At 41.6% G+C, this 288,358-nt stretch overlaps 3 long non-coding RNA genes across 3 annotated transcripts; all 3 read right to left on the bottom strand.

Annotated features, from left to right (window-relative positions):
- Positions 1 to 94,652: 94,652 nt before the first annotated feature.
- Positions 94,653 to 119,227, bottom strand: LOC142054931 (uncharacterized). Its single transcript, XR_012659734.1, has 3 exons — positions 119,173 to 119,227; positions 118,594 to 118,651; positions 94,653 to 101,653 (listed from the first exon to the last, which is right to left on the bottom strand). It is a non-coding gene; the product is annotated as an uncharacterized LOC142054931 (long non-coding RNA).
- Positions 119,228 to 122,011: 2,784 nt separating this feature from the next.
- On the bottom strand, positions 122,012 to 137,411 carry LOC142054932 (uncharacterized). The gene is made up of 3 exons (XR_012659735.1): positions 137,356 to 137,411; positions 125,578 to 125,674; positions 122,012 to 122,209 (listed from the first exon to the last, which is right to left on the bottom strand). It is a non-coding gene; the product is annotated as an uncharacterized LOC142054932 (long non-coding RNA).
- An 18,188-nt stretch (positions 137,412 to 155,599) lies between these two features.
- On the bottom strand, positions 155,600 to 273,390 carry LOC142055786 (uncharacterized). The gene is made up of 3 exons (XR_012660050.1): positions 273,210 to 273,390; positions 256,501 to 256,628; positions 155,600 to 155,652 (listed from the first exon to the last, which is right to left on the bottom strand). It is a non-coding gene; the product is annotated as an uncharacterized LOC142055786 (long non-coding RNA).
- Between the last annotated feature and the right edge of the window lie 14,968 nt (positions 273,391 to 288,358).

Raw genomic sequence — 288,358 nt, 5'->3', positions numbered from 1 at the left:
GGCTGATAGGGTTACCTGCCAACTGTTTCAAGCGTCCCCAGTTTCCAGCCAAATACTCATCTATATGGTGTGTTTGCTGAATGCTCTCTGTGTGTGCGTGTGTACATGTAAACCGATTCAGCCTGTTGGTGCTGTGGGACATCAGAAGACTTCCCAACAGGGTGATCTTGCACCACAGCCGTCATCTGACTTGCTCTGTGGTTGCACATGTTGTTCTAGTATGTCCCTGTTGGCCTTTGTGCAACCTGTTTCTCATGCAGCCACCAGTCTGCATTCAGCCCTAAACTATTCCAGGATAATTGGACTTATAGGTCTTCAGTGCCCCTTTTCCCCAGCCAGTTTCCCAGGTGGGAAGGGCTGTGCTCCCACCTGGTGCAGCCTGAATGTGCTTGGCATGTCCCTGTCATTGCAAATACTGGAGCTGTGGCAATCCCACTGGGACCTAAGTGGTCCAGCACATCCTGCTGCAGAGCTGGAGTTGAGGACTGTCCCTGGACTAAAGTTGCATTCTAGGAGAGGAGTGGCTCAAAGGGTATAGCTGTGCAAACAATGCTTACCCTCAATCAAGATAAACCTTCCCGGGGCAGCAGCTCCAGGAGGTGCAATTTGCACCTCTTTGCACAGGCAGAGGTGTGAATTGAGTGAGGAAGCAGCCAGGATTTGAAGGGAAACCACCTGGGTTGTTTTCCACCAGGCAATAAGGAGAAATGGACAGTCATTGTGCTCTAAAACTCCAATTTGTTGTCCTCACCTGCATTTTTGGGTCATAACAATCTGGGAAGCAGGTTTATGGGTGATCCAGCACCTCCTGCCCTTATGTAGAACAGGATGGTACCACTGGGCTGGGCTCTGTGCATGGGCGGGAGAAGTGGTGGTCCTGGGTGGCAGGCCTCACTTCTCTGTCTTAGCTTTGCTCTTTAAAATTACTAAAAGTTGTTTCTGTTACACTTCTGGTTGGCATTTGGATGTAAAAATCATGCTGCTATTTTGAAAGGTAGCAAAGGTCCAAAACTATTAATATAGTGTGTGATTTGTGTGCAGAGCTGGGTGTTGGCAGAGTCGAGTCTTCATCTTTTGAAGTTGCAAGACTGCTCAGGAGTAACAAGAAAATGTTTTTCTGCAAACTTCACAGGAAACATAGCACCCATTTTACCTGTTCATATTTATAGAATGCTCCAAGCACAAAGAAGAGCATTTAATGAACTTAATGAATCCATCAATTAAAGAAAATTTCCTATGCTTTCTATGATCCGCATGCTATTTCAAGGCCATAGTCTATTCAACTCAGCCCAGTAGTCCCTAGCAGATATAACAACTGATATATTTCAATATTATAAGTGGTATACTTTCAAAAAGAGATATTAAGTGAAAGGCATTAATGCATGCATTACACAAAGATAGAGATATGTTAAATGCTTTCGCAGAAATTATATAATACAAGCATCTTAAGAATCTTCTGCAAATTAGTCTGTGTTTAGTCATTTTCTCTTTTAAACAAAAGTTAGAGATTATTGCTAGCAAAAAAACCCCCTATTTTAGACAAACACAATATGTCCTGAAAGATCCAGTTTGTCATGTCTATAGTCTCATTGGCTGTGATTTGTATATTAAAAAGATTTTAATTGCTCAGGTAAGTGCCTGCACCTGCTAAGACATTGAGTATTAGAGCACCTTATTCTAATCTCTTATAATATAGGGCACACTTCACCCATAAAATAATTCTCTACACAATTATAGCTCAGTTTTGCTGAGGTAGAAAGTGCAACTTAACAGTTTGGTTTTACTCATTATTATTAAAATAATGCAAATTAGGATCATTAGGTAGCAGTTGTGTAGTTAACTACTCAATAGCCTGGTCACTGCTTTTCTTATCCATTACAAACAATTACAGGGATGGAGATGTGTTACCCCCCAGCTTAGGCTGTGCTGGGTGGGGAGCAGCCCAGAGACCCCCAGGATAACTCCTCCATGCTTGAACTGCCATTTGTTTGAAAGACAAAAGTTTCCTTCGCATCTCCTCCAGCACATGATTCCTTGAGGCATCTCTGACCTGCTCTCCAAAGCAGGTAGGACACTGGGCAGCCGTGTGCACCATCAGTGAGTGGTGGTAGAGGTAGTAGGACCTTTCCTGGGAGGAACTGTGTTTTTCAAGGCACCATCCTGTCCCTGCAGCTCTGGGGTGTAGCATAGCTCTCTGTCACCTAGGGCTAAAACCTGCAGTGAAGATCTTGCAGCCTCTTATGACCTTTGAGCTGTGATTAAGAGTGCGTGAAATAAAAACAATAAGCTCTCCAGCACATAATGAAGGAAACAAAGTCAGTATACTATAAACCAACCTCCTTACAGCAGGGTCATACATAAATCTAACAAGGGGGTCATTTAGGGATGCCCAGGGTTTGTTCTGACCACTGAATTACATGGGCTTTGAGCCCCACGCGGTTTCCCTGAGCATTGCACATCCTTACACACGCATTCTGATAATATCTCGCTTGAAGAATAGCACTGTATTTCCTATCTGAATTCTGCATCTTTAGTAGTACTCTGTTTCTTCCGGTGCTGCTCAGTGCCCTGTTTTGTCTATTCAGATGTCCCTAAAGCTGCTCAAGAGTTGCTGGAAGATGGAGTTTTGTGTAATATTGCGATCAGTTTTGTGTAAGCTGCTTTGTTTTTCTCATACATTATTTTTTCATTTAACTGAGAAATTTTTAATTTTAGAATGTAGAGGTTCGTTCTGAATTGGAACAAAAGCACAAAGTTGAAATTGCCTGTGAAAAACACATTTCTAGGACATGCTATTTTGAATTAGTCAAAATGTTCTAGTTCAATAAATCAAAAGGTTTCATTCCAATTATGTATTTCTTTTTTTTTATAATTAGGAATATAATGTAAAGTAACAGTTCAGAACAACTTTTTCTTTTGCAAAGAGTAATTGACTCACTCTGTTCCAATGAAATTTAATTTTAGAGTGTATTCTTACCAAAACACTGTGGTTCAATTTTGTTCTAAATGAAATTCTATCAAAACGTGCTGGCTCCTGCACCAAGTTCCTATCCGACAAAATGGCATTTCCTGATGGAGAATGCTTTATCCCAGCTTCTTTGACCAGCTCTTGTTCATTACTCTCCCTTACTATACCCTTATTGAAAGAATCCCATGCAGCTGAAGAGGAAAAATGCCATGCTCTGGAGCCCAGGATACTTTACGTAGTTCTTAACTGCAACTAGGAAATACAACGCAACTGGTCTGTGCTACAGATAGTGGTTCAAATTAGTCTCTGGAGTAACTCCAGTCCCTTTAAAGGGGTTGCTCCAGGAATAAAGTTGACCCTCCTGTTTTCATCCAGGTGGGTTTCTTTACATACCACAAGGTAACTGAGTGGCCAAAGGATTTATCATTCTTGCAGGCAGCTCCTGCAGGTGCCGAAGCATGTTGCTGTAAGTATCAGGGTGATCTGTTTTATTTTGTCATATGTGAAGGAGGAAATAGTTGTTCCCTTTAGATATGTAACCCAGAAATGCCAATGCTCAATGCACACATATAGGTGTTGGGTAGAGGAACCAGAATGCCTTGGGTTCAGGGTGAGTTTCCACCCAAAGCTGGCTTACACGAAGTCCCTTTGGCAACCTGAGGGGGTCTTACAGCAGCCACAAATGCAAAGGACACAAAATTAGGAGTAAAGGTACCTCTTCAGACAGCTACTCACCAAAGTGGTGGTGAAATCCATCCTTAGCAGAGCTGGCTTCTTAAGTTCTATAGGAGCAGAAGAATAAAAGATGTTTCCAGTAAAGATTTTGGATGGACCAGAAAGCTACCAGTGTATGCATAGAAGGAATTATTTGGGATATTTTAAACAGAAAGAGTAATGGGATGAAACTGAGCTAAGGAAAACTTAAAGCGATGGTGTGGAAAAAAATTACGGTCTAGTGATCTGTGGACTGGTCTCCCATGAGATCTAGGAAAGCCATGCCATGCTGGCCAGCGAAAACTGTGGTGGGAATAGACTGAAAGGAAAATATTTTAGTTGTCAGCAGGATGGACAAGGTGCCCTACGGGATTTTGAGAGTGATTCAAGAAGTATTTGTTTTCATGTTTTGTTTTCTAATTGACCAAAACATATACAGCAGAGTCTCGCAGGACTGTGCTGAGCCAAAACTCCTGCTCAAGTCAGATGAAGAAGAACTTTTGAGCCTGGCCTGTTGGAAAATGTCCATTAGTGAAATTGTAGGAGGTATGAAATGCAAGAAATTCCCTCCAAAATGCTCATTTTGCTGTACATCCTCCTTGCAAGAGACATGTTTGTAATTAGCAATTGCTTCCAGTAAATGGCTCTCTGATCATGACAACAATCCAATTTGAAGGAAATTATTGTAAAAACACAATTTATGGATGGGCCCTTATGCTAACAAGTGCCTCGCCGGTGGAACGCCTCTGTTTGCAGCCAAGCATTTGCCAGCTTTTGTATAAAGAGTTTGGTTTATGGCTTGCCTGCTACAGGCATCCTACAGCATTGTGGAGAAAGACAGACCCTCCTGAAGACAGCTGATGCACCATGGCATGTCATGGTTAATGTACACCACAGTGATGTGCACTGTCTGAATATATTTGGTTTGAAGGATATAACCCATGAAGAAACCTCTTAGAAAGGACTCTCTTTTTTTAAAATATTTTTTAGGCACTTAGAATAATATTGTCTCTTGATGTGTTGCTGATGTAAAGTCCTTATTGTTAGATGTCCCGCCAGGGAAATCCCTTTTCTTTCTCACCAGCTGGAGTGTCTAGGCTTGACATAACAGAGGAAAGAAATCTTTCTCCATTTACTCCATTCTTCATGAGACCTTATTACATCTTCAGGCCAATAGAGTCTGCAGTATTCCTGCACCACAGAGGAGGATCCTTGACTATTGTGTTCACGATCAGCCTCTCCTGGTTGTCTCTCATCCCCTGTGTCACCAAGGGTACCGTCCTTGCCCTGCTTTTTCCAGGGCCCTTGGTGGTTATGCACGTGCAACACACATGTGCAGCTTAACACTCTTGCAATGCTGGCAAAGAGCCACCTTGGTGTTGACTTTTCGCCCCCTCAGGGCTAAAATTGTCCTGTCACTGAGTGCCCAAAGGGAGGGCAACACACTGAAGCTTATGCTTTTTTTATTACTATTATTTTTTGGTTTTCCAACAATATTATTATTCTGTAACAGCATCCATACCTTGTGAAGCAAATCTGCGAGCACAACAGCTCCTCGCCATTCAGGACACTTCCCTCTTGGTTCATTTTCTAAATCATAATTTCTCCAGAATTTGTAATATTTCTGTAAGCAAACAGGTTCATCTCTGAACTCATCAGGACAATGCTACGTTTACATAAACTGCTACCTGCGATGATGGGGTATATGGCATATTTTTATTGCAAGTGCAAAGAAAGTATTATTCAAATAAATGTAGGGAAAATAAAATGAGCTCGATAAAATTGGGATGCCCCTAGCAATCAGAGTTTCACTTTAAAATAACAATAATAATTGAGGCACCATTCTGCTCTCCTGAACTGCAATCAGTGGTTCCATACTCCAGTTTCTTCCACGGGCCCCCTCATGCTTTGAGGTGCTTTCCAGCCCAAGCAGGAGAAGAGGAGTCTGATCTCAGCACAATCGTCTTTCGCTTTGGAGTCTCAGCAAGCCCCATTTGCAAAGAAGCACAGAAACTGCAGCGGCTTCACTTCCCGTGAGGACAAAGCACATCAGAAGCGCATTGGCAAACTCTGTGTGTGGGGGTAAGGCAGCATGCAGGTAATTTGGGTTGAAAGCTGTAAGTGAATCACAGATGTCAGAAGTTTCATATTTTGTGCAAGCAATGTGTCTGTGGTGGGTGAGGAGTTATCCCAGCACAAAGCGACCATCTCAGGAATGAGCTGGAGGCAAGCTGGAGCACTTCGCCCCACTGATGGACAGGCTGACCTGTGCTAGGATCTGGCTCCATGGGGCCATCGCCTCCCAGTTTTGCTTGCTGACCTCAGTGCTTTTATGCGGAATAACACCACATGTGTTTATCACACAGCTTTATGAACAGTGAAGGTTTATTACATTGCACTTAAACCTCATTTAACCTTTTCTCGGGAAGCAATGTTTTAAAGTGGGATTGTGGGAGTTTGCAAAATCCTGGCAAGCCGCTTCCTAAACAGGGCGTACACAAGCTCCCCCAGGACAAAATGTAGGTGCAAACCCCCCATCTGCTTCCTCCCTTTTTCTGCCATGAGGCCAAATATTGCACCCTGGTAAAGATTTGTCAGAAGACATAACTTCAGGTGTTTGTTTTTATTTTTAAATTAATCACTGGCTCAAAAATGCCTCCTCCATAGTGGCACCTGCAGCCCCAACACCCTCTCTGCAGGTGGCCTTGGGGTAGTCCTCAGGCCCCAAGATGTCCTGTGAGCTGTTATGCTGCTCAAAAAGCTCTTCTCCTGGAGGGAAAAGTGAGAGATAGAAAACTAGAGCTGAATAGTACAGAAAGCTTTCTGGCAGGAGCAGTCCCCAGGGGAGCTAATGCAAATCCCATCACTTGGGATGGTAAAAACTTGAGTGAATGAAGTTCCAACCTAAAAATAGTGGGGAACCATCCTCCATAGACAAGGAAAGGACCTGGGAGACTCCAAAGCCGGGTCATCTGTTTCCATGTGCAGTCTTAGTGAATTCTATTCATGTCCTGAATTGGCCCTTAGTGCGTAAAATGTTTGCGCCACTTGGGAATGGAGAAACATGATAAAAAAAAGGTGAGATAGGACCAAGAATATTTAGTGAAATCAAGGAAAGCTTAATTCTAGCAGAGTAAATAAAACCTCACCTTTGGCTTCTGCAGAGTCAAAAAAAAAATAATTACCATACCCATAAATTCTCACCATGCCAAGGCTGGGTTGCAAAACATGAATCCCCTTGCACATGCCCATGTCACTTCCTTATACTGGTGAGTTAGATGGCTGTTGATATAGAATTGGTGCTGCCACAGTGTTGTATAATCCAGGTAAAGAAAATGAGTTTTGGTTAGACTTTGCTTTGATTTACTTGATTTTTTTTAACATTATTTTTTAAAATTTTATTTTCTACTTTGTACTAATGTTCTGCTTGGGTTAAAGGGTCAGTTTGCTGACATGATATCTTAAACCAATACATTTTTCTTTGTTCCAAAGCACCCCAAGTGCTTTGCAGTAAATACTGCAATTAGTAGAGGCCATGCAGCCGAGAAAGATAAGATTAGCACTGTTTATTGGGTCCTCCGCTCAAGTTTCCCATGAACTCAGGGTTTTCCCTGGCGGGGAATATCCTAGTATCCAAGCTTTATCTGAGCTTTGAGCATCTTGCACCTGACATCCCCTCCACTTTCTTGAAAATCGTCTCACATAGAAGCTCATAAACACAAAGGTTCCTTGACATTGTCAATGAAGATATGTCGTCTTAGAAAGTCTGAGCTTCTGCTAGGTGCAGCCAAAAGTAAACAGTTGTAAAAAGGTCTTCCAAGTTCGTGGCAAATATTACCAGATGTTGATATCAATAATTTTTTGTAGCTCAGGGAATGAGCGGAGGAGTTGTAGAAATAGCTATATTTAAGGTGGTTGGGCCAAAGAGTACTGCTTGCAAAGCAACCTGGCAATTAAATCAATTATTTACTTAGTGGTAAAACTGCAATGGGTTGAGTCTTCCCAAGTCAACTTAGAGGTAAGCAAGAATGTGCCATAACAGCGTGTTTTTGAACCACAGCATAGAAACTTAATTGATTTACTCTTTATTCTTTTCAAAAGACAGCTGAATGTCAAAGGTCTTTCTTTTGTGAAGTACTGGAAAACCCGTTGTCAAACAACCTCTACTCATTTAATAATTTATCCCATTTTGTAAAAGAAAGGCAGCTGACATGCAGTAAATCTAGTCCATGTTTAAATTACTGCATTGAACAATAATAAGAGGAATGAATAATCTAGTACATCTATTTAAAATTAAACATATATGAAACTGTTTTTCCAAATGATCACCAAGGGCTATAGTTTAAAGGCAGGACAAAAACCATGAACAGAATGAAAATGCTGAACAGTAGTTTGCAAGTGGCAGCAGAATTATTTATTCTATTTTTTCTATACATAAGGAATAGAGCTAAATGAACAATGTTTAAGCATGTCAGAATTTCATCAATTTTGCATGAGCATTCACAAATATCCTGGTGGGGGTAATTGCTTGCAAATACATTTAAACTAATGATATGTTATATCCTTACTTGATATAAAACTATTAAAAGATACGTTATTGCATTTGACAATGCCATGAAGCTGGGTCAAAGCTTAATGACAGATTTCTGCATTTGTAAATTAAGATACACTCTGCTGGAAGCAAATATTTTGTAAAAATAAAAGCCATCTACTCTGAAAGTTTGATCATTGATCTAAGGTTGCTTTTTGGTTTCTCCAAGCACTGGGCTTGCAAACCTAGAGGAAAAGGAGATTCCTATGCAAAGGCAACTCTGAAAATCCAGTGTCATTGTTCCCCATGCAACAGGACTAACAAGGCTTGTAAAAGATATCGTGTGGTTTTAACAGTCCAATTGGAGACTTGAGGAATGAAGCCTATGCATCAGCTGGTGAGATTACTTGGGTTTCCTGAAGGAAGAGCTGGATGGTTCATTTTATCTAAAGTTGAGGGTGCTGAGGAGGCTTTTTAGCCTGGGAAGAAATTCAGAAGCCAGTACTGAGAGCATCAAAAGACTCTGAAGAAGCCAGTCAAATGGAGGTTGGTGTGATGAGTTTGTTACGGTCTGGCCATGTCCTCCTTTGCTCAGGTGCCTGTCTGAGGCATCCCTGGTTGGTTCAGCATGTCAGGACTGTGCTGTGGAGCAGCTCTGTGTGCATCAGCAGTTATTTTGGTTTTACCTTATGCAAGTTTTCAATCCATGTGGCACTATGCTGGTGAACAATTCCAGTTATTTACTGGGGATTATAATAAATATGAAATATTTAGAAAATAAAATGTCTACAGGGTGCAGCCAGGCAGCCTTCAACAGGAAATGGAAAGGTCTTGGGTTGGTGCAGACAGCTGAGAAATACTGTGCTGTCCCAGGAGAAGCTGTAGTTTGTTATGGCCATAGGAGAGATACTGATAAATTTTTACTACTGGTTTCTGGGGATTTTGAATTCTGTGATGATGTCATTACACAGCTATGAATTATATCCATAATCACAAAGAAAACCTATCCCTTGTGAAGGACGATGCATCCCACAGAGACCCTGCTGCAGGCTGCTGCTCTATGCCCAGCAGTACACATACAGCAAGTAGGGAGGCAGCAGGAGTAATGATAAATTCTCATTTACCCCATCCAGGAAGCTGGCCCAAACTGCTGTGATGGCACTGTAAATGAGCCCAGACGGGTCCCAGGCCATGCCCGGGAGCTCGCCCCAATGCTGGCGTTGTGGTGGTGGCTTGAGCATCTGCTCCAGGATGTTTTGTTTGCACTCACAGTGCCTCTGCTGCAGCCTGCGGTCCTCCACTGCATGGCAATACTGAAATATCCTTTCCCATCACCTCTTGTGCTCTCTTTCACTTTGAATTGCTCTGATTCCTAACATCATTGAGGATTATTATAACCTCCTTTCGTAACGTACTATAAATTTTATTATAAAGCACAAATTCTTCGTCTCCCAAGCCCCATCTTACAGGGAGAGAGTGTGCTGTAGTTCTTCCACTCGTGGTAATGTGAGCAGAGAGCTAATGAAGGTCTTTATGTAAATTTTCCAGTTATCAGGTAAAATCTTCACATCGAAATCTGTCACATGTTATAAAAATTCTTTATGTTATCAAATGCTAATGATGACTCAGAACACAGAGCCCACGGAGGAGCTTTGAAATCCTTCATAAAAACTGCATTCGGCCCCAGCAACCGGAGCCTTGGATTTCTACTCTGACTACTCCAGTTTGTAATTAGCATAGTGCAGGCTTCTCTGCCCTCTGAAACCATAATGTTAATTACAAAAATTACACTGTGTTTAAAAGTGCAATTAAGAGACTGTGCTGCACAAAGGGAGCCATGGAACCTCTTTGCACACTTTGAAGCCAGGTCACAACGCAGCCCATGAAAGAGAGTCCAAGGCTCGCTCCCTGCCAAAGGCTTGGGAAGATCATAGGGAGATCTCAGCTAAAATGAGCTCTGGTGGGCTCTGCCGAGCCCTTAATGAATAATACTCTTCCTTGGGAGGGGAAGTGGTAAAAGGCAGGGGGTGGAAATATTGAACTAATTAAGGACCCAATCCTGCAGTGATTGTTGTGTCTGTTTGGGATGGGTCTCGCAGTGGTGACTAAGTGCAGGATCAGGCCCTCAGAGGTCATGGTGCAGTCACAGCCACAACCAACCTGATTGCTACGGTATTTGCGTGGCACCTGAAAGACATAAAAAAAAACCCCAAACAAACCACCACAAACATGTTCCTTTGCCTTTGCTGTACTGAGTAACTTGGAAAAAACTCTAATTCTTCTGCCCCAGTCCTTGGCTGAGAGCTTGTTCTGCCCTGGGGAGCTGGGGTGTCCCCTGCAATTTGACCGAGTGCGGTGGTTGCCAGTCAAGGGAGGCCTTGGTCCTGCCTGCAGATCTTCCCCCCTTCAGCTCACAAAGGGAGGAAAGGGAAGAAAAGGCAGCTCCTAACTGTTTGGGGAGAGGCAAGAAAAAGGTAGAAAGGTGAATCACACAGTGGCAAGTGTTGTATGAAAGACTTGGAAAAACAATCACTAAAAGTACTTTTTTTTCTTTTTTTTTTTTTTTTTTCCTTAAAACCATTTGATAGTATGAACTTTGGTAGTCCCCTCCACTGAAGGCCCTCCAAATGCTTTGCACAAGGCATTAATTAATTAATTAAGACCCAGAGCACCCCTCTGTGGTTGGTATCTGCACACCAGCTTATAAATAGAGAAACCGAGGCATGGCGGGAGGTGGTATGGGCAGCTGCGCCCAGGGCAGGAGAGCCCACAGGGCCCCATCCCTTCTCTCCATACCTCCAAAACTCATGTGTGTGCCTGGCTGAAAAAAATCAGGCAGCTCTGTGGCATGGGCTGCTGGTGTGGGTTTTGAAGGAGGATGGTGTGGGTAGCAAATATCCAGCTCCCATTCTTGCAGCTATCTGCCTGAGGCTGCTAGTCCATTGGCACAAACCAGGCACTTGCAGTGACCCATGTGGGGCCAGGATTAGGCCATGTCGGCGGGTGAAAGGCTGTTAGCCCTGGTCTGATATGAACCGTGTGCCCTTACCTTTATGTAGTCTTTCCTTGAATTTTCCAGTAACTTTTCCGTATAGCCTGATGTAAAAATCTTCTATAACTGTTCAAAAAATCATCAACCTGACCTTTTCCAGTAAAAACGAGCACTGCCATGGGTGACGCCAAGTGCTTGTGTGTGTGGTAGGGGTGCAGGGGGAAGGCAAGTGGGGAGCCCAGCTTTGCCAAGAAACTTCAGTGCAGCCGGCAGCCTCAGGTTTATTTTGCTTTGGTGCCTGAAAAAAAAAAAAACAACCCACTTTCCTTCTCTTTGCCTTCTACCTGCCCAACTGGTTATAGACCCAGACAGTTTACATATGTGATCCTTCCTATTTAGAAAATTAATGGTGTTTTCTGGCTCCAAATCACAGCTTGTGGTGCTCTGCAGGCGATGAAAAACTTGGCCAGCTTCAGCAGCAAAGCAGCCATTAGAAAATTAACCCTTGGTGGCAAAAGAGCAAAGGTACCCCAGTGAGGTCCACAAGAAGTGGCAGGCTGTAGCTTTCAGGTGTACCTACATATGTTAGCAATGTAAAACCAGCACAGGCAGTCCCCCCAGAGAGTGCCCATCAAGCGTGTTTGTAGCTGGATACTGTGGAGAGGGCATGGCCATATCACTTGGCAGCGAGAGCTACCAATATGCCACGATTTTCATTACAGCACAAGAGAAGCGCTGAGCAGAGATTATGAATCAGAGATGCCTCTCTCAGCTCTACCTGACTGCAAAGTATTTGGGCGTTTGCTCCTCGGTGTTGCTCTGGTTCCCCACCAATCCAGGATTAGCTATTCACGTATCTCTCTGTCATTTATTGATGGCAGTTGTGCACGGGAGAGAAAGTGAATATTGCAGAAAACTTAAAATAAATTAAAAAGAAGAAAGGGCTTGTGCATTGCTGCAGACTTCTTTTTGGTTTTGAGGTGTGAAGTCCCAGTCGTGAAGGGCTGCACCCAAAACCCATGGGTTGTGCGAGCACCATGTGTCACCCCTGAGGCAGGGAGGGGGGAGTGGTCTGGGCATGCATGTTCTGCTGTGGCTTTTGCAAAGATCTTGAATTTCTGCAATATGAAAGTTGTCACTTTGTGCCGGGGGGTTCAGTGGGACTTTCCAAACTGCCCCAAAGCAGAGAAAAATAAAACAAAATGGAACTTACAGAGGAGGAATAAGACTGCAGGTCCGAGTGCCCCAACCATGCATGTCTCGCATAGTGCATCTTCCAGGCAAGTGGAGATGCACCCTGCCCTGCTCTGCAGGGATCCCCAGGGTGCCCCAGAGCCCTGTGAGGTGGCTGTAGCAATGGTTAGTGTTGTGCTGGCTCTAATTTGGAAGCACATGAGGTAATGTGATTTTGAGGTGCCCTTAAGTCAGGACAATCAGGAGGATGCTGCAATGACACCTGTGTCACTTTTCCTCTTGGTGAGCCACAGAGGCTCTGGCTGGGATTTTGCAGAGGGGTCTCTGCAATGGCCATTTGTGCTGCTTGTGGCTGGGGGATAGCACTGGCACCATCCCCTCAGGAGAGGCTTCACGGTGCTATTGCACCATGTCAAGAGGTGTAAAGGAGTAGGGCTGCTGTTTGGGTTTTGCTCCTGGCTCTGTCCTGCTCAGCAGGGACTGAAGTGTCTCTGCTCCCCCGCCATTGCCTTTCCCATGCGCATGCTTTCCTCTTGTCCTACAAGAATATTTTTTTCACAATGTGTTTTTAAACAGAAGAGCATCAGGGTAGGCTGTGGCTGTCGCTGCCTACCTGTAGCAAAGAGTGAGACAACAGGACCATGGATCCTGTGTTGGATGCAACAGAAACCAGGCAAGCATCGCCTCTGCTGCCCTCAGTCCTGTGCACACTTGTCCTGCAATATGAGAGCTGGGTTTATCTTTAGGCTCATGGTACCGGAAACCGCAGCCGTTAATTTCACTGCCTCTGAATTTGGGCTGCGTAGCGCTCAGTGAAATCAGGCTGTCCTCTTTCCTGCCGCCGCACTAGCATGCACCTCCCCAAAACCTGGGGTAAATAACAGCACAGCGTTAATTACTCCTCTGTAGTTCACTTTGACAAAAAGGCTCTAAAATGAAGACTAACATGATTATAGATGATGTATTTTCAAATAGCCTTTGTTAACAATATTAATAACATATAGTAAAAATGTCAATAAGCTTATCTCAATAATTTTTGGATCAGCCTTTCAGCTGGTAGCAGCAAGCCCTTCCCTGCACAGCGTCGCTGGGCTTGGGATCAAAGTTACCGCAGTCAGATTTGGTTTCCAGGGAGCAGATAGGGCATGTTTCTGCTCTCCCTTTGGTAGTCGCTGCTATAACACTGCCTACAGAGCTGGGGCTTGTGCTCAAAGCACTGGTAAACTTGAGGCATCCCAGGACTTTCCAAAGTTGCTGCACAGCAAAATCTTCTCTCAAAAAAGCTCATTTTGTATTACCTGGGCTGGCGTCAGTGATCCCCTTATGAACCGAATGATAAATTGTGCTAAAAGCTTGCTTTCCTTCTCCTTTTTTAAAACATGTGACACAGCAGCAACTAGTGTTATTGTATAAAATTAATTGCCCCGGTGAGACATTTCTTCCAAAAAAGTAATAATAGTCAAGATTTAGCCTCGTGAATGTGAAAACCCTCTGGTATGCTAATAAAATGAAAAGGTTTCACAAAATAATATCCCAAATAATTGGGCTCCCTAAACCAAAGGACCCCATGTTGTTTCTCTTAAGCAATATAAAAAAAAAAATATTGTGATTATTCCTTTGGACTTAATAAAACATAATTGGAAAAAATCTTTAAAGAAAGTGTAAGGTAATCACTTTTACTTTTCCCAATCAAATTGATGTTGCTTTCCCTCTTCCATCCTCCTTGTAAGGTGAAGAAGTCTTTAATGCATTCAGATCATTCAAGAGGGGGAAAAAAAAAGAAAAAGAGAAAAAAAGAGCGAACCGGCTTTTTTCTCTTTTTATTTACAAATGGAATTTCAGTGTTTATTTGTGGAGCTAATGCACCCTCTCGCAGCTCCCTTTGGTTTGAAGGGCTGGTTAGTTTGGTGTTGGGGATTTTTTTTCTTTTCTGGTTAATAACGGTTTTGGGGAGTTTTTGGTCTTGATAATTTTATTTTTTTTTTTAAGGCGCATTTGACCATTCAAACTTTTGAACAGCCCTGGCTTGTAAATCCAGTGCCCATCGCCCCCTCCTCCCGCTCCCCAGAAACTGCATGCTCCTACTGTGCTGCATTCATAATCAAATTAGTACTCTGTGAATAGGTTAAAAAAACTGTTATCCAGCCGCTGCCACGAAAGATATTTTAGCCCACTCCCCACAAAGCCCTCCCTTCTCCGCTCCCCCCTGCCTTTTTCCTCCCTACGTGAGACATAAAGACATCCACGCGGACAGAAAGATCTTTACCTTACTTCTCCTCTGCAATCTTAGTCTCTGTTTCCCCACCCACCCACCCAACCTAACAAAACAAAAGTAAATTCTCCAGAAACAAGCTGCTCGTGGGAGAAAAAGGGGCGCTGGGGGGGGGGGGGGACGGAGAAGCTGGAGGGCTGCTGCACGAGAGATGCTATAGGGAGACAGCGCTGGAGATAGTTGTCCCAGCTACGAGATAAAAGCTACATTACATGAAATTAATGGAGGCTGTCTGAGACATACATGAATCACTGTTTCAACACTAAGAAGCCAGCACAAAAGAATAAAGAAATCTGAGTACTAACTATATCTTCAAAGGTCTCCTATTTACCCAGCTATACCGGGTACTGACACAAGTGGGGGGAAAATATAAGAAAAAAGCACTGCTGTGATCGAATGAATGAGACCATATGAGCTATATTGGTGCCGTATGCATTCTATTTAGCTGATATCAAACACAGTTTAATGAAAGTTAAATAGTTTCTGAGGAGTGCATGAGCTGGAACAGATTAGATTCCACCGAGGGGTCTGTCAGCATATTGTTGCTCACATGTATTCCCTGCTCAGAGCTGCCACAATTCCAGCACTCCATTAGCAATACACAAAAGACTTATGCAGATAGCGAGCATAAGCACGTACCGCCATGTTGGGAAATAAAAAAAAAAAAAAAAAGAAAAAAAAGAGAAAAAAGAGAGAAGAGGGGAAAAAAAACCCAGATGAAGGTTTTGTTCAGCACGTTCATCTGAAAATAGATCTCTGTAATTCAAAAGTGATAAGAATAGATGGAGAAAAGGAGAAGTGGGGGCTGTAAGAAAAATAAAATTTTTTTTAAAAAAGAGAGAAATATGTAAACTACCTTAAAAGAACAGATATTGCATCAAGTATATAATGAGGTTTTGATCTTTCAGGGGACAATGACATGGGTGATTGCTGTGCCCTTTTGATCTGCAAGTTACATCTGGTCTTAAAGGCACAGCAGTTCCTGTGGCCTCTCTCCCCCAGAAGTTGTAGTGGAAGATGCTTTTTGGAGAAGGGGGGAAAAAACCCTTCCTACAAAACAACATTTCTCAGGCTCCTCTGTCTTATTTTAAGATGCAGAATTCATCCCAGAAATACCACTGGACAGCCTGTGTGCCTGGTACAATCGCTGTCACTGAAACTAACATGAATTGAGATTAATTTTTATCACTTCAGAGGATTTTTATTCCTCTCCCTGGGAAAAAAAAAAATCCTAGTTCTCGGAGGTGTCTGTTTTAAAATTAGTAGTAGGATAAGGCTGGTGGGGGTATTTAGATATCAGATGGCAATTGCTCAGTGATTATTGCATTTTGATTTAATCTGACAGAACTGATCTTGCACCATGAAATCTGTATTTTCACAGGAAAATAGGAGTTGCCATACTGGAACAGACCATTTGTCCACCCAGTCCAGCATGTTGCTCTGGCCTGGGCCCATACATGGGGATAGCAAACGCCTCCCTCTGCACTTGCACCCTCTGCAATTATTTATTATTTATCACCGGGGGGGCAGGATTTCGCCTTGCTCCTGACAGTCACTTTACAACCTATGGCATCCATATTTCTTTCCCCCAAAACTTTTTTTTTTTTTTTAACCCAGCGAAATGCAGCCACAAATATTATTTCTGACCACAGAAATGCTGCAAACTCTTTTTGGAGTGTGCTTGGCGGCGGTGGTGCTCACCCCAGCCATTTCCATGCGGCGGCGGGGATGTTGTTCAGGTGCAGAAGGGCAGGTGGGTTCCCCCCCTTCCTCTTCCCTCCCCATCCGCCTCTCCTCTAATTCGGTCAAAGAAAAGGGGGCACAAGTGAAAACATGATCATTTGTTCGGGTTTCTTTCTCTGCAGCTGGGAGCCTGCCTTATTAATATTATCTGGGCTGGGAGCGCGCACTGTTTCCTCAGGCATCTCTTCTGAGTCATTTTATCATTATTCATAGGGATAAAAATGGCCCAAACTGAGGATGCTGAGGATCCATTTAGGGTTGCCTGTCAGATCCACTAAGGTAATTGGCTCCATTTCTTCATTCCCATTCTAAATTAAAATAATTTTATTAAGTGGTACAGTAGGTGTTTCACCTGTGTCACCAGCTGCCTATTAGAGCCAGAAGGGGCTTTTCCACATTATTTCTGTCTGTTCTTATAACATTATGTCATCGTATTCAGTGTTATATCATGTCAGAGGTTCCGCAGTTTCGTGTACTTAAGCCCAATGGTTACAAAATGTAGGTCCAAGATGCCCTTTTCGGTGGGGGGAAAGGTCAAATACACTTGACTGTTCCAGTTCTGCTCGGTGTTTCCCAGATATAATCCATGCAGCAGGAAGAATGTATAACTGAGAGCAGGGTCCATGGCATAACTGAAAATGTACTACTAATGAAAATAATGAACTGATGATAGTGGTGAGGTTCCCAGAAGCAATATTTGGAGGAATAGAGCTGGTTTTAAGGCTGTGTTGCCTGGGTTTGGAAAGGAAACTTGAATGGATCTATATGGAGGGAAAAATACGCAACATGACTGGTCTTCGCAGGCAGCAGGTACTGGCTGTCCTGATGCCCGTACCTAATGTGGTGCTAAATAATGAATAGAAGGCTGGCTAAGCATATTTAGGGTTATTTTTTTCTTCAGAGCAGGGTGGTTCTTCCTGGTGGGCATCTGGTTGGGGTCAGTACTTGCACTTTAAAGAAGTGTGAACTGAGGTGGAGCTCAGAAGCACCAGAGCGAAGGCGGTCAGTGTCAAAATAAGGAATTGGTAGCTTCCAGTTTCATGTTTAGAGCATCCAGGCGCATTTCCACCAGTGCTGTTTGCATCTAGTGTTCAAAACACAGCATTAAGCATCTCTAGCTGGTGTCTTGGCAGTAAAAGCACAGATGGATAAGTACATGTATGAGCGTCCATCAGAATTGGACATCTTGGAGATGGATAGTTGGTGACTGAGATCCCTACATCCCGCTGGGGCAGGGGAGTCAGGAGCAGTTACAGAAACAGGAGAAGCATCAGAGAAAAGTGCTGATGGATATTTTGGTTTAGCCTTCCCATAATCTACTAGCTACCAGTAAGGTGGAAGTTTCCACAAGCAGATAACACAAGCTGTGCAGTGAGAAAAGGTCGCTTTTCAAACGGACAAAGTCATTCCCGTCCAGCAAAAGGTGCAGCTGCACAATAATGTTACTTGTAGTTAGATAGGGAAGGAGGGGGGGGCGGAAAAAAAGCATGTTTGTTCAATTTTCAGGGATCTTGCAACTGTTTTTCTTCAACCTGCAGGTGGCATTAGCACTAAAAATGGATTTTTCTTTCTTGAAAAGTGTTTAGCAATGAAATGAAGAAAGCTGCAAGGGGATCTGTAGTAGGACTGCGTGCTTGGAGTTTGTCATGCTAACTGCAGATGGCATTTTTGCATGTTTTATAAGGCAGGGATATACAAATGTTTTAGCACCCTGAAATATAATATATTAAGTTTCCAGAAGCAGTCGGGCTGGTAGGACCAGAGGAGCCTGAGCTTACGTTAAATCTGTGAAACTGTGAATGAGTTGTGCCACACTTGGAGCAGTGCTCGCTGCTGGTGACGCTGGGCTGACACCTGTCCATCACAGTGCTGGGTCCAGCCTGGCAGCACCTCGAGCTACGAGTTTGTCCCCGCCCCTCAGCGAGGGACAGTTTTGGATGCCCCAAACTGGTGAGGAGCAGTTTATTGTGGGCCCGAGCCAGTTGCCATAAAAATCAATAGGAGAAATCCCTTAATGCTGAGCGGAGCAGGATCAAACCCTCTTGCACAGTGAGGAGCATTGGGGAAGTGTTGCAGCCTTTGAATGTTTGGTGTTGTGGACTCTTTGGCTGTGAAATTGAGAATAATAATACCTTCTTGCCTTCTCAATTTGGCATGGGGGGCCGAAACTTTAATTAGTGCTGAAACAGGGCTTAGAATGTGAAAGATTATTTTTCTCCCCCGCCCCTCTTTTTGTGTGTGTGTGTGAGGAATGGGAATAAGCTCCTCTTTTAAATGGTAAAATGCATCCCAAACCCCAGCGCTAATGCCTACACCTTCCTGAAACACCGACATACCCCATGGGACACAGTCCCAATGCAATTCCTTCCAGCAAGGCTGGAGCCTCATATCACCTTGTTCTGGGAGCTAAAAATGAGCCTTTTATGGCCGTAGTAATTCAGATTTGAATTCATGGCCAGGAAAAGTCCACTCAGGTAGCACAAGAAGAACAAATCTGGAATAACAAATCCCAGCAAAGGTGGAGCTGGCTCAGCCTTTATCCTGCTGTCCAACTCTGCCCAAGAGCCCCAAGGGAACCCAAATAATGATAAAACTAAGAGCAGATGTAGAAACCCCCTTGTGTTGTTTCAGCATGACTGACCCAGGGTAAACCTCAAGTACCTGAGAGCAAAATACCTATAGGCTTTTCCTGCTGAAACTCAGAGTCTGTGGGTGTGAAAGCTAGAGTCAGTCCTCCGCTCTTAAGTTTTCTTTTTTTCTCTTAGTTTTCTGCTGCCACTTGAGCACTCCTTCACCACCCAACCCCTGACTCCAGCCAGCTGCTGTCATCTGCTCTGAAGCAGGTACTCATGGGTGAAAACTCAGGGCAAGGCTGACTTTGATAACTGATCTAGTATCATCTATAACTATTTATGTGCAACTGAATGCAGTCAGCTTAGATTGCAAACCTTCTCCCATTTCCCGAACTTAAAAGATTGAATGATTGTCATAAAAAAAGACAGGGGCTGCTGGCTCCACCAGTATTGAGGTCCCCAGAAGAAAGCCAGGAGTGCTGGGTGGGAGAAGAGTTGCAGCAAAAGGTTGCCAAAGAAGGAAACAGTCAGCTGAGGGAGAACTGAGACCACAGAGTGCTCACCAGGGGCTGCATGGGGATTTTTTCCCCCTTTTTTTTTCCTTTTTAAGCAAACCATTTTGTTATTGGGAAGTGTTAATTTGTAAAAGCAAAACAACTCCAGGCAAAGGGTGTGCTTTGACAAATTTCCCATATTGAGGAGGGGTGGGGAGAAGCATGAAAAAGAGGAGAAAATAAATGTAGAACGATTGCAGTGTCATGGGGGTAAGTGGTACGTTTGAGACAGGGGCTAAATCACTGCTAAATCACTGCAGGCAGAATTGATGTGAGACTGGAGCACACTGAGAACTGGGCAGGGGCATAAACCTAATTGATTTGAGGCTGGAGCAGGGAGTTAATTGGGGGCCAGGGTGGAACAGTAACTAACATAGCGCTGTAATAGCCAAAAGCATATCTCACTCTACACTGGTCGCAGCCGTTGTCCTGCCCGTGTGGGGCGTCAGTGCTGGAAACTGGGGAATCACCCTGGTAGCTTAAACCACGATTTCATTATCTGGGTTGTAGGCCAGTCTCGCACATTTGGAAATGGGCTTTAGCATGTTTTGAGTGCTTTCAAGTGCTGTGTTGTGATGGGCCTTGAGAGAGAGATGCCACGCAGCATGGCTCAGCAGTGCTTGTCATCCACAGTGTTGTTTTGGCTGGGGAAGGGGAGGAGAAATTGGCTGCCAGAACAATTATTGCAGTGGTCTTGGAAAAATGGGTGCTTTTGCAGAGAACTCCATTCCTCCCAGAGGAGTAATCCCTGAGTACATCCCTGAGTAAACCGCCTAGACCAGGTCCACAATTATTCCTGACAAATGTTTCTTTTTTTTTTTTTTAAAGACTGTTGAATTGAGCACTCAAATTTTGAAAATGCAAAGATGAAGGTTGCCTGGGCAACTGCTTTGCACTGAATGAGGAAATGATCTTATGAAACAAACATTAAGTGATCATGTAATTAAAGACTGAATCAAAATTCCATTGTACAAGGAAGGAGCCTAAATTGAAGTTGACCAGGCAACTCTCAGTTTGGCATTTCCTAAATTTTAAAAACTTGACTTAAATCAACTTTTTAAAAATAATTTCTCCTTTTGTATGCGATCTTGGTTTTTCTGCAAGGCAGTTTATGGCGTGTCAATGTTTTGTGACCAAGATCACCTCTAGCCACAATCTGAGTTTCAGCCCAAGAGCTGTAGATTCCCAGTGCAGATGCCTACTGTTGGGACAGAGGGTGCAACCTTCATTTGCTGCCCTTTGGGAGTGACTTGCAGCTGAAGGAACAGCATGGCTTTTCAGTTTGCTGTTATGTACAGTTTGCCACACTGCATCAGACAGGCAGTGAATTTAGTCTACGTCAGATGCATCAAAGGAAGATGCAAGAAATTAGTATACAGACCTAGAATAGTTTCTCCACAGGGGGACTTCACCCAAGCCCCTAGTAGTTAGAGGTTGTTTTAAACCCTCAACAGTAATGCTTAAAACCCTTCCAGATGCTATTTTTTATTTAGTTTTTGGCAGTGGTTCTGGTTTTAGATTCCATCCTTTCACCATTTCCATTACCCCATGTGTCAGAAGAATGTGGTGACTCAGTATTCCTGAGGTCTGCCTCAAGCTCTGGGGCAAGATTGTGGTCCAAAATAATTGTTAGCAAGCCGTCACCAACAGCATAAGCAAACACCTTAAACCTGGAACATTAAATGCCACTTGTTTAAGAAAAACTTAAGTGATGTCCACTTCTATATAATGTATGAAACCTTCTAAACAATACCTTCCGTTTTGTTCCCTTTGCAAAACCCCAGTGGCATCTTCCAATGGATTACAGTGTACTTGCCATTTCAAAGCTGTGCTTAAGACTTTGCACCAGCAAGCTCCTCTTTTTAGTTCATCTGGAAACACACACACATTTTTAGCTTACACATTTTTTAGCTTACTGAGTGATATTTACATGGAGCTCTACCATTCTCTTGCTATTTTCAAGGGCAAGAAATGTCCGTACACGCAGCAGGTACTAAGGCCTGGCTTTTATTATTATAATTGTTATTGTACTTAACTATCTGTCAATGCAGAGCTTCAATTTGACACAAATTATCTCCATAGTAGTGTGTTCCTACCGTGAGCTGCTTTTGCGGTTCCCAGCTCCAAGCAGGAAGGCAAAGGCTAGTTTTAACCTTCTCCCATTTGCACCCAGTCTAATTTTGCCTAATGATCTCACTTTCTCTTTTTCTTTTTTTTTTTTTTTTTTAAGTAAATCCCAGGCTATCCAAATAGTCCTAACAGTTACAGCTAGAAATAAAGTGATATAATAGGGAAGATTTAACTTGCATTTACAGAACTGACTGTGGGCTTGGGGCACCTCAGTTCTCATCTGCCTTTCCAGGGACACTGGGACACTCAATAGGAGCACTTGCCCACGGCTATCTGTCGATCAGGCTGGCTTCCTGTGATAGCTCTCTTTCCTCCACTCAGTCAGATAGCCTCTGTCAATGTAGGCTCTTGTTTCTTGTAGCGCAGGCCAACAATATAACTGTGGGCAAGAAAAATTCTGTAATATCTAGGTGCCAATGTGTTTCCTCAGTTTGCTTTGAATAATGATAGCTGTATGAATTTTTTAATCTTAATGATAGTTGTATGAATTTTTTTCCATGCTTAGCTTTTATGCTGGCAGCAATGGCAGAAGTTGATGCAGGTTTGGGATAAGGTAGCTGGAAGACCTTGTGAGATTTCTTCTACCTCTGTTGCTGTATATGCTGATAAGCACAAATCGTACCTGTTTCTAAGCGAAGGAGACTGTGTCTGTTGCATTCAGCTTTGTACTGCTTTCATTTTTCCAGGATAGGTTGGGAAGTTCATTCAAAGTTCTTCCTTTACTATGGGACATCCCTGACATTTTCCCCCTGACAGAGACCAACTGGTGTGATTCAGTGACCTTCTGCACCTATACTTCAGTTGGATCCTGTTCCTGCTTCCTCACCCAGCCTCCTCCACTGCTGTGTCCTTCTCCAGCTCCACTGTTTTGCTGCCACCAGCTGACTCCCAGTCTCCTTGCTTGGCCAGGCACAGCGTCTCTTTTTTTCTTTTTACTTATACAAGTCTTTTTATTTCATGACTTTGCCCAACAAGTCTTACCTTTCCACTCACCATTTAGAGCTAGCTCCTCACTGCAGAGTCAGTGTCCACCCAGCAAAACCAGCTGTAACCTGTAGCTGTACGCTTCTACGGGAGAACTCATCTTGGGCCGCATATCTCCAGGACACAGGGCTCTACCCACCCTGGGTACAGTGATACACAGACATCAATATGATGGATACAAAATGTCCATTTATTTAGCTGCGTCACACGCTCATATAGCTCTTGCGCTTCCTGTTCCTGCCACTCCTATGGGGAGGAGTCTATCTTTCCGTCACATCCCGTGATCTTCCGGTCGCCAATCCCTGTCTGTTCCCCTACAGTAACCCATCTTTCCCATCCCATATTTCAGTTTTTCTTGACCTGTTATCCCATTAATTTCTTTCCATCCTCACAGTCTTCCTCACATGTCCTCTAAATGAGGTTGTTTCCTTTTCTGTGTCACTTATACCTAGAGATACCCAGGGAAAACCAACTCAGTCCTTCTTTCCAAGGCCCCTCTTCCAGCAGCTGGAAGCTGCAATGACAGAAAAGGTCTGTTTTGAGTTTGGCAAAGTTATAAGCAAATGAAACAGTCCTTTATAATGGGAAGTATCATACAACCTTAATAATAGACAGTGCTATCAGCCCCACCTATAATATGTATGTGTGCGTGTATAAAAATGAAACCTGAAAACTGAATGAACATGGAAAGGCCTCGACCTACTTTCAAACTGATAGACATGCTCCCCATCTCTAATGGAAGTAGACAGGACAGGCCTTGTACATCTCTGGCTTCATTTTGCAGAAGTGTGTTACAAGCAGAGAATTATTGTGGAAGGAGTCTTGCAGACAATAGAACAGGAGAAGGGTTTTTTGCAGGATCTCATTTGCGCATGGGTAAAATGCATGAGGTCTTTTGAACCCCATCCAGGGCAATTCAGACAGATGTTGAAACATGTGATAACCAAAAGTAGGTCCAGGACTAGGCTCTCAGGTAGACAGATCTTCCTAACAGTCCCAGGCTGTATAGTTTCAGGATCTGCTCTCCATCTGCAACCCAGAGGAAGTTTTGAGGGAGACAGGGATTCACAGGGTCCTCTTTAAGCCTGCCATTAGCTTATTAAGAAACCGAGAGCTCTTATTCCTGGAAGCAACATTTTGTGAACTGTCATACTCGTTTCCTTCACACACTGGCACAGATTGCCTGCTTGACCTGAGGGCTGAAGCCATTTACATTTTTGATCTGCTCATCTCTCAGAAACCTCCACAAATTAGAAATACCATAAACCATGTTTGTTGTCACGAGGGCAGAGAAGTCTGAAGCAAGGTCCGGGTCTCGTTTTTGACCTTGGCTGAAATAGTGGTTCAAAATAGACTTTCTTTGAAGAATCTCAGAGTCTGTAAACTTCAAGGCACTGGCTAATATCTGTCTGACTGTAGGTGAGTATTTCTTTACAGAAGAGCTCTTCTGCATCAGAAGTCTCAAACCAAGTTTCTCTAGTGTCTTATAGGTGAATGAGTGAACTCAAAAACTAATGTAATCTCCAGAAAGATTTTGAATTGAAGCTGTGTAGTTGCAAGACATCTTCTTTCTGTGTTAAGATTTCTAATGAGCTTTTTCCAGGAGACTGTCATTCTTTTAGCTGAGAAACGCTATAGGACAGCAAACACCAGAGACTTTATTTCCTTAACTTTTATTCTTCCTCATAGTGTCTGTGGTACTTGGCATGGGTGTGCTCTACGTTGCACTTTTGCAATGAGGACATTGCAAAACGTCCATCCTTTCTGCTTTCCTGTGGTCCCAGGCCCCTCAGACAGGCATTGGGGTGGCAGAGGTGGATCTCTGCCTGGGACTCTTGGGGCTGGCCCATATGCTGTGGCCTCAAAGGGGGCAGAGCTGAGAGTGAAATCCTAGAAGCGAGCTAGTAATGCTGCAAGATTGAGTGGTCAAAACCTCAGTATTTTTCTGTGATGAGGCCGTTTATAATTTACACCCATTCCCTCCTGCTGAAAAATTCGTCTAATTCTTCCCATGTGAACAGAGCATGAAAGGAGCACCGAAAGTCTGCCCTCTTACTTTCTCATTCATTTTCTTATTCTAAAGCCCTGTGGATGCAGCCTGTTCCAGGTGCAGGAGAGCTTTTCCTGTAATTTACCCATGGTATTCTTATCAAAAGTGTTACCTCCAAAACTATTTCCTTTTAACATTAATTATCCTTTGAGCTGGCTCACTCACAGCACACAAAAGGGTACACAGGCTTTGTGGGATTTTTTTTTTCTTTTTTTCTTTTTCATTAAGTACCACATGTGCCTCTCTTTGCATATATAGAGTGGTTCCCCACCACCTTTAAGATATCACAGCATGTACTGTAGGAACCAAAGCTAACAGGTATAAAATGGTGGTTATTGTTTACTTATGTGCTGTAATGTTTCCCATATGATCTGGTGATGAGGCTTGTGGTGCTGGAGGTATAAGAATTAAATTAAATGTTTAAAGAAATAATTTAAAAAAGGGACATAAGCTAACAGCTGCTGGGATAACGTCTTTTGAGGCTGAATCTTCCCTCCAAGGCTTGGTGAGCCCATGTGGTCTTGCCCAGCAAAGAGAGATGAGGACGTGACCAGCCCCATGGGCACAGAGGTTGCTAGCTGAAGGCAGTCCAACAGGAGTTGGGAGGATAGAGAGGGGTTAATCTCTTGTCCTCTTTGCCCAGGGGAATGTTTATCACCTTGCAGGGAAGGTCTCCTTTCTTTCCCTGAGTTAAGGCAGCCCCCCCTTTGTTTGATGCTGCCCATTTGGGGAAAGCTTCTCCCTGACCTTCTGCCAGAGAGACTGATGGCAAGGACAGTTTGAACTAACCTTAACATTCACCAGGGTAAATGGCTTTTTCCACAAGTAGTCAGCAAGCAAGGCGAGCCAGTCAAGAGCTAATGAATCTGTACCTGAGGGAAACTGAACAACAATTGTACTTTTAAAGAACGAAAATCTTCCTTAGCTCAATCTGTGCTTAAATGCTGGAGGATTAACGCCTCCAGCTCATGCCTGGGTCTTGCTGGGTTGCCTTTTGGCTGGTGGGGGGAGGCCAATGGTGGAGGCATGGGTAGGCAAAACCACTATGAAAATGAAGTGCGCTCAGCTCTGATTGCTGCAATGCTGGAAAAAACTGCTACTCTCCCTCCTCTCCCCAAGCTGGGTGATAACCTTCTTGCAGGCCCACACTGCCCTTGGCGCAGGGCATCAGCCAGAGGGACCTAAGCAAGGACTGGCAGGTGGTTGGGTAACTGATGCCTACAGGCACCATATCCCCAGCTGCACCTTTAAAGGGGGTTTTAAGGCTGTATTTGAGTCCTGGGCTTTAGCTTTAGGGAGTGATCACTCTGGCTGTGACCAGACCTGGCTCAGGTCTTGGTGGATGGGGGTATCATGAGTGGACTGGTTTGTAACACAGGAGAGGACCTGGCTGCCCCTCAGCTCAGGGTTTTGTACCAGGGTGTCCCCATATTATAAAAGCAGAGGCACACAGAGCCTGCTGTGCTCTTTTCCTGCCTGGGGAAGGAGGTTTTGTTGGCTCCTTGGCTGATATCTGGAAACAATAGAAAGAGCATGGCGATTGCAACATATTTCACTTTTCTCAGTACTGTCCAGATGATGTATTCTTAGTCCTAATTAGGTTGTTCAAAGCCTAGTTTTTGTGAATAAGCCATCATTGTGTGAAGAGTGGCCTGACAGTCCTCTGGCCTGTTCATTCACAAATCTTGCCTGTTGCTTCATTTAGTGTTAACTCATTAGGGGATTCCTCCTGCAGATGGAGGGAAGCACCAGAAGTGTTGCACTGGAAGGAGCTTCCTGGGTGGGTGGAAATCAGGGTACAGCTGATTTCAGCCCACTTTGGTGAACCTCACTGTTTCATGGGAGCTCATGCTCTTGCAAGAAGTTTGCAAGGGGACCGTCTGGTGAAGCAAAAGCCTATTTTTCTGAGATGCTCGGGAAGTAACTGCAGCCAGCTTTTGTCTGGCAGCACTTGGACTCAAGGCACATGGACTGCTTTTCTGAGTCTGCTACTAATTCGTGTGTGCATAACTCCTACTGGCTGGACTAAATCGAGCTCTGTAAAATGTATTTATTAATACTTACTTCCTAGGGCTGTTTATTTAAATGTTTGCAAAAGGCTTTGGAAGGCTGAGCAAGGGGAAGGCACGAGCTCCAGCACTGAATCTTAAGCACTGGCAATGGAGACAGCTGGCAAAAAAATAGGGATACCTTTTCTTCGGGATAACAAAAGGTAGCACTGATGCCATCTTTGTCACATGATCATCTTCCAAGGGACGATTTAAAAAAACCCTGCAATTTTTTAAGGAGAGAATGAAGTGACACTGGGAAAATGGACTGGTAAAACAAAACACAGCTGAGATGTGAGCTGCACGTTTGCTTCTGAGATCTCCCCCAGTGGGGCTTCGCCCTGGTTTCACTGCTGCATGTGAGAAGCAGGAGCAGAAATGGGTGATGTCGGGGATAAACTGGGACTGGAGTTAGTATGTGGTGAGGATCTGCCAGGTTTTGTGTCTGTTGATCAAACATGTGTGAGTGAACAGCCCAAGAACAAACTGTGGTACTGGCATGGAGGGAAGGGCGAAAGCTACCATGCTGGGGTCGGCGAGCACCCCTGGGTGACAGCAGGCAGGACCGTGCCGGAGGCAGATGGGTGCGTAACCCTGTGAGAGGCTGGAGACAAAGGCATGGCACTGGTGAGGCTCACGGGAGAAAAGTTGTATACAGTAAAGGAGATAATATTTCATCTCCCTGCAGGTCAGTTGGTTCTCGGCAGAGTATTCTCTGAGATTTGAGGATTTGCAGACAGACAAACTCCACGACCCAGCAAAGGTCAGTCTAAATATCAGACAGATAAACAGCACCTTCGCCGTAAGCACAACTCCGATTTATGGTGCTCAATTTACTCTTTCCTTTACATGATAAAGGGAAACGTGCACTTCTTCAGAGAGCGGCAGCTGAAAAATTTAAAGTAACATAACTTCCTGAGGTGTTTTTAAAGAAATATGCTTTCCTCTAGGTATAGCCTGCTTCCTCTTTAAGGTTGTTTTTTTCTTCTCTCTGACTATTTTGCTTTGGACAATTTCTCCTTCCTGACTCCCCAGCCCTGCAGAAAAAATGCAAAACCTGCCTTGCAGTCACTTCTCAAAAACAAGACCTTGGTGAAAGTGAGTCTGCAGGAGCACTGCATTGGCAAAGGGCCACCTGGGAGGTGTTGGACCCTCTTCCTTGACCAAAGCTGTGTTTCGGTGGCTTGACCAGCCCTTGGTAAAGCCAACACTGCTGGCAAGCTACAGGGCAGCAGACGTGTCCTCCTGCTGTGTTGGCAGCTCTCTGCAGCCCTGGGGCAACCTGAGGATTCAGAACAGCAGATTTCACACAGCTCAATCAAGTGAATCACTTGTAATGGGTGTTTTGTACAATTAACATCCATAGGATCAGACTGAGATAAGGAGGCACAAGGCATAAGATATTTTCAAAGTCATCTTTTCTTCTGCTTCTGCCTAGATAGAGCAAAAAACTAGGAAATTTAACTTTGTACACAAAACACTGAAGTTAACCAGTCTTTTGGGGGTCTATCTTTTATTTGAGATCAGATTCCAGTTATTAACACAGCTCCTTTATGCCAGGTGAAATCCTTGTAGCTAGAATTTGCCTGTACCATCCAAAACAGAGCCCTCATTTCCCCATGCCCCATGAAGTGTCTTTAAAATGAATATAAATTATGTTACAATAGAAAATCACCTTTAACAGTACCAGAGCGGGGAAAGGGTGTCACAGTAAATCAAGGTCAGGCTCCCTTTAATTTTCTTCTTACTGACCTTGTGGACAAGATCTATGTAAAGAAACCATTTTTGTAGGTAGCAAAAGTGCTGAATGCAGAGGGTGTGCCAAATACTTTTTTAAGCTAAACTATTTTTCATTAGTCAAATAATCTAGGAAATAATATCACACTGCATCATAAAAACAGAAAAACCCACAGTATTTCCACTCTTAAAAAAAAGTTAAAATCAGGGGTTACTGCTTGGGGGCATTGGAGGTAGGGGTTTTTTTCTTCTGTAGGCATAAATCCTATGTATGTTCTCCTCAAGACTGGACTCTATATCCGTTTCTAGGAATTGTAGGTATCTATACCTTGGATGCTGGGACTTTATCAGATTGGATTCATTTGCTTCTAAGCCAACTAATAGAGTAGCTATTTAGTCAATCTGTGGAAAGTGATTTTTTAGAACCGCTGTACACTTAATGCAGTTTAAATTTTCTTTTTAAAAGCTGCCTCTGAAGGCCTGAAAGCTAACATTTGTCAGGAAAGTATAAGGCTATAGGCTGCTCGACACAGGCATAGATGTCAATGGAGCAAACCCTGCTTCAGTTGGTCAATTCACCATTTGTAGCTGCAGCCTTGAAATCATGCAGATTATCTGCCTAGTCTGTAATATTAATACAAAAAACCTTTTAAATAATTCGTAGGGTTTTATAACACAATACAATCATTGTAATGTTATGAAAAATGCTAATATTAACTTAATTGTTTTGAAGTCCCTTCCAGGAATTTGATTTCACAAAGATGACCCTACAGGTTTCATATGGGTGCAGAGAGGAAGAAAACTAAACTTCCCTATCTCTTTCAAGTTTTGTAGGCTTTGGAGGGCTCCAGGTGTGCAGGGTTGTGATTTTATTTTTTAAACAAAGGCAAGCTTTTCACCATTAAAATATAAAGCAAAGTTTTAGTGCCTTAAGTTCAAGTTTGACATTTTATATTGTGTTGTTTTGGTTTTTTTTTTTTTGAGAAACGCTGTTTTCCTTGAAATCATGGCACATTAGTGAAGCAGAGGCAGTTGAGCCAAAGCAGCAAACTCAAGCAGAGAGGCAAAGATCAGGATATTAGTGGTGGTGGGCACCAAGGTGTGTGGGTATGTGTGTAGATCCTGGCAATTAAATCCCTCATGAGGCAGGTAACCCCCTGGGTCCTGGTATGAGCAGGTCCCCCACTGCATTTCTTACAGCCCGTTCACTCCTACTTTATGAGACAGAGACTGACACGCTATTAAAATTGGTTATTATAGATAGTTCACCTCAAAGTTCACTGGAGATTTGATATAATTACTGGAATATTCCCCTGCTACCTATGGTCAGGGGCAGTGGAGATGCAATGCCATACTGTGCTACTGACAGAGCCTGGCGTATAGACGGCTTCTTTGAGTTGTAAAAGAAATATCATCAGAAATTATTTTCTTTATAGTAATTCTTGACCCACCCTTCCATGACCTAAGTGAACATAGCCTGACAATTAGGCCTGGGTGCACATCCAATAAAGTAGTAAATAAATACATCTGTATGTAGGCAGATAAGTATCCTAACATGAACCTGGGTGGCTCCATCTAGGTAGAAACGAGCGCTTTCTTTCTCACACAAAACATCATGGGTGAGAGCAGCAGCCATGACAATTAACATTCAGTATCCTTTGGAGAAAGTAAGTTTTTAAGCTTTTTATGTGCTTATTCACACCTGAAGGCTGTGTTTGTCTCACAAAGCAGCAGCACTGGACCTATGTTTTTTGTGAGCTGGAGCCAGCCAGCACAGCTGGAACAAAGTTTTATGGTACCACTCAGTGTTGTCACGAAAAGCCACATTTTCTTTTCTCTTCTTGGGGTTTCTTTGGGAAATTTACCACTTTTGGCAGAAGACCGTGTCGCACAAGGGAAAGGATGAAGAGATGTGCGGTGTTTCTGCATCTCCGCTGCAATGCTTGCTTGGGTTTTGCTGGACTTCCCTGGGTCAGAGTCGTGCTCTCACCCCTGTGGGGTCAGTCAGTGGGGGACAGCCCCCTTGCTGCTCCCCCCAGTGCCTAAGCATTGCCAACCTGAGCAGCATCACTGGATGTTTCCATGGTGACCATAACTGGGCCAGTCTCCATGGTTACAGTGGTACCCTGGCTGTGGGATGGGGAGCTGCTGCTGATGGCTGGGGGTACGCAGCTGTACCCGGGAGAAGTGGGCTGGAGGGCAGCGGGTCAGGCAGGAGCAGCAGGGCATGGACCAGCAGGCTGAAGACAGCAGCAGGTTGGAGGCATCAGGCAACAGCTGGATGACAGTTTGTCACTGCTGCCATCCTCAGGGTACAGAGCATCTCCTCCCAGCTCACTCTGAGGCCTGCAGTTTACCTACAGGGAGAGCAACTAAAACCCAGCCCCATTAATCACTTGGCTCCGAACATCTCCCTTCATGTCACTGCGTGCCATGCAGTGGTGGGAGCAGTGTCCCACCACCGTGCAGGTGGGAACGTCCCCAGGACGGCAGGGAAGCTCAGGAGCAAGACCACCCACAAGTGTCACAGTCAGGTACTTTATTCGGCTCAGCTCATGCAATGTGAATGTGTAGCTGCTCAACCTGATCTTCACCGGACCCACAAGCTCTGTTGCACCACAACTGCAAGAAGAGAGGTGAGGTTGCTCACAGCCACCCATGCACAGATGCTTAAACGCTAAACATAATGTTCTTAAGTAAGCAAATCCTGATGGTCGGGGATGGCCTTCCATACCAAGAAAGGCTCAAGTGGGTAAGGTCAGACATGAAAATAATATATGCATTTGATAAAGAGGTTTTTTATTTAAATTAAATTTTCATTTAAATTTAAATTAAAAAACATTAGACATTGAAGGTGAACTTTGTATTTCTTGATTTGGCAGTGAAAGGAGCTATGTTAGCTGCTTTTATCCCTGCATTAGTTTGGTTGAGCACTGCCTGCATCTGCATTTCATCTTGTGTGGACACTTCCCTGCTATATTGCCCTGATGCTAGCCACGGAATAACCTGCCAGTTGTCAGATAAACTGTGGGCTGTGAGGCACGGGGGCAAAGACACGGGCTGGTGCTGTTTCCAAAGTATTGGTGAAGGAATGGCAATCTGTTATTTCAAATAATCTAATCCTGGTAAGGGAGAAGAGTGACATAAGTGCAATAGTAAACAGCATTAGTGTCACTGAGGGCCCTGGGAAGTGTTGGATCATCTTCATTTGACGTGGCTAGAGGTTTCCTTTGCTCAAAATGCTATTGATGGTCCAGCTTCAATCCCTATATGGCTATTTGTTTCAATGTCTCCTGGGGTCCCAGCAGGCAGAACGTGCCTGCCTTGCCATGGGGCAGGGAGAAGGCAAGGAGAGAAAGATTAACCTGCAAGTGATTCATTTGTGCTAAAACTGATCAGGCCAAGTCAAAGACAAGATGATGAAAGCACATTGGAGAAGCTGATTTCAGCCCAAGCACGTGCCCATGGAGAATATTTGTCTCCTTTCAAGGACTTCTAGTTACATAATCTCAAAAATGAAGCACCTCCTTCCTTTCTGCCCAAATTATCCAAGTTACTTTTGAAAACAACCTCCAGCTGCTTTCCAAACTTTTTAACCCACTTTAAACTGAATATGCTGGTGTCTTCATTCTGGTGCCACTGACAACAAGGTAAAGCTTCACTCTGGCTTTAATGCAGCAGGACTGAGCCCATGCCACAGCTTCTCAGCACAAGCACTTTCTCTGAATTGCTGTCTACCTGCAGGTAGCACCAGACATTACCGGCACTGCAGAAGGTGAGAAAAAAGCAAAAATACTTCTCCTGATTTGCGAGGTTCCCTTGCTTTGTGCAGTTTTCACTTGGTGGTTTCTGCAGGCTTTTCCCACAGCAAGCAGGTGACAATTGCCTTTAGAAAAAAAAAAAATTGGAAATTTGCAGATATTGGCAATGAGATTGATGACCAAAGAAATTCCACTGCAGACCATCACCAAAGTTTCTCTTTTCTTCTGTTTGCAGCAGTTCAGATCAACCCTTGGTTTGGTCCCTGAGTTGCTGTGACCACTGGGCTGAACTGGGCACAGGAGCATGCCCTGGAGCCGGCTGCCCCTCACAGGCACCGCAGCCAGTGAGGCCCTAGATCCAAATAGGTAAAAAAATGTGGAAGTGCCTATTGTACCTCAGATTGAAGCCTCCCGGATTTCAGCACCTGATGGAGTTTAATTGCACTTTAGAGTGTATAAAAGAGTTTAGGTGTGTGTCCAGTTTGCTTTCCCCAGTGCTTGAGGATTAGAGAGGTCTGTGGTGTTTGGCAACTTTCTGGATCAGTCCTTATGGGTGGAGTTAAAAATAAAAATCAGAGATGATCCCAGCAGATCCCCTTACCCGCTCTGGAGAGAGTGAGGAGGCAGAGGGTCCCTTGCCATGCGGCTGCACCCCTTCCCCTCTCTTGAACCCGCTTGTAGGAAATAATTCAGAAAACACTGTCCTTATCTCCCAGCATTCCTGCAGAGCCAGGGCATTATCAGAGGCCCAGGTGCCCCACAGCACCTGGCTGTGGGAAGGTCAGCACCAGGGCAGGCTGTGCTTTCAGCTTTGTTTTTCCTCCCCATCGCCCCGTGGCAGCCTTAGGGGTCAGTCTGCGGGAGTGCCAAAGGGCCTGGAGATTGTTAAATGCCAAATTTTGTTTACTCCCTCTTTTATACGAGCATATTTCACCAAAGAAGCAAAGGGAGAGCTTGTTCTCTTGCAAAGCAAAAGCATCCTCTCTGCATCCATTTTAGGACTGTGCCTCTTACAAGCGATTATATTAGGGGAAGAAGCCACAGTCTGCTGGATCGAGCTGCAGTGTGTGGGGCTGCAGACGGGGCTTTCGATCGTGGGGCCACAGGAGCGGTTAAAATATCGTCTCTCCTTTGCCAGGGATTTTTCTTTCCCTTATGAAAACAGAGTGGACTCTGAATGTCAGCTCAGCCTGCCTGTCAGTTCTCAGCTGCACCATGGGATAAAGCTGCTGATCCCTTTTATCCCCTTCTGGGAGTAATATTAATAGTATATTCATTTTTGTTCCATTTATAATTCATTACTGCCCAGTTATTTGGATTTACTTGTGTTAAAAGGCATAACGAGACAAAAACTTAACTGGTTAAGAGCCTGAGGAGGAGGAGAAAGGTATTCCTCTCCCTCTATCCCTGTCTTGCCTCCAGGGCTAGCAGGAGCTGCCAGCCTGGGCCAAGCTTGTGGGGCAAAGAAGGGAGAAAGGAGGGCACTTTGTCCCTGGGATGGAAGGCTTTGGTGATCATCATTGCTCAAGGATGTTGCTTCCAAACATATAGGAAAAGCTATGTTACTTCTGTCCAGACAGGTATATTCCTAGACCAATGCATCCAAATCTTACTGAATTTAACTGCAAGCCTCCTGTTCGGTGTTTAAAATCCTTCTGTACAACAGAAATATTTGTTCTAAACAGATAGGGGCAGCATTTTAAATAAAATTTTCTCTTTATTGTTTTAACCCACCCCTCCACCCACCCCCAAGTGTTTTCATCTGCTCACAGTCACGTAACCGTTGGCTTTCCTCTGGGCATTGCAGGTTCAGGGCTGGAGGGTCTGCTCTGCCCACAGCACACATGCCAGGGGAGGCCCAGATGTTTGCAGAGGGGAAAAAAAAACCCAACCCATCAACAACCAAAAAAAAGCTATGGTTTTTAAACCACCTTTACGCTTTCCTGCTCCTGGGGCCAGCCCCTTGCATAAGATAAAACAGCCTGGAGTCTGCTTTATCTCACCCCCAGCTGCCCACCGTCCCAGGGGATGCTCCAGCAGAAGGGCTCAGCCGGACACGGCAGCTCCCTGGTCGTGTGCCCATGGAGGGGGCTGTCACGGGAGCAGCCCCGCTGGGACCCTCTGCAGCCAGGATTCACCCCGTGGCCAGTCATGTTGGGTTTTCCTGTCTGTTTGATTTGCATGAAGCAGTTGGGGCCAGTGCTGGGCTTCGCAGTCCAAGGTGCTTTTTTTTTTTTTAAAAAAAAAATGTTTTATTTTTATCATTTTCCCTAACCTATCAGGCTTCTTTCCCAGCAAACTGTGGCTTTTGTGCTGGCTCAGGGAGCCCCATGCACACCAGAAGATCTAGTAGATCCCTCCTGCGGCTTGGCCAAAGTAGGAGCAAACTTGCTCTCAGAGTTGCTCTTGTTCTTGCAGACGTTGCTGGTGCCCCAGTGCTACACCCCCCACCCCCACTGTGATCACTTACAGTTTTTTTAGCTACCTTAAATTAGCTGCTGATAGAGGTCTGGCAAGGTCAGTTGGGACAGTCACATCCAAAATGTGCTTTTGGGAAATGATCTAAAATATGGGCAGGAAGTTTAATTTGCAGATAGACCCATGCAGAGTTCTGGAGGCAGAAAAGCATAGATGGACAAATCAGTCAGCCGGCACGTCTTTGATCCTGAAAGCTCCCAGTCTTTGAAGCATTTTTTGCGTATTAGTAAGATCCCCAGTCTCAGCCATCCCTATCATCCTGCCCTGACCCAGTCACTCCCTTCCCAAAGGGCATTTGCAGATGTAGAAATAGAGTTACTGGTGGGTTCCCAAGATGAGAAATCCCAAATTACTAAGGAGTATACTGTGGGTTACCTACCTGTAGCTCCCCAGCTTTTGATTCAATACCCAGAATGGCCTTTCTGAAGCTCATAGAGCCTTTTGGGAGGAGGGTTTCATACTGTACTTGCTGTGTGACTCCATAATTTCTTTGCTTTGTTTCATTTTTGCTCCGCTATGGACTGCATGTGCAGTACCAAAGGCTGGTCTTGTAGACATAATCATCACTGAAGATCAGTACTAGTAGTAAATATTAGAAATATGTTTTCAGTTTAATTTTAATTAAATATTTCCAATTAAATGTAATAGATTCTCAGGGCAAAAATTGCAATATTTTTGCCCAAATATGTCCCGAAATTCTTTAGCACTCCAGGCCGGATACTGATCCTACATTCACTAGTAGAATCTGGACTCTCCCCAGATTTCAGAAGTTAGTGTGGATTTGGCTGAGCTTAGCAGTATTCTGTAAAACTTCTTAGAATATTCTGCATTTCTCTTATCTCCACTACTAAGTCATTGCCTTTGTTATAAATTAGACAGGAGAAACATGTCGCAGTGTAGATACATGGCTTCTTTTTATTTAGTTTTCCTCAAAAAACATGACTTAAGGAGAAATAAAGCCAGGCCTCAATCCCACACCTCATTAGTGATGCACTTGTCTTGCTCTTCAAAACTGGAGGCCAGCAGCCTGTCCCGGAGTGATGCTGGTGCTTTGGCCCTCACCCAAATGCAGGAGAAGCACCTGCACTCAAATTTTTACTTTGCTTTTGTCCTTGCCACCATTTTTGATGGTACACACGGCAGCTGGCACTGGGAGGGAGGTGCGCCAGAGAAATTATGTAGTCATAGGCACCACTTGCAAGTGGCCTCCCCTTCTGAAACACATCACCTATTGACTTTGCCCACCTATTTGGTATGTCTGTGGGGTCTCATATATTTGCAAAAGGGGAGCAGAGACCTTGAAAGGCAGGAGGAGAGGGGGCAGGGAAGCTTCTGGCAGACCCTCTAACAGGAGCAGGGTTTGCAACCTCATTCAGAGACATTGCCTGGCATTGTTGTACCAGACATGCTCCATTCATGGCCCCTCTCTTGTCCCTTTTCAGCAAGTGCCCGCTGGTCCTGCTCTGTTTGTCGTCAAGAATGAGCTGCCGGGAGGAGGAATGTTTCCCAGACAGGGGGTGAAGAGGTCAGTCTGGACCTCTGGACATTTGCGGCATGGACTTGCAGCCGTGGCATGTGAAAACGGGACGATGCTTTGAGGGTTTGCTGGCAGTTTGTTTGGATATGTGCGGCAGAGTGCAATTCAGATCATGAGACTAGCTGTCAGGTCATCTGCTGTGAAATCCATTATGAAAAACACCCGGAAACTGACGCTTGACTTGAAATCCTTAGTTTACTAAATTGCAGAAGGTATCTTTTGAAGCTTTTGTCAGATATATGTATATATATGTAGGTATAATATATTTATACACTCATACACACACTCACACATATAAAATAATGTTTGTGGTAATGCCTCATGCAAAATGCTGGTTGAATAAATCTGTCACTGAAACTTCAACTGCAGATTACTACACTCCAAGATCTGCTATTATAAGTGAAAACACATCTTTAGAAAGTTCACAACAGTCTGAAGTAGATGAGCTATTGAAATGCAATAGAAAATCTACCCCTTACGGATTAGTCAAACAATGAATGTAGTCCTGCGTGTAAACATTGTCTGACTGTATTGGCAGGGTAAATGGTTCCTGATTTACTGCTGCAGGAATAGGTGGCATTTCCTCAGACTGTGAATACAAATATAAATTATCTTCAGGAAAATTACATTTCTAATCTGTAAGTGTGGTCAAGCAATTCAAATACTGGTAACAAATCAGTCAACTACCAAATTACTAAACATTTCCAATATTATTATTAATCTCTGGTAGCAACAGTGTACAATTGTCAGTAAATAAATCTGTAGTAGATCTTTAAGTATTTTAAAAAGTAGTTCTAATCTGTGGATGTCCTGAAAAGCCACAACCCTGAGTCAGGGTGATCAGAGAGGAATGAAGAGTCTGGGTTTTAGGATTTCAGAGATAGCCTTTCTTGGTGGTTGTTGTTGTTACCTCTGTCTGTGTTTTCAAACTGCACGCTGCCTTGTGTGCATTATGGATTTGTGCAGTAATAGCTATATTTACCTTTGCAGCCATTCAAATGTAGCAGCAAAGCATGAACTCCTGAAGGAGAAAAAGATAAAAGAAAGAGAGAAGCAGAGTAATGCAGGTATTACAGTGGCTGTTGATGAAGAGCAGTTTCTGCTCTCTGCGCAAAATATTTCCTTGTCTTCCATGTGACCATCTGAACGAGCGCTCTCAATTCAGTGTATTTTGATGGAAATATCTGAGGTATAAAGACATGGAGAAAGGAAGAACTTAGATTTGTGGTAGATAGAAAGTTTGGATCATTTGAGTCCAACCCTTTGAAATCTTCACCAAGTGGTTTTTAAAATATAATACCCTCCCAAAAGACCCTTGGTACCAAACCTAGTGTGCTTATGTGCTCCTGCCACGATGCTGGGTGCAAAGGGACCTTTCATTCACCCTTACAAAAATTAGTAACTTAGAAGAGGGGAGTGGTTTTGGCAGGTTTTTCTTTAATTCTCTAAAATTACATACACACACGTTGGCTGGTTCATGCAAACACATGTGGACACAGAGCAGATTTTTCAGTGTTCATTTTTAGAGTATCAGCCTCATTTCAAACCAGCTTCAGGCCTGGCCAAAGGAAACTGGCATAAAAAAACCCGTCTAATGAACATAGCCCTTGCAGAAAACACTTTTACTAGGCATGTGATTACAGACTTGGTCCAGCCCCGGCACAAGTGGATTGTGCAAGTCATGGAGGACCATGTCACCATTGTACTTTTTTATTTGCATAAAACAATTACCCCATGGACAGTAGCTTTGGAGATGTCTAGACAACATGCTTTCGATGGTATCGCTGACCTCAGACACTGGGCTAGCTCTAAATTAGCAATGAGCAGGGCTGGAGGGATGTATTATGGTAGTTATAAACCATAAGAAGGTATTTAAATAGATAGATAAGACACATGCAAATCTTTTCATTGCCATGGCAACCATCTTGATATAGGTTTTCCATATGTAGCAAGAAGGGCAGAGCAAAAGATACTGGAAAAATAGCAAGAACCTGTAATGATAATGAACCCTGACAGTGTATTAGTCTAGATTTTGGTCACTTATTAACTCTTAATAGAATACAAACTTCTATAGTAATACAGTGTTCAGTGGGTCAGGGAGCAATTATTTCTAAACCTTTGCTATAAGGATCTCTGCTATATGGCTATACCTAATGTACCAATTCTTCACAAATTGATCTGACTGATTAAAAAACACTTTGCTATTAGATGTAAATTGCTTAGCTGCTCAAAAGCGCTTTGCAGGGACAGGTTGCACAAAGCATGAAAATATGTCATTTATGGACATCTCTATATTTCCTTCCTGGTTTTATTGGCCAGGTGAGGAATCTCGTAAATCTGAATTCACAGATCATTGTCACGTAATAGCTGAGACCGCCAATTTCGAAAGGGTAATGCATTGCAACCCCCCAACACATGTGTGACCCCTCCATATATTCCCTGTCTAAGCAGACCAGAACTAGGTATTTATTCTGTTTTGTTCTTCCTTCTTACAGTTCTTCATATCTTCTAAGGGCAAAACTAGAAGTTTGAAGGCCAGCTCACGGCTCTAATGATGCCTCCTGTGGCCAGCAAGGGCCCCCTCCAGCAGTGTCTTTCTCAGATAGATGCATAGGATGAAAGCAGCTGCTGGAGCTCAGACCTGGAGGCGTCTTGTCCAGCCTGTCTACATCCTCAGTGTTTGTCCCCATTCAGTCTAGAGATGTTGGGGTAGAGATAGCCCAGGAGGTAAGGACACAGGCATGCTACACCCCTTCAAACAGTTTTCTCCAAAGATCAGATGCATCAGTAGTGACTGTGGTCTTTGGAAATGAATTATGCTTAACTTTGTAGCCCTTGCAGGGTTTGGTTTTGGGTTTGGGTTTTGGTTTGTTGCTTTTTGGGTTGGTGTGTTTTGGTTTTTTTTGTGGTTGATTTTTTCCTTGATGGTAGTGAAGATACAGTTGTAGGGACCAAGCCTGTTGAAAACTAATTCCTTGTTACTGCTGCTTGCAGCACCTGCAATGGATGGGTTTGGTGTGTTAGGGGTGTTTGGAGGCAGATGGCCCATACCATGCTTTTGCATTGCCCCATTTCCTTCCACCCCAGTAAGCAGTGGGGTACCCCCTTCCCAGCCCGGCTCTGGACTCCAGGGGAGTACTGAAGCTGCCACAGCCTCTGTGCCATCTCCTGTCGCCTCTGTCCACTGCGTCCTTCCGATCACACTTCACGTATAAGCGTTGTTCTCCTTGTCAGAGCCCTTCCTAAAATGCTGTCCTTTTATTTATGCTTTCAGGAAATAATTCTGGCCAGCACTGTCAGGCTTTTACTGTACAGCTCCCCACAACACCCATGCCAAACCTCCTCCTTCAAACTCCTTTTGGGCAGTGACTCTTCCATTGAAGTGACTCTCCATTGAAGATGACAATGCAGGTAGGGTGCTATGACAACTGCTTATTATTTGAACTGAAGCCATTTTGCTATTGCTTTGTGTTGCCTCTCTCTGCCCAACTTGTGAGGTAGACGGGAAGCAATTTGGGCAGGCACCGTCCTGTCCTCCTGCAATGTGCAGCACCGAGTGCAGCAGCTCCAACTGAAACTCTGCAGGTGATACTGTGGTGCAGAGAATAATTAAAAAGCTGTGCTCATTTCCCAGATGAGATACGCTCCTGTAGTGTGTAAATCAGTCACAGTCCTGGAGGAATAATCCAGGCAGGATAATAGTGCAGGGGAAAGGCCCCAGGCATGATAGGGGTTTGCATTAGCAATGCCTTTTCATCCATCTGTCTTTTGACCAGAGCTAGAGAGGGCCAGGATTTGACTTATAAGGATGTTTTGATGAACTGATTATTTCAGTGACAGAGCTCCTGAAGTACACACAGGCACAAAATACCTTATTTGCATCCAGGAGCAGCCAGGAGCCAGGGACTGAAAGGTTTTCTTCTTCAAAGATTAATCTGTTTAGTCTCAAAGATTAGGGAACTAACTGATTCCCTTATAATCCTGCAGAATTTGGCCATCAGCTTGACTGGGGGAAATATTTCACCTTGAATGTTTGTACGCTGAATACAGTGGAAGCAAAAACAGGCCAAAGAAGAATCTGGCTCAGAGCAGGTATTAAATTATATAGTTTATTGGTATATTATTATTGTTATTTATTAATTAGGCTAAAGAGGAGCTGAAGAGCCCTTCTCATGGTCAGAGCTTGATTGTGCTGTTCACGTGTGTTAGGAGCCCTGTCCAACACCTCCAACAGGTATCCCACCTTTTTCGGGTATTTAGGGGAAGGTTGAAAGTGTTGAAGATGGCTGGTACCAAAAGGTATCCCAAGAATGAACACAAAAGCAGTGCAAGGGCAAGAATATTTGTCCTGCAGTCAGTGCTTTTTACAAGTCTAATGTAACATGTGTTGCTACTAACAGCAACTATGCTGTTAAAAAGCGTATTCCAAAGTTTAGAAAAGACATTTTGGTGCTGTGGAGGAGAAAGAGTCTATGACAGACTCCACCTATGTATTTTCTTTTTAAGATCATCTAAACTTTATTGAAGACTAACCACAGAACTGAAAATTGTTGGTATTAGCACTGTAGGGCATCTTGTGTACTGAATTCTCAATTTCTTATCCTGAATACGTGTTCTGGCTGACAAATTTTGGGGTGTTATTTTGCCTTCTAGATATTCAGATGTTCTTTTGACATCTGGGAATTTAATTAACAGCTTTTGCATGTGTTTAAAGCAAAGTAAACTTTCTTAAAGCCTCCTGATGGTGAGGAGCAATCTTATTTATGAACACTGGCACCTGTCATATTAATTTGTACAAAGTTTTTGATTTATCATAAAAGAACACTTTACACAGTGGATTTGGAGGAGTTAAAGGGAATCTGCAGGGTGACTTTAATCTTTATGTCTTTATATACTTGAGGGCATTTTACTGCACCTCTGCACTGCTTTCACTACACAATCATTTTCTGCTTTAGAAATGTAGCCATTTGGATCAATAGTTACAGTACAATTTATTGTACTTCTGATGGGAGCCTCACAGGACAGTTAAGAAGCAGTGTGGTAATTTCACAGAATGCTTGCCTACACTCTGAAATATATTTTAAAAGTAAAGTTGGCAAAACATACACTGTGCAAAATTTATAAGAGCCCTAATGAGATTGCACTTACTCCACTTTTATTAAAACCAAATTAGGAAAAAGGGGATGTAAAGGGATATTCTTTGCTTGAAACATGGGTGTTTTAATAGGAAGCTGTAAGTATTACGGACTAGACTATCTGCCTTTCTGAGTTTGTTGTAGCAGCAGTTTTAAACTCCTGTGGAACAGTGTTGGCCTGTTTGGAGGGATTATAGAAGGGAAAGATTTCTAGCTAATGTGATAAGCGTGCATTTCCTGGGCTTGATTTAAAAGAATGTAGTAAAAGAAGGATGTTTGGAGACATTTTCTCAGTACACAAAACAAAAAATAAAAGAGGATCTAAAAATATATGTCCCTTAAAGTGTTAACAAATGTATCCTGCGCATTGCAGACTTTACAGTAAATTCTTTATCTATAAACAAACTGGGTTATCACAGCTGTTTATTGTACGTCTAGCCCTGATCCTAACCTTTATGTCTTTATTGCTTACATACCATTCCCTTGTTTATACGTCTGTACCAGCCTGTGCCCTTGAACTTGGCCCCCGCGAGCCCTGACCCGGCGCGCTCGCTCGCTCACGCGGGTCACATCGGCAATCAGTAAATGGGAGATGGGACTGGCGGGCAGCCGACGGGCAATTAACACACCACCAAAGCCTCCCTCACCACCGGGGCTGCTGGAGGAGCAGACCACCGGCCACGGTCCTTGGCGCTGGAGCTGCAGCACCCTGGCCAGGCTGTGGGTTACAGAGGGGAGAAAAAGAAAGAGCGAGTAAGGGGAGAAGGAGAAAGGACGAAAAGGCAGACAGGATCCCCTTTGAAGGGTTGTTTCTGCTTCGGTATGGGATGCCAGCTGGACCACTCACCAGTGTCCAGCAAAACTGCCTGGAAAGCAGCACTGGGGGCTACGCTAGGAGGGGGGGTGATGCTTCACCGCTGCAAAATCATTGGTCCCCCTCCCCTTTCGGCTGCCCACCTAGGGCCTTGATGGTGCACATAAGAAGTGAAAGGAGAGCCGTGTGCTCTTCCGCACTTTTTTTTCCTCTTTCTCTCCTCCGGCTGATAAGCTGACAGCCAGGCGTGCTTTGTTCTGATAACCCAGCAAAGTTTGGGTTTCATATGGACAAACAGCCTGTACCCTCCAGCATCCTCGCCAACAAGGCTTGAAGGGCAGGGTGGAGCGGGCAGCACTGTAATAAGCAGGGACAGAGATGTGGCTGGGAAGATCTGCCTTCAGATCAATGATGAACTTCAACCGTAAGCCAAAAAGTACGTTACAAAATCCCTGAAGTCCCACACGGTAGATTTCAGTGCACAAAGGATTTTGTCTCAGCTCAGCGGGCTGTGGCAGGGTGTTTGCCACCAGCAGTGTGGTCAGGGCATGCTGTGGCATGAGCCCAAGAGATGGAGTCTCCAAAACGTGGACAGCACCAAACATGCTGGGGCAAGCTGGTGTCAGTGTGTACAGTGAGCCTTCCTCACCACTCCTCAGGGAAATCATACCAGTTTTAGTTTCAGTTAGTTGAATGGGATCTTCACTGAAAACAAACTTCCAGGTGACGACATCTCCAGGTCTGAATCAAATCCTTCCTTTGCTACTAAAAATAATGTCAATGAATGGAAGAATTCATGAATTCTCCCAGGGAAAAGAAAAGATGATCCCATTAACCTACATTACAGCCATCACTATTAAGAGATACCATTATCCTGCAGTTCCCACACTGTCTTGTCAGAGATGCTACAGTCATCCCTATAATTGTGTGGTAACTCCTGGCAAATGCTGACTTTTCAATAGGCAGTATTGCAGACAAGTACTCTGTCAGATTATAAGGCCCAATCTGCGCAGCCTCGCACAAATGTTCTGGCTGTTCAGGCAAAAGCCTGCCTCAAACCACGCTTTGGATCACAGCTCCAGAAGAGGATTGGGTCCCCTGCCATCTAAAATTATGGGATTTTACTGCCTTACAAGGTCATGAGCAGTCATAATCAATCAATACAGAGGATGATACGAGTATCAAGAGTTTTAATGACATAATATCTTGTTGTAGAAGTTTTTGTTTCACTTTCTCAAGAAACACATACATTTTCAGTGGCTGTTCTTCACACATTTATTGATACTCAGCCACCAAAGTGAGAATGCTACTGAGTGCCAATATTTGGTGAATAAGTTTAACTTAATACTACTAGTTGGAAATTTGAATGTTATTATTTAATATAGACTGTATATATATTTACAAATACATGGACAATATTCTATTCTCTTAATATATTTTGTTTACTTTACACATTTAGGCTCCGATTACAAGTATTCTGATAAGTATAGTGATCAAATTTTCGTGTATTCAGAAGCGTGAATTTTCCTCAGCTTTTTACTTTGTGCTGTCCTTCTGTCTACCAGCCCAAGATTTTGCTTTGGTTTATTCTTGTGGGTTTTTCGCATTTTGTTTTTTTCCTCAGAGGAAAGAAGTGGACAGAAGTTTGTGTGGTTGCACAGTATGGTCCTCAGGACTCATAACCTGACTTACTTCAAGTTCTTAATGTGACTATAACCTAATAATTCAATCCTTATGCCTCAGTTTCCCAGCTGTAAGGTAGTGGTAATACATTACTCTCACGAGCAACATTAAGGTATATTCAGCATTTACCTGCTGTTCTCAGGGTTGAAAAGGAAGGTTTCAGAGGAAGGTGTTGTTGGAAATGTACTTTTGGGAATCCACAAATCTCACACAGTCTTAGCTGTGGTGCCAGGTTCCTGGGGGAAGAAACCCTCCCTTTCCTCCCACAGCAGCTCAAGAGGCAGTTGAAAAACTGATAACATCACCAAAGCAAAAGGACTTAAGAAGCTTCACGTTTGAAAGCCAGCTGGACAGCACAAGGACAAGACCTTACAACCTTGGCCTCCATTGGCATGCTTTAAAAAAAGGCAATAAATAGTGATTCTGACTAAGTATACTTCCTTAAGTGCAGCTAAGTATCCTTTCCAGTTGCATAAGGGTTAACTGAGCCCTAAGAATGTGGTTGATATATTATAATAGCTCTAATATAGCTGTCACAGAGTACCAGGTAAACAGCATATATGTAAAAATGTGCAGTTTTCATACCCTTCCTTGGGAGATTTTAGTCTTCTTTCACTACCCTTGCAGGTTGTCACTTTTTTTAAAGTTACTTCTCGGAAACATTCTCAAATCTAGTATTAAGAAATTCTCTGTGTTAAACAGTAAAACAGAACCTTTGTTCATAGGTTTTAAAAAGCCAAGTAATAAGGCGTATGTTTATGTAACAAGGAGTCAGCTTTATGAAAAATGCTCTTGTGTCTTGTAATTTCAGGTGAAACGGTCCAGTCTCGGGATAAGAAGCGATGGATGCTGACATGTAGTGATGTGCAAATGCCCCTGTCTGAGCTGAGTATATTTCTAACTTTGCTCTAATTATCAACCATGTCAGACCACTCACATTTAAATCAAGTTTTTCTGCTATTTAGACAGATACAACATGAACACAGGGGGAAGAGGTGGTTTCTGTAATGAACGGGAATGGCTGCCTGAGTCCACGTTCTGTATGAACAAATTAAAAGCAAGAGTCTTTCATGCTAAATTTGTATGGCCTTCTGCACAAATTGCACAATTTATTTAATTATTTTCTGGTGGTGAGATGTTTTGGGACATGGGGGTTGATAAAATGCATTAAATAAAACACTGCAAGCCGAATTTAAGTATAAAATGGAATTCTTTCTGTATTGGGTTTGATGTTCCTAATTTAATCCCTGGTGGACAGTAGACTGCATTACAAAACCTTCACACATAATTTGGCACAGTTTGGATGATTTGCAATCTCTCCCTTGCTCTCTCTGCAGAGGATGCCCTGAGCAGATCCTGCGTGGAGCCTCAGTGACCTCTCCTCTCTCAGGAGGGTGGTCTCTTCAGGTCACTGTTCAGGTCATTTCTGCAGCAGAGTAAGGAAGCTTTGACTGTTTCTTTGCTTGTGTGGGTCAACAGAGGACTTTAATTTCCAGCACTACCGGTTCCTAACCTTGAGAAGCTAAGCTGTCACAGAGGGGGATGGGGAAAAGATGTCAAAAGAAAGTGCAGAGCAAAGAATGTAAAGAATTTTGCTTATCTGTGACAAGTTTCTAAGCATGTTTGATTATGGTAATAAGGATACCTCATTAACAAAGGATTTTAAAGGCATGTACACCATTGATAATCAGCCTTGGCCAAAGTACAGTGTACATTTTTAGCTTTTTTGTTTGTTTGTTTGAAATACAGCAGCACTTTAGTGTGAATCTGGAATTTCACTTCATGCCTGAGGGTGGGGCCGTGGCAGCTAGGGAAGGAGCTGTATCTACCAAAGATAAAGTCCCCATGGCTGGCAAGAGATGACCGTAAAACATGCACAATTCCCAATCCTTAAAACTCTCCCTAATTGCAAATCTGCTCATTGTTTTAACTTATCTCTGCCGGTGCTGTTCTGAATTAGTCCTTTGGAGTCCCTGAATGGGATCAAGGGAAGAGAAGAGGAAAGGAAGGATGGGCATGAGAGTGAATGAGAAACAGAAGAAAGCAAGATAGCCACAGAAAAGGAAGCGGGGAGTGGGAGGGTAAGCATAATTGCCCTTTGGCTTCCTAAGAAATTGTAAAAGCTTTTGAACACCATTGCTGAACCAGCCATGAGAACGTTTGCCACACCCCTGTTGCATGGGAGGTAGCTGGCCTGGTGCTGGGGGGAAAAATGAAAACAATGGTTCAGCAGGAATTTACCTCCCCTGTTCAGATGCTTTCTACTCTGTGTCTTGCCTGGAAGCTGGCCCAGCGAATGTCCCCTGCCACCAGCCTCTGTGCCAGTCCCCAGTGTTAGGTCTGTTGGCTATTTCCCCTCCTCCCCCAGCTCCCCTTTTGTGGGGTGAGAGATCCACCACCTCTATGGTCACCCTCTTTTTGGCCAGTTTGGCACTGTAGCAGCTAGCTGTTCTTACCAAGAACTGATCCATGGCAATTTACTCCAGCTCCACCTGATACCTGGAGTATTCCTATTTTTGCATCCTTATCTCCTAATGGTTTATAATCTAGAACAGAATGGTACCCCTGCTGTTCTCCAGACTTCTTATCACATGATTTCACTATCAGACACATTCAGATGACAGACAAGCCACTCCTGGCCCTGTGTGCGTTCCTGTGCGGATGTTTTTTTGAGTAGAAATGGACTTGAGCAGAAATTTTGTGTTATGTCAAATGGGAGAAAAACAAAAACCACTTATGCACAGGGCTCTTCAGGTACATTCTGGGTATAATATTGGGGTGCTGGCTGCCCAACCCTAAGTGTGGTGGATATAACTCAGTATTTCTTCTTCTAGTGCATTTGGGTCGAAGAAAGCATTTTAATATCCACACGTCTCTAATAAACTAAAGCTGTAACAAGGCTTTTTCTATTTGTATTGCTCTTTTGTAGTCTCCTATGTGCATTTACCATTGATTTTTGCCAAACTCCCCTATGCTGTAACTATGCAGTTATAAACTGGTATTATTGAGGGGAACTGAGGAGAGAAAGGATAGCCATAAAATTATTGGTTGCAAACAAACACTGCAGCTCTATTTGGGCATTTGTCAGTAACACCTAGAGATTATTGCATACAACCTTCCTAGTCAGTAAATCAGCCAGCCACTGGTTGTTTCTTTAGCCACATCAGACAAAAATGTAACAGCTGTTTAATTTACTTTTTTTTATGTAGGAAATTCATATCCTGAATCATTGATATCTTTATTTTGCAACTTGCTGCCATTAAATTATTTATTTTATTTTATTTCAGTGTTGCCTGCTATAAAAGACAGGAGGGTCGGTTGGTGTGCACGAGGTGGCCTGATGTCATCTTTCAGGATGATGCCTGTGTAGAAACCAAGTGAAACCCTCTGGAGCTTTCCTAAGTAAGTTGGGACATCCCCTCAAGTCCAAGGGGGGGGCATTTGCTAACGTGAGCAGAAACTGAAGGAAGCACAAGCACAGAGCCGAAGCTTTGCAGGCCCTAGAAACTCTGAAGCAAATGGCTTCGGTTGGCTTGAGACTGTGCAACAGCCAGCTACAACTGAATGCTTTATTGCCGTCTGGAAGTGTTTATTTTCTGAACATAAATTCAAGGGACAGATTCAAGGCATGTCTAGAAATAAAGCATATCATCATGTGAGCTAGGCTGACAAGGACAATTTACTGTACCCTGCATTCGTTCTGGGCCAATCGGAAGAGAAGAGGCTATTAACATCCTGAAATTCCCGCTGTTCGGCTCTCCCTGTCCCTTCACTGAACTCAGGAATGGCATGTGTTAACCCCTTGAGGGCCTCCCATGCACGGCGCACATCCAAAGAAGGGACACTTGTTTAGGCCCGGTAGACATATGCACTATGTCTGGCTCTTATTGACAGCAGCAGAAAACTGCTTTAAAAGCCATGACACGGCCTGTGCTCTCTGGAGGCCCAGCACAGGGTTAACATCTTTCCTAGAGGCAGTTTCAGTGCTGTAGATGAGCATTGACTTACTCTATTTAAATATGAGAGTTCACTGGTCAGCTTGACCTTGAATTCTCTTGCAAAGACAGGAACAAGTTGACATACTGTTCGTGTTTCCAGTGGCTGCAAAGTTCAGGGAATACAATGCAACTGCAGCTCACATGCCGTGAGCATCACTTTGAGAAGAGGAGGGAAAGTTCATTTCCTACTTTTAAAATCCTACCAGCAACAAAAGTAACAAAACCAGAAGAGAGTCAGAAGGTAAAGCATAAAGGGCACAACAGCAGTTATTCAGAGGAAAGGTGCCATTCATAGTCGGGAACGTGTTATAATAAAATCCACAAGCAAAAGTCCACAGAGGACTGTTTGCATAGCAGCATTACAATATCTACATGTGTAAATAGAAGGAACAGCCTTTAAATCCGCGTTGCAGCAGCAACTGTTGGGTCTTTTACCTGCACTTGCGCTGCTTGAAGTATTCCTCCTGACTTTGTGAATGTCCTTGTATAGGACAGAACGATCAGCCCTATTTGAACATTGCAGCTGAGGGAAACATACTATTCTGGCTCTGAATATGAGTTTTCTGTATACAGCACTGCAGAAGGGCAGTGCACTTAAGTTAACTGATCTTTAGCTCCTTCTTTTCATCCTGTCCCCTCTCTACATCGTAGCAGGTACAGACTCAGCACAGCAGCTCATTGCTGCCTCTTGGTCCCTGCAAAAAGCACATCTCTGCGCCTCCAGCCCCTGCATAAGAAAACATAAGCTTGTGCCTTAGGAAGTGCATGGGGAAAGGGAAGCCCAGGAAGAAAACTCCAAATCAGCTTCTCTAGGTTTTCTTTTAAATCAAGGCTGGCTTACACGTAGCCTGGTGAGGCTGAAGGCACAGCACACCCAGGCACTCCTGCAACCACAGACCTGTAGAGGCAAGAACAGAAGCAGGAGTAGACTCTGGGTCCTGCGTCATGATCAGCCCCTCATACAGCTTCTCTGTTTATCACTGTGCCTAAGAACACATGGAGTAAATCCACACATATTAAAAACACACACGCTCCCCCCACAGTTTGGTCCCATTTTTCATTTGGGAGATGTATTTCTGTATTTTGGCACAGAGTCATGCAGCAGGATCTCTCTGCTATATTGGCATAATGTTCACAGCTGTAATCAAAACATTTGTTCTCCTATCTTCTCCCAAATTACTTGGGGTCTCCTTCTCCCACAAAGGAGCCTGTCTCATTCATTCCCTGGCTACTACACGTGGCTTAAGTATTGCAAACTTCAGTACTAGACCAGAATAATACAAGAACCACAAAGAATCATTTATCTGGCATGACATATTTTATGCTCTTGTGTAGGATTTCCTAAGGGACTTCTGAATGTCCTACTGGGTGACTGTAATGACACCAAGGACTCAAAGTCGTGGGTATCATCTTTGTTACAAGCCTTAAAACACTCTGCACAAAGACAAAGCTGAGTGAATTTAACTTTTCTGAAATTGTGATACTATATTGTTTCACCAAAGTCCTTCTGGAGATCCCTTTAAAAGCAGAGTGGTGTGGGGCTGAAAGGATCCTAGTGCTGAAATTTACCTTAATCTTCCATTACTATAGAAATGTTTCTGTGCTTTAAAAATACACTCCCTATTTCTTACTTTTAGACTACGTTAATCTCAAATTAGCCTTCTGAGCAAAGGTCAGGAGTGCAGGAGTGTAGGTCTTATTGGTTCAATTAAAGGAAATAACACAAAATCACACAGGCTATTGCAGAAGTCTTTGTCAACAACTTCCTGAATATTGAGAGGCTGCTCAGGCATGAGCTGTCTATACAGCAAGATAATGCTTTTATTAGAAACACATTAGTGTGAGAAAATTTTTTTAAAAAATGTACATGGCTAATAGATACATTCATCTCATAGCTTTCACAGTAAAAGTCTTGGACTAGTGCTTCTGGTTAATTATTAATGTTTGTCATCTTGTTCTTTTTCAGTGTGTTTACAACTTAGCCTTGCTTCTCTCTCTTTTTCCCAAAATGCTCGCACATAACAAAGCTCAGATAACTACACTGGTAGCTGTCACACTATTACTCGCCAATGTCCTCAATAATGATGAAATGTTAAGTATAATGTCCCAATAAATATTTTGGAGTTAGGGAACTGGCAGGTATGTGGGGAAGGCGCTTTGTGTTAACAGTTGATATACTGTTGTTACATTGATGAAAACTGGGGCTAATGCATTTGTGTAAAGATCCTCTTTTTAAAGTGATTTTCCTTTCTTTGTTTCCTTCTTTTTTTTGTTTGTGTCCTCGTGCCTGAACATTTGACCCTGGGGGATTAGAATGGAAAGATTGTTTAAAAAGCAAATCATTGTTTATTTCAATTTTCTCCTCCTTTTTTCTCCCCTTTTCTGTTCTCTTTACAGGTAAATCACTCGTGATATGGGAGAATCTCAGAAACTTCAGAGGTTTGGGGCAGGAAACACCTTCCCTCCCCCCAGAGTTTGGATTCAGAGCTAAATTTGTCTGATTTCTGTCATCTCCCTGCTTTTCCTTCTCTACCTCCTTCACTACATTCCTTTTTCTCCCTCCCCTTTGCCAGCCACCCAGATCTTATCCTTTCCTTGACCTGCAGCTCCCCCTCCCTAGCCTTCCACCGCTCTAAAATGTCTGGAGGCTGCAGCTGAAGGTGGTAGTTTCTCCTGTTGAGTTTTTTTTTATTCCTGGGCTGTACTACAGTGTGAAATGCTCTGTCATCCATTGCCCTCAGAGTCCGTCTCCATCAACAGATGGTAAAAGCAGGCTCAGTGGCCCCTAAGATGAAAAGGCATCAGTGGTGCCCAGCAGAGAAGTCCAAGCATGCCCATGGCTTGCTGAGTGCAAGTGCCCGCCAGCGATGCAGCAAAGGGCCCATGTAGGTATGGGCCACTGCAATTTGTTTTAGGTAAAAGGAAACCATGGAAGTTCAGCCAAATTTCCAGCTTGCTCCTGCTTTCTCTAGCATGTTCTGTGCATTTGCATCACTTATCACTATCTTGAATGGTCTGTGCTAGTAGGGAATACACAGAGTTCAACAAGATCCCTCTCTTCTTTTTTCTGGTTTTTTGTTTGGTTTGGTTTGTTTCCTTTATTTTTTTTTCTTAATTTTTTTTAAAAATATGGTAGTCTTCACTGTGGCTATTCTAGTTTTTCACAGAAGTGGCAGGCAGCCAAATACTGGAGTCATTATTTGCAAACTCTAAAAATAGAGTCAAGACTTATAGGAAGAAAACAGATATGTCTTGTTATAAAACCATGAATAAGGATTGGCATGAGCATAACGGTTTATTCTTTTTTGATATTGCTTATTGTAAATTGCACTCTATCTTTCTGGGAGATACACTAGATAGTTATAGTACAGAAACATTTCCTTTACTTGAAAGTGCTGGAGAACTGCAGTTTATTTGTTGTAAAGACTTGATTATTCAAAGGAAGCGATAAGAGATGAGGTAGCCCTTGGGAATTTTGTGCATTGTTGGGGTGGACAGTTTGTTTTAAAAAAGTATTAGTGATCTTCTGCAGGTCACTGCTGATAAAAATTACATTCAGCCTGTCTCTTAGCCCAGCATAAAGGTGCCTTACGAGTTGCACTTCTGGCTAATACTGCTTGTTATTATAAACCGTGAATATCACATCCCTAATCTAACTAATGTAATAACACTATGCACACTATCTCCTTCCTCACAGGTTCTGGTAGGGCAGGAACAAAAGGAAAAAAGAAAATAAAAAAGAAAAAGAAAGGAAAAAAACGGAGGGGGAAGCATAGAGAAAGAGAGGGAGAGACTTTCACAAAGAGTTAAAAAGGCCTGATGAAATCCTTACAATGTACACCATATGGCTTGACATTTACCAGATTAGTTAAACATTTCTACTGGGGATAAATATTCCTGCACATCGATGTAAAGAAATTGCATGAGACAAGGGCACATACAGCATATTTATGCCATGGAGTAATATTTTTTTTTTCTCTCTTTTTATTTTTCTCCCCTCCCCTTTGCTAGCAGAATTCAGGTTACCAAACACGTAAGGGCCAAGTGTACTAGACCCAAATGAACCCCCGATCCTGTGCACTCTTGAGCTGCTTGTCAATGTGGCTGCATGCACAAACCCCTCCCAACATTGCCCCAAAAGTGCTCAAAATTCTCACCCAAAAAAGTTTTGAATGAACAATCTTGCTATAAAAAAAATCCCCAACTTTATGGAGAGGCTAAAACATTAAAGTTTGTCAAAATCTATTTCAGGACTTGGGTTGCCTGAGGAGAGATGACTGTGATGGCTGCCAAACTGATTCAAGGCAGGTTGATGCAGAGGAGGTGACTGCTGGTGCCCGTGTCTGGTGTAGACTGCTCTGCTCCTCGGTGAACAGCCCTAAAGCCATAGATTTCATTTGATCTTCGCAAAGGCTAACATCTGTCTGCTGTCATTTTAGTAAGATTGATGACAGACTGGAATAGGGGAGGAGGAGGGGGAGTGCAGCGGGAGGAAGGCAGGTCTCCGCAGCCCCAGCGGCTGTGGCCAAGCCTGCCCGGAGTTGCTGGCCCGGACTCTCTGGTCGGCTGCAGCAGTGGCAGGGAATCGCTCCTGCACTGCTCCAGCAGTAATTGCGCTGGGTTGTTAAAGCAGATTGCAGGAACTCGGAGACATAAAGGCAGCATTTTGCACCTTATATATCTTAAGAGATTATTCCCGTCACAAGCAACACAGAGCGAAATATTATGACAACCATAAGAATGTAGTTTACTGTGGCTTAATGTGGCTGGGCAGTGCAAGGTAAAGCTATCAAAAAAGATTTTTTTTTTTTTAAGTTTCCTAGAGAAACTAACCAATGTGGACATGCAGCTATTTTTATATGAAACCCTGACTTTTGGCAAACTCTTTTTAGGTTGTAGCAGAAAATGCGTACTCTTTTTATTAGTAGTAGTGTTGCAGTGCCAAAGGAAAAATTATATGCGTTCCCACTTGGAAGCTTTCTTGCAATCTGATGTCTGAGCTGATGTAATAGGGGAATCTTCTACAAAGGACACATGTCCCAGACCAAGCAGCCAGTTGCTGGCTGCAGCATGCAATATGCCTCAGAAAAAAATAACTCTCATACTTGGGCAGGATGAAGTCCATGTGTCTTTTTCCATGAATGAATGAGTGAATGAATGACTATCAACACTGAAATTTGATCTTACTGCAAAATCCCAGAGACTCGGGTTTCACCAGACGCACGTATGGATACAAGAGGGATCTTGGCACCTCTGGGAAAGAAGTGCGTTGCGCTGCAGAAGGAATATATAGTGATAGGGTTACTGCCCTCTTAGACTGGGAAGTGAGAAAAATACCTGTGAATCTTAATCCTGATATTAGATTGGAAACCATTGAGGCAAGGGCTGGAAGCAGCCCTAGATCCTCTCTGGGAGCTGGAGGGAACATGGGTGTATAAGCAGGTAACTTTAACAACCTGGAATTCAAAATATGCCTGACCTAAAACCCCAGGCTGGGACGTGTACGGGCTTGGAGGAAAGCTCAGCTCCAGCCCCTCCTGTTGAGATTTACAGTGCTGAAACCGATGCCGTGCACATTTTAACCACAAAGTGCCCCATCATGACAAAATGACATCACGTGAGGATGTGATTTCAGCTGTGGGCAGGGAAAAATATAGTTTAGAATACGAGAACAAGCTGTGCACTTCTCATTCTTGTGGGTCAGGGAAGAGCAGAGACTCCCACCCAAATAGGAGGGATGGCTTGGGCCCCACATGAACTTTGTGCTTGGGTGATCACGGGTGCCTGGATTGATAAAGAGTGAGCCAGAGAGATAAATACACATACGGAGGAAAATAAGAACAGATAATGGATTGGCATAAGTCGCAGTATATTTCCTCCTGGTGATGAAAGGCTAAGAGTGAGTTATAGATCTTTCCTCACGATAAGAGCAGATATTTCTTTCCAAATCATTTATCTATAAGATACTGAGATATTATTTAGGTCTGCATTGGTATTAATCTGGCTCTTTGCGTTTCCATCCCAGTCCTTCAGCAGGTGAAAATGTGCAGGTAGGGAGCCTAAAGGTTTCATCTGCAGCCCCTGTGGATGAGGAACCAGTTTTTGTTGTAGAGAGGTGAGAAGACAGAGGGCATGTTTATCCTAGTGTCTCAGGTAAATGTGACATGGCAATTTATGCATTACTAGAGTTTAAGTCTTCGTTTGTTCAGGTCCTTAATGTACAAGAAGTAATCGCTGTAAGTGTTACAAGATCTGTTTACTGCTCTGGGTTATAATTAACGTAATAAAAAAAAAAAAAGAGGATACCTGTATGAAGAAAACAACCTTACCTGACAACTTTGGTGTAAGAAAAGCCTTCTCCCTTTGACTGCTCCAGAGACACTGATGCGTCAGGTGGGTGCTCTCAGCCCTTTCATCCCCGCAGTCAAGGCTATATAACATTTTACATGTCTCAGAGATAAGACATATGTACGGTACATGTGTGTGAGGGCGAGTAGCCTAGGCTTGAAAAAAGAATTTGGAAAAAAGTAGCGTGTTTTTGCCAATGGGGAAAGATTAGAGTACTGATTTTACAGCTAGAGAAATGTTTTCCATGTGATTAGAAAAGCCATTATTACTGTTGTTGTTGTTAATAATAATAGTGGTGTTGTTTTTAAAAAATTATTTACTAAATGTCAATTCTTCAACCTGCTTCTCCTGAGGGGCTGGGATGTGCCCTGGGGTGGAGCTGCCAGAACCAGTCGGAACTGGCCGTGCCCGGTGAGGGCGGCACCCACCTCTCCTCACAGCATGGAGCTCTCCACAAAGCCACCTCCAGCTTGAGGAGACGGTGGAAACATTAGGGACAGGCAATGACACCGGGGCGAAAGTAGAGTGTTGGGGGGCCGAGGACAGAGCTCCCAGTGTGTCACTGGCTGGTCAGCATCAGCCAGGGCTGAGGGAACCAGGGGCGGCAGGGCTGGCAGTGCAGCTGGGCGCCATGTCCGTGAGTAATGGCTGTTTGCCTGCAAAGGTGCTTGAGGGTCAAGGGGACTCGCGTTTCTGCTAAACAGTCCGGTATATCTTCACCTTCTGTAATCTCAGCTGGAACCTTTGCTGTCATGCTTTCCCCCTGTAAAACCCCTGCTTTTGAATCTTAAGAGAAATCTTTATAGTGGTCAGTAAATCTTAATGTTGTACTTGTTCTGTTTTATGAGATTTCCAGTAACACACAGGTTCGGAGATTTGTTACTTGGTGGATCAAACAGCTCTAAGGACACAGCAGACTTGGACTGAGGGGAGAAGTCAACTGTCCCCATCTTGTTTAAATGAGCTTCAGGTTCAGTACATTAACGTGCTAATAAGGAAGTCTTGTGTTCCCACACTGTTCTTAAAGGCATTCTCACACTGCTGACCTGACCTCTTTAATCCTGGCTTTCCTGAAGGAAAAGCTGATCCATCAGGCCTACTGTATCTAAAACAGGATGAAAGGAAGCGATGGACCTATTTCTGTGCTGGTGTTTCTCAGGTACCTCAAGCAGCCTTGTTCTTTTTGTATTCATCTCTCATTTCCCTGGGAAGGAACAAAAGAAAAAAAAAAAGAAAGGAAAAAAAAACCTAGATGTGAGGGATCAAATCACTGAAGATGAGAAACAGCAAAAGGAAGAAAAGAGGTCACACACCTAAGTTAGCTTATGATTAAAAAGAAATTAGTAGGACTATTTTTAATTTGTATAAATGTATTACTTTCTATTAAAAAGGTCTTTATATTTCACTAAGTATGAGATGAAGTGTGTCACCAGAGGAAGATTTTTCAGTTTTAGTCTCTTTTCTCTTAAACAATTAGAAGTCAAAGAAACTCCACTGAAGTCACAAATGTGAAGGCTGCAGAAATGGCATCAGGGTGGGACTTCTCTACAATACAGCATGGTCACCTTCCAGTGGGGCCAGTTTGCAAGAATTCAGGGAAGCAAAATATAAGCCGTGCACAACAGGTACCCTGTGGGTAGGTCTGTGGTACCACATAGCCCCCCAGATATTCAGTGTCAGAATGTTTTGCTTGAGAAGCAAAATGCTGCATCCCTGTGCTCAGATCCAGCCCTGGGTGTTTGAACCCTAGCCTGAGGAGCTGGTGGGAGCCCTCTTGGAGGCTGAAGTGCATCTTGCATCTGAGATGTGCTGCCAGAACTTATGTTTTTTGGGGTATTTTTGTTAAATCTGCTAGGCTGTGGATATTTTCAGGCTGCAGCTGACAGAAATTAGAAAGGATAGTTGTAAATGAAGATTTGTAATGCCAGAAGTCTACGATGGAGCTTTTCTAATCAGTGTACAAGCTAAATGGTGATCCAACTGTCCTAAGACTTCCCATGAGATTGCTTGTTTTCCATTTTTGCTCTATATTTTCACTTCTGGAATATGTCTTTTGTTAAACAGAGTGTGTTAAGAGTGAGCAAGCGATTGGGTTAGTCTCCGCAAACCTGGGAGGTTATGAGGGAAATCCACCATTATGTTTAAAAAAAAAAAAAAAAAAGGCTTGGTTAGGAATTTGTCACAAGCTTCCAAAACAGTGCAAACACCCTCAGTGTCTTGTTTCTTTCCCAGAAGGTAAGTCAGGCCACAACCACTGAACATTTCACCAAGTCTTGCTAACCTCCTGAGCTGAGTTGTGAGAAATTGTTCTTGACATCAAATGAGCTGGGCCACAAGGCAGGACTAATGTGATATTTGCTGTCGAAGGTTTCCTAGGAAACATGCTACTTAGAGCACTCAGTCCTCCCTGCCACCCTCCCTGCATCCTCCAGTTTCACCTGTTCCCACAGGTTTTGCAGAGGGCAGTGACTTCCAACACCCTTGGTTCAGACCCCCCACTACAGTGCGATGCTTCCAAGCAGCCCTGGGCACCCAGCTGAGTGGAGAGTGGTTGTGGAGATTTCGAGGCTCACCCACCTAATTGCCCTTTTCTTCTGTGATTTACCCCTTTCCCTCCTTTGTTTTTTCCCCAGCACTCTGCAATGGGAGAGGTGAGAGAAACTGGGCTACATCCTGCAATACTGCAGCTCTGGAGAGAAGGAAGTTTGAGCATTCCTAGCAATCCTAAACTTTCCTGCCAAAGAGGAACTGGTGGAAAAAGGTTCGGAAAATCAGCCGATAACTTTTAACTTGCCACAAGGCTCCTCCTGTTTTGACTGCAGTTTGCAATACAGTAGCTGTTAGGGTACATCACCTATAGGGGCTTTTCAGCTGAATGGGGTTCCCCAAATCATTCCCACAATTTCCTCTGGTGGCTGTAGATGCTATTCTTGACATCAGACCCACATAACTGATTCCTGTCATTCAGGCCAAACTCTTCAGCTTGGCCATTTGGAGCGGCAGGATGATTCCTGTTGAGGATGAGATGAATGGAGTCAGTTCACACATGTTAACCAAATGCAAATCCTTAGATGGAAGCTTATGGTCAGCTTTTTCCAATGCTATTTTCAGAACTTCCACAAAAGACTGTGCTGTGATTATATGTATTCATGATATGTATATCATGTATTCAGCTCAAACAATATTTGAATGATGCATTTAGAAGTCTTCCTAAAAAAGGACCATACTTCTGTAAACTGCATCATATTTGTAAGAGAGGAAAAAGAATCTAGCTTGCTTTTCCTTCCTTTCTCTCTTTCTTTTTAATATATCATTTCATAAGGCTGTAAGAGTTGGTGTTAATGCTACATTACACACAGACACACTTCTACATAATTGTGTGCATTTTGCATGTATGCCGTATATAAACAACCCTATGGAATCCCCACTCTTGATTGTTAAGTTTGTCTCCCTATTTTTCAAAGCGAAGAAACTCTGGGTATCAAACAGTTGCTTTTTTCACTCTCTCTTGCTGGGGTCTACAGCAAATACAGCCAACAAAATGAAGCATTGGGGGGGTTGTGGGTTGTTGTTTGTTTGGGGTTTTTTTATATCTTATTCCTACCTGGCCATTTATAACTACCTCTTGCCTCCTCCACTGATAAAACACCATTTTTTTGACTCCGTCATTAACTGTCCTTCATGTTGCCAATATTGATTTCCCCAACCCCTTGAAGGCCAAGAGTGTCACCTCCATGATGTTCCCTGCAGCCATTTACTTGGAAAACAGGAAAGCTGAGGTTGCTACAGCCAGACATTGGTTTCCCACATGGTAGGCAAGAAGACAAGTAGCCTTAAGTCACTGGACTGTCTGATTCATTTATCTCTGTGATGCCATTCACTTCACCTTACCGCGTGTTTCTGTAGCCAACATGCCCTATGGGCCTTGTCGTAGTAATGAAAGTGCAAAGGGTGGAAAAGAAATTCCATTCTGGATTGTTTAGCTCTACCTTCAGATTCTGATTGGCATTTTGGTGTGCTTTCAGATTCAGAAGAACAGCATCTGTTGGGCCCTGCAAAGCCAGCAGGACTTCACCTGTGTAAATCTGGGCAGAATTTGGGTCTTCATGGCCAGCAAAGGAAAACCAGTAATACTCTTCTCTTTTTGTTCAAACCCAGAGAATTTTCTTCCAAGCATTAAGACTGCAGGGTGGACATTGTCAGTCAGCTTCAGAGAAACAGCATCAGCTTAACTGAGAATCTGCATACAAGTCTCAGGTCTGTACCAATCTCATAGATCAGCACTTTTCATTGTAGAGTCATGCTTTTTTTGCACGAAAGCAATGGTGGATTTGCAGATCACCCTCTACCTGTGAGATGAAACCTCAGTGCTTATCGAGGGCAGAACTTTTCTAAATTATGATAGAATGCCCGACATGTAAGACTCTGGTGGGTCACCTGGACAATTCATCCCCTTCCAAAGCACTTTAAGAACACCAGTCCTCATGGAACCATGTACAGTATATGTCAGGGGATGTTGTTCTCCCCCATCGCCAGCTTGAGGGAGGGAGTTATTGAGTTATTGTTGGAGTCAGGACTGGAACTTGAGATTTTCTGTCCAGATTACCACCCTTACTTCTCCCTCAGTTGGTATAATTAGCGCTGTCCTGGATCTCTCTTATTCCCATGCAAGAACACATTTTAATACATTTTTCTGTGAAATTGTCTGTCTTGGGGTTGTTTCTGTTGTGCACTTCTGCCTGTTAATGATCTGTCATCTGTAGTGAAATGCTCTCTAGTACACTGTAAATCATGAACAGATGTAAAGGCGTCCGTTTGCGACTACCGATTTAATCTCTCTGGATTTCTGAAATTGGCTACCTGTAAAACTTTGGGAGCCCCACGTCTTGAAAAAAACAATCCTTTGTGGCTCTTTAATTTTTTTGCTCTTGGCTGCTAGCCATTCAGGTGGGTGTACTACATCCCTGAGATGAACTTAGTGCAGTCCTCATTGACCTAGCAAGCCATTTTTTCCCTGATGACAAGCTGGGATCACATCTTGTAATGACTGCTGCAAGATTGTCTTGTTAGGGAGAGGGCTAAGGTGGGATTGCCCTTAATGACAGTGAAAGCACCTCATAAAATCTGATTCTTTGGTTTTACGGGCATGGTTCTAGAATTTTAGCCGATGCAGACTTAGTAAATCAGTCAGTCAAAAATTGTATCAATTGAAGTATAACATTCATGGCAGTCCAAAAACCTGAACATGTAGGTGATTTGGAGGGCATTTTGTTAACTCTTTAATTGGTCATTTAAGTGCTGGAGGCAGTAGCTAATTGCCTGTAGGTCAGAGTAGTCCTAGAGCTTAGGTAAGTGTATATTGTCACATGTCATATTTTCGTATGGCTCCTTTGCACAGGTTGGTAAAAATGATTGCTGCATAATTAAAATTAAGACAAGGTGGGAAAAGTGATTCAATTAAACCCCTGAAGCCATTGCACAAATTATCTGAACTACCAAAAACTAATGAATAGTTAAAACTAGTTTTATCTTTTTACTCTTCATTCTTGAATCCTGAGGGTATTAAAATGGCTGGAGTCTCTCTCAAAGTCCTCAGAGGTAAGTTTTTGGGTGGGCAGTGTAAGTATGAGTCAGCACAGAAGAATCCAGGCCTTTTAAAATACCAGCACACAGAAACTTTGTTGCCTAGTTGTTTTGAATTGAAAATAACCAGACTTTATGCACAAGAGACCTTTTGGTTTCTCCACCAGGCCAGAATTATTTTGAAAACATCTGCAATATTTCACTCTGCGTGCAGCAGGTATTGCATACAGGGAGGGTGATGACAGTAAAAATAAATGAGATATGTTGTAACCAAAACATCCTAAGTTTTACATCATACATTTCACAACCCTAGCAAGCATCCTGTGCTTTGACTTGAAGGCTAAAAGCATGTGGTAGTTTTACAAATGTCTATTAGTATTAACAAATATGTTCCATTATTAGACAGTGTGCCACTGCCCCAACCTCCTGGTGCAAGAGGTGAGTTAATGTGGCTTATAAAATATAGGAGTGCTGCAGGCACAAGCTATGGAAATAAGAGCCCTGGCTAAGCAGGAGGTCTCATTACATTTGGTGGGACAACATACTAGTGGCCTGAACATGAGTATAAAAGCTGCCTCCCAGCTAAGGCTTTTTATGGTTCCTGTCCTTTCCCAGAGCAATACAACTTTAGGAGGTTTAGAGCAACAAGGTCTGCACCTTTGGATGCTGGCAGTGTGCTAATTCTGGCCAGGTTTAAAATGAGAGGTGAAGAAGATAATTAAGATACATATGTTTGGGCTGTCCCTACAGCTTTAACAGAATTTTTTGATGGTTGAAAGTAGCAGGGTGCTTAGGAGATGTGCTTCTGCACAGTTTTTTTGGGGTTTGTTCTTTTTTGTTTGTTTTTTTGTTTTGTTTTTTTTTGTTGTTGTTGTGGTTGGTTGGTTGGTTTTTTTAACATGACACTGTCCTGCTCTCTCCTCCATTTCTGGGAAACAGTGTGTTTCTTGGCCAGGGTTGCCAGGATTGCAAGTGTGTGGACAGAGAGGACCCAATATGATGGAACTCTGGAAACAGCACATCTTATGTGGAAATAAAAAAGTCTTGCTAATCTTCATTAGAGCAGATATTGCCTGGAAGATTTTTAACATATGACCTGGTAGAGACTATTTCCAGTCATCCAAGTAGAGGTGCCTGTACGCATTGCCCCTTGCAGGGGTGACGTAGATGAATAGTATAGATGAAGAACACAGTAGTCCCTTTTCATGCTTCCACCACTTTGAATGTTATTCTTGCTCTGGGTTTGAAATTAACAGCTATAAATGCTATTCTGATGCTTATCCAAAGCTTAATCAGAAACCTTAAATAGGAACTAATTTATTATCACAGATAGTGTATTCATCTAACTACTAGCTTTATCAAGCTAAGAAAATCCCTGCTGAGGACCGGGATGATTCAGGGTTATGAAAACATGATGGTGTCAACTCACCAGATGAGTCCTTCATCAATGGATAAAGCTTCTGTAGGTAGAAAAAATTACCCTTCCCAAGGATTTCAGTGGATCCAGAAAGCAGATGCAGAAAGAAGAGTAGAGAAAACTGAAACACAGGGGGTATTCAAATCACATGAGGTCTCCACTTTCCCATGCTTCCTAGTGGAAAAGCAAGCAGTCAAACATTGTCAGGGGTGCCCTAAAAAATCAAAATTGTGAATGGGCAAATGCCTCTCCCGGTGTTGCAGCCTCCTCACCAAAATACCTTCCTCAGTCTTTTTTGGAACGTGTTCGGCCTAGACTGCTGGTAATCAGAGACAAAATTTCCACGGTTTCTTCCCTGTGACTCAAGAAAAACATTGCTTTTGTGATTAAACAGAGTGTTTTTCTGTAGCTTTTTCTATATACCCTTGGCCTGGGACCACCCAAATGCCACATAAAGTATTGCTTGTGACTGGTCTAAGTTTTCCTTCCACTACAAAGCATAAGCGACAGTCTGTAGTTGCTTGCTTTCATAAATGCAGATTGAGATTTTAGAAGACTACCAACAAAAAAACAGATTATGATATAGGCTGTTGTGGACTGTAACTAGAGAACACTGAAATTCCTGCTTTGCATGTAAGAATGTGGAAATGACTCAAGAGTGTTTGGGATACCTTCATGGATTCCATATATATATATATATATAGTGTATTGTATTACTTTTATATAGATATATATGGCAATACCATACAAAACTAATACAAGACACAAAAGTTGTTAAAAGATGTTATGTGACAGATTCACAATTTTTCCTCTGTGTATAGAGAGCAATTCAAGGTCATGGTGACAAATTCATCTTTCACAAGTGCCTCATTTCATTGACTACAGAAGGCTTGGACTAGTGCCCATATTTACTATAAAAATACATATTTTAAGTTATTTAAAACAAGTATTTTGATCTGTTAATGTGGACCTTGTCAAAGAAAAATGCTAGCTATTGCCACCAACCAGGTCCACAAATAACAAGCATACGCAAGGAGTTTCAAAACCTTGATTGAGGATGCAATCAGTATTGCTGGTGGGGGTGCTGGGAGCGCAACCCCTGCCTGCGAGGCTTTGTGGAGAAGACCTACACAATGTGCTCATGATCAAAGTGGCGGATGGTAAAGGAATGTATCAGGGCTTTGGAGAAACTGCTTTAAAAGCCTCTGGAATTACAAAGACAGTGAGAGAAACTTCCCATAGACTTTCTGGAAATGCCCTAGGAGTCACTGGTAGGTTCCCCTGGGAACTGAAGGAGCCAGCAGGAAGATAGTAATGGCCTATTAAATTTGATAGGACATGCTTTGGTGGTGAGTGGTGGGACCATGGCATTTCCATGTGTTTTCACTAGCTAGCAGCAGAAGGACACGCACATTGTACTTCCTTTGGGGTACATTTTACATGCAGCGAGATAGAGATGCAAAGGCAGCTGCCTTCTCCCAGAGAGCCTGGAAGCACTGAATTTCCCTCTGGACTAGCACTCCTCTTGATATGCATCAGTGTTTTAATGGTATTCTCTTGTAAAGAGGAGGTTTTAAAAGGTGTTTTTAATACATGAGACAAACTTAAACCTCGTTAGCAGTCAGTCTGGGGACCCACCATCCCCGTGTTATCTCAGGAAGGCACAGCCCTTGCTCACATTACCTCATGTGCAAGGACCAAAACGGTATACTGCTTGAGGCAACAGTCCTTGTATCAGCCCAACAAAAAAGCAGGGGTATGGGAGGTTCCTTTAGTAGTGCTGTTGCCCAAGGATGCATCTGGAAAGTGAGTTCCACTTTGCCATAGATAGAGATATTACACTGATGTTACAAGCTTTGCAAGAAGATAACTTTCTCTGGGTGTTCCCATCTTCTCCTGGCTTAGACTTAAGATGACAACAAGGCTGAGAAGACTCTGTTGGACACCCAGAAAGGGACAAAGTTAGTAATGATTGCCATGCAAAGAAAGATTAGGCATGAGTAGTAGAATTGGCCTGATTTCTTTAGACAACTTTATGACTTTGTTTTCCTTCCTAAAGTTTTTTATTGGTTCTTTTTTAGTAAAATAAATTGCAGGTCATAAAATAACACTATGCAAATAAATACCTTGCAGTGTTGCAATATTTTTGGTGGCTTGCAATTAGTCTTGATAACCCAAAGGATGGAAGCTAGCATATGTCATGGGTGGAGGCAGGAATAACATGCATCTTTGTGTGTCTATTTACATACGACAAATTTCTTCAGGCAGGTGCAGGCCAGGCTGAATTTAGCCATCTTGGCCTTGATAATTATCCATGTGGCTAAAACTGCCAGTCCATTTACCCTGGAAATTATTACAGTGGTGTGCTGCCGAATGCACAATTGTATTGTTCCTTCACTTTGTGCTGTTGCATTCTGAGTTAAATGTACCTCTGAGTTTTAAGCAAATCTAGATAGAATGGGTTTTGTTTAAAAGAAGTTATTTGAGGGGGGAGAATCTTTTAGTGTGCTTTCAGAAACTACCAATAATCTTTGTCATTTACTTCTAGCATAGGTAGTTATGACTTAAAGGATGAGAGGAAGTAAAAGGGCTTAGGTAAGAATTCAGGTGATGGACCACTTGAATTTATAGTGGGAAATTTGCTTTAGTGAAGGCTACAGTAGGAGCTAGAGTAGAAGTCAGAAAATTCCTAGGGATTTTTCTATACACATTGAGAGAGCGATGACTAGCCCAAGTTTGTGAACCATAAAACGAGCATACTACTTAGACCTTATATAGGTGCTGAAGATAAGTCTATTGATGATGTAGAGATTAAGGTTCTCCTGTCTCTATCTACAGCAATAACTGTTTGCTTGGAAATACATATAGAGAGACTGTAACACTAAACCAAACTGTTTCATTGTGTGAGTCCCTCTTTAAAGAATGAACATGCTCAGGTATCCCTGAAGAGCAGCCATCTGGGGCACCTCTTCTTCTAGAAAGCTGTCAGGTTCTACATGCTTGAGAGGCATGCCAAGCTGTGGAGGTGAAGTTTGTTTTCCAATTAGCTCTTGTCAAAGGAAGAGACCTAAAAGAATGAGCCCTCTATTAGGAAAACTACTGTAAATGACAAATGACAAATTGTTGTTACCAAAGCAGATTCACCCTTTCTGCAATAAAAGTTTTCTTACAATTTCATGAGGAGATAGTCTTATATCTCCACAGGGGAAGATTCATCCCTCTGTGCGATTGTTCTTTTACGTAGGATAAGGAAAACAATTGCAAGGATTAAAGAGGAATAGCTCTCATGAAGGAAATGGACTATCAGCTGTCTCTGGAAACCAGCACTGCCTGTCAGGGAGAAACTCTGTTCTCATACAAACCACACATTTCACTGGGCAATTGCAAAGCAAATGCTGAGCATAATATATACCTATATCTTAGCCAATAAAACCTGAACAGAGAGAAGAAATATTATGTACTTTCTTGTTTGTTTTGCAGAAAAGAGGCTTGCTGACATCAAGAGAAACCTTTCTGGTTTTGGCTTTCACTGCCATTTTTCCTCTATGGAAGGGGGGAGACATTCTCGCTCTATTTGCATCTGTTTTCACTATTACCAAGAACAAAAATTCCATTTTCCAAGTGAACTTAAGGTCCAAGGCCCAGCTCAGTTTCCTTCAATAACTCCTGAATCTTTCTCACATGATCAGCTGTTCTCGTGATGAGCATGAGAAGGAAGCCAGGAAGGGCAGTACAGCTGTCCAAAGCAAAACCTTTAGGCTCTTTCCTGAAATTCTCACAGATTTGGGGCAAGCTTTCTATTTATTACGAGGTTGAATTACAAAAGCAGGGAAAACGTCGTTAGTGTGTAATGTGCTTGTGCTCTCAAATGACTCAAGATGACTGATCTGTTACATGCTGCCCTGCTCTTGAAGCCTGAAAGGCTCTGTGTTAGGAGCAAGCCTGGTGGTAACTTGCAATGAAAATAATCCCAGTGCTCACTTGTGCAGATTCAGCCTTGGGTCATGGGAATGAACAAACAGGGTGCATGTGGCCAAGTCTGTCTGAAACATTGCAAATGCTACCTGAAACATAATGTGCTTTTTCACCCCATTTTCTTCCTATCCTTCCTTTTTTTTTTTTTTCTATTTCCCAGCATAATAGCATGTTTTTAGCCTCCTTTCCCCTCCATCTGGCATTTGCCTCCTTCCTCTTTCCTTGCAGCCCACAAATGTTTGCTGCTCTCTAGCTGCTGTCTTGGGCCCCAGACACTTTTTTATAAACAGTGGCTAATCTCGAAGGAGCACGTCCATTCTGCTGGCCATGCAGCAGGAAGTGGTGGTTTCCCTCCCAAGCACTGTGGCGAGGTCTCTTCTAGCAGCAAGGCCACACTCCCCATCTTTCCCTTACACCGCTTGTGCTTCATCCCAGAACCCAGGGTGAGTCCTGGGCATGGGAGTCAGAGAGGCCCCTCTGAGAAAAGGTGATTAGATTAAGTTAAAAATGAAAAATGTGATAGATCAGATGGATTAGACAGAAGATAGATAGATAGATTATTCTTATTTTTTAGCTCAGTAAGTGGAATTTTTAATAGCTTTTTTTAAAAAAAAAATCTTAACTGGCTGAAGGTAAATATCTGCAAATTGAGCAATACTGCTTTGTTCAAACTGGACACTTGGTGTTGTTTATTTCTGGAACGAAACACTGTACGCACTCTTCCAGCCCAAATGTGAGTGTTCTTTCTAAAATTTTCTTTCTAGGAGTAAACATCCCCGTAATTGTCATTGCTGAACTGTTTGCAGTAGACAGGTACAAAAGGGTGACAAATGCAGCCAAAGACAGAAATAAAAAGAAATATTCTCAGAAATGTTTGGTACTGTTTACTTACCTTTGGAATATATATCCTGTTCCTCTTCTTAATATATTTTATTTTATTTTTTTAATATAGCTGGGCGAGCTGGTATTTCTTCTGCTCAGGCTGTCTCTAAACTTATATTTCCAACAGTGGCAGCAAATTATGAGATGATACTTATAGAAATGACATTATATCATTCTTTAAAATACCCATCCTGAAAGGCAAAATCTGCAGAAATTATAGGACTAAGAGGCCTCCTTTGAGAGGCAGAAACTATTTTAACTCGTTATTTTTAGAGCTCTGCAAATCACATATTTTTCTCTTCACTGGCAATTCAAAAAAAAAATTGGAAATTGTAATAAGTTTAAAAAAAAAAGAATCCTGCACAACTTTTTTTCTATAAAATGGGAAGTTGAAATATGTCATTTGTGGGTAAATGAGGTGCTTCACTTTAATTTCAACCATTTTTTTTTTTAGTTCCTTTTCTCAGAACAAAATTAAACAGAGAATGGTCTATTATGGGCTGGCTGCCCATATGGACTGGATTCTTGGGTTCTTGGTCAGGACAGCTGTCCTGGGGCATGACTAGTGACACAGACACATGGACAACTAAATGTTTCCATAGTCGGCTGATCCACCATGAACACTGGTAACTGTGTGCCTGGGAGTCTACAGACTTTGCTCCCACCTCCACCAAGCACCACAAGCTGTGTGAAATTAAACAAAGAAACTGAATGACCAGGAATATTTCAGAGGAATGATGCTGATATCTCCCATGATCAGCAGCATTATCCTCAGCACCGTTTCTTAAATTAACCTATTAAGTCACTTGCCAGTGACAGGAAGGTGCCAGTGCTGTGATGAGCTGTGTGGGAAGCCCCACCGCACCCTGGGGAGGTGGTGGATCACCCGCCTATGGAGCAGCTGTACCAGGATGCTGCCCTCACCCTTCCTGGTGCTCTGCCCATCAACAGGTGGATAAGTCACGGGAACAGCTGTTTTCAATGGGGAGATGGTGGTGTAAACAGAGCAAACAGCTCTGAAAGTTTCTAGTCTTAAGGAAGGCTGAGTGCTGATTTCATTTTAATGGGAAGGCTTGTGAAGAGGGTCCTGATTGGTAATAATCAGCCACTAAAAACTGATGCTGTAGGGAAGAGGTGGATAAAGAAAAGGGTAATAGCGGTGCCATAATTCCACATGGATTAAGGAGAAGCCAACATCCAACATAGCACAAAAGAAAATTTGTCTGTATTTGCTTTGCCTAATGCAGGTTTTATAAACAGGAATACAGCTCACCAGAGACAGACCTAGCAAATGAAAACAGGCACAGGATTTTCTTCTTTATGGCTGAGTGCAAGGACTGCACCATATAAGGCAAACATTGCCTTGACCTGTTTGTGCCATGTTTGCCTTTCTGTGCCATACAGACCTTCTTGTGTCACCATCCCTGGCAGTGTGTACCAGAGGGAGATGGAAAATCAGCACAGGCACAGGAACCCTTGGTATTTCCAGGTATTTCCCTGGAGCCATGAATGTCTGACCACTCTTTCCTGCTTTTCCCATTCGCGCTTGTCATTTTGCAAACCTTTTCATTTTCACCTGAGCCCATCACTGGCTGAGCCTGCTCTGTGCCCAGGGGCTGTCCAGCCCGCCCCACTCCCCGCTGGCCTTTGCTGGTACTTTGGGCACGGCCTAGGGGTGGCAGGTTTGTAATGCTTCCCTCTACTGCTTGCTGTAGAAGGAGCACCCTGTGTTGGTCCATGCCTCTGGGACCACCACGCTCCGCAGTGCTGAGGCCACTGTGGGCGTGACAGGCATAAGGAAAGTGTAGCAGAGCAAGCTGCGATCTGGCTTTTCCTTTTTATTTTTGTTGGGAAGGATCTTGGAGGGGAAGAGAACTGGAGCTTCCTGGGTGAGAGAGCCAGCAGCAGATTCTGTGCCTCCATGGCACCAGAGATGTTGCCAGCAGCAAGAACAGGTTTGGAGCAATGGAGGAAGGTGTTTACAATGTGAAGAAGAGAGACAGGAGATCTGAAGAAGACTAGATGGTCAGTGGTGATTGACATGATAGTCTGTGAGAAGAAATGATGTTTCTTGGGTGTCTTATGGGCAACCAGTTCACTGGGCTCCCACAGGATCTCATACAGGGATTGTGACTCATGGAGCAGTGTCAGAGAGCACCTTCACTTGCCAAACACTCTGCTCACAAGCAGATCTCCCAGAAGATACAGTCCTGAGCCTTGCTTCCAACTCAGGAAATGGCTACTTCAATATTGCTTGTTCATAAAGAATAATAATGCTTCTATTTCCTTATCCTTTCTTCTTATTTTTTTCTTTTTAATGAGAAAAGACCTCAGTAGAAGAGACTTGTTTTTCAGGGATCTGACTTCTAAAACTTTTTCCTCAGAGTGGTTCAGCCTGTAATTTAAGAGGTTTTGTTTAATTACATTTTTAAACTTCCCTCTCTTAATTACTCTTTTTTATTATTATTATTATTAACACCTAAATATGCTGCTGTTTGGAGCACAGACAGTCAGATATTACAATTAACAGAATAATTACACTCTTTTTGTCAGTGTAACTTCATGGTACAGAAAGTATTACAAATCCATTTTAAAACATATTAAATGTTCATATTAATGAGGATAATAGAGAACAAGTACAAGCAAACTAAATATTGTTAATGATTTGGAGCTATTAAATTTGTTACCATTTCCTTTCATAATAAAGTGGTTACTTGCTAATTAGACCTTTTTTAACTCATCATTATTGAACTCATTATATTGTGTGCAGTTAACCCTTAAAGATCTGCCTGGGTATACAGATGCAATTGAAAAATAGTTTCAACAGCATATGAAGTCGATATGCCGTTTGCAATCCTGCTTGTATTTTTGACAGTAGCTCCATGTACTTTTCTTCTGGTACATTTTCTTGACACATCATGCCTAGCAGCTTCTTAGCTGTCACAGCAGCTTCAGCAACACATACGATGGAAACATGCTGTATTCATTTCATTTAATAGCTTTTAAAGTTAAAACTAAAGTAGAACCCACTTGTTTGGCCAGGGAAAAAAATACCCATCAGCTCGCTAAATGGTTGACGTCAACGAGCTACTCTGAGTTAAATCTGCTGAGAGTTGGGATGATTTACCTTTTCCTCCTACGGAGACAGATATACTTGTGCCTACCTGGGTATCTGGTCTTTCTCTGCCACCCTAGATGGAAAACCTATCCCTGCTAAAGTTCATGTCAAAATATCTCTTGATTTCAGGGTACCCTTGAACCCCAGCTGCTCTGAGGGTTTGCTCCCCTCTTGGGGAGGGTGTGCATGCCACTGTGCCCGTATCTCATCCCATGTATCTAATTGCTGGAGAGGGTACTCCCAGGGACCGAATCAAAGTGCTTTGCTTCTTCCTTCTCCCTCCAGTTCTCACTCTTTCAAAGGAATAAGAGAGCAGAGCCTCCATCTCTTAACTTCTTTCTTTTTTCTCCATGCACACTTTTTTCCTTCTCAAAAAAACCACCAACCCACAAACAAACCCCCACCCCCCCACTTTCAAGTTATAAGTATTTAAATAGCACAAAGATACTTATCCTGCAGATCACTGTGACCTAATGGATAGTACTCCATGCCTTGCCTGATTGTGACAGAGCACCGTGGAAGGAAAGAGATAATAATTTCTGATTGGAGAATGCCATTTTTGGAGCAACTCTGCCAGCACAGCACTGGCTGTCACAGCACTGGCCACATTGGCAGCCAGCCGTGCACCACTCAGGTTCTGCACTGTGAGCAATGCCACCAAGGAATAATTTTACTTGGGGAAGAAAGGCTTCGTGACACTTATTGCTACTGTACTTGATGGCTGGAAGCTAGGCTGATGGATACCCTGCAAATCCAATAGATAACGGATTAGATATGCATGTACTGTACGGCTCTGGAGAAATGTCGCTGCACCATTATTCAGATCAGGCTGTCCTCCTCCTGCCAATCCAAAGCCGTGTCTTTGCATACGTGAGATATGAGGGTACAGCTGTGGGCCCACTGGTGGGCCAGCCGCAGCCCAGCGCTCTGCCTGGCTCATGCACTACAGCTGCGCCACAATATATAATAACAATAACATTACATATTTGTAACCCTGTTTTATTTAAAACCAGGTCCCTTTCACCTGTAAATAGCCAGGGTATAAATGTACCTCACCAATCACATTGGACTATTGTATTATACAGTCTATTGAATGTTTTTGGCAGGCATGAGCCCCTATGCTACTGTGTCCTTATTTTATTATTGTTTTGAGGGTAGAGCTGTGTGATTATCCATTCTTGCTTCAGGCATAGCAAGCCATCTGGAATGCTTATTAAACCCACAGGCAGATCAGAAGGATATAACTCTGATGATGTACATGTACATGGGCTGTACTACATCATCAGAGCATTGCTCCTCTGATGATGTAGTACACATTAGTGGGCCTAGATAATGGATTAGAACTAGCAGAGTGAAAGTTAGACTTTGTGAAGGATGGATATAGTGGGGTTTTTTTCTCCCTCCGGATAACTGTTGGCATAAGATGTGGAAAGGAAAATTTAAAAGTAAGCCAAGGAGGCTTCAAAACTTGTAAGTGCTCAGCTTGTCAATGGGGAGGGACAAGTGGTGATCGAGAGGCTTAAGGGGACAGTTTTGAAACCCTGAATCATTGAAAAGAGGTCATATGTACTCGTCTGCTTGAGTGAAAAGGGATGTGGAACGTGTCCAGAAATAATGCCACTTTGCTGATCCTCCTTTGGTTGGTCATCACTGAGTGGATTTTTGGTAGGACTTTGGCTTTCTGTCATACTTCAGTACTGCATCAAAAACCCAGCACCCTGTGTTATGACACATAGAACTAGTTTTTCAGCGGTTTCCAAATTTATGCTCATCACATATTTGCAAGTACTATTTAGAAATAAGCTTTTCAAATGAACGAGGGATCTGATCAGCTTTCAAACTAGCTATGTGTCTTCTCTTCTGACTAAGTATGAAAAAAAAATCAACATCAGTAAAAAGAAAAACAATCTGGGCATTGCGTATGGGGTATAGGTGAATGAAGGAATAACTATTTGCATGCCTGTGGAGTTCTAAATATAATTTCTATTTCTCTTTGTTCATAACCCTTCTTGCAACGGTTTTCAGAAGTAGCTGATATTTGTCTTATCGTGGAAAGGTGTTTCGTGTCTAAACAAAACCTTTTCCTGCGGAAGCTGGAAAGGTTCATAAAAGTTAGGTCATTCAGTTGAGAAACTGAATGTGTGCTATGCAATTTAGATAACAAACTGCACACTTTAAATATCAAACTGTAAATATCAAGTACTCAAAAGAATATTAAAATTTTTGAGCAATTCCAAAGAGTAACAGAACTTTCAAAGAGGAGCGTACATACTGAACATATGCTCTAAAAATTATAGCTGTAAAGTAAGGCAAATGCCTGTTTTAACAACAGCAAATAGCATGTATGTAGAGATGGATCACATTTTATTAACTCTTAGTGTGTCTCTGCTGTAGCCACTTTTGTCAACATCCTAAATGTGGGCTCCGTGCATCTGTATGTCTGAGTGAAGCGTGCAGCGTGTATGGGCAGACGCACATTCATCAAAGCAACAGTTAATTATTTTGGGTGCAGAATAGCAGTACCGTAGCAGCAGTAGTGTAACATCTTGCCAAAATCTTTATTTTAGGGGGACTGTATGGCTTTCTGGTTCGATGGTGACCAGTTTATCCTGGAGGTGTAAGGGAGAGCTAATAAAAATTCCCGGCTGGAAGAGTGGAGGGCATAATTTGCATGACTGTAAACTGAGTTTCCCTTTTTACAGGTTTTGAGGTTTTTCTTGGTACACATAGTGAACACCAGCTGTGACCATTATGTGTTCCTTTTTACCTGGGCTTGATGGCCACTAGGAGAGTTTGTGCTCTCTTTCTTAGCAAGTATCTGGAGATGTTTCTGTTTCATTCCTGTGCAGAATGGAAAGAAACTTGGAAAACTCTTCCTTCTCACTGCAAATCAGACCTCTCCTCTTTGGATAATCCATGCTAGCATGGCTCCTATGTAGCAATTTTGGCAGGGGAGAGGGTGGGGTGGGGGTGTGTGGTGTGTGCACGTGTGTTTTGATTTCCAGATTTACACCCTCTTAGTGAACCATCCAGCTTTTGCTCTTTTTCAAGCCTTCCTTCTTTTCTTTCCCTTGGTGCCTTACCGTGTTTCCGCTCACAGGTGCATCCTTCCTTCTCTCCCCCATGAATTGCCTTCTGTCTTCTGGAGTTTGCTTTCTTGCAACCCACTGCAGGGCTTTTGCTTTCCTCCAGTAAAGCCTGCTGTGTCCCCACTAACATGCCCTTGCCAGTTTGCTTCTTTCCCTGCTACCACTTGGTCCCCAGCTCCAGCTCGCTGGAGAAGGAGATGACAAACTGTCACTTTCTCAGGCACCCTCTCCTCCACTGACTACTCTTAAAGAGGCAGTGGGATAAATGAAATTCAGCATTCGAAAGGCTCAACTCCTCCAGAAAATATTCCACCCACAAGTGGGGAGCTTCAAAATCCATTCCTAGCAGTTAATGCTCCATCCTAAATGACATAGCTTTTCAGTAGTGACATGTGCATTGATCTGCATTACAAAAATAAGAGAAATAGCACTTCTTTTCAGCAGCAGATAATTACCAGCATACATCAGGTTCCCTCCTGCTGATACCCACAGGGTGGAGGAGATGGGAGTGGGCATTAGGTGGAGGGGACGCAGCCCACTTGCACGCTCAGCCAGATAAATAATATTGATTAGGATTTGTGTAGAGCCCCAGCAACACCCCTCCTTGCTGGTTTGATTAGCCACAGGGGTACATTCACTACAGTTACGGGATTTCACCCCAGTCATGTCTTCCACACAAAGGTGCTAGTTAGGCTACAAGCAGAAGCAAGCTGGGAGCTGAGAGGTTCTTCAGCCCTTATCAGAAAAGATCAGAGCCATGTGGCTGTGGGCCTGGTGGAAGAGCTGCATGATTTACAGGACAAACGTGTGTAAGAAGCCATGTCACTCTCCATCTGAGGGGTGCAGGCACCTTGGCATAAGTGCAAAACTCCCCTCTCTCCCTTCCCTGCCACCCCTCTGCACACGTGTAGTTTGGAGGCTTAAGAGCTGGGGGAGGTAATTCCTGATGGCTAATTGGCAATTTTCGTAGTCTGCAGGATGAGTCTACATGCACCATTGGGGCAAGAGTCTGCCTTAGGTGCTTGGATGGTGCCCCTCTCTGGGGTTTGGCTTTGGGTCCCCAGTGAGCAGCCACTGCCCTGCACAGATGAATTCAGCTTTGCAGAAACTTTTGAGCTCCTCTGCAGTGAACCCCCTTCAGGGGTTTTGCGAGCCACCGTATGCCTGCACTGCCCTCTGGCAGGACAAGGGCCTTTATTTGACTCACCTCTCTTTGGGGCAGATGTCTGGGTACACAAAAAACTTCATTTTTCAAGGAGTGCTGGAAAAACTGCAGCTAACAGGGAAGGGTCTGCTGCTGCCTGTGTGGGTCTTTCCCATTTCTCACCTCATACTCTGTCATTCTTTAGAGGCAAATAAAGCCCATTGGCAAAGGGACTGCAAGTGCTTTCTGGGTCTAGGCACGCTTCAGTGTGTTGGATCGACTGAATTTTCTCTCATCAGTGAATACAATCTGCCGCAAGAAAGTTTTACTGTCTCTGAGTCCTTATGAAAACATTCTTAGATAATTGAGACATTCCCAAACAATTAAGATAACCAGATGTGTCTGTTATTTGTAATTACCTGAACATGAATTCTTTCTCCAAGAACAGTTCCAGTTTCTGTGCTTTTTGAATTACTCTAGATAATGGATAGGAAGATTAACTCCTCTGAAAAGTAATCTGTGGTTTGTACCTAGTATGTCTCATTCTGATGCAAAATCGCCTCCTCCCCGAATTAAGTACTGGGGTTGAAACAATATGTGAAATGAACTTTCCAGTTCTGCAGTACTTGTGATCCACAGCCTGCAGTGCCCTTTCAGGTGACTCCATGGGGTGAACTCTGAGGCTTAAGGTCTATAAACAACCCATGAAGAAGATGATAAAATGATCTCTACAAGCAGGGGAAATTGCTCAAATCTCAAAAATAGTTTCACAAACCACTTCATTAAGTAGCACAGTTTGAATAAAAGGGCTTTTGCACCTGCTGCATTTGCACCTAATGCTTCTGCAACATTTTCATTTTACAAAGTACCCAGCTTTTGCTGCATTGCAGCACATGAGCCGAAGGAGGTCAAGGCATCCCTGACAAGTTCACAGTGTAGGAAAGACGCCTCGACATTTGGTCACTTTTTCTTCTAGTGCTTCAGTATCAAGTGAGACTTAGCCCACACCTCAAAACTGTTATTTTCAGGGCAGTAGTCATGACTTTTTGTTGCAAAACATGTGTGAAATCTTCCTCCCTCCCCACTTCATCAAACAGAGCTTGAATCAGAAGCAGCCTTTCACACTCAGTGGTGGGGTGTGCAATTTGTTCATCCTTTTTCTAAGAAACCTCCTTCTCAGCTGCTTGCTCCCTGGCAGGTTTCTCTCCTGCTCTGCCTTCGGGCCATGTTTCAGACAAGTGTTTCACCTGGACATTTGTGCCACACCCATGTACGGAAGGCTTTTTGTTAGCAGCTCCCTAAATTCAGCCACTTAGTCCCCCAGGGGACTGTAAGTCAGTGGTCCTTTCTGCACCAAGGGCTGTAGCTTGCTCCTTTGTGCTGATTATTCCGGCATTGGTATCATTACCTCTTGCATTCCTCCACTGAGCTTTGCACCGCTGATTTTCTCCAAATCTGTTCCTTGTCCTGGCATTGTCCCTAACTCCAGGCAAAGGGCAGCACTGTTGCAGCTCAGGGCAAAGTTAACCTCACTGCCTTCCTCTTCCCTGCAGCACTGTGTACCCACTATGCTGCTTGTCCAGCCATACAGTAAGCTCATACAATTTACTAGTCCAGCAGAAAACACAGACCCGTATTCTTTTCCATGTAACGTTTCTGCTGGGTTAATGAGTTGCGTTGACTTCCAATATGATTAAGGAAGTGTCTGGGCTGGCACAAGGGAGGAAGCAGGACCAAGGGCCAGGAGATGCTGATGAGGATGAAGATGCATCGGTAGGGTTAAGGGAAAGCAGTCATGCCAGTAGCTCTCCTTAAGCATATTGTGTAATTTTGCTCTTTGTCTCCAAAACAGAACTTTTCCTTAGGTGTTTCTTTCTCTTTTTTTAACAACCAACAGCTTTCAATTTTCCAACATTCTGAGGATGTCCTATACCTTACTACTAATCACAGCTATTATCCTCATCTTTGGTACTTATCTTCCTGCTCATGTTTTTGTCATCTTATACCTGGGCACTGTAAATAGGAAGGTGGGGAGTGTCCAAGTACCATGGTTCTTGCCTGCTTTTCCTCTCCTGTTTACTCCACTTTTAATACATGAGTCAATGGCCTCATCTTTGTCTTCTCCCCTGACAACTTCCGTCCATTCTGTATGTGCTTACTGTTAATACTGGTAAGAGCAATGGTGATGATGTCAGATTCAGTCATTCCAAGAAAAGGTTTCAGGTTTGTGGGTTTTTGTTGTTTGTTTGTTTTTGTTTGTTTTTGTTTTGTTTGTTTGTTGTGGTGTTTGGGTTTTTTTCCAGAAAAAAAGAAAGAAAAGTAATTCTTGTATGGCATTCGATACTTGGCAACTGGTAAGTTCAGTATAGAGTATTTTTCTCAAAGCTCATTCAAACCTTCTCTCTTTCTCTTGACAGTTTTGCCCTGGGCACTGTTATCTTTGTTGTCCCAAAGGAATAATATCCTTGAATCTGTTAGTCGTGTATACATCACCTGAGACTTCTGTCACCACTTTCCAACCTGCTGAGGGCTTAGAGTCCACATTGACTTGGTGCAGAAAATAAATGGGCCTTAGAGACAGTTTGGAAGACTAAGTGAGGATTGCTTGGTTTCACCTCTGCTAACTAGTTAGAAGGTCTACTCAATACAAGCTAAGCTTCATCTTCCCTACTGCTACAGTGAGTTATGCCAACTTTGCCCGGGTATGAAGAGTACGTGGTAGAGTACCTAGTTGTTAAACTGCCACTTCCCTCCCCTTCAAAAGTGGAAGGTATCATTTAGTTGGTACTTGGGAGCCAGTGATGTTTTCAGGAAGGTCTAAGCATTTCCTATCCTTGGTAAATGTAAGGCAGGAATTCTGGTGCAGGGAGGCAGTTTGCCACTGATTTTCTTCACCAGGTTCCTTCAGGCCTGATTCTCCTCAATCAGACAAGTTCTTTTTCGGTCCATGGGAGCATTTGACATCTTCAGGGTGGCCAAAAATACACGGGTAGCAGTGGGGACCAGGGAATTAGGTACCTTTTCTGAGAGACCTGTGTTTTATCACTTCCCTGTGTCCTTACTTCCAGTGGTTTTCCCTGGTCTGTTTGCCTCCTGCCTCTCCAAGCTCTGTCTGTGCTTTAATGGAATGTCTCCCCTATTAAAACATTTCTCAGAGGCCCCATTTACCACAAGCTACTTGCGTCATTGCCTACCTGTTAGTAGGTAGCCAGGCCTAAATTTCTCATGGTAGTGTATATATTGTATGCATTTTGTGTTACAGGAAAGGAGCGTGCACCTTTCTTTTGTACGGTCACTTTGTGGATAGTCTGTAGCTTCATGTGGCAATCTTTTGAGCTGACCTATGTACTGGTGTGATAAGAAGGAGTCTTATCTGAAGCAAAACGTGATGAAGTTTGCCTTCAGGTGAACTAAGACTTTACAAAGGCTGGCTTGGGATTTCAGGTGTGGCTGGAAGACCTATAATGAAATAGAGAGTTACACAAAAGGATTTAATTTTAATAGCACTGTGTGTGAGAGGGAGAGGGAGAAGTCTGAAGTCTAGTCACATAGAACCAAAATGTAAGGGAAGGGTGGCAGAGGGAGAAGAAAATTGGGCTAGGTCAAAAAGATTGCAAAAAAAAAAAATGCAATAAAGGAAAAAAGAAGACGAGACAAAAACATAAAGCAGGCTAGTAGGAAAATGTTTGTTCAGTTTGCATATATTGGGTCAAGAGTGAGGCGTGAACGGGAAGGAAAGGAAATTGAGCCTAAAACTATTTATCTAGCTAAGAAGAGTTGCTTTTCTTCCCTTTTCTTGGAGGTTTCATTAAAATGTGTGAATACCCTTTTTTCCCAAGAGTTTCTAAGTGTCTCTCTGTACTAATGGTAAAGCAGACATCGTGGTCCTATGGTGAGCAGTGCAGAAGGTGTGGCTGGAGGTGCCTAGAAAAACAAATCCAAGGAATATGCCTCTTCATCAAAATCTAAATGTTTTGTCAGATGCAAGTTGGTCTCAGGGAGATTCATTCCCCCCAGGAATGCTTCTAGCGAAGCACTTGGGCATTTGACAGGGTCATGAAAATTGCTTCAGGCTTGGGGCTTCCCATTTCCAGGTCATTCCAGTCCTCCAGACCACTTGTGCAGCTCCTTCTGTCTCTGCCCAATGGTCTCACAGATATAAAATGGTAGTGTACAGCCCCTGCTTCATAAATGCACTGTGCAATTCCCTGCCTGTTATTTTCCAACATGTAGAGACAAAGTGGAGAAGCATGACAGGGCTAAGCCAAGGGTGGTTGAGGACAGCACTGGCCTTGGGGGGGTACTGCTGCGACCCCTGCACAAACAGTATCCAGACCTGTTTACCCAGCCTGCCCTCATCACGAATCTTGTATTTCCAAATGAATATTTTAAGGGAAGGGAATTGCATAGATTGTTAGTGTAGCTTATTAGGTTTTAAAAATTCATGTTTTCTAAATTCCCAGTATTATTTTCCCCTTGCTTTAAAGGGGAAAAAAATAAAGGTGGTGGTGGTGGAAATCTCTTTTCAGTAAGGGCTTAATTGTCTTTCATCTGGAAAGCCCTCTGAATTGAAACTCCCTTCCCCACAGTGCTACCTGAGCACCTTGCGATTTTCCTCTTTTTAAGTTTCTATTGTAGTTTGTCTCACTTTCAAGCTTTTAGCTTGAACTGGACATTTGCAGCCAGACAGAGGAATTTAAGCTAAGTAGCATGTTATGGGCTTGTCAGGCTCCAGTATTCATTAGGGGCTGTGCTGATGCCAAACACTGCTGACCATCAACATGAACCTAAGGGTGAGGCTCATCTCGTGCCACTGTGGCCATCTAAAAACTAAGCTGCTTTAATCATTTTGGCATTGCCAAAGGGAGATCTACCAAAGGTGAAAGCTATCTCTCTCACCTTTCTTAGGTATTTTTGGACAGGATGAGTCTCCCTCTATGTTTGCCCAGTCTGCTCTGTTAATGGTGGGCTTGGGCTGGATGCCTCCATTTTACACAGCTCAAGCCACTGTGAGATGAAGCCCATGACATGGAGCTTCAGATGGCGCTTCAGCTGTTGGGGTTAGAGTGTTACATTGACCAACCTTGACTCTAATTTTGAGAAACAATATCTGGAAGAAAGTTGGAAGCCAAAGGAACAGAGTCTGTGCCAAGGTACCTAAAGTGAAGGCTGGCAACACTTGCTCTGAATTGATAAGCTTATTCAGAAAACTATGTAACTGGAATAAAAATAATTTGTGCTGAGACATACATGTTGTCTCTGCGAGGGGCAGCAGCTGAACCAGGTAATCGTATTTTGAATGTACTTTGTGTTTTAGCACAGAAATTTCCCAACTCTTAAAAAAAAAAAAGTTGCAACAAACCTACTCTTTTTTATTTTTAAAACAAGGGCCCACTACAGGTGACTCTGCTTGAATTATATCACTTTGATACTATACCAGCTAAAGCAAAGGGCATCAATACTAGCTTATTGAATGTAGACCTGCAACTCGGACCCGCAACTGAATTTCCCATTGCATCTTTCTAATGACCTTGCCCCTGTGCTTGTGTGATGCCTGGACTAAGAGCAATCTCTAATCTTTTAATTTTTTTTAAAGTTCCTGGAGAAACATATTTATCTATCAGGAAACAATATGCTTTACCTGGAGAACCTCAGGATACAGAAATTTGGTCTTCTGTCTCATTTCACTACCAGACCTCGAGCTTAGGTTTGAAAATGGCGTACGCTTAGTGATATTAATGGTACGGCAGATGGGTCTGCCTTGTGATATGTGGTAAGGACAGACACTTGAATCTGGGAGAGTTTTGCAATAGGGGACAATAATGAATATGGGTCATAAATCAGTTAAATGACAGCTAATTCACAGGCTCTCCAAAACTTCAGAGAGCCATTGGATTGGAACTGCCATAGGTCTGTGAAAGAGTAGATGCCCCAGAAGCACCCTGTTGTGCTGGCAGACAGGAATACTAGCACTGGAAGATAACTTAGGACATAAAAACCCTCTGGTGGTATTGTCAATATTCAGGTACGTTGCAGGAATGCCCCTTCCAATACCACTTAAAAACTGTCCAGAAGGCATAAAAAATGCTAAGCAGCTGTTAAAGGGGAAAAAATAACATGTGGCAGAGAAGGATGAAGGATATGCATAAAAATATATTGAAGACATTTCTGATCAAAATGTGAAATGTGACATTTTTCTATTTGTGATGCTGCAGAGTGCAGTAGCTGTGGTGGTGGCAGGGCTGTGGAAGGGTTGGTCTTTTATTAAGGGCAAACAAAATGAGGGTAAATTTTTAAGTTGAGGAATTTTCTGCTGCTAAAAGGCAAATTACTGCACACACTACTACAAAAGAGCAGGGGTAAACAATACAATATGCTGCGAATTGCAGATGCGTGTGCGGTAATGCCGTGAATACATTAACTTCCCATGTTGTCAAGGCAAGTGACAGCGGCTGACTGAAATCCAGAAAGGAGCTGCTGTCAGCGCGGCACTTGCCCGGGCAAAGTCACATCGCTCCTAATAACAAAGTCTATTCCGTTTACATCTGACATGGTGATCAAGAGGCTCTGGTTTTGAGAATTTTATTTATTTTGACCCAGGGAAGTCCACTGAACTGCTTCATCAGGCTCCAGCTTCCTGCCACAGCAATTAGACAAACTCATCCACACTGTTTCATCAGTAGGACTGAATTTTCTGCACCTCTCTTTCCTTCCAGTAACTTTTTTTCCCTCCTGCTGGACTTTTCTGTAGAAAGGACAAAAAGAAAAGCACAGGAGTAAATAAAGAATGCTCTCCAGACCTGTGCCTTTGTTGGACTGGCCGTTAGTGAAGAAAGGGTTATTTCATGAGGGGCAGCGAGTTACAGAATTTTGTAGTTTTGTGCCTACAGCTGTGCACCAATTTGTGCAGGAAAGGGACGGCACAGCCCCAAGTTTCTCTTTCCTTATGTTGTGCGTGTTCCCAGGAAAACCCTTCAAAGGCTAAATCAGTAGGTTTAGTCCGTGTCCCAGCTTGATTAAGGTAGGTCTGTATGTGCCTTACCCTGTGCTGAACATATCCAAGGCAGGAAGGTAAACATCCCATTGTGCTGAATTTGATGAAAGAAAATCCTGGAAAACGTTGCACTTGTCTAAGAAAACTGCCAGAGGCAGATTATTAGGTCTGAATTAAAATGCAGACGAGATTCATTAAATTGTTGACCCTGCCCCCTCCAAAAAAAAGTCAGGTTGCCATCTTAAATTGACAGCATTAGAGACAAATTATGTGCACTGATTAATAAGTGTGGGCTAAATTACGGCTCAGAGAGCGGGTGGAGCGCTGTGGGAACTGGAGCGAGGGAAGGAGCGGCAGAGGCGAACACCGTCCTGCCTGCAGGGATACGGCAGTGCCAAGGGGTGGGGGGTCCTGTGGCACCAGGGATGCAGAGGGGGATGAAGGACGATCAATGAGGGGGCAGAAGGAAGGATCTGAGTCTCCTCCAAGGATCCTGTTCCCTCTGGGAGGGAGATGGCGGCACGGCACCCACCAAAGAGCAGTTTGGCAACATGCTTTCCTGGGACAGCAGTAGTGGGGATGGGTGGTGAGCTCAGGGAGTACGTTACCCTTTTTCTTTGGGGTGGAGGGAACTTTTCATTTAAAAAAAAAAAAGAAGGACATAAACCACCCAAACCTTGGAAGGGTTAGATTTAAGAAGTTAAATAAGAAAGGTAGGGTAAATTAGAGACTCGAGAAGCCAATTTCTATCACACTGGGAAAAAATAAATACTGACCATTTCACCATTTCAGACAAAAAAAGGAAAAAAACAGGCAAAACAGTACGTGTATTACTCACAAGACATAATTCTCTGAAAATGCGGTGACTGGTAAATAAATAGCAAAATGAATGTTATTAACATGTTAATTTTACTAACCCTTTAACCTATTGATTAGCCAAACAGAAGGAAACAGCATCTTTACATGCTCCCCCCCCTTTCCCCGCCTTTCATGTAATTGGATTCAAATTCGCATCTGTAGCTACTAAACCAATGTTTTCAACCTTTCTTCTACACCTCCCCACCCCCAACTGTTTAACCTCCCATCTCCAGCTCTGGCATAAATGTAAGCCTTTATTTGTGAATATTCCGATAAGCACTTTGCCTCCAACTATATTGTTCAAGTACCAGCATCATTGTTACAGCTGTAATTGTTACTATCAAGACACAGTTCTTTGTAATTAGAAAGTCAAGATGGTATTCAGCAGTATGGCAGCACAGATTCTCATTTGTTAAGCTATTAGAAAAAAATGTTTACAGAGAAAACAGTGTCATTGTTTAGTGCTCTTAATTGACCATCTGCCTGGTAAAGAAATGTCCAAAGAAGGATAAATAAGACTATAGTACATTTATTTATTTATTTTCTTTGTGCAATGAGTAAATTAGGAAAAGCAACAGCAGATCCAAACTAGACAAGACATTGCTAAATCAGGCTGCAAGTGAAATCATGTCATGAATACATTAACTTTTATTTCTCTCAGTGTCAAGACTCGTGTCTGCATCTTCCTCAAAGTTTGTTGGGAAGAAAAAGGAGGCCAGATCTTGGTGGGCACTGTGGAGTTGACAGCATTCATCTTTTAACAAAGTCAAGCATATGCTGCTTTGAGTGCAGCATCTTTGCATGCTCAATGACGTGTTTAATGTCACCTTTCCCACTGTAAATCATCCCTGAGTAAATCCACAAGGGAGAGTGGTACTAGGAATTAAGCAGGAGAGAAATAAAATTCATGACCATGTGGTTCTATCTCAGGGAATTTGGTACTTATTGACAAGAGAGATTCACACCTGACGGGGCTGAGAGCTAATTTGTAGTAAGGCTGTTTATCTTCTGCCTGAAAGGAATGCTTTTTCATATTTAATGTGCATTTTCCTCATCTCTGTGTGTGTATGTGTTTTTGATTTAACATGGCTAAGGGTACATCTGGTTTTGCTGCTTGGCAAAAATGTAGTTTCAAATTTTGGGCTAATTCAGAATTCCATTTTTTTCCTATGAAAAAGTAAAGGAGGGGCAGTTTGGTCTTCCAAGAACCGGATTTGACGTTTTCATTGCACAAGGCACTGTCTTAGGTGGGGAGCATTTGATCTGTTCTTGCAAGATTTGTTTAGAGGTTTGAAATGAGAAATTTAAAAAAAAAAAAAAAAAAAGAAAAACCCAGCAGTATTACCATGCTGCTAAACCAATACAGTAAATGACCAAACTGATCTTTTGTACTATTTGTCTTCCAACATTCCAGGTGGAAATAATCCAGTACATTTATATGTTGATTTATTACAGTGTGGAGTGAAAAAAAAAAATAGAAACAATAGGAAAAAAAGAAGGAAAAAGAGGAATGAACTAAAAAAGTAAGAATTACATTTAAAAATAATAATATCTCAAAATATTACCTTCCAGTTTCAAAAGGCAGCAGGATGCCGGTAAGGGGAGCCCCAGTTCTGCCTCCTCCACAGCCACTGCAATGTCCCTACAGAGGTGCAGCCTCTCACGTGGAGGCAGGGACAGAACAGCAACCAGTGCTCTCACAACAATTAGCAGCGTGACAACGGTGACAATGTTGGTAGGTAAAATTTCCCAATACTTAAAAAGCTAAACCTGTTTTAGCCATCAGTTCCCACGGTGATGAACGCACTAATGGTTCAAAGTTAATTTTCTTTCCATAAAACTGCTCCTTTGACGCTTTCATCTAATTCCTCAGGTGTGTCGTTCTTTGTCCATCTGTTCCTAACTGAAACCTTCCTTTTTTCCTTACTGAAACCATCTCCCCTGATTCCAGCTCTAAATACTGACCCTAATAATTTTTGTTTCTTTTTCTTCCTCAGGTACTTCCTCTTATGTACAGATTCTTTTTGAGTTTTGAAGGGAGTACCTCAAAATCTTGGTGTTCTGCCTGATGCCTTTTGAGAAAGGGTGATAGCTAATGGAATTTAGCTAGCATTTGTCTTAAAAACATCAACATGTAATATATTTCTTCAAAATTTAAAATTTTCTTTCCCTCTCTTTTCTGGAGATCTTTCATTAGTGCCAACTGCATTTTTCAGAGATCAGTGACCCACCTTTTTACAATTTTTTTTTCCCTTCTAGTAGGGAATGTAATAACTTACATAATAGCTTCCATCAGCAGGTGGAGGAAGGTGAGAAGTGTGCAGGGCTTTCAGGGTACTGCACCTTTTTCCTGACCTAGAGACACTCAAATTTATGAGGTCCAAAGTCTTTCTTTTACATCTTCTGAACTGGAACCAAGGGAAATAGACTTCTGACCGTAGCGAGACCAAAAATCCTGCTCAGATGGCCTCCCCCATGTACATGCTGACCTTCCCATACACACTGCCTATTTCGCTTATTGCTATATCAGTTTTGATAGCAGTATAATAATGACTCCTTGAAGGTGCCTTTATAAACTGCATCTATACCTGTTGCCCTGGCACTAGGTGCGTGTGCTAGCACCCATACATCAGCATGCACCTCGCTAGGGTAGGTGCTTTTCCATGGAGCCTGTGCCTGCATTTTGTCTGCATGTGCTTTGGAGTGCCAAGCAGAATAAGTGGCTCAGAAAAATCTGATTGACACCAGTAGTTTTAAGCTCATGCATGTCTAGCTACTTGTTCAATTTGTTTAGTCCAGTGGTCTCCTTTATTAGGAGCCTTAGGGTTTTTCTTTTGATTTGGCAGGATGATTATAATGAGAGCTCCTTAGTGCTACTACACCAGGGTATCTGCCCACTTGCTCTCAGCTTCTGCTGTATAGCTTGTGATTAATGTAAAACAGTCAGATGCCCTTCAGATCAGTCGAATTTGGGGATTCTATTATAAACACAAAAAGCGTGCTGACCGCACAAAACCCTTGGTGGTACCAATTAAAGACAGCGTCATTCAGAGTTGGCACTTTTCATGCCGCTGTTTTTTTTTTTTCCTTTTTTTTTTTTCTTTGCACAGCAAATCTTTTCCATGGCAGTGGCGGCCCCTCTACCTCCACACACCTGTGCGATGCTCCAGCCCCAAGGCATTACTTCCTTGGGTAGTGGGGAAACACCTTGCTTTCCACCCTTACTTCCCCATTTCTCCATCTGGCCAGACGCGAGCAATGGGATTTGGATAAAATATCTCTTCCTGACGTCATGCAGGGATGGGAGTACTGCCTGGACTGCCCTAGCAGAAAGCCCTGTGGTGTCCCTTCCCCACTGGCACAGTCGCTTTGGGCTGCTGCTGCAGATCATTTGACGAATTTCACGCTAAGACCCCAGCTTATCAACATTAGCTTTTTATTCCAGTCAGTATTCCAAGTATCCCTAGAATGTCACAAGTGAAGAGCTGGATTATTCACAAAGTGTCCAGTGTTAAATCCTATTTACATGCAAAAGTTGTGCCAGCTTACCCTGAGGTTAAATCAGTGCAAACCCCTTCTGTGAGGACTCTTCTAAACTAATGAGAATGACCTCCCATAATTTCTTTAATTAAGGAACAACAACAACCTAAATCAAGATAAAACATGCTTCACGTTAAATAAGGTTGGTCAAGCAAATGGTTTTGCAATGCTTGAAATGCTGACTGCACTTTTTTGCACTGACTGAATTACGCGAGTGCTTTGGGCAGAGCAAATCTCAGCTCCAGGTTTCTGACTTCTGCTTGAGCAGCTGCAGCAGTGGGAGAGGGGGTATTACACCTGTCCCCACCAAAGGAAACGGGGGCTTTGCCTCTGCCTGTGAGGTGACCAAGGTCTCTCTCCAACATACACATTTTGTGTCAAATCCCATGTCTCACTTTTGATGTCTCACAAATTCATATGACATGTCTGGATCAAGACAACATGTTATTTTTCATGAAAGTTACTCCCTCTCCTGCTCCATGTTTGTCAGAAAGGAATAAAAATGCGCCATACAAGAGCAGAGAGAAAAATTCTTTATTTCTGAAATTTTATCTTCCAGAGTCAGGCTTTTTCTTGCATATGGCTCTCCATAAATCTGGGGTCTTGTAACTTTGATCTATTCACCCTCTGCCTGCAACATATACTCCAATCACACTTCTTGATGGACTATAAGGCATTGCGGAACCCTCGTGTAAGAAAAAAACCCAGTACTGGTTTCTTATTTCTCTGCTCATTTCTTTAAAAAAAACCAAAAACCAAACAACCTTTAAAAGCTACTTAGATGACACTTTCAGTCATGAAGGCAATGGGTATTCTCCTTCCTTTCGTTGCTGATTCAGGAAACCACTGTGAACAGAAGTAGTGCTGTTTCCCGTCCAACAAAAACAATCTCATCACAAATCTTGCGACCGTCTAAGAAGATCATCTTGTTTATCTCAAGATATCCCCTTCTAATCCAGCTGTTTTCTCAGTCTGTCCTGAGCGAAGATTATTCAGCTGCTTTTCACAGACTTAAACCCTTCACTTGCTCAAAGCACCCGTTCATGTAGGGGTAGGTGTGTCCCCGTAGGACTCTCCCCATCAGTGCTCAGACCCTCCTGGAAGGCGCTCTGTGCACAGCGAAGCCAACCAGGAAAGTTGCCTGTGAGGCTATGGGACATCAGTGGTGTTCACTGTGTCTGTATCGTACCGTAACAAGAACCTTATGAACAAAATCGCTGTGATTAATCCTAGCAGAAAATGTGGGCAAAACAGGAATATGAATTTCTTCTCAATCAGTATGATGGAGCTCCCACCAATCTTTTAATAATGTTTTATTCACGGATGAAAAGATACTGGGGTCCCAATATATTATAGCCATTCATGTTTAGACCCGTAAATGAACCCAAAAATAATCGTAATATTTTGTTGCCTGCTACATGTAAAGTATACACTCAGCTTACTAGTATATAAATTAAAGATAAACTGCATTTAATCCCATTAAGCATTAAAATGTAGCAAACAAATTGACTAACAAAATATAGTGGGATGGCAGAAAAAGAAAATGAGCTCAGAAAATAATTGGTTCTAAGGAAGTTAATGAAAGTTTGTAGTACGCTTTTTATATGAATAGAGTTCAGAAGAGATTATTTTTTTGAAGTGTTACTCACAAATCTCCCGTATCCACAATAGATCTTTTGTTAACTGTACCTGCACATTTATTGTGTGTGACAGCCTAATAAAATGAAGTCATTTTAATAAACATTGTATCAGAATATCCTATCTTCTGTGTGGCAATGCAAATTTCCACTACTGAAGGAAACATTTAACATTCTCACCATTTTAATACTTTTAATAAATATTTGCAATTCCTGTGATAACGCATAATGGCAGAAAAATGTATTGCCTCCAAAATTTATGTGGCTGCTGGCAGGCGGCCATTTTCCAATTTTCTGTCTCACTAATATACATTTATTATGTATTTCTAAGGGCTTTTTTTTTTTACTTTTCAGTATTTGGCTTGCCATAAAATTGCTATTTCTTTTACAAGAGAAAGCGCTTGTGACAAAGAAATTCCAGTTTGAACCTAAAACTGATGAATGGGCATCTGCTGGCCAAGCGAGAGAAGAAAAGCATTTGCCCGCCGTAGCTCTCAGTTTGATCCCTTCCCATCAGCCGAAGCCACAATATGTTTAGATCAGAGACTCATATTCCAAACTGATAACAAGAATCAGTTCTCGCTTAGTAATATTTTCTGAAGTGTGACATTGCATTGCATCATGTTACACATGACATGACATGAAATAGCATAACGTTACACGATGGGTTATGACATAGGGAAGCAAGATGCAAGTTAATATTATGCATTACTTTTTTTTTTCTAAATTGTTGGATCAGAGCATATGATGAGCTGTGAGTGGTCTCTTCTGTGCTGGCTTTATACAACAGCCATTGCTATAGTATCTGAGCATCCACCAGCAGATAATTAAGCCTGTATTGACAGCTGAAATCCTTGAATCTTTCAATAAGCACATATCATTCTCTGTATTTAAGTAGCAGCATTCATTTGAAAAGCAAGGGAGCGGGAGCACTGACTCTCTAAGTACGAAGCATAAACAGACAGGCAATAAGAAGTGGTAAAACTACTAAAATGATATATACTTATCCTCTAAATCGAAGGAAGCTGATTTTGTAAAACTCTTTATTGCATTCATAACAAAGCAGGGGATATCCTATATCACAGTGCAAGTGCTTCTTGAAGATCCTTTCTGGTAGCAAATGATGTTCAGAGAGCGCGATTTGTTATCAGAGAGATATTTATGATGGCTAAGATAGAAGGGCACTGAATAAATATCTATAGCTCTCAGGAACTGAAACACGATGGTGCAACAGATGGAAAGAAATATCTCAAATAAGCAGAGGAACAGAACCTCCCTGCAAAGGTGACTGCAAATTCGATAGCTTTTTCTTTTGGGTTGTTTCCCCCCCCCCCCCCCCCCAAAGCTGTGAAGCAACAGGATAATCCGAATTAATAATATACTGTAACAGAAAGGAAAAGATTGCTGTGTGCCTAAGCAGGAAGAGGTATGTTGGGGTTTCTTTTCTTAATGTGTGTGAGAGGGATCTTTTATTAATAAGAACGGTATAAAACAAGACCAACTACGAGGCCTTTTCAGACTTCCCTGCCAATGAAACCTGGGGCACATCAGTATTATTACATTTTAGCATTGCTCACAGGTAAAGCATGGGCATGTAGCCATTAGTAGACTCTGATTCTATTGAGAGGCCCTGATATATGCAGCATTGTGACAATGAAATGTGGGCTATCTACAGATGTTATTAACGTTGTGGACACCTTCCCTCGCCCCCACCCTCTGATTGAATTAGATTTTGCCTGTGATGCACACTTAAAAATATAGTATGAAGAAGTGATTGCACCCAACACCAATGTGCCCTGTGGTCAGATTTTTCAGAAGTGCTGAGCACCTGCTGTTTCCAGCAACTTCAGAAAGAAAATACTCATATAATGCCCTGGCAACAGAAGGTGCTGTTTGGGGGCCCGTCAGCCAAAGCCCTGCTGGTGTTTTGGTGCCCTGGAAATCATTTCTCCTATAGGATACAGCACAGCTTATTGACCATATGGGTGACGTGTGTAGAAATTAAAGATTTATGGCTGACTTGTAATGAATTAGGAGTTAAAGGTACAGAGTGTTTTCCTTATATATAATTTATATTTATCTGCTGTCAGACTACATTCCACTTATCCTGGCCCTGTTCCAAGAATGCATTAGCGTTACTGCAATTAGTGTGAGAAAAATTAGGTTTCTCCAACCTGTATTTCAATGGGACTTTAGGACCTCTGCAGCAGGTGGCAGGACTTGTTGCCAAGATGCATAAATAGATGGACCATTATTAAGGCTGATTTCTGATGCTGATTTGTGCTCTTCCTCTTCTCCACCTATTATTTTTCTTTGATTAAACTAATTCCTGGAATGATAAATACAGTCTTCCTAGCAAAGGAGAAAGTCTGTCTTGTATCTGTGCTCACAACATCAGGAGAGGTAGGTTTGCCTCATCAGTGGCAAAATATGCTCAAATACGCTCAAAAAGGACTTCTTGGCCATAAAGAAGGAAGTGACAAAAACATGGTTCATTTTGGCACCTTCCATGCACTTCCTAACATCAGGGAGCACAGTCCCTCCTCGCTGCAGTTGCACCCTGTGCAGTAGAAGTGCAGGCGAGGAATGTGGTGCATGGCTGCAGCAGTGACCACTAAGTCTTTCTGCAAAGGATCGCTGCATCTTCAGTGCCCAGGTTGAAAAAAAGGGGCTAATCCCCAATATTTTGGGTTTTTTCCCCCGGTGCAGGCCTTACAGATAAATATATTGATGTCAGTGCTGGATATGGACAGGCTGGCATTTGCTGAACCTGCATTGGCTCAGTGAAGCCTGGCAAGCTCACTTAGGTGATGGTATAAAAAAAGAATAGGACCATTTGCTTTGAGGAAAGCAAGGCATAACTGCTGTGGCTAAACCCTCAGATTTTCGCTGTCGTGCCCCACAGAGTATACTTGCTCAGGAAAAGTTGCAATTCTGTTAGATTACTGGTTGGCATTTGAGTGTAATTCATAGAGCAATAAAGGCTACAGAGGGTCTAGTTAGGAAAAACGCAGCTGAGCAGAATGTAATAGCTGCCGGAGCACACAGGCTATGTTTAAGTTAATCCACTGCCATCTTTCTTTATCTTGGTCAGACACCACGCTCAAGTTGTCACCAAAGCAGCAAAGTGACTTTTCATTATGCAAACTACTGTTGCTTCATGGTCTGGGAAGCCCTCAAAGAGGGCAGTGAGAGGGTGTCTTTCCCTTCCCAGGAACTAAAAAGGGACAAGACGACAAACAGTTAACCCAGAAATAGGACTGGCTGCTGTACAAGAGGTTAAATCTCTAATTTGTTGGGGAATTACAGGCAAGTTGCTTCATTGTCTGCATTTTTGTTTTTCCCTTTACATGACCTGTATTGGCCCCAGTTCAGGAAAGAATCGCTATTTGGAAAAGTGCTTACTGGACTTAGTGTGAACGTTTCAGTGCTTTCCTGAACCGGTCCTGGAGATACCGCAGCGCTGGGTATGTGGAAGACAAAAGCACATTTTTCATAGGATCATAGGTTTATGCCAGGACTAAAATTGCAGTTTCAAAGTGATCAGGTAGAAATTTTTTCTTTTGTTTTGTTTTTAAACTGAAAATTAATTGTGTCTAATTCTTTTTTGTGAAAAGCATCTATCAATTTTGAAACTATTTCAGTTGAAAACCATGAAAATTGGGTGCAAACTTTTCAGATTTCCACTCAAATTACTCAGCTGTCCGAAAAATTATCTTGAGTACTTGTCCAAAAGGATAATTATTTGTTAATAAATAGTATTACACAATTATGAAAACTATTACATATATACATGCTTATTTTTATATAATTTATATAATAAACAATTGGTAATATTGAGTAATAAATATTTTATAAATTATTATAGGATGATGCTATATTAGTATATGATACAAGTAATTATATAGAAATATGCCATTATTATTAGGAATTCAGGAGAGAAAATGTTATTATATTTCTTTGCAATGGACAATATTCAAACATTGGGTGAACAGATGAAGGCCCCTTATAACCCCTCCTCCTGCTACTTAAGTCAGTGACAAAACATAGCTCAGAAATTGCTCATGAATTCTCTGTTACTAAATGGACTTTGCTACATACCGGTTTTGTGGTGTTTTTGGCTAATTGATTCCTTCTTCCTGACTTTACAGCCATGCTGCCTTTTCAGAACTGCTTTGTGGACTCGCTTTCATGCAGCATTTTGTTGTGATTAGTGTATCCAACACCAGCAAACTGTCCATGTTTTGTTTCCATTTATTTTATTAAGTGGAGGATAAGTCATTAAGTTTTTGTGTTGCTCATGTTCAATGCGAATTGATAAGAACCAGATATTTGAACAAATGGAGAAAAGCAGATTAAAGATTTCCTGTCCCCTCATGGCTAGCTTTCTCTTAGATGAAATGAAGGATTTGTGAGCGGACACAAGCAGCTGATACAATCGTTTCTCTACCAGTAAGCGAACTGTATCAGTGGTCTGAATCTTAGCATCTTTTGATAATGATTTCCTTGGGAGGAGAATTTGCATACACGTATTTCTTACTCCGGTGCATATATGCTGTTTCCTTAGCAATGGACTGTGGGTTATGGTCCAGCTCTGCTGAGTCAGTTGTCAAAGCACAGTAATGCACGCAGACTTTTGGGGTTTTGTGGGCTGCACTAGTATTTTCAAACCAGGATGCTCTCTGAAAGGGGGCGCACCCTAAGTTTTAATCTCACAGGGCAAAGGTTGCCTCCGGTATGAATGGCAGGCAGATGAACAGAAAACAAAAAGATTGTTGAAAAAAAGCCAACAAACCACACTTTGCACAAGTGATGCACTTGAGTAGTGAACCTGAGCATCACGCAGAGATTTAAACTCGTGCTGATGCTGCATCATTGCACCCTGACCCTTTTGAACCTCAACCCCCAAACCTGCAGGGGAGTGCCTGCATTCTCCCCAGCAGCGAGCGTGTTGCTGCTCATTTCATACAAGTCAGTGAGTTTAGTTTACTTGCAAAAGATTTCTCAGAAGTAACTTTTCATTACAAAGGGTGGCCATTAAAAAAAAAAAAAGGAACAAAACACCACAAAAACAAGCAAAAAACCCCACCTGACAACAGGGAAAACTGTGGCACTGCTCCATAAATCTTCCTAAAGTCATACATTTTATAATTATTTAATGTGATACCTTGTAGGAACAGACAGCAGCAGACGACTGCAACAACTTTAAAGAACAGCTTTTTTCTGTCGCTTCTTTTACAGTGCAGCCAATAGTCTTCCTAACAGATATCGCTGCACAGTATCACCATTTCTCTTAGGATAATCAGTATAGGCTGGCAATAATGCATAGCAACATACAATTAAAAATTAATAGTGAAATGATTACATTATTCTCTTCTAGCAGAAAAATCTCCTCTACCTTACAACAAAGGCCTTTAAAGCACTTTGGCGATTTTCCAAACTAGCTAATTAATAGTCCACCTAACACTGCTTCTGTGAAGCAGCCATGCTATTGCCAGGCAGGAATTGCTACCTGTCCGTCGAGGAACCGGGCGGGTGGCAGGGAAGGCTCTGCCCAGTGTCACTCTGCGCTTGGCAGTGCCCCTCCTACCACACCAGGAAAACCTGCTCAAATGGCAACAGCATGGCAAGCCAGACTTTTATATTATTGAAATAATCCGTGACATTCAAAACTGACGGACAACACGTCAGGAAGTCTAGAGAGAGTGGATTTGCCTTCCTCAACGGCAAAACAAAGGCGTTGCAATGTTATACGTATTATTCTAATCACAAAAATATCTTGCATTAGGGCTTTCAGCGTGAGATAATTGACCTTGACATTGCTTTCAGCTAAGGGCACATAACTCTTATCGCAGTGACTTATCTTGAAGAAAAGCGTGCAACTGCAAAGAATATTTACTTACTATCTTCGCCTTTTCTTTTTTTTTATTCTTGAAAACTGGTGCACTGCAAGGACAAGTAGGGAGAAGTGTAGTGAGGGATGGAAGGTATTTTATGTGGATGAACACATGAAGAGGTGATTATGTATTGCTAAAAGTCTAATCCTTGGATAAACTACAGTTTGCTATTAATTCTTTGGACTTGCTTAGCTGCTGCTTAACATTTCCGTGACTTAACAATTATATTCTTGAGCTAAGAGTAACTTTTTGACAAAATGTGTAGGGATTAGAAACATTGATGATTATATTAATTAATATTAATGGGAGTGACAATATTTGTAGTCATATGACAAACATAAGGAAAGCGGGGCTTTAATTTTATCAATTAATTCTCTTTCTAATTGCTTTCACTACTCAGTTGTCAGAATGTGTTCCACTTGCAACAAGGAATGTTTCAAGCAGGAAACGCAGACCAAAATGCAGGGGAAAGAGAGGTGCGTATTTGTATACGGTATCGTCTGTTATCCAGAAACATATTTAGCCTTGTCTGCGGGCTTTGCATTTTTCTTCTATCTGCCTATTAATTATAAATGCCAATCATCTGCAGTAATGGGTTCAGTCTTAGCTGAGATGGGTTACCAGGTAGAGAGGCAGTCAGAAGCAGAAACTGCCACTTACTGAAGAGCTCTCCAAATCATCAACTACCCTTCTTCCCACACCTTCCCACAGGTGCAGGATGAGCACAGGAGAGCAAGACAAGCAGCCCTTGGAAAAGAGAGCTTGGTGTGTAGATCTGTACTGACTACTTAGATTTGTTTAATACATTTGATTGGATCGAAGTTGTCCCTAGAGGAAGGCAGAGAGCTGCAGTCCATTGCCCTTAATCCTTCCCTGTGCTCCTGTATCTTTATACTGCTCCACCAGCTCAGCACCGTTGTAAAACCAACATAATCCACCCTCAGCGCTCCCTGGTGTGAGGGAAATCCCTTGCCAGATCCCTCGCTGAGCACCACAGGTGCCACAGAGGCTTCTTGGCACCAGGAGGAAGGCAAACCCTCCCTGCAGATGTGTCCAATGCAGGGCAGAGCCGTGAGATGCTGCTCTTGCTTGTGTCCCAACAGGATGCGCATGTGCAGAACCCCAGCTGTTAGAGCGGAGGCATCCATTGGGGGGGGAAAAAATCATACCCATAAAGTTTTCTGCATGAAAATCTTCGTGTCCTGAAACCGCTCTCCTCTGAGAGATTTCAGCCCATAAAGAAATCTTAATGCGCTGAAGTTTCCCTCCACACAGAGCCGTCACCACAAAACCATCCAAGAGCCCAATAATACAAATAATTACTATCTCCTGGGGCAGCCACAATAGAAGAAACACCTCCAGCTAAAAATTGTGCCTTTGATGGCTCTACAGGCAAGACAGCACCAGTGTCTACAACTGCTGATCCTCTCGTGTGGGACGGGATCAGTACCCACTGCCCTCTCAGTCTGTGCCCAGATGCTACATGCAGTGTTTTGGGTCCTGTTATTCCTCTCAGCTCATCCCTCCTCTGGTCCACCTCAGGATTATGCCCCTGTAAGACTCTGAATGAATATCTCACCACACATTGCCTGCACAGATGAAGGAACCTATCACGTCGTACATGCTGGTTTAGTTGTCTTCTGGCTTTTGCCAGCTAAACTGGAAGCAGCTGCTGCCTGCTCACCTTAGCTGTGTGGGTGTTGGGCACTAGTGTGGGAGGGAAAGCGGCCTGGGGAGTGCCTCATCAACATGCCAGTGAATCTGGGGGGACCAGCTGGTGAGGCTGAGGGAATGCCCCCAGATTTCTGCTTATTGTGGGCTGGATACTCTGCCCATCCCATTCCCCCTCCTCGTTGACAGCCGACGCTAATCCCTAGCACTATGTGCGTCTATGCATATTTTTGGGATAAAATCAGGGAGCATAATTTTATCTTGTTGCGCAAGCCACGTTGTCAAAAGGCATTCAGGACTGATTCAGATTTTTGCACTGGTATAAACATTGCTGCTTCTCTATATCCCTGTCAGGGGTCAGAGCTCAGAATTAGTCCTTTTGTGTTTGTTTCCCCTAGACCGGGATGGACCTGTGAGCCTCTGCTTTTCCCCATCAGGAAGCATAGATTTTAATGTATCGAATGCACCAGAATTGCCTAATGAGTGCTCAGTGATATTAATAAAAGTTTGGACGTGACTCAGGCTACAATGGATGAGAAGTTTGAAAGCTTTGGTTCAAGATTACAGGAGGCTGTGAGAAAATATGGTATCCAGCAGCTAGCGTATAGTGCAGATATTTCACTATCCAGGGATCTCTAATTACTAATAATGTACAGGAACAGTATGATATGTCCTTACAATTGCAGAATCCTTTTCAAAGATAATCTTTAATAGTTTATTTGACAACCTGTAAAATTATAGAAAATTATTAGTCTTGGGAATTACAAAAATCCCCATAGTACAGTCAAACAATAAAATTATAATTACCTGTGGGTAATTGAAATTTAACTGTTTTTTTATTGTATATTACACATCAATAGCAACATAAGTTCAAGAGTGTCCCCCTCCCTTCCTTTTTCTTTTCCTTAGAGAAGTGGGGAAAATGGACAACCCTGCTGGTATCTTGTGAGCCCTTGTCACAGAACAGAGCTTGAACAATTGCGATTAAAGCAGTATGTTCGAGACTGTCATTAGACCTGCATTAAATTACATATCTGCAATGTTAAAAATAAAGAGTACTGAAGCTTACTCACAGCTGCCTGTGGTAAAGTAGGTAGTCAAGGTTTTGATTATCTTTAAAGTTCTTATTTTTCTCTTTTCTAAAACTTATTGTTTCATCAACCAAATATCTAGCACATTTAAGAACAGTATGAGCACATGAGCAGAATTGCTTAAGATGGATAAAGCACTAGCATGTTTCCATTCTGGGCTCCGTAGTATTGTTTAGTACTAACAATGGTAATTTATCAATTATACAAGAGGGAACAAAGCTCTTCGCTTGCCTCTGAGCTCCAGAACTACCTCTTAGGAGGCCCAAAGCTTGAGACCCCTCTAGACCTCGGCGGCATCACTTAATACTAGCATTTGCGTCACCAGGTTTTGCCTCGTCCGCTCTAAGTGACCCGACGGAGGCTGCTCGGTACTCAGCACATCAAGACTTCCATGGCTTTTTTTTATAAATGAGGAAAACGATAACATTTTCCTTTTTTACTTTCTGAACCAGGGCTCTTGATAATAGGCACGACTGTTCACCAGCCCTCCTGTCTGCGGCCTCCTCTTCTTGTCTAGTAGGTGAGACTGTCCAGTCCCCTCTTGCTGTGTCACTTCTGATGGCATTAGAGATTTTTAGAACAAGCTTAAGGATAAAACCAAGCTTTTTAGATGCTGTTTGTTCAGCACAAACCTGAAAATTAGGGATGCTTGACAGCGAATTGCCCATATGCAGCTTTGTTATATACTACGAAGATGCACAATAATGGCATTTGCTTCTATACAAGGATCAGGCTGGCTACTTTTATTTGACTCTGTAAAGTGCTTTGCGATCATTATGTGAATATAACTGCACAAGTGAAAATATATGTTTTATTGAGAGTTTCAATTAAAGTGTTTAATACACAGATTTTATCGTGAGAGAAGCATCACAATGACTGAGCACAACATAATGGCAAGCCAGGTATTGTTATGATTTTTATTACTATTGTTTATGTATAACCTTTGAATTATTAACTGAAAACTGGGAAATGGAGTGCCAGAGGCCCAAAGAACTCATAGTAACAGCTTTTTTTGGAGGAGGCAACAGTAGCAAACCATCTCTGTTTTGTGGCACAATTAAAGATGCATTTTCCCATCTGGAAATCTGTGATCCTGAATGGGTTTTCCCATTTCCAAAGATCAGGAAGGCAAAAAGTTCAGTTGTACCCATCATTGCCTGCCTTTTTTATTCAGGTGCCTTTTACTCTCCCCACCACCTTCTTTTCCTCTGCTTGTTGGTGTGAAGGGCATCCCTGCCCATCAGAGCTGTGATGCATCTGTTTACCCAGCAAAGCAGCTGCAAAGTTCTCATCAAAGTGGTATTTGAACATCCTTACAAGGGACCTGAGGAGAGAGATTTTGCCTTCCTTCTTGCTTCTCCTGCTCATCTGAGATTTTTAAGTGTCTTGGCCTCCTAAAAGCTGAAGTGGAGCATTTGTATTAGCTTTAAACCAAGTATAAATCTTTCAAAAGGAGAATCCTCAAGAGGGACTGTATCATCAAGGAAGTTAATGGGCTATACTACAGTAGAGCAGAGGCAGGGCTGGCCCAAAATCACACTCCTTATACCAATCAGCCATGACCTCACGTAATGCAGTGAGGAGATGTAGCTGAGAGAGTTTTGGTTTGCTTTGGCTGTTTCCTGAGCCTGACCCTTAACCAACACCTGAAGGCTACAGGAAAGTTTTTCTCCATCCTTATTGCGCCCCTCATACCCTGCCAGATTCCAGCTGCTGAGCTCAACTGCCCTAAAAAAGAAGCTGGAGAGCTGTTGTCCACTAGGATTTATCTATACAGGATCTTGCAAGCTAAATCTTCCAACCACTAAAATGCTCCGTACTGTAAGACAAAGAGCAGGAGATAAATTTTCCTGCCTTTGAAAGTTCTGCTTGTGTCACTCACTGAGGCTAATTTTTACCATTTTGACTCCAGTGAGAAGAGCTATTCCAACGTGAGTGTCTCACTCTGCGCTGTGATGCAGGGATGAAGTAAGTGCTAAGGATGAGCAATTGTAGCACTGGCAGGATTAAAGCCAGGTCAAATTTTTCATTTTGCTAAAAGTCACTTTTTTTGTTATAGGAATCAGGAAAATACATTGCTGCAACATGTTGGAAAGGGCCAACAGGTTATTATTTGCTCCCACAAATATTATTCAGATAGAGAGACCCAAACCTCACGGCAACAGGAAAATATTTTCAAGTGAAAACACAAGGTTTAGGGCTAGCCATTGACACCGATTACAACAAAGGGGCTTCAGGGAGCTCCTCAGGGAAAGCACCATTAATGGTCCTCATTTTGCTGCCATCTGTAGGGTGTCTGAACTCCCAAATGTTAGGTAAAGAAGGCTGCAAGCTTCCAAATAATACAAAAAAAAGGGGGGGGGGGGGGGGGGGGGGGAGGCTAGGCAATTTTTCTTTCTCATGGATGAGGTTAGAAGGTTAATAAAAGTTAATCCTGGCCTGCCCTGCAAAAGCAACAGCTCACATTCATGAAACTTCAAAAGACTTTGGAGTGTGTATGGATGTTGTTATTTCCTGCCAGAGCTGCTCCAAGAAGATGGGGGTGGGAAGCTGTTTTCTGGAAAAGGAGTTGGCTGGAGTGAAACTAAAAAGGTAAGTGTAAAATGTATTTTGAGAGTCAACCTCAACTCAATAAAGTTCTGGGTTTGGGGGTTTGGTTTTTTTCCTTGTTTGTTTGTTTTGTTTTTTTCCTGTGAGAACCTAAAATTAAAACTTACTACAGAGCAATGGAGGCCAGCCACAGCATTTCAACCAAATGGCCCAGAGAATCTGGTTGTTTGCTTTTTAAAAATTTCATTAAATTCACTTAAACTTTTAAATATGCTTTTAAACAGTTTGAAAGAAAAAAAAATAGTCAATTGAGGAAACATTCAGCAAAAACATTTCTTCTCAAATTAAAAAAGCAGAAAGATTATATACATTTACTAAATGGTTTGGTGACCCAAAAACGTAAATCACAGAATCACAGAATCCCAGGTTGGAAGGGACCTCAGGGATCATCTAGTCCAACCTTTCTAGGAAGAGCACAGTCTAAACAAGATGGCCCAGCACCCTGTCCTGACGACTCTTGAAGGTGTCCAACGTGGCCAAGTAAAAGACCTGGAGAGCATTCTGGCTGAAAAACAAATGGCACACACGACTTGTTCCCAAATGATGGGCCAGCAAACACATCTTTACTAACCGCTTTCAGCTTGCTAGGTCTCCAGCTCCACGGAAGCCTCAGTGCTGTGATACATGACGGCCACTCCTTAGAGAAATGGAATTTGCTCTTAAGCAGCATCTTGCAGTAAAATAAGGGAAAATGTGACCAAAGCTCTGTTGAACAGTCTTTAGTCAGCAGGCAAAGGTGCTCCCCAGTGATTTTGCTGCACTCGGCAAAGGGTTCTGGAAGCCCAGCTTTCAGGGCTTGTAGTTCTCAGGGCTTTGCTGCACCTGCTGCACGATGGCTTCATGGATGGCAGCAGGCCGGGATAAAGCCATCTTAGAGAGGGTGGTTAACTGCAGAAAGGGCTTTTCTGATCCTCTTCTCCTTTCTATGTTGGTTTCATTCCTGCCATTTGTAACCACAGAAGGGTTGGAGACCGTAGGTGGGGGACACACCTGCATTATGGCCCTGTGGGCCTGCAGAGAGGGGTTGGACGTTCCTGTGTCTTGCCTCCAGGAAGCTCTACATTAAGCCCAGCTGATTACAACACCAGGCAGTTATTTGTAAGGCGAGGTGGGTGTCCGTTTGCTTTCCAGCACTGAGAGACTCCTTACTGCGCTGCATAGAAAATTACCTCAGGCCTTGTTGGGTTTTTCTGGAAAAATACATACTGCAGCCTGGGTTATAATATACGCTACACTTCCATGACTTGGTCTCCCCTCTGCACAGCTGAGGGGCCATACTGAGAACCGGTGTAAATGTTACAGTCGCTATCCCTTGGCAGAGAGGCTGCACTGCAATTTCTTTTTTTCTTCTTTTCTTCCTTTTGCGTGAGGCTCCTGGGCTACCAGATAACCATTTCCTATAAGGCATTGTGTTAAAGTTATATAGTGTATTATATTACATTTTATAACAGTGCTTTGTGTTTTGAAAAGACTTGGGGGGGGGTGTGTGGAACGGCATCAATCAGGGAACCACATTTGATAGACTTGGAAGGGGCCTCCTGGGTCATTTTGCCCAAGACCTCTATGAAACAGGAAGGCTTCTGCAAAACACCTTTCCCATAAATGTATCTAACCTTTCCTTAAAGACACTGAGTGATTGTGCCATAAATACCTCAAGCAGGTAAACTAGTCTGATTGACCTTACGATCAAAAAGAGTCTCCTAATACTATATATAAGGTACAATTTTCCATTCTTTCAGCTGTAGCTAAGCAAGAAAAAAGGGCAAATACACAGTAATGGGCAACAATACAGACTGTGCAAACAGTTTTGCTTTCACTTTACTGCCATAACCTACCATAAATCTGGATGTACCATTGATACTTGGTTTCCCAGTGTAGTGTCTGTGATCCTTGTAGAATCTATCTCACTTTGCCTCTGACTTTTGGAGAGCCAACGTTACAGAGTGTAGACATAACGAAGACATACGAGCAGCCCTTTCTGATTCTGAAAGCCATTCAGAACCCTATACTATACAGTTAAAGTATTTATTTCTATTTTCTATTTATTAGAATTTGTGAGTTGCTTCTTGTCAGGGCGATGGGCGCTAGGGGAAGCACAGGGCTTTCTAAGACACCATCAGAGTGTCAAAGAATAATTTTCATTCTCCTCCAACAAGTGTGCATGGTGAAAAATAAATACCTGGCAGTTCAGCTGTTTGTTGTTGCAATAGTAACGCATTGTGTGCTGGTTATGGCCCCATACTGCTCTGCCTTCTTTCTCTCAGTGAATATTAGGAGAAGCGTCATTTTGTGTCGATGTGTTATTAAATCACAGACACATTCATTTCTGAGAGCTTCCTGAGCTGCACATAAACTACCTTTGGCTTGCTTTCTTTGGTCTTTTTTTGGGGTTTCTTTTTCAAGTGCCAAAAGATGGTGAGAGTCGAATGCCAGTTGCTCTCCCACCTATTTCTGTCAGGCGTGCACTACTTGTGGAAAGAGAGTTGTCTCATGGTGTCCATCACGTCTGGCTGACCATTTACCTAATTCCTCCTGGACACAGGAGAAAGTTGGACACCCTTCAGTGGATCCTTGCTGCTCCCAGGGAACAGCATGTCTCTAAAAGCCAAATATGCCACCTTGGTGGCAGCGAGGCATTGCTGTCAGACGTAAGAATGAACAACCATCTTCCAGTCATACATCAGGTTTTAGTCTTGTCACCAGCCACCTCCTGGCCCTCCAGCATCATACCAAAAAACAAGCCACTGAAGAGGTCCAGTAAAAGCTTGTGAAAAGGTTTGCTACAAATATTATTTTAACTGACACACAGCAGGCCCAGCTGGACACCCTTTCTTTACTAGACAATCTCATTAGAATACTATTCACAACCTGACCCAGAGAAGTGTATTTCAGACTAGCTAAGGGGAAAAAAAAATCTAGAAGAATTTCTTCATCAGAAGATCTGAGAAAGAAGTTTTACAGGACTGAGGTATCCTGAGCTTGGTTTTTAATGTCCATCTGTTGTTCTGGGGTAGATCAGGCTGTCCTCATTTGGTTTGGGGGCTTTTTTGTTTGTTTCATAGTTGCACTTCTCATACACAGAGGACTACTGCATAATGGGCCAGGAAAACTGGAGTTAAGTCCTAAAAAGCAAAAGACACAGAAAAGGTGAGATAATTTAGAAGGAATATGGCGATCCTGGGTTTGAAGACATGTCGGTGTCTCCGCGTGGCCCTGCCCATACTTTTATGCTGCGCCTCCTTTATGCCCCATGCCTTTGTGCCAATTCAGACTGGCACTCACTTGTCCTTCTCAGCTCAGTGGTAATCATTTCACAAAGACCTTAAATAAGCCCAGAAAAATGCAGATATTTCTTTAAATGCCTTCTCTATACAATTGACTAAATGCCATCCTTTCTCTGATGTGCAGAGTTTTAAAATATTTGTTTAGTATTTAACCACATAGAAATACAGGCTAAAATACACCTCATCCAGTTGTTTAAGGGCAGAGGCTAGTGAGATCTTGACAATTCAATCTGATATCATAAAATCACAAGGGAATGTAACATAACTATGGCAAGAAAAAGACTGCAAATACTAATAGACCTGCTGTTTATTGCTTATGTTCTTTTCAGCCGTTGCCTTTTTCTCATGGAATCACCAGCTCAAGCTTCCCTCATAACAGAGCTGAGACAGTCCCAAGCCCAGCTCACCCCTCGCTCCCTTCCTGCCTTAAACTCCAGCTGGAACAGCAGCCCGGCTCCACTGAGATGATGGGGAGCCCCCACAGCATTTGCTTACGTAGGATCCTGGTACTTGCCCCACACAACACAATCAGGTCCATTTCCTTCCTGCTGACCTGCTTCGGTCCTGCAGATCTCCCATTTTCCTCTTGGTGCCCCTCCATTCCCTAGATTGTAAATACCTGGTGGGGAGAGAAAAACCATATTTTTGTTCTGTTTTGTTAGGAGGGAGGATGAAGGCAAAGAGGGCTGGTTTTATTTCTTTATTATTTTTGAGGGAGTTTTTCGGTGTTGTCTGTTTGGGTTTTTTAGCACAGAATTCTGACCTGTAACTGTGCTGTTAGGTATTCCTGAAAACAAAAAGTGTGTTTGCATCAGGTGCTCCTAAAATAAACAAACAAAAGCTATATGGTACAGATTTTCTGATCCTGTTCAGTGCACAAATGCCAATCAGAAGCAAATATGGGGCTGTAGTTTGCAATCCATTTTGATATTTACAACAGAACATGGCATATCATTTAATTTAAATTTGCAGCATGCTCAGTGTAATTAATGCTGTGCAGTGCCTAGAAAATCCTGATTTCTTAATGTGATACAATGCATGCATGCTGAGACCTTTTTTTTTAAAACTACTGTATCATTTTGGAGCATTAATGGGGAGGCATTGCCATTAAACAGGAAAAAGAGCTATGCTCACTTTTGCTTTGTGAAACTTCCATGCAGCTCCCCAAAATACAGGTTTGTTTTAAAAGACGGGGGAGTCAGAGATTTAATTTTCCCTTGAAACAGCATGATGCCTGAATAGCCAGGCAGCTATTCCTAAATTATGTGCATTTCATGCCTAGAAGCTGTAAGCATTTTGAATGGGCTGCTGTTAAATACAGTACACAAGCATAAATACTCAAGGGACCAGCTAGCTGAAATTTTGGCATGAGCGGAAATCTGATATCTATCATGGTAGTATCTGAGCACGTAATAATAATGCATATTGAGTCGTCGGGAGTGCTAAGAGAAGGGTTTTGGTATTCTGGGATGAGAACTGATAAACTTGGGAACATCTTGCGTGATTATAATAAGCTGTGGTACTTGTGTGCTGTGGTTTTGGCAGGGACAAAAATGTTCACATATAATCTTTAGACCTGTGGGACCAGCCTGGGTCTCATTTTTGGAACCCATGCCAAGAGACAGAATGCATGATACCGATACCTATATATCTTATAGATAAATGAAGCATGGGGAGTTTACACCTGTACCTAGAAAACCAAGTAAGAAAAAAGAAGGATCAGTACCAGAAGCCCTTCAAGGTCCGGTGCTTTACTGCTATGACTGCAGTGAGCTTGGGTGTGTGTTTGCCTACTTTATCAGGCAGCTGTATGATTTGAATTGTGCAAAAATAACATGGGAAAAAACCAGACCCACCCCAATCATTTTGCAAGGTATCTGTTTCTACCAGAATGTACTATAAAAGCTCTGTTTATAGACCTGTTGATAGCAAAGCAAATTCTTCAGGTCCTCTAAATAAATCTGTTCCTAAATATAATGCTTCAACTTCTATATTCTCATCTGACACCTGACAATTCAACCTTAAGAGTAATTGGTCCTGTCTTTGAACCTCTGCAAATACTGTATGAGGAGGGTGGACAATTTATTGATTTAGATTGATTTTTGTAAGACGCATATGAGACAGATACGGTATCAGGTGTCACACACTGTATAGATTACACGCTGCAAAAGCATCCATAGGCAATGAGGCAGGGTTCAAGAGAACGTGGCGGTGATGTTCAGTGAGCACCTGCCAGCGAAGCCATCCTGCTGCATGGTACCTCTCTGAGTAACCACCTAAGAGAGGCCGCAGCGAGGAACACCTTAACCGGCCAAGTTGGAATTACAGGGGTGTGATGAGATGGCTTTTCTGTTGGGAAGCCATCCTGAGCTATGTGCTAGCGCCATATGCAGGAACACAAAGGTTTATTCTACTGCTGGTTGCCCAGCCCATTGATCTCGTCCTATTTTCCGTGTGAAGCTGCAAGAAGGGGCTGGAGGAACGGATGGCTTTTGAAGTGAACAGTCGGCCCTTTCCACGCCTGTAACCGTATTTTTTAGTGCCGCGGTTATTTGAGAACATTACAAGGCAGGGCAGTGGATTTGTCAGGAGTGAAAGCATTTGTGAACTGGCTGTTTAGTTTGTGACAAAAATTGTCATTAATAGCTCTGAGCCCCGGTAAAGTCCTAAAAAACCAGAGGGAAACAACAGAACAAAAGGCACTGAGGGTCTCATCGCTAGGGATGACGATTAAGATGTGAGATGGAGGGCCGCCCCATCTGTGTATGAGTTTGGCTGGGGAAATCACCCTCCTCCCGCCGCTTCGCTTCCCTCATCTATAATGAGGGAAAGAATAACTTTGCCACATACTTTACATTGGCATTGCATGCTAACTTCATTACTGTTTGCAACAGCCTGTGCAATCCTCAGAGGAAAGGAATAATAACAAAGAAAAAAAAATTATAATTACCAAGCACATAGTTTTCGTCTATAATCTTCATTTCAGGATTCACTATTTCTGATGTCAATATTTTATAATGGAAGAATGAGATATGCTAAGTTTCTGTTTGATGGAAGTAAATTCAGATTTAATATTGCCAAGGAGCTGAATTTTTAATACACTAGAGCAGTATGCAGATATTCCCCGTTTGCTGCTCCTGCCGCTCCTTTGTACCAGTTCAGCCGTGTTCCTGTGACCAGGCGGAAAAAGTGAAAGGAGCTGCTCTGAATTTTCCGTGGGGTGACATCTTTCTGTCATGTCGCTCTGTCACGATAATTGGGAGCGTTATGGAATGCACCGACAGGACACACCCCCGGTAAATGAGGAGTTTTCAAAGTGATGTACAGCCCCTGTCAACTGCCAAAGCTTTTGTTTGTTCACAGGGTGAGGCAGCCTTTCCAGAAGAAAAACCACACCAAAAACGCACACTATTATAAAGTTTGTTGTAAATTGATTTCCTCTGTGTTTTTATAAAATCGGATATATCATATGAGCAGTAGGAAAATAGCCTCTTTTATCACACGCTCCTGGCTTCCAACCTGCTGAGGACCGTCCACAAACTCTTTAGGAATTTACCTCTTCTTGCTAAATTGGGTTGGATCTCATTAATAAAAGAATGGTATAATGGAAAAGAGTTTCTAAAATTATACTGTAACCTAGAATTGCAGGCTTCAGCTTTCTCTGCCTGAAGAAAAAAAATTCTGAAGCATTAAACTTACTTTATCAAGCATTGCACCTGACATGCTCTCATAAATTTTACATACATTTTAACTTATTTTAATATTATGCGCAGGCTTGGTTTAAAATACTCTCGTGAAGTAACTAAAATGAAGCCGCTCAGCCATAAATTAGAGCTAAAAAAAATACTTGTTCCCCCCCACCCCATCAATATTTCTTTACTTAAAATCATGTGTTGTATTTAAGTTAGATTTTTCTCAGCTGAGATACGTTGTACGTCCTAACAGCACTACCTCAGAACCAGTGAGCCATATTTCTGTAGGGTTAAATGCACTCTTGTTGTTTTTTTTTAGCGGTATCTTGTCTAAGAGCAGACAGTAGTAATCCCTTGCGCGTCATACTTCAGCTAGGCCCAGGGCTCACAACGAAACAGGCAGCCACCTACACTTCCACAGGAGCAGCCCTACAGCAGCCCCGCTCGTCGGGTGGGCAGGTGAAGGGACAGAGGGCGTCTTTGCAGTGATGCCTCTTGCAGCGCCGCTCAGTCGCGGCACCCCAAGGATTGCCCTTCGGACAATATCGTCATCCCGCAGGTACAACATCATTGACAACTAATCACAAAGCTCCGTTTGTGTCCTGATTTCTTAAGGCATTTCAAAGCCACAGCTAAATTACACAAACATTTGCCTATCTAGACATAACAGGACTGTTATGAAATACTGTCAGCTTGTTGCCATTTAGCCTGAACGCACACTGTATGTGTCTGTCGGGCCATACTTGGGCAGCCCTGCAGCATGCAACGTGTCCCAGACACTGGAGTGATTATGTCTGAATACTCCTTATCTGATTTAAAAGCCGACAATGCTACACATCTGTGCTCGCAAGGCTCCGCCGTTATGCTGCGATGCCAGTATTTATTTTGCTTCTGCAAGTTAGTTTTCCTTGAGAAGCAGCAGGGGCCTTCTTCAATGAACTGAAAAATGTGTATTGTATGAAGGTCTGTGGAGGGTTTGTGCTGTAGTTCAATGGGCAAATGTGAACCCAGGGGATGACATTTCATTTAAACATTTGGTTTACATCTTCTTTACATGCCAAAAATATTAATGTCTTGCCTTTAGAAAACTAAATTCAGCACCTTTTTTTTTTTTTCTTAAATGAAGTAATTATAGCCAAACATTCTGTGGATATTTATTCTTCCTTCTCAAAGGTAGAATTTTGCACAGGAACATTAGGTTTCAGGGCTGAATTGTCAGTACCCACTCACTTGACACTTTCCCGTTAGTTTGTATTGGAAACCACCAGTAGTTTCTTTTCTTGTGTTTATTGTATTACTCTCAGACCTTTGATCAAGACATCTTGGATAACAGCAAAGTCTAGCTTAATGGCTTATTTGCTATTTTGGGAAAAAGTGAAGAATACGGTTTCTTTCAAAGGACCTGTGAAGACAGTTAATATAATTGAGAAGCAGAAGGGCATTTAGGGAAGTGCATCTGAACATCCTTTTCACCTATAACTGCATCAGGAATTTTACATTAACATGCAAGTTCTGTCCAAAGGAACCAAAAAAAAAAAGCTTATTTTTAGGTAGAAGCCCTCAGTGGGCAGTAAATTACCCATAATATCCCCCAAACTAGCAATTAGCCCTGTTTGCTGACTACCTGAATTGTTTCACAGTAGTTCAGCACAGCCTTACCAGTTATCACCACACTTATCATCAGAGATTCAGCATATGATTCCCGCAGCTTTGCGTGCTGCATACCTAAGGTCAGTCATAATAACAAATACATTTTATTTGCTTCTTTTGGCCCTTCAGAACTGTTTTCTCAGGCTTCAGTATGTGAGGACGGCTGGTGCTGCCACGCTGCTTAAATGGCAAGAATTTGAAAACAGAAAGCAATTCAGAAGCGTAGGCATACTTTGGTGTTCGTATTTATTCCCGTATTAGCAAATAGTCCTCAGCATCTGCTTGGGGAGAGTGAGCTCTCTGCCAATTTCTAGGGGCCTCTTTTCAGAAGTTCTGACACTGGAAGACATTTTTCAACATAGGCCTGTACCTAAGGAGCGGAAAACTGGAAAATATGGAAACAAAAAGCTATGGAAATTTTTTCCTTAAGGCTGCTGAGCAGTTTTCATATACCTAAATATGAATGCTTTGCCAAAATAGTAACTCAGCTTTGCAAACAATAGCTATATTGCCTGCTTTAGCAGAAGAAACAACCATGAGCCTACACATGCACACAAATACAAGTGCACACAGCCTAACAGCATCATTTCCACTGAGCAGGCCTTGGTTTTAAGGAAAGAATGTCGACTGAAAATGAGACTAATTAGGCATTTGAAATAGAATACTGAAATGTTTGGACCCTGAGCATTAGAGGTTTATTTTTTTAAGCACTGTGCACACCTTTCTGAGTAATGCTTTAATTTACACATTATTTGTCGGGCAAAATCCAGCTGAATTAACATTTCCAGTGCTGGTTCTGCATCACATTGTAACTGACAGGGACCTGCATTCCTGTCTCTGAGCTGATGGACCGGGTCTGGGCCCATCAAGTAATGACAAAGATGAAACAAGGATTCATGCTGAAGAGGACCATTTGAAGACTGCTTCTCATTTGCAAATGTGCTCTTGAGAAGCAGAAAATGGGAAGATTGCCTTTGTCTGGCTCTAGCTAAAATGCTTGAGCTTCTTGTTTCAAGATAGGGAACATCAGCTCTACGAATAGACAAACTGCCATATATCCAAGAGAGGCTCTCCAAAGAGGAAACCATCTGTTAAAGGGTAAGCCATCACTGATTTTTTTGCTCTTGTAGGGACACTTTAAGTTAAAGCGCCCCGTGTGGCTACAGGTTGGTAGAAGGAAACAGCCCCGAGCTGCTCTGCCATTTTATACCTAGTCATGCTGCTGAAAAACACAGGCAAATGACACAGAGGAGACTGGGGGTGGTGAAAGAACGAGCTCCTTCTCAATTAGGGTTTAAGCCAGGACACTGAGGCAGGAGTCATACGACCAACTTTACTACCCTGAGAAGCACTCAGAACGATCCCAAACCTCTACTATTTCACCAGCAGATCCTCAGGTAGGGAATCATCTGAGCAAGATGGCTTTTTCACATCAAAGAGTTTTTAGCAGAAGGAAATATTATAAGGGTGGCTATGGCTTAGTGAGGCAGGGACAGCCGTTCGTTCACCTTCACAAGGCACTCAAGGGGAAACAGGGAAGACTTGGGGGGGGCCAGTACCAGTAGACTTGTTGTTCAAAAGAAGAACTTCCCCTCCCCCCAGAAAAAGTCTTTGGGTTGAACATGGTTTCCACCCTTACTAAACCAGGACTTCACTAAGAAAAAATATAAATAAGCTGGTCATAAATTAACAGTCATCCCCGTTGTGAGCATGAACATGCATACCTGGCCAAGGCAGGGAAAAGCAGATTGATTAAACAACAAAGTTCACCTTGTTTTCTGAGTTGAAAGCTCATGCTGTTTCTTGGCAGAACAGGCATGTCAGGCCTGTAATAACCACTAGCAACCTTGCTTCAATCAGTGTTAAAACCAGCACAATATTAACATCTTGGGGAAAATCCATCTGGAAACTGCTTTCTGGGGGAAAAAAAAAAAATGAAAGGGAGGTAACTGAGTACCACACCCAGTGTTTGGTTATTTATTGATTTCACAGTAACTTTAAAGAACGTCAAATATCTCCCTCCCCTCACCTGAAAATTTTGTGTTTCAAACAATTTCTGTTAAAATGCAGGGCTGAATACTTGTTCAGAAAGAAGTGGCAAAGAACAGCAGTTCATCAGCTGAAGGTAAATCATTTGGTCTGGAAGAGGTTTCTGTTTGCTATTTGGTTTGACTCTGGAGGAGGCTTTTGTATGCACATCTTACCATGACCGCAGATGCCCGGCACAGCAGGGCAGCAAAGCCGGCACAGCAGAGGCATCGCTCCTGTAACAACCGAGCGGTCAGGGCATGCCCAAACTCGGAATCGGAGTCAGAGTAACGGCCCATGCTTAGATGTAGGAAAGCTGTTTGTTGCCTTTACACCTTAGGGGTTTGGCAGTGGAACACGAGAGCTGAACTTTAAACAGACTGTGTGAAAAAATGGTTAATTTTTGCTGATGTGGTAATACTAAAAGTGACTACTTTTCATTTTCCTCTTGATGTCCTTGACATACGAATACACACTTGATGTTATTTTGCAGCAACCCTTCTGGCTGTTGAATCAACTAACCTGATAGCGTCAGGATTCAGCGGACGCGTGTGCCTGGCATAAAAGGTTTTATGTAAATCTTGTTGCGGGAAAGTTAATGCAAAGCTAACTGGGTAAATGAGCCAAAGAAAGCCTTTTCTTTATAGTTTGCTCCACTTTTTCCTTTTTAACAGAAGCTCTGTACTCTACCATTGATAAAGTTTGGCGACTATACTAATGATGTACCACGCACGTGCTCTAAAATCCACCTACACTACATGAATGCCACCCTGTACTGCTGGTTCAGCTTGGAATTTCAATGTGAATGTTTTGGAGACTTCAGCAAAGTATTTTTGGAAAGAAAGCAAATGATTCAGGGTCTGGACATTGGATTTTGAAATTAGCAAAATATTTATAGCTTACTCTGAAAAACACTTTGTCACCAAGAGCTGGACTGTGAAGAGGGCATTTGGGTCTGGATTAATTTTAGATGAGGTTTTAGGACCAGGCTAGGCTGTAGGTTCGTGTTCAATGATGCTTAAATGTAACACCCCAGCCTTCCTACACCCTGGCCTGTCTGGGATCATTCCCTGCCAAATGTCTGTCACCTTGGGCTTCATTAGCATGAGAAAACAGACCCTTTTGGCTTTGTGTCTCACTGTAAAAGAAACCACTGGGGCTGGTTTGCCAGTCATCTCTTTTGGCTAGTTGTATATAGCTGCCTCATATGCTCAACCTTAAAAGGAATTGGACACGATTTATTTAGGTTTGGTTTTTTTATTACGGCTCTTAAGTAGGTACCAGAGTGAAGGTTCCTGTTTACAGCGGTGAACATTTACTCAGGTAACTACTCCTGAAGGACCCAGGTGCACTGGCTGACTAAGCACTCAGCAGAATGAGTAAATATTTTATAATCAAGCCCTTAATTGGGAATTCTGTATTTAAAAAAAAATAATAATCCTGCAGCTTCCATATGAACTTTTACCTGTGCATTTAAGGGGGATGGGGGTTGCATTCGCTTTCTCCAGCTATTCTAATAGCTATTTTACCAGATGGAGATATCATAAATACAATGCTTGATATGGTGAGTGAAGCGAATACCTAAAAATATTTGCAGAAAAAAAAATGTGAATGAATAACACAGATAACTAGCAGGTAATTTTCCTTAAATGAAGAAACTTTCATTTGTCACATTCATTCAATCAGGGAAAAGAAATAGTGCCACGTAACCAGCATATGTGCACAGCACACCTCTTGTCTACAGCAAAAATACTTCGTTTTACCTTTGAATTAGCTATGTAGGGAGGAAAAAAAAATATCCTCCCTCCACAAATGATTTTTGGAATAATTATGTCTGATGGAAAAAAAAAAATCATAGTCTGTTTATGGACATTGTGAATGGAAAGGGATGTGAAATCTGTGAAGGTACTAATTAATTATAAATTATTGCTGGTTTTGGTTGGCAACAGCCACTGAACACAAATATATTAAGGGCAGTAAGAGCCCAGACTACACAGAAAAGCACAAGGCAGTCAAACTTTTGGAAAGACAACTAGAGGGGGTACAGATCATACTGTGATCTATTCAACACTGGTGAAAGAACACTGTAAATGTTTGTTTACTTTTTGTACTCGTTGGCTTCTTAAACAAAAGAACTGATACTATTTAAAAGCCTGACTGTGTCATGCTGTTCCCCACCCCCAACCTCCAGAAGCTGAGTGTCTCTCCCAAGTTCTCTGCGTTACTGTCGACCGCACGGGAGGTGGGTCAGCTCCGCAGCCAGCAAGAGCGGACAGAGAGGATTAGCATCACGTAATGGGACAGAAGTGGAGAATCCTCTGCTGGGTCGGGACTGAGCGCGATGACCACTGAAGTCGGTACAAGCCCCTTCTTTGAATGCCAAGGTTATGGGCAGGGTTTTAGAACAGCGTAATTTGATAAGGCTGAAGTACCTTTAATTTTTTTTCAAGCCACATGTGTATTTTTTAAATTTCTGAATCACACGTCAGTGAAAATCCACGTTACATGGTTGCATTCAGTGGAGTAACACTAGGAGAAAAATGGGTTCAGCCAAGATCAAACGCTGAGTGCATTTTAAAACTGAGGCTCTGCAAAGGATTTTAGCCTCACCCCAGTTTTATATACCCAAACAAGCTTATTCCTTTAGCTGGAATAAGGAGGTTTTTAATCTCCCTTTGGAATTCTGGGGTTAACTGTCCTTGTACAAGATTTGGTCAGGTTCAAGTTTTAAGCAGTATTTTGTGCTGCAATAACCACCCCATGACAGACAACCTTTTCATCAGATAAAAAAAAAAAAAAATCCTCTTCTTCAGGTCAGTACAAGAAAGGAACATGACACTGCTATAAATATAGAGCCCAGAGGTGCGAAATCTTGTGCATTAAATGCAGTCATTGGCCACGTATATTTTTTTCCCCAAATGTTTCAGATGGTCTCAGACAGAGAAGCAAATATATACACAGGGTAATCTCAGCACTGAAAACAGCTTTCGTTATTAGATGATTCTCTCTGTAATTGCTGTGAAAATTTTTCAGGCAATTATTTAAAACACATATAACTGATTCGAGGGGATTGACTTGGGTAAATCAGTTACATGTGCAACCTCAGGTTTAGAGGCAGAAGCAGCTGAAAACTGTGGGAAAAGGCCACTCGATCACATTTCCATTTGCCAGGTGGAGGCCAAAGAGACCCAGCAAGGCTAAATAAAGACTTTTCAGATAACAATTTGAATGTTTTAATCTGTGATACTAAAAGGTAAACCCTGGTCACCAAGCAACTAAAGTTAGACATTTAAATTATGCAACTGATTTCAAGAGGTGTGCAAATACACTACGGTGCCCAATAAAGTCAGAGAGAGATGAGGAGTGCTCAGAGTATGGCGGGGGGAAAGGAAGAAAAAAAAATCCGACGTGATGGTCTCAGGTGTGTACAGCTAAGTTTAATCACTGCAGCAGCGATATTTTTAAATCCTGTCTCCAAAGGTGCCTTAGACAAGCTTTTCTGTAAGGAGGGGGTGGTGGTGGTGAGAGCCTTATGCACATGATGGTTGGATGAAAAAAATTTAAATGGCTGTCAGAAATCACAGTCTGGATTTTTTTTTTTAATTTGACCCCACCCTTTGAAATGATAAGGATTTCCTCTTGCCAAAGGTTACCATTGGCTAGAAGGAGTTTTTGAGACCCTATCTTAAAAGCGGTGTTTAAAACCAGAGATTTTTACAGGATGGCGCTGCCTGTTTGTGTGAATGTAAGTGGCAAGTCTCTCGAGGCTCATCCAGCTCTGGATTAGATGAAGTCATGCCCAGGTCAGTGCTGCCAGAAGGATGGGCCTGATAAGGCAAGAAAGGAATGAATGTGAAATGGGAGGGGAGATATTGGTGACTCATTGCTAATCCTGAGCGTTTGCTTACTCACCTTGCCAGAAATAAAACAGAGTAGAAGCAGCACAAAATTTCACCCAAAGCAATATTAAAAAATAATCTTATTCTAAATAAAATGAACTGATTAAAATTAACATAGTGGTTCTTTTTATCAACCCAAGAAACAAAACTATTTAAAGTTTTTTTTTCTGAGTGTCACTTCGCAAAACGCGTTCTCAGCTTGGGGGTGGGGGCAGAGACGAAAGTCCCTCCATTCTGGAGGCAGCCCCATGGCTTTCACTCAGCCATCTGTGGCGCTGGGGTCTGCTGCAAGGTGCCAGCGATCCTCAGTGAGGGCAGCAGCCGTTCTGCAAACAGCCACAGCCCTGCACGGTGGCCACTCGCTACACACGCTGGGCTAAATGAGCTCCAGTTGGCCAGTTACAATGGAAAAATGGCACTGCCACAATTTTAAGATGACAGCGCTATGGCAAACCAGCCATCTCATGCTTGAGTTACTGGCACAAGCAGTAGATTTAGAGTATTATGAAAATGTATGCGTTCTGAAGTGCTGTGAATTATACTAAATAATTCTGAATATCTCTTTTGCTATACTAATGAATCAAAGCAGAGCTTACCACATTATCTGCAATCACCACAGAGAAAATGGATTTCAGTGTACATAGTTTCTGTACAAATAGTGCATCCTCAGCACATTCTTTAATTAAGTAGCGTCTGATTGCATAATAATAACAATAATAGAAAAAGAGATGTCCAGCCTGCACATAGGCCAATTAAGGTATCAAGTGCATGAGGCTAAAGCACTCCTGACTGGGGAAAAGTCATCAGGGAGGTGCCTGGCTTATGGCGTACTCACCTCCCTGCCTTCGCCTCCCACCAGCCCTACTGGCAGCAAACCAGCGAGCATGGAGACCTTTTTCCCTGCAGCCTAGCACGGGAACAGGTCATGGGGACAGCAAGGTCTCCATCGTTTTACAGGCTCCTGGCAGAAACTAAGGAAGCTGTGCCTGCGGCACAGAGGCACAAGGTAGCTTCAGCACTTGAGCGATTCGCACAGTGCCTCACAGCTTCGCTGAGTAGGATTTTCACTAGCCGGAGGGACCGGGCCCACTGCCACTATGTGCTACAGGTGTACTCGAGAATTCATGGACAGCAGTAAGCTGGAATGCACTTTATGGGGTGGCTGGATCATAGGTTTATGGCCTGAAATAGGACCCAAACCGCTTTGTTGGTGAGAGGCAGACTATGAAGATCATATAATTCATGCTGGGGAGTGGATACGAAACGAGAATGTGGGCAAAATCTAGGAGAACCCACAGACTCGCTAGCTGTCTTGCCATTAATTATGGCTAATGGCCTAATACCAGAAATAAACATCTTGAAATTTAATACATTCCACATTCAGCCTGTAGAAACTCCCTTTACAGAGATGGCCCAGAAGGACTAAATTATCTAAAAACTAGGATGCTAGAATTATGCATTGCTAACAGCACTGGCATAAATGCAGTAGAGCAGCGGGTGCTCTGACTCACTGGAGAGAATATTTTACCATCCAGAAGGAACTTCTGGCAGTTGACAAAATTCATAACTATTTTTGTACCCTCTGCCCGGGTGAAGAGGGTGGTCAAGACAGTACCAGTACGGCTGGAAGGCCTCTTCTGCTTGAGCGTTGCTGTGGCGGAGCTGGCCAGGTGGCTGCAAATGCAACACCTGTGCTGTGATTTCGTGGGCACATCCCAGCCTAGACACACGCATACTAATGCACTGCTCAGACGGCCTTTTCGGGAAGATAATTGCATGCACTGCCCTGAGAGCCGGGAATGGGCCACTTCAGGGAATGAGTCTACTCCTCAAGATACAGCCACTTATTCTCTTCTCAGCACTGTAGAAGGGCAAATGTCCCTGGTTCAGGCCTTGGAAATAATGAGGTAAAATGGACTCGGCGCCATTAAAACCTCCCCAAAGACAGGACTAGATATTAGAATATCTGATTGAAAAAAAGTGACAGGCAAACACAGCCTGCCTTGAAAGGACCCCTCCTCTCAAAGAGCCACACTAAAAGCTCCCTGGTCACAGAAGGAGAGCTGGGAATTAAACATGAAGTGGCCTGCAGAGATGCTAGAAAAAACCAAATAAGCCAAAACGCAGCTAAAGATACCGACCGCGATGAAACAGGAGGTTCTGCAGGCAGACCAGTGTGCAAGGCTGCAGTCGGAGACCAGGGTTTTCCTTGTTCCTCCAGCAAAAAGAGGTGAATGGTAGAAAGACACTTGCTGTTATGCTTGTTGAAAAGGGGGAAGACAGGCAGACATACGCTTAGGGTGAGTGTGTCTTAAGATCTAACCCACTCCGCTTCCAGCTGAAAGGCGTTCACTTTTAGTATATATACACTTGCTGAACCAACGCAGGTCATGACTATCAGCCTTGTGACTTGACCTCATGCCACGGAGACAGCCAGGTCCAGGGCAGTTTTGTCTCCAAATACTTCCTAAATTTGGCTGTTTAAAATAGGATTTATGTATATTTAAGCATCTAACAAAACACCCAGTTCAAAAAGTCAGGATTCATCAATAGTCTCATTCACATGCTTGAAATACAGCACGTGCTGAAGGATGCGGCTGAACCAAGGCCCGTGTTAACGGGCGTCCAGAAATGCTGAGTTCCTGGGCACTGCTGGGTAAACAGATGGCTCTTTATTTTGGAAGCCTAAATATAGAACTGGTGCCCAACTTCAGATAATCAGAATTTTATCCTCTCTACAAAGACCTTGCAAAGAACAAGTTATCACTGTGCAACCAATAGTCGCCTTTTATATTTTACCCTGACTTTACTGAATCTAGAGTCAAAAGTTTCTCAGTACTTCTGCCACTAATTAAAAAAAATTTTGTGACCCTTTTATAAGGAAAAATACAGGGGCTGTAGCTCCCATGCCCTGAATACGCTTACATTTAGCTTGGTTCAATTCCAAAGGCCATGATCCAACAAGATATTCAAACACCTGTATAACTTAAACACACTTTTAAGTACCGCACTGAACTTTGGTGAAAGCAGGCAAAATAAATTCTGTTAAAACACCACTTTATTTCTTTTAAATCTGATTTTGTGAGACCCTTGAATGCAATGCATCACTGAAAAATATTTCCTTCCGCATGTAGAATATTTTAATATTAAGCCAGATATTTTTATATTTCCACAAATTAAATGCACCATGGCTGAAGGTTTGACAGAAAGTTTAATTTGCACATAAAAAGGCAGAATGATTTCAGTTTTGACAGCAGAAGCTTTTGATTTGTTAATAAAGGCAATTCTGTCTCAATTGTGAACATATTCCCCAAATAAGAGAATGCAGTTTGTAACAACAGCAACAAAAAAAATCTTCCTGGTGTGGAGAACAAACTTTTGATCCAAAGTTATTAAAGAAATTCAAATTCTATAAATATAGAAGAATGAAACTTTCACATTCAAGCTTTAGTAGTAACAGAACAAGAATCAGAGGAAGATACATGTTCCTGCCACATTCTCTCTAGCTACTGTTATTAACGTAACCTACCTTCAATATAGTTGGACGAAGTTAATTGCTAGAAAGTACCTGCAAAAAGTTGAAGTAATTTTGGGGGTTGAGGGGAAGAAAGCCGTGTGTCTGGGAATGGTTTCGGTGAAAATCTGTGCAGGTTTCCCCTGCGGCGACCTAAGCAAACTGCAATCTTTGAAAACTAAGATTTCAGATTCTTGTGATGAAACCCAAGTGCCACAAAGTTTGTAAACCAAGGTATAACTGAGGGAACCAGAGGCCAAGCCTTCAGGCTGACCTCCTCTGCGCCCATGTCAGAGTTCTCCTTTTCTCCTGAGAGCCACAGAGGAGTGAGTCTGGAGCTACGAAACAGTTTGAGCAGAGCCAGTTAAGCATGGGAAGGGAAAAAAAAAACCCAGAATTGGATTCCTGATCTCAGATCAAACAAATTACTCAAAACTTTTCCCTGTGTGACAGCCAAAAGCTGCAGCATGGAAGTGAAGCTGAAAGTACCCAGGATCCATTTCAGTACATAAAAGGGTAAAGAAGCACCCACCCGGGGGCCTGCCAAGTTCTCAGCTTTTACAGGCTCCGCAAGTACTTTGCCCTGGCATCAAAAGTTGCCTAAAGCTTCTCAACAGGATAAGCAGCTGGTCCAAACAGTCTGAGGAACAAAATAGCCAGTTGCTACAATTCCAATACTTCTAACTCTGAGAGCAGACACTAATCCAGACCACCGACACATGGGCTCCGAGAGAGCACTCGCGTGGGCACAGCCAAGGCAATAGGCAAACTACGTGAATATGCCTGATGGAAGATGTAACGCCTCTCCCACACATTACTAGAAAACTCCTCCTGGACATCTGCAGCCATGGCACGAAGCTGTTGACTGTCTGTGTCACCGGAGAGAGCGGTTACTTACAGATGATTGGCAGCAGCATATCCTGCTATAATGCTAACTAAGCCTGTGACACAGCCTGCTATCAATATTTTACTCTATCGCACGTCACATTTTGCAGTGACACCAGATACGGTGCTCTGAGGCTTACTGGTTCATGGTCCTTCCATTTAATAATAAAGTCTCTTGATTTTTGTAAACTTCCAAGCTTTTATTGGAGGGAGTCAAGCAGTTCATTACTGAAAGACATTTTTGTTTTCCAGACAGTATCCCCTCATGCTTTTCTTTGCTTGCATCTCACCACAGTTGCCTCCTAATCCAGTGTTGGTGAAACAAGGCTGAAGGTATTTTGATCATGTTTTCACACTTCTGATGTACAGTTGCCTTGTCTCCTTCCACTCTCCTTCTGACTACACTCTGCTTCACAAATGCAGCCATCTGGCACAACATCTCATTTTTTTGCATCAACACCTGAGTAATCGGAGCCCTTTTTTCTTTTTTCCTTTTTTTTTTTTTTAATAAAGCAACTGTTTCCAGCTCCAATGCATAGGCTTATAATAGGCAGGCCACATCCCATTAAAGAAAAGCAGTGGATGTGAGAGGTCACTGGTATTAATGCTAGAAAATGTTTATGGTGAGATGAGAGAAAAAAAAGCGTCCAGCATTCACAGTGAGATTATCACAAGTCATTTCCAGCATGTTTTTTTTTCCTTCACATTGGTTTACTTACAGCCACAGGAATGGTAATTTTAAAACTTCACCTCCTTCAGGTTTGCGCACTAAAGACTCTAGGCTCGATCACCCTGGCAGAAAGCTCTACGGGGCACCAGGGACAGCATGCAGGACAGAGCAGTACCACACGCTAGAGCAAATCCAGCTTGGTGTGGCAGGAGCAGCATTTAAAGAGTGCTCATTTCATCTCTGGATCCTGTTATTGACAAAGAAAATAATTCGTGTCATGGACAGTTTAGTGGTGTGGCCACCTCCGGGAATGGGAAGGAACTCTTTAAGACAATCAGCTGCAATCCCACTAACTCCAGTGGGTTCACGCTGGGAAGAGTTTTCCCTTTCACAGGGTTCAGTGCATTGGTCACTTCTGAACACAGTTCTTTAAGATCATGACTCACAATACTATTAAGTCAAGCATCAATCAAGCCCTGCCTTTTTTTTTTTTCTTTTAAATTGGGAAATGAAGCATTTCCATATAACGTGAGTATGAAACATACTTATAAATACATTGACGGCAAAGTTGTGTCCCCAAAAATTCATGAGAGTCTTACCGTGCATTGCTGTAAGGCCAAAGTTGCATCCCAAGAGTTTTCTCCAGGCCTTATCTTAAAGGACATCTTTCAGCCTTACTCTCTTTTGCTAACACTCACCTTTCCCATGCTAGAAATAAATTTGACAACGCTAACTTGATCTCCACCTGGCTGCCATCTCCTCCACACATCTGATCCTACTCCTGAACTCTATCCCTCTCGAAATAAAAGACGGCCACCACCCCGCGGACCAAGTGACCTGGAAACACTGCACAGAGATATACGAGAATGGTGCAACTGTGCCAAAGGAAACTCACAAATCACATACTCCGGGCAATGGGACAACTGGCAGAAAGACAAAATAAAACGGCTGCCTCTCTACCTCTCACAGACTCCTTCAGCTGACGCCACTGCAGTCTGCTGCCGAAGCATATCTGCATCAGCTAAACCTGCTGTTTCTCTAACAAATCCCTTGCTGCAATCCTTCGAAGCAGGAGGAATTGGGGCAGCCAAGGTCGGGATGGTGCTGCAAGCCAGGAGAACCATTTCCTGCCAGCTCAACATAGACCCAAGGACAGAGGGGCAGAAGCAGACATGGGGGATAAGGGACAGGTTTCAAGTGGCTGCCCTGCATGCACCCTACCTGGCCAGTCCCTTTGAGCAGCGTGGCGTGTTTGGACGGGAAGCAATCACTGCAGCACCTGAAATAAAGACACAAATTCTCAGGCACAGCAGCTGAGGCCCCATCATTCAAGTTGTCACAAACCACGGATGTCAACAGTATGATTTTTGCTGTCAATATCAATTTGGAAAGTGCCATTGATAATGCACCAGTACAGTTCAGTAACATTTGATTCTACAGACTGAACCTGCACTGAAATCTTGCTTTTTTTCTCCAGTTGTTCCAGATAGACTCTTCCAACAGACTCCATCTTTAAGTGTGGGCTAGGCAAGCACACTGGGCATCTGTGCCACATCAGCTTAGTGTCTCTGCTTTGGTGGGTTGACAAAGAAGATTTTGCGATGCTACGAGCAGCTTCCTGCCTGTGTGAATGGTCAGCAGGGGCCACAGCATTCTTTTTGGAGGAATTTACATCTCAGGAAGATGCCAAAGGGAAGGGAAGGAGTTTGACATAGAAAACTCAATCTAGATCCCACCAGGGCCTGAATGCAGGCTCAGAACGAAGCTAGGACAATCCGGACTTGGTTTTGTGAGAAATACCTCCTTTTCAAGATGCAGCCACGTGGAAGATTCCCTTCTTCCCTTTCAACCTGAACAGAGAGATGGAGCAGTTAATGGGGGGAAGAGAAAGGCCATGAAAATTACAAGCTGTGCAAAAAGTTTCTTTGCAAATAACAGCTTAACACCACTAAGAAGTTAGGTTAAAATGGTTTCAAAGTCTAAAATTAGTTACATTTTAAACTAACAGCATATGCTTTTATTGTCTCCGATCTAAAATATAATCCCAGGAGACTGTGAAAAGCATGCAAATTACGGAAAGCTAATTTGCTCCAACAGCGACACCTCCCATGTAGTTGGGAGGTCTATTAGAACTAGTGTACTCTCCATTATTTGCATATTAATAGCACCTGCTGAAATACTTTGGGATTTACTTTTCCTGCCAGCAGAGGGACAAAAAAAACCCAAAAACAAAACAAACAAAAAAATATATAAAATTCTTTTCATACAGATTTAATGAACAATAAACTATCTAGACAGTGCTCAGAATGCCAAATTAGTGAGAGGCAGGGGGTAGGACTTCAGATGCCATCTGTGATTTTCAGAGAAACTGGACTGCAAGTTTTTTGTTTAAAAAAAAAATTTTTTTTTTAATCCCAAACCAAAAGAACCAAACAACAAAAAAGCCCTCTCTGGAAAGTGCTGGGTAATTTGAAATCACTCACTTGGCTCAAGACTGAAGAATGGAAAAGTTTAACTAAAGAAATCCAGACACAGCAGCAAGAAAAAAAAGGAAAAAACAACAAACCCCCCCTACACATCCACAACCACCAAAAGCAGAACCCCCCAAAGTGGACCTTGATTAAAAATCTACAAAACCCTAGGCTTTGATATTAGCCAGGCCTGCAAGGCCTAGTTCCCTGCACATAAAACAAAAAATAAATTAAAACCAGCTACAGCCTGAGATTTACTTAACAAGCCAACTTCCAATCTCTGCTTATGACCACTGCTTCCCCCTCTGGCCCCCTGACTACAAAAAAAGCTCCTTGTGTATTCCTATAGCTCATCTTCTTCAGGGTAAGGACGAAAGCAGCTTCCTTTCTGTGGTAGCAAATGGAAAAAGCTCACTTTTCAGTGCAAAGCTGAGCCAGAGCCCGCAGGCTGGATGTATAACACATGCCTTTTTCTGCAGAGCGGATAGAGGAACCTGACCAGGGAGGCCGGGGCATTCCCCGGTACCTCTTTTTCCAAACAGGCAATTGGTATTCCTGAAGAAACACCAGTCAGGTACTCACATTCCCTTCAAGAGTTACAAGGGGCCTATATTTCTCCCCGCTTTTTAAACCCACTGCTTTAATTCTGATTAGGCACCCTTTTTTAAATAGGCACTAGAATTTTTTACTGCTGGTGTGCTGAATTTCTGTAGCATTTTAACTACCTTCATATTCCCAAACGAAGAAGGCAATTGACTTCAAGTTAAAACGACTAAATTGTTCTCTACATATTAAAAAAGTAGTGAAAGAGCGTTTCACGTAGGATGATGAAGCGTGGAAAGTGACGTTTTGAGCAGCCTGGCCAGTGCCCTGCTGGGAGGGTGAATCGAGAGTCTGCCCTGAGCAAGGGCAGCCTTCAGCCACTGTCCCAGTGAAACCCTGCGGCTGCCTTCCCCTGCGGCAGCAGAGCCCCCAGCTCCATCCCTTTGCACTGTGTGACTCCCGGGGGGAGGTGGGGGGGTGGGGGAGGGGCACAGAGAAGAAGGGACTGTTATTGGGCAATATATTATTGTTGGCCTCTTCTCTCAGAGCTCAGTATGTCTTGTGGCTCTGCACAGCCAAAGGAGGCTATGAAAAACTTGCTCAGTGTCCATTATAATTACTGAAGGAGGCAATCAAACGTTAGAGCAATGTGGACCCCTGAAATGCTATAGACAGGCAACTCCCACCATGGCTGTCAACAAATGCTAATTCTCATCAATGTATATGTAACTCTTAAAGGTTGCAACAGTGGTAGCTATTAGTATTAGCTGGTAGCTAATTAGTAATAAGTAGTAGAACTAGTTAAAGTTGCAGGATGGCAAGCAGATGCAGATGGGAGGACTCAGCTCTGAGCTTACGATCACTGCTGGTGATAATTTTCAGCATGTTTTTGCGTAGTCAAGAACCTCTAAATAGCTGGAAGGGAAAGGGGTTACCAGAATGGTTCCTGGGAGGCTTCAGTGGTTCAGGGCATTGAAAAGCAAACGCATCTCTCTGTTTAAGACAGTACCTCAAAACTGTTAAAGACTGAGTGTTGCTCTCATTCAGATAGATTCAGTGCCCTATAAAAATGGGTTTGCACTCCATTTCTAGAAGAGGAGGGCAGGACCCATCTCCTCTGACTTTTCTATGTCCAGCAATCAGGTACCCACTCTGGGCTGCTCACAGATGCTGCGCTGCAGGGGTGGTGAGAGCAGGCGCAGCACCTCAGGAGGGGAAGCATCTCCACCAACACAGAGGAAGGCCAGCCCCAACAAGCAGGACTCAGTAACCCAAAGCATCTTCCTCAGCACAGCCTTGCCTGCTGGCATAATGTATTTCAGAGAGACGAAGGCACGAAGAAGGGTTCAGAGGGACCTGTCCTCTTACAGTCAGGAACACACCCTGCCCTGCAGTGCAGCACATCAGGGAGATATGGACTGCTACCACCTGCCAGGTACATGGCTAAAACCTTCCTGAGCTGCCGCACAGCACCGCCCCAGCCTTTCTGTGAAGTGTTCTTCCAGACGCCAAGAGCCATGTATTCGTAATGACAGCAATAAAAATAATAATAAAAAACCCACCCCGAAAAGCAAAACCAGGCCATTACCTATTATAACAAATTGAATTGGATGCTCCTTACCTGAAATTTCATGAGCAATTAGCAAACGGAAATATCCACAAATGCATGTATGCCCGATTATCCTTGTAGAGATTTCAGCAGCCACATCACAAGCTTGCATTTTGCCATCTAGCAGCTCTAGCAGCCTCCAAGCCACAGCTTTTTCTTCTTTCTCTTTTTTTAACATGAAGTTCATGGCAGCCAGTGTTTTACCACCTGCACACTGGGGGAGAAAAAAAGCAAGGGGGCGAGGATCAATATATACAGTAAGTTTATATTCAGCAAGAGCATGTTGCAGAGTGGGGAGCTGTGATGTGTGTGTTTGCATTGTCTGTGAAAGGATCCTTAGTGGCACTGCAGCTGGAAAAATAATGGAAGATCAGGACACTGTCTTCAGTGACAAACTTTCATCTGGCAAGTTACAATTATATCGTAGGAAATGATACCTTAGACCACAACTAATTTGTGAATCCCAGGAAAGGCAGATCACTGATTCTTCATCAGGGCTGCAGAACCTGATCTATAAAAATTTGGGCCCCAGCAGGAGGTTGTGTGCAAGTGTGATTTGCATTTCAATTCTTAGTCCACCACAATGTTTAAATCTTCCTGCAGCATTATCACAATGGAAGTTTTTGTTCTCAGTGTGCTCAAAATACATATAAAAAAATTAAAAATCATGGTACAATGGAAGTCAGTTGTTAATGGGAAAGAATGTGGCATTTATGCTCAAATTGTGTCACAAAACACCATTACATCACTGTCTGTCATCATTTTATGGGGGATCGAGTCCTCCAACACCATCTTTGGGGACTTCATGTGGTGCTTGTCACTATCATTCCACTTCCACAAACACCACAGCCCTTTCAATTTTTGTCTGCCCAGAACTCAGAATATGTTACATTATTTAATTTTTATAAGAAGCTTTTCTGTATGAAGAATTCACAACAAATAAAAGCCATTTCCCCCCAAAAAGCCCTGAGCTTGTGAGTGATGGTTACGGCAATTTTGGGCAGGCTCCCTTTACAGGAGATGGCAGCAGCTGTGCCATCCTTCCTGCTGACTGATGGCACAGGTCCAACTGATCCTACATAGAGCAGCCGCCACTGCAGGCAACGATGGCATGACACTCGCATACTTCCCCCAAAAACTTTATGGATCAGACTACGAACCCTGTATTTGTGCTGGAGATGAGTTATTCATAGCACAGGAGGGCTTCCCAGTGCCACCACTGAATCAGGGAGACAAATTTGCAGAGAGGTAAAAAAAAATCTACTCCCAACTCCTTTAGCCAAGGAAATGTTCCACATAAAATGCTCACAGCCTCTTAACCCAGTGTCAACAAAGACAGGTCTTCATGCCTTTCCTGCGTGTTTGTGAAGCCAACTGAGCCAAACTCTTTGAGAGGAAGCCAGTATGCAGAGCTTTCCACAGGCCATAGAAGATGATTATTAATGTACTGGCAGAGCTCAGATGCATCTCCTCACTGCATATAGAGCCAGGTTTAGTTCTGAAGAGCTTCATATGACTATGAATTCAAATTTACATTTATTTTGGCAATCTGATATGTGTTTTCCTATGTGTAGAATTTTATTGCCACTTACTCAGATATGGCTAACCTTGGCAACCCTTTCCAGGGACACATTCTCCAGCTGATTGAATTGCCAGGCTCCAAAGCTCAAAGCCCAAGTAAAGGGTGCAGGAGTTTGTCTACCAGCAACAGAGGAACATCAAACATATCCCAAAAGTGCTTCCAAGCGTCTTTCTGCTTTTGCTGTTACTGGAATTGAGAGGAGCTTTCTATTGACTTCAGCAGGTACAGGCTTAATGAAGGACAGTTTTCCTACCCATCCCCTTCACTCTAATTTGCCATATTGGGACCCCGCAATTTGTTTTATTGCATAGTGATACATACTGGCATTTACAAGATTGCAGCACTTTCACTGTGAACTTTCGTACAAGCTGCTCCCCTATGACAAATGGAAAGCAAATCTCCACACTGAAGGTTACAGCTCTTCCTGAAATGCACTCAGTGCAGTGTGTCGTTCCACAAGGAAGAGGCCAAGCTTTGGAGAAGTTACTCCCGCATTTGAGTACCTGTATTCAGAGACATTTACAGGGGGCTGATTCTACAGTATAACAGGACGCTGGCTCTCTCTGCGGTTTCAGACCTGGGACATCCCAAACAATTGCTCACTTTTCAAAATGTTTGCTTTCGCTCCACTGAGCGTTTGAGAGCCCAGTCAGAATATTTCAGACTGAAAAAGAAGTCTGGTCCCGAACTTCCTGCTGAAAATAAATAAATAAAAATCCTCAGACAAATGCAGGATAAATCATTTTCCTTTCATTAACGACATTTCCTCGTTAAGAGCAAAGAAAGCAGTCAGAAGTATAGAGCTTACCAACTGCTCTTCAGCTTAACATCTCTGGCATTCAAAACATACAACTTCTGTGTTTGTACTACATTTCCCTAACAGCTTACATCGAGGCCAAACAGACAGCATTCTGCAAAGGTCTTCTAAAATAAGCTTATTTAAAAGAGCAAGGTCAATGCCCAACATATGTCAGATTCTGTGAGTAGAAATCAAAGAGTTTGGAGCAAATGGAATATGTCAGAACTCAGTGGTTTTCCATGCCAGGCTCTTTTACCAAGTTCACATCACTGCTGCCAAAAACAGTAACAATCCCATCATATAGATTTCAGCTTTGGAAAAGTCTCTAAAAAAGCCCCCAGTGTCTGTACATAGGCTACTTAGCTTAATAAATAAAACTAACACATAGATAGATGTGTTTATCTGGACATGCTATTTATTGTCTCTATAACTGTATTTTTCTTTTAATGGGACACATGCTGATTCCATGCTTCAGCCCTAGGCTCTATTAAAATCAGATTAAAAGCATTAGCAATGTAGTTAATTCCATTTATAATACGCCATCAAGAGAAAAGAGAACATTAAAATAGAAAAAAATATATAAACGGGATTTAAGAACTTTTAAAAAAACATTCTGCTCCATTTTGATCTTTACAAAAAAGGGCATTTTTTTAAAATAAAAAAGGAAAACTTTTTCCTCTGTTCAGACAAAGTAACTCCGCCTGGTCTTTTAAACCATACCTTGCAGAATGATATTTGTGATTTCAGTTAAAATATGCTATTGTCACTTTAGCCTCCCTCTTTGGTATTTTAAATTGATCCTAATGGCTTTGCCTTAAGTGATTTGCGTCCCATAGTGAATCCCTGTCACTTACAGCAACTCCCATTATTACCCTCCCGAATAATCACTACCAGATAATCACTTCTTCCCCCTTCTCCCAATGTTATTGCTCGCTTCCCCTCTGACTCTGCATGCTGGTACAGTCCGCAAAGTATTTGCTCTTTAACATCTTTAACATATGGCTTGTTGCTCTGGCACTCAATAGTCTGGGATTTAAAAGAAGGGTAAAAGCTGCATGAAAAAGGCCAAACCGATGGCTCTATAGGTAGGCACCCATGTCTCCATCACCTGTTTTCCAGGCTGCAAACCAGCAAGTGAGGAAATGAAGAGCAAAAGAGAAAGAGTGGGTAGTGATTAAAATCCCTCTGGCACCATACTCACAGTTGAGAGCCCAGCAGGTGCTTATGCAGCCCAGGTCCACTTGCTGCTTGCCGCTTTCTAACAGAGCCCTGCGAGATGGAGACCGTCTGAGGTCAACCTGATTAGGAATACAAAATTTTCATTGGAGACTTCCCACCAAAAAGATGCCATTGGCAGACCCCCTAGAAGGCTTTGGTTGAGAGCTAACACCAGAGCTGCCCCCTGCCCGCCGTCCCAACCTTCAGCATTGCACCCCTCACACCCTGGTACGCACACAAGGACGCATGGGGAACCAGGAGCCTCCTCCTGCTGACAGGAGGATCCTTTCTCCTTTGTCATTCATGGATCTCATTACTAACTGAAGAACCGTTTAGTTTGCGTAATTGTCCTCTGCCATACATAATTCCAACCTCTCTAAATTGGTTTACAAAACTAAATACAGTCTTTCGTTTTTGTGACTCCATCTGTCAAAGCTTCTAGATGTACAGTCAGTGTGATGTGAAGAAAAAACTGAAACTAATAATATTAGGAAGCATCTCTTTATGTACATTTATGAGATCTACCACCAGGTGACTCCATTCTAAAATATCTGTATTTTCATAAAACAAAATGCTTTCTTTCCTACACCCTGAACATCATCATAATGCCCCCCCTCCATATCATTTAGCACTCTGAAAAAATTAGTATTAAATAATATCACTCTTACTTAAGAAATGAACTATTTCTTTTTGAATAACACATGAAATTGTATTAGAGAGATTCAGGGATTTCCAGAATAGCCCGATCTGTTCCTGTCTAATCAGACCTGATTAATTCAAATCAAACTGCAAACCTCAGTTTTAGTTTGCTTTAAAACCTCAAGATCAACAAAAATCAGCAGCATGTAGATATTACAGAGGCAGTTAACACAGAAAGCCTACAGACATGGGGTCTCACAGAGTCAAATGGATATGATTAAACATTTGGAATGATTTACTAATATTTTATATATACAGAGCAGATAGGACTAGTTAGAGGGGTGCCCTTCACAGGGGACTTTATTATATTTATGCCTAAGAACAGGCGATCCTGCTCAGGTGTCAAAGGATGTTTCTTCAAAATAGAAAAATTACTAACAAATAATAGGGTTATGTGGGAGGGTTTGTAACACAGAACTGCACTAAACCATGCAATGATCTACACAGATAAAGTGTAAGTAAAATAAGATAAAAGAAAAGAAAATAATCTTGCAAATGCAAGACTGCAAATGCAAAATAGGTAGCTGTGCGAGAAGTATTTCAGGGATTTACTGAGCCACTATTTCTGTGGAATGCATACTCACAGAGGCTCTCAGACCTGACCAGTTTAATCCACATCAGACCAGGGAGACGCAGGGTCAGGAGGCTGAATGTGGATTTGGGCACTTGGCACAGCTGTTTTCCTTAGGTGCAATATACTTGTCACTAGTGGTGGCACTTTGCATTTGCTGTATGGCAGCATATGTGCTTGCCACATTTGGGACCCATTATATCTCTTTACCCTCCGGCCACTTCCCTTCCCTTCTTGTTAGCTGCATGTCCATATATTCTTCCATACTCATTTGCTACATTGCAATGTAGCAAACATTTGCTCTTTGCCCCCTCTGCTTGCTCTGCCCACTTGACATACTGCCTGTACTCTACAAGCTTCCCATATTACAACCATCTGTAAATGGGACAGAATTTATATATATATTACCAAATATTTATAGATGTGCGCGTGTGTGTGTGTATACACACACAGAGACATGTCCTATACAAAATCATATCTATTCCATCACTGAAATACTCACCTATTCAGAAATATTTTTGCTACCAGGGAGAGCACACACAGACAAAGAAAAGTTGAAGAATAGCTAAGGAAATCTTTCAAAGCAGAGTGTAAACCCGAACTAGAAGCTAAGGTGAAAAAAAGGGAGGGGGTGGACTATATGCTTACATTTCAGCCTCTGCAATTAAAAGCATAGTTACTGCAGTAGCACAGACCAATTAGTATATGTTGATATATTGGCTTGCAGATAAAAGTGTGTCTGACTGCATGTCCAAAAGAGGTAGTTAAATGTTTCCGCTTGCTTTGTACACACAGTTGCACAGACAGGACTGACTGCAGGACTCATTTTTGTCCAGTGTTGGGTCATTGCATACAACAACAACAGTTAAGAAGAAATTTCATTGATGTCTCATTTTGAGGGGCTGTACTGCCAGCCTTCTAACTCCAAACACACAATGTTTCCTACCAGGATGCTGGGACGCTGGTGCAGAGGAAAAAGTCTCTGGTCCAGAGGGATGAGCTTGCCCAGGCAAGTTCCCAGCTAAGCAGTGCCAGAGCCCAGCAAAGGCTTTCTCAGGCTCCCTGGAGGTGTGGGTGTGCAGCCAATAAAGGAACATGAGCTTCAGATAAAAGTGTTGCACTCTTTTAAAAGAACATTAAAAATGTAGCAGCCTCTGATTCACATTTTCGCAACTATAACTATGTCCTTGATCACTGGTTTTTAGATAAGGACAGATCTCCTCCTTGTCACCCTCGAAACCAGAAGAAGCCAGGATTTGGGAGCTTCATGCTTGGATGCACAGATGTGAGCCAGTCCGGTGGAGAGGCCCCCTGGAAAATGCAGAGCCATGTTCAGCTTTTTCTTTCCACAATACAAGCAAGTTTAAAATAAAAATTTCAGTTCATAATAAACCTCAAAACTCTAGTAAAACAGGATTTAAAACAAAACAGAACAAAACAAAAAACTACTCACCTTTGGTCTGCTTCTGTTTTCATCACATTTATCTTTAAGTATTTTCTAAAATCTCATCCCAAGGAAGCAATCACAAAAACCCATTAGGGTTATTTTTATGCAACGGTGAGGACACTGAATTACCTTCCTGATGAAGCTCCTGTCTAGGTAAGCAACATAGCCAAACCTTGATCTGCACGTCCCACCTATATGCCAGGCCTGCTGTTTTTAAATGCTACTCAAAGGCAGCAGTTGGGAAAATGATGTTACAGCCATGGCCTACGTGGGCTGGCATCTCAGGGAGCGTCGTTTTTCTCGGCAGCTGCTCTCAGCAGCTATACCCCTCACTTGACAACTGCCTCATTCAGCAACAGGTCAGGCCAGCAAAATCCCTCACTTACTTTCAGGCTCCCTAAGTAACAGTGATAAAGTGCGAATCGCCTCTGGCTTTCGCTGCAGCCCCCATTACATTAATGAACGGCATTACATAAAAAATTGCTGCTGACAACTAAATCCTTTCGTAAGTCATGATGCTTTCGGACATGTGTCTCCATTCTCCCACCCTCCCTTACACACAAACCTTAGGAAGAAGGTGGCCAAACAATCAGGGCAATCATTTGTGAATCAGCACGGGATATTAGTTTGCTCACTTTTGGATGAACAGCGTTGAAACTGTTGACTGGAGAGCGAGAGAGACAGACATCTGCAGAGCAACAAGAGACAGGTTTTTCACTGGCACCTGTTGCTGCAGAGGGGGAGGTCACCTTACCCTCTAATGCAAGTGACATGAAGGAAAATTCACAGCTGGGGCAGGAGAGGTGAGAAACTGGAAAATGCCTGGATGTTTTAATGTAAATAGTTACAATATGTACATACATTTCATGCTATCTCACTGCTCTTATGAATGTCAGGAATGTGAAGTAGGTAGGAGGCCCCTCTAAGCACTGAGACTTCTGTAGCTTACACCAGCTCTCCCAAAGTACAGCCTGTGGGCATGCGAAGCTTTTGTAAGCAAGGTTTGACAGCCTTTTTACTTGTGGCCATCCTTGCAGAGCAGCCGATTGTCAGCATTACAGTGGTGACAAGGTACCCAGTAGGCTGTGCAGGTCCCACTTGAGTGGGAATTAGGTGGGGTCCCTGAGTTTTCCTCTCTGTGCTTTGCACATGTGAAGCACACATTGTGTTCCACCTTCCAAACAGAAAGGTTCTGCATTTTGGGTAAATTTTGTTCAGTAGCCACCCAGCCATGGCGTTAAGTAGCCCTTCAGGAATAAAACTTTGAAAACTCCTAGCTGAGGAGGCTGGTACTAAAGCTACAAACTGTAATCTGGGTTGAGGTTTTATCAGCCATCAAGATCAGAAGGGAAAAAGCACTTGTAGTACGTGAATGGCCAACTCAACTGCTTGAAGAAAGGCGTTGATTCAGGCTGCCAATATGGGCTCTTACACAGATAATAAACTAGACTGGCCTTTCTCCTGACATCACACTTCAATCAAAAACTTTCTCGCAAAATGTCACTTTCAAAGTTGCAGCTTTAAAAAAAAAAAAGTCTTTATAAAAAATTCATGGCCACAATGATCTGATAATGCAGCTTTCTGATACTAGCAGATGTTTTGTCTAACATGTTCCCTGAAGCTGTACTCTGTGCCTTCATATCTTTCATTTCCAGTTGCTATCTGCTGACTGTGGGATGTCATGTACGTACCCTATAGCGATGCGCAGCAATTCGCATCTAACACCGCCGTGCGTAATGAGCTTCACAAGATGCTTGTCGCAATAACTCCGCACTTCCCCAACCATATGGAACACAACACTCCAAAGCCCACAGACACTTTTTTTTATTACAGTTCAGATCCTTAAAACATAATCTGTGTGATGTCTAGTGAATGTACGTGAAGAGCTGCTGAAAACAAAGTTAACACTTGTTCACATCATCTGTTACAAATGTCCAATTTGGGACAATAAATTTCCTCGGAACCTGTTCTTTTGCTGACTCGTTGCTTTATCTTTTTTCTCTTTCTCTCACGTCGTTTTTTTTATGAACTATGCATATGTATTAAATGGGATTTGTTGTCCCTAGATACCAATTTGCATAAAGTGCAAGCCATCATTGGTTGGAGAGAAGCAAATTACTTCTCCAGCAAGATCACACTTCTTTTTTTTTTCTTTTTCTTTTTTTTTTTTTTTTAATTTTAACAAACCACAGGCAGAGGCTGTTAACAGCACTTAGCCAGATATGCAAAGTATCACTTTTCTCAAAAGCAGCTTGATCAATGAGAAAAAAAAAAAGAAAAAGAAGAAGAAAGGGAAGGTATTATTCAGCTAAGTACAATGCAGAAATGACCCAAGACTGAAGCAGCTAACCCAGCCATTCACCTGTAACTTGAGCTGCCTGACTCCCTGTAAAATACAATTGAGTATGGCTTCACACTCAGGACACAAAGCAAAGCACCCGGACTGAGCAGAACCTCCCAGAATCACCATCCCCTTTTCCAAGTCTCCTTAGTGCATTTCCAGAAGTCCCAAGCGTGCTTGTTACTTCTGCAAGTTGCTCAGCTCCCTCAAACAAGCCTTGCTTGCTCATTCTCATCCCCACACATTTACTCATGTTGGGCACCTTGTGAAGGACTGTGTAAATACTTGCTTGAAATTTCTGTACAAGTGCAGGGAGGCTTTCCTCTACCCTCCCATAATTTTACTGTCTCCCTGGCACCAGAGGTGCTCCGTGGGATGGCAGCTGCCATCCTAGCAGGCTTTGGACAATTACAATCTCCCTTTTTTCCTTATGCTCCTCATTGTGCACACCTGTGACACGTTGGCAAGAGCCTCAACTCTAATGACGTGACAGATTCCCAGGTTCAGAGCTAGCCCGTATGAGCCCTCTACCTTTGGGGAGGCGGAGAGACAGAGGAGGGAAAATCTACAGTGAGGGGATTTTACAAATACTTCAAGAAACAGATTATCTAAGCAAACCTGTGATGCACAGGATGATGTACAAACTCACCAGCCCACTACTAAAAGGATTTGCAAGCTGTGAGCCAGGTTCAGTTAAAAAGTGTGGGAGATTAAATTCACTAAAGGGAACAAATTAGCAAGGACACTGATCTGCAAAGTTTCCCACTAGGTCTGAACTTCCCAAGAATTTAGTGCTGGGATGTTGCTTGGGGTGTGGGGGGAAAGGGGTCCTCTCTAAACATAACCTTTATTTTGTTGAGCTCTTTAAAAATTACTGCAGGATATCTCTCTCCCTAAATGTTCACTCAGAATTTAATATCAAATCCATCAATATCATGTGCTTGGATTATTTTACCTCTGAATTTAATTGACAGATGATACTCTCTTAAGAATGGTTCCCAAGATCATACAGAACATTAGTAATTGATTGCAGACATCTACTCTGGGGAACAGTGATGACTAGATGCTGAGGTGCCTTTCAGGGAGTTGTGGGTGCTAAAAGAACCCAGCTAGGACCCAGGGTGTGTAAATTTTCAAGAGAGAGTCTGTATTTCCTTGTCACCATCTAGCCACAGATACACAAATACCCACAGATTTTATGCTGTGTGATGATTTGAAGGTGGAAAAAATAGTTTCCGTCTGCAGAAATATTGGCAACTTGTTGCGGCTTTTGCAAAAAGGCAAAACTCCCACAACTTCACACATCTCTATTATTAACGTATGCTGCTTTGTTTCCATATTTATATTTCTCACATTTAAAAGGAATAAAATAGAATTTAAAAGAAGATCCTCATTCCCAAATGATCACAAAAGCACAAAGAAGTCATGCAAAGATTATGAGAAAAACTCACAAGAGGGAATTAAGTGCTGGCTTTGAAAATGGGGCTGTTTTATAACCAAGGGCACTGTTGCTGTTAACCAACAGAATCACTGTGGGACCAGGTGAAACCATGCTTGGGACATTTACCCTCAGATGGAGAGAAGCACATGGACCTTGCCTCTCCAAATTTGCTGTCTTAAAAGCCAAGAAGGATCGATGACATTCTCTCTTCGGCTTCTCTCGCTTGAAAACACTGGCATGCTCAGTTCAGAAAGGCAGTGTCTAGGTGCCTCTGTACAGGTGCATCTGCAGCCTGATTCCTCTGGAGACAGACACAGCCAAAGAAATGTATCACTAAAGCTTAGCTGAACGCAGCATATGAGACCCAACTGTACAGTAGGTGCTAGATAACATGCAATCATGGCCTCCTACTGCAGCAAATTCTACATAAACCCAGGCCTTTGAAAGAGAAGTAGTAAAAAAAAATGTGGTTTTCTCATTCCTTATCTGTACCTACTCCATTTTACCTAAGGCTGGCTATTAGCTCAGCTGGTGATGTCACTTACTTCACTGGAACATGTTATCATGAAAGATTTCTCCCAGGATTTTCTATTTTGTAAGCTTTGCGCTTTGTGCAATGTAGTGTTTCATTCTGTTAGATAAAGGGTTAAGTAATTCACATTTTACCCATATAGACTAAGTTATACTCCCTGTGGGTTGCTGGCTTCCTATTGGCTAGAATGATGACCTTGGAAACAGACAAAAATGATGCATTGTTGCAATAAATATTATAGCTTGCACCTGTTTCTAATTAAGTCTGCCAAACAATTTCAGAGATACTGAAAAGAGAAATGTGTTGGCTTCTAATCGGTGTTCTTTGCTGTTTGATCTGGATTATTCAGCCCCTGACATGACCTCGCCTTCCTGGTTCTTTTTCTGGTTTTTCTTTTTCTTTTTGGACTTGTAGAAAGTGCTAGATTGAAAGAAGTCTTCTCAAAGAGGAACATGTCTGCCTAAAGTCAGTTGTAAATAAAACCTGAAAATGGATGGATTTACACCAAGGCTCAAAGTAGTTTATAGCAGGATACCTCAGAAATCTCTAATATGGCTCTTAGGTTTCAAGGGTCTGTTGTGGTCTTCTCCTTTACCTCCTCCTCCTTCTCCTTCATCTTCTCTGCCTCCTCTACCTTCTTTTGAACTTTGGAACCTAAAACAATCTCTAGCTATTAGCAATCAGGATCAGGCTGACTGGGAAGCTGGTTTTTTGCAACTGGACTTCAACCTGTCAGGGAAATAGTTCCAGAAGGGTTTTCCTGCTAACACTCACCAAAGAAATGTAAACAGAGCAGTGGTCACCTTCTTATTTCAGAGTTAATGATACTTTGGGAAGATTCTGGCAGTTGTTGCCTATCAGAGCAGTTGCTTCAGGGCAGGTATAGATTCAGGAGGAGAACACTGAAGGCTTCACAGACAGGTTGTGGTTTGCAGTTCAGCATCACGCTTTTCACTGATTATACAGTTTCTCAAGTTGATCTTCCACTGAAAGTGCTTCTTGGTGAAATAAGTGTCTTGTTTCTTGCACATCTACCTACCCAAAGTGTGTGCAGTTTGCATAGATCTAACACTTGCTCTGTGAGCTGGATCACAGATGACCCATCATGGACAAATGCAAATATATGTGGCAGATGTTAAGGATGTTTTCCTTAACATAAGAAATAAAGAAATAAGGAATTATTATTATCTCCATTTTCTAAATGGGGACCAGTAGCCACAGCTCAGCCAACACTTCTGGCTGTCAATGACAGAAGCAGACCGGTCCCTTTGGTTCCTATGGGGTCCCTTTTCTCATGCTGGGATAGCATTTGTTCATCTTTATTTTGGAACTGATTGAGGAACTTATGCAGCTGTAAACTAATACCAGGAGGAAAAAAAAAAGAGATTTTATTTCAGCCACATCAACCTCCTGATTTTGGTTTGCACACAGCCTGGCAGGACAGGGCTGAACAGCTAGGACAGAGGAAACGCAAGGCAGTATTTTTGGATGGAATTGCATGAAATCACAGGAGAAACACATAGTGACATCAAGAAGCTAATGTATCGATTATCCAGAATCCACAGATGTCTGTCTTTGTTGTTAATGTCATCAACCTTACAATCTAGGAAAGATTTGCTAGTTGTGTACCAAACCTCTGAGCCATTCAAAGTTTCTCAGGTGTAGACAATGTATCTCAGAAGTATCACGTTTGGTGGAATTAAATGACCCTATATTCAGTTAAAAATTAATTATTTGGGGCAGAGATTGCAAAGGGGCTATTTTAGTAGCCATACTAAAGAAGGTAGGATCAGGCAGGTTAAAAATAAGCCTAGACACAAAGAAGATATGGTAAGGGAAGAGAATACCTTAGCCTGTGCGGTATGAGGAAGCCCTGCATCAGTATTATGACAAGAGTTTTGTTCAAGAGGAGAGACAGAACTACAGAGATATTTTGCAGGGTTAGCACATCTTCCTCTGTCTGATACACTCTCTCTTTTCCACTTTTCCCTTGATGGCAGGTAATAAAATGCCTGCTGGTACCCCCTATGACTGGAGGTACCCAGAGTGGTTCAGCCCATCGTGAGTGCTGTGCCAATCATTTAACAATTCCCACAGCTGCCTTTGTGAGAAGCCTCTCTCTTAAGCCTCTGGTTTAAGAATTTAGAGTAATCATGTAAAAATGATACCCCTGTGCTCTATGATCCGCTGAATCTCACTAATGCCAGATCCCAGAAGAGGGCTTATTAATGAAAAGATGCAATGCCTCTCTCTCTGCTCATGTTTCACATGAATATCTCTCATGGATTCGGCAGTAAACCTTACTGCTGATAAAGTAGGTATAATGAACCTCCGTGCTCCACAAGAATGAAATCTCAGGCTGATGAAGTAGTTACCTGCTCTACTTTCCAGCACAATGGCAGGCTTGAGAGGTACAAGGAGAAGTACTCAGCTGCTATGGGAATAGTGGTACAATATCACAACCTCCTAAATCTTGGGTCTGATTTGCTAGCAATGCCTTTGGCTGTGTGAAAAGATCAGGAGTTTGGAAGGGAGCAGTTTGTAATTAGCTGAGAGAAATGAAATTATGCTTTATTGTAAATCACTGAGTCAACAGAAGAAAGGAGGCTTTTAAAGGGACAGCAACACCTTGAGGCTACTCTGTGTCCTTTCAATATTACACAGTAGTCAAAAACCCAGTCAACTCTTGCCAGTTGGCTAGCTTCTCAGAAAGGATGAGCACCAAGTGTTCTGCAAACAGCAGGATCCCACAGCTTCCAGCCTCTGACATCTAACCAATTTTCAAGAAGACACTGAAAATACTTTCAAGTTCCGCCTCTGTCCTGAAGCTCCTTTGCTAATGACAGCAGATTTCACCATCAAGAATTTCAAATTGTTATAAATCCTTTTGCTGTAGCTGTTTGAAAGCAAACAAAGAAAAAACTCAAACTAACAAGAAGAAAGACTGATTCCATGTCTATCCATGGGGAAAGAAAGCAAGTGACTACCCAGAAATCACCATGAGGCTAAGAAAAGGAACAGGAAAAACACTGTAGTGTTTTACAGTGCGATCAGTCTTCTATATTTATCCAAGGTCCTCTGTGATTTATATTTTCCTTTAAAAGGATCACAAGCCTTACGAATTACCCCTAATCTTAGCATCAGTAGGGTGGTACAGGACAAGCAATAAGAGTCTGGATGGTGTCACTCTGTCCCGAAACAATCACAGAGACTAGCTTTAAGTACAACAACCAGGCTTTATCTGCTCAGCACATCTCTGATACTTGGATCATGACTCATCTTTACAGAATCAGTCCCATGTAACCAAATCCAAACTTCGCAAACCTTTGTGAGGTGCAAACCTGAATATGGAAAATTATTGTAGAGATCACAGTGCTGAAGAGTGAATATAATCCCATCTCAAACACTGGTTATTATCATCTGCAGGTCTGTTCAACGATTTAAACAACCGATGGAAATGTTAGTACCATCCCTCACTTCAAGGGGATTCTCTGGTTAGAGGGAATTCAAACACCCTGAAACTCAGTGGAACCTTAAACTGGGGCCGCATTTCATATTAGCCGTTTGGGTATAACTCCTGGTATTATTAATACCGAAATGCCCCATATGTTGTCTTTAGAGAGGAAGGCAGTCACACCACCTTTATATGTGTGCTTTCTTCCCTGTGCTTTTACATTTCGTCAACATGGAAAATGTACTTAACTCACTGCTTATTGAATGAAGGATTAGTGTTATTTTCCTTCCTCCAGTGAACTTTGTTTCACTTCATCCTGCATATATTTTGCTAGGCTGTGTTTTCCTGCCAGCACACCACTGTTCAGCAAACTACTGTACTTAAGGCCAGCCAGCTAATACAGTGATACCTTTTTACTCACAAGGAGTGTTGCTGTAATCATGGTTGTGCTTGTGGTATGAATGAGGGCTTACACCAAGAAGCACAAAACGCACTTCCAGAAGCTTTGCCGAGCTGGGACGGAACAAAAGCAGCTTCAAACAGCCAAGACATTTGAAACAGCTAGAGGAAGACACATTTTGAAATGCAGACTGCTACCTAGCTACTCTGCTAGCATAAACGTTGGCCAGGGACCATGAAGAGAGCCACTTTCCCTTCCTCCCTTTACTGTGCTGCCGTATCTCATGTTGAACTAGACTGGGAGCGCTTGGAAAAATGCCCTGCTTTGGGTCCTGTAAAAATTAGTATGGCTCTGTGTAAGGTTTACAGTCTCTTTTGTTGTTGTTGTTGTTGTTAAGATTGGTTATGTTGCCCAGTAGGAAAGCAAATAGAAGAGAAGGGCATCTTTACAACTCCCTGTACTCTTAGAAGACCAGGTTGGAAGTTCCTGTTCACATCACTGCGGCAATGCAGACCTCTCTGGTAGAAGTATTTTTTTTCTCTTGTGGAATTATACCTCAAGTCCTGCTAGGTAGTTACTCTCTTTGTTCCTGTGAGTCAAGCTAGTTGCAAGATCATGCTATGCCATGCTTATAACGTCGCACTAAAAAGGAGATTACAAAGGGGGCAAAACACCCTAGAGGGTTCCCCTTTATCAGAACCTTCCCTGTCAGCTTGCCTTCTCATTTCCTGAGCTCTTGTCTGATTATTAGTGTACTGACAGAATAAAAATAACCTCATATTCCTACATGAATCATAAATAAAACCCTTTTATTTCATCAAAGAGGTTGGCAGGTTTATAGTCCTTTGCAATGCATGCACGATGTGAATGACATACCTTTAATTTTGCTGACAAGCTTGTCGGGGTCCTAATGAAAAAGAGTGAAAAGTGGGTGACTTCTCTAAAGGTTTAGCAGTTGCTTTTTGGTGAGGATATATATTTCACCTTGCCACTATAATCAAGGAGCCATCTGATCTTGGTAATGAACTCTTCAATTACAGTCCACTTCTGACTCTTCAAGAATGCCTAGGCAACAATACCAGCGTGATTATTGCCAATATTACACATTAAAGCAACCTGGGGGGAAAAAAGGAGGGGGAAAGAAAAAAGACAACCTGAGCAGTGTCCTTGCTGGAGCTTCAGGTATCAGGGTGCATCAGCAAAGAACCAAAAAGAGTGATCAAATTCCAGATTTTGGACAGCTAGATTTTGTATCTCTGTGCTTCACCAGACAGTAATAAAAGCATTACTCTCACCTGTATTTTGACATTATGTATTCCTCCCCATTTGTTCAACTAGCCAGTTTGCTTTTTGAAACCAACATCAAGCATGGTAGAGGATATCTTGGGACAGCCCCACAAAAAAAAGAAAAGGATAATGCAAAGCATTTCTTTTGGTGTCTCTGGCAAGCAAGTTTCCTGATAAAGGTTGCATGAAGAAAGAATAGTCCAGGAACACAGGAAATGGACTCAAGTACAAACGATCAGAAAATCTTCCCTACTTCCAGTCTTTCATAGAGTGAAAAGTTTAACTGCTCACAAAGATGGAGGCAAACAGTTAAAGATCTATATTTTTAGCAGTGATGAAAGTTCTGTCCCCTTCTTTAATACACCCCCCTCTTATTTCTGCTTTCCTTTTACAGTATCCTATTTTACTCATGCAGAAGCCAGAACACTGGCCCCTAAGTTTGCCTTCTGATCACAAATTGCCACAGCCACAGGCCATTTCCCTTTCAGAAAAGAAGTCCTTTTTTTTTGGAAATGTCCCAGGTCTTCACTAATAATTCGGAAAGAGATTAAGGGAATAGGACAGCTTTATTTGATATCTTGGAGATTATCCTTTGTTTCGCTGCTGATTCTTTTCTTCTGCAATAACTCATCAGAGAAAGTCTGGGATTTGGCAAGTTACCCCAGCCTGATTACTGTTCTTTTTTGTTTCTTTGTTTCATTTTGGTGGGGGGTTTAGAGGTGGGGCTGCTGAGAGAGATTATGAGGGGGGCACAAGTAAGGTCATCTGACTGGAGAAAGAAGCAGCAGTTGTCCGTGCAGGATTGTGTGTGCATGGGGAGATGGGACAGAAAAAGGGGAAAAATAATGGACAGCAAATTCCAGATCGCTATCTTGTCAGGATTTTACAAGGTTTCAGAGCTGCACTTTTAATTTTCATTACTTTCCATTTTCCTTTGATAAGCTCAGAAGCAGTATCTAATTTTATTAGGAGCTTTTCATCAAACATGGATATCTTCCTTCCTCAAGGGATTCCCTAGCCACAAAAACATCAGGTTCTGTGAAACATTAGCTAATCCCAGTTAGAGTTACTTGACCCTATCAAGCTAAGAAATAAATTTTACTCTTCATGAGAGTCCTACTGTTTACACTCCAGCCAAAATTCTTAGATCTCAAAGTTTTCAGAGGAAAACCATTTTTCATCGTGCCAGAAAACTGGCCTTAAAGACCTGGGCCATACAAGCCTGAAACTGTTTCTTGTTTCAAATTGAATATGTTGACAGACTAACTCTTGACTGCCACTGATACCAGTGCCTCGTTTTCATGGCATAAAATCCAAACGGGTAACAGTAGGAGCCATTACTGGCAACGTCCAGTCCTATACTCTACACATCACTACTTCTTGCCCTCAACCTTCCCTCATGTGGCTGCACAGAGGGAGATTGCTAAGAATCAAAGCACTTCTCCCTGTTCAGTGCAGACAATGTACACTTCAACAAGAGGCTCAAAGTTTGGTGAACCTCTTACAGCAAGTGTTTGCGTGGTGTGTGACCATGCAAGCCACTGTGGCATGGCTGGGTGAGCGAGACACCAGCCAGCAAGTGGGAAGCTGCTGCTAGCAGCCATCAAAATGACACATGGGTAACACAGAAAACTTCGGGATGCATTCAGAGCTGATAGAAAGTAAAGCACATGCTCCAAACCCAAAAAGCTGGAATTTTCCAAAGCTGTTTAGCTCCACTCAAACACATTTAACAGTTAGAATCATCCCAGGCATATTAGCTCAGTGCATTAAAAGTATACTGTCTCACACCGTGTTTTAAAATATAGCATAGCTTACTTTAATGGTGAAATGGAATGTGTTTTGTACTTACTCAGTGGCTTGCTCAATCAGCATAACCCCAGTGCTTTGGAAAACAGGGGATCAGGCACTCTGGCTCTAGTGGCGTTACTTGTTCAGCTGTTTGCAATGAAAGGTCTTGCTAAAAAAGGTTAAGAACAGACACATATGCTCCAAAATTATCAGTTTGTTATCACTATTAATAATACTTTATAGTACTTAACATGCTACTTTTCATTTTCAAAGCACTTTGCAAATATTAATTAATCCTCACAACCTCCCTGTGCGGTAAGCAAATGCTGTTGCTCCCAGCATTTGAGTCACAGGGTTAACCGACTTGCCCAAGTCTAGAGGGTCAGGATCAGCCTCCACATGTCCTGCTCTTAAACTCAGTGTTTCCCCTTCTCTTAGATGTGATGGCGGATGTGCACCACTTTTATACATGAGATATTTCCTTAAAGCGCTGGCTTGAACGGATAATTGCAACTTCAGCTGCTTGAACAATGCTGCAGTTTTCTCCCTTCCCACTTATTTTTGCGTTGATGCAAGACATGGACAATTATCACCTGATAATTAAAGGAACTGGGTTCCTAGAGGAGCTCCTATCTGATTTCTAAAACTGCTCCCCAAACTCTGCTTTGCAGTGGAGAAGCGTGTATGTGTCCACAAAAGTGATCAGAGAGTCACAGCTTAAAGAAGCAGTGGAGTTCTTTAAAGATTTAACAGGTCACCATCACTTGAGACATAACTAAAATGAAGTGTTTCACTGAAAGTAGCCTGCATGTTTGTGTGGACTGATTAGCTGAACGTTTGGTTTTTTCACTTGTGGGTTTGGGTTTGTTTTGTTTTCAAACAACTTGCAATACTTTAAGTGCTAACAAACTAACAAAGGTTTAGGGGAAAGAAGGACAGGCCTATAATGTGGTTTTATTTGTCCATGCTTCTTTGAGTTGGTAAATCACACTGCATTGCTTTATTGAGTGTCCCTTTAGAAGTATATTGGAAAAAATTATGTCTGCCACAATTAATACAGTGCCTAGTGCATCATGCGGCACAACCCTGGCGTCGAAACTCAGCATTCTCTGGGAGTCCGTGGGTCCCACACTGGATGCCAGAAAGGATAGTAGTTGTGACATGTGATTCAGCTGCTGATAAATGATGGTGATAATGCAGGACAAAAAGGCTAATGAGTTCTCTTGAACACCACACTACTTTCATGAAATGAATGTGATGATGACCCTATTTGCTACTTTTTTTTTTTTTTTTTTTTTTTTTTTTGGCTAGTGAGTTACTTATCCCTTTACCTGCATGTTAGTTTTATCTTCTCTGTACAATGCTATGGAAAGACAGTCAAAATTAATGTCAGCATTTCCCTTCACTTTTAAACTATAAAAAAGCCTTTGAAGGTAGAGTAAACCAAAGCAGCCAGTAACTCATTATAACCCTTTGTACTGGACTTTGAGGAATAATGAATAAAAGCTATTCCCTGTGTGCTTACCAGAGTGCTTTGCAGAGACAGTGGTGCCTTTGTGGGAGAGGGAGATCCCTTCACTGGACCAGAGAGAGAAGAAATGGAATTGTTAATGTATGTAAGAGGCAGGAGGATTTCTATGGTACTATTTCATTGCAGAGGCAGAAGGTAGCAGAGCCAATCATGAAAAGCGTAAAGGTGTGAAGGCACAAAGATGGAGAGTTGATTAAAAGCACTGTGGGGAGCGTGAGCGAACAAATCAATGGTAATGATGGAATTATGCCTGAGTGGAACCCAATAGTCTACGGTGTCCTGGCGATTTGGCGCTGGGCATTAAACGTTGCAAGGAGCACAGCCAAGCCCTTGTCCAGCCTGTTGGCACTGAGAGATACACTGATTGATGGGACGGGTTATGCTATGAAAGTGGGTGAGGTCTCCTGAGGAAAGACCGAGCTCAGCATAAGCACCTCTGCAATCCAGTGAAATGTGATGGCTGAATCCTGCCCGACCGGCAGTTGGGGTAGAGGAGCAGTGGTGTTGACAGAGATGCCAGTCACAGTTGTCACTCCTGGGGGAGCAGGACAGGGCTCATCTGGGGAAGCAGGAGCACAAAGGAAGAAAAGGTAAAAGATGAGAGAAGGGGCCCTGAGGGTGCTCAGTGAGGTTAGAGGTAGCACCTGGCAGGGAGGCAGGAGAGCCAAGCTGCAGAGGCTCACAGTGGTGGGGGAGAGATGAGCAGCAGCAGCACTGGCAGCTGTGTGGGGCGGCAAGGCAGGGGCTCGGAAGAGCAGGCAGGAGCTGAGGGAACACAGATCAGAGCTGGCTGCGAAGGCGCTGAGATAAAGGCCTGGAGCAGCCTGGAGGGAGTGAAGAGAGGATTGGAGCAGCCCGTAAGATCAATGCAGGACCGGCTCTAGCTGGGGCAGCAGTGGCTTAGGGCTGCCAGCGCTCACCAGTGCTTGCTGAGCTTGCCCTGCACTTACAGCCACCACCACGTTAAGCATGTCAGTATCAGAAGTACAGCAGAAGCTGCCTTAATACCTCTATGAGCAGTCTTACACAAATAAAGCTTTTGTTCCCCTCTCCTTCACTATTTTAGGGATTCCTTTGCTGGTATGAGGCATACATCTTTACATGTATTTACATCCCAGATGCCCCTATCACTATGGCACCAGGACCACAGACGGCTACAGAAACCCTCAAGCACACAGCCGGCACAGCCCCTAGCTGATTCTTGCTTAAAGATGCACAAGGGAAGGACACTTTGTGTCACTGTGTGAAAAGGCACCTTCCAGAAGGGAACATCCAGGCTGCTCCCAAGACTCAGCAATCTTACCTCCTGTATAGCAATTTGGACTCTAATCTTACCTGCTTTCAGGTTAGTGACATCAGGAGGAAGGGCCTGGGGCCATTTTGCCTGCCCCAAGTTGGTCAATATGATGCTGTCACAAGGACAATCGCAATGGATAGAAGGATGAGTAAACAGATGGTGCCTGACAGGATAGATGGAGCATGCTGAGATGTATCCATAAGGGATAAAACCACAAGTATGGCTGTGCCATAACACTAAGCAACCCGCACATCACCTCTCTGTTAGCATTAGCCACATCGCCCCAGAGCCAACTGTAAAGCAGCACGGCCCGTATGAGGAATGCAAGAGGACAGTTTGACCTCAGGCCTTGCCTCATAGGCGATCCTCCCACACCAGAGCCAGACCTTTAGCAAATACAACGAAGCCACACCTGGCCTTTTGGCATGAACTCATAGTGAAACAATTGAAAGCTAAACATTTTCAAAATCTAATATTTGCCAAGTGGTGAAACAGGCCACTGCATCCAGAGGGAAGCTGTTCCTTCGTGGCCTCAGTTAGTTTGGATTCTGCACACAACTGGGACCCCTGTGGTGGCCGTAGTTACAAGACTTTCAGATTGCTGGAGTCCGCTTGTGCTCTCAGCAGTGAGGCCAGCTGGGTAGGAAAGAACAAATTTTAGTCATCCAGAGCCCTGACCTCCAGAAATAAAATTCCCAGAAGGAAAATATAAAGATTCACAAGTAGAAAAAGCAGATTATTTCCAAACGGTCTTAATGAAGATGATGTAAATATGGACAGTTAAAATATCCCATATGTTAGCTTCCTACAGTCAGGTATGTATCTCTTACACAGGGTCAAGCCTGAGCACAAACTAATAAACCACTCATCGAGAGAGGAGCTCAATATCGGAAAGCAAGAATCTGGTGTTTGGCTGCACCTTTGCTCTTCCCTAGCAGTAGCAGGTAAAAAGCCTGAAAGGAAAGTATAAGGCTCAGAACTGGGCTTGAACATGTGTCCCTGGATGGGCCCATTCTCCAGATATGTTTTTGTCCCTCTTGAAAGCAGCAAGCACCAGAAATCGCAGAGGGGGATGGAGACACAGCACAAATATTAAATGTAAATACAACACATTCCAGTACAGACCCTTCACTGAAACAAGCCTTGGAGCAAAGCGCTCTCTTCCTGTTGATGATAATGCAAAGGACTTCAGCATAATGGTATTTACTCAGTTAAATGAGAGCTGTAATGCACTTCAGCCTTAGAAACAAAACTTGAACTATTTAAGCGTACCATTTTCAAACCTGAAGATTTATTTGCATGTGGCTGTTGACTTTCATGGGAGCAACTGCTGCAACCAAATGCACTGCTTTGAAAGCTGAAAAGGCTGTCTGACGTATAATGGAAAATGATGGCCTTTTGCTTTAAGCTCAAGCAGAACCCAGAGCAAGGAAGTGCAGACTCAGCTTAGACATAAATAGGAGTAAAAATATATTTCTACTTTGCAGGTTGCAACTTTCCAGAGCCAAACTAGCCCTAGAAACACAGGGACAATTTTACTGGGATTCTTGCTCAGTCAAAAACTGTACGTTAGAGACATCCCAATCAAATTCCATGAGATTTACAGTTTAGCACTATCTAGGACTCAGGAGTCAAGCTTCAGACCCATTTGGCCATTGCTCAACAGAGCTGCCTTATGCAAGTCACTTCATTATCTTTTACCTCACTTCCCTTCAGTAAATTGGGAATAAATATATTAATCTTCTTGGAGATCACTGGGTGGAAATTAAGTATTATTATTAGGTACACTCATACTAAATGGGTGATGTTAGTGTGGTAAGTAACATGTCTTGTCTAGTAGAGAGCATTTTTTTGCACATGACAGTGCTGGGAAGTTTTAATAAGCACTTTGACTTTTGCCTTCATCGGGGTGAAAGTCACCCACTTGCTGAAAAGTCTTTTATTATTTATTTTTTAAAATATATTATTATATATATATGGTCACATTTGTTCCAACATCAACACCCCTCAACCTGAGAAACTAATCTTTCCCAGGACGAAGCTTTCTTTAAAAATATGATGTGGTAGTCCTCTTTCTAATAACAACTACACAACTGTCCTTTAATCTTTGCCCACATATGGAAGGCACTTGAAAAAACTTTGTTTTTGTAAATCTAGCAACTTTAGAAGACAGGAATCAGTAAACGGCAGGCTAATCATTCTGTCTCCACTGACAAGCAGTGAAGGAGTTAATTATCTGCTTCTTTTCACTAATTCTGTTGCAGAGCTTGGCTCTGCATATTAAATGTACAAGTTACCAGATTCAAAGAAAAACTTGATCTCAATTTGGCTACATATTAAAACTGCCATTCCCTGTTGTCCTACCTAGCACTGTTAATTGCATACATTTAGCCCTCTATTGGAGAATAATTTAGCTTCAGATTGAAAAGAAACAGCCCTGGCCTTGGTTATTTTGGCATACAAGTCTCCAGTATGACTCTGTTTTCTAAGCAGACATTAATGATTCTAAAACTAATATTCATTGTTTGAAGAGGCATAGCGGCCTTGGCATTTACTTAACCTTTTGTCTCATGTATGAGACTGAGTCAGCCTAAATCCTTTTCTTAATTAATATCTATTCTTTTTTTTTTCCTGTCCAACATTATTTATTAAACAATTTGTATGCAACAATTAGAGTTGAAAGATTAGAAAAAACCCACTGTACGAGCAAGCTCACTTGGTACAACAACAACTATGAAACTCGTCCTCCAGCTCAAACAAAGCTCTGAGCATGAATGAGATGGGAATAGGGAGCAAGTAAGGTCAGGTTAAAAAAAAAAAAATCAAAACCCAAGTCTCACCATTCACCTGTTATCCCTAACAGATACGCTATTGCCTACTAAAAAAATAATAATTCTAGAGGGAAAGAGATAAAATACTACTATAAAAGCATAAAAACCAGGGATTTGACACCTCTAGTGAATGTTAGTAATGATAGTTATGGTTGTGAATAAAGTGCAATCACTGAACCTGCTTGCTTATTGCTGTGGTAGAAAGAAATTATAATTTCAGGCTGCTGTAGTGTTTCACAGGACAGCCCTGTCTGTTCCATATGAACTGTCTCCACTGGAGCTCACCTACTTTTCCAGCGTGTTTGTTTCTACATACTTCTTTGCACTTGTGCGATCACAGCTACTTTGCACATGTTGCTGAGTGTGCCATCAAAGGCCATTATGACTGTTCAGATTGACATGGAAAATGGTAAGGATACCTTTGGTAATGAAAACAAAAACATTTGGGGGTTGCATTACCAGCTGTATGACATTAATGAAGAACCAGATGGCAGTTGGCTCGCATATAAATACACACAGAAGTAGAGACTCGAGCATCTTTCCCCACCTATTCTAGCCATTAGCTATGTGTAGTCACAGACGCTTTGCTCAGTGGGTTGACTGCAAGACGGTTGACTGAATCACCTTTTATATCTTACCAGGGTCGGATGACAAACCAGACCTACATGAATAATTATAATGCTCATCAGACTTTGTAGTCACAAGCAACATGGATGTGATAATATGAGCCATATCTCGAAGACCCACAGGAATAAGATTCATTCCAGCCATCAGCATCAATGTAATCCTAAATCTTATATAGCCAATGATCCCCAATCTCTAACACTTTTAGGATGTCCCTTCTAAAAGGCTTTAGGAGGTCTCTGGGTACCACACAAAGCTCTTGGCCCACACCTTTCACGTGAACCTATAGACAGTGAACCCTCCTACCTGTATGACAAGGTCCTAAGGGTCATACACATGGCTTGCTTCTTTGCAGGTGGGGAAGACATGGTGAAGAAACAAAGTGGGACCATTGCTTAGAAACCTTCCTGAGAGCTGAACTGGACCACTACCACTACCTCAGAGCTGATGCTCTCAAAAGAAACGGTCTAGCCCTAGGGATCCAGAAGTGTCATTTTCTTCAGAACTTCCTCACCAGTGTGGCACCACTTTAAATATTATTTCAGGCGTATAGTTCAGCAGGTGATTTCAGGGCATGAACTTAGACAGCAGGTTTTAAAATCCAAATGCATGTCTATAAACCCAATGTATTAATAAGTTAACAGTTTTCAATAAGACATCAACATTTGCATGCATCTTCCTACTTGTTATGTGCAGTACTACATTTTTTAATGTTTCTTGGATGCTACCCAGAGAGTCTGGGTCCCTAGTTAGTTCATCTATTACTTTCTTGCCACAATAGGTCTGGGTCTTGGCCAAGTACTGGACTCATACTGCATACAAAAACACAGAATTCTCTCCCTTATCTATTGATAGTCTTCACTTCCCAGGGAAGGGGAAAAATATCATAAATTAAGATAAACAATTAAATACATAAAAAGCCAGCACTAACTGTAGTAGAAGTATTTTTAGCATCTTTTAACACTATGTGTAATCAAAAGATTTCCTTTATGTATTTATACTGCCTAAGTCTCTCAAGAGTCTAATTCATGCCTATTCACCTGAACAGGAGAGGAAGATCTCTTTGTTAAACCCCTCCTGGAGCTCCTCAGGCTTTCCACAAGAGTAAGCAAAGTTACATGACCTGAAATAGAACAGGGGAGGAATAGGCTTCAGTACCATCCTTCCCTTTTCAGTGTTCCTCAACCTATGGACTATGGAAGGGTTTAAAGAGGCTGTTAAGGGTTAGAGGCTGCCTCTGTTTGACATTTGACCTTGCAAATTTTTATCCATTACTCGGGGCCTCTGGTGTCTTCAGAGGGAGACAGATGAACACAGAGAAGATGCCTTTCTGAAAGTTTTGGAAACATTGTCCCATACAGCTCTGATGGCAGGGCAGCAAATGTTGCCTTTTATTGTGGGTTTAAGGTAACAAACTAATACCTAAATTAACAAAGAGCCAGAAAAAAAGGAATGAACGACATAATGATCCTGGCTGTGGTTTTACAGCCACTTTAATTCACCAGAAGCCTGAGCTGCCCTTGAAAAGACCGGGCCTGCCTGCCCGCCCAGCTCTGATGGGACCATTTTTGCCCACTCAAAGATGTGTGTTTGATAAGAGAATTAATAGGCTAAAACATCATCTGACCCTAAAAATGCCCCCTGATGCTGCTGAGCACATGGAAACACAACACTCCTTGGAGCACGGCAGGCAGGCATGAGGAGGCAGGGATGGAACGGGAAGGGTGCGCTGTGCCCTTGGGTAACAGCCCCATTGATGCTGACCATGCAACCACCATGAAACCTGAGCCAAGGACATGCAGGGCAAAGCCAAGAGCAGCGGGGGAGAAGTCTCATCTTCACCCGGGCTGCAGCTAAAATCACAACCCAGTCCACATGTAATATTTTGCTGTCAGTGTAACACTAATCACTGTAGTCCACTGGGTTGACTTGTAAGATTTTGCTAATAATATGAAGGTAGCTGAAAAGTTAATAGAATATATGATTCCTGTACCTTCTGCTTGAGCTGTGTGAATATTTTTTCTGCTTAATTTGCCCAAACAAAGCATCAGTGCCTTAATTTCAGTTATTTCAGAAATTAGATCCTCTTGAAGAATGAAAGGATGCTGTGTTTGAGAGGGGTAGCGTTTTTATGAAGGCACGTAATTAATGGAAGCCATTAAAGATACTTGTAAAAATGATTCAGATTTTTATATATGATGACTAACTAACCTATTATTGCTCTTCTTGGTCAGAGATTAATGGGAATTTCTTAAAGGATAAAGAATTATTTAACAAGCTGCAGGATATGTATGGGCTTGGAATACACTCTGTGATAGTATGAATAATAAGAAATGTGTCTGTTTATTTCCTTGACTAATGAACCAAAGCTAAATTCAGAGATAGCAAGATGTCAAAAAAATGCAAACCCAAAACCAAAAAACCAACAAAAACCTAGCAAGGCAAGTGGATGGTTTTCACATGAAGCTAAATGTATACTTTAGTGAAAAAGAAGAAAAAAACCCTACTGTTAAGAAATTCAGGTTCTCATCTGCTCTAACTCAAGGTGGTGTAGGAACACACAACCCTGGTGTACAGGGACAACTTTCATTTTTCCAACTCTCTCAGATTATAAGTGGCCTCAGAGTGTCTTGAAACATCTTGTCCCCACTGGGTTGAAAAGCATGTGCAAAGAGGGAGTAGAGCATCTCTAGGCTGACTTTGGCGCTAAGGGAAGAGAGCAGATAACATTTCAGAGGAGAAGGAGACGGAAGGCAAACCAGTTTCTCAGGCAGCTGAAAACAAGTGGTTGGTTCTTTTCACGACTGATTTGCCAAGTATTTTCTGCAGTAACTGTTCTGAGCAACAAACCACAATGATTCATATGCCCAGGTGAAACGGTAATAGTCCCATCTCTCTGGCTGAAACAAATAAACTTACTCCAGCTCTTTTCCAAAATGGATCCCAACTAAGCTAGGTAGTGGCAGTGAGCCTTCTGCAGCTTGTCACCAAATTATTTTAATATCCACTACATATTGCCCCTCTCAGGCTCATTGGTTTTATCCCTTTAATTTTCTTAAGGCACACAAAGAATTTAATAACCTTTTCTCTGTGTACCTGGCTGCAGCCACATCACTGAAGGGGGTCCTTCCGACATTTTAAAGGACCTGAAGTGTATGACAACATGGCACTGCAGTCAAGAATCTCGCCAGGGAATGGAATAAGAAGATTTATTTTATTTTTAATATTTGAAAGATTTCAAAAAGCATTCAACTGGATTTCTCACTAAGAGGATGAGTGAAGAGAATCCTTTGTAACTAAGCTGGGAGGCCCAAGTCTTTTATCCATTGTTACATGGTTTTTCCCCAGGGCAGAGTTAGGAAGGCCTGCAAGACCCAGAAGCTTAAAAAGGCAAGTATGCTGGGTGGGCTTTTTCTGCCATTGCCTGAGCTCCTCCCGAGGTAGGAGCTGGTAGAGCGGAGCAGGTCCCATGCTCCATTTCTGTCACCAATAGAGATTATTTGGGAAGATCCTAGCAGCAGCGGTGCTCTCATGGATAGGAATCTGACCCACCTGCCTGCAAATGCACATGCGCATACACCACCCCACCACCCCCACTCCCCCCCGATACCCAGCCACCCATCCGCTTCCTTAATAAACCAGAAACAAAACTATTCCACAGAAGATTAGTAGTGAATTGGCACTTGGATTAATCACTGTGCATCTGACTTTGCCAAGCTGCCTTTTCCTGTCGGCTTTTTCAAAATACTATATATGACTTGTTAGCCAAAGATACGTTATCTCTTTCAGGATAGATTGTGTAAAAGGAGGAAACCAGTGTAACTGTACTGATAACACATTTTTTTCACCTCTTGAACTCTCTACATTTTTATGTGAAATCCCTACAACCTTGATGCAAATGAATTTGGTGGGTTTTCATCAAATGGACTTTGGTACATATTCCCTGACCTTGGTTCACAGCAGTGACAGAATCACCCACTTTTCCCATCGATGTTTGCATCTAGCTGAAAGTGAGAACTTGCTTAAGCGATTCCCAAGCGTCAATAATGTCAGAAGAAGCTCAGGACCTGAGGCAGGATACCCAGGACGCGTTCTTACCCCTCACGCCCCCAAAATCTTAATTTAGGACTTGGCCAACCTAGATTGGCCACTACAAAACCATAAATATGCAAGATCTCTATTGGTAAAATTTTGCTTGGCAGCATTTCATAGCACTTTTGGTCTCTGTGAGATTTTCACTGTTAATACAGCTACAGAGGTACCTGAACTAAAAGCAGCTAAAGGCAGCTGACTTCGCATGTCCATTTGTGCCTCAACCAAGGTGTCAGAGTTTACCATTCAAAGTTTCTCTCAAATAAAAGGTGAAATAAAACAGCCTTTAAGTAATTAAGCAATTCTTTCCTGACTTGCTACAAAACTTGTGGACCCTAACATAGCAGAAATTTTAAAGGTAAATGTCTTACATATGAGTTCACTGCCCAGAACCAGGAGAATAAGGAGTTTGTAAATAACAACTGCAATACAAGTAATGCTTGTTTGCTTACTTGATCCCAGTGAAATTAATGGTCTGTGGTTTAGGTGTGTGTCAGTGCCATAAAGCAGGATATGCTTGGGGATCAGGAAGTGTCTGCTTCATGTGTTTATGATGGAGTTATGGAGTGGCAGCAGCCATTTCATAGACAAAGTTGCAGAAGGACTTTTACTATACGCTTGACTATCCCTTTTTATACTCCAACAAAGAGCTGAATAAACTCCTAGGTCAGACCTGGGGCAAAGGTTGAAATTTTTCTACAAAATTTGAAAGGGATTCAGCTAGAGATTTTCAAATGATGCCACCCCTGAGAAAACACAGCTTACAAGCACAGATTGTGCCCCTCCTAGCACTTAGGTGTGCTCTCACACATGGGTGACTCTGGGTATGAACAAAACTGCGTTCAGCAAAATTATTGCCCCCACCAAGCCTCTTCTCCACTAAAACACCAGCTCTCCTTCTCTAGCCCCACCATTCAGAGGGAGATCCTTGAATAGCCCAAGAAAAATCATCCTACTAAGGAGTTATATTTTAATGTTTATACTATGGCTTTTTGTATAATAGGAATAATCGCTATTGCTTTGTAGTACACTTACAACAAATGGCTTTTGAGATTGCTCAAACACTTTAGCTCCACTTCAGCTCTTAATCAAACTCAGCAGCTGTTTATTGCAATTACACTATAAAGCAATAGACATTATCCCTTAACTAACTGTCTTATTAATATAGGTAGTTACATAGCTATTTCATAGTTACTCTTAAATAACTGCTTTTAATTATTTTATTAACATAAATAAACATCTCAGTAAATTTAAATTAAATGCATATGTGAGAAACGTAATTTAAAGAATTGCACAAAATTGCATCTGTTTAATAATGTTTAAATTGATGTTATTGTGTAATTAAACTAAAATGCAACTTCAATTTACTTCAAATTTTGATTGCCATGGAACACCTAAGACACTAGAACTTCCTAAATACTGAAACAGGCACTGGCTGGTCTGTCTTCTGTTGCTATATTTTGTTTGCAATATTAGTTTGCTGTCAGGAGAATGAGATTTCTTTTTACCCACAAAACTTAGAATTTAATATCCCCATTTAGTTTTCTTTTCTTCCCATTCCCAGTCAAAGCAACAGATGAAACGTGATTGCATTTTGCCTTCTAGTTCACTTGCACAACCCTGCTTTCAATGGAGAAAAGGATTTCATTTTCCTGTGTACTACCGGATCCTCCATGTCTTATGCCATTTGTTCTGGTGGGATCAAGCTCGTTGCCTTCAGCTAAGGGGAAGGCAGACATTGCCTGACCTGGCCAGAAATCCCCTTATTCTTCCTCATGGGGACCAGTTTATTGTTCAGGGGCCCCATTCTACCCAAAAATCCTCCACTGCAGAGTGGGTAACGTGTACAGCTGCTTTTATTCCTCAGTGCCACTAATGAACATTTATCTGAAAAGGGACCACGGTGCAGATTAGCATGTGCCACCTCTCATTTTGCAGAATGGTCTGCCCATCATCCTGGATTATTCAGATACTCTTTTCCCCAGAGTCCTTGCTGTTGGGGATGAAACAAAAATCTCCTATCCTTATTCTGTTTCAGATTCCTCCCCTAAAGGATAAAGAGGAAAATGCTTGCTGAAGAGCACAGAGAAAAGGAGAGGGACTCCCTTCACCACTTGTTTGCCATAGACAGAAGACCAGAAGGTGTTAGAAAGTGTTGGGAGAAACTTCAAGTAGCAAATATAAGTCAGGAATGGGGTGAAAATAAGGCTGGAAAATATAAAGGTGAAAAAGGAGGTGAAGAGGCCTCACATGCTTTCCTGCCAGCCATTTTCTTCTGCCACTCAAAACTTTTTCATTTAGTTCTGTAGCTGCTGCAGGGACCTGTAACTGTGAACTGCTGCCTCTCTGAAATCAAATCACAACAGCCCCCTCAAAAGTAACTGGGATGTATTGAAAAAAAGTGTTGAAGCCAGGAACATGTAAAGCAAAATTTCTCTGAGGGTCTTGATTTGGATCTCAGCAGCTTTTAAGCTCCAAAACTATGGAAATTGAGGCATATTTGGCTCAATTTCAAAGGTCAAAGATGTTACAGAAGAGCAAGGAAGGGAAGAATTTGGTTGATGAAACCCAACCTACCAATGGTAGATTCTACTAACTTGCAAAGTCCATCCTATGCTCTGTCTGCTAATCAGTGGACATAACCTCCCTACAAGGAATCATTAAAGAATGGCATTTCAATGCATGTACACACTCTGTATTAGGATGAAGGGTGCCTCAGCAACACCACGCCTATGGAGAAGTGGAACATAGCTGGAGACAACAAAGATGAAAACAATTATTAATTTATTTTAATACTTCTATCCAAATGTAGCAGGTAACATGAAGGAATAATTACAGGCTCTGTCAGAAAGGGGTTGCAGATGCTGTGATCTGGCAGATACACTAAGCTCCTCAGGAGACGAGCTCTTAAAAGTTTACAAACTATGCTGGGCAAAGACATAGGCGATTCAGTACAAAGGGATTTTACAGAAAAATGTAGAAACTAAGAGTGAGGAAAGACGTGTTTAAACTTCAGGTAACTGAGAGTTATCAGGGTTTGGATAATTGAAGTTCCAATGTATATTTGCCTACACTGTCGCTCACCTTTGAGCCCTACCCAGGCATCTTGACATTTATGTAGTCTGAAATCCTGAAAGCTCTGAGTTTAGACAACTAAATTGTTGCTTGTCAATTTAGTCTTGACTGAAAGACAGGTGTTTTGTTTCAGAGCAACACTCCTTTCAGACTCCTCTGTTCCCAAACTCAGATTACTGAGCTAAGGAACTACCAAAAATGAAATAACTTACAAGCAGGCAAAGACATTTACGTACCTTGAACAAAGCAATTCTTTGGGCAAAACAGGGATTTTTAATTATTGCTTGTTTTTTGTCATATGGGATTCTCAGCTCTAGCTCTCTGGTGGGAGCTGGAGGAGCTCGAAGGCTTTGAAGGTTCCTACATTTTTGGTATCACGGAAGATCCTTTGCTACTGTTATGCAGTTTTACAAGCTTGCTCTGCTGAATGCAAACGGCTCTCTGAACAAAACTCTGAACAAAAATCCAGCTGAGAATCTGAACCAGAAATCTCCAAAAATGTAATTCTGGAAGCAGGCACATGTATAAGCCTGCCACACAGAGCAGTCAAATGCCAACAGTGCAAGCAAGGAGTATCTGTTAGTTACCTGATGCCTACATTCTAACTTTACATCTAATTCAAAGTGGGTCATTATTATCAGGCATGCATTATTATCCCTAGTAAGTGACTGGGATCCTTTCCAATAACAAACAAGTTTTCTCTTGGTACAGCTTTGCACAGGCGACTTACACAGTCCAAGAGCTGCACATGCTGATGGTGCCATTGGGATCCCACATCTGACTGCAGCTACATCTTTGTACTGTTAATGCAATGGAAAGTGAATGAGGGAGCCCAGAAAACAGCTCAGGCAGAACACAGCACCATCCATCTGACCCGAAATTTAGCCTGCCTTTCAGATGCTACTGCCTGTGAGCAGCAGATGAGTCCATTACCATGAAGTGCCTCATTGCAGAAGGTGGTAGAAAGTGAGACCTACAGTGCACTGACCCAACCCTGCCTACGTTCATGTCCTCTGATAATTCAGGTTTTCTTATTTCCTTGTCTCTGTATCTGGGTGCTGGTGCCCATACACTTCTGGCTTCTTTGCTTTGTGGCTGGTTTACACCTTAATTCCTTTGTTTATGCCATTAAGTGTATTGAAGGCAACAGAACACAAGTTTCATCACACTGACCCTCCAATAACCTTAGCTCTGACCTGGAGGGATCGCATGTTCTGACATAGGTTAAGGGTCTCATTTAATTTAGAACCTTACATTGGATTTGAACTGTAATCTCAGAAGTAAAAAGCCAGTGTTTTTGTCTGGGAAGCCACATGGCTCTGGTTTCCTGATAGGTACTTGTGACATCCCAGTATTGGCAAACCACGGAGATATTAACTGTGTGCTCTGTTTTCTGCCCTTAATTATGGCCAGCTAGTCTGGTTTTTCTTTCTTTCTTTTTTTTTTTTTAAAGGATTTGAGTGACAAAGTGACTATGCATATCATTCCACATTTGAACTGTAAGACTTCAGTATTTCTACCTCTAGTGTGTAATTGGATCAGCTGCCAGTTACAGAAAGGAGCTGGGTGAGTATTAAGTGTGTGGAAAATGAAGAAGAGTCCAAGTGTGAAGGGGAGGAATAATTTGACAAAGCCTGCAGTGAGCTGTACGTGGTTTTCTCGTTCCAAAATGGAGTAGGTTTTGAAGCGCATGAGAAAAAACTGGCTTTGATTTATTAGCTTTGGTTCACACAGAATGCCAGCCACAATCTTGGAGTGACTCAAGACATACAGAAAGCCACAGTCCCTGCCCCAAGGAGCTTACAATACCAACATTATCGTAACGAAGATGGCTGAGTGCCAAACTGAAAAACAGTCTGCTTTTATCTGACTCGCTAAAGCTGTGCCTTGAACAACCTTGTCAGGCAGTGCACAAATCTACCGCCACGGGCTTGGCATCACAGCAGGACTGGGGCTTAGTGTGTTCATGATATGGTGGTCCTCAAACCACTGCACCCAATGCTCTTTTGTTGGTCCACACTGTAGCATGTGCTTACTTCAATTTTGAGTTTCTCAAAGAAAGGAATAAACCTAATGCAAGCATGAAACATTTTTAAACCTACTACAAAAATCCAAAGTAAATTTCAGCCCTCTAAAAAGTGAGAAATAGATGAGGGCTCTGTTCAGTCAAAAAGTGACAGTGTTTCTCTCAGGACAAGCAAATGGCCTTGCCACTGAGTTTCTCCATGAATCACAGTTTTGGCAGGATCAGACAGACAGACAGACAGACAGTTCTTTATCCAGTAAGTGTTCAACCATTTCTACCTATATAAAATACAAGTAAATCCCCTCAAATATCAATAGGCAGTTTGCAGGTTTCTGGTCAAAAAACTACTGGTAGGATAGAAGAGCTAGACACCGAGTGGGCAGCCAGAACATCCTTCACTTTACATTTCAAAGTAGCTCTAAGATGCAACTCAGAACAACAGTCTGATCATGAGGTAGCAAATGCAGGGGTAAGGAGAGAGGACTACAGCCTAAAATCAAAGAAAAGGTCACAACATCCAGAGAAGCTCATGAAAGAAGAAGAAATGGCAATTACCTGGAAATTCACAGACAGTTGTCCCTCAGCTGTAGAAATCCACCATAAAATCCACCATGCTGATCTGCAAGGAATAAGCAAAAAACATTCATTAGTGGCACAAACAAACATAGAGGATTACAAATATGCCAAGTGGATTTACTGCCCAATGGCAGCCAGTACTGCCAAGAAGGTGGAGAGAGCAAAGAACAACGGAGCTTTGCTATCTCCCAACTCCACATTGCTCTAAGCTACATTTGGTGGTTTACTGCCCACAGGACCAAACTGATATTCTGGGATTTGGAAATTCTTCTGCTATACCTTCAATAGCAGTCAGTAATCGAGAGGAGCAATGTCCAAAAGGGCCCCTGGATTATGGCCGTAGAGTCATATCCTTTCTCACTTGTATAAAAGCTCTGCAGACAAGTCTATCAGGCAAAAACACAACAAAAAACCAACTCAGAATCATATATCTCTGACTCTCCAAGGGGGGTAGGGCATTAAGACAGAATGCCCTACCTCAAAGGAAGTCAAGATTGGATCAGAACATCTCAGAGAGACAGAAAGAGAGGGGTGGCAAGAGGCAGTAGTGTAAAGGTTTTATCAGCATGAGTTTGGGATGACCGCATTACTCATAGGTCAGTGTGCTTTCCAGCTGACTAGCGACAGATGAAATAAGGAAGACAACAGCCTCTGGATTTCCAGGTAGCAGCTGCAGCCAAGCCTGCCCTTTTAGTTTGGAATACGCATGGCCCAGCAGGAAGACACCAGGAATGGGTTATCCTGATGAGAATCCACAATCATTATGGCAGAAAATATGTGTAGTTCTTCATGTCTTATAGCAGCAGCCACAATACTTAGATTTTGTTATATAATAAAGACATTACAAATATAATTTATTTATAATGAAGTGATGCCATTCTGCCAGGTGCCATACAAAGACTTTAGGGTAGACTGATTGCACTTTTCAGAAGGTACCATCTAATCAGATACACGCACAGAAATCCTGACAGCTGAGTGAAAACAATATTGCCATTCCTGACATTTCGCAAATTAGCAAGAGCTTATAATGAAGCTTTTGTAAGGTGTCTCATTTAAGGATTTGTTGGATACCTCTCTTGCTGGGAATGGATGCACATGGGGTAACTGCCCTCCCGCTCTGTGCTTAATTCTCTCACCTCATACTACGTTGCTTGTTTCCTGCACTCAGAGATCTCCTACTTGTGTTTGAACTCTCTGAATACTCTCTTCAGCTACACACAAGGAGCAGAGGCCTTGGTAACCTGGTAGCCCCAGTAGTTCTTTTCCTGCAGTCAGGAAATATTTTTTCTTTTACTCCAAAGAACTAGGGGAATTGCCCCTTCCAGTGCCTGGTTTTATGCTGAGCCCTGATGGCAGTGATTGGTGGTAACAGCAAAAAAACCCAAGCCATACCACTCACAAACAAAAGTGTCTCATTTTGCATAGAGTTTTATGTCAATATTTTGATAATTTCAGCAATTCTGCATTCGTATTGGTATTGAGATATCTAGAAAACAATGTATGCTTCAAATAGCTTCAGTAAGCTTCATGATATGCCTGTGTGAATACTTGTACATTTTTCCATGAAGAACTCAAATCAGATAAAGCTCTGGGACCTGATTTACAGTTGATACAAATCCCCAAAGATAACATAATTACTGGTATGCCAGTTAATACCTGCAAAATACTTTAACTTGAAATATCTTGGCCCCTCTGTCTCCTTCATTCAAGCAGAGGGAACAGGTACCAATAGGGGAAGGTTTCACATCTCTGCCTCCAACTCTTTTCAGCAATGTGAGTTTGCAAAAGGAGCTGGAGGTTGTAGCTGCCTTCTCCCCCAGCAGGTTTTCTTTTCCCTTCATTCAGGAAATAGTCCTCCTCTTTTTTTAACATAATCAACAAGGGAATTCCCCATTCTGTTGTCCAGCTTTGAGAGCGGGACCTAATCTGTGGTTTTGGCTAAAAACCCCTGAAAAGTCATCAGAGGGCTCCCTGACTTTACTGGGGCAGACCTAGCTGAAAAGGGATGTTCTTGCTGTTCTCCAAGGTCCTCCCTTGCTCAGTACAGCACTGCTGGCGGCGTTCGGGTAGTGTGAGCAGCTCGGGCCATCGTGCCACAATGCTCTGCCTTCCAGCACAGCTCTGTCACTCTGTGCACAGTGCTCGTGTCACACTGTTTACAGAGTGTGACAGACCAGAGGAGGGCAGAGGCACGGTAGGAAGGAAACGGGGCCAGGCCAGCAGCATTGGGTCACATCACCAGAGGTATCAGTCTCTGCAGGCAGAGGGAAGCGGAGCTGGGGGCTGTGGATTGGGATTAGAAAGAAAAAGTAAGTGGCACCTCTAATATATTTTGCCAGGATATAAAAAGAAGAAAAGAAGTATGAGACAGACAAACAAGAGGTAAAACTGTTTTAGGAAAGAAAGGGGAAAATGCACAGGATATATCATAATAAGGGAACCCCATCAGTAGCAATAACTCAAGGAGAAAAGAGGACTGACGGATAGCTGAGCTAGCATGAGTGATGAAGGATAAATCAAACCTTTACAAAGCATTAAAATGAAAACCAAAATGCATTTAAAAACCCTAGTGAGAAAAAAAAAAAAGCTGGAGGTCAAATAAAATGGAGAGAGAGGGTTTCTAGGAGCACTAAAGCAGAGGTCAGTACCCCGCGGTCATTTCGTAAGAATGGAGGAAGGAGAAGTGAATGAAAATACCTAAATATAAAAGACTACTTATAAACAAATGAGACATTGACTGCTACTCTATGACTTTTTTGAAAGTTTTCTATTAGCATATCTCCAATGATAAATGCCTTAATATGATGCCAGCTTTCTGTAGGCAGAAACGCACAAACACAGCAAATCAGTTCTGCCAGGCAGACAGCAAAGTAACAAGAAATCATTACCTCCCACGCCGCGTGGCACCACTTTGGTCCATGCACATCCTCTCTCCAGCATATACCCATGGAAGAGACACATGGCAGGACGGTAGAGCAGGAGGATTTAGCAATACAGAGGACAAGAATGCAAATGCTTAACTATGTTGGAAGTCTAGAGCTTAATTCAAACAATAATTACACAGGTTGATCTCTGACCAAGGCTGCTCTGTCCACATCATGCCCCAGTTACTCTTTTTTGTCACTCAGAAACCAGTTTGTCTAGGCAGAAGAAAAACTTCTGGGTCCTTCTTGTCAAGACCACTAAAACTGAAAATTGCCAGCAGCCTCCTCTGAATGGCAATGACATCCATAAAAAGACTGGACGGGTAAGAGGATGTTCAGGGGCTGTTTGGTCAACAGCTGAGCCTGAGCTAGTGCCCTGTCACAATGACAACTTCACACCATTCATTAAGCCCACTAAGCTCAAGCTAATGTCTCAAATCACCTCCAGGGTGCCTTGGAGCACAACTCCAAGCTCACCTTTCCGTGGGGAGAGGAGCACCTGAGCAACCCCACCGACTTGAAGCCTGAAAGAGGAGCCACGGTAGGGATGTGAAGGCCCAATGCTGGGCAGGGATGGCTCTGTGGAAGAAGGGTGGTTGGGAAAAACTGCACAAAGACTAAAGCCAGACTTCATTTTGTAGATATCACTCAGGCCTTTCCCCTAGCTCCAGAGGGGTGGAGCAGATGCCCTGCTCCATGGGAGGGAAGTAATTCCAGATCTGAAGCTTAAGCCAAGACAATTTTTGATTGGAACTCCAAATTTTGAATGACAGAAGGAACAATTTTCCATGCTGGCCTAGTTTTAAAAGTAAAGATGTATGGGTGGCCCTCAGAATTTATGGAGAAGTTTGATGGGGTTAAAAGTTGTGCTCACAGCAATGTTTTCAAGCAGAGAAGTGTCTGGAATCAGTTGGCGTTATACTGAATACGGGCAAATGCTGTTCTCGCTTCCATCCCATCATTGGGATTACATGATTAACATTAATCATTTGAAAGGCAACACTTTGCCTATTGATCAGGGCCCCATTCTGGAAGGGATAGATTCAGACTGACACTGAAAGCTGATTTTGCAATGTATACGTGTACATTCACTTGCAACAAAGGAGCCACATATAGTCCTTTTGTATCCATAAAATCCAGTTACCTTCTGTGGTACCACAACAACGTAAGTGAGGTGACAGCCTGGCCCCAAATCTTCAATTCCACTAACTCCCATATTGTGCTGCTACAAAGACGAGGCTGCTTCAGAGGCTGAGCCGGTAGTGCGCAGATCCTGCGGTCTTTGCTCAGACTTCAACTCACTGACTGTAATGGAAGTATTACCTTAATTCATGGTAACATCTTCACTAAGAGTGCTTCTGCACACATCTTATTTGCCAAAATAAACACCTTTTTTCCTCCCCACCCCGGGTGTGGAAAAGATGATGCAGAATAATTTTTTAAATAGAAAAAAAATCCACATCCTCTTTTTCTGAAACAGACAGCTTAGAGACACAGACCAGCCTTTTTTTGTCCCCCCCAATCCCTTGTTCTGTACACCACCCCGGTTCTACTCTTGCTTTATGATTAACTGTTGATCTGAAGATTGACTGTGCTATCCTTAAGGACAGACATTCTTTGGTTTTGGTTATTATATCAAGGTACATTTGTGCTTCTAAATGGGCGGCTGTACTGTAAATGAAACACAAAGGAGAAAAATTCAGCCTGTTCCAGTGTGGGTCCAAAGCCCAGAGTGTTTGTGATGCTGTAGTCTTTTGTTTCAAATGCAGATAGATAAACCACAGCCTTTTTTCCATGATGGTTATAATGCAGAATATGAAAAACTCATGGGATGGTTTAAGCTGCAGGGTATTCTCCCAGAGTTCTGTCCAAGAATAATCTAGTAAAAATGTGGACAGAGAACCATCGACCTCTGCTTTCCCCCGAACATATGCAGCTCTGATCAGTCTGGTATTTCAAGAAAAACAAGGTCCTGAACCCTAATCCTCAGACACATAACAAAGCGCACTTCACAGCTGTGATGCACAGCTACTATCAGCTCCGAGGCCTGAGTGGGTCCCAAGACAATGCCTCCTTTATCACCCAGAGGACAAATATCTAGACAGCAATATTTTCTGCTTGAATGCTTCAAGCATCTCTCGCAACTCCTGACTGAAAGAGAAAACTGAGCTGAGAGTGTTTGCTGAGTGATTATTTTAATTTACTACTTGATGTAAATCTAAATGAACTGACATCCAGCTTGAGATGGACAGAAAACAATCATTGTGAAAAAAGAAAGAAGGCTAATATTACAATATCATTTGAGTAGTGCAGGTTTAGGCAACTTTAGCAGTGGCAATGTAATAGATAGTGAAGCAGGGTTTGCGTTTCCTTTTCTTCACTCAATTACCATAATAAGTTCTGTAATTTTAGGGCTGTTTATTTATCAGGCGATGATAACAAAGACGCTCAGAACACGGTGTCTGAATGCAATACTACAAAGCATCACAGTGTAAGCCCTTGCATGCAGAGGGATTGCTGATTCTCACACACCTGATTATCCGAGTGTACGTGTGTGCAGGTGTGCTCAGAAGCAACAATACTCCCCTTTTTGTTAATTGCTAAAATGGCACACATTTTGCATCTGGCTTGAAGCAGAGTGAGGGCAAGGGGTAGAAAAGGAAGAAAACTTCCTGGTAAAGTTCTCCAGTGTTTTAAAAACCCATCAAGTCACTCTGCTGAGCTTTCTTGTGTGAACAATAGATTTGGGACCTGGCCTGCCTGCACTGGGGAGTCTGTCACTGCTGCTCTCTGATCCGGGTTTCTAACATTTGATGGCTGCACAGTGTCACAGACCAGCTGGAAGAGAGGTGCCCTGGCTGAGTGCATGAGATGGAGGGGAAAAAAAAACACAACAAACAAAAAGCAAAAGAAAAGATTTGTGTGTGAGGCGCAAACACGCATCTGGGCTCTGCCAGAGCGAGACGTGTCACCTTGCAGCATGGCTTGTGGTGTCCTACACTGAGATGAACAGATATTAGTGCCCCACAGGACCTCCTCATTCCCAAACGGGGACGAGGGCGAAGGTGCACCACATGCAACACAACCCCAGATGGAGGTCCAGCAAGTGCTCCCTCCTGGTGGGTCTCAGCAGTGGGTTCAGCACCTCCTGCAGCTCCCAAGAGCATTTTTCTAGTGGGAGACCACTTCCTCGGGCCCTTCCACCCATGGCATGCCACGGTGGCACCAACAGCCTGGAAAAGTGGGTAGGAGGCACCACTATCCCATCGCTCAGTGCCCCTCTCTCAGCACATCAGAGAGCCATATCGCACCCCCAAGGCTGACTGAATGCACCTGGGGCAACTTTCCATTCCATCCTGAATGCTTGTGTCTGTTTTGGGGGAATTTGTGGTTGGAAAGACTAATCCACATGCATAATGTCTTGCACATTGCTCTAAAAGCACGTACTGAATTTGAAACAAAACTCACAGTGCAATGTTCCATTTTGCATATACCAAAGATTGCTGGAAAAGCTCATAATTGAATAAGAATAAACAGAGTTGAATAAGATCAAACTCAATGGGTTTTCTAAGACTGCCATTCAACAGCCTCGAGCTTTTGGAAGAACACCATGCCTCCCTATTAAATTATTCGAACCACTACCTTAAAGAAATCTCTGCAGTTCCTTCTTAAATTCTACAGGAGGCTCAAAAGCACATTGGAAATATTTTCACTCCATACCATAAGATGTTTTTCATCAGAGTAACATGCCTCTTAACCCATAGCCATATATTCAATTAAATTGCATGGGCATATGTGTGTTTATTTACATAATGTGTAAATGTATAGCTGGGTATATATAAACAAAAGGCTTTCATAAGACAGAGGAACACACATGGTGGTATAATTTGTGTATACACACACTGTGTAACTGCAGCCATTCATGTCAACACTATTCATCACCTGTATTCACCAAAATGGTGTCAGTACTGTTCCGCATACTGCCTACAAGTTCCCCACAATGATCATCTCCCTCCTCAATTAATTAAGGACAATTAAAATATTGTGAGTTCCATTAACATGACAAAACAGTACACACAGAATTCACAGAAAACCTGTGACATAGTCCCTCTTTCAACAGAGTCACACAGAAAGATTTTACAAATTGACAGTATATGTTATGCACAGCCTAACTGTGGACATTTTCTGTCAAGCACTTAAACAGAGAGACACAATGGCTCCAGTGAGAAAAAAGAATTATCTGTAGGGGACCCGTCCTCACTAAGGGCAACCTCAACAAGTCCAAGCATGCACCTGAATCAGGATTTAAAATAACTCTGTCATACCAAAGTTGTTAATCATGAAGCTCTGTCTAAATTATTGTGGGTTTGCAATGGACTTTCATTAACTGCTTCTACGTATAAATACTATCAAACCTACTAAAAAGAGTCTTTTTAAAACGCCCCTATTAAATATTGCTTCAGTAAGACGGTTACAAATACATGGCATTAAATAGTACAGATGGAAATTATTTTTTTCTTAGTTCTGTGGGACTACTTAAATCTGAAATTTTACATTCAGGACTCAGATGGCAGTGAGATAACATTTTCCCTTCTAGGGACAAAATTCTGTAAGGAAGTTTTTAAGAAATCTAGCTTGTATTTATAGCCTTAGCATACAGCTACTATGGATCTAGCACTCTCTTCACTGATGAAGTGTCTGATTAACACATACCGTTATTGGGATTTGCAAATTAAAGGCTGGATCTTGCAACACTTATGTGAGTCAGCCTTAATCACATGAGTAGTCCCCAGCAGGAGTAAATGTTGTGGGATCGGGCCCCTTCAAAATGAGCAAAGCTTTATTAGCCTCTTCACGTGGTTTTATAAATATACATGCTCTAAGGGAATGCGATGATGTAGGTACATACAAACTCGTGTCACTCATGTGAGTACTGCCAGAGATCTTGAAGGGATTTGGGACTTGCACAAACAAAATTAGGTTATGGTAAGGTTGGTTGATGTTATACAAAAAATAATAGAGAGGACAGAGTGACCTCTCCACGCTTTTACCACCTGAGCTTCTGCACGTGCCTCAGTTCTGGAGCACGTGGTACAGCATAGATCTGCCTGCAGAAGATCTGAAGGTGCATGGAGCTCCTGCTGCTCATTCTTCACCAAGCTCAACAATTCTCGGCATGTGATGTCACACAGGGCTACTGCAGAGATGATTATGACATCACAAAGAGTGAGCAAAAACTGTCTAAAAACCCAAAGAACTGATGAATTCCCCAGAGGCAGTTTTTCTGCCAATGACATTTGTCATTGTGGGGGAATGAGCACCCTTTCCCTGAGAGAAGAGGTATTTGCTTACCCAGAAAGATTTTTTTCTGGGGTGCCAATACTTTAATCTAAAGATCACACTGCATCTCCTGTCGGTAATTCTTGGCTGTAATTATGAAAACTATTGCAATTAGGTTATTCTAATTCTGAAAATCTATTTCCTTTTAAAGGTTTAAGAGCAACCTTTTTTTATGAAAAAGAACATATAAAAACATTCCTTCTTGTGCCACAGAATCTGAGCACAATTTATCTAGATAAGTTTTAATTCTAGCCTTTCCAGAAAGACAGTACTGTGTATAAATAAAAAGAAATATAATTGATAAATGTAGTCAGATGGTACCAGGTTGTTTAAATAGACCATTAAGCTCAAAATGTCTAAAGTTAAATTAGATTGTATTCTCTTTCACCTAGGGCTTTTGTAAGGCACAACTGGCATGTATAGCCTTGTCCACATTAATTTTTACTGCCACGGTCAAAAAGCAGCATAAGTCTGAAGCTTGTGTAGAATTTTCTGTCTTTATTTGACGTGATCATAGTAGATGAATTAGCTCCCTTGGTGCAGAGAGTGAAAGAAGGTTAGTTGAGGGAAATAAGGAATTTTCAGAGGAACGAAAAAGTTTGAGGGAAACATATGGTTTAAATGCTCTAGCCTATTTCAGATCAAGCTGAGAGAGTTGAGATCTGTTGGTTCAGAGATCCAGTTCACTGCACATTCCTACTGTGCCTGCCTACTAATTGCATCCCATGTTTGTCAATCAAATATTTGCAATTAACAAAAATATTCCCTTAAGAGACATATAACAGAGGCTGCTAAGGATCCGTTGCTTTGCTATTAGAGTCAGCTCCAAACAAAAAAAAAGAGGCTCTTTAAAAATATTCTGCTGATGATGACACTGCCAGACACTTCCAGTCAAAACATTAACAAGCAGAATAGGTGGCATGGGGGCTTTTCAAAGAGGTTTTTTTCAAAGAAGAACAACTTTGATCTTAGTGTTTCTGACCCATCCTCCACCTCTGATTCTTCAATCTACAAGTACATATAGTGGCTTAATTTCACTCAGTGCATAACTTGCCTAAGGATAAAAGTTGATCTAGATTTTTTTTTTATTTAACTCCAATTTAACTGATGCTCTAAAGCTGCCCTATCACTGCATAATACACACTCACACAAGGTTTCTAAGCAGAAACTGAAGAAAGCAGACTATAATAATACGACATGCACAAGGTTCAGAGGAAACATTAATTTGTAAATAGGTAGAAATGCCAGTAATTTGTTGGGAATTGAAGACCTTCTGTATGCAACAGTGAGGCTTAGCAGCTGTGTACTGCTGTTTTATAAATCAATATTACATCTGAAGGTGGTGTTTGAATGCTTGTATCATTGTGGTTTGAGTCAAACAAAGTTCTGTGATAAGAAATGATCAAACAAAACAAACAAAATGCCTTCCCTGTCTCATCGGATAAATTCCAAACATAATTCCACAAGAGGGATAGAACATTCAAATCATCCACTTTTTTATAATTGCATAAACCCCTCAGTCACAGAAAGATGATTGGATTGGTGATGGACTATTGTATTCTCAAAGACATGGATCATGCCAATGGAGAGCTCCTGCAAAATAATAATAGTGTGTGCATTTTCTGTATGACCTAAGTGGTGAGCTTTAAACCCCATCCAAGCCAAAATGCATCGGACTGGTGTGAACATGACTGGGACCAGGGGACTCCAGCCTTCCACTTCCACCTCTAAAACTAATTCCTTCAGTGCCAGGAGCAACCACTTATCCTCACTGCTGCAGTTTCTCCATCTAAATACAGAGGATAACATAGCCAGCTAACAAAAAGAGCTCAGACTTAGGCCAAGTCTACCCAAGGAATAATTTGCCAGCATAGCTCAGCAGGTACAGCTTGATTAGCAGATTTGCCTCATGTCGACACAGCCTGCACCTGTGAACAGAATATTTTTCCTGCCATCTACCAATTCTTCCATGCAAAATGAAGCAGAAACCCAGCAATGTTAATGATTTTCCCAATCAAAAGTGATCTAAAATATTGTATGCCCCCATGAGTGGCATTGCTTCATTTTCCCAAAGTCCATGAATAATCATGAAATGTTCTGAAGACACAAAGGAGCTGCTTTCCCTTGCCATTTTTTTATCTTTATAAAACATTTCCTTAATTCAGGATGTGGCTTAAAAGAACTCAGTATTGCAAAGCTAAGTATTTGGGGCTGTCATACTTGCAGAGAATGGGCAAAGAGGTAAGATACAGCATTTCTCGTAACCCACCAAGCCCAGTTTCAGGGACCTCAGGAAAGAAAGGGAGTTGGGAGAGCGGTGTCTGCAAAGAAATATCCTGAGAGACATCTGCTGGTGACTTACCTTGCTGAGCTCCACTCACTGACTGCAGAGCATGCAAGTTGGTGACATCGGACTTTCTGAGTCAAGGGGCAGCTTGGTGGTCATACAAATCATAACTCCACAGCAAACAAATATCAACCAACAGCCCTGCCTTTGGGCTCCATGAAAGATTTAGCAACATCCTTATTGTCTGACTTATTACGAAAGGAAACAAATTCATCACTGTGACTGCAGTGAAGCAGGCTGCGGAGAAGCAGGACTGCTGAACAGCATCCCACACCAAGCCTGTAGGCACATCTCCAGCCTAGTGACCAGCAACAGACTTCCCTGCCACCGCTGAATAAACAGACTCTGAAGCTTGGCATTTGAATCCCACAGCTGCCTATGTACTCCTCTGCGCGTCCACTCGTGTTGGCTTTGCAAGGACAGCAAAGCTGGGCGGCACAGATAGTGACAAAAAGAAGACAGAGCCTAACTAGTGTTGGGGAGATTTTTAATTGCAGACTTACATCAAAAAGCCCCATTTGTAAATACTTAGCTATCATTTTGCAGGGGGTTGTCAGATACAGAATTTTATCATCAAGTTTGAGGTGGGAAAAGAAGAGGAGGAGATGGAGGAGGAGGGTATTTTTGTTCCTGTCCTTCATTTCCTGATAAGGAGACACTTTTGATCCAAGAGATTTATTTTTTCTTTCTTTCCTTTTTTTTTTTTTTTTAAATCTGGTAGCATACATTTGTTTCACAAGATGCAGGTGTTTGAAATATTTAAGAAGTTCTCTGGTTTTGTATTCCTAGCCTCATTGATGAGAAAGCTTACGCATCATGACATAGTGAGTTGAAGCAATGATTAAAAGGCTATTGCATATGCTCTTCCCAGCTGAGTTGTTGTTCTCATCTTTGTTTTCAGAGCACAGAGAAAGCGTCTGCAACAGCTGCTAATAAGCTCTTATGCGACTCTACTAACATCATGATCTGATCACCCCAGAAGTGCATAGTGGGAACTGAGGAACCTGGTCTCAGCAATGTGACAAAAACATCCCAGACATATTTCAGCTACCGTAGAAAGTTTGTGACACTGAAAGGAAATTAAATTGTGTGTGGAAGGTTGAATAGCGACGTGGGGCTCGTGTTTGTGCGCACATGAGATTTAAAGCCATGGGCAAAGCAGGGACATGCGTGTTTTCAAAGGCACAAATGGGAATTAGACACACAACTTCCAAAGAATTTTAATGGAAGAACTACCCTTTGTGCCTTTGAAATTCTCCCACTTTATTTACTCTACTTCAGTAAGAAACAATGCTGAAAACCTAAGAACGTTTTAAAAGGTATCATACCTGGAGTGTTGCTGCTTTAGGATACTAATCTAGAGGCACCCAGATGAAACCACCCCAATATACCGCTCTTTTTAATTTCACAGGTGTCCCAAGAAATCAGCTTATAACACCTCTTGCTCAGATATTCAGGTTTAGAGTGCTCTAAAAGCATAACCTGACCTGACAATAGACCAGTTCAGGAATTTCCATGTGTCTGCACTGGAGGGCACAACTAATCATTATCCCTTCCCAGGCAAAGTGAACAGTGCGGGAAGAGTAGGGTAATTATATCTTAAGGACTAACCCATGGGATTCTCCCATATAAAAACCAAACTGCGTTCTTTCATTGGCAGAGGAGGAAAGAGGTTGGTTCATTTAAGACAGATCCAGGTGGATGAACTTGCACCCATGTGTGCACATTAAAGAAGCTGTACGACTGCATAGGTGTGTGCTTATGTGCCATTTGGCTCTAATTTTGGTAAATGTAGTGGTAGCTGTTCAGTTCTTGTGTTAACAGTGTCATGCTGTCTCTGCAGGATGACTGTGAGCAAACAGTCTGAAGATGTTTTAGCAGTGCATATAGCTGCATATATTTTCCATAAATAGGAGTTTATTCTTTGGCAGACAAGCTAGCATTAGAGCTGTAAAAACACAAGGAATATAGTAAGTGCTGGGAAAAAGAAAACCAAGCAGAGAGACAATCTGTGAAGCAGAAGAAATAAATAGAGACTGAAAAGAAAGAAAAAGAGAAGAATAGGGGGGAACACACACACTAAAAAGAAAAGGTGAAATGGAAAGAGGAAGAGATGGTAAGGAAAAAAGAAAAGTCAGGAAAAGTACTGAAAACAACTTCTGTATGAAAAAAATAAAGGGAGTAAAAAGCAGAAGAGGAATCAGAAAACGTTTTAACTATTTTTGAATTTGCTGCCACCAATGGTGCGGTGGAGGTCCTGTTCCAGCTGCCTCAGCCCTTATCCTGTGTCAAGCAGACTAGCGGTGCTTGATCAGTGATAGGGAATAACGGGGACTCCTTTTTGTTAGTAATTGACGGGAAGTGCTGTTTGCCATTGTGTCAGTTCAGCACAGCACCAGCAGGCAGGCCAGCATCAGTGCCGGTGATAGAAACTCTGTGGAAAGGTTCTTGCTGTGAGCAGAGAAGAGTCAGCTACTCAATACAAATCTCTGAGGCTTGTTAGCAAGAGATCTAGGAGATAGCTTTTTCAGTCTTCTGGTAATACGGAGCAGTGGTTTATATGGCAGCTCTGAAGCCCTGTGCAAACAACCACTCACAAGTGCTGCAACAGACCCCGATAGTTTAAGCATTGTGGAGGACTTGTTGAACACAAAAAAATTATGTACACCTCATTATACAGCTCCTCCACGTTCTGTGCTTCCTCAGTTCTGGAGAAGGCACAAATCCAGCAGCAATGTTCTGCAGACCTCTGCAGCATGTAGTTCTGCATACCCCAACTGCCTTTTTATCCAACTTTTTAAAAAAGCAGTTGATTCCCAAGGCAATGGGACCAAGTACTTTTTTTTTTTTATTAATCCTCATCTGTAATAATAAAAACGGACCTATTTTTAAGTACCACTGGTTTCTTTTTTTCAATGATGTAGGAAAAAAAACAACCAAACAAAAAAAAAACCCCAAACCAAAGATTTTTAAGGGAGGGGTTAGAGAGAGGACAGCCAAACCATGATGGTCAGGGTGATCAGCAACCATGAAGTGCAAATGTACACCTTTGCTTAAGCAAAAAGGAAACCCTTGACTATTACAAGGTGCCTGAAGTGGTACAGGCATGGATCGGCTCTACCCATTTAAAGAAATGTAGCAATAAATAGAGACAGAAAGAAATAAATAGGTCATCTCATTCATAAATTTTCTTGGGGTTTTCTCTGATTTCACAAAGTCCTGTTTAAATGAGCAGAGATGACTCTTGCAATTTCTGCTTGAAAACAAAACCCTGAGCTCAACAACCAAAGATCAGCATAAACCCATTCTTTTCCTAGGCAGAGATGAACTCAGAATTAATTAATTTAGGACACAACTTTCTGAAGCTTGGTTATTCCCTTGGGCAACAACTTTACCTCACATTAATTTACAGTTCAATGGCAATTTTATGGATACTTGAACTTTTATTACTGTATAACCTATACAACCAGAGTTGAACAGATTTTGCTAGTAGGATAAATGATCACTTGGTTGTAAAATGAGTTATTGGACTTGCCTTTTCAATACATTACAGGCCAGACAGACGGTCAGTGGCTGCTTTCTCTCACCGCTCAAGTCTCCTGCACCCACACGCTGAGCCGAGGGGGGGCCTTGCCCTGCTGCCACCACCACCAGCACGACAGCCAAATGGGAGACAATGAGGCTGTGGCCCTGGTATTCCCTGTAGCCCAAACAGTGAGGCCGAGCATCCAAACCCAACAGATGCTCCCTGAGGACATTGAGCACTGCTGAGCTTTGCAGCTGCGGAGAGCTGGTCATCCTATTTGCTCACACTTCATTCAAACATTGAAGCCCAGTTTCTCTGTGCTAAAGAGAAATCCAAGTACTGCACCTGCTGGGCGATATTTCTTCTGGCAGAATCTGGCCCAGTATCCTTGGCCCAAATCCCTAGAAATCATGAAACGCTCATCTTTTGGTAACCTGAAGAAAGTTTCCGGTTGAGATTAGGGCTTTCTAAGACTCCCTTTATTTAATCCTTAACCTCAGAAATTATCTCTAGACTCTCCAAAGGGATATGTGTGTGTAGATAGATATATATATGTAAAAAGGCTGAAACAACCCCCTATTTTATAAACCAGACCACTTCAGGTGCCAGGTGGCCCAGGAGACATTTGTATCAGCACACCTGAGGGCAGTGGTCTGTGGTGGTGCAAATGAATGGCTGAGGTAGAAAAGCATCTTCTAAACCTTGTGTAACTGTGAGGGTACAGTCTTAGCAATATGTATTGCACATCCTGGTCTAGTCCAATGAATAAGCATTGCACAGCCTGGCCTTAGAAACAGAAGAAAGCAGTGTGGAACAAGTATACAGGCAGCTAAAATTATCTTATTTAGCACCTTTGATTTTAAGTAACCTGAAAGAAAATGTTTTGGGGGGTGTGTGTGGCATATTTAATGTTTTTATTTCCATAACATCATAAATTACCCTCCACTTTCACATTCCCTTAATAACTGATTATTTATTTTCAAAGTTCTGTATCTTACTGATATCCTCCCCCTATGCTGTGCTCTCATAATGCTCTCAGCTATTTTATCCACGTTGGTCACAGTGTCCCAGGCTATGTTACCTTCTGGAATTTACCTTAATTCATCTTAAATACAATCAGAAAAATCACACTGTGGAAAGCATAGCCATGCTAAAAACAATTACTATGGGCAAAATTATCAGCAGCTTATTATTCTAGCTCAGAATATTTATCCTATGATATTGATTTTATTACAGAAAACTCCTTATACTATGTAATAGCTACTATAAAAACTGCTGCTTTGCACTGTTGGTTTAAAAACAGCTCTATAATATTTAAAATAAATGTGTGGCAAATTATCTTAAGATTGTGGAAAGGACAAAATCCAGTGCAGTGAAAAATGCCACTTTTCAAGAAAGAAAAGAGAACAAAATATTAATATTGCCTTAGTCAATATTTCAGTTTTAGATAAAATTCACCTTGAAATCTAGCCATCAATTTCTTATAACACCAGAATTGATTTTTTTTTAAATCTAGCAGTAACTTCATTTAAATCCAGTCTTTCTAAATCTGTAGCACTTCAGAAAATGTAACTGAATGGAAAAAGTCTCTTTTTCAGCTTTAAATCCCAATTGGTGGGTACCTAAAATAATACAATATGCACCTTGAATGAAAGTATGTGTCTATGTGTGCATGTACACTCCCCGTGGGATCCTTTTAAGGATGCTGGCTGCGTACATATTGTTGGTGCAAGATCACTGCTGTATGGAACGGTCTGAAGATTTTCAGCTGCAAGCTCTTTCTAAGAACTTGGGAGGTCTAGATGCAACAGTCAAAAGGGGGAAAGAGTTTGCTTGAAGAGAATGGCTTTATGAAACCCTTCAAGTATTTAAGAATTAGAGCTATTAAATGCATGATCTATGACTTTTAAAGCTCTGATCTGCCTAATCTTTCTTCTATCCCTCTCCCCCAAAGGCATTAATAAAGCCCAAATTAAGCCATGCCAAATCCTTATTTTCCATCTGAGTTTGATGTTTCAAAGGCTATGCAGTTCTGCCTTTGTTTTGACATACAAAAATGTCACCTTTGCTTGGAAAAGTGCATATTCGGCAATAAAGGAGGAAATAAAGACTTCCCCTACATTGTAAGCTGTGTGTTACAGTCTGTCAGCAATCAACAGGGGCAGATGCTAAACTCGCCATCCTGTCTTAGAAGCTGTTCTTTATTTAATTAAATTCCTTTCTTCCCCGTAGGGTATGTCTAAAATGGGAGGTCCATCATAGCCATTAGCCACTTTCTCTAAAGGTATGATACAAACTACCCTAGATTTAGATGTACCCGTAAGTCACAAAAATAATTTCACTGCTAAACTAGCATCAACCTGAGCTGTGCAGACACAGCAGTGCATGGTCAACAGTGTCCTGGGCTTTGCCTGCCTTGGCACAAAAGTCCTGCAGTGCCTGAAAGTGATAAACCCCACCAGGCAGCTTTGCCCACTGCCAAACCTGTTGCTCGAAATTATGACTTGATAAAAAGGCGAATTCCACAGGGAAATAGTATCTTTTATGAGACTGACTGGCACACTTAGAAGAAACAGAGAAGCTCCAGGGGACACAAGCCCTTCTTCAGATATGATACAGAAGCAGCAAACTTGGAACCAAGTTCTCCTTTTGCTTCCTTTCAGACCTGAAGAACGACTTATCTTCCTGAAAGCTTTTTTTTCCTCCGTAATTATTTGTATTGGTTTAATAAATCATTTTATTTCTCTTCACAGTCCGTGACATGATTATAGCCCCATAGTATAAAGGCCAGAGCAGCATTTCACTATTCCCAATAAGATTATTAGAGAAGCATCTTAATATTTTGTAAGCCCACGTTTTTTACCCTCTACACACAGATGGTGCCACTTCCCCACCACTGCTTTTAACTATTTCAATAGAAAGAAAAGATCATCACATGGAGATTGTAGAAAGACTAATCCCCCAATGCCACCTTTGGACATGTCAAGAGGAATCATTCAGCAGCAGGTATTAGACCCCAGGAGCTGATCCTTCCAAAGATCTTTCATCTGAAGCTGGACACCTCAACCCTTTATGTCCTCCCTGCAAAGCATACCGCCTTCCCCCAACCTGGCCCATCAGGCACAGGACAACTACTGAAAGCACCACCTGAACTGTACAGCTCTGAATGCTGATGAGCTGCACTGGAGAGTGTTAAATTGAATCTGGCCAGCCAGTAAATCAGGAACGTACATTTCTCCTCTTGCTATTAATTTATTCAGTAGAGGAAGGCATTTCATACACTGAGTTTTAGTGTCTGTTATTTGATGGTAATCGATTAATTTTTAACTATCTTTCAGCCCTCTGATGTTCTATAAATAGCCTAAGCTAATAGAGACATTTTTATACTAGGAATGCAGATCCACTGTGAGGTTATTTGAAAGAAAAAAAGGAGTCTAGTGTAGTATGTTTGTTCAATGTGTTATTAACTTGGAAAGGAAATTGAGCTATACCAAACTATGTAGATCTGATTCTGACAGCTGCAAACAATTCATGGTGAAAATGACTCAGCCTAATTCACATTTTTTAATTAGTTTCTCCCCCACTTTCTCTTGCAGCCAGTTAAAGGGTTCAAAATGACCTTGAATTGAAAACCCTGGATTTATCTTAGTGTCTTCTTCTTTACTAGTGTTATATCCAAAACTTCCTTATTGGGAAGTCAGTATAATCAGGGAAAAACCCCAACAACAAAACACCTCCCCTCCCCTCCTCATTTAATGTGAGGTTTTCAGATCCTGAAAATGAAGGAGTAATGTGAATATAGATTTGATTCACTCAGCAATTCCTTATAAGAGAAAGCTCAGGCCTTAATATCATGACTGCAAATGTGGAGCTCAGGTGCGGTGGAAGGCACGTGGTGGAGGATCCAAAGGAGTGTGGGGCAGCGGCTGCCAGCAGGGAGTCTCATGTCACACTCCCACTCCTCACTTGAGGAAAGGAGACTTTCACCACTGGCAGGGGAAAGGCTGAAACAGGGTAGATTTCAGCCCCGGTTCTCCATCTGCTAGCACAGTAACACAGCTCTCTGTGGCTTTTCCATTCACTTCCTAGCACCCTTCTGATGCTTTTAGGTATACCTTCTCATTTTGCTTCAAACACTTCCCAGACAGTGCTGTGGGCGATATAAGTTGTTCTTCAGAAATTCAGTTTGGAGGGATGGGATAGGCACAAACTCTCAATTGTGACAGGAAACTCAGAAACACTTGTGGCCTTTTTTTTTTTTTTTTTAAATTTACATTTTCCCTGATAGTTCACCCTGAGATCCCAACAGCACAATTTACTAATTAATTACTATTATTAGCTAATGGCAGTGAAAACTGAAATTACTGCCTGCCTTAAGCATAACAAAATTGGCAATAAATCTGTAGTCTGTGAATCACTTTCTTGTACAGGTCTGTTAACCAAATACCAAGAGCGGTGGCTGTCTTGATGCTTTCCAGAAAACCATCTGGCACACAGGGACGTACAGCCTCCATGTTCCAAAGAGAGGCGCAAGCAAGATCGGGGATGGATGCTTACGTTCCTAGGAATCGGGTATACAGGGGCACTGCCAGATTTGAGAGGGCTTTTTCCTCTTTTCCTGACCAAAAACCATGGGTGATTGTTCTTCAGAAACCTGGAATTGCCCCTTTCAAACAGCAACACATTCATTATCTCCTGTTTGTCACAGCAAGTGCGCACCCAACAATGGAGAGATGGCTACTGGTATCGGCACCAGGTACTTGCCTGTTGTATGCAAAATATTTTTGGGTTTTCTCAGGTTTGCATTCTCCATATATATATATGGCACTTTTTAATGCCAAAATTTAGACCTCTAAATCGTTTCCACGTGACTAAACAAGTGCTCTGCTTTGTGAAAGTGCTGAGTCCGTGGAGTTGCCCTGAGGACTCTGCCTCAGCCCTGCACTGCCCCATGTGATGGGTGAGACGACTGCACCCAAGTGCTCCTAGGTCTTTCAGAGAGCTGTTGTGCAATTAAGCAATGGGTAACAGGTATGTGAAATACAAGAAAGGTGCTGTGCTGAATGGGAATCTCACTTCCCCCGAATGTATTTCAGGGCTTCTGACCTGGTGGAGTCAGCAAGCAGCAGCGGAGGAGCCTCCCATGCCACTGGGGCAGGCAGCACACAGAAGTTACTTTGGGATGCATCAAAGGCAGCGTGAAGGGTAGGGAACCAGTGGGGAAAAGCCTGAGTTTCTCAGGGATGTGGCTGAAAATAGGAGGAAGAGGAGGAGAGGCCACCTGAGCAGTGAGCGAGGAGGCTGCAGGAGATAGGAGGTGGCGGGGATGAGGCAGCAGAGCTCAGGAAGTCAGTGCCGGGCCATGGCAGTGGTTGTGCCAGGACTGCCAATGAAGGGAGCACTGCTAAGCCCAGGAAATGCACTACAAGAAGGAGGTGGCAGCAAAGCAGTTTGAAAGGGTGGGAAGCACTATGCTCCGCAAGCCAAATGCTCTGACAGTGCTCCTGTGCCATCCCCTCACAGCCACCGTGGTGGGTATACATGCCGGGAAGTGGGGATTGGGGAGAGCCAGGAACATCTATAATTCACTGTGCAGCTATTTTGCAGGCCAACATCATTTCCCAATAGCGCAGAAACCCTGCCCTCCATATAAAGCTCCTTGCGCTCCTGAATGCTATATAATTTCCCAAAACACATGCATGACATTCTCACCGTACCTTGCACACTCCAGACTGCCCATCCTCCAGGCTCGGCCTTGCCCCAGTCCAGATGAGACTCACTGGTATAACTCTCCATGAGAATTAAACTGCTGAAGGTGTCCACTCTGAGAGCAGGTGTATGAGTTTGTGTCTGTATGCATGTGGATGCCTATATAACAATTATTCTCTCTCCCAATCTGAAACAGTGGGTGGTCACTAATGTTAGACCAAAATCAATAGGTAGAGAAGGAACTGTTTACAAAAGCATGACAATGACTAGGTAATTCACTGAAAAAGGAAGTTAGCATCGTTACGAGAAGAAAACACTCAGAAGAGGGCTATAATTTAGTGCCTAGATACCATAGTGACTGGGAACTGCATAGACAGATTAAGCAAAAATTAAATTTGTTTAGACAGACAAAACGCAAGAGTCAGATCAAAGAAATCAGTTTCAATATAGTGCAGGGAATACTCTTCCACCCTCAAAAAGTATACAAAAGAAAGCAAAACCAAGAAGCTGCCAGCCAAAATTACCAATGCAGTTCCATTTAACAAAAAATCAATATTACAATAAGATGCCAGTAATGAAAGAAAAACCACAGCAGTATCTCAATAAAGGTTACAAATTACAAGATTATAAATGGAGAGCCACAGTCATTTTGGACAGACAAATAGGACCACAGTACAACTGGAGGCCAAACGATGGTTTAGGAATAATGCCTGCAGCTTTCAAGAAAGCCAATGGGAGAAGTAAACATGCATCTAAGGGCAGAATTTGGCTCTAGGACTTGCATATGAATAATTGTGGCAGGGAGGTACAGCACATCTCAGAAATAAAAGACCTGCTCATTAGAAACCCATCTAGCCAAGCCCATGGGGAGATCCTTAAGTAAAATCTCTGCCATTTTTTATTTTCAAGAATCTGGTGCCAGTGTCAAGTTGGTTTTAAGGCACCAAAACAGTGTTTTAATAATAATTTCTCTTCCATCTAAAGAGCTCTTAAGTAATTTACAGGCATTTGACAAAAGAGATTCATATTGCTCCAAAACCTGCTCCTATGGATGCCAGCAGTGAGGACTCCTCACTGCAATGATGCAGGATCTGTCTCACCAAACAATGAAACAGGTAAAAACATGTGGCTCGTTTTGCAAACAAGGAAAACCACAGCTAAGGAATATTGAAGTGACTAGTTCAAAGTCTTACAATGAGTCAGAAATAAAGGAAGGAACACAGGAGTTCCGGTTTGTAATTAGCTCATTTAACCCTCAGCCCACCTCATCTCTTGTGAAAAAGCTTATTTGAAACAAGTACTGGAAAAAAAACCCCACCATTCTAGCACATTTCATTCTAGCACGTCCCTATCATCCGATCACTATATAAATAAAAAGCACAATCTGATGTGTAGAATAATGACTGTTTTCTGTTTATGCAGTGTCATCCAAGCCCATGCTTAAGAGATGTTTGTTCATCCTTGTCCTCTTTATTTCATTAGACATATGGTAGTTTCACAGGACAGAGTATTGTCAGCACTTTTATTTCTAAAGCAAAAAGTTGGAGAAAACCAACATAAACCAGACTGTAGGCTCAGGACAGATACTAAATGGAATCATGAGAGGGTATGGCGCAAATGACTAAATTGAATATGTAGATAATACCTCCAGAGAAAGGCAGAAAGTGTAGGTATGCCATCAGGGCAGCACAGAATTCAATATAGTTGGAGTTATCTACTAGAGTTGGGAAAGGAAGCTTTAGCAACAGATCACGAAGAAAATATAGATTGAAGCCAATAAACTGCAGGAAAATTGAAATCAAAATGATAGGTGAAAGAAATGCATGTATCTGCATCGTGACAAGTCCATTGAATTGAGCAAATGATACTCCTCCTAGGGGAATGATTCATTACCAAATGGAAAAGACATAGCCTATGATAAAGGATGGGTGAAAAATCACTGAATAGCAGAATTTACCTACAGAAATTGAAAAAGAACATTTGTGTTGAATCGTGGCAGAAGTACTTCAAAATTCCAACAGGCCTGACTAACATGGGTACAGAGGGAAGAAAAAAAACCATGCTAAAGTATGTGATACCATGCCCACAAGCAAGGGTGAAGGTCAAATCAGAGAAAAATTTAAAATGTGGTGAGAAACAAGCAGCATCAGCAAGAGTGGTGCCAGAAATGAGCAGATTTTACTCATCTCTACTTCAGGACCAAAAAAGGGGGAAAAAGAAACACTGGAAGCCCTTCTTACTTAGGGGCTGCGTCTCCATGCCACTGACCTACTTATACTTCAAGCACCATGCATGGAGAAAGGAAGAGGCATGCTAATGCTCAAGAAAAAGGTCTTATACCACAACAACATTGTACTACAACAGTGCATACAGTCTGGCTGCTAGGGGATTTATAAGCCAAGCACACAAATAGACAGTAATGAGTTACTCACCAGAGGCTGTCAGCAAAGTTGCTAATTAGTACAAATGGTAGTAGATTTTGTAATACTGTCCCCTGCTTTAGTGGGAACTGTTCCAAGAACATCTAACCTGTATGTCACTGGATAAAAAAAACTTACTCCCCTTAGTCCAGTGTGGCATTTCTAAGGGTGTTAAAGTATGAGACAAAATCAGAGTTATAATGGAAACTCAAGTGCAAACTTAACCACCAGAACAAACTGACTCACAACAGCATAATTCCTGATGAGACACCCCACACGCAAAAAAATAATTACTCCTCACTCTCATCACGAAAGACCTGATCCACCAATGTCAACAGAAGCCCTTCAATTGAATTTTGTAAGAACTGGGCCAAGTCCCAAGATTGTGTGTGCCACTGCTACTGTGGATAGCAATATACCTTGAGTTACCCAACCTGCAAAACTGATAAAAACCTTCTGTTAACCAGCAATTACAATACTTCCATTACACATAATGTGCAGGTAAAACCATCACAAATTGCAATTAAATGGGACAGTACTAATAGTCTACCTTCAAACAGAGAAACACTGTATCTTCTCAGAATTTCAGAGGATCATGGTAACAAACTGTTGACACATTAAAGCCACTATTAAGAAACATGATGCTGAAAGAAGAATAAGAAGAAATATTGATTGGTTATTACAGTCCAAATATTTTTCTTATTTAAGAATTGTAGCAAAGTTACATTCCTGTTCCCTTTGCCAACAAATGTGCAGAAAAAACAGCACATCAAATTCTAGTGAGTTTTTCTGGCACTACTTCCTTCAAAAGGTATCAGGTTTTAAAAACGACTGACCTGTCTAGCCATTGAGAATTTAAGACATTTTTAATATTAAATTATGTTCTTCTATCAGCAGAAATATTTTCTGTAATATTTTCTACCGTAAGAAGCCCTAGGAAATTAAACTAGATAAAAAATATTTAACATGTATTAAAAAAACAATTTAGACAAGAAAGGTCAGTAATTTAAAGGTGTGATACCTACAATCAGAGCCAAGTTACAAAAAGGGTTATCCATTTATAGCCAAGTTAAACAACACCCAATTAAGGTTAACTTGGCTCTGCTGGCATGTATAAACCCACACATGAGGACTATGGGGGGCTAAGACAGTTTCAGCAGTGTCTTATTTACCTTGGCCATTTTCATGACTAACCGTCTGTAGACTGGCTCTGTTTGCAGACATCACACCTTTTCACCCATTCTTTACACTTGGCATCTTAACACATCCTAAATGTTTGCCGCAAACATCGTATTTTCTTTAGAAAAAAATAATTGTCAAGAGTCCATATGTAGAAGAATAGAAAAAAAGATGTTCTGTTCCATCAATGAACGTGTGAATTCCAATATGTCACAAATTCAAACAACAAATTCATCGTGACGCTCTCTTACAGAGGATTAGAGGAGTTGGGAAATGAGGAGGAGACTTCACCACCTGTAGATCACCCATTCAGACACAGCCGGACTGGACACCATGAAAAATTGCTATTATGAGATGGTGGCATGGGGAGCTGCAGGATATGAAAGGCTGATAGGGACGGCAACAAAATGTCTATCAAAATAGTTTTCAGCAACTCAGACATTCTACTAGATGAAAAAGTTCACCAAAAAAAGTTTTCTTTCTACCAGAAATTTATCTATATTGTAAAAAATTAATACATTTAAGTTCCATTCCCTTCTCAAAGTAAACAGGTATATTTTATACTGGGGTAATTCAGTCCCAAGATACCTCATGGTCACATTACATGCCACTTCTACCAGCTTTGCTCCCCTGACAGAGTATACATTGTGCAATGCCCCGCATACAAAGACCTCCAAGAACTAGATTTCATAAATGCCCGGGCAGATGCCTCCCTTCACCAGCCAGGAAGAGCCCCAGTGCTGTTGCAAAGCCTGGCTGTAGAGTCCTAGACTGAAATTTGCCCAGAGAAAAGAGCAATGTGCTCCAGTTCCTTGTAGTAACCAGGAATAACACACTTTTTTCCTCTGTTCAGTGCAACTCGGGCTCCTAAACGCTTTTATGGATCCAGGCCAAAACATATTCAGTAATAGATACTGAAACAAATTGCTTCATGTGCCAGTTCTGTAGGTTAATTCACATAAGTGAGAAAACAGTTCTGATTGAAGGGCGGAGTGATTTTTAAAAATTTGATTCATACAGAAGTGTTAACAGCCTTTTGCTTATACCCACAATTGCTGAACAGAATAGAATCAGTGGAAATTTTATTTCCAAGTTCTGTGGTGTAAATAAAACCTCCTCTCTCTGACTCACACAGTGAGTCATTTTTGTCTGTACGTATTTATGCCAAGGGGGGATATAAGTTTGTGCTCTGAGCATTCTTCTCATGGAGAGATTCTCGTGTCTCAGATTCTCTGCTGCTCTTTGTTTTTGTGGACTCTTAAAATCGCTATCCCTAGCGATCTCCCTCTTGTTTACTGTAACCTCATCCCACTTGTTCAGCTTGCTGGCATGAATGAAAAGAGACATGAAGTTATATCAGTTACAGTCTTGGCACATTATAGGGATTTATATACAAAATGATAAAATAAGCATGAAAGGCCACATTAGAGCAGCAACACCTAGGCAAATTTACACCTTGTGTGTACAGTAACTGTAGGGCATCTTCAATTACTTCGGCCAAAAATGTCTGAACCTCTCTTTTTTTAAGGACCTTTCTGTTCACAGTTTTTACCAAACCATCCTCATTTATGCTAAAAACTGCGGGCCCCAGCCCACGGGTAAAGGCAAAAGGCTGCTTAGCCCTTGTGACAGAGAAAGGAATGGAAACTAAAACCATCCACTTCCCCAGCACACATCCATTTGTGTTGTCTCTATTTTTAACCTTCCTAGAGTTCTGTGAGACAAAGCGAGATGTGACGTATTTATGGGAAACAAAGATGGGGAGTGAGACTGAAGCCCTCCCTGTTATTAAGGCTGTGTGCCACAGGCATGGGTGGCCGTTTCAGTCCCTTATAATACCAGTAAGTTTAAGAGTTTGGGCTCAGAATCTACCTGCCCAACATGCACCACAAGCTAAACTGGTTTGGGATAATTCCACAAGAGGTGCTGAGGTGCTTTCAAATGACAAAGATGAGGAAAAGTCATTACTTTGTCCACAACCTTATCTTTGTTGTGAATAGCTCTGGAACCACCTCCCAGTGCTCTGCCCTCGTCCACAGCCACGTTACTGGTCCGTGCACGTGCCATTCCCACAGAGCATGTGGTCCACCTCCCTGTACCCTTGCAGCCCTCTGACGAGGCTGGGTGCTTCTCTTACTGCCTTCAAGCTGCCTAGGTTTTTGTGCCAGTCTTCACAGGGTGATCCAGGCCTAGAAAGGAGGAGACAAAAAACACTGACTGATTTTTGCAGAGGACTAAGGACAATGCCCATCTCTATTGCACAGTGTTGCTTCATCCTTAAAATATCCTGAATGCTAAATGAGACAAGATTCTAACGGGGGGGGGGGGGGGCAGGGAATCATATGTAGTCAGGTGCATATGAATAAACATATATCATAAGTACATGCAGGAGAGGGCCTAGATTACCAGTTTTAAAATATAATATAATATTATATATATATGCAAAACAAAACTATGTGTACGTACGTAAGAGACTTGATTTGTGGAGAGTGTACTTCCAAATCCAATAGTTACCTAAGACAAGCAAGATTTATGCTAGTTTCTTAATTCTGGCAGATTATTATGATCAAAATTTTTTTCCTTCTGTGAAATAAATGCAGCCAGTGGAGGTTTTAAACAAGTCAAACTTATTTACCAAACAAATCAAATGTTCAAAAAGATTACAGACATTAGCACACAACGATTTTTCTGTTTATCGATTCTCTGAATGGAAAATATTAAATAGCAGGTATTAGAGGAATACCACATGTACCGGCTCACACATAGCACATCCAGAGGGCATGTGAATACTTTCAGTTTACTCCACTTAGTGGACCTAGCTTTTCCCATGGCTTGCATGAAAAAAGCAATGTGTTTCAGTAGGCACAGTTCTTTATAATTCAACACAGTGAATCAGACTAACAGCAGAATATATGAGATATACACCAATAAAGCAGCTAGCAGGTGTCGTCTTGGAATTTCTTAAGTGTTCTTAGCAAACCAGGTGCCCACAGGAAGAAGGCAATTTATGTATCAGTTATATCTTTTCACCTGTTCGCAAATGCTGATGCAGACCCTTACACCAAGCACTTAGCCAATAGGAAGCTAATGTACAGTAGTGTTTAACTGATAATTAAAGAAACCTTTAGGAATACCATAAAATATCTGGCACAGGATTCTCTTATGCGCTTAGCAAAGGCTGTTCTGCCCTGCACTTATACTGCTTTGCTAGTTTTCATAACAGTTAAGATGGTGTATCTGTGTGAATCAGGGGTTCAGTTGCAATTTTCAGCGCACTGGCTGTGTTTTATTGTTGTCTGATGGCTCCTTCTTTAGTCTGCAGACGGGATCACTCTATTACTGTGGTTTAGATGGCTCACAGGTTGGCCCTTGCCCCTCTCTTTCATAAAGTAAGTATAATTAGATGATAATGCCCTTCTTGTCAAAACTTACAGCTTATTTAAGCCTGCAGTAATAATTTTAATTTATTAAAGATTTCTTCAGATAACATTATTATCACTGTTTATTCAAATGGACATTCTTTTTTTCTTTTTTTTTTTTCCAGGGGAACAAAAGACATAATTCCTGCAAACACATGTAACAAACCTGTCAAGTTCTCAAATGCTTAAGTTGAACATTTTACTTGGAAAGGCTGACAAATTTTCTTCACTTCAAAATATCATTAACACCAATAACACATTTGCCCAAGCCTATTTCTAAGTTGTAAAAAAAGATTGCTACAGATTAAGACCCTTGATATAATGCTATAAGCTCCTAACAATGGTATCTTTTATAGTGAAGAGCAACTGCAGACACAAATTGCCCCCTTTCCTGCACCTTTTTCACAAAAATCAATATTAAAGTAGTAGCTGCCTTAACTCTCCCATAGACTATATGAGAAAAAACCACAGCCACGCTTAGGACAGTTTAGGTCAATAAAGAATCAATACTGTGGTTGAATCTGTAGAAAGATGAAAGACTTAGAACTCACTACAGTGTGCCCTATTGTTTCTCTCTATTTTGAAAAGAAGCTGAAGTGCCTCACTTTTTTTTAAACTAGCAATAAATTTAGTGTTTGCGGAAAGCGAGGGAGGTCACTGGAGGCTGCATGTGGCTTCAGCGTCTGCAGACAAGGGGTCTGATCTTGTTCACCCACACCTCCCATTTAGTTCAAGGGGAGTCTAGGGAGCAAGAAGAATGCAGCGCTGGGCCCCAAGTGGACTGGAAACCAAAACACTGTAACACACTTCCATCAAGCCCAACTCATTTATTAACTATGAAGAGACTACCCATAAAAACTCAGGAGTGGAAGGGGTTCTTATCATGATTTCTAGCTCCCTGTCCATTAGGAAGTAGAAAGCTGATTTCAAGCATAGAAAACTCTCTGATGTATTTACCAATTGCCGGACACGTAGATCCCACTTACAGCTGAAGTCAAGCTCGCCTTCCACATTTCACATCATGATTTGACCAAATTTGAACCCATTGTGAAAAAACAGCTTCAGAAGCAAATAAATATCTCAACAGACATGAAGCTTACATGCACACACACATATGCCTACACACATGGTTTGGATTTGTTTGCCTCTGCTATATCCCTTTTCAGTGCACTGTATACCGCGTTTCCTTTATAAGCCTGAGAACTGCAACCATATACCTGTCTGAAGAGTAACTGAACATGAAAAAATATTGGTTTGTGTGGACTGGAGAGTTCAGATAAAAACAATTTATGAGCCCAAATCTTCCAAATTCTTTACTTGAAGATGCACTTTGTTATCCTACAAAGGGCAGCATCTAACACTTCTCAGCTTACAGCAATAGCTCCTGCTTGCAAAAGCTCAGAGAAAACCTAAATAAAGCTGGAACTACAGCTTTTTACAAAAATTGTTGAGGAAGTGGGTAGCAACAGAAAAGAAAGCCACAGTTTTAAATGCATTTCTCTTTTGAAAGAAACGGCTGCATTCTTGAAATGCTGGGGCTCTCAAATTCATAAGGAACACTCCCACCCTTGCTCTGCAGTTTAGTTATGATTACAAAAAACAAATGTGTGTTTTTAATATCATAGACTGAAATTTTCAGACCTCTAAGACTCACTAATGAACAGCTAACAGTAACCCAAGTAGTTTACATAAACAGTAAACGCAATCGTTCTCTTCAGCTTTAATGTGATTTTTTGGCTAAATAATTGGTGGTTATTAATAATAATAATAATTATTGTTATTACTATTATCAGGGTAAAATTCTCTTTTATTGTATTGTCTGGCTCCTTTTCTACAGCACAAGATCTTCTAATCATCCTGACCTTCCTCTCTCCCACTGTAAATATTGGAAACATAAAAATGGGTGGCAGTAAAGGCACAAGCACGTCAACATTGGCATACTGATAAATGAGTTTCTGAGCTGCTCTCAGTTTGGAGAAGTTCTTCACATCATGGAGAAGACTGAAAACACCCACTCTTTGCTCTAACCCTAGCACAGTGGCAGGGAAAGAAGATATGTAAATAAGTAAATAAGCAGTGTCTTCAGGGTAGAAATCTCAATGATTTTAGCAGGACGTTGTGGAGGTCCAACAAAGCATTCAAATAAAGTTGCCTTGAACATTCACCACTGGAGTTCTCGAAAACAAATAGCAAAATTCCTAAAGTTCAACCATTTTACCTCCGGAGCCTTAGACATTTTTCTACTCAAAATTTGCTCCTCCTCTGTCTTTTGTACCTAAATGCTCTTTTCTTTTATTATTCTGCCATCTCTTTCCCACAACCTCACCTCCCACCTGAAGCTGCTGCTCATCTCTTTCCCTAGCCCTAGCTACACTTTTCATCCTCACTGACCACCTTCTCAGCTCCTTCTTCAGGATCTATATTAAGCTGCTTAGACCTTCCTGAATTTGTGGTGAGCTGCAACAGCACTCCCTTTGGATGGCTCTTGCTACCTGACGCTCATCCAGAGAGGTCTGATAACATCTGTCTCCATGCTGGTGTCCCAGAAAGGTTTGGAAAGGGAGATGAACTGGGAGGTTTAGTACAAATTGTCAGACGTATTGCAGCTTCACAGAGGGCTTCAGACAAATAAGACTGTGATGGGAGGTGGGGAAAGAAAAGCAAAGTGCATTGACCTCTTTCAGTCTAATGACACAGAGGTACATTCACTCTGCAAATAGCTGGTGTGGGTTAAGATTTTAAGGCCCTCCAGTTGATTTTTACCACCTATCTGCTGGTAACTTAAATGGCCAGTGAAAGCAGCTTGTTGGCTTTTGTGCTGAAGCAGCTTAGGGAGCTATCAGACATTCACCCAGCTGGGTTACGGTTCCAGTTTGTTCCCAACAAGGTATGTGCCCTAATTATGACTAAGATCAGTTTTGGGGTCAAAGTATGGCTTCAGTTCTGAAAAGACTTATTTTCCTAATCTTGCCACTAACTCATTTTATCAAAAACACACAGACAAATACAGTACTGCTTAATTTCAGCCTTATAGTGTAGTTCAAACAGCAAGCTTGACAAGAGAGTAGGCTCTGAGTAATCTCCTCCATCAGTTACTCAGTCACCAGCTGAACAATGCCAGGATTAATCCTGCTCTCACTGACTTTGGTAGCACAGCGTCAAGCGCAATATCATTATCTTCGGTTTGATTTACGCTAAATTATAAAATCAGGGCTTTAAATTTAATAGTCTGCAAACATCAAGAATTTTACAGTTAATTTTTCCCATATCTCCAACAAGAACTCTTACACTTCCCCTTTTCAATTAACAACACCTCTTGAGTCAGTACCTGAGATGCATCTCTGCATTTTTGTGCTGGTATACAGGGCGTGCTCAAAGTCTGATCCCTATTACAGCCTGAAAGAGTAAAATAATTCTAGACTTACTTGATTTTTGTAAAAGGCAGAAACAACAAAAGTTTATCTTTACACAAACAAGCCAAGGGACCATTTAGTTGGACTTTTCAATCTATTCATGATCTGTAATTCCCAGCCCCCAAAGTTTCCATGTTACAGCTTAATGTCTAGGGACTCCATATGTTGAAGGAACACAGCAGAACCAAAATGAGCTGAAAAAATAATGCATTAGATTCAGCCATGGGATAAAACAGTACCCAAAGAGCCCTTGCTTCATTTTCTCTACCTGGAACCATGGGACAGTACAGCCGTCTCAGCCTCATTCAAGTGTGACATTTCTTTTGAATATGACAGTGGTGGTGACCTTGTCATTAACTGATGCTGCTAGCAACATTTCAGCTTTCATAATTCAGTTAATTTTCAAGCCACTGGTTACTGAACCCCAAATATAGTTTCAATATAATTAAACCATATTAAAAATAATAATAATAAAAAAATCAGCCCACCATCTGATCAAATACCAGTCGATGTTTGACTTGAACTCACTAAAGCAAGGAAGTTTTCAGTTATGGTTTAAGCAATATCCTTAAATTCTTGTTGGTGTGTCCGGCATTCAGGCATACACACAAGAGCCCCCGCTATTCTGTAGCTTCTTGCTCTGACTGAGGCATAGATTTCAGCCGTAATGCTAAGAACCTAGAGCTGAATCTTTTGCTGCAGCTGTGTTACATACATAAGGAAGACCTAGGCGAAGCCATGTTAACTTCCCTCCCATATTCACACCCTCAATCCAGGCAGCAGGCAAGGCCCAGTTTGGCCTGTGCGTAGTCTCTAGGCTAGAAACGGCCTGTTTCCCCCAGGTCACCCCTAGGACTGCTGGTGGCATTGCAGTGCATGGTTAGAGAATTCATATGTCATGAGCCAATTTTCCTCTGCTGCTAGAACGTCCTCAGAGACCAATCTTCTCCTTGGATTTGCTCTACTGAAAAAGCACAAGAGAGACAGGCTTCCAGGGGCAAGATCTGCCTCCAGAATTTTTATACACACGAAGATGGTACACAGTCAAATGGAAGTGCTACCCTAGGGTGACAAACCATCATATGCAGTCTGCCATTGCCTAGCATTGGTCCTGTAAGCACAGAAGCAGGTCTGTATGTGCATATGCCAATGGCTGCGGAGCAACATGTGTGTCTGCAAACCTGAGGCGGGGAACCCGTTGCCTATGCCTTTGAAAACCTGATCCTAATCTCTTTTTTTAATATGAATCCTGTGCTAAGCACACTTAAGTTCCTTTCTTTCTTTCAGCATTTTTTTCCTCCACTATTGGCAACAACCACCAGAAACCTGAGAATGTTGCTAATTTCCTGGTGGATTTGTCCTCTCTGCTTGGCAAGACTAGTCATTCTTCCCTTCTATTTTGTTTCCCAAAACCACCAGCCTTCTGTATGTGTGCACTTAGTGCACTTTGCAAAGCAAGAGTTGATATTGCTGCCTTGCCTTTGTGGCCTTCTCCACCTACCATCACTGTGCATCCTTGTTTCCCTGCACTTGGCTGGGAACATATTGCAAGTTGTGAATTCAGTAGGGGTCTTTTATGAATGCTCAGCAGCAATACAGTGAAGTTAAAATTCATCCAGGAAAGGAAAGAAAGAGAAACAACAGCTTTACTGTTGCCAACAGTGTTCTTCAATGTTGCAAGGCTGAGGAGCCGGTCTCAGGTGTCCCTCTTCTGTCAGCTTGCCATTCATTTAAAGTCTTTCAATAAAAACCAGGCTTCAGTCATTCTACCCCCTCCCCTTCTTGAGAAATAAACCCTAGGAAGAAGCCTGCCTGAGGAGAATATCTGAGGACCTACAAATTTAGTTCTCTGAAAGTTGCAGATCTTAAATATGTTTCATTCCTGTCCTCTGCCTAAAATTGTGCAGCAGTTACTGTTGCAACCGGTACCTCAGAGAGGACTAGAGATGGCTATTTTTCAACTGGTAAGAAAAGATATTTTCGCAGCAACTATGCATGCCATGTTTCAGTTCAAAGAGAGTTTTTTTGGGGCCAGGCAATACGTGACCCCTGTAACAAAAGATTTGAAAGGTAATACTGCCATGCCTTTAATTACACTGCTATTAGCAGGTGCACTTCAGCAACATGCACAAGAAGACAGAAATTGGAGAACACGGAGTTGGATTGAATCTAGAAGATGTGAGAGTTTCAATTAACACAGTCCTGCATGATTTAAGAAAAATATTCAGGAGTGGTATTTATTTAGCCTGCAGCCAAAGTCCATTACTGAGAATTACTCTTAATTAGAGTTGTGCGAGGTTGGGAATATCCACTCCTATCATGATTCTTTCACCTACCAGAAGAACTACCAAGCTTGCTGAGCCTCTGGCATTTCCAGGCTGGTTAGAAAAATAGCTAGATGATGAAAGTATTATTTTAAACAAGATAATCTAACCAGTAACACATAGAAAAAATATTTGTTTTACTTGTCCTTTTAATCTGACATCCACAGCATCATCAAAGAAGCTCTGTCTAAAATATTGCCAAAAAAATCTGTGTGAGAACAGGGTTTACCAAACACTGAACTACTCTTAAACAAATGCATTCCTTGTCTCAGGTTTTTTATGTCATTACTTGCTAATTTCTCTTCCTTGCATGAACAAAACTCAGATCATTCCATTTCCAGTGGCAGCTCAAAATCAGGGCTGGATTCAACACAGTGAAATTTTGGGGTAAGGTAACAGGTTGACTATGTGGCCTCACCAGCAACATGAGACAGATACGGCGTGCAGGACTATGGAGGTGCATCCAGTTGGGAAAAAGACCAACCTGTGAGCAAAAGTCAGCCTTCATCAGTGGCAAAATCTGGGAGGCTTAGAAGAGGGCTTGAAAAGACTTGAGAGACTGCCCAAACAAACTGTTCTTAAACACACTGTGTAAAACTTGGTTTCACCTTCGAGAGAACATCCCTCATAAGGAAGTCAGTCTTGTTAGTCAGTCCTTGAGTAAACAGCTGTAAACTATTTTCACTAAGTGGAGGAGGTCTGGTGGGGCTCTAGGCACCACACAGAGCTGGCCTAGGCTCCACACCTCTGATTCAAACTCCCAACACCCCAAAAGAGGGGATATCGTGGTGCCAGCTACAGGCATACCTTTGACTCAACCAGCTTTTCAACAGAGTTGTGTCAAGCCCATGTGTGAAACAAGCCTTCAGACAGAGCAAGTAATGACAGAATAAGCAATGATTAAACACTAGTCCACTTTCAGCATTTCCAAGGGAACATAAGAATTGGCAAAGGACAAGACCAAAAGGTTTTGAATTTGGTTCCAATAACTCAAGAAATATCAATATTTATTTGAGACTCTTGGACATGCAAAATGTGGCTTGTCCGCAGTTCTTATTTCATTACCCATTTCTTACTGTTTTAAATATCCCTGCTTCAAGTGGCAGAACCTCATAGGAGACAGTTAGCCAGAAAGAAGAAACACGAACAGGAAATAAAGGAAAAGACTGAAGTTCAACAAACTTAAACTCCTAAGAACAGGCTCAGTTTAAGCCTAATGGGAGCTTGAGTCATTTCATCTGTTCCTAATTGCTTTGCTCACTGCTGGTGAGAGCTGAGAGCCATTGTCATGTCAAAGGATGGAAACAGTCCAAAAATTCAAAGTGACTACATCATTACCAGAAGAGGAGGAAACAGTTGAAAGCCAAACTGTGATTTACCTTTTTGTAACTACCAACCCAAATCAAATTTGCAGATACATAGTCACAATACGGATCTATAACTTTTGGTGTTGATTCAAACTCTCTTTTGATTTCCCAGGTTTTTGGACAGGTGATCCATGAAAAGGACATATGAGTCACCCATGACATCACCAGAAGACCTTACAAAAAGACACATAGTTTCATGGAGCTGAGTAAATACAAAAGGTACACAGTGCCCTGCAGGATAAGACGGAATTACATGACTGTGAATTATTTTTTTTAAACCATAGACTTGAACCCTGGAGAAAATTTAAAGAGCAATAAGACTTTAAAGCGAGGTAGAGCCAGGAGCCTTGAGTCTTATTAAACAAAAACAATCAGAGTATCCACATTTTTGTAGTCCTACTGTGACGTTCCAATAAACTTTACCCAAAAAACTCCATAACACTACTTACCCAGCTTCATGGAAAATGAGAAGTGATTCCAGAGGTTGGCTGACTATTTAATACCTCTTGTAGTAGTTAAAAAGGCCACTTTCTTCTTCTCTCTCACACTCTTTTTTTACCTTTTACTGCAAAACCATTAAAGAAAGAACTAGTTCTAGTAATAAAAGGTAGCTATATTCCCACAGGGAGAAGGGGAATGGTGGTTCCTGTGTACCCTTAGCACTCTTGGCAGGGGTACTTATAAAGAAGGTGAAGGTCACAGGGAAGAGAACAGTATTTTCTGTTCAATAGAAAATAGAAACTTCCAAACGTGAAGAGGAATTTTAGCAAGTTTTATTTCCTTCTTTTACAGCCCTGACATCATATTTGTCCACAGTGACATCATGGCTTTAAAGTAACAGCTTCCAATGACACAAGTTCATCAAAAGCCTTGCAAAGCAACAGCATTTGGTGTTTCTGATCTTCTGAGACACTGATGAAGCCTAGGCCCGAGCCCATCTTCCTGCTCAGCCAAGTTCCTCTGTGTTTATAAACTCATATTCAAACCTTGCAAGTAACATCTTGATGAAGTGCCCAGGGCTGGGAGGGTACCTTTGAATGGGGGGCAGTTAGAAATACAATAGCAAAAAATACACAGTTGGATCCAACCAGTAAGACTTTATTTTTCCAATACTCCCTGCTTCCTCACCCAAAACAACCAGCCATGCCTAGGGGGAACACCTGCTGGGACTGCTCCACCAAGCACAGCTGCCCAGGAAAGCTGCGTACAAACCTACGCTTAGTACACTTTCAGGAGAACAGCTACACAGTGTGAGCCTTGGTTTTGACTAGATTTACCCTGCTGAAATGAAGAGCCGGATTTGGCCTGCTTCTGTTTTTAACAGATCTTCTTAGTGACAGAAATTTGCTAGTCTCTGATGCTTGCTAATAAACAGATGCAATTGCAGTTCCCACTTCAAGAGAGAAGGAGCCAGAGCCAGGAGAGAGCTTCAAAGAGTCTGCATTACCTCTCTTACCTGTAGGGATGTGATTATGTCCAGCAGAGACCTCTGGGGAAGTGGCTTTCACCACAGCCGTCAGCAGTCTGCAGAGCACTGGAGAGCTGCAAGCTATCTTTTCCCCAAACTCCTGTACCCTTCCTGAACTGGAGTATTTATTCAACAGCAAGAGATAAAGCTGCACATTTTGCAGCATGGAGGTCATAAACCATTGAGAGGCTGGAGATATTTTCTGCAACCTGTGCTGGCAGAAAACCCTTTGACCACATACACCAAAAATACATGAAATGAAGGTAATGCACTGTTATTAGTCTGCACCAAACTAATAAAGACTGGTGGTCACTACGCTCCAGCAGTCAGCACTACTGTTTTCCTGGCGGGCTCTTTTGTCACCGAGATTCACAGAGAACCAATGAGGAAGGGAAAATACAGAGCCTCCCTTTTAAAAGTCTATGTGTCTACAACAAGTAACAGCTGTTCCTATTTTAACACTATCTCAGGGCTCATATAGATGTGACATCACACAGAACTAAGGCTTGGCCATCAATTTTACTGCCGATATACCTTAAACTGTAGGGATTTTGTTAAAAATCTGTAGGTTGCATGTGTGTCAGAACAAAACCCACAACTGGAAACCTCTGCGCATTTTCATCCCTTTGTACTAATTATGTAAGCCATAAACTGGTTTCATTTTGGAATTAAAACCTGTATTAATCTTCAACTGAATAGAAGCGAGTGAGTTCATCACTATCAGAATTTATTACACATCCAAACAAAAAAAGAGTTTTGAAATTTGACTGGTAAACTGGCCAAGCAAGAGGAGGTGGGGTTAGTTTGTATTCTAATTTCAAGCTGCAGGGCTCCCAGGTGTATTGTATAGGATTTCCTGTAATTTACAGGCAAAATAAGCAGTCTACAGGAAAATGTTTGCCGCACTGTACATGTGTATTAATTACACAGCAGGAAAAAATGATTTCTTTGTGATAGGAAGGGATGTGATCTACAGGCAAACTATTAAACTGATGTGGAAATGCAGACATTCTTCTGCCATTAAAAAGGGCTGTTGCATTCAGGGAAATAAAATTGGCAAGTGTCTTCTCACACTCTGTATTCCCAGGTCTGTGACTGGAGTGTATCACAATGTGCCAGGCTCCATGGGTACTGGGGAAGGGAGATGTCTCCTTACAAACACGCTCCAGGAATCTCACTGTCTTGGCTATCCTGCAGGGACTACTTCTGAACTAAGTTCCTCCGAGAGAAAGACCTCCCCCCCTCCAGTGAGAAAGGAGGAATTTTAAGATTTCAGGTGCGTATTGTTCAGTATCTCCCCAAGCATCGTATAATAATACAATTGAGTTCTTACTAGGATCATCGGATAGATATCATTCTTTCACCTACCACTGAGCACTGAGAAAGCATCGCTTTTCATTACCACAGGTTAGTGCAATACGAAACTAGTTGGAGAGAGACAACACGGCACATCACAACCTCTCTTAAAAAAGATGAGGGAAATTCTTTTTAGCTATGTAATCAAGGCTTGAGACATAAAGGGATATGAGAGGAATAAATAAAATATTCAGACCACTTTTCTCAAGACCAAATTTTGTGTAACTGTATGAGCTTGTTCTCACTGTGAGATGAGCAATTCTCGTTATGCTTGTGTTCAGATGCAATTTCTGAAGCAAAACTTTTTTTTTTTTGACTGCTATGAAGAACAAATCTCACCCACCACATGCCTTTTCCCAAAGAGCTGGGTTAGACTACATATGGTTGGAGAAGCTCAGAAACACACAATTTTGACTAAGGCATTCCTTAAAATACAAAAAACTCAAAGCAAACTTCTGCCCATATTCTTTGAACAGTAAGGCCTGGATAGGGCTGAGGATCAGATTACCCCAAGGCTTACCCGCAGATGACCTGTGAGCATTTAATGACATCCAATTTTACCATTATGCATTTAGGAGGAACACTTCAACTGCACTCCCAATTAGTATTTCTTTCCTTAGCTGAATGGGAGAGCAGAACAACACCTCTGCACCAGGACATTAGGACAAGGCTGAAGAAAGGCACTTGCCCCTGCCTTTGGAAAGGTTCTTGCCTTTCTTCTCCACTCATGAAACAGAAAGCAAAGCCAAAAGAGAAGAGGCATATCACTTACAGGCTAAACAGCTGGATTGCCAAGAGAAACCATATTTTAAAATGCTGTAAGGTCATCGGCCATAGGAGCAAACTAACACAGATGTCTTCAGGATAAAATCTGCATGTCTCCAGAAGATATCACGCTCCTGACAAACACAAGGTTCTTGGTTCAGTACTGTAGCAACTGGCTTAAATTTTATAACTTATGGCCAGAGTGCAGTGGGCCATACCCATGGAGGAGAAGCAGATCCAGCCCCTGTGGCAGAAGGACCTGGCAGGCCCTGGCCCAGACAGGTTCTTGTGAAGGCCCTGCAGCCCATGGGCTTCCTGGGCTGCACTTGGGGCAAAGGCGCCGGAGGAAGAAGATGGCAGGGCAGTAATGCTGGGTACCATCTTGGAGGGTCTGGCGGCCTCCTGGGCGCTCTGGGCCAGCCGCAGCCCTGCCAGCTCCTCCCAACTTCAGGCTGGCCCCAGGGCCCATGGGCGGCAGTGGGGAGGCTGTGGGGGGCAGCAGCACCCACAAGGGCGCCCAGCCTCCCCCACTTATTTTTAACCTGGGCAGGCTGTAAGAGTGGGCTATCCAGAAGCGTATGAAGTTTAACAAAGACAAGTGCAAGGTCCTGTACCTGGGACAACATAACCAAAGGGCCCAGTAGGGGCTGGACTGGGTGGCTGGGGAGCAGTCTTGCTGAAAGGGCCCCGGGGATCCAGTGGACAGAGGCAAATCAGATCCTGGGCTGCATCTGCAGGGTCATTACTAACAGAGAGAGAGACAGGATTGTCCCCCTCTACTCAGTGCTTGTCAGGCCACACCTGGAGTACTGTGTCCAATTCTGGTCCCGAGAATTCAAAGAAGACACAGACAGGCTGGAGAGTGTCCCAAGGAGGGCCACAAAGATGATCAAAGGGCTGGAGAATCTGCCCTATGAGGAAAGACTGAAGGAGTTAGGTCTTTTCTCCCTGGAGAAGGGGAGGCTTGTGGGGGATCCCATCACAGTATTCCAGTACTGAAAGGGTGGCTCCAGGGGGGACAGAGGTTCTCAGTTCACAAGGAGCCAGACAGAGAAGACAAGGGGCAATGCGTACAAGTTGCTCCGAGAGAAGTTTCATCTTGATATAAGAAAAAATTTTTACAGTGAGAACAATCACTCACTGGAACAACCTCCCTGGGGACATGGCAGATTCACCATCACTGGAGGCTTTCAAGATGCAATAGTACAGGATGCTAGATAATCTCAGCTAGGCTCCCCTTCCCACAAAAGGTTGGACCAGAGGATCTTTCAAGGTCCCTTCCAACCTGGGCTGTTCTATGATTCCGTGATTCTCTCCAACATGGGACACAGAGAGAGGACAAAAGACTGAAGTTATTTGACCGTGGCCAACATGGACCAGTCAATGGGCAGTGAGAGAAGTAAGAGTGGAGGCAAAGCCACAGTGACAGGTAAAGCATTACGTGGACATTAGCACAGGAGCCGTTCTCTGAGCTGCCTTTGCTGTATACCAGAGGACTGATGGCTTTGGTGTAGTGGGGGAGTGAATGATCTCTGGACACTCCCTGGGTCAGTCTAGCTCTGCTGTGAGGACAGTAGCACAGCCAAACTACAGAATACATAATTTCTTTTATTTTCTATTATGTTGGTAGGACACAGAACCTAGGCTCTTGTTTAAATGCCTTTAACCGTCTCCACAATTTAATGAAACTTTAATAAAAGTGACTCTCACTGTTTCAGTTCAGCCCCCCTCTCTGCATGTAGAAATCCCTCCAAGGGAGTCGTGTTCTGCCATCATCTCTGAGCTGTTTTTCCCCTCCTCTTCAAGATAGGGAGGGAAAAAAATCTTGCTGAAAATTTCTAGGGAAAATAGAGTTTAATTTCTTGGAGGTGTTTTGTTGACAAGAAAATAGAAAGCATGTGTCTCTGCTTCTCTTGTTGTACTTCCAAGTAATGAAAGTATTTAAGGAGGTACAATTATGGACTTGGCAAGCACCTGGGGCTCTTGGAACTGCTTTTTCACACTGAATAAACACTGCAGTTAATCTGTTTATGTTACACTACACTGGAAAACTATCTCCAAGAAAAGGCTACAAGTATGTATTTTCCACTCCTTTCCTTTGTTTTTCATGTTAAATTAATAACTTCTTTTTATCTCTCCATTCACAAGACAGCCAGTCAAAAGCAGTTTTTAATTAACAAAGATATAAACCTAGGGATTACTGCAGCAGGTCAGACCAATGATCCATTCTGGTTTTGACAGTGGCCAACAGGATATGCTTCAAAGTAATGTGTAGGAAGCACTGTATCGAACAATAACAGCGTAACTTCCTGCAGGGACCTGAGGTTCTTAACACACACACCTTACTGCTTGTATATGCACCCACTGTGAGAGTTTACATCCCTTCATTTAAACAAATATATATATGCATGTAGACCATTATCAGTATCTACATTCACGTCGAATCTTTGATTTCATGTAATTTTTAAACCTGTTCATCCCTTAGAGTCAATTACATCTTGTGGCAGTAAGTTCTATAATTTAAACAAGCAGTCTGTGAAAAACAAATGAACAAAAAAGACCCCAAAACACAAACTACCTGGTTTAAAAACAACCTTATTAAAATGAGGGGAGAGCATATAAGCCTACCCACTGCCTGCCATCCATGCCTCTCACATCTTCACAGCACCTGTGGTTACTCGATCAGGGACATCAGAGCGTATGGAAACTGTGCTAACCCCCCTCGGTATTAGGTTATGTATCAACTGTCTGTGAATTTGCCTAATCCGCTTTTGTTGATACCATGTGCTCCCACAACTGCCATCGCATCCCAGTTCACTAACAGCTTTGTAAATAAATTCCCTCCTTTTATCTATTTTCAGACAATTTCTTACCAAATATAGAATGCCTCTTAGCTCTGGTACTACAGGACTTGATGGATTGTCATTCTGTTTCACCTCATCACCCACTAGCTTTGTAAAACTCAGTCCTGTCCCCTTCTTAGCCTTCTCCAAATGGAGGATTCCCATCTGCTCTAGTTTCTCCTCATAAATTCAAGTGCTCCATCCCTTTAACTGCATTATTTACCCTTTCTCTGGACCATTTCTAGCTGCACTATGTCCTTTTCGAGATGCAGAGAGAAGAACTGTGCATATCATGGCATTTTTATTGCAATCCTGATTAAAAATACTACAATACTTTTGATGCCTTAGCACCTATGTGCCCTATGCATGGACATTTCAGCGTGGTTTATGAATGAACATTGAAAAAGCCTCTATTCCAGGACCAGTCCCTTGGATAAGTGGGAACCTACAGAAACCCAGAGACCAAAGGTGCAGCTGATCTGCAAATTATTTTTCTCTCAGAATAAGGCTTGCCAACACAGTAGAGGTCTAGTATAAAGCAATTTTGAACGTGGACAATGTAGGTCCTCAGAACAGACTAAAGTTACGATTTTGTACATTATACAACAGAGTTAAGCCATACTTGCCACAAACATGCAATGTAAAGCAGAGCCCTAGGCTGCAGCATAGCCCATGGAGACTGCTTGAGTCATAGTAATATCTGATAGGAAGTTTTACTCTGCAAAGGTTGACACTCATGATGCCTGTATGGCCTCAGTACCTGCTGCCTGTAACAAACCTCTCGCAAGGAGAAACACTCTGAGCACTGTATAGGAACCCAAGAGTCGGTCTCTGAAAAGCAGAGGTCGTCCTCTACGCTGCTGTCTAAATTAAAGAGAGCAATGGCTGGTTCAAATTGCCCAGTGCTAAGTTTGGCCTACTGTACTGCATGGGGAGCAAAACCATCAGTAGCCATTAGCAGCAGGCAGTATAGACAAGGAGGCTCTGCTTCTCTCTATTGACTTTATAACTCCCTGAATATGGCCTTAATAGTCACATTAAAAAACACACAGACTCATCCTTTGTTCCTGCTCTGAACTACAACTACAAACTACGAGTAGATCTCGAGAAGATTACGCAAATACTACAAGTTAACCAGCAGATGCTGAGCCTTGAAAGAGAATCACTGTGTCCTGCCCTGCTGCTTTTAGACCCAAGAAAAGAGTGGCCAAGAATTTGAAAACGTGGCTAGATTTTCTTTTCAAGTCCATAAAGCTGTACACTTCATCTTTTTCTCCCATTTTAGGCCCAAATCCTTTAGTTTTACTTAAGTGTGAAGTACCAGAGTGCAGAAGTCAGTAAGAGCCCTTTTACTGACTTCAGTTGGCATTGTATTGGGACTGGTGTTTTTAAAATCATAACAGTACAAAGAGGTAAAAACTGTGTGTCCATAAGGTTAAAGAAAAGTGTGTGTGTTTAAAACATTGAAGAACTTGTTCTGAGAACAATTCATCTTTCTGAAAATATGAACCCTATGATGCTGCCAAGGTCAGGGAGAGCTGTGATAATTTAGTGTGTAAGTGCTAGTCGTACAGCACAATGCCACATTATTTAATTTTGTAACACATTCATACAACGGCCTGACAATAGCCATGGACGTTAACACTATCTGTGGGCTGAGGTCAAGGCAACGTAGTTTAACGTTAAAACAAAAAAGCTAATTGGACTCCTGTTCAAGTTCTAGCTTATTATGTGATCGGAGTTACTTTTCTTCTTTTTGCCTCGGTCAGCTCATCTGGAAAGGAGGACCATAGTGTGACTCATGACTGAAATGTGAAAGAAAAATGCAATGCATATGCCTGGCTTATTTGGCCATTCTTCCTAATTCCTCTGTCCCCTTTTTTGGCATTCAACTTTGGTTTGTGAATTCCAGGCCATTTCCCTTGGAGAGCAGAAACGCAGCTCACCTTGTGAAATGGGAAGGACTCATATTAAAAAGGAGAAGCCATCTTCAGCTGTAAAATTTGTATGTCTTGCTAATGCCAAAATTAATAATACAAAGATGTTTGGGGCTTATACTTCATTCTTACAACTTGGAGCATACAGAATATTTTATCAATGAGACTACATCACATACCCAAAACCTTATAGAGACAAATAAGCACTATCACCTATTTGCAGAACAGAAGTATAAACACAGAGCAGTTAAATGAGCAATATAAGGAGACTGAAGAAATCCAAGACTGAAAAAACAAAACCCCAGAATTTTTGCCTCCTTGTTTCTAAACTCATAAAAAAGTCTTTCCTCTCAAAAAAATGGGATTAAATAATTTCATTAAAGACATACCCTTGTTTTATATTAAATTGCATGCAGAGCTCTCTTCTGTTTGCAGAGGAGCCAAGAGTCGGTCTCTGAAATGGCTGTTGTATAGTGTGACTTTCAAAATAATATCCTTTCAGTGCACGAAAGGAGCAAGCAAAAGATACATGTCCTCTGGCTCAACATGTATGGTTGTCTCCAAGGAGTTCATACAGATGATCAGACCACAAACTATCAAATGCACAGGAGTGGGGATGTCAGGAGGGATAACAGTCCCAGCTCGAAACTAGAACAGACTCAGTTGCCATTAAACTTCTAGAAGGAAGAACTGGCAAACCCCTCACATCACACACCCTTTGCACCACCTGGGTGCAGAGCTACGCCCCAGTTAATACTGAGTTTTGTGCTGCAGCCTTTCCCTTTGCAAGTCATCCGTCCCCCCGTCCCCTCGCACACGGAGCTGCCCACAATTCCCTGCGCAGCAAATGCCTCAGTTTTATTTTAGGGAAGGACCACTGCAGGGTTCGTCCCCTTATGCACAAACTGATAGGTGGATTCGGTCCCAGCAGGCTGAATATAAGTTCCCTCTGCAGACGTATTTTTGTTATAAGCTGTGGCGCACTGTTGTGCCATGTAAAAGATGTAGTTATTCAAAGAAGTGGTTTTCAGTTCAAAGATAATGTCATGTTCATTTGGAATATAAGCATGAGCAACGCACTCGCAGATACACTTTCTGTCTCCCTACATCCCTATCTCAGCTGTAGGCAGGGTGGTAATATATAAAGAGAGAGCAGGTGGGATTTTTTTTAGACAGGGAAGAAAAAGACTTATAGCTCTAAAGCTAAGTTCACTGCCTATCCCACATCTTGGAAATGAAACAAAAATATCTCGTGAATTGAGCAAGCATGCTGCAAAATAAAAAGAAACAATAGCCTAAACATAAACACAGGAATTTCACTGATTAAAATGCAGGATTTTATTTCAAAAGAATTTGGGCAGAGTCTCCATTTTTCCTGACTGCTCTTGTCACCTGTATGAAGGGGCCACTGGACTTAGGCATGTAAAAGTCATTTATCCACTTACATTTGGAATCTTGCAAGCTCTGAGTCCTCAAAGAGCTCAGAAATAAGTAGCTTTCAGGTTGGCACCTACCTAAATAGCCTCGCTCTCTATATGTAAATGGTCTCCATCACCACAGAGATTTTGCTGAAGGCATTTGCTCTATGCATGTAACTCTGACACTGTTCAGAGGAACAGGGTGAGGACTCTGATCTCCCTGTGTAGTCAGAGAAGAGGGATAAGCCCCGTAAGTGGGATGAGAGAGGTTGGAGGACTAATACAATGATTTAACATACCTTCTCTGAGCAGGCAGTCCCAACGTCTGAACTTCAGTCTTTGATAGTCCATTCGCTGCCTACTACGTTTTACAAAATGCTGGGGAAAAACACTTTGCACATCATCTTCTGCACATCAGCAGTGTAAGACAATTAATCAGGGATTCCAGTGCCATGTCATAAATCACAGCGCCTTGTGTCACTGACACTTGAAAGACAAAATGTGAGAATCTGTCTATAACAATATCTTTTAACCCAGACAAAATCACTTTGGCCTTTCAGTGTGTTGCTGGCAGCCCCAATGGTCCTGCTTCAGGGTCTGAGCCTGATCTCACTGATTTGGTAATGCATATTAACTTAGACGGTTTACTGTGATAAATGGTCACATATGTAAAATCAAAATGGAGTCTTCAGCAGACTTTCTACAATAGCACAGGAAAATAACCTCCCCACTACTTATTCCATTATCACAGACTAATTGGAAGACCTGGAAAAGTCCCTCCACGTCATTAGCTGCCTAAAAGACGAGAGAGCTTCAGTAGACCAAATTCTTCACCACAATGGCTACCATAACACAGGAAGGTTCTGAAGGCCATGCTGTAACTTTACCACTCCCATTGCACAATAGATGCACAGCAGCAAAATATCCCCAAAACAGGATTAAACAATTATGTTTAGAGACACAAACACATAGAGACCTCCCGCTAACTCAGCAGATTCTTTTGAAAGTTGGCACTGTCAAAACAAACACAGTCGCCTGTAGCACCCTTCCACCGCTCCTGCTGACAGCGCTAGTGAGGAGGAGGAGGTGCTGAGTACTTTGTTATTATGAGGAGGAGGATAGTGTTGGGAAAGGTGTTGAGTTTGACACAGAAGTATCAAGAGCAGGAAAGCGAAAGTCAAGGAAATCAGCCTTGTGCCATCTAAAATTGCTCTGGCACTAAACCTACAAAAATCAATGACTCTGCTTTCACAGTAGTTTTCACATTATCCTGAGGGAGCGTACAGCACGGGTTGCACCAGATGGAAAGTAACTGCAAGAAGAGAGTGAGACAGGAGCAACGTTGGTATCTATCAGCTACATCAAACGCAGAATTCACAAACAGTAATTAGGGCTGTTCACATCTATCCCTGCCTTTTACGTCTGCTGTATCAGTGTGGAGGGAGAGACAACACAGAGAGAAAACCAACGTGTTATAAATATATCTGCAGGTAGTAAAAGGACTGTTTATACTTGTACATATTTGTGCCTTTTATCTGAGTAAAAATTTGGTAATACAACAGTCTGAATTTTAGGTTAGAGGTTATTTTTCCCTGGTTCCACCTTTTCAAGCCCATTTCATCACAGCAACTTGCCTTCCTCTGCCCTCCCTCACAAAAACACCCCTCCCCACACCACATTTAAAACCTTCTCACAAAGAAAACTCAAGGAAAATAATTTTTGTGCAACTTATCCATCTTTCAAAGCGGCTTCTGGCAGAAGGGAGCTGAGAGTGATGAGTCCATAGAATAATAAATAATAACAATATTGAGCAGTTTTCCAGAGCAAATATACATTGAAAAACTTTTCCTCTTGAGTGCCTGACATTATTAATTTGTTCTCCAAATATGCTAGCGAGGGGAGTCAGGCCATTTTTACGGACAGGGAAAGTGAGCATATAGATTTCAATAATTGGTTAAGACCCAGAGGAGTCAGTTCCAGAAACCTGGCAGAATAACTCACAGGAGATCACAGTACTTATCCATGGCAATATCTGGGCAGAGCCCTGCCACCACAATAACTGCTATTGGCAAGTGGTACATGCTTGCGGCTTTTGACACTTGTGAATAATATCATCCCTGATCCAGAAGGAGTATGTCCTGAGCCTTAAAAAGTAGTAAAGGCTGAACAGAAGTTCCTGTAAGTATTGATGACAGAAGTATTTCTAACCCCTTCCCAGCTTCTGCTTAAAAGGGTTCAAACTCATACTGATCGACTGCCTAAGTAATATGTGACATCCAAACAACCCATTTTGAGTTGCACAGACACCCATCTGGGACATCCTTTCCCAGCAGTCCTATGGAACAGCAGCAGCATTTTTTTTATTTTTTACCATGAGGACTGTGTTTTCAGCCCCGTTACTGCACAGCAGAGATTTCAGATGAATTGAGGGGAGGGGGAGAAGACCTGAAATGATTTGCTGTATCCACATGAAATGGTTAGTGAATGACCTTGTGTCCAACCTTCTAACATCTAAGACAAAAGCATGGAAAGGCTGAACAAAGGAAAGCTCACTGAACAGGGGGTGTATGGGGATGTGTGGGTTTTGTTTGTTTGCATAGAGATAGAAATTAAGGATAAGCAGCTAGCTTAATTTTAAGCCTCTTCCTGTTTTATAGTACTTGTAGTAGAGTCACAGAAGTAACAACAATTTCCAGGACCAGCACAACACCAAAAGCAGGTCAAAATCTTGCTTGCCGTACTCACACTAACAAGCTCTCAGAAATCAATGGACTTAGGGATTCCTGTGCAGACAAACATCACTTGCCCCAGGTTCTCCTGATAATGGCTTGGTGATGAAACCAACCTTCATCCTCCCTTTTCCTTACAGGATTCCTTATGAGCCAGATTATAATGCAAAAGTAACCCAGGCAGAGGGATGGCTCTTCTGTGTCACTTCCTGCTTGCTCTGGGCAATTGCTCGCACAGGCACACCAGTATGATACAGCACATGCTGATGCTAGGGCTGTTGCTTTTGCTTTTTAGAGCTATTGATTTCCTGCCCTTTCCTGTAAAGGATTCTATGAACTGGAAGCAGTTAAAGGTTAACTGCAAAGATTTCATTAAAAAGAATATTTTAAAATTGTTTAAGATCCTAAATCATTAGTAGTTAAATGCCTACACCTAGGAATTGCACTGAAATTTATATTTTAGGCAACAAAGTTCCAAGAGTTACTTGCCGATATGAGTGCCCCAGACTCTGCTCACTCTGCTACAGCTCGGCACCCGCAGGCAGCCCCCAGCTCTGTGTCAGGTCCTGGCAGTAGTGCTGGCTGTCATGGGGGATCCTCCGCTTGGGATCTCACTAATAAGAAGAGGAAGAAGAAATGGGTTTTACCAGCTGGCAGAGCCTAAAAGTAATCGAAGTCTGGCATTTTGGTGAGAATGAAACATCAGAGGGAGATGCTGGGAGAAGTGGAAAGCGTGTCTCTACCAGCACTCCTATCCCCGGCATCTGTATGACTGAGTAAGAGCAGGAAGACTTGAGTCTTCCCTAAATCTAACCCTGTGGTAGAGAGACAGCATCTCCACACTAGTCAACATCAACAGCTCCTGGTGGGGTGCCTGGGGGAAAGGGCTGGTGAGAAGCAAAAAGAAACATTAAAGGGACAATATGCACTGAACACTCCTGCCAGAGGGTAAGAAAAGTCAGAAAAAGGATTGCTGCCCAAAATACAGTGTGTTCATATGTGTGTGTGCGTGGAGGGGGAGTTTACATACATGTTGTTTACAAGCTGTATCATTATGAACCGACATTTCTGTTATTGTGGTTGTGTTTCCCCATTTACACTCCTTTTTTTCTCAGCAGCATTTTCTTTGCTTTATGCGCAAACTTAGGCCTTAGCAAAAGAGGAAAGTTTGCTGCCTGAGAGCACCAAGCAGAGCCATTTCTCTTACCTAGGGATCTGTGCAAGTATGTGTGTTCGTTAATTTTTAGGAGGAACCTCCTAACATATGAACCCAGCTGACAGCACCTGGCAGAAGGGCTACATCCTGCACATCCTTTGGCAGTTTTTCTGTCAAGCGGCTACAACAGAGCTACAGTACTTCATCTGGGGTGTTTGGATTCAGACCTTTCATTTGGTCTGTCTGAAGGGAAACTGCCCTCAAGATATGCAAATATTTTGTTTTTAAAGCTATATGGACATGGCTCAACTAATTTCCCTTCTCTCCTCCAGCGCCAGTTCCACCTGTCATTCAGGTAGTGCAAAGGCTTCCCCTTCTGTAGCCAAAAAAACTCTCTACTTCTTTTAACCCTACATCACCACCCAAACCCTAATGCTGAGGATGCAGCCAAGGGGACAGGCTGCAAGGGCAGGGCACCCCAGCAGCCTCAGGGGGCTCAACTTCCCTTGCGGACACTGAAATGAAATGCTGCTCTATACTGGGGCTTAACCAGCCCTGTACTGGTGGATTTGAGGAAGAGCAGAAATGAGGTGCATGATGTCATATTTGAGGCATACCCAGTAGGGTCTATCCCCCTGCAAAGGATTCAGCCACAATAGGTTCATTCAGTCTTCTTAGTCATTAGAGTATTTTCGGCATTATTTTTTAAAGATTTGTTCTACCTCCTAAAGAATTGCTTCTCAATGCAAAAGCAGAATATGAATACATCTTCCCTTTCCCTGCTGAATCCAACTTTGAAAAACATAATGCTTCTCATCTTATTTCCTCCCCAAGTCAAAATAGGCTAACCAAATCCTGCAGTATACCTATCAATACAAACAAAAGATGCAGGATTGGTTTTTTGTAGCAGAAATAAACACAGTTTAAGGAATGATTTTCCTTTCATGACTGCTTAAGGTCCTTCAAACTTGACAGAATTGATTACTGAATCAAAGCAAAGGAAGGCAGGGAATGGAGATTTCTTGCATACACCTGTAATGTTATACACTCTGCGTGCTACAGGGGAAGAAGTGAAATGCTTGAGCTATCGGAAAGAAAAACCCAGAGAGGCAAAAGAAGAAGGGATATCTTGGGATTAGCTTTAGTGTAACATCCTACAGTATGTTTACTTTTCTTTTCTTCTCCATCTCATATTTCTTCATGGGATCAGTCCCCAGCCCTGCAGACCCTCCCAGGAGTACAATGCCCCTTTCGTGTATTGTACGAGTGGCACTAAGAGTACGGCAGCTTCAAAACATAAAAGGAAAAAAAGAGTCTCCCTCAACGCCATCATCATTTTTAAAAAAGGCAATTGATGTCGCCTGAAGCAGCAGCTATGAAGCCCAATTATACCACATTTCATTCAAGTGTCAAAAATTGGAATAATATTAACCAACAACGAGGAGCATATATAGGAAATGATGCTGCCATCTTCCTTTGTTTTGGCCACGCGTTTTCATAAATTCATGCTTCGAGCAGACCCAGTGCCACATTCCTTCAAGGACTTTCTTGTTCGCTATTGTTTTCAGTTCTTAACAATTGGCTTCTCTGACTACTTTCCTCGTGTTGACAGTCGCTCACAGAGCCTCCATATGCTCTCACTACTTGGGTAGTCAATCATTTGTGAATTAGCTACCCAATGAAATATCTACAAGAGGCTGGTAGTGTTTATTCACTGCTGGTGTTTTGAGTGAGTGTATTGCTTGCAAAAGGTGTCAGATTAAACATGCAGAAATGAATTTATTCACAGAACACGGACTGCATAGTCGGAAACAGAGAGACAAGCACTGGCCTGAGTTCACACTGGTTCTCTGTTGAGTTTTTTTCCTTTGTTTTGTTGTGGTTTAGACCATGCCTGAGGTAAGACATCCCTGGACTCAGGAAGACTTCAGCCACCTGCTTACTTAAAATAGGATATTTGGAAAGAGGCTGGAATCTTGGCTGGAAGCAAGAGAGCAACTCAAGGGGCTTCCTCAGTGTGGAGGACAGAAAGGTTAAAGCAATCAAAGACATCCTGATGGCATGTTTTTCTCATCTTAGATCATGGAGACACATACTGCAGCCCTGTGAAACACTTTGCTCTCGGCATCGGCAATATTCCCGCGTTCCCAGATGCATGGATGGAGCCTTCATAACCCCTTGACAAAGAACACGAGAAGCACTTGCGCATGATGCTATGTATGATCTCAGACAAAAGCAGTCCTTCTTTTAAGATCTGCCTCAGAACACTAACACAATACTTTCCTTAGCTGTCATTTTGGGGGAATTTAAAGGCATTTTAATACTGGCCAACATAGCCTAAAACAAGCAATGCCAACTTGCAGATGAGCCAAGCTTTCATACAGCAGAGTTGCTCCAAATCAGGATTTTCGCTTGCCCATCAGAGACACTGCCTAATTCAGACCTGGACACAAACCTTCACAGGATTTAAACATACAGCTCAGGTAAACTTGCCTCCTTTTATAAGAGAAGGGCAAAAAAGTTGGCGTAATGAGGCTGTGTTTGGTGATCTCATTTTACAGCCCAGGTTTATGCTAAAAGATGTCTATATCCACAGGGGTTCCAGACCTGTCACCTTTCCCTGACTTTAGAGATTACCAGTAATCTATTTATATGCAAAAAAATATTTTAACTGCCAGTCCAAAGAAAATGCCATGGATGATGAGAGAATCGAGGTGATTTCTTTTCTTCTCATGAATCACTGTCACAATAAAGGGTCTGCGTGACAACTCTGCCCTTAGCAATCATTGAAAAACCCAATTCCTTTGAAATTATGAGTTGGCTGGTCCTTATATTGATAGTACTCGGTGACGATGACAATGATGCACAGGGAGGAACATAGCTGCTTGTCAGAGTTCTTACTTCAGCTGACTTCCAGCAGCATTTACTATTCTGTATTAATAGAAATTAAAATATTAAACACTTACTCATTAAGGTATGCAGATATGACTCACAGGGAACTAGTAAGAAAATGCTGTTTTTAAGTGGAGATATTACAGTGAAGAATACTTCAAGTTAGATCCTCCCGGAAGAAATATAAAGTACTTGTTTATTCAGTGTCAGTTGACATAACAAAAAATTGTTTTATAGGTAATAGTACATCAATATATATTAGGCCAGTGGCAATTTTCCTGAAGTTTTCCCTTCTTCACAATTAATGAATGAAATTTAAAACACTCAAGGCAAATGTTCAGTGCTAGGGACAGTAATGTAAAGAATCCAAGTGGAACTACCTGGATTATACATTAAATAAAAGGCAGAGAATGAGCACTGAGTGAATTTTTATATGTTCACATTACAACAAACTAGTCAAAGATTCTGACCCCTGGCACTGGAGAAATCTTCCCAGTTTTGGTATTTTCAATAAAATAATTCCCAAGAGGGCTGGAAAAAACACTCATTCTCTCTCTCTCTTTTTCTTTCCATAAAATGAGACCCCCATCTGTATTATGAAAAAGAATACTAATGATTTGATAGTGTTCTGAAGTAGCTTTCATAAAGCGTTTGCATGGGATTTAATATTGCCCAGGAAGTGCCTTAGATTTTCATGGCTTTGCTGGAGAAAGAAATGCACAGCATTGAATGTCAGCTCCTAGCTTGTGCAGTCAACAACTCTTACATCAGCAAAGATAACACTGAAGGTGATGTGCTCAAATCTTCTACAGCCAACCCAACGGTGAAGGGAATCTGGAGAGGAGCTAATTTCAATAATGTGGTATGGGCAGGTTCCATCTGTACACAAGAAATCACCTGGTAAGTATGAAATGTGTTCCCTACACTGAAATAACTTCAGAACATCTCTGCTTTTAAGGCACTGATGGCAGGAAAGCTTCTCGTCTGACTCACTCTGAGCTGACTGTACACAAATATTTGAGTATAGTGCAATGTTATTGCTTGAAGAAAGAAAAAACAAAGTCAAGAGAGTCGGGCAGCAGTGTGTAATAACAAATAGGTGCACTCAGTCAAAACAATTAATGTCACTTTGCAAGGTCTTTTGGAAATATATCAACAGAGGGAACCCACAGATGGTTCCTTTTCAGTGCATTTTGGAAGGGGGTAGGATGGGCCGTGCTACTGTAAATCCCAAGCTAAAATATGAGAAGGACAAAAAAAAAAAAGGAGAGGAAAAAAAAGTGTGGTTTTTTTTCCTCCTGAATTTCCTCTTCACGAATAAAACAAAACAAAATTGGGCGTGTACAGCGAGGGCAAAGATTGAATCAGAGAATGGATAGTCTAATGCAACAGATGCACCAAGCTGACCCATAATGCCATAATGCTGGGTAGAGGACCAGAATTTTCCAGTGCTCAGCACCAATTAAGGCCAGGTTTGCAGAAAATGTCCTTCCCAGGAGGGCCAGCAGAGCAGAAAGCATTTGGCTCCCTCTTGATGTTTGCAGAAATGTTTTCGGAAGACCTTCTTTTCCTGGCATGCTGCCCTCTTTCTTTACCTAGTTAGTTAAACAGGACTTTGAAAGTCCAAATCATTGTCTCCCTGATTCTCAGTTTCCTATCATTAAAATGGGAATAAAAATAAACTTCTTTCACAGACGAGGAGCAAGGATGATAAATGCAGAGGTGCTTAATGCTCAGAAACTTCACTGCTGGGGGTCAGATAAGGATATGATTTTTGCACCAACAATTCTTACTTTGCTCTTGTTGTGGTGTTACCCTTCATTAAGTACTCAAACATTCAGAATAGAATCAGATCCTAAAGCAACAATGCTCTCTGCTCTCAGAAATCCTCCATTTCCAAAATGACTGAGCTGCATTGCTCGCTGAAACTGTCTCCCCCTTTCAGAGATCAGTCTTGATTCCCTTCCTTCACCTTCAGTTTGCCCAGAGCTTTGTCCTGCTTTTCCCAAGCTGAGGAGCTTGGCACGTACGAGAGCATTACATGTATACGTTTGTGGGTGTGGACATATAGATTTTTATATATCAAATATATATATGCACATATATATGTGTGTACATGTTTAACCAGTATTATTGCTGGGAAAGGATGGACAAACAGCTTAAACATAACTTCAGTCATTTTTAAACATTAGGTAGTTGGATGTATCAGAGGGGTAAAGAACAACACTTGCTCAGTGGCAGAAAATAGACTGTTTCTAGGATTATTGTTGCCCTCATTGGCTCCGTGTACGTAATGATGACCCAGTGTACTGCAATTCACAGTGACGTTGGCAGAGAGCAAACATTGTCGGAAGCCACGCCAAGAGGAGAAAAGATTGTTCTTTTGCTCTTATATTTTCAAGTACAGTCTTGCATTTTCCTTATTTATCACTAGCCAGTTGAAGGGACAGAAGAGGTGAATTTACCAGATACAAGCTATCCTGTTAGCTCTCTTGTTGCCTTTTCCTATAAACATTCACAAACCTTTTTTAAAAAGTGGCCGTTTCCAAGTCACAGAAAGGTCAGAAGCCTGTTGGTGAAGTACTGTGGAATCTCCAGGCTCTGGCAAGACATCACTTCAGGTCTGAGTAAGCCCTGTGCAGAAAAGAAGGCCATGTTGTACATGATGTGGACTCACCAGCCAGCCAACATGTGGTCGTTCTCCGTGGGCCCAGGGAGGAGAGCAAAGATGACAAGTTTTGTGGAAGATCTGAAGAGCTAATGAGATACCCCGCAGGTGTGTCATGCAGGTTTGGGGTTCAATATTGTGAATGCTATACTGGGCAAAAGCTGCTACGGAAGAGCATAGATAACCAGTAACGTTTCCCTCTCTTATGGGCAAGAATAAGTGGAATTATTTCATCATGTAAGTCACAACCACAAAGAGCTTTCCACCATACCGATTCCCTGTAAAAATATTTGAAGACTTGTGCACATCTGAAGGAAGGACTCAGAATGAAAGAAGGATCCTCCTCTGTATTTTAACAATGACTTCTGAAGAGCACTTACCATGTTTTACTTCAGAAGTACATTTCTGCATGCGTACAGATATAAGTTTCATCAAGTTCGGAGAGAAAAGGCAAAAGCTTTTAACATTAGTCAAGGACACAGAGAGGTTAAAGTGAAATTTGCTTCCCCCTGTTTTAACCAATTACTCCTGCACTGCTGTGTATGATTTCACACTACTCTGTTTCAGGAAAAGCCTAGGAAGAGCCCTTTGCTGAGGAGGAAACATAAGTTTTCAACATTAGTTAATCTATTTACTTAATATCTTGGTAAGATAACTGTGCTCTTTATCCAGAGCTTGGTAGATAGGGTGCAAAAAAAGTTATTTCTGCTACATTGCTGACAAACAGAGCCTACGTGGTCTGTGGTGCCCGTCTCTGATTCTGTTATGGGTAGCCTTCTCTTCAGAAAGTTTCACTTTCTTTAGGACACTTCATACAGCATCACCTTGGAAATGGAAATTACTGGCAAAATAAGGTTGCAAGAGGCCTTTGTGTAAGTCATGAAATAGGCTCTCAGTCTTGCGAACCACCAGGACCTTCTCCTACCTTTCTACCCTGGCAGCTGGGCTCTTGTGGACCTTACTTCAGCCCTACCACATCTGTGCTTATAGTTAAAAATGAGCAAACCTGTTACAGGCACCTCTCAGCCTTGCTTTCATGTCCAAAGCCAGACCAGGGCTGTGATAATTTTTTTTTCCAAATCATAGTTCTGAACAAGGGGCGTTCTTGGAACAATTTTGGATTTCCTTTTTAACCCAAATCTTGAAGTCAAATTTGCACAGATTTTCTAGGTTTCTCAAACTCAAAAATAAAAAAGTGATCATCTCACAATGGACTTACTTTACAGCAGTTTTCCTTAACTAGTACCAGTTTCATAGTGAACAAAATTAATAGCTAACCTAGATAACAGAATGAGGGCAAGAGGGTCATGGGGAAGATAAAAGATGATCAGAAATCAACAAATATGGAGCGAAGAAAGACAAACACAGAATGAGTGAAAATACTCAGAAGTCTTAAGAGACAGAAGGGTGATAGGAATTGCAGTCGCAGCTAGAAGTGTTTGTGTGTTACCTCATTTGGGTCAGGTGAGCCAATATCTCCCTCAACTGTCATTTTTTCAAGATTAAGGCCAGGAAGGCCTTGTTTTTTCTTTCTGGTTCTGTGGTGCATTTTTTCTTTTCAGGAAGTTTGGTGGTTTGTTTTTTGGTTTTTGCTTGATCTTGCTTTCCCCATTTGGTCACTGTTTGAACAGGAATGAATTCCCAGTCTCCAAAGCCCATATGTGATTTCTATGGAGTGATCCCAAATTACCTAATCTCAGCTCACATGCCAGTGCGCATTCACAGTTTAACATCTTTTTTTCCTTGGAATTGGGCACAGAAACTGCTAGTTGGCTCAGATGTAAAAATAATACTCAAAACACTGAGGCCAAACCCTGCACAGTAAGTCTACATATGTGGTTGGGCACTAACAAGCAAGTAAGAAAATGATCTATTTAAAGACTCACTTCTGATTTAGGCATTGCTTTGAAGCAGTGTGAGTAGCCAGCAGAGTCTGTTCTCCATCACAATTTTTCAAATATAAAAATTAAAAAATGATGATAATTATGCATTCTGAAAGCTGGATGGGGCTATGCTACACTGAAGCATATTTTCCAATGTAATTAAGGCTTTCAGCTGATTCCTTCCGACTGCAATTGTTATTTCAAATGTGAATTAATAAATCATGTCCATCTAGTTAAGAATTAAAATCAGTCTCAAGTATTCCTGCTTAGACCAGCAAACTTAAAGAGCGGGAGGGATGAACGCTCCCAAGAAATTCTCAGTGGGGAAGAGAAGAAAAGAAAAAATAAGGAAAGAAAAAGAAAGGGCCTCATCTTATTTAGAGTTTTCCAGGCATCTAAGAAACACACAGGATGAAGTTACATGACTTACACATATGGAAACATTTTTCTAGCTTTATACCAAAACAATATGCAAATAGTCTACCCCTACTTTCACTCATGACTGGCTGCAAATACAAAATTCAAGCTGAATAATGTTAACTGCCCACATGCTCTGCTCTAAAGGATCCTCAAGGGCTTCTGGTCTCTTGTGGTATACACAAAGCACTTTAGCTATCACAGTGAATTAGTGTAAGGCCTGGTAATGCACCTTTAAGTATGTGAGCCCTTTTAAGGCACTTAGAGGTCAAGACTGTGGCTATATAAAGTACAACCTTTCGAACATTTATTTTCACTTGCCCATCTAGAGGCTCGGATGGCACGCAAAGGCGGTGTTTAATTTCATAAGAGCCCTTCAGATTCCAAATTGTCAGAGTCATCAACTGGCTCTGATAGCCAACCAAAGTTTACAGTAATGTAATAAAGCAAGGTAAATATTGGCAATCAGGCAGAGACTGCTAAGCATGACTGCTTGTTTCAGAAGTAATTGTCATTGTGAAAGAAAGTTGTCATTTTGCAAACGGACCTCTAAAGAGCAAGGCACGAGGCAGAGCAAGTCCAGATGGGCCTCTTCCCTGGAACATAAACACAGACACTCTGTTCAGCCCCTTCCACACTTCTAAGCTATACCAGGCCAAGAACAGTAGCTCCTGATATATCATCGATCAAAAATTCCCTTTGAGTAAAGAACTTCCAATGCAAATATTAAGTGGTTCTACAGCCATTCCAACAAAGACACGCTCAAGCAGAAGTTATCTAAAATAAAATGGGACCCTAAGAAAGGACTTGTTGTATAAAATTTAAAGAGATGCTACATTATTTCCTCAGTCACCAAAGCAACAAGGCAGACCAGCACATAAAAAAAGCATTATTTTTTCACAGACCCACTTATAAACAAGCACGGTTCTGCCCTGAATATTAAAGTGCCTGTTTTTCCCTGAGAGCAAAAATCAGGTGTGAAAGGCACAGGATGTCACTGCTGTGAGATAACAAGAGCTGCCATGTGCATGCCTGGAGACACCTGAGCTTCCAGAGCTGGACAGCTCTGCAGCGCTGCCAGGCCAGCTCCGCTCCTGGCATTGAAACGCTGTCTTTTCCTATTCTGCTGGGAGGTCCCTGGGTCCTTCAGAGAACACACCTGATTTGCTCCCAGCACCCCATCCACCCCCCATGCAGAGCCTTTCCTTCTAACATTGGTGCCTTGTGTTGTTTTTTCAGGAAGTGATTTTGTTTTGCCTTCCGTGAGTCCCGGATGGCTAGCAATTAAAAATAAAAGAAAATAAAAGGAGAGAGAGAGAGCACTTTGTACTTGTGACTTATTGTGATATTAGCAGAAACAGTCAAATAAACAACCATTTAACAGAGATCAGTGCTCCTTGTCACTTGTTTTACTTCTGCGTGCAGTTGCAACAACGCTAACGCCAAAGACAACTTGCTGGACAGCATACATTTACAGTGCAGCTTGGCAAGTGTGTGCAATAGGTACAAGAGCAATATCTGCTGTCTCCTGTATTTTTCAGTGCATCTCAGTCTTCTCTTTATTTAGTCCACATTATTTAATTCACATTTATATGGAACAGGAATTTATCTATTGATACTTAAAAGGAGGATGAAGGGTGAGGAATCTGATCTTATTGATCTCGATATTCGTAATGCAAATGAACAAATAATGCAACAAATAACACTCACAGAGGATGTTTGTCAGTTAATGTCATGCACACAGTTATTGTGTGGTGATATTAATCAATGTCTTACAACTTTTGTATAGACTTCTGAGCTTCTTCATCACACAGTAGTTGCCTGGCTAGGAGATCTTGCCATTTTGGAGTTTTGATGATTAGTGGATGCTTGTCTGTGCTCTGAAAGCTCCCTGTGTCAGGCACGGTTTCTGTTACTTGCTGATTTTCTAGGACAAGGCTTGCTGTGAAAGCTACACACTGTTCTCTCAGCACTTCAGTGATCCCACTACCAGCTTAAACCAACGTGGGTAAAAGAGACAGAAAACTCAAAATAAGTTGAATCATTTAAAATCTCACAGCCACTCTGGGAAGAAATATTGAGATTTAAGTTAAGACACCACTTGCTTGACATCTGGGAATGGATGGGTACAAGAGATATTCAGAAAGCCAACTTCCAGCACTGGGCAGGGATCACACTGCAGACTGATCCAAGACAGATCATGCTGCCCCACAAGGGTCTCTTACTCTTTGGTTCTTATTTCAGAGGAAGCAGATTCTTCTGCAGCTCCTCACAGTATTTTTAGGGTAGGAAAGGCAGCAGTGGGCTGGCTTGGTGCAAAGGAGCAAGAAGAGGCAGCCATGTCCCCTCCCCTCTTCCCCTGCTCCTTGGTTCTCTTACGTCTTTTCCACCTACCAGCAAAAACACCCACTCTCCCCAATTTACTCAAAAGGCTGATGTGAGGACTCTCAGTACTCTTGCACAGTTAAACAGTTATTCAGTTTGCTGAGTGCCACTGCTGTCAAGGAGAAGAAATATATTCACGACTCCATTCACTAGCTTTAACAGTATGAATTTGTTTCATGTCAAGAAGGCCCTACAAAAAATGTTGCATGGGAGGACAGTAGAAGAAATGCATTTAAACCAAGAGGGGAGAAAAAGGGTTACACCCTCACCCTTCTTGTTGAAGATAATGCCTAATGGAAATTGGAAAGTGTCACACCACCACATTGAATAACGGTGGTCAAACCAGTCCCTAGTTAGCAGAGATTACATTCCCCACTGAAAGACAGTGCTGCTAATACACATAAGCTTATACTACTAAACAGAGAGGGCAGACTTCCATTTGTAAAACTCGTAAAGACAAATATCCCATCAGCTCTCGGCAGTGCTTGTCTCTTGCTTGCAGCAGTAAGCCACAATATTCACTTTCTGCTGTGGCTTCCTCTCCCAGGCAGGCGAGAAGCAGCCATGCCAAGCCTCGAGCGACAGTGTAATGACATTAATTTTCCAGGCATGCTGATGACAGCTCTGTGAAGGCTGGAATTTGAGTAATGCAGGTCGCACTGCCATTGTCCTGTCTCAGTGCAAAGGGGTCAGCCTGTGAGCAGACTCCAATAGCTTGCTTTATGTGCAAGGCACACAGCTTGAACTGAAGCACACCCTATCAAAACCCAGCAGAAAAGGAACGATACACTGCAGAAAACAAGGCCATTTTCTGGAGCTGATAAAAGGTGTCATAACTGACTAGTACCAACATGTCCGTAACACAAGAATAGGACAGTCATTGTCCATGCTGTAGCTCACAGCTGATAGTTGTGAGATTGCCTGGCTAACACAGGAATGAATGTTTCAGTTTAGCCCAGGCATGTTTTGCAGCACAGCTCACCGAGCTGCTGACCTTTCCAGGCAACCTCTGTAACAAACTGACCAATAGGTATCTGGCTGATGGACAAAAATAGTCACATCTTCTTCCCTATCTCCACTTTTCCCCTTATCCCATTCCAAGCTACATGGAAGATTTCTACCTAATATAGCCTCCTGGTTACTCACTGTAGTCTGTCATCGCTTACAAAATGCATATGAGACACTTTGTTGATCTTTCCCATTCAGAGTTCAAACCCCTCTGCTAACAGCAACACTGTCCAGAGCAATTGCTAATCCTCTGAGTTAAACCTGCAACACTCGAGTATGGCCAATTAAGCTGCAGATCACCGCCTGCACACAGAAAGGAGAGATTTGGCCCCAAACTCACTGATGATACAGAACCGGTGAGCAATGACAACTCTAAAAAACCTCACCCTTTTTGTTTTTTTGCCCCCCCACCACACAATATTAGGAATACCTTCAGCTCCCTCCCACAGCCATATCACAGGGGTTAAACCACTGACAGAAGGCCATGGGGACAAGCAGCAGCTCCCCTCAGCCTGAGCCAAGAGGTCAGAGGTGCCCACAGCAATATTTCAGCAGCACAGGTTCAGCTGGTGGAGCAGACCGTGGGCTTCCTGAGCTCGGGACTACCTGGGGTAACTTCTGTACCCCTGCAGAAGAGGAAATCAGGATTGCAGCAGGACAGTGATGCGCTGGTGACGGCAACATGGAACTTGAAGCAGACCTGTCCTCGGCAGACACCTACGGAGGCAGCGCACTTTATTTGTCCTCCTCTGTTGTTTTAATTTCCAGCTTTCCTCACACCCAGGGTGTAACTTGCCAGCTTCCCCCAGGCTGCCCCAGCTCACTGACACGTAAGTCTCACTGTTAGGTGTGTCATCCATGTGCTTGGTCATTACAGCTGCTATTGATTGTGGCAGCAGATAGCTACAGCACAGAAGAGAGAGATGTGCAAGGGTTAGCTGATTGCCACCTTCCAGAAAGGCATACTTTAGCCCATGAAGACGCTGCACTCAAGGCTGCTCAGCTATTGCTTCAAATCCTGAGCATGTGCTCTATGAAAGGGAAAAAGTCTCCAATTTTTAGAGGAATGTGCCTGCCTCTCTCCGAAAACCTGCCCCACAGTAATTAATGACAACATGGCACTGCATGGGATTTGAAGGTTTGAAGTCTAGCCAAATAAAGTAATTCTTGGCTTTATCACAACCATTCAAGAGCTACCAGGTTTATCTTCCCATGCAAGGTAAAGAGTGATTTCAGGAGCTATATATTAAGTAGGTCAAAATAAGTCCTACAGCTAGAATTTTCACAGTTCTCAACATTACAAATCAACATGAATTGTTGGTAGCTGATATTTGTTATATTTAATCATTCAGTTGCTTCTTCCTTGACTGACTCTTCCATTGCTGTATAAGCCATTCCAAAGTAGCTCCCTGTTCTGCCATCAGAAGGTGAGACATGTCCCAGTCTCCCTCTCAAAGTGGTGATTAGCTCCAATTAACATAAATGCTACAAAACAGAAGCTTTGAGAGAAGCAATACACCAGTTGTCTTCCCAGTTCTTCTACAGGGATCAGAGAATAAGAGACTTAACAGTTTTTTAGGGTCCCTCTAGTGATGTTTTAAGGAGGTGAGAATGAATATGTGACCTACGATCCAGACAGGAAACAGCTGTTCAAGAGAAGCAATGCTAGCTCTGGAGAAGAACAAGGAAACCATTACCTGGAGACCGTCTTTTTTAAAAGGAAATATCGTCAGCATTTGTTAGCACAACCAGTGAAGCCAAAAGTGTTGGCTCCTTTCTAGGCACCTATTCACCACAAAACCCTAAGATCTTCCTGTCTTATCTAGGGATGGTTAGTTCAGGGAAAATGCAAGTGAGCAAGTACAGATGGAGCTCATATCCCCACATCACACAAAACCCTTCAAACAAATCTACGAGGTTTGGTTTGTTTCCAATCACTGTAAATCAAGCAACACGGATTAGTTTGCAAACCCCATCATGAATGGAACCCTACAGGGCTTGCACAGCTCTAATTTTAACCCGTGCCCCCATACTCTGCACAAACACATATATCCATGAAACAGAATAGCATCCATATCCAAGACTGCCTATTTGTTCGTTGCCAAGAAGTAGATTAGAGTTCAATTCATTCTGATTAAAGGATTGGACTGATGTGTGAGCCAATCCTGATTTCTCCCCAACAGCACTCAATCACTTTTCACACACTGGCCCAAGCTGATCCTGGCTTTTGTATAGGCATAAAAATGGTCTCCTCCTGTTTTCAGTGCATACACAAACAGGAGCGACCACAGCACTCAGCCATCAGGCATGAACGGATCATTTCTGGCACGTGTCCATAGCAAAAATGGTCTGTCCAAAGGGGACTGTGGCCACAGCAAAACACACTTGGTGTCTGGGGGAAAATGAACCCGCTGTGTAAAGCACTCCCTGCACCTTCTGTATGGGTAGCACACCCACTACCCATCCCCAGCAATCCCTGCAGTTGAACCTGCTGGAGCGAAGGGCTTTTTCCACCCTGCCTGCCTCCACACAGGCCCCAGCCACTCACAACGCCCAAGGGAAACTCACAGAAAACAAAGCTGTCATCCATATCCTTGTGTGCCTCCACACCAAAATAAGAGAGACCCCTTCTGCCATCCATATTAGAATAAAGGATGTGAACCTGTGAGCTACTTTCACTAGCAGAGCCAACGAAAATACTCCAGAGGTAATTTAAAAATATCTTCTCAATATATCTAACAGGAGTCGGCTGTGTCTGAGCTGCTATACTTCTCTCCTCTCTGCAATGGCCACCTGGGATATGAACCAGCATGCACTTCCTAAGCTCCAGGGGTGGCATTTCCAGCCTGCCACAAAGGTGCCCGGGACATCTCACACCTGATGCAGCTCCCTCCTGTGCTGTGTTCAATGGGACAGGTACAGGGACACATCCCCATCCCACTCCTGCTGCCTGCACCATCAGTGCTGCATGTGCAGGCACACGGTGTGGGCAGATAGCATAGGTGAAACAAATTCAACAGGACGGGAGAAAATGGCAACTCATAATTGAAAGAAAGGCCACTGCTTGAAGCTGTGTGAACTCCCCAGCCCCTGAGGAAAGTGGGAAATGGGAAACAGGCTCGGCTTCATATCCACAATAATAAAACACAATGTGAATCAGAAGAGCGTGTTTTCATACACATGCATACTGTGTATTACCCTTTTGCCAATAATGGGAGTGAACAAAAAGGCAAAAATACCAGAGCGTGACAATCCTCCCTGACACAGCCCTTGCCACCAGCAGCCATGTATCACTCCTGCCATTGAAGGAGCAGGTGCCCCCTTGAGGCAGCATTAGTTTGAGCTCCATGTTTTATGTCAGCAATCATCTTTTTTTTCATATTCCCTTATTGCTATTTTACTCAATTATTCTCTTATCTTTGGCCACATAATTATATTTTGCCTTTCTTCTTCCCCCACTAACTCTTAACCCCCCTTACATGTCCCCCAAGTACTTAAGTGTTTACATGATGTGGCTAAGCAAGGTCTTATCAGAATCAGAAAAATCAGAAAAAAAAGGGGTGATGTGGAGAGCATCAAGATTTTAAAGGGGTGCTATATCTCTCTCTTTCTGTAGTCCCAGAAGTCAACTGAGAAGAACACAGTCTTTCTTTGAACAGACCCACTGATACTTTTTGTCATGTGTACCAAATCAGCCAATGTGGCACAGATCTCCAAGTTCAGAGATGCTATAGGCATGTACACCTGTGCATGGGCCACATATAAAAGACCATAAAAAAGTTATGTGCTATTTATCATGGTAATCACGGCAAGCACTGTATTGCATGGCCTTTATGTCAGCTTTATAATGACAAATCCTTCCTCAACAAATGTTTCTTCTAAGTCCTAGAAGCATGAAGCAGGAAATAGCTGGTGAAGTTTGCCACAGATCCCTAAAATTTATGTGTACTGTTGTTCTTTTTTTCCCAGACTTTATTGTTAATTTTGGAGAGCAGAAATTGTGGTCTGATTTCTGGCTGAATCTGTTTAGGATTCCTCGTTGGACAGTATTAGCACAGAGTTTCTGGGAACAGAGGCCGAAGAAGGGAAGTTTCATCAGGGTGGGTAAAACAATTAGCCTAAGGCAGTAGTACCCTCCAGCCTTGTCAACGATGTACTTGAAGGTCTGAAAAGGGATGGATGTTTCAAGAAGCCTGTAATTTTGGCTTTTGTTCTTTTTTTCCTGACCCAGTGAATAATCTGTAATACCTATTCTCATGCAGCCATGTCCAGTGACTATGTCTGCTACATTAGCACATCTTCTTTCTCAGTAAGGAGGATAGAGAGGGTAGAGATGAAAAGGCTGGTTTGGACCCATTTGTTATAACTGTGTTTTCTAAGGCAATACATGAAACCTGTCACTGTCTTTCCTGTAATTTTCTTCCCCCTTTGCTGTTTTTTTTGGTTGCGTATCATGACCAAGAGGCCGGATCATCATGCACTAAGGAAATATTAATTCCTTTGCTGTTGCATCTAAAAGCTAAGATGACGAATTTCTGTGCCATGCTACATTATACGGAGATAAAGGAACAAAAGGGTGAAGGACAGTGGCTGCATGGTGTCTTAATCAGATGCAGATCAGCCTAAGAGCATCAGACCATCAAATCCCCGCTCTGCAGCAATCGTGCACCTTTAGTCAGGCTCTGAATGGGCTGAGATAGATTCGGGGCTTTATTGAAAGATCATACAGGATGACTGCAAAATCCCATTACTTGTTGATTAAGTATTGATTGCCTTGGTATTAACAAGCCAGCTAATATGAAGTGACCTCTGAGGCCACTGGTTGGAGAAAAAAAAAGACAATTTACTAAAACAGGCAGGCAGATGAATAAGAGGGCTAGATCTGCTCTTGGCTTTTAGCTTCGGTTAAAATGTCACACTCGATAGTGCAGATCAATGCCCACTTTATTTCCTTGCAGCCGTCTTATTACCATCATGAGGCTGCCTCCTTTGATGCTTTTTAATGACCCTCTGAACCGCGTGCTCTGCTTACCCACTGCCTTTGACTAAAAGGAAAGGAAAAGCTTTTTTTTTTTCCCCTTGCTGGTGATGGAGTGGCTGAGAACGTGACATTGTGCCAGTATAAGTGGAGCAATGAGGTTTCTCGGGTCACCGGTGCTGCGACTCTGCTCTTTCACTCTGTTTCTAGCTTTTCTTTCTTTCTTTTCTAGATTTCAAAAAGTCTTGCTCCTTTTCATAACTTCAAAACTGGTGAGATATTAAGAGACCACCTACTGACAACTTCTGTCCAACAGTCTTATTTGTGTTTTTAAGTGCAATAAGTTTAGCAGCTCTCGTTACATTAATTCTCCTGAAAAGCACCTCATCCAATTATTTTGAATCTAACTTTTTTTCTTGTTGCCACTTGCAAATATAAGAATTACTTTTGATGGTGAATAGAGACCACTGGGGGATACAGTCTGAGCCTCCTGAATCAAAATTGGACCATATTAAGACTCCTAAAGCTCTAAGGGTTTCCTCTTCAACACATACAGAGTCTTTTAATCTAAGCCTGTGTGTTGAGTCAAAGATAAACTATACATTAAAGAGAAGACAACAATTCTTATATTCAAAATCCTGCAATTCTGTGAAGCATTTACATAAGCATACTTAGTTCCCATTTTATACATTAGCCTGCCAATAATTCGATGTCTTGAAGAAGTAGACAAATGCTATACAGAATAGAGATGATTCCATACCTATCAGGAAAAGACATGAAGAGTATTTGAAACTCCTGGAGAAAACAAGGACATAGGGAAGAGAAGGTGAGTTAGGAAAACAGCTATTCCAACAGCAAAGATTTTCTTCTGCTTGTGAAAGCCGGTAACGCTTATGAGCGAAAGATGAATGGATGTTAATGTAGAAATCTTGTGAACGCATTTGTAGGCTGGAGACTTGGTGGGGAGGGGCAGAAAAATGAAGTGGAAGGGAAAAAAAGGGTGACTGAAAATATCACATCTCTAGGATGGGCATTGGTTTTAAACTAACAGCAACAGCAGCGGCAAGTTCTGCCTTGGAAGTCACCAGCTTCGGGAAGCGTTGTGGTAGTAGTATTGTTTGATGACTTAACAACTGCTGGCCTGATCCAAAATCCCTGAAAAGCTTCCCACCAATTTCAGCAGACTGTGGTACTTAGAATGTAAATATAAAAATCTCATATTTGTTCAGCAGTAACAAAATTATGTAATCCACGTGCCTCATCTCTTTAATTTCTCTCTCTCCTCCCTTGCACTCCTACCACTCTTCCTTTTCTGTGGTTTTGTGGTAGAAACATATACAACAAAAATAATAAGCAACATCATGAGACTCTTTTGGGAGCGTGGAGAAGTTTTGGTAGTATGCAAAGCCACACTCACCCTCAACTGCTGAATCAGCCACAAATGCAGAATCTGGCTTCTTATATCCTCCTTTCCCTCCTCTCTTCTTCAATGTGATGCTTTTAAAAATGAGAATCATGGGGGTAATTTTTGGAGTGTGAGACCTTGATGGAATGACTTAGATTATTGCTGTATTACTATTATTTATATAGTGCCATAAATGTGCATGATGCTTAGCAGAATAAAAGACACCACCTCCTGCACCAAACTGTGCAGAACCCTGGTTAATACAGATGATAATTTCAAACACACACGTGTACACACAGAGAGGCATGCAAAGCCCTCTCCTAGCTCATTTGCAAAGGGGTCCAGATCTTAGGGAGCTTTCTACTATTCTTCAAATTAGTCAAGAAAAGTTCCTCCTTAAACTGTACGCCCAGCTTGAAGGCTGTTGGCCAAATGGAGGCGTGTAGGGGCTCAGATCTGGAGCAAAGCCTAACAGGCTTGTCCATGAACGTATGCCTCTCCAGCACACTGCTAGCTGCAGCTCTAATTATAAATTACCCCTGTAGATACACAGGGGTTCTAGTGAATTAAGCAAAAAATTTAGACTGGCTGATAGGAAAACATGTTTTTGCACAGCATTCCCAATAAGAAATTATACACTTGTTATGCATTACAGTCTGTGCTCAAAATGCTATTTCAGCATTCTGGGTATTAAAAAAGGAATCTTATGTGGTCTTGTGGTGAAAGACTGTGAAGGATTATTTGAAGTAAACTGTAGGGAAATATAAAACAAACCCAGTTAATTTATCACAACAGTGAAGATGCATAAATAAGATGTTTATGAACAACAAGGACAGTTTACCTATTATTCCAAAGAATTCATGTTTTCAGGAGCAAAATATTTTCTTTAAAGAAAAATTATACCAGTTTTGCTCAGCTCAACAGTCTAAAAGTTTGTATGGGAAGCTGCCTGAAAATCTTAGTTCAACATACCTTTCAATATTTCTAACTATAATCAAGATCTCTTAGGCATATTAACAGCAGTGGATGTCTTTTGAAAATACCTGCATCAGATCAAAGACAGAAACCGATGCCCAGCTAGCCTTCAGAAGGTGCAGCTCATGAAAGGAAACATATTAGGACAAGAACCTCAGCAACAAGGATCAGCCAACATTCATTGTCTTTAATGGTGTTAGTGCTACTCAGCACAGATGAAGTACTAGCTAATTACACATAATTTATGTAGAACTTCAAAACAATATTGAGCAAGTGACAAACTCATATACCCCGTCTTCTACACGAAGCTTCCTCAATGCCAGCATTACAAATGATGTCAAACCCAACAATCAGTGCCTTGATGCCATCTTGATAATACATTACTTTGCTTTTCATGATTCAGCCAATTTCCAAAAGTGGAAATCCTAAAAGCACTTGAAGTTTGAACACGACTGTGGAAACCAGCCTTCATTTTCATGAGCACACTTTATAGCAAAACTGCCCAAAGCCCATCTCTGGTTTATCTGGACTTATGTCAAGGTGGTGCTGGTGCTTGGGTTTCCAAATGGTTTCCCGCCTGATATTCTTCCTTCTAAGTCAGCTGTCCAAGACATCACACCTCTTTCCAGCATGTATGGCCCTAGTCATGGTGAGCTCTGCCCTTTCCCCCTTTTTAGCCATTTGCTGAACCCAGGACTAAAGATGAACTACAATAAACTCCAGAGGGTCAACGTGCTGCATTCCAGTCTTCAACACGACAAACGGCACGAACAGCACATCAAAGCTAGGCGACTCTTGTAGCACAGAGTTATTTTACCTGCATGTCATTCATTTCACTGCTTTTAAAAGCATAAGCGTTTCCAATCGTTGTTTGTTGAATAACATATGCTGTACCCTTCTCCCATGATTTTTTTCTCTGACTTGTTCACTTAGACTGAGAGTTCTGCATGGAAGGGTCAGACTTTTACTTTGCATTTATGATACTTAACAGCATGCCACCCTGATTTGTATAACACAAGTAAAAAAAGTAGGAGATGGGAAGCAAAAAGTTTGTCTTCAAAACTTTATGGCCAGCAGGATTTCTCCAAGTTAGCAGGTCATCGGATAAAGTGGGGTACCCAACTACTCACAAGGTTTCTGTTTCAGACCACATTCATACTCACACAAATATCACTATGTTGGTTTACATTTCTTTCCAACTGAAAACCTGTTTCTTAAGAACACAGGCTAGGGGTTTACTAGATTTGAACCAAAGGGAGCATTCAGAAACAGGAAAGCACCGTCATGAAAAAAGACCCATCATACCAAACTGCTCATGAGCCAGTCCAAATCCACCCTGTAGCAGCTCGGTTTCTTCCAAAAGAGAGGAAGCACACACTTACATCCACATCCTGCGCTGCACTCCACGAAGGGAGAACATAACCTTTGGATGATTATATGTTTTTGTAATTCAGGTAGCACTCCTGCACTAGGGTGTGTGACAGACATTCTCAAACACACCAGCAGGACAGCCAGATAGAAAGAATAGATAGATCATATTTCAGTAAAATGGCCGCCTCCTCAGGAATGCCAATTGTAATTTAAAAAATGGTGACAAGTGCTTCTTAGCCTGTGAACTTTCCTATTGCTGGGCTGAGCAAAACGGGTGCAGTTTTCCTTTAAATTTTGCTAGTAATGATACGGTATACAAAGTGACAGACTACATTGTTCTTTTTCCCTTTTAAAGGTCATGTGCAAGAAAACCTCTCTAGTTAAATCTATCCATTTAAAATCACCATTAGGTCACAAAAAGCAGCCGTGACATGCTAAGAGGCTTCATTTGAAAATACATGCCAGGGTCTAGTTTCTATAGATCTGCTTTATGAACTGATACTTTGGAAGGTATGCTCTGGTGCTCTGTTACAAAATCTTTGATTTGCTTTTGATACCTATTTTCACCCTTTCTGATGCAACCAGATTTCTGTGCATATCACATTTTTAATAAGAAAGGAAACAAGCAGGTGTTGATGTGTGGCATATAACTGCAACAATTCCAACTACATTTGTCTAATGCGGATGAATAACACTTTTCAGCAAGGTATACACTAAGGTATAATGAAACTAGGACTGAAACCCCCTCCTGAATTGGGATCCTATCAAGTTTAAATTTAAGCTTCACTTTAATTTGTTACAGGACACTGTCGAAAAGTAACAACATTTTGAGATTACTGAGCAGACACTAATGTGGTTCAAACAGACAATATTAATAATCTTGATATTACTTAATAACACATGTTTTCCCTTCAAAGACTTTTACTGCAGAGCAAAAAGCACACTGAAATACTGATACAGATTTTACTTGCAATGCAGATGGCACATCCACCCAAAGCGCAGCTGGGAGAGAGCTCTCCAGCACAATAGTCCACTGCATGAGCTACACAGCACTGGATACCTGGCTATCTTGTGTCTGAGTGAAACCTAAAGCATTGACATTGTTGCTAATTAAGAAATAAGTTTCTTCACTTCCCACTGTTCTTTTACACAAAACATTTTAACAACAGTAGCAATTTCACAGAAGAAATGTATGAAAGTCCCCACCAATTCTTCCAAGGAAGTCGCAAGTCTTCTGTCACCAGTGGAAAATATATCACATTTGATAAATCACTGTGTTCTTAGTCTTCAACGCTTACTCCAATCTAGATGCAATATGCAAGACCTCAGGAAAGAAGCGCTAGATTGACAGCAGATCCTCTAATCTAAATAATCTAAGGAGTAAAAAAAAAAAACCACAACACCCAAACCATTCACTGGGTCCTTGGGAACAGAAATTCCATGTTGAGACAACTGCTTTGCATTTCCAAGTGAAATAATATTAAATACTTTGGTGTAGTATTGCTGGTTTGGCTGGTGCCGGTTTTACTTATGCTAAGCAGTGATTTACTTTGGAAGTAGTCAAATTTTTTCCAAGAGGTCCACTGATATGTGGATGTCACATGCTGTCCCATAATAAAAAGTACATTTTCTGCAATTTTGTAAGAATCAAAATTCATAACACTTTATATTCAAAAGGTTTTTAATTCAGTGCCATATTATTGCTACTTGCCTTGCTTTCTCATTATGGACCAAACTTTCAAATGAGCTCGCAGACACATTTCCAAGTGCTCAGTATTCTCTAGATTTTAAAAAGAGCTCAGCTCCTATTTTAGCATGTAAAAAAAGAGCTAGTGTTTCAGCAGCGCTCAGAGATGATCTCTCTTAATAAACCTGTCCTATGCGCCTGAAATAACAGCAAGCATAGACGACACTATATTCTGAACACCTCCTTTTAACACAGCCTCCTGAAAAGTGGTATACTGGGATGATCATGCCTTTCACCGTTAAAATATGTGAAAAGCTCAGCTATTTCATTGGACTTGTAGGCTTGCAAAAACAATCTTATGAATAAAGCACTTTGGCTTCAGTTGATGGTTATTAAAACTTTAAAAGAAACACATCCTACAGAAAACAATTAACAACATCTGAAGATTCCTTTTACTGCCTAGATGCCTTAATCCGGATGGTTAATTATAAATTAAATTTATCACATACATGCAAAAAATACACATATAGTCGCCCAACAATTTGAGATAATGCAAACATGAAGGGAAAGACTTCTGTAAAGACGACTGTGTGGAAAGTAAAAGGATTAGCTTCAAATGATTATCCCTGGAATCTGACAAACCATACACACACCTTACTTTAGCTCAAATTTGCCTTGCCAATCAGGCTGTTAAATTACATAACAATTTGATGCTTCTTAACAAAAGATAGCATCCCGGGTGTTAGCTTCTATTGTGGTAGTCAGAGAAATTGATGTCTATTTCTTGCCTACAATGTCTTTTTATTTTTTCCCCTAATTCTACATTTTTACTGGGAGATGTATTCCTTTTCTTTTTTTCCTCCCTCTTTTTTTTTTTTTTCAAGACACTCAGTATTCCCTATGCATTGTTAGTCATTTTGTTGTGACCACATGCACATAGAAAACGAAATAAATAATTCTTTTCAGCTCTTTCAGGGATACAGATGAATGTAATCTGTGTTGTGTTCACTTTGTTATTACTTTATGTAAGAGGTGACACAAAACCAGCAAAGCCAAAGCAGAATCAAGAAATACATATGCTTTCTTTCTGCCTTAAACACACGCACACTCAGAAATACATGACACTTGTTAAGTGGCAGTGATGTACCATGAGCATCTAGTACATTTTATCTTCATAAGTTTATGCTGATTATTAAATACGAGAGGTTAAAGAGTTTTCTGAGAAAGGCAGAAGAAAATGGCATTATTTTGATTTGCGTGTTGAAAACACAAATGAGCCAACACTATATGAAGAGCAGTATTACCATGACAGTAACAAAGGGAACTGCCAAGCTGGAAAGACACACAGCAGCATGATATTCTCCTGCCTGCCAGGTCCCTTTAGGGGCAAAGCACAGACCCTACTGCACAAACTAGTCTGTATCACTGCCTTGTTTTCTTTCCTTGCATCACAGAAGCAAATACTGCATCACTCTGAAAGACCACAATAATTTGGGGTTTTGCAGCTATCGGCTTGTACTTTAAAAATAATTGAAGGCCACATTTCAACTCTATCAGTAACATAGGCAAATTTTCCTTAATAGCTTTTAGCAATTATGAATATTTCTACCTTTTTCTATGCCTGCTATACAAGACATCGTGAATATTCTGCATAGCATGTAGAGATAGAGATAGAGAAATCTCAACATAGCATACTTTGAGGTTGCTAATAATTGATTTGAGTGACCACATGTGAAAGGCAGGGTAAGCCTGAATACTAGACATGCTGCTCATTTACAGGAAGACAGTGCATTCACAGGCAGGGAATTTGGTTAATTGCACAGATCAGTATGTCAGAGCTCCCTCACGGCAGGCTACTTACTGTGAAAAAAAATTCTTATTGGGTTCTGCTTCTGCGTTTTGACTCACCTTTGGTTACCACTGCCATTTAACATGTTAAAGAATGGAAAAGGCATTCTAGTCTACATATGCCAGCCTGTATCCTCACATGGTGAGATCAGGTCAACCCTAATTTCCACAAAACTATCTATGTGCGTTAGTTTTCACTTGCCTAGACTATGCTGTTTTTGTGTGTGTGTTTGTGGCCCTGATTCTCCTTCTTCCTTTCTCCACATTAAGCAATTTGCATTGAGAAAATAATCTTCCACTTTGATCTCTGATAGTTGCCCCTTCACAAGCCCGCTGCCTGTCAAAGAACAGTCCCCAAATGGCACATTTGTGTGGTGAATGGCTGCCCCCTTGAGTATGTTCTCCAGTTCACCCAGTCTAACACCAGAGAGAACATGGAGGGTCTGCAGAAACCTGGGAAAACATCAAACCCAGACAGTCTTGCTTTCTGATCTCCAGCAGCAATAGTAGGATTTAGTTAGCTAGTCAAACACCTGCAGCTGCAGCATCACAGGGAGAATGCTGCACTGGTCTGTACCCAGCATTTGAGGACAAGTGGCACGTACTGTCATTTGAGACGTTGCTAGCTTTCCCTTACATTAAGAATAGGAAATAACAATATCTATTGACTTTCTACAGATCCTTGTTCTACACTGATCTTGTCTCTGATTCTAAGGCTGTCTCTCTCAAGGCTGGTTTGAATATTTGGTTGCCAAAAGCCTCAGGAATGAAGCTATTTAATTGAAGTGTATGTTGCTGTGCAGCAACATAAGAGGAACACACCTAAACCAAATTCACTTCACATACAGTCTTCAAAGTAAAGGGTATGCTGGGAAAAATATTCTCACCATAAGGGACATCACATGAATGAGACAGCAAAGCCCATGACTATATTATAGTATTCCACCTAACTTTACTCCATAATTGTGCAGAAAACCACAGAAAAAAACTTACCATGTAATCCTTGAAGGTGGTACCTTCAGTAGCTGGACATCTAGAAGGACACCTAGTAGGCACTGCACAGCAGGAGCCTCAGAGGACTGAGTGTGAAATTCTGCCATTAGCAAAACAGTTCTCCTACAACAGCAGGCGATGGGATCCTCACCATCAACCCAAATGGTGCATTAAGACCAAACAAAGCCACCAAATCCTAACTACCAGTGCTGCCTTCCACATACTTGGAGACTGCAATGTCCAGAAGAATGATGTTGAAGAGGAAAAAGTTAAAATATGACCCATCTTCAGGCATTGTAGGCTTTGAGAGAGAGGTTCAGATTTATAAGGAGAAAGGGAGTTTTATGGATGGATGACTCTTCAATTTTTGCTATTTTACAATAAGCAGGCCTGTCTCCTCAGATGCTTGTTAGTTTAGTCATCAATCTAAATGCATAAACTCAGGGAAATGAAGAATCTCATCTTTTGCCTGTTTAAGCTATTTCTTCCAGAGCTAGGTTCAGCCGGACTCAACTCTGTCAGTCAGCAAGCAACCTGGTTACTGTTAGGCAGTTCAAGTCCTCAACTTTTCTCTAGGTCCCCCTTCCATTTCTCTTTACTTGTCCAACTTCATATTGGTGGAAGACAGTGAGGGTTAGAGGACACTGTTTCAGAGAGGAAAAGATAAATAGCCTAAAAAGAAGATGAGATTTTCCAGTCACCCTGAGGTGGAAGGAGGGCAGGGGAGGGGTGAAATAAGAGGAAAAAGACAGGTAGAGCTGGAGGAGAAAAATGAGATTCTGCCTGGTATTTCATTAAACAAAACAAAAAATGCAATTGGTTCAGAAAAAAAGAACAATTTAATTTTGTAGGCAAAAGGCTCCTGGCTTCACTTCCTAGTGGAACAATTTGGTTTTACGAGAGGAGACTTTCCAAGCCAACCGTGACTGTACATATGGCACAGCTTGATACCTGCTCTCTGTATCCTGATGGCTCAGCTACTGAATTTGTCACATTCTTTTGCTACTCTGAGTTTTTCAAGAAATGCTGTAGTGCTTCTTGCTCTTAGGAGTTATTTACAGCAAATTTATGAGTCTGCAGAGCTATCTGCCAAAAAGTAAAGAAAAAAAAAAGAAAAAAATCAAATAAGTTATTAACTGCAAATTATTTGTCAGGCTCCTGTTGCCAACTTTTCCAGACCTAGACCAACATTTTACCACACTAAAATGTCCAACATGCTATCCACTAGCTCCCTTCCAAATGCCTCTGAATGAAAGTGCTGCAAAGACTGCAAGATCAACCATAGCTGCGGGAGCACAGAAAAAGACCGCAGTAAAATGGTATAGCAGTGGCTGTACCCAAGACCACAATTCACCATTAACACCCAGCTAAACCACCTTTGTAACACTTCCTGCTCCCTCCAAATTCCTGTTGAATGTCTGTGCTTTACGTCTAGAAAAAAAGACCAAGTAGAGGGCACCTCCCAGGTGTCCTCAAGCACTCATTTAATCTCACCACATGCCTTTCCATAGGTCCCATCCCTGCAGTTGACTTCTCAAGATCCAACTCAAACTGGTTCTAACCACCGCCAGCATTAATGAGCCTTCTGACGCCATTCAAGCGTACATAGGTTTCTAAGCAGTGAGCTGAATCTGAGCCTCCATGCTTCAGTCTGCTGCACTGCGCTTTGCAGTAAGAAAATGAGAAGTTAGTTACAAACTTCAACTGCTGCTTTGATTAGGTTCAGCAAATAACTCAGCTGAGTTCAGCTCTGTCTTCTGTTTTCACCTTAGTGCCTCAACAGCTTGGACCTATACTTTGTGGCACAGAGTCATGTTTATCTGTAGTACTGTATAATACTCTATTAGCTCACATTAACACAAGCCTTTAGTAGACCTATGGGCATGCGTTATTCTGGCCAGGGGCTCACAGGGTATTTGACAAACTGGCCTGACAGTACTGCAGTAATATGTAGATTGCATATTTGTGTGCTTACCATATAAAAACACTATGGACAATCTATTTTGCTTGCCTTCCTGCATGATGAACAGCCAAACCGGAAAGGACTTCTGCTGGGATGAGCCAATGAAACCTTTTTTATTATTATTATTTTATGTTTCTTGTGTCCATGCGATTGGAATAAACTGTAAATTAGGTGTTATAGCACTGTAGTTTGGGTAGATGTGATGTTTTAGAAATGTAGCTTTAGTTTGTTATAACATAATAGCAGCTTTGCTTTGTTGTGACAGTGGCAATAAAATAAAGTTACTACAATGTATAATGCTGTAACCAACCAAAACTAGTCTAACAAACAACAAATCAAGGGGAGCAATACCCACCCAGCACTTTATGTACAGAAATATTGATGATCTGTGCTTAAACTTCCCAGGTAAGGAAGTTTCCATTTTTCAAGAGATCAAATGACGGTGATCTGCTCCTTCTACCCTCTGAGGTGAATGGCAAAACAGGGTACTTACCGTTTTCATTCACTGCTAATAACTACTAACTATAGATGAGATATTTAAAAAAAAAAAAAATTTCCCCCTCAGTAAAGATTTCTGGCAGTTCCAACAGCCTTGTTACTATTACACGTTAGTCACAGTTTATTCTCATCAGAAGACCAGTGGAAGGTTGAGACAGGCAGGGGACTAAAGATGGATCTCTTAAATAGTTATAAAAGGATTTCCATTTGTTAACAGCTCTGCCTATGAAGTATGCAATGACATTTTCCTACTGTGCTATTTTCATGCCTCCTGAGATGCCAGGTTATAATGCAAAACATCTGAATCATTAAATTTATACAGTTATTTAATAACCCATGTAAAATACATGGCAATGTTGCTTCTTTTAAAACATATGCACCTCATAAGAAAATGATTTCCTGCACTAGGTAGTGGAGTCAGATTTCAGTAGGTTTGTTGGGCAGAAAAGGTTCAAACTTCCATCTTCTATGCATCCAGGAGCCATGATACCAAACACCACCAAGCTACTGTAGACAGACTCTTTTGGAGAAAATCAGCTCCCCTTTAGAGATTATTAGCTCTAAAGAGAATATACACTATATAAAAATACATAAAGATATAAATATATACCCAGAATAATAATAGCTAGCAGCTAGCAATAGTGCAAAGGTGAAATGAAAGCCTTGTCTAGCAAAACATGAAACACATTCTTCACCTTAACTCTGTGTGTTTCATTAGCCTTAGCAGCACATGACACGTTCTCATGAACCTCCTAACACTCGCTTGGGTTCTAAAAGAGAATTTAGTTTTCCCTAAATTGGCTAAAATCCTTATTGTTTTCAATAGATACTTTCTAGCTCCCATACATGGATACAAATTCTCTCAGTTGCAGAATAGATGTTTCTTTAATAAGAGTTTTTACAAGACCCCATGACAGACAACTGCTAATATAGAATATGATGGGGAAAAATATTGCTGGCACAAGCAGGATTCAGCAGAGGGAGGGTCAATTCTGTTTATAGACTTTCTGAAGTTTTTTGCTTGGTTAAAAAGCTGACAGACTGCATTACAGCTAACATTCCCATATTGATTATACCATTTCTAAGCCTGCCCTCACTGTGACAGGAGCAGCATAATTAGTTTTTTCCTTGTTAAATATTTGTAAATCATTCATACTTTTATGGGTTACATAACCTGGCTGTTACCTTCAAATAATCTTCTTGTAACTTGATTAAACGTGGAAAAAGCTGCCACAGTATGGTGTGGTTTCTGCCCTCCTGCGAGGGTGGGCCAGGAGAATAGAGGGACCTCTCCAGGGTATGGCTGTGCCATCAGTGCTGCAGCTGTGCGTGGCGAGGGCTCAGCCGTAGATGTGCTCCAGGATGGACGAGAAGACACCTCCTACAGTCTGACTGGCCCTTCAGCCCTGTGCCAGCAGCAGAGGGGTGAGAGCAACAAAGTTTGTAAGAGGTACAGCAGCAGTAAAAGCTGCCAATGATGAGTCTTACAACTGCTCCAGAGCAATGGTGATGTATTTATGATGCAAATCAGGGCCCTAATTTAGCAGGCACTTAAGCACATGTTTGAGTCTCATTGACTTCAGTGGAATCAAGCGAGTGTTTAAACGTTTTCCTGAATACTGGATAACTATACAAGGGAGCAAAGCGGGGTGGGGAGGAAGGCAGGAAAGATAACAAGACAGCATAATGAAATGATAGTTTTTAGGGTAGAATGGTAGAAGTTGTTTTAGAGTTATTCTAGTGAAGTTAATTGTAGGGAGGTTAAATACATAAAATTGGAATTTCACAGGAGGCCAGGTTATATGAAAGTATTGTTTCAGAAACCTCTTCGTGCCTTTGGTTTAGTAAACAAACTGAAATAGTATCATGCCAAATAAAGGCAGAAGATATTTGACATACTTGATATTTCCTTGGGTTTTAAGAATTCTTTGTCCCTTTGCATTGTATAGACATATGTATACGTGTATGTATGTGTCTATATATACAGATACATGTATGTGTCATACATACATGTATGTGTATATATATACACACATGTATAGATAGGACAAAAAGAAGTTAGGTTCTTACACTCGCTATTGTTAGCATTAAATAGATTTAAATGATGATGCAAGTTGAATGAACCTCAGAAAAGGTTTTATTCCTTTCAGATACCCTTTCGGGAAGTGAGGTCTAGGACTTTCTTGTTCTGGCAGGGTCAGACATCCCATGTTACTTGAGCATTCCTAAGTAATGCCCTTATGTAAGCCAGGAGGTGCTGAAGCATGTAAAAATATGGTGAGAAAACACTAACTTTCAAACTGCAAAAAGGATGTGTTTAGCAGAGGTTTTGCTGATGGCCGATTTTCTGTACACCCAGACTGACTTGCCTCTCCCAAGTATCAATGAGGGAACAAGTCTTCTCATCTACAAAGTACACTCAGATTTTTCTTTTTCTATCCCACACTTTGTTTTCCCTTTGTTCTTCCTTTTACACATTTTTGTCTCTCATATCTTATTTTTCTACAGAAGACCATCGAAATAACCCTGTGGCATCGATAGCTGTTTCCTAATCTATCTGAAGCAGATATAAGAACCTGTTGAATTCTACAGTGGCCAGGATCCAAAACTGATTCTGGATCAGTTTTACATTTGGCAATTATTTCTGTGATTGGCAACATCAGTGTTTTAAATCTAATCTTGAATTTTGGGTTCAAAATCCAATTATAGGTTCAAAAGCAAAATCCCAGATGCAAATAGGCAGTGGCTCCTGTCTTGGGAAATAAATCAAACCAAAATCTCACATCCAAACACCCTCAAAGCTTCTGAATAACAGACTAAAACAAAAAATAGACCAGACTGCTGCTAAAATCGTTGATGGCAGAAGTCTAGATCTGGATTTTACATTTCGGAAGCTGCAGAAATATGAACCACAGTAGTTTTACAGAAGGTAATACCAAACTTCTGTTGTCTCTTTTGTAGACAGGTAGTCTAATTATCTTGAAGGTATTCATTTGTGTATGTCACATAACTTGGAATATCCATTTATTTTATCGATGCAATGCACAACAACTACTGGTGAGGATCAGTATATATTTGAATCATGGTTTGGGCAGCAATGCCAGAGAGCATTCCCATTCCAGAATTGGGTCTACAATGATCCGATAAACTCCACTCTAAAGTCAGCAGCAACTGATTTTGCAAGGCAGTTATCCATGCCCAACCCTGCTAGCTCAAGCGTCTATAAGCACTGCTTGTTATAATCATTAGAACTGGGCTTTCCAAATGACGCCTCTGCCCTTCTTCGCCCATGATGATATTTAGATATTTGTTTCCATCAAAAACCAAAGGATACATACGTAGTTTTCACAATTAAAAAGATAATTGCCTTGCCAATGATATAGATTTGTGCATGGTTTTCCTCCGATACCGCACACATATTGACATGATGTTTGATGCACGAAGTGATTGATACAGTTCTGAAGAATCAAAAGAATTTTTTCCTATTTCCACCATTTATTCTATATAAGATATTGGAACCTGTTTAATAAGTGTAATAAGCACAAACTGTGGCACTTACAATACTATTCACTAGATTAATATTGGGTAATTTTTTAAAAAATGCCAGTTAGAAATAAATGGTTGGATATCTTTCAAACTCAATGTATTTAGACTGAATCAATCCAAACCTTGAAATGAAATTCAGAGACTAAAATCGATATTCTCCCCGCTAATTTTGTATGCACACACCCTCTTGGAAAGCGCTTTACAAGTACAAGAAAGTAAAGCTCTCTCACTGGGATGTCCAATCCCTTCAAGAAGGGATTTTCTTTCTCTTTCTCTTTTTAAACCATTTCTCCAGACTTCTGTAACAGACAATTCTCTCAGCCAGTATTTTTCAGTTTTATTCTCTTTAGGTGATTTGACATCTGCACTGTTCGGTACTGACTAATTTCCAAGTCCCAGGAGACAATTTCTTAGCAGTTGCAATTCATCAAAACCCTAATGAATTTTGAAGGAATTCCTGGGGACCAGTTTTCTGTCCTCTCTGTGGAGGGACTGCACAACGCACCCTAAGTATTTAAACCACATTAAGAGACTAGACGTATTTAATCAATATTGCTTAAAAGAAACCTGAAGAGCCACATACTAAACACAAAAGATGCTATCCTCAGCGCTGTCACCAAAGCAACGATACTACAAGCACAGCTTAGACAGGCTGACCACACGTGCCGAGAGACAACCAAAAAGGAGAGACAGCCGAGTGTGCACAAGCGGTCAGGAAAAAGTCTAAGCAAACAACTGTCCACAAACATGGAGGGGTTCTGTGCTGGTTTTGGCTGAGAAGGGGTTAATTCTCCTCACGGTGGGGGGTCGGCTACCTTTCCAGCTTCCCGTGCTCTGCCGCGTGGCGGGGGGGCGGGGCTGGGAGGGGCAGGGCCATGGTGGGGGCGGCTGACCCCGACTGGCCAATGGCAGGTTCATTCCATACCATGTGACACCACGACCAGTATATTGAGGGGGTCAGTTTGCGGCTCGGGGGAGGTGGGCCGTTGGGTTGGCATAGGGTCAGCGCTTTGTTTTGGCGGTTCGTTCCCGTCCCCCCTCCCCCGGGGTTTTGCACCTCCTTGTTCTCCTTTACATTGCATTTCTGTTGTTGTTTCTTTTAATTTTCATTATTAAACTGTTCTTATCCCAGCCCACGAGCGTTACCCTTCTGATTCCTCCCCCATCTACCGGTGGGGGAGTGAGCGAGCGACTGTGTGGGGCTGAGGTGCCGGCTAAACCACAACAGGTTCACACTGAGGAATTAGCTGTAAATGTAGGAGGCAGAGAAGGCTTTTCTGAGGGCTCCAGGAACAGTATTGGTTCAGGTACATTGTCACATTCCAAGTAACTTGGGTATCTTTAGACATTCTGGAAGCAAACTAGAAAAAAAGGGCTCTATACCAGTTGCTGCTTGGTTCAAAAATAAAGATCAAGTTTTATTTAGATTCTCAACCTACTTAAGCCGCTTCTCAGGGGAGCTGCTGTTGGGACTTGATCTCTCTGATTTGGGGAAACTTACTGGGAAAGAAGGAATAAAAAGGTAGTTCATAGAAGCCAGATGGGGAGGCCAAGAATCTGGCAAATATCCTTTTCCCACATTTCTTCTAAAACTCAAAATAAGTCTGAATCTCTCTGACATTTGAAAAGAAGTCTGGCTATTTCTTCCTACATTATGTTTTCTTTTTGCTCGCTTTTGTACAGGGTCTTACAGGAAGCAGAGACTAGTGCCAAGGTAATGTAAGGAAGCAAGCTGTGCTGATAATCTCAGAATGGACCCCTTTTCTCATGAGATATCCAGCCTGATTTCATGTACACAAGCAACACAGAGGGCAAGACTCGCTGGTGTGCTTTGGCTATTCTGGCAACGTAAGGCAGATGTAAATCCCGCTTAACTGGCCAGCACAACCAGATTTGCAGCTGCTTTGTGTCACCAGAGTGAAGCAAAGCTTCCAGAGTGTACCAGAGAATCTGGCTCTGGTAGTTTGTAGGAACTCGGCATCAATCTGCAAACTTACCAGCATTTTTCCAAATCAGACCTCCAGATCTTTTGAAATTCACTTATCACTGTAAAACAACATGTCTGTGGAAGAGATTTGTCACAAGACACAGGACTCTACCCAGCTTCAGAAGCCATAAGAACTTTGATCTCATGGTAGTTTCACTACACGAAAGCACCTAGCCTTTAAAAAGTTACTATTTAAAGTGCCAATGTATTTTGGACTGTGTAAGTGCGAAAAAATAAACATAAGTAGTAACTTCTGGAACTTAACAGAGAGATTTTTTTGTATGTCTGAGAGGAGTAACAAAATTCAGGGCATTTCACTACCAGTGAATCTCTAATGAGCGGGTAGTAAAAATGTCTGCCTTACTGACTGTCAGGGGATATCAAATTTGCTCACTTCTGACTCAGTAATTACCCACCAAAAATGTAGATCAAGTGGTCATCACCCAAATTAGTACCTGCCAAAGATTACTTTTGGAAAGGCTGTCAGCTAAGAAACAGGAAATGAGTTGCAAAATATTATTAAAACTTGAAAATAACAGCTTTAAGGTATGAACGGCCACTCAAGCATACAATGGAGCAAGGGCAGGAAACAGAGCCCGTGCAGGGAACCAAGCACAGAGAGGGGTTGATGGCTGGGGACTTGACTTGCAAACAACAGGGGAGCGATGCAAGCTGCCATGTCCTCACCCCATTCTGCTTCCTCCCATCAGACCCTGTGCGTTAATCTTCTCTGAAGCTCTGCTGTAGTTCCTGCTGAACCGCACTTATGTGGCATTCAGATGGGGAGCCATGTCACGTAGCTCAGCCCAGGAGGGGGGCAAACAGCCCAAAACTAAAGTCCTCCCTAGGACCTGGAGGAGAGGGTTTCAATCTGCTGCTCTGCCTTCCTCAAGCCTTCAACGTGAGCAGCTGAAATTTCTCCATGCCTCAATTTCCCATTTGCAAACTGAACATGTCTCTATTTGACAAAAAAGCTATAAGAGATTTAACTTTAGCGACGGGAACAAACTAGAGCCCACTCAAGTCACAGTAAGTGCTGTATATTGACAAAACTCAACCCAGGTCATTAAAGCTATGCCAGAAGAACAAAACAGGGGCTGACCATTGTTTTCCATGTTCCAGCAACATTCAAATATGAAACAGAGGTGATGATGATAATAATCACTGTATGATGCACATTTCAGCGCCAAATACTTTGCAATTAGCTGCAGGCAGCATCACAGGAGTGTCAACTCTCTTGTGAAAGGTGGTGACCAACTGGCTTAAAGCAAACTCAACAGTTCTGGGAGCAGGGTTGTGGTTTTTTTCACTCCTGGAACCTCAGCACAAACCATCAGGTTTACTGCAAGGGGCCTCATGGTATATATCTGCTTACCCTGGCTGGGCAGCAGTTTTGTTTTTAAAGCTATGGTTTAAATTGGGGAGAAAAAAAAGAAATAAGGTCTCTCTTCAGTCAGCTACAGAAATCAATCTCTCTCTCCTCTCATTTTTTGGAGGGATGTGGATAAGGCTGAGTCAAATCTGCTAGTACCTGCATCTCTATTTCCAGGGACTAATCAAGTCTACTTCCCTGCACTGGAGCCAACCTGTTTGTAGCTTTAATAGACCTGTGAATGCTGTATAAGAGCATCAGTGCTGGTTATCACTGGACATCTGAGGTCAGAGTTATGCATTTGTACCCACACCCTGTGGGAGGGCTCTCAGGAGAACACTTGGAAATAGCGAGGCTTTGAAAATAAATCTGTATATTAAACAAAGACAGGCAGAGACAGAAACAAAAGGGTAGAAATAAATTGTTGATTGCTAGCTCGCTAAAAGGCTTACCATGAAGTGCTTCAGCAGTCAGTATTAGGACTGGTGTTGTTTAATGTATTCATTAGCGTTCCGGAAAAGAGAGGGGAAGGTGACAAAATTTGCACAGGGCGCAAAAATATTTAGGTTAGTCATGATTACAAAAGATTAGAAAAACTAGACAGATGCGCAGCATGAAGACAGATGAAATTCACTGTTCATAAATGCAAGGTAATGCATATTTGAATGAATAATTCTCAAAACTCATGCACAAGGCTAGGTTGTAAATTAACTAAGCACTCGGGAAAAAGAGAGGGAGGAGAAAACATGTGCCACTTTGGACAACTCAATGAAAAAGTGAAACGATTGGAAGCAGCAATCAAAAAAAGATGATGTGTTGTTGGACTGTATAAAGGACAGGATGGAAACTAATACTAAAATACTATGTCACTGAATAACTGGATGGTGTATCCTAACTGAAATCCTGTACCAAGCTACATTCAACTCACCTGAAAAATACATAAAGCTGAAACAGAAAGGGGCAACAAAAATTATTAGTGGCAGAAGGAAAGACTGTGAAGATTGGGGATGCTTGGTTTATTGAAAAGAAATAAAAAGGGGCCATGAGAGAGTTAATGAAAGTTACAGAGAAGATCAATTGCCTTTTCTTAGCTTTCTCTCCTCCTAATGAAACAACACTGAAAAACAACATATTTAAAAACCAATAAGGAAAATATTATTTTACACAGTTCATAATTAACCTATGGAACTGATTGCCACAAGATATCCTTCTGGCTAAGGACTTAATATGATATAAAATAGTTTAATTTAGACATTTATGTGAATAATGAGGACATCCCAGCTAGGATTAAGATAAATATCCTAGAAAGGCTGAAAACCCTAATGCTTTGTGACAGAAATGAGCCATGGGCTGATGGAGGTTGGAGAGAAACATCCTCTTTGGGCAATAAAGAATGTCTGTGTCTTCCCTTGAGCCATTTGAAACTGACTATTCCCAAAAGATGCATTTGGGGCTGGATGGACTGACAGTTCAGTCTCACCAAGCACGTCTAAAGCGACATCCCTTTGTGCCAACCTGACGATGGCACTTCCACTGCCTTCACTGAGGCCCGGATTTCAGACTTTGGTTTGCAGACTTCATTTATTGTGGTGGCAAGGGGAGGAGAGGGAGAAGAATTTGGGATATGAGACTGAGTCACTTAGAGCAAATTAATACCAACTGTTGAGTGTACTTCAGAGAGGGGAAAACAGTGTCTTCTGCTTTATACCACCAAACCTGTCCAGGTTTTCTAACTTGTGTACCATGCTCATTTTGTTTAGTAGATGATAACATCATGTTAACACAAAAGTACAACCGAAGCTCTATAATCAGCTAAGGTGTCAGAATCGTGCCAGTTTCAAAATGCATCTGTGAGCAAAAAAAGGGGGAAAAAGTTTAATAATGATAAAAGAGAAAAGCTATTACTGCCTAAATCCCTCTGAATGGGAACCGGATCTCTTGGGTACATTTGCAAAACCTGATCTGGAGCTTCACAGAAGCTTTCTGCAAAAATCACTTTGTTTAAAATATGGCCCACCCAAATACAAAGAGTATTTTTCCCCTTTACAGCTACCCAGTCAAGGAAACGTCCGTAGTGTGGAACTAAATCTGATTCAATGATTAATATGTAAACAGAATTTCACTGGCTGTTCTTTTGTGCTTACCGCCAAGATAAAATCTGGCACAACAGTTTTGTTTGACAGACAGCCCTGGCCTATGCTTGTCAACTAGCCTATATAAAATAACATTATTACTGTATAATCTCGAATTAGGTTGTAAAATATTTCAATTGTGTGACACACATGATGAGAAGATTTTAGTTCTCACATGTTTACATAATTAGCACTGCATATTTGTTAAATTAAGGTATTGCTATCACCTTTATTACCATATCCCTACTCCTCCCCTGCAGTGTCTGTTTCTTGCGTAGCCTCACATGTGTTAACTTTTCAAAGGCAACAGAAGAAGGAGCCTGCATCTCTGTGAGGATTCTCCTACTTCTGTGCAATTCTAATAAAAGGCATCCGAATACCCACCCTTTCTCACAGCCCTTCAAAAAAATAGCTGCTGAGGTGCAACTCAAGTAAGGAAAAGAAAGCACAAGAGGGAAATGGCCTCAAAGACCTGACTTCAGGTGTATTTAATCCTTCCACTACTGGTTTAAAAGTATTAAGTAGCCATAGGCTATCCCTGGGTAGAAAGACAGTTCAGTGACATCCCTTTTGTAAATATGTAGCTGCTCAGCCTCCTCCTAAACTCCACATTGAAGTCTGCTGCTTTTTCAGATTAATTCAGTTTGAATACTGCTGTCTGTCACTACAGTCATATGTCACTGGTAGCAGCTCAGAAAGCCTAACCCCTTCTCTAATGTCATTGCACACAATTCATTTTTAAATGCAGTCTAATAGTTTAGGAATACCAGTAAAACAGTGGGGGGAAAGGCATTTTCAATTTAAAGGGTGTGTAACGCAGTTTAAAACACTGTATTAGATGAGCCAGGCATGGTTCCTTGAGAGGGGCACATATGGTACAGGTGAGACTTGCAGAAATATAGTTCTAGTACTTGTCGAGATTGTTAATAAGGGTATGGGAGTTTAAACCGAGTGGCACGCTGTTACCAATAATGCTATTTAACTGGGTAATCTTTCTTAAATAGCATGGTACTGCCTAGAACAAAAGCATCTAAATCCACCCCAGAATAACCACAGCCACAAAACCAGGCTCCACCAGCACCGTAGGGCACCAGGCTTGGATTCTGTTCACCCTGTGGGACTACGCCTGAGGTTCAGCTCAGCGTACGCAGACATCAGCCACAAGCTGGGAACAGCTGCAGAGAAGGTCACAAAGGTTTGGCTGCAGGGCTCTGACTGAGACCCACTTCTACAGAGACATGCTTGGCTCCAAATTTACACTTCCAAAATATTTAAGACTTGGATGTAAAATTTAAACCGGACATTTTATGACCCCAGCTGTGCTCACCATCTCCCCTACAGCTTCATTCATGTCAAGAAGGTGGCAAAATAAATGGTAAATTAGGCCCTGCAAGATAGGCACACTGTCCTCACAAAAAAAGTCTGATTCATTTCAAAACAAACACACAGCACCAACAGCAACCCGACCCAAAGAACTTCTAAAATTTGGACTAATCTTTCCCAAAACTTCAGCTTTCTGGCTTTCTGATTTAATTCCAAGTGCAATAATAAACACACTCCTCTGTTTACAGCTCCATAAATAGAGCCTTGTGTTTTCTGAAACAATGCAGCTCTGGGCTGTCTCTGTGATCGTTTATTTTATATCATCCTTAAGTTGCCATTTATTTACATTTCTGGAAACAGCTACCCCATGAAACAAATGGCCTGTTTTGTTAAGTCATGGTCAAGGATGTTTCCTTCAACTTATCACATCTAGAAATGCCACAGACAGAAATGCTTTCAGGCTATTTGCTAAGAAAACTAACATAAGCTCCTTATCAGAAAATATTACATTTCCCCGAAAGGTGAACTGTTCTGTCAGTTTTTCAGGCCATGTGAAATTCCTTCCTTGCTATGACAGGTCACTGAACAGAAGTTGATGGCACACAGCGGTCGCCCAGAATGCAAGCCAAAGCCTTCAGCTACCCATGACTGCAGATAGTGCCACAGATGCAGCAAGCCTTTTCCCTCTGACACATATAGCCCAGGAGTCTCATTCCAGGCTGAGGGGTTTTGTTGTTTGTTTGGGGTTAGTTTGGGACTTTCCTCGCCCCTTTCACTTTTCTTCTTGGGGTGCATCCATAAGCAATGTAGATATAGCACTGAGCTGCGTGTGCCACTCTCTTCGGTTCACAACCCAGAAGCGGCAGCCAGGAGAACTGGCCCCTTCTAGACCTCACACACCCTTATCTATTCAAACTCACTATTAGAAAGCCAGAATAGGAGCTATGTCTCCTCATTTCTGGGTTTTAGAGTGTTTTCTGGGTTTTCATCCTACTAAAACCAAAATATTAGCAACTACAGACTGATGATTAAAAGCTTAGTGGAAGACACAAGAGTTCAGATACTGTAGTTGGTTTCCCTCAACTGGAGCGGCTAATTTCCAGGTAGAGTTCCAAGAGTTATAAAGGTTGCTCATGTTCGTAGGAGCTGAAAAACAGCCCCCCTGGGATCAACACCGTACATGCTTTGTGTTATACACATTTGCACTAAGCTTATGAACCTTCAGGAAAAGCTCTCCAAAATGAAGGTGAAAGCTCCAATTGGTAAAATACTCTGATTTCGTGGCAGTTTAGAAAATGCAGCAGAGGAAGCTGCCCTCCTAAATCCTGATGCACTGGCACACACAGCCGTGTGACAACACAGAACACACAGGCACAATTGATTTAAGCAGGTTTCCCTTGTGTGCTTGCAGATATCCGCTAGACGCAAGGTTTAAGATACAGATGGACTGTGGACATTAATAGACAAAGAGAAATCCAAAGGAACAGCTGATGACACCCACTCTTTTTTTTTTTTTTTTCAGAGAAACTACTGTTTTTAATCTTTTCAATTTGATTTTTTTTTCCTGTCTATTCAAGTTCAAAACGCATTTCTTCTATTTTCAGGAGAGTATTTTCACTGTGTGGTGATGAAGGGTAGTAACAGACAAAGTTTGAAATAAAAGCTTTACTAGCTGCCATCCTTTGGTTCATTCATGACTCTTACTACCCTGCCCTTTCCGCCAATCATTACCTGCACTCTGTTTGGGATTTACTGCTGCAGAGAAGCAGCCAGACTTGGCATCTTTAGACTCCTATCTCTCTGCAATACCACCAGCTGATCTTACGTATTTATTACAATTTATAAAGGCATAAATGGCCTTATGCTTTGGCCTCACCCCAAAAGGAGCGCCCATCAAAATACCCATCATTTTCGTGCCAGCCTCCTTCTCCACAGACTGAGAAAAGGCAGCCCTGTGACAGGGACTGGTCGTGGCTCTGCTAGCGGATACCAAGCTGACAACTTCCAAAATCACAGGCAACTCACATTTACACAGGACCCTCATTTTCATTGCTGGGGCTCCAGAGTATCAGTGCTATCTTGGCTAGGTCATGGCCAAAAGGAGAGAGGCAATTTTGCAGTATTGTTAAAACTTTCCTTATTTTAATCGTACATTCCCATTTCAGGAGAGCAACAAACACCCTCTGTTACTAGCATAAATGCCCACTACAAGATGGGAATTAAAGAGGCCAGTCTTTATAGCAGCACTGCTATTTGATGCCAAAAATAAGTCTGATGTTTCTATTCAGGAATAGGAAATAACACTCTGAACAGGCAAGTCACTCCCCAGTGGACTTTCTTTGAATTTTCTCCAAAGGCTATTTCCTTTTCCTAAATGTGGGAAATACTTCCTGTCTGTGAATAAGCACAACCCATATGCTGAGAAGAAAATTTAATAAAAAAAACCAAAAAGAAAACAAACAAAAGGACCTTTGTTCTGGAAAGAAATGGCACCAGCTATGCTCAGGAAGCATAAAGAAACCCACTAGATGAGAGAATAGACAAATCCTAAATAGATTTCATGTAAGATGATTAAAAGTGCTTCCTTTGCTGTAGATTTGGCAACACATGAAATCATGAGCCAGAGGTATATCCCCTTCCTTTCGGTACTGTTGCTTGTAGTTCATGAATAAGTAAATGCTTAAGAACACTTCAAATTTGGCATCCTCAGACATATTACCTATCTCTTGTTTCAATCACACCTACAGCTCTGACCAGTGTAGAGGTTCTCTATGTCTTCAAGATTTGCTCGGCTCTACTGAGTAGACACAGACATTCCAGAGTCCCCCAAACTCAACACTGTACCTGATGCGTATGGACTTATAGATCACCACCTTTAATCGAGACATTCCTCACTCGATTCCAAGCTGGATCCACCTACACTCACTACTCCAGGGCTTAGTTGTGCTTGTTTTCTGCATGTACAGTACAGCACCAGTGATCAGGATTTCAGAGACAAATGTATTAAACGTGGAAATATCCCAAACAGCTCACAAAAGTTATCGTACATGGATGTATATCATGGAAGAAAAAAAAAAGCCTTTTTACAACATCTATAAAACCCCGATTATAATAAATGTCTGCTTAATTAATACATCAGGACATAAAGCCATTTAGTCTCCTCTCATTTGCTATCATTCGCCCTGTTCAGATTTAATAATGCAAAAAGGTTGCTCAGATGCCAAACAGTAAAAATAATAAAAATACATTCATCATTAATACGAAAAGCAGAAACGCCTGGCAGTACTGCTGGCACAGAAAATACAGCCAAATTTCTTAACTAAAATCCAAATAGCGTTTCACCCAAAAATCTTCAAAACATACAATGAAATATATGATATGATAAACAAAGCAGCCTGAAAAATACATGGAGAAATATGTGAATTTTCTCCATGTGAAAATACATGTGAAACAGGTGCCCAGAATAACCATTATTACAATATGCACACTAAGAGGGAGGGAGAAAGGGGCAGAGAGAGAAGGAGAGAGAGAGGAAAAAAGCTTTCAAGATGGTTAAATTCATGAGGGCTACAGAGCCTCAAATTGAAATTATCTCACTCTGCACTGATAAATAAAGTAGCTCTGGTACCTAAATCATGACACTAACTATACGTTTCGATTTTTTTAAGTAGTGATTAGGTGGATACTCAGGGGAACCTACTAGCCTTCACAGAGATAACAGACTCAACTTAATATCAACTTAAAAAGAGACTTGAATTCTAACCAATCTCATGTAATGAATTGAAATTCTATAGCTTTCAGAGGGAAAAAAAAAAAAGATAAAAAAGCGATGTGGCTCCATTCTCTAACTTGCTGTCAGGAAATATAATTTGTGCTCTCGGTGATTCACCTAGCTCATATGCAGCATGCAAATTTATTTCCCTAATAATCAGACCTGGAGATTGCCCAAGAGGATTAATAGCATCATTCCTTATGACCGCCAGGATATTATGCACCTCTGACATGGAAAAATTGTGTTAGTTCTACAGAGAAAACGCAAGGATATTTGTCCTGCTAGACAATATAATAGGCTGGTGCATCATCAGATTACAATGTCATTTCAAAAACCTTGAATACAAATAATGTACAGTGGGGGAAATGTTGGTACAACCTCCCTTAATTCAGTAGCCTTGAATTCACACGTATTTTTTTGCCTGTGGTTTTTTTTCCCCTCTCCCCATTATAGTCTGTAGAGCACTGCAAGAAAAAGGCAAAGGTATTTTATATTAAAACCATATCTTTTTGTTTGTTCTTATGTTATTCTTTCAGAATAGCCTATATGGACACTGCAGGAAAAAAATAACATAAAACCCACAGCTTCCTGTTTTTCAAAGAGCTGAATACACCCACAGCTACAGTATACTATATTCCATATGTGAATACCAAGCAATTTATTTGCACAATTGCTTAATTTTGATTCACAAGTCAAAGCAATGTGTTCTGCAGGCTCTGGTATTCACATAGGAAGAATTTTAATTTTTAAAATCTTTTTAAACGAGTTGGTCAGGAATTTTCTAAAAAAAGAAATGCTTCCTGCTGTACTTTAGACCAAAGAACACTGCCTTAGAGACAAGACAAAATTTCATTATTATGCGCATGGGAGCAATAAGATTAGCTCCTATTGCTGCCCCTAAGGTGGAGCAGCAGGAGGAACCAATGGGACGATGCTAATGTGTATGTTAATAGTATTCTCCTAGAAGAAGTTGGGATAATTAAACATGTACCATCTCTTTAAGACAGAACTGCACACATTTTCTTCGGATGGGTGTTTACAAGATTTCCAATTTCAGGTCACAGCCATTTCTGAGATTGCTTAAGAAAGAGATGGGAATAACTTATCTTATTCATGTATTCAAAGAACCTTATAAAATGGGCAAAACATAACAGTTTTAAGGGGCAAAACATGCATCTTGCCTTGACAGACCTGCTTTATTATGTGTAGTGTTGTACACTGACCTAATATATCGAACATTTTTAGCTAATATACCTTGTAGGAACCAGCCTTTAATGTGATGGATTTTATAGTATCTCATTAGGGTGTGTTTATATAACCTGATACTAAACACATTTGCAGATTCATGTTCCTTATTAAAATTGTGAGCCATATTGATTTTTAGTTGAACAGCGACAGAGTCATTTTAATATTAAGAAAGGCTGCTCTAAAGTTATTTTCACAGATCACAACTACTGTGACACAAACAGTGCACATAACTCTCATCCTTCTTTACAGCCTCAATTATAAGAATCAGGATGTGTTACCCCACCTGCTTTTCTATTGGTTGAGCAACTCTCTGCCTCCATTTAGAACGCCCAAAAGCATTTTTATTCATTGGTTGGGGGGAGGCTGTTTTTAGATAGACATTTGTGACAAGGCCCCAAACAGTATTTATATTTTTCCTTATAAAGATCTGTGTGTTTTTAAAAACAAAATACCTTAATGCATCTGCTTTTCAAGTTTCCATAACAAACCGAGTAGCTATAGCAATGTTTACTCTAATACAGCAAATGCAAAAACTTAGCATTCCAAGCAGCGTAAAAAAAAAATAATGACTTTGACATCCTAATGTCTCCATTTTGTAAACCAGCCTTCAAAGGTAAATCTAATGTCAGCAGTAAATAGAGTGGCTCCAATATTTCTCTGAGGAGTCATGGGGAAATAATGATCTTTGAGGCACTGTAAATAGTTTAAATTATTGGAAGGTCCTTGTAAGAAATGAAATATGAGAATTAAAAAAATAAACTCAATTTCTTTATTGTGAAGTTAGGGCATTTGGAGGTAGCCCAAATTTTAAATGCAAATATTTAGAGAGAAAAATTATCGCCTCTGAGACAAGCAAATCATACATTTATTCCTGACTCATTGATTTAATGAACAGTTTGTTAATACAATGCTGTTTGAGAAACGAAAAACAGACATGGAAGAGTAGGTGTTCATTACATTCCAGCATTTTTAAAATCAACCTTTAAGTCTTCAGCAGGGAAAAAGCTTGAAATTAAATTGCAGCATATAGAAACTACTAGATTTAATACAGCCACTTGTGCGCTTTCAATTTAACTACACCTGTTACTTTTGCTACAATAGCACAGAAGCTGTTCAGGAGTCTCAGGTAATTGCTATATTTGGCCTAAGAAATTTTAGGTCTGAGCTGGTTCTCAGAAAGCAGATTTCCCTTTATTTTGCCCCAGCATGCTATTCATTATTAAACATTAAAGTTGTGTCAATTACTTCCTTCCATAGTTGATTATTAGCCTGGTTATTCTACCAGTTAATCAACTCTTTTCTACAACATGTCTAGCAGTGACTTTGAATTGGTGTACAGAATATATGTTCAAATTTCTTTTGTTTCTTTTTAACCACAGAAATTGGTTAATTACTTTAATCCCCACAACCCCTCAAAAAGAAAGTATCTTGATTCACGAATTTATTTTTAATCAATATTAGGCTGGGCTTTGAAAGTTGACTATTCAGCCAACATAAGGTGCTGCACTGAGAGGAAAAAAAATATTTTATACACCCTCATCTGAAAGACTTTGTTAGCTTTATCAGATCCAAGGCTCTTCTGTTTGCGGTGTAATTATTTTACCATTATTATATGCAAGGCTTTTAACAGAACAGTCATTCTCTCTATTTAAGCAGTAAGTTTTATAATTTATTACATCTCTTTGGTCATCAACTTGCTATACAAACAGTTGGTCACCAGTGACCAATTACATTAAGGTTAAGCAACATAACTTTAAATTAGAAATAAGCTAATGTATCTTCATCAAGGGCCTGCTGTGTTTTCAGTGCTGTTTATGAGATGATACTAAATGCGGATATGGAGCACGCTCACTGGGACCAATTCCTATCGGCCTGAAAATGGGAAAGTCTTGAGCCTGCTCAGGTCCAGAGCTAATTAATGGGATAACATCTGCTTTACGCATTCTGCTGTAGTAATTTCTATCTACTTCACTGTGAAGATGCATGGGAAACTATCAGAGAAATAAGTATCTACACTGAACCATATTAATCTGTAGTGAGTCTGAAAATGGGAATTTCAATTCTCCTATTATCCTAGGGATGGGCGGGGGTGGGGCAGAGGAAGAGGGCGCAGGGCTCGTTTCTTGGATTATACAATTTCGGTATTTGTAGCATAGGATATATATTTAGTTCTGTTTGCATGCACATGCTTGCATATACACATGCTATTCAACTGGATGGGGGCTTGTCTGGGGTGTGTGCTGTTGGGTTTTTTTAAGAAAGAACACAGCAGTGGATGAAGATAACCATGCTCCTCATGCAACAATCAATTTTATACAGGAAGATGGTGAAGCGGTGTTCTTGCATTACTTAAAAACACAGCATGAATTGTTAAAGAAAAAATACAGTACTGTAGAACAGGCTTCAAAAGTGATAAGCCCACTTATTTCATTTTATCAGCCTGTGTACAACACACAGTGGTATGAAGGGCCAGGCAGCTATTCTGATTTGCGATTTAAATAAATACAACATGAAGGAAACACTGACCCCCACAAAAAAACCAAACCAAACCAAACCAACAACAAAAAATCCCCGTAATTTTTTTTCTGAAAACCCCACAGACTACCAAATGCAGGCATCTCCTCACCTGATTTTTATCACTTTGTCCGAAAATTACTGGGCAATTTTAATTACAGTGAAATGCTTAAAGATGCATTTTGCTCCTGAGTCTTTCCTGGTGGAGTCCTGTAGGGCACAGAATCAGACTGCTGAGGAGAGACATTACATTCTTATGCATGTACGCTTTTGTCTGTGTCTGTGCCTACGCATACGTACAATGTATGAAATGAATGCACTTTTTAAAAATGTCTATATTGTAAACTTATATACGTTCATATAAAGCATATATTTACCTAAAACCATATACAAATATGTATGTGTCTGTGTGTATACGTAGAGAGAAAAAGAGAGACAAAAAGCCAAACCAGAAACAGGTATGCACCAGTAAACAGCTGAGTTTGGCGTGGCAAAACCAGAAGAAATGATACTGTTTTCTTTATATTATTATTACTGACTAGCTACGATTTACAGGTTTAATTCCTTCAAACTAATGCATACGAATGAATTGCATACAAACAAAAAAAAAAGGAGGGAGGTCCTTATAATAATGAAATTACATTAATAGCCATTCACCTTTACCTAAGAGGTTATGAGTTCATATGTCAACTCTATGGAATATTTTCCATAATTTGTTTGCCATTGTGTACATTCTATTTATTTGTTTGCTACAAGGTATTGAAATATTCAGGCTATTGGGAATTAAATACTTATTTGACTAACAATGCTTATCTGTAAATTCATAGTATAAAACATGGAGTTTTCTAAAAGGCTGTCACTCAGTTTTATTTACGGAGATACTACTGAGACAAGATTCAAGGTCTTTCAAAGAACTCTACCATCTCGGGCTTCAGGGAAGAAAAATATTATTTACTTAACATTTTCAACAATCTTATATAATTGTGTAAATTACCAAAATGAAATAGCTCTTGATTTTGTCACATGCAAATGACAATTGCACAATGAGCCAGGCAGGTACATTGCACATGCAGTAGCCAGAATGGCTTTGTTTTGAACTTTTGTGTGTGCGTGTGTCTAATGGGAGGGAGTTTGGAGAGTGAAGGGATGGGATTTAAAGATCTTTGTTATGCAAAATTCTTATGTGACCCATTACATTTGAGACCAGAAAACAGATTTGATTTTTAATATGTTTGAGCATACAAGATGGTCAGCTTTGCCACTGTTGCAATACTCTGACTTGTGAGTAGGATTAATAGAAAGCACACAGTTACTTTTCTTTTCCTTTCTCCTGAAAACATGCCGTGAGGCAATACGGTTGTAACGGGTCAATCCTCAATTCTGTTAGTCTACCTACCCTGTCAATGTTATTTGAACCCTTATTTTCCTTAAGGGGCTCATTCAGCTGTCCTAATATGTATACAGTGATAATATAGTCATATGCATAATAAAAAAGAGCATCAAAATTATAGTCAGCTTAGTAATAATGCAGTGCTGTGCTGGAGTGATTGGCAACTGTTGATCCAATTATATAACTGGTTGCTTCTTAAAATTCAGGGATATGAGATTGATATATAATGTGCTGTAAAGTGTAAAAGAACTGGACAGAAAATAAGGCGAGTTGAATTTTTCAGTGCTTTGATCAAATTAGAACCAGGTTGATGAAAGGAAATGCCTTGGGTTCTCAGCTTGAAGTTTTGTGTTATACAAAAGGCTCTTGAAATGATCAATTTTGCACATGTCACTCAGTAAGTTTAGAGCGAACTAGTCTGTCTGTGCCGGGGAGAGTCTCTGCAACGGATCACTCACAATGCCGCTCCATGCTGGACGTAAAATTTGGCAGATGTTCAGGAATGAACATGTCGAGCCAAAGGAGGGACCATCACAAATCGTAGGGATACCCCAAATTTGCAGATTTGTTTTTCAGGTTTCTGCGTAGCCCCTACTTAGACTCTCAAGAAACACAGATAGGGAAAGACAGAAAAGGGTCATCTGGTGAATCCCCCAGAAATAAATGCAGGATTATCTTTGCTGCTGTTCTTTTAAGCATTTATCTAGCTAACTCACTAACTAGCTTTCATCCATTGTAACCCTCTGCCTGTCCCCTGCTTTTAAAACAGCTACTATTATTTATGAAGTGCTGTAGATGTGCAGTGAGAAGCATAGGGACTTTTTGCTCTTATTTTTCCTTGAGGACAACTTAAAAGGAGAGAAAAAAGTGCGTATGAAGAGGCACCTTGCAGGTAAGGCTGTGGTTCTTCTGTCACTCGGTCTGTCTCTGAAGAATGACTCCATAGTGGTTAGGCCTGTATGAGACACAACCTCTCTGGCACTTTTCTGGGATCAATCTCTCTGTACTATATGCTACTCAATGTAGTGATTTAAATCCCACAGTTTCAGTCTTAATGCATTAACGTTTCAGCACTCCTCAAATATATCCTGGAAATCTGTCTCCTCCTCATAATTCTTATCCCCAAATCAGGAATCATGCAAGATTTCATGTGAGGCACCTGAGTCCAGTATACATCCATACCTCTACCATGAGCAGAGTATGGAGATTTACTAATAAATACACACTGGGGGTGGGGGACAGATGGGTAGAGAAACAATTACATTACCAAGCCAGGGTGCCACAAAGTTTCTTGTGACACCCACTGCAACAGAGAACAGGGAGGAACTACTGAAGGAGCCATCCATGCTAAAATAATAGCCTACTGAATTTCTGTTACCCTCAGGATAGTACCTGCACGTAAACGCTTTTGTTTTGGCATAATTCTCTCTGCAAGGAATGCCTCCAGAAAACAGGGTTTCCAGAAATAATATTATACGATGGGGAGCACTGACGGATCAGTGCAGTAACCTTCACCTAGGCCTTCCAATTCAGTTTTGTGTGAATTACATCAAATTGCGGTGGGTATTTGTGTTGGATGCAGAGTAGTTGAATAGCTGCCCATTTCTACACCAAAGCAGCTCTTTTGAAGTTGATTGGTGTTCCCCAGTAACAGAAACACTGCACAGCATCAAAAATGACAGGACATCACAATGCAATTTCACTAAAAAAAGATGCATGGGGTATTATATGAATAATATTTTTTCTGAGTTCCAAGATTGGAGTTAGAGAAATGTCTTAACAATTTGTATGTGAGATACTCCTTTACTCCAGTGGCAGACATTCATGAGAGCACACACTAACAAGGTATAATTTGACAATACGGTAGAGGTCTGTCTTTCCAGTTCTATTATCTGTGAAAGATACAGTTCCTTGTGCCAACTTGGCTGCACAGCAGTAGCATTTTGCTCTGCAGCCAAAAAACCAAAGATCTGGCAACAGAGCTGAATGCTAACACACTGGGCCAGCAGAGATCAGAGTACGTGAAGGGGATGGCACTGCACTGGGAAGACGGCATCACCTCTAGCACTGCCCACTGGCTGACGGACGGTAACGCTGACCAACTATTGGGAAATGGACATCAGCAAAAGCGCAAAATAGCACTGGCTTTCAGGGTGGAAAGGCGAGCGAAACCTTCCCTGCGTAGGCATGCAAGCCTAGTGGTCCTTCTCCAATACAGGAATGGCAAATGCTCCTTCAAGGGTCCCCTCCCAGACCCCTACATGCATGTGCTGCAGCACGGTCCAACTGGGCCATGTTTGTTTGTACTGTTGCAGAAACGCGCAGCTGTGGATCGAGCGGCAGTGCTGGCACTCAAGACATGTACCAAGGAACGGCGCTAACCTGGGTTTTGATTCTCACCACGCTCCCTGACAACACACCATATCATGACAACTTGCTATGTTATGAAAACATAAGAAACAGGATAGAATGAATATACTTTAAATAATAGCTTATTTAAAGTATTTTCCATAACATTTGCTTTTTTTTTTCTTTTCTTTTTTTTTGTTAGATCACACTTAATATGAACCCACGACATCAACACTGTGGATGAAATTGAAAGCTGTATTCTTCTAAATGTGTTCCTAACATTCCGTTTTTCACAGAGCTGCCAGGGGCTATTCTGCATTCTCACAACTGCTACAAATGTAACATACTGTTTTGCAATAAAAATTAGCTATAAAAGTGAGAAAAATGCCAGAGATCCAAATGTGAGAAACAAGAGAAGGGGGTACGGCTTTCGCACCCTTTTAGTGGACATTTTATTTTTTTTTCAAATGGAGTAGACATATTTATAGCTACTGTATTTCAATTATCTCTAATTTCACACATTTTATGCAAATTTTAGACATTTTAATTGCAGATGAGAAGGGAACTTATTTTTAAAAGTCGAGCAACACAACATTTCAGATCTCAATTTTAATTCCAAATTTATCTACATCACTGTTAAAAACTTTTAAAACCTCATTTACACTGTGACTTAAAATTAGGTGCAGTTTAAAACAAAAACAAAAATAAAAGACTTCCATACCAATTAGTTATATTGCAAAAACCTTTGTCGCACATTCTTAAATCTTTTCTTTTTAAATCAAAATTTTTAGGTAGGAAAGTTTAGGAAGTTGAAATTACATTATTAATTGGTGACACATTATTTCAATAAGAATCAGTAATTTAATAGTATTGTCCATAACGGATGAAAATTAATACATTACCCACCCTATTTTCTCCTCCTGTCTCCATGACTTCAATAACCTAGGGCATGGGTTATTAGCTCAATCTGTGCTTAGCCGTCACTCAATGGGAAATTCTTTCAAGAGGATAAACCACAACTCAGCCTTTGGCTGGATAAAAATTCCCCTTCTACATTAAAAGCTTTAGTGACAAATGTCGCTCTTTTCCAAGTAGTGTTCCCAGTAGCTTCCTCTTACCGAACATTAATAAGCACATGGCCTTCAATGCTAAATAAAATGCTTGTGACAAACTCAAAACCAGTTGAACCTGCGCTCATTTAAAGGAGGGCCAATCTTCTAATGGATCCTAGGGCCCCTAACCAAACTAAGCGTCTGGGGCTCTGATCTGTCATGCTGGGTTTGAGCAGACTGCGTACGCTGCACGTGAGACACTTGCTACCTGTGCAGACCCCTGCACCCTTTAACCTGACTGTTTTGGCCCCAGACAGCCAATAAGACATGTTTTTTCACAAATACTGCCTTAAATTTTGCCATCTGAAATCCACCCTCTAGAAATACTATCCCCAAACAATAAAATATGGACTGAAAATGAGGTCTCTTTAAGCAGAAATATTGGCTTTGGTACGACACTTTGCCCTCAAGCAGTTAGCCCGTTTCTATCTTTTACTACACACACACACGCGCGCAATCACAGGTTTAAAATCACACATGCGCCTATGGAGCTCTCTAGGCCGAGAATGCCGCGCTCCACTTCTCACTATCCAATGAAAAGATCTTTAAAAGTTCCAACTATTTACTGGAATGCATAAAATATTTTTATTATAAATGGAAATTTACTATCTGAGATGTGTGGGGGTTTTCTCTGCTTTCTTTCTATTTGGTAATTTATTTAAATGCATTCAAAAATGCATTCAAAAAAAGAGACATACATAGCACTTCACTTAAGACATCTGTATTTCAAACCAACATCTTCAGGACTGGGAGCAGCTCTGTTAATAGTCTTTTTATTTGAGTAGGGTAATCTGCTGCTGTGCTGTCTTAATCTCTATGCACTAGCTTTTAACCAATAAATATTTTAGGGTTATAGATTTGGAAGGTAGATGATAATTTTGTAGATAAACTCTCAGGGCACTGCTGACATGGTATGGTTGCATATTTAATATCTTTTCAGAGGATTCACAACTCCAGCAATGTAAGAATCTGCCCAGAAAGAAAAAGTTAAATTTTCAAAGCTGTGTGCGGGGATTTGGCCACCTGACTCCTATTAATGTCAATGAAAATTTAGGAGTAAGAAAAGCAATGTCTTCTCCCTCAGATCGTTTCTTCTTTGAAAGGAACCAGAGAACAAGACAGAGGAAATGAAAAGCAACTTTGTAGCGCAGGCTAAGACCAGCAAGGCCTGCTGTTGAGGCAGGAAGTATACAGAAGTAGAACATTTGTTTACTAAATGAGTGAGCCTCTCCACATATATCAAAATAGGTAGGTATGATAAGTTCAGAAAGAAAAAAATTAGATTTTGTGTTTTTAAAATGTCATTAAAATATATCTTTTTTAATTTTGCTCAGCTGAAATTATCTGTTGCTTATGTTATTAATTTTGCTTCAGCTAAAATTAGTTGTCAGACCTCTGTTTATGGCCTAATTACCTTTTGTAACAGAAAAAAGAAAAGGCAGGAGAAATAAAAGGAATAAAATGCACTTATCTACTTTCCAGCAAGGGAGGTCCTTAGTGATGTGTTACCTGTGTGGATTTCAACAGTGCTATGCATGTGCCTCACATACATGAGACCAGAATTGCTTGGGCTATTTTGCCCACCTAGGCAGCGCACCTTCTGCCTGCCCTTGTTTCCATGCCTGGGGGACAGGCAGGACAGGCCAAACCGCTCTCAGTAACTTCTGGAAAACTGGGAATCTTGAAATTATTCAAGAGCCTTTTAATAAGGAAGCAAGTCAAGGAAATTTGTGGACATGATCTTGAAAAAACAGCCACTCTAGGGTAAATAACTGTACTTTCTATGTGAAATATTTGTCCACTTTGATTCCAGTTTTGGAAACAGTAAATCATTTTTTATATTGGCTAGAAGTGGGTGCTAGGCATGCCACTGAAAAGCTGCAAGACTTGTAAGCAAATGGATAGAGCCCAGTGTTACAGTGCTACGGATGTTAGGAACTAGCAGATTTTGGTCTCATTTCAGTCTTCTCTACGCATATTGCCTGATCCTTCAGCAAGGAGGAAGTACCACAAGCATATTTCTTACTAGCTTTTCCCATTACAGTAATCTGAAAATTTAAATCAATTCATACAGCATTCATGTTAATCAAGTTGCAGCCATGGTGCCATCTAAAATATAGAATATGAGCGAATCTGGCCTGAGACAAGTTGTTCTTTGAAGCGTTCTGTGCAGCATTGCCATAAGATCTGCCCAGCTACATTTTTGAATATATTTGACAAACAAAAAATTTACCTCTGTGTTCGTTTCACAAGATGTAAAAGTCTCTTTTGTGGTAGGAAAAATCCCGCTCCCCGGAAGTGACTCTAATCCAACCTGACATGCGGTATTTGTAAACATACTTTAGTGTCCCAACCTATTTACAGTGTTTACATAAACCCCCCCGAAATCTCCACATTCCTTGAAAAGTTAATCCAGTACAAATATTGACTGGCTGTCAATTGAGTATTATTGACTTGCTCCAGGACTCTGCTTTATTGCATTAACTGATGAAACTTCTTTTCTTTGCTAAACTTAATTTGTTTTTGGACCCATTTGCATGAATACCATTTGTGAGGCTGCACCTCTTCTATACTCTTCTATGGGGCTGCCTCTTCCAGTTAGCTAGAGCAGTAGGACAGCCAAAGTCCTCTGCTGTGTGCAACAGGAACTTGCAGCAGGAAGCCGGCAAGCCAGTCTGTATTTTACAAAAAGACCCTGGGCCAACACCAGTCCTATCTCCTATAAACATTTGGTCCGCACCAGCTCCAATACAGCAATTGCCCTCTTTGCAACCACATGTGGTTGTACAGAGCAGTGTTTCCAGAAAGGCTGGAAGGGTCTGTGAACCCTTCAACAGGGTCTGTAAAAGGTAACTATGAATAGGAAGCTGATTACCAGGAGGCTTAAATTCCCATTGTGGCAGTCTACACCTTCAGTGGGAGGTTGTTTTTTTTAAGGAACTCTAAAAGCTGAAAACCTTGGATGTCTTTGCATCTTTTTATCGGCAATAGTACAAATCAGGTTGTCCAGAAACCAAAGGTCATGAAACACACACACTCATCATATTTTGAATATCCAAGAAAACATTATTTATCATTTCATTTTTTAAAAGCTATAGTTTCTTGATAAGGCAAAAAAGAAACCAAAAATAGCAACTTTCACAACATTCCCTGATTCTGCAACAAATTCCATCAAACGTTGTAAGTTCTAACCCCCAGGTCAAGTGAAACTGACAATAAATCTTAGGAAGAGTTCGATATCGTTAAGCTGCAAAACCCAAAATCTATTATGAAAGATTTATCAAAACTTATGAAAAATGAACCCAAGATGTTTCAGTCAGTGCAAGGAAGGACAAAAGGGTGGAACAGCAGACAGGGAAGGAAGTGCAGATCTCAAATGGCCATAGCAAGTCATAAAGCAGATACTCCTCTCTCATCTCAAAACAACGTTTAGGAAGGAATTTGAAAATTCCAGTTAAGAAAGACATGGGGGGGTTATTTGTTGTTATCGTCATGGGGTTTATTCTCAAAGGAATGTAACAGAGCAGACACTTACACTTTGCAGAAGCGCTATCTGCTTCTCCACACGGGGGTGCTTTTTGCACCATATACAACTCCAGGGCAGTATCTGGTGCTGAGACAGGATGGTGCCACCATCTGTTCCTTCTTCTGTTCTCATCAAGTCTGGTGAGAGAGGGGCAAAAAGAGAAAAAAATGGGGATATGTCACATTGCTACATTGTCATTTATTATTCTTAGTAACTTCTTATGTCTAACTCAGGTGATGAGACAGTCCAATTCCTTTAATTAAACATACTCAGATTACCTTTTTGGGAAGTGAACAAAGTCATGACAGTTTTGCTCTCACATTGCCAACCACACAGCAAGTTTATTCCTGTCTAATTTGCTTATTTTTTTTATTTTAGCCCTTACAAGTCACTTTTTCCACAAGGCTTCCTTTCCTTTAAAATGAAAGGCTGCTTCTAAACATTTGACAAATGCACAAATCTACCCTATAACACCAGCTATGTCAGGAATGCACCTGCCCCCCATTAAGATACCTGAATAATGTTAAATGTTAATATTTTCATTGGTTTACTGGCTAGTAAGTTTGGGGGGCTGGGTTGGTGGTTTTTTTTTAAAAAGCAAAACAGGTCTTATCACAAATTTTACTCTTTTTTTTTTTTTTTACAAAAAGGGGCTGGTTTGTGCTAAGATCTTTTTTTTTTTCTTTTAACAAAACATGTGTTAACATTCAAACCCTGTCAAATGAATTCAAGGTGTCTAAAGCAGTTTAGCTAACAGGCTGTATGAGCATCACAGTAGAACCACCATATGTCCCAGTTTGAAGTGACTGTCTCCTCTGCTTTTCCTTCAGCAGACCCCATGCTGCTCACTCTCAACCCCACTGACCATGTTGAGGAACAAGAACAAATGCTGTGTCAGAGGGCAGAAGTGCAAAGCAGCGCTGCCTCCCCAAAAGAAAACTGCTAACGAAGACCAAGTGATTCAACAGTAGCTACCTTCTGCTGGAAGTCACTAGGAGTTCCCACTTTCCTGTAAAATGTTTTTTGGATATTAGATGAGGGATGGGAAAATCAGCATTTTAACAGGCCACTTCCTTTTCCAAGAGTTTTAGCCATAGAAAATTAAATTCTTTAATTATCCAATAGGTCTGATATTATCCTCATTCCTGTAAGTATGCTACTGCATGAGAAGTCATTGTGCATCTGCAGTTTGAGTAGCTGATGTAACACCTGCAGTCACACCCCCGGCAACACAAAGCCTGCTGCTCTGCAAAGCAGTTCTACCAAATTCTCCCACCCTGCCCCAGCCACCGGGGTTTCCTCTTGCACACGCTTCTGTGGGAAATGTGCTCCGTTGCTCTTCCTCCCTCAGACACACTCCTGATATGTGAGCTCAGTCATAACATGAAACACCCCATGATTTTTTTTCTCTTTTTTTTTCTTTTCTTTTAATATCAAAACCATTTTCTGGTGGAATATGCATAGCTGCTTTCTGCAGGTTTCAAAAAAAGCATTGAAAGTATTCTGTAGCTGTTTGGTCCATTTTCACCTCCTGCTCCTTGTTCACACAGCTTACTTCAGACACAAAAATAGGAGCTGCTTGGTGCTCTGAGACACAGCATCCACGTGCTCACAAGTGCAAACACAATCCCAGAGCGTCCCACAACCTTCACTGGGGCTGCATGGTGCCCTCAAGAAAAAAGCTATATCCCAGAGCTGTGCACACACGTGTGTATGTGTGTACACGCATATGTGTGAGAGATACAGGCGGGGCGGCGCTGGGGCCGTGAGAGGCGGGGTTTGCAGTGCAACAAGCCTGGCTAACACTGGGTTTTTAAGGTGAGACATAATCATTTAATATACAGATGGCATATCAGTTTACATCTCACCCTGAGAGTTAATGCTTGGTTATACCAGAAAAGGGAGAAACAAATTTTAACAGAGTCAGAAAGCCCCTGGAAAGCAAGGCTACAGGGTACCCCAGATGTACTCGAACCAACCACAATCACACCATCAGCACGACGTGTAAGAAGTGACAAAACAAGATGAAAACACTGATACTCCATATGTTAAAAAGCTTGGGGTTTGTTGTAGCCTAAATTCCTTCCATCCCCACATACCTGTACATAATAATAATAATCATAATAAAAAATAAGCCCTCAAGATCAAATAGTCAGTGATATCTTAAAAGAAAAAAAGAAGACAGGCTTAAGAAACCAAATCCTTGTAATAAATAATATATTATGAGTTAAGAAGATGAACTGACAAAGTGGCACACCTCTAATCTCTTCCTTGCAATAGCGAGAAGAGCTGAATCACTCGCACATTTTTCTTTGAGCATGTTCAGGGATTGCTCTTCTACACTCCACTTTCTCTAAGAATATCATGCTCTACTAATTTACCAGATTGACTAAGCTACATACCAGTAGCATGGTCAGTTTTAACCTGGAATTTTATCTTGTAAAAATACAATTTCCGAGCATTCTCATATTAGAATATAATTGACTATTTTGGGGCAGGTTTAAATCAGGGATGAAAGACTCAAGCTATTTAACTGATGCAAACTCAGCTCTCTTTTGGGGATTCAGAGGTAAGGCCCTTACAAATCTCTGATGTTCAATGCCCGGCAGCTGTGGCAGCCTCCTGATGGCTCTGACATCAGTCTAATATAAATTTTGGATGTGGTCCATACTCGGAAACCCGCTGCAGCCCTGCAGTCCATCAGGGGCCATCTCACTCATGATTCCCAGTTATTCATTTATTTCAAACCTGAAATGGTGCCTATCCACCTGAACAAGGATTTTAAATAACAATCTATACAGGAAAAAAAGTCTGGCAGCATGGCAAATATGCCAGGCACATAAAGAAAATTAACTAGCCCATATTGCTAAGCAATAAATTCAATGTCACCTTTTTATACCTTCTGCCCCCTTGCCTAATGTCTCTCAACAGACTCCTACCAGTGTCATGCAACTATTTCAGGCAAGATAAAGTCTATGAGCAAGGACCTCCCACCTACACCAGTCCCGTGCTTCTCCACCAAGGGCACATCCCTTCAGTTCTTCCTCAGCTTTGCCATCTGGGACAAAAAAAAGTATCTGCAACGTTCAGGACCTAAAAGCCATCACGCTGAGGTGCATTGGCTTTTATGAAAAAATACACACCTTCCAAGCAATAATTGTTGAAGGACAGAACACTTTTGGTGTAATACACCACATGCGAATTTTATAACGAAAACTCAGGCAGCAATATAGGACAAAAAACCTGCACGATGTGATGTTTATTTTTAGAAGGAATAAGGGTTTGGCATTCTGATATGATAGGTGTGAACAGAATAGAACCTCTATTTTGGTTTTAACAGCCCAGAAGCTGGGCAGATTTTGTTGTTGTTGTTGTTACGTAATTATTTCTAGTACGATGTTAGCACACCTCTGTGCCTGCGTAAGCCTGATATATATGTGACTGCACTAAAGACCTCTGTATCTCGACAGGCCAAGCAGTAAATTATGAGAACACAACTTGTCAATACTGGAACCAAGTTAGAAACTACTTGCATGATGACATCATACCTAACCATCTTTTCTAATTTGTTTTCTTAGACCGAGAAAGCATTTCAACTTGAAAGAAAAAAAAAAGGAAAAGAAAGAAAAATAAAAAGAAACAGTGTGTTTTGTTAGCAATAAAGTAGCAGTTTTGAAATTCCAAACTAATTACTTTTGATGTTAGTTATTTTAGTATTGCCAAGATTTTTGAATGGTGCAATGATCATCAGAAACAACTGTGCCCACAATTATGTCTAAATGGACTTGTTACTGGTCATCAGCTCAGAAGACCACACTGACACAGCTGAGACTCATAATCCAAGACAAACACACGCAAGCAGGAGAACTACGAGAGTGTAAAAATAGTATTAAAGGGTTAAGAACATTCTTGTGGCAAACACAAGCAACTGGTTTTGAAAGTTTGACTTTTCTTCAGTGGTGTTAGAGACAATCCCAAACACAATTTAGAAATGAGAACATACTTTGAAAAATACTAGCTTGTAGCACAGTGCTTTTGTATTGAAAATCAACTCCCCTACCAAATAATTTTTGGTTAGAACTTTTTATGTCCTGCAGAATTCACCAGCTTCCAAACGCTTCCAAAGCCACGCTGTTTCTTGCTGTTAGAATTGCCTCTTAAGGCACAAGGAGAAAAGCAATAACAGGGCCTGGAATGGCAGCCTCACATTCTGCCCTCTGCAGCCAAGATGCACTGACTTTTTTCTAGAATTCACGCTTCTTCTCATATACCACATCTTACACTTCTGTTTACACTTTCTCATTGCTGCTCCACCTTCTTTCCTTACTGAAGTCTTGCATTCTCCTTCCACTTAGCTCTCTTTATAGCAACGCTTTTTCCCCTCCCATCTTTCAGTTGGTTTATTTTCCCACCACGATGAAAGAAGATGCCAAAACTGCAAGCTGTTTTGGCCTGTGATTTGGCCTTCCCAGTGCAGAGCAGTGGAAAGAGGAGTCATCACTACAAACCTGCACGAGTGACAGCTATTGCTGCTGCCTCAGGCAGGAACTACAGTTAGATTTTAAGAAGGCGCGGGGCGGGGGTGGGGGGGAAGGAATAGACAGAGAGAAAAAAAAAAGCAGGAGATGAAGGGGGGAGGGGGGTGGGGGTGGAGGGGGAAGACACCTTTTTTCAGCCCAGCTATTTGAGAGATAATTGCTGTAATTTTGTCTCTCCTGAACCTTCTCACTAGGCAAGCTTACTGAGGAAAGCAGATTTCTAGTTCTTAAAAGCGCAATACTTCACACTTTTCTAGAAGTTTTGTTAGTTTGAAATTTACACTTGACCATTTCTAAATTCTAGGACAAGAAAACTGAAAAAAAAATGCCCAAAGAAGAGAAACAGAAAGATGGATGGACAAGAAAGAAGATCAAACCATACAGTGCTGGGGAAAAGGGCGGGGGGGGGGGGGGGGAAGACGACAAAGATTTTCACTTTGTCTGGCACAATGTTTTCATGTTTTTTAAATTGTTCTCTATTTTCACAGCTTCAGCTGATATATCTGAAATATAGAATTTACATTTTCTAGGTGGGGAATGCTGCCAAAGCTGTTAATCCCAGGCAGATGTAAAGTTGCACCGCTATATTGTGATGTGGCTCCTTAAAAACAGCTTAAAAAAAACCCTAACAAAACATCCACCCAACAACCACCACAAATATTCACTAACCCATATGGTCAATAATTGCTGTTTAATAGTCCTCCTATTACAAACCTAAAAAGCAGCAGCCAGAATTACCAGTAGAGTATTAATAAACAGGAATGAGTTAATAGTGCATAAAGACCTTCTAGTGGAACAGTGGGGGAGTTGAATATTCTTTTCTTAAGTCAGCTGTAAGTAATTACTACATGGTGTGCTTCTGACTATTACCATAACAGAGCAATTGGACGTGAAGAATGGATAATAGTATGGACATGGAGGTATTTTTAGAATATCAGCAGTGAGGCAGGTAAATGCCCTACTCAGGCACAAACCTTTAAATAAGTTTAAATAACTTTTCCTAATGACACCTAGCCTGAGCAGAATTTTGAAAAGATCAATCTAATAAATTATTTAAAGTAACTTTATAAAGACATGTCTGTGATATGTAAATAAGGGAAACAGCAAAAAAAATCCCATGCAGACATTAAGTGAGCAGCCAGCATTACGGTAACTACATAATCACAGGTTTCTCTCCGTTTCTTTTAGAGCAGTGCCTTCATCTGTTTGAATGCGGGCTGCGCTTTGCTCGCTTCCATTGGCTGCCCAGGCGAAAACTAAAAGATTCAAATAAGAACTGTAAGTGCGATTGCAGGAGTTGTGGGTTTTCTACAATTGAGTTAGTTGTCCTCAGCGATTTAATGATGCATATCATTTATTTTAAAATATTGTTATAGGAGCATTCACTGAGATGCAGCTTCGCATTCAAAGGACTGTCCATTATGTTATGCAGCAGGGCTTTTCATGTACAACTACAGGCTGAGATATTGTCTATCAACACAACATATGCTCTCAGATAAAAACAGCTAGAGACTTTTGATTCAGAGAGTAGTAATTTTGAAAATGTGCAGAAATATAATTTAAGGAATATTTTGAATTTTTCAGGCTATAGGTCTTTCTTCTGCTATGTTGCTACACAGGGCAGATGTTGATTTTTCAATTTGCAGGTTTGTTAAGCATCATGGAATGTTTTGGTTCTCAATCAAGAATATTCTTCCCAAGTGGTTGCAAAGTCCTATGCCTGAAAATAAATGCATCTCCTTTTTGTTTCTTAGCAGGATGTGTTCTGCATTCAGTAGAAGCATAAAACAGATAATGTGATGCCATTTTTCGGACCAATATATATATTTTAAGCCACAGGATCTCAGAATGCAATGTATTCGCAGGTTATGTTTTACAAACACGGTTTAGATAAGACAAGAGGCAATTCCATCTACAGTGTTTCATACCAACAGTTCTACCCCGAAAATTAGTATATACCACGCACCATGTTGTCCTCAGTATCGTGTCCATCCACTGATGTGGTGCTATACTGGTCAGCTACCAATGACCACTAAAAGCAACAGTCTCTGCATACATAATTTTAATGAAGAACAGCATAGCAGGTGAGAAGTGTGTGCATACATGTTCCCTCTTCCTCAAATTCTTCATTTCTCATTTGCATGCACACCAACAGACAGGACAAAATCATTTTGGCTCCCCTAAAGACAGAGACGGTGATGCTGAGTCCCCCCCCAAGTATTTGCTGCCTTCAGCAAGAGTTTATGACTAATCTGCTGCAATGTCGTTGATGTTTGTCCTATATGTTCATGTAATAATTAGATACAGCAATAGAAATCACATTGTGCCAGATCCACCTCTGCACAGAGTTGCTGACTGAAGGGCATTTTATCAAGATGGGTTTGGCCCTTTGCAGTCTTCTGCCCCATTAAATCTGAAGATTATGTGTTGTTCTTAGTCAGTCCACTGTTATCATAATGGAGAGCTGATGTTATAATGTGGGTCAAACAAACAGCTAATTGTTCTTGGGCATGGCTTGAGCAAAAACAGAATGGAGAGGCTGAAGACGTTAATAATAGTACTTGGCACGATTATAATAGATAGCTTCTATCACAGGATTTAAAAATCACTTTGCAAGCTTTGGAAGCACATTGCTAAGTGTTTTTGATACTCCCATTTGAAAGTGAGACCATCATCTTAAGACCATGCTCATACATTTAGATACTGGAGCACTGAGAGTTTAAACAATCAAGAAAGCAATATATGATAAAAGGCAAGCTTTAGAGAGTTGCACTAAATGAGCCAACTTGGAATCAAAGCAAAAGTTTGTGAGGGCCTTTTTAAGCAAACAACCTAGGTAAAACGAAAACAAGCAGGCAACACCGTGAGAATAAACAATGCATATGGACAGATGTTGGAATTTTTGTTTTGCTTTGCTGGTTTTTGGTGGGTTTTTCTTCCCAAAAAAATTAAAAACAAAAACCAAACCAACCACATTTGCCGCTTTGTATTGTTCTTCTGTACTACTGTGCATCCAGCAACTACTTTTCCGAAAGGATGGCACAGAGAAACCTACGGGCGTGGTTAGAGCTCTCCAATCAAGACCAGGAGTCAGCACAACGTGCTGTACTGCAGGAGCAGACTCTGTAAATGTAAGCAGTTTCAAGCAAAGGGCTGACTTCTGACATGCCTAGAAAGGATTTGGGATATTTCTGCTACTGTAGACACACACACTTTCACACTTATACACACATTTATTAGCATATTAAACAATAATACCCCAGGCTATATCCTGTATGGAAAAATCCTAGGGAAAGGTAGACACTTATAGTCTTGAACAGGCAAGGCAGAGAAAGGGTGAGAAGGGAAACACAAAGAAAAGTGAAGCGGTGACACAGAAGTCACAAAATTGCAGCTGGAATCAAGGTCACCCAAACTGACTCAGAAACTGATTATGGGCAGAATAAATCTGCAGCTCTGTAGCTGATTCATAGGGGGCGGGGGGAGGCTGTGGCGAAAGTACAAAAAATGAGGTGACTTAACACTGCTGAAAAAGTTTCAACACACAGGAAAACACCACAAAACACTGATCTAAAAATTGTCAGCCAGAGGTGAAGGCACAGAATGCATGAGAGCATGATAGCTGCAAAGACAACCATTTTCCTCTTTCGGTAGATAGTATTACAAAAATGTTATTGCCCAAGTTCCCTGCACCTTTCCATTCCTCAGCCACAATCTTCAGAGGTCTTTCTGTAAGGACCAAGAGGGATGCAGTCAGCAAAAAGAAGACAACAGAGAAATTACCACTTGTCTAGGACATCTGACATATTTATGGAGTATAAAATTCAATTGTCTAAATTATTAGCCCTAGGGAAATTGTTTTGTAGTTCTCATTCAAGCTGTTACTCAGGATGCATTCTGTCCTTCAGAACAACCTGGGGCTTGTCCTGCAGGGTGAATTCTTCGAAAACAAGATAATGGATTATTTTAAAATTATTCTTTAGGAAGACTGGATATATTTTTCCATATATATTTCAATACATATTTTCCAGTGTGACACACTGGCCTTATATCTTCCAGCTTAAAATAAAGTGGAATCACTGAATCAATAGTTATATGTAGACTATCTGGGTTAACAAAACAGTCACATTACACATTTCTAAAACACTAAACTTCCAGAAGAATCCCCAAGTCATCTGAGACCAAAACACAACTTTGATCAAGGTATCAGGCTCTCCCGTCCCTGCAGCAGCCCTTGGATACCTCTTGAGAAAGTATGAAGCTTATTCAAACCTCTGTCAGCAATGGGCTCAGTGCTAAGGTGTTTAAGGTCCATGATTATGCTTCATTTCCTTAAACTGGCCCATTTTTGCTTCCTTGCTCTTGAATGAGATAGTAAAATGAAACACCTTTTTCAAAAAATCAGAACTGAATCATTCATGCATGGCTGCAATCATTACCTGTATTTCACTGGCATCTCAAGGTCTCAGGCAAAAGTGGGACACTGGTCTTGGAGCATGCATTAAGAGGCATCGCCTCCTCCAAACAGCTTTTGGTTAGACAAGAGACACTCACATGGGGGGAACTATATGGTATCCTTACCCAATATCGTACAGAGAGAGCAATTTGTCTGAACACTGAGACTTTATAAAGTATGTGACATAAACTTTCAAAGGGTGATGAAGGAAGAACTTCAATGTTTGCAACAATTTTATTCACCCATCTACGTTTATGTCTGATGTAAACTAAGGGCTGCAAAGAATCGCTTTCTGTCCACATTTTTGCAAATGCAGTCACTTAGCTTACTCACATATTGGAGGATATTTTTTGATAGGGCACGGTGTAATTGTTTTGCAAGCTGAACCGAGAAGCAGATATTCTAGCTGCAAAAGATAACACAGCAACCCACTGATCACTGCGCAAAGGTCTTTAGCTGAGATGGTGCATCCAAGTTTATCAAACACTTCTGCTCATGAACCTGCATCAAAGGTGCTTTGACCACATTAATCTCAAGTCAGCTACTTTTCAGGTATGCCTCAGCTTCACCAAGACACAATATCAGAGAAGGAGGTGATCCAAGGGTATAGGCAGTATTGACATAGTAATGAAACTACAGCCCATAACATTTTGTGCCTGTGCCCATGATTTCAGCTAACTGTTGAGTAAGATCAATAACAGGCCTGGGACACCTGTATTAGAAGAGCAACTTGGAAGAAAGGAAAGAATGTGAAATTTCTGCAGCACTTGCGAGCAATCTCGGAGGAGAAACAAAGTTATGGTCTTCACAGACAGCCGGGTTTGGCTAACAAGGTTCCTGTCTCCCATGGCCCATGTCACATGGGGTCTTGAACAATTTGTTCACTATCTGAAAAGCTGTGTTAGCCAGGGAATGCTTGAAGAACAGGAAATTTACCCAAGACTGAATAGGATCGGGACAACGGGATACAACTGCACCCAGCTCTCTGCCTCACTCCTTTCAGCCTTGATGCAGGGATGACTCAACTTCTGAGTTTCAGGGGTTGAAGTGCTGTATATTAAGAGAAAGCAACATTGTTTTGGGGTACCAACAATGCTGAGCTGAGCACCCCAATAGGTGGATAGCTAGGAGTTGGACAAACAGCAAGGGCTACCATACACTTCAACAGCTCCCATTTGTCAGTCAGGGACCCCCAAACCACCGAAACTTTTTGCAAAGAGGCATCACTCTCCCATTTCAAATAAGATTTCTACATTTTTACTACTGCTCTTTCTTGGCCAGGAATTCATCATGTGTAATTGCCATTCACCCCATACGCCGCACTGTTGTGTGTAATGCTGTGCCTCAAAACTGCTTCTACAAAAGCAGTTTTGTTTCAAGTCCAACTTCTGATTTCACACGGTATCTATCACTCATTAACTGAGCAAAGCTGACAACAGCCTCATTTCTTGGAGTGTAACAGCTAGGCCTCGTTTTACTCACTTGCACTGACATGACGACCTGGAAATATTCCCACCTCTCCCTACCATTCTTTTTCTGTTTTTTCTTCAGCTGCTTGAAACATGCACTGCTCTTTCTCCCTTCTGCCTTGCTATCATTTCTACTGTCCAAACACAGTTTTATTCTTCCCTCACTTAATTCAACCTTCATAATTACATATTCCCTTAAGATCCTTTCCTATTAGCCAGGTTTCTTAGTTACCCCTAACGGGCCATCCACTTACACGTACCATCATTTGCCAACCTGATCACATTTCTCCATGTACTGCAGTTAGAAGGGTAGTTTTCATTTTCTGTTAACCCTTCACAAGTTATCATTTTTCTTCAGCTGTCCCTAGACTGCAAAGGTGGCCTTTGCCACAGTCCATGACAGCAAAGTTTTAAAATCACATCTCCCATTGTTTCTAACTTCATGGCAAGGTGTCCGACATCAGCATAGCAGTGAGGAGATCACCAGAAGACTAAAAGTTGACAGACTTGTCCCAGGCCTTGCCAGAGATACACAGTTAGGGACAAGCCTCCTTGCTGCTTGCTCAGCTGGGCCTGTGATGGCTGCAGGGAGAGGATCTATTGCTGGGAGAAACAGCCAGGCCTTCCAAAAGCAGAGAAAATTAACAGACTGTCATTCTCAAAATCTTTTTATTTTTATGTTATTGCAAGCTTTTCTTAAAAATATTGTTAAAATCCAACCTGTTCCTAGAGAGAGGTTCAATTTCAACAAAACAGAGTTTTCTGATGGAAAATATTTCATCATAAAAAAACCCCACAATTCAACAAGTTCTACTGATAGATTTCCATGTTCTTTTCCTGACTAGAGCCAGGGACAACGATATGAATGTCTCCTGGGGAAAAGGAGCTCCTTAGTTGGAAAAAGGCAAGGTGTTTATTCTTCCTAGGAAGTATGAGCAAAGCAGCAGCTGATTAATAGTGAAAGCTGTATCAAGAGAATGTATGCTATGTTTCGGCACAGAATTAATTTCTATGGGTAAATATGTATAAATTCCTTACAGTAATAGAACGTGCTGCAAAATTCAACAGATTTCTCACTGTAATGGTGTAAGTAATCAAGGAATATATTAAGGAAACATAACAGGAAAGAGGCTGAAAAATACCTTTCAAAATTTCCTTTACTGACTACACGATGTTGCTGCAGCAGTACTCCATATATTAATTTCATCCTATGTTTTTAGACTAGTAGATACAAGGAAGCAAAACCCTCACTATCTGACTTCAGTGGATTTATATCCATTTATAAATTCTGAGGGTTGTCCTGATCAGTTTAATAACAAGAAAGAGAGACGTACCAAGTATTTTAGTGAATGCCCCACAGAAAATATTTTAGTAATTTCCAGTGTGAAGCTTTTCAAGCTTCTTGAAATAAGGGCTACAGAGCTGGGGAGGGGAGCAGGAAATCCCAAACCAAAATGCTCCCCTGCCTCATCCTCACACAGACTGCTAAAGTAGTTCAAAATTCATGGGAACTGAGCATGTAAATCAACCCTAAAGGCCAGAATTGACCATACTCTGAATGAGGAGACTTCTTGGAAGAAAATTTAAGATTTAATCCACTTAAAGTAGAACAGTCAATTGATAGCCTGTTTGCCACTGAGTTCACTATTCAACAGCAATAAAAATAATGCAGCAATTACATTCATACATTAAATACTCAAGCTTTTTGAGCTGAATTGTACTCCCTAAAAGCCACACAGCCCGCCTAAATATACTATATAAGGAGAAAGTCTTGGTGACGTGCACTATTTATTGACGTTTATACGGTGCCAGGACATAGCAAATATTTTAACCTTTTTCTGCACCTCAGTATTCCAGTCTCAGAGGCTTAGTGACATTAAGCAGTTCCCAAATTAAAAGCTACTACACTATTTCCCAAAATTGTGAAAACAAAACAGAGCAAAATGAAATACAACAGCATTTTTTACAAGATGTAACTATCTGCAAAAACGATGCATAAAGCCATTATTTTTTGCTGGGCTTTGTTGTGACAGTTACCATGGCTAACCCATTAACATATTTGCTGTACAAGTATGGTCATTCTACGGCCTTAATTAACTTTCAAGTGGAGAGTGCTGTGGCTTACCACTTATTAAATATCCACTACAATAAGTTACAGTTTTACCCTTCCAACCTCACTTAGCCAAGACAACTAGAAGAACCAGCTTTCTATCTGACTATAATTTTGTAATTGCTTTTTACTGAAATTATGTTGAAACTGGACTACCTATGTAAATGTATTTTGCCTGGTTCATCTAAAATTGGCCACCCCTAATCAGATCTGGTTGATATTTGATTGAATAAGTGGAAAATTAAGTTTCTCTCTGATAATGCTTTGCTTTTTCCTCCTTTCATTATTTAAAATGTAGGCATTTTTTAGTTGAAATTTGAAAGCATGCCCCCTAGAGAACAGCAGAAGCAGAAGACAGACACATCGGAAAGGCTGCTTTGAAAGCTAATCTACTTCTAGTACAACACACAAACAGTGTAGTTACACTAAGCAAAGCTAATTTCAGCGAGCACTTTATTCATGAAGAAAGCAGCAATGCTATTTGAGATTTAATCGAGTCAGAATTAGGTTTTGTGATTAGCTAGGCTGAGCCGTTAAGGTATAGTCATAATGATATCATTATTTCCACACACCCATGCGGCATGAGCATCGTCAAGGAGCACAGTGCTCTGTATGCTTAAACTTGTATACTGCCAGGTAAAAGCAACTGAATCCACCTCCATCAGGCATTCCTCTGAGTATAAAACAGGACTTGAGCGCAAAAAAAAAATATACTTCTACAAAGGGAACATGTGAAAAGGCCACAGGAGTGCACAACTGAAAAATATATAAAAATGCAAATTTCCCTAAACTTCATCTTTGGATGGACTGAAGCATAAGTGAGAACTTCAACAAAGCTATAGAAAAAGATGACAGGTCTGAGTTTCAGAAATTTAAGACAGCAGTAGGATTAGACACTTTGGGTTGTCTTCGCATACATTTCTTATGGGAGTTAATTCCATTTGACATGCAAGACCAAAGCAAGATTACAGAGGCATAGCCTCATGGCGAGGTGTATGCTGTAGCTAAAAGCTGGGATTTGAATAATTGTGCAGGCTTACTCCAAGAATCAGGCGAGAACAGAATGAATGGATTATTACAAGGAACTTTGTACATTTTTAACTGCTGGACTTAATAAAATACCCTGTGTGTAAGACTGGTATTATGGTCCTCTGCACTCACTCTAGCTGAAGTTTGTGGTAGGATCTATCAAACATGAGAAAAAACAGAAGCCGTTAAAAAAGAATGTGGAACGAAGAATTGGTCAGGGCTCTGTCCCACGCGATTTTCTGAGGGAAGCAAATTTGGAGAGCTTTAGTTCAAAATATTCAGGCCCCCAAAAAGTTAAAGGGAATTAATTTCCTGTATAAAAGAAGGTTGAAGGAACACAAGAGATTGGATCAGAAAAATGAGGGGACAAAAAAAAAAGAAAAAAAAAAAAAAAGGTGAGTTTTTATTTCACTGTTTCAGCTTGTTAGCTAGGTCATTTATTACGGAGAAAGATTACTAATCCACACATCATTTTTTTTTAAATTGACCTCTTCCCTTTGTGTCTGTGGAAGCACTTGTCTGTAAAAGGAGGTAATAGCTGACTGCTCCTTAGAGTCAGTGCTGCTTAATTAACTGTCCAGTGAGAATTATTGAAATACTTATATAATTCTTATTTAGCACTCACTAAAGTGAGGGATACAAATGCTGGACAATGAGAGGTTCAGGAAGGCTTTGAAAAGAGGGAGTTCGTACTCTAATAGCAAAGAATTACGAAAGCCTGCCCATTAACAGTAACAGAGCAGACCTTTCATTGTAAAAGTCACTGACTCAGATCTGGACTTATTTGATATTTTTTAAAAAGCTCCTTCATCTAACCCCCTAGCAATAGACATTCTCCAATTCCTCCTGCCATTGCTAATCAGACTGCACAGTAGGTGCACGAAGGAGGTAAATGACACTTCTGCACTGCCCTGTGACAGTGCTGCAGTCACACCACCCTGTGCACCCTCGGCTGGGTTTGGCACAGCTTTCACCCCTCCAGCCTGCTCACAGCCTCTGCGCACGCAGCAAGCTTGTCAGCCACTAAGAACGTACCGAGGCAGGTAAGAAAGAACCAGTTGCAATGATTTCTACCAAAATAGTATTAGCAAAGTACATGTATTTTGTTAATGCAGGACTTGCCTTACATAAAACATGTCTGTTAACATCAGTATGCTACATATAAAGAAAATCTCAGATGATGATCATTTTGCCCTAAAAATAATCTCTTATTTCATTTCAGCGGGTGCTTTGGAAGCCTGCCATAAAAAGAGATAAATATCCTGAATAACTTGGCAGCTTCCAAAATGGAGATGAAGAGCCTGCTGGGTCCTGAGCAATGGCAACATTCAACACCACCTATAACTTGCTCTGTGACGTGGATTATGGCAATAATAGACTATTGTACAGAAAACAAGCTAAATATAACAGTACTCTGCAAGACAAAAAGAACATGCATGTGCATCTTCCGTTTTCCACAATAAAATCTTTCTCAGAAATAGCCAGCTAAAAAGAATTAATTGGCCCAATTTCAGTGTGTTTCTAGTAGCAGAACTGGGTTTGCAGAGGCCGTATGCCTCAACAGTTTGTCCTCAGAAAATTTACCAACAATAGAGAACAGTGTTATCGTCGTCTCGGAGACTCTGAAAGTTCATTCCTCCACAGAAGGTGTGTTCCATTCCTCTCTCTAATCTGTATATTGTCAAAAGTTCTTGAATCTACAGGAATCCACTTAGACATGACGCTCAGATATCCTTTCTATTCATATAATGATTGATGAAACACGAGGGAAAATAAATTGAATTATGTTAAATCTCCCAGGGAAACATAATTAAGCTGTAAAGCATTCCCTTGAAATCCTTGTATCACTCAGGCTCTGTCTCCTACTACATGATCAATAATAATATTAATTAAAGACAATTATTTTGAAGGACTGGCATGAACTTTCAGCTTTTACTATGTTTTATACTAGTAAAAGCTAAGAATTTGTTTGGCTATCATATCTGCAAAATTCTTCTGTATTTGCAGCACAAGGTTTCTAAAGTATCGTGGCTGGGATTTTTGTTTTCTTTTTTAGTACCTATTGCTGCTTTCAAATCTGTGTGTCAGTATATAATTCAATATACATACATTGCAGAAACACCACTGAAGACAATACAGACATTACAACCTTTCCCTAAATACAGAAGCTGGCCAATTGCATGGATTATGCAGGTTTCAGTTTCTCTTTAACTGGAATCCTAGGCATCAAATATTTGTATATGGCATTTATATTAAATGACCAACAACAACATATGCCTCCATCACCAAACCAAAATATGGCATGTACTTCCAGTTCTCCAAGCAAAAGATGAAGCAAGCGTTCTGGAAGAAAAATCACGGCAGACACAGCTCAAAAAAATTTGGGACCAGGAGACAGTAGGGAAAAAAATCTAATTTGATACTAAAAGGGAAATCATGTCATCAATTTTCTGACGTAGTGCCATCACTTTGCCATAGATGGAATGTGTGGACAAAAAGGCCTGGGAAAAAAATTGGTTGCTGAACAATAACTCTTATAAAAGCAACAAAATTATGTAGAAGATAATTGTGTTTTTACTACCTACAGATAAATGTAAATAATTAATGTGTATATGTATATATGCTTTCTTAGTATATATATTTATAAATATTTATAAAAGACTATAAATATATTCTGGTTTTAACAACATACCCTTGCTTTATGAAGGCTCATGCTAAACAAAAAATTTAAAAAATGTTTAAAAGTCCCTTGTATCTTAGCCAGAAAAATTAACTCAAACGAGATTATGAAGATGACATAAAAAATGTGGCAGTTCTGAGTAAGTCTAAAATTCAATCCCCAGCACCATCCCTAAAGAGTGACCAAAACTTTCATCAGATGTCATATGCTCTGTGCTGTGGATTTTTTTTTCAAAGAGAACTTGTAGGCAAAGAGCATCCAGTTTCATGAATGCTTGTCATAAACTCACATATATGGAGGGGAGATGGATTTCTCAAATACAAAAGCATATATTGCAAAGAATACAAAAGGCTTCTGAAGAAAGTAGACATTGAATTTGGAACACTAAATACTATTATGAAAGCCATAAATGGAGCAACAATAATTAAAAGAATACCTTGGCACCCCTGAAACTGCAGCAATAGTGCAGTTTAGCAGAATAACAGGATCCAAGATGTAAATAAGTTGGGTGTTTTCTTGTTCTTTTAATAACAAAGGCATTGAGAAGGCAAATTTCAGACCCTGCAGAAGGCGGCAAATAATTTCTCCCCAAAGGCAGAGGAAAGATTTCTCAAATGAGCTTCATCCTAAAAAAGATCAGAGTAAAATATATGAAGCAAGATGACATAATAGGCTGTTGCTTAAACGCAGCCACCGATAGTACCCTATTCTGAAAACTAGGCTGTGTGTAATTGAATGTAAGAGAAGCAAAAATATAGAAAAGGCCAAGCTGAAGAATAAAAATGCAGTGTGTGTAACAGTATTGAGAAGAGTACAGCTCTGTAGAACTGATTAATAAGAAGAGCAGCGAACAGTACAGAGTGGATTTGCAGAGATTAGAACGTTGCAGGCTTTGTCCAAAAGATTGTATAAAGTTCTTATTGGGTTTGAATTTAAACAGGGTAAAATTTATCTAACACTATTAATGTTTCACTTTGACCTTTAATTATATCTTCCCTCTACCCCCAGGAAGGACACATTAAAGTAAAACATGTTTACACTCCACTGTCTCATATCACCTGCACATGCATGTGTATGCGTATGCACACATGTGCAGTCTATTATATTCCTTTGCACTATAGTGAGAAATCAAGAAAGCCATTACAAACTGCTTTAACACTGGCAGTCAAATTCAAGAGAACATACACTTTGATAAACCCTTCAAGTCATGTTCCTGCATTAACAAGTCCAAAAACTGGAAGTACAAGATTGCATAGTAGGAACTTGGTGATTTTTGTTTCAAAGCTCTCACAAACACTCCACTGGAACATGCACTGTAGCATGGGGCAGCACTACCTCATAGAAGTTTACATCAGTAGTAAGACATTTTAGTAAAGAAATGGAACATAAAAATGGACTGGGCAGTAAAACTGAAGATAACATTCAAAAACAGAAAACTACAGGCAGCAGCAGGACACTGAGCAGACATGGCAGCATTCAGTGACAAGTTAATGACAGAGACCATCATTATGGGCAAAATTAAATAGTTAATGGGCAAATTCTAAGGGAAAGACACCAGAACAGATTTAATTTTCTGGTTACAATGCAGCTTTCAAGATGTCTTTGAGGCAGGACTTCTATGCCTCAGGTATCATGTTTTGGAGAGTTTATACCTCTTCGTCATATGAGATAGGGAATTGTACTCAGTCTGGATATCCTCACAGTAGCCACACATGGGAAAAACAGTTTTTTTATTTCCATCAAGGTAAAATATTTGCTACAGACTTAAAACCAGAAACAACCAGAGAGAAAGCCACAAGGACAACGGTGTTCCTAAAGGCAAAGCACAAAATGACTAGCAAAGTGAAGATATTACAATACTTCAGACTATCTATGCAGTTCCAACACAGAAACTTATTGTCAAATCTAGAAATGCTGGTTTTGAGTCCCTAACCTCTCGCCATTTTGGTGGGGTTAGAAAGGATTTTTAAGATGCTGTCATAGCAAGCTATATTTTTCCTAACTTTCCCTGTCTAAAAGATACAAATTAGAAACCCAGCTCCCTATACGGTCTGTGGAGGGGGACAGGCATAGAACAAAGTGAATCATCCTGTAGAGGTGACCACGTAGAGCCAAGAGGATTAGGTTAGAATATGGTATATGCCCAACATTAAGGGAAGTGAACCCACCTTACACACTCATCCAGAAAGCTGGAGAGTTGACCTAGCTGAGTCTTACCTTCAGGCAGCCTTTGCTGGTGCTCCTCTAGAGATTTTGGATACCTCTGTGAATTCCCCTCTGGAGTTTGAGTAGATTTCAGGATTTGGAAAAAAAAAATAATCTGTTTAACAAGTGAGAAGATAAAAGAAGAAAAGACTGATTTTAAATGCAGCTCTTCCTGCCTCCATGCATGCTCACCAATGGCTTTTCCTATATACAAAGTTGACTGAAGGGAGGGGTGGGATTGAATAACAAATTGATGTGATACAATCACATCATTCACAATCACATAATGGACTATATCCCAATTTTCAAAAGGCATAAAGTATCCTCATTAATACGGTAAGTGCAGCAGTCAAATCAGTACTATGATTTTATCAGGGTTTTTGACTGTACATGAATTAGAATATAAAATGCATCCAGAATTTTTAATGGGAAGGCTTTAACATTCTGTGAGTGTATCTCTTACTGTCATTTACATCGCATTAAAGTGAAATTCCACATAAAAGCATAAAGAGAATATTCTATGTCCTAAATTATAGTTTTTCATAGTTGTCATGTCCACATACTGGGAATCTTATTCACAAGCTGTAATATTATCTCAAATCTGAAAAAGGTATGGTATTTCTCTGTTTGTTTGATATGGCTGGCAAGTGGAGTTGTCGCACAATAAGGTCAGATGGTCAGGATGAAGCCTACAGAGATCTTTTAGGGATGCAATTGTATTCACTGCCTGTTCTACAACAGGTTGCTAAACCCTGGACTTCTAGTTCTCATTCTCAGCAGGGTGCTAAAATTGTTACCATGTTCAGAGAGATGTCATCATCACCATCTTTTAGCTCCTTTTGTTTTTCCACACTGCTTTCAGAACATTAGTTTAAAATAAAATTTGCCAACAAGTATTTGTCTTTAATTCCAAAGGGATGCATTTAGTCTTTAAGAAATAAGTATATACTATTTCTGTATGCATCTACTTCACAATAAATTTTACCATAAAAACTAGCAATATCCATTTTTACAATCTAACTTATTTCTCAGATTCAGTAGTTTCATGCTGCTTCAGATGTGATTAATCTCAAAGAAAAAGTGCCTGTAAACTCAGATTTGTTCTATACTCATCAAACCACCTGGCACAGAGTGAGTGATGTTTCTGACCATAGTTGGTCTAAATTCTTCTCAACTCTAAGTGCTGGAAATGCTGGACTGTAATATAAGTCCTGGAACGTAACAGAACATAACAGGCCAATGTACCATCCACAGAACAACACCCTGCTTTCTTCTGGCTGCAGTTTTTCAAACAGACAAAGGTTAGTTCCTTCCGAAGGCACAGCAGGTATGAGCTTTTCAATAGCACGAGGTACTTCCTTAGATGGTGAACACACAGGAACCCCAGAAGCTTTAGCAGTACTCTCATATTCAAACTCAGAGTTCGTTCCCTGATGAAAAGGTGCCTTGTATCTATCTACAGCATCTACACATCCATACTGTAATCTGTTATTTGTATTGCACCACAGCAAAAACATACAGGTACTGCTGCCTCCCTCCATCTGGCTGCCTAGGAGTACGTGCAGCGCCTCTGTTAGTGACCACCCAAACTGGGCTCACTGACCTTTCTCAGTCTGCAGTCATTTGGTTTTCTATTTCATTGACGTTACACTAGATTTTTTTTTTTATTTTTTAATCTGATGTTGACAAAGGCATCACCTTTGTGGAATCAACTGTAGGATTCCAGGGCATACCAAATAACTGCTGGACTTTAAACATTTGAAACTGAAAGATCACATGCTCTTCTTTTTCATTCTTTTCTAATTTTCCAAATATTGGATCTTATTTTTCTGTTTCTGCTGCCCCCCCACAACTCAAAAACTTCCCATTGGACCTACTGGCATCTGCAAGGGCTTTTTTCAGCAATGTAGCATCCAAACATTTTGGGGAAGGAAAGATATGCAGAATCTAAGCATCTGGGGGAGAAAGAACAGGAAATTTTACTGGATTTGTGACAGAAGCAGCTACAGCTTTAGCTGCCTCTCTTGCCTGTGAATTCAGAGATACTATCAGGCCAGAGAGTAGCAAATTATCGGCGTTGCTATATTCAGGATCTAGTAACCATTTATCCATGCCTGGGCCAGAATGTTACTTCTTGAAAGAACCACACAGACTGTTTCATATGATCAGTGCTAGTTTTAGTACTGCATAAATCACTAAAAGACTGAGGACTTTTATTTAGTCAACGCAAAATAAAGAATTTGTAGGAAGTGATACCTTCTGCAACTGCCTTTTTGCAGAGCAAACAATCTGCTACTTGCAGAAAAGGAGACAGAGAAGGGAGAACGGTTCTTCTGACTCAATCTGCCAGGAGCAGGTTATAAAGTAAGAAAACTCCCTCCTTTTGTCTTTATCTTCAATATACACAACCACGTGCATCCAAGTCACTGCAAGTCTGTATGTCAAATACTCATCATTTCAGTTACTTTATTTACTGTGCCATATTGTGCAGTTTTCATTAGGAAGAAGTCAAAGTCCTCCTAGCATGCATTTCCCAATATTGGGCGTGAGGACTTAGAAGAGTCTAACATTGGCTAAACAGCTGCAAAGGAAAGTACCCATCACAGGTTTCTTAATCCGCCTGAACATCCAGGCAGAATACTTGTTTAAAGGTCTGCAAGAAAGGACCCCTTTGAAACATCGCACTGGGAATTGTCCTTGCCAAAGGAGAAGCTTGTGCACTAACACTCACGCAGGGTGATCTGCTATACCTGGAATGTAACTAACATCCAAAAAGTTAGCACAGGTGCCTCAAATAGCAGGCTGGAGTGACTGAGGACACAGGCATAGCTCTCACAGTGAGACGGAAAGGGGCATACACCCTTACGCATAATGCAGCAGCTCGCTCTGTGCCAGCACGTGTGCTGAGCCCTGATCCCACAGGTCCTCTCTCACTCCCACCCCTGAAGTGCATCTGATTTTTAAGAAAAGGACAATTCTACCCATCCCACATACAAACTCTCAGAGATCACTTTCCCATCATTTACTATTAAGTGTCTGCACATAACAATCAGAAGCCTCTCACGCATGACAGCCCAACCAGCATGGTGTTTTCATAAAGATCCTTGTAACACCCTGCGTTACTTTGCTGCTCTGAGTCTTTCTCCTCGTTAAAACCATGTTGAAACCACATTTCTTTTCCCCCACTTCTTTTTTTTTCAGACTTCCACTTTCTATCTCTCCTGATTCCAGATACTATGGAACAAGAAAATATTTAGAGTAAGTTGGGGCACATATTTTCAAGATTTCAAATTATTTGTATAGGTGTTTTCTGTCAATCCTGTAGTTAAAGTCAAGGAGTTACAGGGCTGATGAGCAACTAAAAATAATAGTCCTGATTAGGGCATGGTATTACTGAGCATTGCACAGATGATAGCTTACCCAGTCATATTTAATCTTGTCACATCCAGAAATTAAGGTTATTCAGGTTCTTGGACTGTGAAAAATCCAAGCAAATCCCAGTGTACTTCCATAGATGATACCGCTATCCAATTAATTAACTGAATATTAATCCAACAGGTGCCACCTTTTTCCAAACCAGAAAGGAATGAGTGCATTATTGTGGTGTTAAGTGGTGTGGTATCAGTTTGCAGTATCATCTTTTAGGTGAGATATGAAACAGAGGTCTGATCTATAATAGTATTCATAGACCATAAGGTATATTTTAATAAGTGTTAAGGCTGGCAGGCTGTACTGGATTTAATGTTGACTAACTCAGCTTCAACTATAAAATCTCCTTTGCAATTTCCCTTGAACATAGAAGTCATACTCACATCCTGCTCTAAAAATGTTGTAATGTCGCAGTTTATGAAGAACATTGCCATGCTGAAAGTGCTGCATTTCTCTCCCGGTGAGTTTCATCCCACATACAGGGGCAGAAGGGACAGGACTGTTTTCAAACCTGACCTTCCAAGGAAAGGAGCGAGACAAACACATTCAAACTTAAGTTTGAAAATTATGTTTGTGCTACTAAAAGGTTATTTTACAATCCCTTAGTGTGAAAGATGGTATATAAATATGAAACATTTCGTGAGACAAAGCTACAGAAGCAGTGTTTTATAATTTTAAATACAATCTGTTTTGTCTTTCAGCATCTTTTAGTTCTTCCTGTGAATGCCTTTGGCTCTAACAAGATATAACAAATCAAATAAACACAAAGAAAAAAAAAGGAAGAATTACAAACAAATGGGCAACAATCATTTTTACAGGTACAAAATGTACAGTAAGCTGATGAGTTAGTCTGTTTCTATCAGAAATTCAGTGGGCACATATGATTAATCTTATCCTCTGTTTGCATGTAAAAGATATGTAAGTCTTGCCTTTACTTGAAGTTTTCTGATTAGGATTTTAGGTATTATTTCTGATGTTTTTCCAGATTGACATCCATGGTCTACTTTGATAATGAATACCCCAAGAGAGCACAGAGACAAGACTGGGTCTCAGAAGCTAGGAGCATTTCAATCAAAGATGGTTTGTTAATAATAAAGTAAGAAAAAAAGCCATTTGCTTCTTTTGCAGTGACTGCAGAGCTGACCCTCTCTTGGTCCTGCTAGGCCTGTCTGAGCAACAGCAGAGTTCAGTGGTAATTAAAGCAACAGTGTTGTGAAAAAAGTGTGAATTACTTTTACAAGAAGACTTGGATGTTGCTACCGACTGACAAAGCACAGCAGGAGAACTCTGCTGGATATTAAAGAGCTATGGTAGTCACTGTATTGTAAGGTGGCTTTTCAGCACAATGCAAAATTGTGACTTTTCACAAGTTTATACCTCAGGAACCATTTGAGTTATCGGCTTAAAATGTAGTATGTTTTATAAGGCACATAGCAGATACCATAAATGTGTCATACTTGCTAAAATCTGGTCCTGTTTAAATTATGTACACCCTAAATTCAATTTTTACCCTTCAATTATGACTTTACTGGGTAATTATTGCAATATTACAGCCCAGACTGTTGTGCAAAATTACAGAAAGGGCTACATATTCAGACATCTCTCAGCAAATTATTGCAGTGTCAAATAGCCTGAATTTCCATTTCTGACATTTTTAAAACTAAAAAGCATAGCACCTCACATTTTTGGCATTGCACAGAGAATACATACCAGGTATTATAGAGCAGCCCTGTTCTGTTCTGTATAAATATCCTTTTAAGACAACATGGTTCTGTGAGGCAACACAAAGGACCAGTTCTGACAAATGCTTCACTATCTCAATGTTTCTTCTATAGTCATTGGAACAAATGCACATTATAGCAGTTTATGTGTTTTTGTTAGCATGCACTGGCAACAGGGGATGGATCCTGAGGTTGGTTTTGTGCATATGTACATCCAGTAAAGACAGCATATACAAATACAGTTATTTCCATTATTCTGAGAAAACAAAGGTTAGAATTCAGCCTGATAATTCATAGAATAGAGAACCTTCAACACAATGTGATGGTGTCGTCCTTCAGGGTGTGATATGATTTGATTCAACAGTCAGTACAGTGGGTTTTGAATTAGTTTTCAGTACAGTGTGAGGAATTTATATAACCAGCAATATAAAATTTTCATTTTCAGATTTACTTAAGAGCTTGAAACAGCAAATAAGGACTTTCTAAATATTCATTCAGGTCCTGTTTTGAAGAAAATCTTGGACCTACTCCGAGCAGTCTGCCTAATTTGCAATTTACATAAAAATAACAAAGAAGGGGGTATTTACGTGCATGAATTTTCAAACTGACGCTTAGCACTTTTTGTCCCAGCACATGACCCCAAAAGACCAATGGTATTACGAAAATCTATTTTTGAGCCTACCACCACAGTCATGTAAAGAAATATAGTCTGATAGCTGGGGCTAGAAGCCTCATTACCCAAGAAAAATTCTTCTTTCCCAGATTTTTGGAAGACAGTTGGTGTGTGCGGTTCACTCTTCTAGAGAATGAGGCAGAGCCTGGGTAGCCCATAGGGAAAATGCTACACATACATTCAGTTTTACAGTCCTGGGGTTACCCCAAGACAAATCACGGTATAGTATTTGGCAGCAGCTTGACAGAAACTGTACGAACAGTCCTGTTAGGTGCAGCAGTTCCATAAACTGTGTTCATGGATTCTTGTAGTTCAGTGAATCACTCTGTTGTATGAGTCTGATGTCAGAAGAATCGTTTTCCTTAAGTTTTGTAACATGAAAATAAAGCCACAGGTTTCAGAAGCCCCACAGCTGGGGGGCGGGTAGTGTGGTGTGTGACTCTGCTACACACAGCTGTAACAGAATAAAGGAATCAAGAAAATGCAGAAAATAAAGTTGGAAGAGGAGGAACACAAAAAATAAATTATCTAAAAGAATCTGAGGCTCCTTCTCTAGTACATGTTCAAATGATGGGTACTGTTTACTGCACCTAGACAATAATCAACATAAAAATATTTCTTAATATTATTCTACCTCATTTTTTTCCTGGATTTGCAGATGGGCAACATACACCCTTTGTTCAATCTTCTCTATGTCTCTCAAATGTTAGGTAGTTCTTAAGACCCGATGCAAGTCATTTGTGCTAGGAAAAATAAGAAAAGCGCACCTGAATTCAGAAATACAGTTCAAAACAATAAACCTCCATCTAAAAACTCAAATGCCCTCTTATCTCTGTCAGATATATACACAACTGTACATAAAAATAATGAGATCACCAGCATCAGTACTGTAAATACAGTATCAAAACAAGTGTCCATGAAACTAATCCCTTTAACCACCACTGACTCCTAGGCTGCCCTGTTCTCATCCATAAATAATTCTGTCCTTGAAATGAAGACTTTGAACAATGCTTTTTGACTAATTTACAGTTAACAAACCTTTGGTGTCTGTAAAAATGACACCAAATATGAATAAAACCCTCAAACCCCCTAGCATATAATCTTTTCTTTTACTTTTCATTCAAGGAAAGCTTGATTTTTGCAACGATTCAGGAAGACTCAATGATGTGCTTAACATTAAGCATACGTAGTTGCTCATTTGCTTAAGTGCTTTGCTGGATGAAGGTCAGAGTGCTTTGAGCCTTAAAAGATGAAACCTAAATTTTGCCTCCTGCCCTTTTCCCAACCTGAACATAACTAAACTAAAAGCAAAATTGATTAAATCAGTGCAAAGCTTAGTGCTCACTTTAGGATATGGGACACTCAGTCACTCACACCTCTTTCTTTACCATAATGTCATGAAAGCCACAGAACCTGCATCTGGAATTAGCATAAAAAGACATGACTGCTCGCTTTCTCCTGTGACAGATGGGTAGTCTGGAAATTACAGGTTGGAGCCATCGTTCCTTGCTTACATATTTAAGAAGGGTGCATCATGTTATTAACTAAGGGGCTGATGGGGCTGTTTATTCACAGTCACATGGCAGGGGTTAGGGTACGGAGAGGTTAAGAATCCCTGTCCCATCAAAGAAATCTTAATGTGTTTACTCCAACAGCTGATTTTAATTTTGAGGGAAGTTGCTTGTGCTCAGTACCTGACAGAAAGGGCCCTTGGGGGAAAGGGTCCTTGAGTGAGACTGTTTGTGTGAGTGAGAACTGCTCATCAGCACAAAGAGTCACGTAATCAGCCACTTAACTTGGAAGCCCAGTCCACTCTACAGAACAAAACCAGTGAGCAATGCATCCAATTAGTAACAAAGACTCAGTTGCTTTTTGATCACATTTTATATCCTTCTCTCACTATGCAAAGAGAAATGCAATAGATACAAATGCATGTGACTTGTCAGTTTTCAAGTCTCTTTGTCAAATGGAAACAATTACAACACAATTAAATGACAGTCCCATGCTAAATACAGTGAAATGAAAACAGGCTTTCACAGCATCGTTCAAATCACATTCTCTAGCAGTTGGTTTATCACTTAGCACTACTGCTCGGCTGAGCCATTATTCTTTGCTTGCTTTTTGATCAATTTTACAGTTAACCTGAACTACTCTGATCAATCAGATCTTTAGATATTCACAAGCTCAACCTTAGGAAGAGCCAGAAACCTTAATTTAATTATTATCCAGCAGGCCCATGTGAAAGTGTGCACATATACGCCAGTATTCATACTAGTCAATTGTTTTCTCCAGTGGTGAGAACAGTATTTATACTGTGTGACCTTTACAGAATAGAGAAGTAGTAGAAACACCTTTGACTGCTGTTTATGTGAGGACATATGGATTCTGAGATGTTACTAGGCAGTTCATAGACCTACTTAAAGAAATTCCTCTCCATGTAACAATTTTGATTTCTTCTCAAGCAGGAAAAATTTTTTTTTCTTTTTTTTTTTTATCTTGTTCAAAAAGAGTTTATGAGAGTGTCCCCTTGTATCCGAGCAGTATAATTCTCTGATGTTAAAAACATGAAGGCCCCACTTACAAAGAGCTCCGGCAGAGGTTAATTGTGAACTCAAACAATGACAGACTTAGATTCAAAGCACAGTATTGAAACCTGTTTCTGTGCAGGCAGATGACCCGTGCAAATGCAAAATTTGTTTTCTGAGAAGTAGGTGGAAATGGGCACTCCTAACATTGAAATCAACTAGAAAAGTCAGGCAGAAAAAGCTTTCCACAGCAAAATTAGTCTACCTTATAATTCTTTTCAAGGGCAGAGCTGTATAGAACCAATCCTGCCAAGTTCTGAATACCTCAAGTGATACTAACCATCTCATGTTACTTTCAAGTTCAGTGTTGCCTTTCCCAACCTGTCAGTATCAGCCCTGGAATCAGAAGAAGGAGAGGAGGCAGGAAAGACAAAAAAAAGAGAGAATGAGAAAGTAAAATCAATGCCTTTTGGGTATAATCTTTATGGACTGAGCAAACATACCTGCTCCAAAAGTCTGAGAGCCTGCAGCTCTTCACTGACTTTGATTCCCTTACCATAGGCAGTACTAAATAATACAGGGACAAATTGCCATGTGAGAATATAAGACCTAAGCATTTTTTTCCCCTGAATCATCTAATAAACCACATGACTTACATGTGATCACATGATGAAGAAAGCTATTTTTAAAATTACACCACAGTTTCAGAATGCATTACCACTAAAATCTTTCACCTGCTCAATAATGTATACAAAAGTATGTTCCTAACCCACAATTTTAAAATAGATACAGAAAGAACATGGTGGTTCTGTGTGACATTCAGTCATCACTGGTGCACATTTTAATTAGTATGTAATGAACGCACCACCGACACTGCATCTTTTATCATGTTAAACTGTTGAGACTTTGTGCTATAACTATCAGACACAAAACAGTTGTAGTAAATCGATCACTCAGCAAAGTAACCTAAGTAAAACCTGTAGCCATTTTACTTACAGTATTCCCTTGTAGCACAAATATTCATGACTTCTCAGTTGCTTAGGGGACTAAGACAAAAAAAAAGCCCCAAACACAAAAAGATGAACAGTTGGAAAAGTGAAAATAAATAAATGGTTGTCTCAGTATCAGAGAATTGTCTTTTTTAAATAGGTGCTTTGTCTCAACATTGACTTTATGAGTTAAGTCAAATACACTCCTACTAGAATTCATAGAAAACCTCCAGTTTTCCCAAGAGATCATGCCTTTCTATTACATTACATATAAAATAGTTCATTCTCACCATACTAGCTTCGAAATATTACACTATAAAAAGTACATTTGATTTTAAAAAGTACCTATGGATTTTTATAAAATGAAGGTACAAGCACTTAAGTAAATTACAGTCTTCTGGTGTTCACAAATTGCAAGATGTGCAGCAGATATGGGTGAGTTTAAAAGATCATAGGTAACTTATTTTTATCATGTCATGTGTCATCCTAACAAGATAATTTTAACGATTAGATGGGGTGGTAAATTAACATCTATAATAGTGTTGTTTCCAACCTGGATTTAAAGCAGGATTAAGGGACAACAGGCCTTCTGCATTCAGGACCTCACCTGAGACGGACTAAGTCTATCACCAGCAAGCGCAAAGGAGATGGAATATGTAGAGGCAGAATAATGTGAGTTTACGCCAGAGGCAGCGTGCCTGCAACTACAAGTGAACAGCAAAACCCCTAGTGATCTGCAATCATACGAGTGGTAAAATTTCCTGTAGAGACACTGCTGTTGGTCTCACCACTTGGTTGCCTCAGCTAATCACCTCATTTGCCTGCTTTGGCCATTTGGTGAGATAAAGAATGAGGCACAAAGGGGTGGCAACGTATGGTGGCACCGGGGGAATGAAAATTAAATGAAGATATGTGAGGTTAAACTAACAAAGGTAAACGTACGGTGTTGTCTACATGGCTTTTTTGCCTATGTAGGCCCAGTATAGAAGATGTACGGCCCCAGTGCAACATAATGGCTCTGACAGAATATCCCAGTGCAATTAGATGCGCAAAATTGTGCTTTTCCCGAGCAGTAACATAAAACTCTTAGTACTGGCATGTCTCAGAACATGAGTCCCAAGAAACCTCAGTGGGTAGAAACTTTTGCATGTAGATATGCGCATAAGCTACAAACGTGTACGCTATGAGAATGGAAATGATGACACGCACAAAAATTAATATTAAATACAATCTATTAGGATCGTCACCAAATTATGATGCAAAATGAAATCTATTCCTGTACCACTTCAGACAGACAGCTCATTTACTCAGAGAAATTCTTAGCACTAAATGAAAAGCAGAGATTAGCAAGTCCCCTCTTAATGGGCACAAGCCAGTATGATTCTATGGCAGAGCAGGGACTTTACCCCAAACTCCTGAAATACTTTCTATGGGCCAACTGGGCTGCTCAGCCTTCAGGGCAAGGCATATTATAGACTAGCACAGAGTGAGCAGCACAAGTGTTAAGTGTGAGCTGTGCCTTTAAAGTAGTTCTTTTGTCCTGTCTGCAAGATGAATGTAGTTTGCAGAAACTGAGTTTCTTTAGCCCAGTTTGTACAGGTATGGTAGCTGGCAATATCTACAGCCAAGTTTTGTAAGGTACAGCTCTTGAAGGTAGCTCATATACTAGTGTAAGTGGTAAGTAAAATAAGAAGAAAATGATGACATTCTTCAAGAAACAGCTTTAGGTCCTTGAAAATGATTATTTCAGTTTGCCTGCAACTGTAAAAATGAGTTTCAGGTAATAGCTTTTCTTTTATATAGTCAATGATAAATGAGCATTTAAACATTGACTCATCCACCAACGAAGATATAAAGAACATAAAAACTCACTGTGCTAACAGGGAGTTTGAGGACTAAAGTCACCTGATTTTTCAACGTGGTGATTACACCATAAGGACGTTCATTTGTCTTTACTTCCACTCCAGTGTTCCAAAAAGTATATATATTTCCACCAAAGACAATCAACTCTTTTAGCTTCTGCCATTTATATATTTCTGCACTAACCCCCACAAGAGTCTTCTCTTCAAAGTTCATGGATCTTTTATGATCATAAAGACTATCACTGGAATATTCTGACCTCAGGATATCTAAAGACAGCAAAAATACTAAAAGAAACGCTCCTCCAGTGTTCCCTCTCACTCAGTATAGGATTAAATATCCTAAGAAAAAATCCTGTGAAAAAAGAGTGTTATCCAGTTCAATTCCCAATAGCAATTCACAAAATCAGCTCCTCTTCTGGTCTCATCATGATAGGAATGAGAAGTAAAATCATTATGTTGGGCCCAAGATTTTTCAAATGAGATCGGGGAGGGGGGCGGGGGGGAAGTCTAAGCCAAAATAATAGAGTATGAGGAGGGAGTTTCATGATTATTAACACAGAAGTTTTCATTTTTCCTAGAAAATACCTTTCCAAAGCTTTATAATGAACATTGATATGAGAGAACTCCAACAGCACAAACAGATGTTCACCTCTTAATAACTATTATTTAAGAGATCAGCTGAATTTTAACATTTCAAGAGACAATCTGTGTTCATGGTGAGTCAGAGGTATAATTTCTTGTCAAGGTTTTATTTCAGTTGTCTCCTGCATTATGAAAGAAAACCAAAGAAAATAAGCCATTAAGATTTCACTGTGCTACATGCAAGGAAATATTGCATTAGCTTTTTGGAGACTTTGGACTGAGTTTGTTTGTTTTGAACCAAGAAGAAAATTACTCAGTGCAATAGTACAGCCTTCATTCTACATTTTATGTTTTGAAGTATAAAAGTGTTTCTTAGCTTTCTCATGAACATACCATAGATATGCTTGCCCAAAGTATATCCAGCTCTCTGAAAACAAGTCAAGATCTTAGCTAATTTTAGCAAATACATATTTTCAAGTAAAAGAAGACCTTTTACATTTTGTTCATCAAGCTCTTTGTCTACTTTCTCCAATTAAATGGATTCCTCCTACTCAAATCCTTGGCAAACAGATAGTATTGCTCTAAGTTTTGGAAGTGCCCTGCACATGGTGAACACTATCACAGTGAAAACAAACAAACAAATTTAATTATGCAGACATTTAAAAGTAGAAATTAATTTATAAAAATGCTCATTGACCTGTTCACTGGAAACTTTCAAAAGAATCAGTGAATGAGGAAGAAAGTAAGTTATTTGGTTGAGGGATGTGATTTTTGCCCTCTGTTGACTGAAGGGTGAAAAATATTGAGCTCACAAATTTGGTGAGACTTGCTTCCTGGCATTCAAAACCTTTGGAAAATAGTTGGCTGCAACTCTGTGTGAAACCACTACATCCTATAAATGGTTTCCTGTGATCTGAATACTGAAATAAAAATAGACTAAGGATGCTGAAGAGTGTGTAAATTAACTAGGGTCTTCAATCACTAGCATTCCAGCAGTCAGAATAATTCCTTAATCGGAGTGAAAGTATAAACGAAGGGTAGACTCAGCATGAAAACGGACAAAAACACAGTTCAAAGTGGAACGTGCTCTGCAAAGTCTACATGCAAACTTATGTCATTGCAGTAGAACAAACAAGGCTTGTTTGACAGTAATGCAATTGTTTCAGCCTAGTTTGTCAAACACTTTCTGTTGCAGGACACTGCATTTAAGATGCTTATAACTTTTCCAGGCTTGAATAAATTGGCCCAAAATATCCTCAAAATTAATTGTTTGGTAAAGTTTAAGCAAAAACAATAGGGCTATTTCTCAAATCATGTTAAAGAGAAAATGTTGACATTACAAACAAAAATCAAAAAAACCCTCCCAAACCCCACCTGCATTTCACTAAGAAATATGCTTTCATGCTTTGAAACGCTGACTTAAATTTTGGCAGGGAAGACATTTTGAGATCAGAATTTTGTCTTTTGTTTTCTCTAACAAAAAAAAGAAAGAAAAAAAAGGGCTTCCCCTATTCAATGGAGCCTTAGACCTGGCATCAAAAAATTTCCCTGAAGAATCTGCCTGCTTTGAGGACATTCCAGTCTAGGGCTGCCAGGGCA

This window comes from Phalacrocorax aristotelis, chromosome 3 (assembly GCF_949628215.1).
Source record: "Phalacrocorax aristotelis chromosome 3, bGulAri2.1, whole genome shotgun sequence".
Taxonomy (NCBI): Eukaryota; Metazoa; Chordata; class Aves; order Suliformes; family Phalacrocoracidae; genus Phalacrocorax; species Phalacrocorax aristotelis.
This window is presented reverse-complemented; position numbering and strand designations above follow the sequence as displayed.